The following is a 288358-nucleotide window of genomic DNA, read 5'->3' on the forward strand; positions in this document are numbered from 1 at the left end:
AAACCCAAAGCTACCACAAATTTAAGTTAGCATCTTGTGTTAGTATGATGGCAAGAACACGCATGGCTCTGGGTACTACAGCAGCCAACAAAATCGTCTAAGAACAGGGCCCAGATGCACCTGCTTACGTGCAAGGGGTAACATGCATGGCAGGAACCACTTGTCTCAGGTAAGATTCAGCTTGATTTTATTGTCTTGTCTCCAGAGGGCACTGAGGAGTTTTGCTGGCCAGGCCAACAATTTGCAAAAAGGGCCAGTTGATTTTCCCATTGGTTCTACTCTTGAGTATTTTGTGGCTATCTCCTATGCAGACAGTGAACCACATAGAGTGTCAAGTAGATTTAAACACTGGCTTCTCTGTAGTCTGTTGCATTTTGCCTAAAAATGTTTGAAGGAGAGTATATTTTCTATGAAAATCAGACATCAGTGTTTTGAACCTTCACTTGGAGTTCAAGGCTGATACGATATGCAGACATAGACTATTCAGTATGTGTTTCTGTGCTTCAAGCAAGGACAAGTTTTGCTTCTGTTTCTTCAGATTTGCTTCTATGTACTGACAAAATAAAGAAATCCCATGCTGCAGTGAGAAAGATTATGGGGAAACGCGATTTAAAAACTATCAAACTGCCAATAAAAATATGTCTAAACAAAACACTCAGATACAACGTAATATGTTTATTTTTATTACATTCCAACTCGTAAAGGTCCCTTTTTAAACAAAACAAGAACAAAAAAAATCAACACAATTCGAAGGGCTTATCTCATTTACCATATTCTCCCCTACTCTTCACTTATTTTAACACAAAGCAGCAACTTATTAGTGCTCATACAGTGCACTTATATGGATTTTGATTTGTGTATTAAGCTTTAAATACAACGTATTTCTTGTGAGTGTAGCCCAAAGAGTACACAACATTACATTTCCAAAGCGTATGTTAAAATAGAGGAAAAAAAAAGGACAATAAATGTATATCCAAGACAAACTCAAATATTTTGACTTGGCAAATTCTATAACAAGTAACAGCAATTTTCAACTGCGTACAAAGCAGAAACAGTGCCAACATGCCTCTGGTCTGTGAGCTATGGTAAAATATCAAGCGTACACACATAAAAGGAGAGAAGCCAAAGGAAAGGGCCACAAATGCAGAGCTATAACCCGAGGCACCATCCAACCGTGACCGAAAAAAGGCAGCCCCACTTCCCCACTCTAGAATGCAAAGAGCCCAACAACAACGAAAAGCACTTCTACTACGCTACGGAAAGTGAAACGGTAACGCCTCCTCCTCCTCCCAAACTTCCCTCTGTGCTTTTTTTTTTAAATGACTCCTTCAAAAAATGTAAAGAGGAACATCTAATTATACTGAACAAATGTACAAACTAGAAAGTCAGAGAAGCTCCAGAAGATTGCCACTTTCAACCTTGCATAGTGATAGATGGCATTGATATTGCTACCATAGCTTCAGCAGAAGATATGGAAAATCTTTACTTCCAAGTGATACACATAAGTAACATTTTCTTCACAAAATTCAGTTAAACGTTGTTTTAATAAAAGGGAAAACAGCTCTAAAAAGGGAAAGATAGTGTTCACAAGCTTAGAAATAAAAAAAAAAATACAAACCCAGATCATTCCATAATAAAAAAATGAAAAGAATAAACATTCCATCATAACAGCACCTATTTTTATCACTAAATAAGCCCCATACATGCAACAAACTACGACTATCGTATAAGGCTGTCAAATTAAAGGTTTACTTTTCATATAAACAAAGTGTAAAAATAGCAGTAAGTCGCAATCTTCAAATTTAATGCTATGTGAGGACTTTGTCCCACCCCCCCGGTTTCATTTGGTAGCAATTTCAATATGCGTTTGATAGAAAGGTCGTTCATCTAGGAACCGTGATACAAATACATTGTGCCTAGGACAGTATTGTTGTACTTCTGTTCAACCTTGACAGAATTGGAATGCTCAATGACACTACTAAGTTCGGGGATGCTTTCAGCAGTATCCCCAAAACCATGGTAGTGTCCATAGTGCAAAGTATCCCCAGGGTCTTCCACCCACGAGGGCCGGTTAGAAACGCAGCTACTGGGGCTCCCATTCAGGTGCAGAGACCCACACATGTCGGTGGGATTATTCATGGCTTTTTCGGGTTCCTCGGTGCCGTTAGTGGCATGAATTCGATGCCTACTGGGAGAAGTTATCCCAGGAATTATTCCGTTAGGTGTTAGTGCTAAACACTCCTCACGCCTGGCATCCATCCCACTGAGCTGCTGCGCGGCGGTGAAATCCAAATGTCCATTGATGGCACATCCATTTGTCAGTGCATTCAGTATGGAGCTACTGCTATTCATATCTGCATTAAGAAATACACCCGTCACCAACAATTAAGAATAAATCGAAATACATCAAAATGTCTCCACTATACTCATTTAAAGAACGTTTACGAACGCAGCTTTGAAAGGAAACCTACCCTTCCTTTGTTTAGAACGCTATGGGCAGCTCAAAGTAATGGGAGCTGACCAGTAAGCTTGTAGCATGGGTTCTTCTGTTGAAAATGCAACTACCTATCTACATTCTATGTTAATCTTGGCAAAGACAATGTGAATTTCTTGCTTTTTCTTTTCATTTAAGTGTATGAAATAGCAGCCAACGTTCTGGGCAGTGTCACGAAAGGTGGATTGAAAAACATCTTTCCACCTTAACTCTAACACCTTGGGATGAAAGGTTATGTACATACAAGGACTGATTATCTGTGAGAGAGTGAAGAGTTGTGAGGTTTTATTATTGTTTCATCTGTAAGTTATCCATGTATCTTTTTTGTTTTCAGTGGCAACTCTCACAGCACAGTATACGCTGATATAAGTAAAAGAAAGAAATGTTATGTCAGGGTGCTAATATAAAATGCATCAAAGTTCCTTTATTTAGAAAGTACTTCAATTAATCTAGCAGCTTGCCAGATAACATACTAGGCAGAAGTGTGTTTAATGATAAGTTTATAATAACATCTGTACAAACCACATGCAAAATGCCATACAACAGCAACAGCAGAATGCACAGAAGGCTAAAAAAGATTATAAAAATGTGCATGCAAAAACCACTGACAACTGTTTCAAAGCAATTTCTCCTTCAGATTTAGTAATTAGTACAATAGTTTTTACTTCCATAAACAGATGTCAACAGTACGTTTCAAATGTATGTTTTTGCAGTGGTACTCAAAGTACTAGCACAAAAAATGGGTGAGATATTCTGCCTTAAAAATGCCTACCAGCGAAGGACATCCAAAATCTACATGTATGACTTGATGATTTAAAGATTAATGAGGCAAACGTAGAAACTACAGACCTACATGGTGCCACTTAAAGATTTCACATTCCTTTGTTGTCCTTGGATATGTGCACATACGCTTACAGACACCCAAGTTCACAAACCTATGTGGTATTCAGGATTGCATTTACTGCATATTCCCAGTTCGAGTCAGCAAGTCTGCTGGTAACTTCCCAAGTTTGTAAAACATCAAGTCCTTGTTGAAGTGACACATAATGAGTACCACCGTTTGACAAGGAAGAATCTGAAGTTCTGGTTGTCTATTAGTCTTTCACACGGATATGAGTTGAATATAGATGATGATAGTGATAGGTCATATACAGCAACACATAATGCCAAGAAACGTGTTCGACTGGTAACTCACTGCATGTACTAACCAAAGCTTCCTGTTTAGTCCCTACAGGAGTTAAAATAACCACATCAGCTGAACTCACTAATCACAAACTCATATCAGAAGTGAGAAAAAAAACCCCAAAACTGAAACCCATCAAGACATCAAAACCTAGTATTTCAGTGATGGAAACGCACAGAAAGAATTTCATATAGTGTTTATTAACTGAAAAGTGCAAAACTTTATCTGTTTAAAAAGAAATCCTTATAGGCTGGCTTTGCCAAATCAAAGCTAATTAAAATGGCACTGTTATTTAATATGCTAAAGTAGGTAATGAATAGTTCTAGTGATAATTATAGAATGTTATAATTTGTTAAAAATTAGCACCTATAATAACAGAGTATATTTACGAAAGACAATCATTTTCCCATAAATAAGAACACTTAGTAATTATCACTGGAAAATATCATAGTCTACTTTTAAAGTATTGATTCTCTATATATTTACTCCTAATATATTAAAATATCTATGAATTACCATTCCCTTTGGTGAATCTGATCTGTGGTACAAAGCATAAACAGATTTATCACAGAACAAATGAAAATAAGGAATTAATTTCTGAATGTAATAATGCACTATCGTAGTAACTCCACGCCTTTACCTACAAAGTGCATGGAAGAAGCTGACCCAAGAGAGTTTTAACTGAAACTCCGTAAGCATCCTGGGGTTACCAAAAGCATCTTCACTAAGCAGCCCTTCAAAAACTTGGAGCAATAATATTCACTAATACTAAAAACACTTTGACTGTTTCATGATTGGTACGAAACATAAAAACTCTTGCCCGAAGTACACTAGTCCTGTGATGTCCAGTCTTTTATTTACAGTTAAAAACCACATAGCAGGATCCTGCACTTAGGTCATTGTTCCTGAACACACGGTATAGGTCTAAACTATTCTTTATAGTATTTGTTGAACTATTTTGAATGTAGTTGCATTTTAACATACATTATTTTCAAAGCTATATAAGCACTAGGATAGGTTTCCCTGTCAAGTCTTCTTATTAGCAATAAAGTCCATTTAATGGAAATGAAATGAACACTTTGCACTATTTCTGAATTTCCTTTAACCTGAAATTATGGCAACTAAAAGCAAGGCACAATGTAATACAAGCCTCAGGTTAAAAGCGAAACAGCCATTGTCGATTTCTGTTTATCTGAAATAACAATAAACTACTAAGAAATCTTCTCTTTCACCATTACAATATATTGCATGAAACACCTAACTTCAGATGCCTACTAAACCCCCAATATAATGGGTGGTACAGCAATACAATAGTTTTCAAGACTCTATAGACAACAATGTGCAAAAATAAAGGACTAAGTTTTATACTTAAATTAAAAATAAAATGCATATTGATTCTTGCAACGACAAGGAGTTTGCATTGCAGAAACAGTGTATATTTCAATTTCTTTTGGTCCAACAGAAGTACTCTCCTGTTGTTTGGTGTCTTCAACCATTTGAATGTTGTTGTAGTTAACAGGAAACTGTCCACTCCCACCTGATACAACAGCAAACTCTCTATCGACGTGCATATTGTCAGCATCGTCCTCAACTCCTCCATTCATCATTGGTATTAAGCCATCAAAGCTGTAAGCTGATTAAAAAGAAAGGTCATGTTTAGTCACTGTTGCACATTCGAAAACTCAGTCAACAGAGATGAATACTTCATTAAAAGCTTTTTGTAAAGAAATGTAAATTTTTCATGTTTGAAAGCTTCTGACATGTTTGAGATTCCAAATACAGAGTATCAAGTAAATACACATTCATTTTAATCCCTCAAAATGGAGAATTACTAGTGTACCTATCAGGCTTTGCACCAACATATCAAACAATTCTTAGTCTGACAGACTAACAGTCAAATAAAGAGCAATTTTTAAGTTACTCATATGTAGGACCTTAGCATGTCTGACATCAAAAGCAGCCTCCGCCTCACATTTGTCTGCTGTCAGTCTGGACTGCTCCCTCTTTCACTCCCAAGGGCCAGTTCCCAGTAGCCCAGCCCCTATTCACACCAGAGCACTCCATGGATCCCTTCAAGAGCAGAACAAACATCCAAGAAAAGCTGGCAAGTGGTTATGTTGCTGTGGGAAACACTAACAGTCGAGACGGGCTTGACCTCACTACTTCTTACACCTACCAAGCAAAGCACTGCTCCAGTACTATCCCACAAACCCTGAACTCCTGACATGAACACACCTTTCTATATACACTGCACACACACTTAACATTAGGTTGTAAAGACTGTTGAATCAGCTCTCATCACCTTGGCCATAACACAAATTCTTGTAAACGTTTTAAAAGAATCTTAATCAATCGCTAATGTGTTTCAGAGCCAAAAAGATCACACACGGCTTAAAGGAGACCAAGGCCCTTGGATCAGTGGGCTCTAAATTGCTATAAACCAGGAAGGGAAAGGCATTTTTTTTTCTAGTTACCTAGTGGAATATGGAACTGCAATTTCATACTGGCCAATTGAAGAGTACACTTGGCAACACCCTCCATCCCCACCTGGCAATGAACACTTCAAAGCAGCCGTGCTGAGACTTGTGGTACTAACGCAGTCAACCGGTTTTGTACAGGAAGTCAGTTCTGTATGTAGGGTGCAGAGCATAGCACAAAAGCCAGCATGGCAGCGGCTATGAACCAGCAGATGCAGTTGTGTGCATATAAACAAAATTATATGTAAGTAACCCCCCTGCACTGGCCAATTAAGCTATTCCAGGACAAAGGGCAAAACACAGCTTAAGTATTTTTCTCCTTCCCACACCACTGCTTATAGGTTCTTGTAAGGCACATACACTGTGCCTGGCCACAAGAAGTGGGTTTCGCCAAAGTGGAGATTGTTCCAATTTAGAGTATATCCATCAAAATCTGACTCTTCCCTGTAAATAAAACTTGTCTCCACTCTGTCTGAACATCTGGAACCTCCCATGCAAATAGCCTTTTAAAATACAACAGCCCAGTGAGGTTTTGGTACAGTTTAGATTACCAGAAAATGTGCCTTGTTCTGTAAAAAGGCTACCTAAGCACAAAAAAAGTACTGATGACTTCTCATTACTCAGCTCTGTTGTTTACCAAGTGCCTCAAGAACAGTGACTCATTCTCACCCCAATAATATTTCTCCACTGACATAAGAAACATTACAGATGATGATGTCTTTGAGGACAGACATGTCAGAGAAACTTCAGCTTCTGCAGTTGGGATGTATATCTTAAGTACTCTAAAAACATTTAAGCAAACGCAGCAAAGTTTTTTGGCTTTGTTTGCAAAATATCACACTGGCAAAAAGTTCTCTGACAGCTCTGCAATTGTTTGGGAGATTTGTTCACTTAAACATACTATTTGTTTCCTTCATCTAACCTATCCACCATTCCAACTGTTAATGCTGAAAGGTAATGCAGATTCTGCTTGCTTCCTGACAACACATATCATAAAAATAGCTAGCACAGTGCCATCCCCACAGATTGTGAGGAAACACTACTACCTATTGACTACATTGGTATCATTTTCTGAAACAAAGAGATTGCTAGTTCTGAATATTCAGAAGGAACAGCTCTTCAAAAGATAACTGTCTGACTTGGAGCAGTGCCTCTTGGTAACAGAAGGTGAATGCACGGAAGACATCTTTATGTAGCTATTACGGGCATCTGTATACTGCCCGCCTTCTCATTCTACATAGCTCCTTAGGGACATTATTCCTGAACAGCAGTCTTGACATCACACAGGCACTCTTCTCTTATAATGAAATTCTTTATAGCTTTGATGAATTACATGAATTAACATTTCCTGTAAATTATTGGTTATGGAGTACCCCACTAATGTCCTGGTACAGTTCAAATGGGGGGCTGGGTAGCAACTACTACAGGGTGTCAATATTGATGTAATTTACTTTGTCCATGATTTAGAAACATTGTTTTGTTTTCAATTCCCGTCGTTACTTAGGACCTAGCAGTTTGAACCCATTTTATTCGGCTCAGTGAAAGTCTATCAGAAAGTTTGTTAGAACAATATAAACTTTAAATGGAGAAAGTTTCTTCAGTGACGGCCTACAGATTCCCATCATGATGCTGACACAGGAAAGTGAAACCAGGTTTGAGTGTAGAATGCTGTGTTTTTAAAATTAAGAATGTAATGGAGTGACCAACAGAAAGGAAGTAGAGGATACTCTCTACCACTTTACTAGCATATGTAGGAAAAGATTTTGCCCATCACCACCAAAAAGTGGCTGCCCAAGGAAGCAGCAGCATCTCCAATGCACAAGTGGAAGTGGAAAGTTACCACTGGAACATCTGGAGATCACTGTGAATTAATGCAACATTATTTGGCTCTCCAGAAGGAGATGTTGAGGAAGGAGCAGAAGCTGATTTCAGCTCCCACTCTTCTACATATTATTCTTGGCACTGTATAGTTTTAGCACTCTTTGGAAACAGACCAAGATGATGACAGGGAGAACTGGGATCTTGGGGCACAGAATAATTCTATTAGATCTGCTTCTTGTATTAGCATGTAATTTAGACATGTGACTTTGTCAATAATACTCAACATCCACTCTGAAAGGCTTGAAAATGTTTATTTTCTGTTCCCAGCAACAGTATCATCCCATCCCTTTTACCTCTGAGGTCTCACCTTCTGTTCTAGCCTTCTTCACTCCAGCAGACTCTGTATCTTCAAAGGATCTCTTTCGACTTGTCCCACCACTGAATGGATTGGGACCTGCATTCTGATGAACCCCATTTAAGGTGCCATTGCTATAGAAACGATTCAGGTGACAGTTCTGGAGGTTCAAGAGAAACTGGGCACATTCTTGGAAGCCCTGGGTATGTGCAAGGTCTGCTGCTGTCAGGCCACTGGCATTTCTCAAGCTGTACAATATAAAGAAACTGAATTACACTCATTCATCAAGCCAGCTTGCTGCTGCTGCTGCCCTTACTGACTATCTATCTGTTGGTGATGAGAGAAAACATACACTTAGCAAATTTCCATTAAGAAATTAGTTATCAATCTTAGTTTTATAACTAACTTAACTTCTCACACATACATCCAGCTTCTAAGCAAAATTTGGGAGACAATACACTTTAAAATAAAATCAATATACTATGTGCCTTAACCCCATCTTCCTATTTAAACGTCTCAAAATGCTTTATTCTACAGTAGTCTGAAGTATCTGATGTTTACATAAACTTCAGACTTATAAGCCTTGAATTTTACCATCTTCTGCAGTTTATTCTGCAATCTATTGCTTTAACTTAAGCAAAAGATCAAATACTCAAAACAAACTTAACAAGACTCGGCAATTGTCCATGGCATTCTGGTTTCTAAGGTAACAACAACATCACTATTCTTCCTAACAATAAAATATATACATATATAGAAAAAGATAGATAGATAAAGATGCTATACTTCGATATGCTTTGCTTATACTTTTTTTTTTCCTGGTTTGTTTCTCATTTCAAAGTGTGTGACATCATAAGTGCTGAGACTTGCTTTGTTATTTGAACCAAGACTTTTTCCATGCATGAATGGCACTGGATTTTGAATATTCTACTGTGTTACACAGATTATAAATGAAATCAGATAGGACATGCAGAGGTACAGGGGTTTAATTTGAAACAGTGCTCTATCACATGCATTTACACAAACATACGGTATGTCTGTGCTTAGAAATATAGGCTTAACTTCCTAAGAAGTGTATGAAACTGGAGACAAGAGGGCCAGACGTGACAAAACTAAGACTGTGAAGTGAAAGATGTCAAGAAATCTTTACTAAGTTTTTTCTGCCTTTCCAGACAGATCCAACTGGTCAGAAAGGTGAGGGTTTTTTTTCTTGGCTTCAGTAGTTTACAAGAGCCCATTACTTATAAATCCAGAAACAGATTGGCCAACAGAAGAATAATTCAGAAGATTAATAGACCTGATTTTGTGGAAACTCATATGACGTAGAGAACAACTCACTCCAGCTCATGGGAAGAAAACAAAGAACAAAGCCCAGATTTGCTTCCTGGATCACTGTAACTTACTTGTTATAAAAAATGAGACCGAAGTCTTCAGAAACCAACCTATTACAGCAAGAATAATTCTATAAATGGATACTGTTGGATTACATAAAAATTAGAGGATTAAGTCAAAACATTGCACAAACAGAAAAACCACTAGGCTAAATTAGGGTAACTTCCTCCTGTACTACAATAACTCACCATTTATGTGGACTACTAGAGAAAGTACAGGAGCTAAAAATGATCTAGAAATTAAGACTTTAGGAGACTGAAAAAAACAGTTAGTCTAAAGAAATGAAACCTGAAGGTAGAGGTATTAATTTCAAATACCTAAAAGATATGTGCTAAGAAAAAAATCTGATCTGTGCCTCCAGTGAAGGCAGAATATGCAGGGATTAGCATGAACAAAGGATATTTGAAGTTAGGCATTAGGAGAAACTTCAGAGTGTAAAGTTGAATCTCCCAGAGGGTTCTCTTCATCTCTCAACCCCTCCCTAGCCCAGTCATTTTAAAAACAGACTACAATTTCAGAATTTCAGCAAAACACAGTCAATCCTTTCCCATGCTGAACTCGATGACCTGTTGAGATTGCTGCTAAACAACATTCCAATGCTCTTTCACTAATTCTAATTTACTTGTGTAGTATATGGATGTAAACACAATGAAACTACAACTTAAGAAACAAAAATGTTTGGGTCACAAAAAGTAACTCAGTTCTCTGAAATCCGCTTCAAACTTGTGAGTCCCAAAAGGACAGTAAAGGAAATGTGAACCAGAGCAAAATAAAGTTACATAAAAACAACCAAAACAATATGATGTTGACTGACCACAACATTTAATAAAACTTCAAGGAGTGAGTAATTCTATTACTTAGTAAATCTTATTGAACAATAACTGTGTTTTGAAAAATGGACTGTAAAACTGACCACAGTTAAATCACTGTTTCTCAAAGGAATGTTGATGTAAGTTGCCGGAGAGATATTTTGGAACATACAATCTAAGATGCAAGCATGCATGCAAGGCTACATGACTAAACTCTGGGAAAGAAAAGTCAAGTTTCCCAGAAACGAAATACATGAACTTTGGAAGCTACTGTTTGTCAGACTTTAAAATGTTATGACCTTTGTTATTTCTGCATCTTTCTCACCTGTTCCTGAACAGCTTACTCTTAAAAGGCAGACAATAACATCCTTGTTCTACCAAGTATTTTGGAAGCACTGCATAGGTTTTCAAGAGACTCAAGCATATTGGACAGACTATTTTTCCAAGAGTTTAGAAAGGTCTCTCTTTAAAATGAGTCTGAATTTAACCTATAAATTTCAAGAGAACTCCCTGTGTTCAGAAGTTATTAACAAAAGAAAAATAAAGGAAAAAATTCCAATCAAATAGAAGGAGATTACAGGACCTAGCTGACTCTAGAAATTATTCAGCCAATTGCTAAGCAAACACAACTGTTAAGTTCTCTCTGCTCCCTTCTCAGTAGAAACACTAATTCGAGCACCTCTTCTACATCCAGTTGTCAATTTCCATTAATCAAAACCTGACCACTCTGGGACTTTAAAATTTCAGTTGAACTGTCTTTTATTCCAATATTAATGGGAAGCAGAAAGGAGAAACTGACATAACAGAGAGAAACTCTGACGTCTAGCCCTTCTCTGGGAGGAAAAATCTGACAGTGGGAACACAAAAGGCAGCAAAAGCTGTCAAGAGCAACAGTGCTATACTAGCTTATCAAAACAAAATGCAATCAATTCAAAGAAAAAAAACCTGTCTAAATCATTTAGCTTCATGAACAAAGTAGGAAAGAAAATGCTCTTTAGAAGTATCACAGATCTCTACCAGACCAGAATAATTTTACTTATTTCCAAAACATTGTCATGCATGTGAGATTTCTGAGCGTACGACAGAAAGATTCAGTCTTACACAGTTCTTCTAGCAATCTTGCGAGCTAGGACATCTAGTAGACCATTTTTTAAAAGCACTTGACTTGCAGTGGAACTACCTTGTTGTGGCAGTAGTTATAAGGAACTGGGAACACATCTATTATTAATTCTGCACTCTATGGTCTACCTCCAACACCTCCAATGTCTGAGAATGAAACAGCTAACTTGGTCCATGAGCTAAGAACAGAAATCCTATTACTGTAAACAGACTCCATTACAGGAATAAAAACAGAAACGGTTCACTGCCCCAGTCTCTTATGTGTAAACCCTATGTCAGTCCTTGCTTATGAAATGCAATTATATGTAAATTGACTATCAAGTGAAAAGGGAGCAGTAACTGAAGATTCATTCCACCATACAAGTATGACACAAACTGCATGGTCAAAAAACAAAACGAAACTAAAAAATAATCAAGAAGGAAATCCATGGAAGCAATCACTACGTTTAAATACATTTTCAGCTACCTTAGTTATTAAAAGTCCCTTGAGTTGGTACTGCTCTTTATTTCTCACAGCTGTCTGCATAAGGATTTGACTAGGTAAAGCATATCATAACTGAAAGTAAGTTCTAGACATAGGCTGTGAAAGAAAAGTAGTAAAAAGAAAAGAAAAAAAAGAACCATTGGACAAGCTGGAGAGAAATAGCTCAAAATTTCACATCTCTTGGAAAAAAAAGAAATCTTCCTTTCCGCCCATCCTCTTTTTTTCTTTTGGCAAGCTAAAAATCCCTTCAGGACTAGTTTTGATCTTTTACTCTGAACACCTTGAAACAGTGGAAGCTCCAAAGAAGCTCAGAACACACTGTTTGATATTAAATCTTCAGGCAAGCTATCCTTTTGTTACTGCTAATCATGCAGCAACTACGACAGCTCTATTTCTGTAGCTGTCATTACTCAGAATTTGAAAGTGAGTAAAGAAATTCCCTGCAGGTTTTATGTTGGGCTTTTTTGCTTGTGGGTTTGGGGTTTTTGTCAAACTAGAGGACAAGCTTACGTTCCTTTTCAGGGTTTTTCTCTAAGCTAGGCTACCTATCTGAAATAAGACTAGGCAAATAACAAGCTACATAGATTGTATTTTTCAAACATGACCTTATGAAGGCAGAAGCTACTTGTAAGGATGGTGCAGAAGGACTGAAGAAAGTCATATTAAAGAAAATAAAATTGGACTAAGCCTTAAATGTTACATGCATGTTCTGATTAGTCTTTTATTAAATAGTCTTCATTGACTTGGTGGGGTATTTTCTAAAGGTTGGCCTAGTTACTGTCAAGACAGTTGTGCTCCAGAAACTTAATTTCCTCTCCACTAAAAAACAGTAAAAAACCTGAAGACATCTCAGAAGATCAGTCAAGATACAGTAACAGGTGGAAAAAGAAGAAAGGGCACTGAAAACTAAAGCTCTGAAACTATCATTCTCTTTTGGACATCTACTCCTCAGAGGAACATACATAAAGGCTTAAACTGACAAACAGGAGAAAAATTTCTTTCTTAACCTTACCAGGACTAATGCAGATTTAGTAAGTGGCCAAAAAGTTGTTTCACTCTATGCTTACAAAACACACATCTTGCACCACTTCGAAAACAATTCAAGGATTTAAAGAACAGATAAGTCCTGTTAAGATTCCTTCACTTGGCAGTATTTGCTTTATAGTTTATTCATTACTTCCATGCAATTCTTATCACTAGAAATAAATTGAAACCATGGTATTAGAAGTATATTATTTACCCTCAGCCTTCTTGTAGGCTAAAATCAAGCAGCTGGGAATGATAAAGACATACCATTTTCTTTGAAGTACAGAAGATGCTAATTCCAAAGCAAAAGGAGAAAGATAAATGTAATTGGAAAGATGCATTTTCACGTTATAAAGTTATTCTGAATGAGAGGTTGAGGAAAGTCTGAATATGGATGAGTAGAAGTAGGTGAACTTGAAGCTCCTTGACAGATGACATTTCACACTTATTCTGCAGTGACAAGTGTTTTATAAATAAACATAAAACTTGCACCATTAAGAGTAAAAGCTCTGACTTTCATATATACATTTATTCACACACCTACAGTGCTTGAAACAATATTCTTGTAACACATTCTTCTTCTTCCATCAACTCATGTCCACAGGTAGTCTTCAAAACTGACTAAACTTGGCATGAAAAAGGACTTCTTTAAAAAAAAAAAACAAAACCAAATCTGTTTTTCTCCCTCCAGCTGAAGTTGACATCATTAGAACTCTCAGATGAACTGGGCCTTTAAAATTAGAGTCTTGGTATCAAATTAAAGCAGTTATAAAGAGTACACCAGTTAAGCATATGTCTAGGTACTTCCCTCTTCTGAAATGCTTTAAAAAAAATGATGGCTCTAAGTGTAATTCAATTGTTGTTCAAAACCAAGAGAGATGTTATCTGACCAAACAGTATTTGTGTACAGAAAAATGAAGTTAACTTTCTGTTTAGCTGTAGTTTAGGAGGATGTTTTTATTATTTCAATCTAACCACAATTTGTTGTTTTGAGAAGTTCACTAACGGAAAGGAAAAAAACTGAAGCAAGATCTCAAAAACAATGGAAGACACTTCCACTATGATTAAGTTATAGAAAGTAAAAACTAAAAAATCCAAACACTCAGAAATGCTTAAATATAACAACCCTCTGGAAGAAAGGTTTACTTCAAGACAACTTATAATGTTACTCTTAGAAAGATTTGTAGAAAGAAGAAATGAAGACTTGTGCTTCTTGCAAATGAATTAGAAGTGGTATTAAATTTATTTAGAAGAAACTTGATTCTAAGTTGTTTCAATTGTTCATATTTTTCATATCTATCAGAAGAAAAAAGCAAGTACATTTTTATATGTCTTTAATAGAGAAATACATTTGAAATACACTATCTTCCACTTATAATGTCACATACCTTGAAAACAAACCGAATGTCTTCTACAAAAAGTTAACAGTAAATATTTTTGAAAAAAAATTCATATATGTAAAAAAAAGTCCCCTAAATGTTTAATTTTAAATAGTGATTACACCACCTACAGCTTACTTGTGTTTTTGTTAATGCCATGCGACAATCTAAGGAAATAAACCACAGTTTTCGTATATCAATGTAATATCTGTTAAAAAATACTGATCTCAACTTATCTATTGTTAGTTTACAAATAAAAATGTAGATAACTGTAAATTAGGGTAAGCAAAGCATGCAAATCTATAGATTCTATATCTGAATTCCTAGATTAGCATTAAAACCAATCACCGCAACAAATACCTCAACAGTATGCCTTGTGTGCAGAAAGGAAGCGATACTGAACATTCAATGCCACAACTGTAAGGTTTTCGGAGAAGCACCTGTGGCAGTTTCAGCAGTTTCTATATGGAATGCTCCCCCTTTCTAGGATTACTTGAAAAAATCAAGTCAATTCGAATTACGTAGCTGTAAAACATTGACATGTGTAGTTTTTACAGTTTCAGAATCTTCTGTTTGATTTAAACGGGCAATGGTGCATAAACAGGAAACTTATATCATAAGGGATCACATATTTGCAGGCAACATTAAGATTAAAAGTTACATTAACATACATAAAGTGCTGTAGCACATTATTCAATATGTAAGCCATTATCATGTGACCACCTTAACAACAAGATACTAAGCCTTTTATGCCTCTAAAGCATTATTACTTTCATCCTGAAACCAATTTGTCAGTTCTTCACTGAATTTTCTATAGAATGGATTAAAATTACCGGTCAACTCATGGCTTCAATTACTTTAAATTTAGTAGGCTGTATCTCAAAAGAATTAGTAACTATTCCTATACAAAAATTAGCAGATACAAGGATTAAAACAAAACAAAAGAAGAAAGAGAAAAAAAAAAGATCAGAACACTAAAATGCCCACAGTCAGAAGAAAAAAAAACGTTTCCTATATAAACATCAGTATACTAGTCTAAAATTTCTAAAGCAAAATGACTTTAAAATACTAAACTTTAAGTGTTTTAACCCTTTGGTGTCCAAATACAAAAAGCTGTGGAATAGTTTCAAACACGGGATTTTTTTGTTTCAGATACCAAGAGAAAACTATTCTTAACTAAACAGACGTTTGTCACTGCTGGGGATAGTTATAAAAATCCATGCTAGAATTACATACTGGGCATCTACAAAAGCACAAGTTGGTGCCAAGTTTTTATTTCACAACAAAACACGTGGCAGCTGATTATTTCAAACTTTTAAAAACAGTGGTAGCGTTTCACAGAACATGCTCCAAAATCATAACAAGGTGAATATACTGGAAATAAAGAAGCTCTTCTTTGTGAAGATGAGCTTGCATCTCACATAAAAATCAAGGTTGACTATGAATTATACCGCTACAATCAGATCTTAGATACTTCCAACTCATGACTGAGCAAAAGTTGGCTGAAACCATGGTAGGCAGCATTAGTATTACTACAAACATCACCAGCAGACAGTAATTTATTGCTCTAATCTGTATTCCAATTTATATACTTCAAGAAAGACCTCCATCAGTGGACTTTGACTTTGCTTGGTATCAGTGACCAACAATATTTTAAAATTTATACCAAATTATGTGAGTAATTACTGAAGCACAACTCACCAAAGGAAGTTAAGAAAGACTATGGTAACTCTTAAAACAACAGTCTGATTGCAATACAGCATAACAGAAAAGACCTTCCCTATTAAAATGAAAATGAATATTTCTTAGATCACTAGCGAAAATGAATTCCAAATAAGCATCTTTTTAATAATGCAATCACTTTAAATCCAAAGACAACAGAAGTTACTTAGCACATCAACTTTATGAATTTGAGAACTATCGTTGATGCTGCTATCATGTTTCTAGAAACAGACCAAGAATGTAGATCAAGTTGCTTATAGTGAGGAAAGCGTTAGGGAAGACTATCAAGGAAAGGTTCAGTGTAAACTCTGACTTGAGAAGATCAGCAACCTTGCAAGGCAGATTCTGCCAAGATGCCTCTAGTAGCAAATAAAATAGCATTATTTCAAGATATCAACTGAAAACTAACGACAGCCTACAATTAGAAAAATTAAGAAAGTCCCTCTCAAATCTGCAAAACATGGAAGAATGTTCAAGAGATTCAGTAAAAAAAGAATGTGCAGTAAGAGAATGGGAATAAAGCTAAAGAAGAGATAAATTATTTTTCTATCATATAAAAAAAAAGAATGAAAAGAATGAAAGGACTAAAGGTTACACGGATTCATTATTTTCCTGTAATAGATGTAGAGAGGGTGACTATCAAACTACACAAAAGTGGTTTTTTTGTAACAAAGCAGATGGAAGACCTTTTGGATTAAGGAATTGCTGAAGTGCATAAAAACACTTTAAATGAGGTATTTTTTAAACTTTGGGTTTCCTTCCTTTAAAAAAAACCCAAACAACTATCTACCTTCTATGAGTTAAAGAGAGAGAGGGAAACAGAAGCTTAATGCCTTCCTTAAGTTAAAGCTGCCAAAGCTCTTCCTGTGTTTGTTAAGCTTCTATGCAATGACATATATCTTGTAACCTATAGCACATGACACACTATTAAACACTGTTCTGGCCAATCTGAACATGTTCTGGGCCATGCCATAACTACCTACTGTTTTTTTCTATGGTCAAAGGTACTAACTAAACTATCATCAACTTCACTGAAAAGACACAAACTAAAACAGCAAACAAAATCCATATCAACACCAGAAGTTAGAGCAAACACATTGCAAGCCACCATTCCTTCATCACCCACCCAGTCAAAAAGAATCAGCAAATTTAGCACAGCACCTGGCTAGATCATCATCAACATCTGAACTAACCATCAGAACTAAGCAGACTACTCTGTTTCAGAATATACTGCACCCTTTGTTTCTTTCACTGTATATAGAGCTTTTGTTCTGGCAGAGTTCCACTTTCTAACACTTTGGTTTCTCCACTTGACTTAAATGCACCTAGGTTTCTGTTGCCAGTAATAGCTTACCTTACTGACTCCCTCCCCCACCAAAAAAAAACCCAATAAACCCAACTATCTGAAGGGGAGCTGCAGTGAACATTAGCATTGTATTTACACGAAGGCTGATCACTCCCAACAAAAAACCCTGAACATTCAAATGAGAACAGCTCCTATTTCTGACAAAAGTCTTGGTAACACTTAATTGTTCTTTACTTCTTTTGAACAGAAGAAAAGCCAAGAAACTAGTGCCATAAATTACCAAGGCTCATCGGTCATGTATAAGCTCCCCTATGAAGCTGATCCATATCCTGTGAACTTCCTTTATGTTCCAGAAAGGTCACAAAATATCACTGCTTTAATAAAGGATTTAACTTTATTCATAAAAAGTACAACCTCTCACATTCTTCTCTATTTGTGATCTGATATCAGTAGCTATTGTTATTACATCCACATTAAGAATAATCCACTCAAACTGAACAGGAACTCAAGTGCTAAGTGTTCACCTCAGCTTCCCACAATTATTCAGAAAAACTCTAACTTTGAAAACTACCCTTTTTCATCCTGGTTTATTATAAGACTAAGCCTCTCTCTTCCTCTTTTCGATTTATCAGTTATTCATTCACATATGTTCTGCTTCACTATTTCCAAATCTCTCTTTAAGATTAAATCCAATTATTGCTGTACTTCATGGTCACAACTTCCCAGAAATTACATTAATGTTCTTCTACAATGATGGCAACCAAGCATGAAACCAAATATGGAAGAGATTAATAAGCTTTACTTGTAATTATTTTGCAGGGAAATCAGAATTTCACCACCAAAATGCACAAACCACTTTGACTTTGCCTTTCCATAAGAATTTATATAACATGAGAAATGAACAAATTCCAACACCTGTAGGCTCCACACTGCACAGTGGTCACCACAAGAACACTACAATGACGGTCCCTAAAATGCTTGTTATATACAATTAAACAAGAACAGATTTTTTCCTTGCACTGCATTGCACTCTCTAATAATGAAACAGCAGTAATTAATCCAGTAGTTTAACCACTATCTGGAAAGTAGGCAATTCAGGTTTGCAAAAAGAATGTGTGAAGTGGTCTGAGTTTGAAGAGTACTGAACAGATTATAGAAATGTGAGAATACTAATTAACTGATAAGAACCACTCTGTTGAAGAAGCACCTAACTCTTATTCCTAGGCAAATGATCAGTAAGAACCTGAAGCATTATTCTCAAGATGAGGTTAAGAAAAAAAGTAGGATGATGATTCTTCTACACTGAATCAAGGCAGCAGTACAGCTTCTAAAGTAAAAAGATGACATAGTAATGGCACTTCACAAATACATTAACACCAGAAAAGGTCTGCAGTTCAATATTAAAAGTCTGGTATCTAAGTTAGCTAGGTAAGAAAAAGCAGCACGTGTTAAAAACATGCAAATATCTGCTAAGATTTTAAGAAATCAGGAAGAGATCCAGAAACTAACGAAGATCTTTGAACCTGAGACCCCTCAAGAGAACAGGTCATGTATGTTTCCCCTCTGGAGAGAAAAGGAATTGAGGGTTTACCTCACAAAGGAATGGCCGATTTCCACATTGTCATCATGAAATCTACACAACACTTCTGTCTCTTCACTAAAGGCGACTAAATTTCAGGAAGAAGCCTCAAAAGTACAAACAAGAAGAAGAAAAGTTGAGATATCTCAGGAGTTGTCTTGATTTCAAATAGAAACGCATTATCAGAATTTCACAAAGGGATAATTCAGCAGCATTGAAAAAACAAAAAGTCACATTGGATAGATTTCTGTCAAGGAAGACGCAGAACAGTTGTGAAGAAGAAAAAAGAAGCTAATGATGCTTTTTTTAAACAACACAATGCAGTTTGTAACATAGGAATTTTCAAAGAACTAAAATTAAGCCACTGTCAAAGAATGAGAATGATTTTTTTTCCTGAAAAACTAAATACCAGAGATAGAACATTTCTGGCATGAAAGCAGAGTGAATTTACACATTTAAATGAATACAAGACAGATTTAACGAGAAAGTGGCTGAAGTGTCTGCCTAAAGTAGATCAACGTCATGATACGAATCTGTCATCTGGTAAAAACAGATGTACTGGTATATTTATGTCAGCATGTCAGTTAATCTCCCCAAAACTAGAGACCAGAATATAAGAAACTAGAAAGGAAAGGATGTGTTTAGGGTCTTGGTATACAAATTGCTTTTCTCCAAAACATTAAGATTTCTGGAAGGCAAATAAAAACCTTTCCTATGCTACTACTCAAGCATCTTGATTAACAAAACTCTGAAGCAAGTAATTCTGTTCAATTGTACATGGGCACACCAAGCCATGTCTCATCCCACTCTTTATCCCAGATAATAGTGTTGGAAACTTCTTGCCTAGCTCTAGAGCAAGTCACTGAGGAATACGCAACTGTTCAAATGACAGTTGCAGGAAGAACTTTTAGTCAGAAATAAGTAGACACAATGCACCAAGAGAACTGCATAAAAACTGACATGGATCAACAGAAGTGAATTCAAATCAGCAGAATTAAAAGTTGCATGTGCTTTTTTTAAAAATTCAAGTGTCCTGTGTTTATAGATAATTTTATATTTTGATATATATGCTGTGATGCAATCTATGTAACTATATTAATACCCAGCAATTCAAAAAAATAAGGTAAAGGAGCAAAACAAAACATGGCACCAAGAAGGCTTTTCCTGCATAAATAGCTGTAGACACTTGTCACTGTGATAAATAATACACAATTAACCATACATAAATCGCATAATTATGCTTTTTAGTGAAAATCCAGCAGTTATCATGGATACTTTAAAAGGTACTATCCACATAAAAAGTCAGTTACACAGCAAACCTTTTCACTCATATGAGGACATTGTGACCACCTGCTTCCCCCTCTTCAAGGGTCCATGAATACCATAGTTAGTGGAGCAACCATTTTTATGGCTGTAGGACATACTGTGCACAGAATATGCTTCAGCTAAAATGAGAAGGTAAATACCACAAAAAAAATCAAAATATTTTCACTAGGGTACAATTATTATCTTTTAATATTATTAAAAATTTACACAGGAATAGAGACCCAAATTCTCTCTCATCAATTAGGAAAACAATGCAACAACTTCATGAAATTTAGTGATGGCAACATACTGTAAAAGCATTACACTAACAAGCCGGTAATAAAGTAAACTAGAACAATTCAAGAGAGGCAATTTTAGTCAAACTAAAATGCTTCCTTTTATCCTTACTGACTGTTGTCAATATTCTTTGGCTTCCAATATAACCAAAGGAGTTAAATAAAATAGAAATATGGTAAATAGTGATATAAAAGATTACACTAGTGCAAATTACTTCATTTTAACAGCAGTATTTTTTAAAAAATCACTCATTAATAAAAAAGACATTTCTTGCAATATTACAGTACTGATTACCAGTGTTTTTAATAATCGAATCTTAACATCCCTGTTCTGCTTTCTCTGAAAGACTAGGGATTGTGCAATGCTTGATATATACTATAAATATAAGGCATAAATAGTATATTTGACTATTTGCTGTCACAAGGGATATTGTCGGAATTTTCACACAACTAGTATGTAGAAATAAAGAAAAAAAAATGGATCGGATGATCCAATCTCCATAAAAAAAGGTCATATTCACCATCAGTACAGGTCAGCACTTTAGTTCTAGTTAGTGCTTAGTTCTGTATTTAACAAAACTCTTGCCTTCGTTCTATATAGGTAATTATCATTTCAGCTAATACATACAGATTAGAACTCAAATGTATGGATAAAATCTCTCTCCCTTTCTTCTAACTGAAGTGATAAGATAGTAAAAACTTCCTGAGCATCTACATTTTCAAAATGTTATAAAAATCAGGAAATGAACGTAACCATTAGAGAAACGGGGCCAGCTTCCAAGGCCAGATAATGCCAAATTCATCCTTGTCAAAAGCATATACATGGATTTTGCCTAATTTAACATACTAAGCCTGGAAACAAGATTCTATGGAAAAAAAATCCTTATTCCAACTAGTCAACAACTATCGCTCTCAGGTGACAAGGCCAAGTCCTGATCCTCTAAATGACTAAACATGGGTTGCTCCACCAGCCTATTGCATTTGCATCCCTGATTTTTCCATTTCCTGGGGAGGACCCGATATTTTATTATCTATAGAACTTGTGACAAATCTATCCTACTGAAATGCAGATGGAACTCTAAGTATAGAAAACTGAGAATTCAAATTATTTCCTGCTCACTGCTATAAACCTACACTACTTCTGCTGCAAATAGTTTTGGTCAAAGGCAGATATCACTCTCCAAGCTTTACAGAGTATTTTGTCTGTGGCTTACAATTATGATGTTTAAAAAGCAAAATTTTAGTTCTGTAAGTTAAAGTTGCAGCCACATCTCCAACCTCAGTTATTTGCCTACTGATTTTGAAAGTCCTATGGATGTAACAGATTCCCTTCTTTACAATAGACTCATCTCAAGTTGTTTATGCAGTTCCACAACTTAGCTTTTGATTGGTTACTTTGTAAAAAATCAGAAGATTACACACTAATTGATGATGACAATTAAGGTTTGCTCAATTCCACAGTAAATTTAAATCCAAGTTTATCTAAAGATATCTGAAAGTGAGTGCAAAATAAGAATTTATAAATTTAAGACTGATTTCACAAACTGGTCAATAACAGAGACAGCTGCGTTACGTTTTTCTATGAAGCAATCTCTTCACATAAAGTGATTTGTTCATTACTATTAACTTACAAGGTACTGTATTTCTTGAACACTCTATGATATCATTGAAAGAGGTAAATTTCATGGTAGATTTACCAGGGCAGCATTACAAAAACAGTAAGATGGAAACCAAAGGGTAAAACAAGAAATTAACTACATGATTCTTACTTCACTTAAAACTTAGAAGTTTCATATTGCAGGTTAAAATACAGTAACTATTTACCACTTAAGATAATAAGGCTAGTTCTAGTTAAAACAAATTGCCAAAGTATTTACATTATTATAAGCCATAGAGCTTATACTCAACATTTCTAGGTGAAAACTGCATCCATTTTGTCCATGCTGTAAGTTGCAAAAGTTTGTGAGATTTTCTGAATGTTTTTGCAGTACATAAACCTTTAAAGAAAAAAGTTAACAGGGCAAATACACAATATACTAACAAACAGAATTAAACTAACTGCAAAGAGTGTGTGAGATGCTATTTTGCACATAATGTTGCTTTTGCATTGTTTTCTATATTTATTCACCAGTGCAAAGTGTAAATTCGTTGTAAAAAATAACTATACGCTAAATAAAATGTACAATTTGGGGTCATCTGACAGAAGAATGATAAATATTTTAATATCATAGGATATAAATGCAATACTAATATAGCACACTGGTATCACTTTCAACTTTATTACTAGACATGCAAAACATCTTGGGCTTTATTACAATTGAACATGTCCAGCTGTCTTTTAATCAGGTGTCTGCTGTTTTGACTTTTCTTTCTGATATTAGTATCTATGTTTACTGGTCTAAGTTAGTCAGCTAAACACACAACAATCAACAACAACAAAAAAAACCTCACTTACTCTATTTGCGCACCATGAGCCACAAGGGCACTTATGGAATCCATACTACCAGACCGTGCTGCTTTATGAATAGGAGTTTCACCAACATAATCCTGTAAAGACAAACTACATTTTGTCAAGCATAATCTTTCTAAAATGTAAAATATTAATTTCACAGTATTCATTATACATAAGAAAGCAGATATATAAAAGCAGCATTTATTAGCTAGCAATTGCATCAGGTACCTTTTTATTTTAAAGTTGACAGCAGGCTGTCACATACATGAGATATTTAGCAAGAAATAATGCCAAGGGCACCTAACTCACAAGATAAGGCTTACCCAATAACTAGGCAACCAGCGAAGTCACATTCAATAAACCTTAAAAAAATGCATGACATATACAACTGTAACAAGCTACTCCACCACTTCTATATTTTAGCACTTTTGTTTCCCAGTATCTTGGACTGAGCAAAGCCATCTTGAATTCAGATGCAGCATGGCCAAATCTGTGGGGCTAAATTGCTTTCAGATTTTGCTGTCACACTCAGTACTGCAATGCATCCATAAATACTCACCAGGTGAGGAGCATGTACACATAACTTGTAAGTAAGCACAGAATTCACAGGACTGGCCAGACCTCTCCTGAGACATATACATTGACTCATATCCTATACACTTTTATTTTTGATCTGTATGCATTTACATTCCATTACTGTTAACCAGCACAGCCCACCATTTCATCTTTTCCTATTGTGTGCAAACACATCGGGAGCAGCGTATTGCTTTTCAAGCAACTCCTCTGTACAAACTTCACAAATAACTGGGAGAATCTGCAACAACTTTACAAATGCAACTGGCAAGCAGCAGGTAAATTCCGTGCATTGTGATCTACAGGCTGCAGGTGAAAATTCAGTATGTTCCATTAACCATCAGTATTAAGAACCACAGAGAAGACTCTGCAACAATGGCCTTAAAGTAGCACATAAACGTTCAGTTATTGGTTTGTTGTGTGATTTAATTTTCAGTCCTCAACATGTTCAACGCAGAGAAAGGTTTTTCCCTTTTTCCCTTTCCTTTTTCTTTCTCTGCAAATTTTTGACAGACTTCTCTGCTCCACTTGTAACTATGATCCACATTTTTGCTTCTCTATTCCTTTTATTAAAATATTGACATTAGCTATTCGGGTAACATAGCACCTTTATTGATTCTCCAGTCTTCACATACAAGTGTTCACACCTATCTCTACAGTACTGGTTATGCTTTAGCTTTATTTGAAATGTGAATATTTTCAAAATGTGATCATACTACCATCTTAATAGATAGAGGTAACAAGCATTTTCAATTGTCTGCCACACTTCGAAGACATTAAATCACATTTCTCAGACCACGTAAATATAACTTGAAATTGAATTTAGGATTATGTCTTATATACTCTCAAATTTCTACTTGTCAATTTAATAGTCAAATATTTCTGTAAGAAGTTACCAATTCCCTGACAGGAAGCCAGTTTACTAGTGCTTAAGACATATAATCAGCCAACAGTGAATCACCTAGCACTCCCAGCAGGGAACAATAATGGCACCAGACAAAGTTTACCTTATTATAAACTAAGGAAAATTGCTGAGGCCAAATTAAAGTTTGGAGACAGAAAAAGAGCAGAAAACTCCTTAGAGTCCTCAGTGATTAGGAGTGAGCCATACAGCTCTTCTAAAACAGCCATTTGTAGCTGATGAATAGAAGACTGCTTTCCAATGAAATTTATTTGATTTCTCCTACTTAGAACTTACAGGAAGAGACAGGTGCTTGTTTAAGAGAGGACACAATTCTATTAACTATTGTACATGGAAATTCACTTGGAACTAATTTATCCAGGAATACTTTCTTCATTCTGTAATGTATTTTCCTGTCATAGAAGTCGTCTTCCATTCATCATCTTGTAATTGTTATTGTTTTCTTCCCCTCCGCTCCCGCCTTTTGTTAAAGGGGGTGAAAGTGTAGAAGTGATTTGTCTCTTTTACTCAGCATTAGTACTCATAGTCCCAACTGTAACTTAAAAGACAATCATTCAATATCAAGTTCAGTTTAGTGAAAGTTAGCTTAGCTAGCCATGCACATAGGACAAAAATCTCTGCTAGCCCCTTAAACCTAGCATGTTGCCCACAGTAAAGATCTGGAGAACTGAATAATTAAGTATTGCTGTGGGGAAATGCTCCAAGGGTGAAAAAAGACCTATGCAAAAGGACTCTTCACCACTGTCTTACAAGAATAAGATTATTGAAGCTAACAATCCTGTCACCAACAACCAGAAAAAGTCTAGTATCTCAGAAGAGAATATGTCTTGAGAGGGTTTCTTTAAATCACTGGCCCAGAAAAGCACAGGTCTCATCTCTAAAGCTAAGGAATCGAGAAAAGACTTAAGAGAATGACAGAATGTATGGATTTAGATTTTTAGAGCATTTGTTTTAAATACAGCACCTAAAATTTAGTTATCACTTATCTTCTTTTGAAATCCTCCTATAGGACCAAATCTTCATATACAGAAATAGTTCACAAAACAGTTTCCTAGCTCTCCAAAGAAATTCTCTCTAGGTTATGAGCTAAAGTGAAAAGAAATTTATCTCCCACTGACAGAAGGCTTTAAAAGTTTACTTATTTCTCAACACATCCAAAATCAAGCACAGAGAGGAAAATAAAGTACTCTCTGCATCTTTGAACAGCTCTGCTCTAATTGAACAACTGGAACGGATGTCACCAAACAGAAAAAGCATCATGTAACAAAGGCTTTCCCAAGAAGCTCCGAAAAGCAGTTCAGTGTCTAGACTGCTAGCACATTTTCATGCATAAGATACATTCCCTATCTTTTGGCAACATGGAGCAAACTAAGTTATTTTATTTTGAGGGGCTCTAAAATTTCTTAATTATCCTTGATAATACACTATAATCCTTCTACTTGCCTAGAGTTCCCAGATGTGCTTCTGTATGAAATAATCCCTTCTGTAATAGTATTCCTGAAGGGAAATATCAGTAACTTAACACTGGCTTTTCCTCATTCCATTTTACTGCACAAGTATCCAGCTTCCCTCCTTATTCTCTTTTTATTTATATGTGTGAAAGTCTTACACTTTTTTTGATTAATTTTTCTCATGAAATCTACCTCAGCTTGATTAATCAGTTTGCATTCCCTCATTATACAGCTTAAACTCAAACGATCTTTCCTCTTAATAATTAAATATTTTTCTCAAACTCTCTGCTTATTCCCAGGCTTCTTTTAAATGTGGTTGTTTTTTCAGTTTAACCTAAACCCACTTTTTACTCTCTTTTCCCTCTTTCTTTTTGGGATCCAGGTCTCTGTTGGCTTTAGGATGGAGCAATTTCCCATTTTGTTCTCCAAGTTCCAGGTCCTTGTATATATACATAATTTCACTCACTAGTACCTTTATATCCTTTTCATTTACAAAAAAACAAACCAACCTCAAAAAACCTCCAAACCCCTCAAAAGTTACTTACCTGTAAAAACTTTTTTAAAACAAAAAGTCCCTACACACATTTACACTGAAAGCTTTCAACTATGTGTACTCATTTTGGCTGGGACAGAGTCATTTTTTTTCATGGTAGCTGACATGGTGCAATGTTTTGGATTTGTGACCAAAGCAGCATTGATAATTTACCAATGGTTTAGTTAGGAGTGGGCTGCGGAAGCAGAAGAAGTTGAGGTGACAAAGTGAGGACCCTTGACCCAAACTGCCCAGAGGAATATCCCCTACCATATGATATCATGCTCAACAAGAAAACCTGGAAAGTAGGTGGATTCTGCCAGGGCTGTCCTGTTTGGGGACACCACCAGCCAGCTAGTGGTAAGCAACTGTAGGTTTTTTTGGTTGTGGCATGGGGTTTTAAAGAAACTTATTATCATGTGATTTTCTTAATTTGGGTTTTTTCCTTTTCTTACCTAATAAACTGTCTTTATCTTAACACACAGTCTTCTGACTTTTCCCTTCCAATTCTCTCCCCCAACCCATTTTGGGGGACCAAGCAAGTGGCTATGTGGTGCTTAGGTACCTATCAAAGTTTAACTGCAACACTGCAAACACTTGAGAACTCCTCTACTGTAGATATCTTAAGACATGGAAGCACTGTTTTACAAGAAATATAAAATACCTCCATTCCTTAATTGATTGCTCTTGCAGTTCCATCAGCTGATTATATTCTCAAAAGCCATTCACATTTCTAGACCTAGCATCCTATCCTTTTTGAAGCCAAGAAGCAGCTGGAGATCATCAAGTATTTTTTCCTGATTCTTTGCTAAAAACGCCTTCAACTCATGATGGTTTCTCTTTCTGAATTTTGAGTACAGATGAAAACTAATGGAACATTTTATACGTCTTTAGTCCAAACTTGTTTAGAACACAAAATTGTAACATACCAAAGGAATTAACATTTTCTTCCTCCTCGCCAAGGTTATTAGTGTGTTTACAGTTCTTCCTAGCATGAGCAGTCTACCACCCTCTGTCCCAGTTGCAGCTCGGATACAGTTAATAGTCTTTCTAGTATCTGGTACAGGGCTGGGTTTTGGATTTAGGATGAGAAGAATGTTAGTAATCCACTAATGTTTTAGCTGTTGCTAAGCAGCACTTATCCCAAGTTAAGAACTTTTCAATTTCCCAGGCTCCGACAGTGAGGAGCTGCATAAGAAGTTCTGGGGGAGCATGGCCAGGACAGCTGACCAGAACTAGCCACAGGGATGCTCCGTACCATAGAACACCCTACCCAATATATAAACTGAGAAGAAGTGGGAGGGCAATCATGGCTTAAGCCAACAAGAGGTAGGTAATTGTGTTGGACATCCCTTGAGTTTTATTTCCCTTTATGTTATATTGCTTTTCATTACAATTAATATTTATAATTATTATACTGTATATATTTTATTATAGCTAGTTAACTGTTCTTATCTCAGTCTGTAAGTTTCACCTTACCCCCTCCCCGCCACCAAGAAGTGTGCAAGTGACTGTGTGGTACTTAGTTGCTGGCTCGGATTAAACCACAACATCCTCCTAAATTTATCTGTCATCACTGCCACAGGACAGTAACTGGATGGATGAAAACTGCTGGGTAGAAATAGGCAGATCATTGCTTGGTACATCAGCCTTCTCCTGTGAATTTGTATGGTGATCTTCAGGGGGGAAAAACTATCCACTGATCAGAGATGGTTCTAGCCAGCACACAGAGTTGATTAGAGGGCTGGGCATCACAGTACATACTCACAGAACTCGTTTGGGGAGGAAGGTACAGTTGGGCCAAGCAGTTAGCAGCAGCTGTCCTTCATTGCTGCTTCTGCCTCAGAGGTGTCCTGGGCAAATCTCACAGCCGTGGGATACACATTTTGAAGTTTTCCTAAACTCCCAGGCAGGCAGCATGGGCTACAATACAATAACTCAGGGCAGATATGAGAAAGCGTGCATGCAAATTCTACTGAGTACCGGAGGTTTACGTTAAGACTGAGAGACTCGAGTGGATTCCTTTTCAGAAGCTATCCTTTTCTTTTTCCAGAGGTGATGGGTTAGTCTGTAGCCAATGACCAGGAGTCAGTTTGGAAGGTAACTTTTACTAGTTTAAATATCAAGTATTCCCAGATCTTTCTCAGCATGTGTTTTGTATCCAGTGTCCATGGAACACTTGTCCTCAAACAAGCATTAGCCAGTGACTATGTCTGTCTGAAGTACAGCGTCAGCGAGCTGGAAGGAATAAACAAAATACACATCAGGAAATACTGCTCCAAAAGCTCAAAAGTGTGGGTGGAAGCCCTAGATGATCACCTTCAAGTGCTTGGAAGTTAAATAAGGAACTAAGATCACTTATTAAGCAGTTCAAATCACACAAGAATAGTAGAATTTGACTGCAACTGAATAAATAGCTGGAAGGAACTGGGGAGAGCAAAGCATGCACTGCGCTTTACAGAGCCATGTATGAAACATTCCAAATATCTGTGGCATGAGTTTGTTGCTATAGGTATCACCAAAGTACACTGTCTAGCTTTCAGTGCTCACGCATGTGAAACCAGAGTGACTGACTAGTTGTATGCAAACAAAGAAGAGGCTTTTTTGTTTCCACTATCATTCTAATTACCTTGAGCCATCTTCTTACTTTATTATCAAATCAAATCTAAAATACCTTTCCTTCAGTGTTCAATTACTATTTTGTGGGGGCAAAAAAAAAAGTTATAAATTAATTAACTTGAGCCTGACATTAACAACATACAACACTTCCAACAGTGTCAGCTCTCAGTATCATCTGTATTAGTGTCCTTTGCCTGTCAATATCTAAAATCTGCTCCTAGAAGTCTGTAGGATACTATCAGCATTATTTGAAAACTTGAGAATAACAGTATGCCTCCTCCTGTGGAGGAAGATCCATTATTGGGATTTGCTCTGGTGACAGGCCATCAACTTATAAAGACTCTCAAGTCACTGGCTAGTCTTGGTGGCTTCTTTAAGCTGGAATGAGTTTCTTGTCTACTTTTAACTGTGTATTATACTGCCTTCTGCTTTCTTTTACAGTCATACGCATGGTGCCCTCAGCCCATGGAGGAATCTCTCTGCACTCTTCTTTTGAGGGCTTAGCTGCTACTTTCTTCTTTGCTATAACCTCACTCACTAGATACAACTTTTTTCCCCCCATCATGTTCCAGGATAGTAAGCTTGTTCTTCAGCTTGATTTCAACCTCACTGGTCAGTTCTTCTCTTTTATCCTCATAGCTGAAAACTTTCATTCTTCTCATTCATTCATTTTCATTCATTCTTCTCTTCTCATTTAGCAGATATTTGTAATCTTTATTCTATGCATGCCATGTTTCCTCTCTAATCACCATTTCTTTACATTCTTACCTGGTCTCCAGATGTATTTATAGTTCTTGGATTTTCTCTTCTGAAGGTTCTATCACTATGCAGCAATAACTTATGCAATAAGTTACTTTTGTCAGGTATCAAGGAGAAGATGCGATCTATAGCCTCTGCATCCAGTCACCTTCATTGTTTCTACAATTCTCCTGGTGTCTCACAGCTGTTCTCAATGCACCAGCCTTCTTTTCTGAAAACTCAACACAAACTTCCCCATTTCTTATTTTTGCATAGCTTAAAAAAAAGAAAGAACCAGACTCTAGAAATGCAAGTGTTCGAGTTCCTCAGCAGACTTAGCTTAACTCTACTGCATTTAAAACAGTCTGGCCATTAAATATTTTAAGTAAAGTATGCTGCAAAAATTAAGAGACCAGACATTTTATAGATGCTGTGCTACACTACAGCTTTTAGTAAATACATATGCTGTAGTATTAATTATTATAAATAATAATTTTGAGTACTGTTATAACGTCATTCATTATGTATGACCAGCATACATAATAGGTCCATTCAGTACTACAAACATTTTCTCCAAAAGCATGATAGTTTTAGCACTCCATTGTGTTCCTGTACCAGAGTACAGCAGTTCCTTAGCAGGAATTTTGCTATATTAATGGACTCATCTACTAATTATCCATACTCACAGTAAAAAGTAAAGGAGTTATTTAAATATTTAAAACCAGAAAGATCACATATTCATTCTTTGCTAATAAAGTACACGTTTCTGATCTATTTGCTGGAAGTTACTAGGAGACCTTTGGAAATAATCTAAAAAGGAAAACAGTATGAAACTAGATGCACCCTAAAATAAACTACGGCAGACCTTACTAGTTAGTTGTATGAGTAAATCATGAAGTACCACAAAGGGCTTACGGTTCTGTAGCTAACAGTGAATTTTTCAATTCTTAAACACTCTTCAAATATTTAATAAGATGTTCCTCACTAGCCTTTTTTTGCCTTCTAAAGAGGCAATTACAGTATCAGGGTATTTGCTAATGCTGCCAACAACAGAGCAGCATAATGTTTTGTTCAAGAAGTAGCAAGATGCCAATTCCTAAACGTTCTTGAAACCTTTAGTGGCTTAAAGGACATTTGTTAGTCCTATGTCTACCACAGTGAAAAAAGGTATGCAACTCATAATTCAGTAATCTGATTTCAGCTGGTGTTAAAAATAAAGCATCTGTATGTGAATGTAACGATCATACATGTAGGAAAGAGAGACCAAGACACTCCTTCCAAAACTATATACAGACATGAAATACACGTGAATCCATACCTGTTTGTTTATGTTGGCCCCCACTTGAATCAACCAGTTCAGGCACTGTGGATGTCCTCCAAAAGCAGCAATGTGGGCTGGTGTTTGAGCAAAACGTGTCGTACTGGCATTTACAGAAGCTCCAGCTCTTACTAATTGCATTAGGCACTCCAGCTTTAAAGACACGAGAGGAAAAAAAATCCAAAAAACGTTACACATGCACGATCACAATTACCATGTGCTAAATAAACACATAAAACCTAGAAAAGCTGAACTTACTCGTGAGACTACATGGATGAAAAATAAGACAGAATACGAACATTAGGATCTACGCCTCCCACTCCCCCCCTCCCCCTTATATTCCTCCCTTCTTTGGGCACAGGTGATATCTGAAAACTATTTAATTCTCACCCCCCACAACTGAATTCATTTCTTTTCAGGACAGGGGAAAAGAAGGCATAAATACCTCAGATCTTACTACAGATCTTCCCCTTATCTTAAGGAGAAAAAACCTGGAGTTTTGATCCAGCAAAGCTGCAAACGTAATACTAAACAGACATTATTAGATAACATTTGCCAAAGCAAGAGTGTTGTCAGGAGACAGATGCATTCTCAAGAGACTTTAGAGGAAGATAAACCAGAAAAACACAGGAAAGATTTAAAATTTATTTAATGTTTTCCTAGAGTGACAATAGCAGATGACTACTGAAAAAAAAGCCCCACTGTTAATACTATGCTAAATCTACAAAAGGAATTAATTCTTTTCACCATTTTTTTCTGTTACTACAGCTGAAGAGCTGTTAAAAACAAAACAAGCTCCATGTCTGTGGCAATATCAAAAAACAAAAGCTCTATGGAAGAAAAAAAAAAAAAAAAAGAAGCCTTATTTGTCATACTATATTCTGACTTTTATTTTCCCATCATACTAACCAGAAGTGTCAGATATCCAGAAACTATTTTTAAATGTTCATAACATCACTTTTGTAGAAGCTGGGCAAACCACAGACACAATGACCTCAGCTTTCAAAAATAGTAAAAAAATGCTCCTTTCCTGTCACACAGTAATACTGTGTTTTTGTTGACAGGAAAAGAAATGCTCTATGCTAAAATCAACATCTTAGTCTAGGCTTCCATTTATTGTGGACAAAAAACAAACACCACTGCATACATGTGCCACAGCAAAGCAAAACCACAGCACACTGACTTAGGGCAGTTCATATAAAATAAAAAACTATGCGTCAGTCTCTCACAATTACAGAAAATGCCTGTCAGCCATTCACAGGTATAGCACAGTCTGTTCATAAAGGAGTAACTAAGAAGCATCAGAAAGCCAGCAGCTTGATTCAAACAGAAGCATAAACATCACAATTCTAATGTCTTCCTCTATACGTTCCTCTCTTTCTTGCCCTTGATGAATTACATACATGAGATAAGGAGTACCAAACACCTTAGGGGAGTATTTTGTATTATTTCTGCAAAACTATTGCAAACTTCAACTGTTTCCTTGTTCCATATAGTTCAAACACACACGAATCCAATGCTTTAGGATACACAAAAGTACTTTTTTGGACTGTAATGAACTTGACACTAGACACAGATGTATCATTAACTCACTAATCAGGTGGAATAAATGTGTAAGTGTAAGGGTAAGTGAAACACTGGAGTTACTAAAGAATCTAGCTCCATAAACCTTGATATTTACCAAAGTACAGTTTCAAAGTAAAGTAGTACTTTTCCTGAAAAAAAAATTACATAAAAAAAAAGGTATAAGAAAATGTATACTTCTAATGCTAGACTACGCAAAGACATTTCCACCGAATCACAGACTGGTAGGTGTTCGAAGTGACCTTTAGAGATTATCTAGTCCAACTCCCCTGCAGAAGCAGGTTCACCTTGATCAGGTCACACAGGAACGTGTCCAAATGGGTTCTGAAAACCTCCAGAGAAGGAGTCTCCACAACCTTCCTGGGCAGCCTATGCCAGGGTTTCCTCAACCTCACAGGAAAGAAGTTTTTCCTTGTGTTTAAATAGAACTTTTTGTGTTCCACCTTCTTTCCATTACCTCTTGTCCTGTCACTAGATGCAATAAAAAAAAGGGATGTCCCAGCCTCCTAGCATCCACCATTTAGATACTCGTAACAATTAATAAGATCTCCTTCCAACAGTCTCCTCTTCTCCAGGCTGAACAGCCTCAGTTCCCACAGCCTTTCCTCTTAAGGAAGATGCTCCAGTCCCCTGACCATTTTGGTGGCCCTGTGCTGGACTTTCTCAAGAAGTTCCCTGCCCCTCTTGAGGTGGGGAGCACAAAACTGGACACAGTACTCCAGATGAGGCCTCACCAGGGCAGAGGAGAGGGGGAGAAGAACCTCCCTTGACCTGCTGGCCACACTCTTCTTGATTTATCCCAGGATGCCATTGGCCTTCTTGGCCACGAGGGCACATTGCTGGTTCATGGTGACTTTATTGTCAACCAGGACTCCCAAGTCGCTCTCTGCAGAGCTGCTCTTCAGCAGGTCAAACCTCAGCCTGTACTGGTGAGTGGGGTTGTTCCTTCCCAGACGCAGGACTCTGTACTTGTGCCTGTTGAACCTCATGAGGTTCCTCTGCCCAACTCTCAAACTGGTCGAGATCCAACCTTCTGGGGAATCAGTCACTTCTCCCGGTTTGGTGTCATCAGACAACTTGCTGAGGGTACACTCTGTCCCCTCATCCAGGTTGTTGATGAAGATGTTGAATAAGACTGGCCCCAGAACCCATCTCTGTGGAACTCCACTGGCCACAAGCCAACTCGATTCTGTGCCATTGATCACCAACCCTGGGGCTCTGTCATCCAGCCAGCTCTTGATCCAACTCATTGTCCACTCATCCAAGCCACACTGCTTGAGCTTTCTGATGAGGATGTTATGGGAGACAGTGTCAAAAGCCTTGCTGAAGTCAAGGCGGATGACATCCGCTGCTCTCACTTCATCTAGTCAACCAGTTATGCCCTCGTAGAAGGCTATTTTGTACTTGCTAATTTTAGCCTTTCCTTGGTGTTCACATACTAGCACCTCTAATACTGCTATTAATCCCAACTAATTTTTGTTAATCATTGTTTTTTTAAAAATAATAATAGTAACTATTAACAAGCAATGTGACAGAAAAAAAACTAGCTATACCAAAAGGTTCTTCTGTTGTAACTGCAAACAAAATTCAGTCTGTTTTTAAAACAATAGACTTCTAATAGAATTAATCTGAAAACACTTCAGACAAGCAATACAGCTTCAGGAAAGAATAACATTTCCTGCACAGAAACTGGGCTGAAAGAGTTTCCATAGCAAGCATTACAGTCCATGAATTGAACAGGGAAAAAACAGTGGAACTACAATCTCGCATTGTGAAATCCACTTTATAAGATGGCTACACAACATGATCATCTATGCAACTTTATGTTTAAATGGTTTTGAGTTTGTTTTGGGTTTTTTTTCCTGTGTGCTTTTTTTCTTTCATTATCTCTTACAGAGTTTTAACAACAAAGATAAAAAAGCTGAAGGATGGGTCTTCTCCATCATGGCTGACAGAAAAACCTGTTTCTTCCAACATTACAGAAGAACAAGGTAAATTACTTCTGTGGATGGGAAAAGTCAATGTAACAAATAACAATACTTTACTTGATTATTTATGTTTGAGATCAGGGGACACAAGTCTGTTTTCACTAAATAACCTTTTAGAAGATATTTTCTGCTGTACTGCTATATCTAAAGCAGAGGTTAAATTCATTAAATGAATTAAGAAAGACAGGTCTCCATATAGGCCACAACACTGGCAAAATACCAAGGAAGAGACAGGCAGTTTTTATCTGTACTGCTTTTGTTCCAAAAGAAACAGAATGTACTTAGTACTGTTTTGCTTCCTATAATGTAAACAGTCAAATGCAAAAATAAAAGTGGGAGAAGAGTACAAGCAAATAGATGTGGTCAGAGAAAACAGAAATATCCATGCAAGTGGTTAAAAAGATAAATTAATGTTAGATAAGACAAGGGGAATTAGCAAGGATTTGGGGTTTTATGCAAGCCCTTCGTTTTCTACCTCTCTGGGAGCTTTTTGGATTAACAATTTTATGTTCTGACCCATCTTCTCAGAAATCTACAGAAGACCAGTGTAATTTAGGGCACTATATAATTAACTTTAATTGGAATACAGCAACTCCAGTGGGAATTAATTTACATCTCAGGATATGAGCACTTCTCTGCAGTCAGGCAACGTCTCAAAAATGCAAACTCCATCACACATATTTAACATGGCAAACAAATTTAGTCTTTGTACTATTGCTAAAAGGAAGTCCACACTGTCATGAAAACTCCAAAAACACCGCTTCTAACATCTATGACTTCCAACTCACTTTGCTCATATACTGTTTATTACTTGCGAAGTGAAAGTTTGAGTAAACTATAAAAACAAAGTATTAAGACAAATGTCTTAACACACTCAATTCTTATTAGTAGTAGTATTCCATCCATATTCCCTCTAAAAAGCCACCTTTCTTATTTCATATATTCATTTCTAATGAAACTTGACTGCCGCTTCCTTAACTGTAGCGCATCTACAACTGTGTGCAAGAATGTAGTCCTATATAGCTTTATTTTAAAATGATTTTGCACTGTCTTTTGACACAATGAGGGGTTTCATCTGTGTTCAAATTGTTTCTTTCACTTCACCTGTTGCACATCTCTATACCGCTGAAGTTCACCTGCCCTAGAGTGATGCTGTGTGTGCATGCACATACATGTATATGTGCACAAACTGTTCTAGATTTTATTGCTCACAGCAAGCTTGTTCACCAAGGACTTCCGGAAAGGAACTAAGTCAGTTTTGCCATTTCTATCTCATGCAGAGCTGAATCAATACATGTCTGGTGGATCACGTTGCTAGCTGGCCTTGTATCAGGAGAACCACGAAGTTCTGTCACCATTTATTTGTTTTTATATTCCTGAAAGAAACTGAGTAAAAATTAAAAAAAAAAAAAAAAAAAAATCCAGGGAAAAAAAAGCCCAGCACCAGCAAAGCAGAAAAGTCTTGTTCAGTACTACTAAAGAACATTTTGAAAAATTATGTTTTAAAACTTAAGATACTTTGAGAAACAGAAGAGCTCTCCATTCGAGGTTTCAATGAATCTGAATTTGGAAGAAAATCCCACTAAACATAAATGAGAACATAAGATATGCATATGAATGTACACTAAGAGCAGCTATTGTTTCATGCTGGAAATTGCCTATAATCTGGTTAAAGGTATAACTGTGCCAAATGGAAAGTCACATTTTGGATCCAGTTACAGTACTGAAACTTTTTCAAGTGTGCTATACAATCTCTGGCTCAGAGAAAGGGACACTACCTAACAAGATTACAAAAAATGCAGATAGCTTCCCTAAACTGAAATTGCCTAGATCTTGCCACAAGGTTTCTAAGAAAGTATATATGCCCAAAGTTTTATAAACCCCATTTATAGGCTATGCCAGCTTTGCACGTCTTATTTCACTTGGCAGGTTTTTTCCCCTTTATATGAAACAACAAAGACTATCAAATTTTGCTGATACTCAAGAATGAACATGGCAAAAATTCAGTATCTTGCAGGCTGACTTGCTCCCTTTGTTTGCTGTTTCTGCAGGAGTCTCTTCAACAGAAAATAGAATGCACACAAAAGGACTCATAACGCATTGTGGCTAGTAGTAAACTGAAGATGCTTAAAGGAAAAAAAACAATACACCACATATACTTCTAAGACAGAAGCAAGACTACCACAAGCATATACCTAAAAGATATTCTTATGAGGCAGAAAAAGGCAACAAAAGATAGTAACACCAGATCAGCAACTTCACATGTTTTATGAGCACGTTTCACAATAAAATTAAGGCACTCCACTTGTAGAAGTGGAGAAGCTAATAATTTAGCTTCTTTCTGAACAGATAAAAGACTGCTCTAGGTTTTGGCTTCCCCCTCTCCCCCAAGGTCTCCTTAGATTCCTTCTATTTAAAGAATGTTTCTGAAATAATTGTTGTACGTAAGATCGCAGTAACATACAGAAACCCTCCCAACATACTTTCATAAACCATGACAACTGCCTAAGAACATTAATTTCCCTTCTCCAACACAGACTTAATAAGGAGCTGTACTGGAAACTGGAGAGCAAGAACAAAAGCTCTTCAAAATCCCAAACCAAACAAATCAATGAGGAAAAAAACCCGCCCAAACTCCAACCCTCTAGGCTACAATTATGCATACGCTGGAACACTCACCACATCAGAGAAAGGAAAGGCCTACATAAAACCCAAGAAATTTAAATACTGCTTATTTTAAAACTGGAAGATAGTAATGTCAGAGAAGAAGCTTAGAAATATTTGGCAGTTTCTTCCTTTTGCCTGTGTCCTAAAGAGCTGTTAATTCCCATCTTCGAGTTTGTCAATCCAACAGAAGTAATTCATTTTGAAAACGGTACTAGGATTCTCACGTAACAAACACAGCTTCAAATGCTGCCCGTCAAGTTTAGAAAGATCGCTGTATTTTTTTGACTAAGAGTTTAAAAGGAACCGAAGGCTGAGGTTTCAGGAACACGGGCCATATAAATTCTGCTTTTAGCACTAGAAAAGGACAAATGTAAAGATCTACCCGTGGAATCGACACACGTTTACAGTGTAGCTACTCGTGTGTTTTCTGCACTGCAACGACGCCAACGCGGTCAATTCCGCACTTGTAATCTGCGCGCGTATAAACCATCTGTTTCCCATACTGAAGGCGGCCGGGGAGTGCTTGGCGAGCACAACCATCTTCTTCCCAAACTCGGAGCGAGCCGGTAGTCATAACACAAGCACCACAACAAAACAGTCTCCAGGTGTGGGAGTCTGAGGAGGGCAAGGACCGCGGCGCGACTTTGCAGACAAAGCAAGCGGCACGGCGGGAGGGTGGTGGGCTGGCAGGCATAAGGGGGGCACAGAAGCGGCGCCTGCCCCGGCAGCCCCTTCTCACCGCGGCCGGCCGGCGCCCGCCCGTAAGCCCACAGGGGAGGTCCAGAGGGGGTCAGCGTGGGAGGAGCCCCCTGCCCCTCCTCCTCCCCATTGGCTCCCGCCGCCCGGTGCCGGTAACCCGGGCGCCTTTTTGAAAGCCCGGCTGCGAGCTCGACAGCCGGCCTTCTGTGAGGCAGCCCGCCGGGAAAAAAATACAAGGGGCCGCTCCTGCCGCCAACGGGGAAAGGAAGGGAGAGGAGGAATGATTCGGCAACGGCAGGTGCCATCAGCCCCGTGATCCGTCCCATCCCCGCCTCACCGACCGCGGGGACAGGGAAGATGCCAAGGGCCACGGCTCTCCCCTCCCGCCACAGCCCCCGAGGAGCGGCGCGCGGGGGCGGGGAGCGAAGCGGCCCGGCGGGCGCCTCCCGGCAGAGCGCGCGCAAGGGGCAAAGATGGCGCCGCGTTGCGCGCGAGCGGGACTGGCGCCCTCCTCCTTCTCCTTCCTCTTTATCCCTCCCGCGCCCCCGCTCCCGCCGCCCGAGCCGGGCCGGGCCCCACCTTGCCGAAGTGCGCGGCCCAGTGGATGGGTGTCCAGCCGTAGAAGGAATCCTCTGCCGCCAAGTCGGAGCGGGGCGAGCTCTGGAGCAGCGCGCACAAGGCAGGCAGGTCCCCATCGCGGCAGGCGCGGTGCAGGGGGAAGCGTAGGGTCAGTAGCTCCTCGCTGGAGAAACCCGCCTCCGGGCCGGCTCCCAGCGACATAACGAGCAGGACGGCGGGCAGGGCGAGGGGAGAAAAAAAGCGGCGAGAGGGATGGCGGGAGGGGGGAGAGGAAGGAGGGGGAGGGGGGGGGGAAAGAAAAGAAGCGGGCGGCCCGGAGCGCGCTGTCCAGGCTGGAGGCGGCGGCGACTGCGGCTGCCGCTGGCTGCCCGAGCACAAAGGGAGCGGGGCGGGCCGCGCGCCGCTCCGCCCCTCGCACAGGCGGGGCCGGGCGCCCCTGAGGGCGCCGGGGCGGGGGAGGGGAGGGGAGGAGAGCAGAGCAAAGCATACCACAGCAAAACACAGCGCACCGAGCCGCGCGGCGGTGTGTCCGGGCGCCCGAGGCTCGCTTTTTTTTCGTTGCCTGAGGCAGGAGAGCTGTTGCCACCGCCGCCACCTCCCGAGGCGGGTTCGGCAGCAGGTGCTGCGGCAGGGCAGGGCGGGAGCGGCCTCAGCGAGCCCGGGGCGCCAGCGGGCAGGAACGGCGCCTCAGGGCTCCACGGCGAGAGGCAGGCGGCGAGGCGCGGGGGTTTTGCTCTCCCTGCGCCGCGGGGCGAGAAGAGCGGCATGCGTGTTCGCCGCCTCTCTCCCCACGCAGGTGAAATCTCCCCGGGCGAGGGCCGTGCCTCGAGGGACGGAGCGTCGAGAGCTTGCCCGAGCTTTTGTCAGGGTAGCAGCGTTGGCCTCCGTCGAGGATGCACTGGTAGCTTTTAACAGGTGACCGGAACGCTATCCGATGGTTACTGACTCTCCAGAGCACCTGTGCGGTTAGTAGCAGTAGTAGTTGAGGAGAGAGGCTGTTTGTCAGTCTAAGAAAGAGCACGAACCCACATACAAGCAGATTTGATGAGGACAAACCGTACGTCACCAAGCCCTCCTTCAGATATCGAGTAATCTTGTTGGCCTGAGAAACACTCCTCAACTCAAAGGGACCAGGCATGTGTGTGGTGTGTTTCCTTGCTTGGGCCCTGACCTAGCAGCTGAATATCCAGTTGTGCTGCTCAGTGATGAGTTTGGCAGTGTGAGGTTAATGGTTGGACTCAATGATGTTTAAGGTCTTTTCCAGCTGTAATGATTCTATGAATATGCCACCTAGGTGCTTTCAAGCTAACTTCAGCACTGGGAGATTACTATGGTTTTGTGCTATCTAACAGGTTGCAAACCTCAAGGGTAACCTTTTAGTTAAAATAATTAAAATGTCAATGCCAATTTTAATTTAAACTTTTGTTGCTTACCCCTAATTGTTCTCTGCCCAAAGTATTTGTGAACTATTTTTCTGCCAGTAGTAAAATAAAATTGATGGTAATGTGTTTGTTTAAATACATTAATCTGACATTAAAAATTGAGATATATTCCTTTTTCAGTATACACTATCAGGCAATGCAGGAATTATGTTCTGGAGGCAAATCAAGTAATTTCCGTTTAAAGTGCCAAGAGACCTAGGCATTTTAAAAGCTTTTTTTTTTCCTAACATCAAGTTAAATTGATCATTCGGGTATTGTGAAATACCTTTTCTTAACATAGGAGTTCTTATTTCTCAGAGAGTATGTTGTTTTTCTCTCTTATGGAAGCAAAAAAAACCCCCAGTAATCAGGAAAAACGAGACATTCGTAACTGGGTTCTGTATTTCATTTTGTGCATGAGAAATGTGTACTTTGTGTTGTGGGCAGAATTAGTGTCTGAAATTATTTCATTTAAATTGATTTAATTACTTTTCTTAATGAACTAGTAGTTAAATGTATAAAGACTGTAGCTTTGGAGGGTTGCACATTTTTTTTTTTAAATAGCTTTTTTAATTCCGTATAATCTTTGAGGGAGAACTCTGGATTTCTCAGCTTTTCCCAAAACTGTCCCTGATAATTGTTTTAGATACTACTCGCAGCAAATCTGTATTGTGGTTCCATGGGCATTCCTCATATTTATTTGGCTTCTGTTTTTTGGCATAGCTAAGACCTTTTGTGTGTGATATCCACTCCACAGAGAATATTCCAACAGAAAGAAAACCATCTACCTGCAAGCAGAAAGAACTGTACTCTGGAATACAGCCCATCATAAAACATCTTTACATATGCTTCCCAAAGCAAGTAGACTTTTTTTACTTATGTAAAATCTTAGAAAAAGGAATTGACATAGAGCATACGGGGTGATTTTTTTTTTTTTAGTGTTCAAGGAGGTGATTAGGGAATTCATTTACTGTGGAAAACTGTGGATACCAAGTGGTTCCTTGATTGGATTGTACTGCTGTCATGTAGAGAAGGTGCTTTCCAGAATGCTGTTGCAACAGCAGATGGGAGATTTGTCTGAAGATTTTCCTTAAATATCATAGTGATGGCCTGAGCTAGAAGCAGATTTACACCATAAAAATGATAGCAAAACAAAACACCTTTCTTGTATTTCTCAAAGCTCTATGTTGATCTGGACAGTCAAGTAATAACGTCTCTCTGTACTTGGGACAAGCAGCACAAGTCCGGTATCAGAAACTATTCTATTTAACTTTGAATTTATATGAAGTATAAAACTTTATATGTGGTTATGTTTTTATAGCAGTATCAAGACAGAATATAAAGATAGAATGCTTGCTTTCACTGACTTTGGCAGTGTTCTTCATTGTGGCCTTATTTAAAACTTAGAGGTTTATTTCATTAGGTTTTTTCATCTGCAAAATGAGAAGAATAAAATCATGTCCTGAGTAGAGGTAAGAAGTTTGATTAATCAAAGTGCTTTGAGGTAAAAAAAAATATAACACTATGATATGAATATACAAATGAGGTATTTCAACACTGCATCTAATATTTGTATCCTCTAGCTATTCTTTTATCTTCAACAAAATTAAATAATACTTAGGTTTCTATAAGGCTGCCAAGTTGCAGGTCTCAGAATACTGTGTAAAGGAGGATGAGTAACAAATGAGCCCTTTTATAGATGGTGACACTGAAGCACGGGACAGCTAAGTGCTTTAGCCAGGGGAGGGAGTACTTTCAGCTACAGCAACTTTCATTTCAGGACTTCTATCCTTTGCCTCACAAAGACGCTCTTCTCTTTGGACCTGGCCTTTATTTTTATAAGCTCTAAGAGTTTATCATCCTTCTGTTTCTGGGTTATGTGAATTTTTTTCTCTCATATATAGCTAGGCAGATGCTGACATTTCTAATCAGTATGTCTCATTTGGCGATTAAATAATGAGAGTCTCATATGATAGAACAGTTAAAAGAAAAACAATACCCCAGACCAAACAAAATACCCCAAATCTCCAGACCACAACTGTTATAAAAGTGGTCGTTACCAGAGTGCTTGGTATTAAAAGTTTCTTTGGTTGAAAATAGGCAAACTTTGCTTCTTACTGTTTTAAGTACTCATATAGTTGCTCATATATCATTTATAACTATCATAAAAAGCAATAACTATTAAAAAACATGATGGTTGTATCGAAGATGGACAAGAATTAAATATTCCTGAACTTAGGAAGATTCATAGTCAAGATTTGCCTGTATTTTTTCTCTCTTACTGAGATAGTGAAACTGCCATACCAAATAAAGCGGTCTGTCTCATTTCCTTATAGACGCTGTCTTTATTTGCCTTCTGGCACTCCCTGCAAGACAGAGAAGAGCTGTTACTCCTTTGAAAAAAAGGGAAGCAGAAGGCAGAGAAGGGAAGCAGCTTTAACAATGCCATGCAGGAATTCTGCATGTGTAACTCAACCCTAATATCTTAAGTTTCGTGACTAGATTCCTCATTATGAGGTCGACTTTGTTTATTTCCTTGCTAGTGATCTACACCAAAAGTTCCAAAATAGACAGTGCTCTCTGTCTGAGACTGATTCCTTAATCAGTCTGTAGCTGGCATATGACTTGAGGAGTCACATCTGTCTCTCTCTATTTTTTAACTTGTGAATCATTGACCGGATAAATATAAAAAAGTGTATATTGGGTGTTGTGGTTTAACCCGGCAGGCAGCTAAACACTAAACAGCCACTCACTCACTCAACTCCCCCCTTCCCTGAAATGGGGTGAGGAAGAGAATGGGGAAAAAAAAGGAAATTAATGGGTTGAGATAAAGATACCTTAATAGGACAGAAAAGTAGTAATAATAAAAAAATAATTTTAAAAAACACCAACCAAGTGCTGCACAGTGCAGTTGTTCAGAACCCACTGACTGATGCCCAAGCAGTGATCTGGTCTCTGGGCTTCCCCCACCAGTGTCTATGGCTGGGCATGACGTTCTATGAAATGGAACAGCCCTTTGGCTAGTTGGTGTCTGCTCTCCCCACCATGCTTCCTCCCAGCTTCTTGTGCACTTTCTCACTGGCAGAGCAGGGGAAGCTGAAAAGTGCTTGACTTAGGGTAAGCACTACTTAGCAACAACTGAAACATCAGTCAGTGACCAACTTTCTTCTTATTCTAAACTCAAAACGCAGCTGTACCAGCTGCTAGGGAGAAGATTCACTCTATTCCAGCTGAAACCAGGACATTTGAATATTCTGCTTTTCTGTTTGCTTTGGTAATATATTTTGGCAATGGGCTTTATAGGTTGATTAATTTTAGTAGAAATTAAATATTAATTAAAAATATTCAACTGCTGTCATATGGGAAAGTGGGGACATGGAAATTCTGGTTTTATCTTTTTTAACGTTCATTACAATTACATTATAATTCATCCTTTTGTACTTCTCTATCTTGGTTAGCTTCTATAGAGAACAATACAAATCCTAAAAGACATTTTGTCTTCCTGTCCAAAAGATCAGATTCGTGATACATATAATATAAATCCGTTATGTGGTTCTAAGTTCTTTCTAGATGATAGATTTTGTTTCCCTGAGAAACAGAGCTGCTATTATGGTTCATTTGCACGTAGTGTAAGTCAGGAAATTGATATTCATGGGTCAAACTGTAATTTGCAACCTTTTATGGAAGAAAATGAAAAGAAAAAGTAATACATAACTTCTCAGGTTCTTTGCTTTTTAAAATTTTGTATTAAGACAGATTTTAGCATTTAATATGTTTCATAATGTGAAATTCTTTACTGGAATGCAATAAGTGGTATGCTTGCAGTATTGTTAACACAAAAAGTATAGTCCTGATTTTTTTTTTTTATGACTCAGAAAAATTCACCTACTGAATTGAGTAGCACACATTTTTCTATGTTTGAAAAAAAAATAATGGTGGTTTGCAGGCCTATTTGCATTAATTTCATCCACAGTTCTATTCCTGGTCTTTTAAGGGATGTGAGAGGCTCTTTCTGTTTCTGTCAGATCAAGGAAGTAGACTTCATGTTTTGTTGGGGCGTTTAACAGAAATAAATTTCCGTAAGGAAAGAAACAGAAAAAGACAGAAGAGCTTATAAGTAAAGTGGGATGGAAGAAGAAATTGGTTTTATTTTAGTTAAGTTTGCTTTTATGTTCTTTTTTGGCTAAAGGCTGAGAAAGAAAATGATCTGTAAATGAGGAGTTCTTGAATATTCAATAGAGTCTAACGAGTATAAATTTAGAAAGTAAATGTGTTATTTTAAAGCCATGTTTTGTGAAAAATAATTTCTTATGTAACTGTAAGGTACCCAACTTCTAATGTGCTGTGCCAATAAATTGGGTTTGCCCATTTTTCCTTTCAGACGGGTTGAGTGTGCAACATTTTATAATAACTTGTGCATAACAAAGGCAGGTGCCTTTTTAATTTAAAAAAATCTGTAGAATTTAATTGAATATATAATTCATTCAAGCCTTTCCATTCTTGCCTTGGTTTACACTTAAGGCTTTAATTAGTTGCCCATACATACGTGTCTAGTGCCATTTGAGATGGCCAAGAGTGTTCTTTCCTGTTGCCGCCTGCTGCTGCTGCTGCTGCTGCAGAAGGGGATTGTTTTACATAGGTCCTCTGTCATACCTGCACAGAGCTAACAGAATCCAAAGGCTTCTTTGGTTGCTGTGGGCATCTATGTTCAGACACACAAATCCTCCATAAATGTCAATTGCATTGATGTGCCCAGTCATGTAAAGCATTCCTCACATTTTGTCTTGTCCTGCATCCCATAAAGCCTCCTGTCTTTGGACGAGGTTGTCACGGAGTTACTGGCAGCCTCCTATATTATGCCTGAATCCAGCTCTGGGTCATTATACTGGCATTATACTAGCTGTTTGTGTTTCGTTTTTGTTTCCTATCCAAAGTCTTAGAGGGACGTTTTGCAAAAGACAAACTTGTTCAAATATTACTCATATTTTGTTTTTAAATTGTTTTGTTCTGAAACTCTCAGTGAACTGTGATGAAAACATAACATTCCTTTTGATGCCATGCATTTATTTTAGCAATGAGAGGAACTTTCTGTCATTTTCCTAGTGTAGAGGCTGACACATCATTTTCGGGGACTAATTCAAAGATCAGGTTTTGTTCCTATTTTTTGGTTGAATTAAACCATAACTGAATGGGGTACCACTTGAAGTATGTTGTTCTTACCTAGATTTTTTGATGTCTTCACCTTTCTTCAGTGAAGACTTTAAGTTTTCTGTTGTGATCACTCCTAAAAAAGAACAGGAAATAAAAGATTTTTTTTCAGGTGGAAGTTATTGGGAAAAACAGCTGAAACATTTTGTAGAAATTAATTTACTAAATGCCTTAGTGCTCAAGTGCTAAAACTGTTTGCAAGTTGTGAGGCCTCTGAAGGCACAAAGATCAGGAAATTAATAGCAGCAGTAGCTGCTAACTTGGAAAAAAAGCTGTGAGTGGAAAAACAGTAAACTGAAAGTCCTTTATCCTCCTTTCCAGTCCTCAGTTCTCAGAGTTTTGTCTGGCATGGAAAGCAGGGAATCTGTCTGACTTCCAAATAATTATTGATGTATTACTCCATTGCGGGCTAGTAGCAAAGAGCAGCTGTGCCCCGTAGCCAGAGCCAACTTCTCTCTTTCCCATCGCCCATTTCTATCTGCCTTCCCTGGAGAAAGCTATCTTACTATTAAATAAACTAGGCTTGGGTTGCAAGACAAAGCAAGATTTCATTAGAAAAATATTTACTCATACATAAAGAACCTATTTTTAAAAACTTCACTATTTAGGAAATGATGCGATTTTGTGGGTAATAAATAAAAATGGATTTGTTACACTACTGTTGTAAAGCTGCCATCTTTTATGAGCATAGGAAGAGTGACCTTATTCATCATAAGGCTTTGTCAGTTCTGCCTCCCTGCAACTATTCTCTTCTTGATACATGTGAGTCATCAGAGGCATGCTTAACCAAGAGGTCTGGTGCCTAAAAAGTAAGGGAGTTAATTATAGCTGTTGGCTTTTTTACAAACTACCCTTTTTTTCTTTTCCTCAGTTTTAACTGAGAATTAACATTTCTTGAGAGGCAAAATACTGGCATTGTGGTAAAAACCAGTTCTGTAAGAAGTCAATACCAAACCATTTACATTTTCCATTTCTTTTGAGCCTGAACTGCAGCAATAAAAAGGTCCTTCAATGTCCTCATCTTCAGATTGTGCTCTGATTGTAAATGTTCTCAGATGTTCTCAGCAGAGTTGCAGGACTGATAAAAGTTCAAGATATCTTCACTTAGCCTTATGTTTAAGATGAATGTAACTTTGGCTTCCCAACTACTTGCATTGAACAAATAGTTTTTATCTGAAAAAGCGCACAAATAGTGAAGTAATTCACAGGTGACTCCTTGAATTCCCCCTGGTGTTTCATGAGAGATGCAGTCTTCTTCCACTGCCATGCAGTGGTGAGTATTTGCTGTGTTAAGCAGTGGGGAAAACGACATGTTGCTGTTATTGTCATGCTCAGAGGTGCTTCAAGATGGAAGGAATGTGAAGGAGACCACGAAAATGCCAACACACTTGCACCCAGAGGGGGGACACTGTGCACTGGGACTCTGGGAATCCACGACTGCTGGTGTGGAATCTGTGTAATGGAGCAGACTAAACCTTTGACACCAAACCAGACTGTCTTATCTTAAAAAGCACATTACCCTGAATTACTCTGTGTACTGTTTTGTTTTGTACCTGGGTGGAAGCTTGAAGTGGTACACTTGTTTAATACTTATTAAAATCTTAAATGAAACAGTAACCAAATCCGTAACTTGATTTCATCTACGTGGATATAGGGTTAATGAGTCATGTAATAATTGTACAGTTCAATAATCTGGAAATCTTTCCATGGAAAAATATTTGATGCCATATCCTCTACAAAGAGAACAAACAAAAATCTTGAGAAAGGCAAAGTGTGTGAAATGACTGTGTGTGAGCCTGGCAAGTGTTCTTGAAACCTGCACCCTGTTCGGTGAAATTAGATGCTTGCACTTGAGGGGTTTAGTCCTTACTTGTTTAAGGAAGAGCATGCATCTCCCCAAACTGTGAATTAATAAAGCAATTGTAGCACCACCTTTTTGTGAAAGAAGATGGTGCTTGATGATTCAGTTGTTCATGAAAGGGAATGAAAAGACTGAGCAGCTTATGTTATCAGAATAGGTTTCTATTTTAGCTAGCATCATATGAAAGGAGCCATCTTGTGGTTGTCTCTCCTGTGAATAAAATGTTGCTGTAGTATTGCCTTGAAAAGCTCAAGTTAAAGATACATCCATACTTTTGTGATAATTTTTCTTCTACTTGTTTAGAAGTCCTACCTTTTGATTAATACTTGACTTTATACATATTTTTCACTCAGATTTTTTTTTTTTTCATTCTCGCAGATTTCTGATTCTACCAAATCTTCAGAATTAGAATCACAGAATCTCAAGAGCTGGAAGGGACCTCGAAAGATCATCTAGTCCAACCCCCCCTACCACAGCAGGACCACCTAGAGTAGGTCATACAGGAACTCATCCAGGTAGGTACTGAATGTCTCCCGAGAAGGAGATTCCACAACCCATCGGGGCAGCCTGTTCCAGTGCTCTGTCACCCTCACAGCAAAGAAGTGTTTCCTTGTATTTCTTTGGAAGCCCGTATGTTCCAGCTTGTACTTGTTGTCACTTGTTCTATCATTGGACATCACTGAGAACAGCCTGGCTCCATCGTCCTGACACCTGCCCTTTATGTATTTGTAAACGTTAATGAGATCACCCCTCAGTCTCCTCCAAGCTAAAGACCCCAGCTCCCTCAGCCTTTCATCATAAGGGAGATGCTCCGCTCCCTTCATCATCTTTGTGGCCCTGTGCTGAACTCTCTCCAGCAGCTCCCTGGCCTTCTTGAACTGAGGGGCTAAGAACTGGACACAATACCAACCTATATATTCCTACAGGATTAAATTTGATCTGTTCAGTCTGCATATTGTGTGAGTTAGTCCACTCTAATATTTGCTACTCCTCTGAGCTCTTTCTCAGAGCTCTAATCTGCTCCCTGAATTTTGCTTTAAACTAAAATCAAGGGCATATCCTCTGAAATTTAACTGTTAGTAGAATTGCTTTCTAAATGAATGCTAAGTGATTACTTATTTTTTTTATAATTGTCACTAAAATGTGATTGCTGGGAACTCTGTGCATTCCAGGCAGGAAACTCATCCTCTTTGCTCTGGACTTCTAACTTGACTTGGAGAGACATTTGGATGATACACCAGTCTGATTTCTTTATCTCTTTGCTGATACACAATGGTACTTAATCATTTTAGAGTTTGATTCATAGACATAATCGTGAACAGATGTCAGTAAATTTATTTTATATATTTTATTTTATTTCATTAAGTATACTTTTAAACCCCCCAACCTTAGTTAAACCAAAAGTTATGAATAAACACAGGCCTCGGTCATAATTTGTAAAGTCTTAGTTCTTCAATAGTACTGAATAAGGTGATAATCAGATTCAACTTTGACATCCATCTCTCTACTGCAGTTGTTAGTAACTGTAAATGTAACATCAAGGCCAAGGATTGCCATCATTTGCTGAAAGTATACAAAAATGTTAGAAATTTGCTCTGCTTGCTCTCTGTCTAGAATATTGATTGAAGGCAAAAATATATGAAATGTATAGTTTCTTATGCATCTGTTCACATATTACAACGAACAAGTAAGCAAAGTCTTACTTTAGGATGTGCCATTTGATGTTTATTGTATTCCCTGGCGTTGAAGAAATGGCTTCTAGGAAAATGCATATCTAGAACTGGGGTTTGAAGGGAGACTCGTATTGTTCCTGCTCGAATGTGAGGTAGGCTCTGAGAAAAAGAGGGACGGGCTCTGTAATAGTTTTTACTACAGATGTTTTGGGAAGAGAATGGAAAAAAAAATCTTGGAAAAGTATTTGAGCCATTGAATGAAAATAAGACCTGATGGAATTTTCAATCAGAAAATAACAATTAACTGGGGGGAAAAAAACCCAGCTTTTTTTTACTGAATATGCATATATGAGTTCCTGCAGGATATGCTTTCTTTGCGTGAAAACAAGAAGTGTAACATCTTGATTTCTTTAAAATTATTGAAGTAGTTCAGAATGCAATGTTTTAAGTTCTTAAACAAAATGCTTAAGTTGCTTTCAATTAAGCAATTTTTGTTAAACTTTTATTGATATTTTCACCTTTTCTCCCTGATTAAAGAGAAGGTTTGAAAAAAATGAGATTTTTCTTGAGATGGAAAAATTATATCCAGTGTCACTCTAAATAAGATCAAGAAGTCAGATGCCATATCATTATTTGAGAAAAGGAGAATAAATATGTGTTATAAGAAATGGGGAATGTAATGAAGAGAGAAGAGGATCAAATGTGAGAATGGACTGTTTGGAAGAGAGCACATTTAAAAAATATTACATTCCCTCTAATGTCTAAATTCGACAGAAATTGTTGAAAAGTGTCAGTGTATCCTCACTTAACAGAACTGAGCTTATTAGAATCACCTAGATTCAACTTCTAGAAGTTTCTTGTTGCCAGGGGAATTTGTAGTCATAGATACATTACCTAGGTCAGCACGTCCATATTGTTAAAAAGAAGTGGGGTAAGATTTTCCCTAAGCATAAATCACTACAGTTTACGGAAGCTTATAGCAGATCAGCCTTTTCTTATTAACTAGGATTACTAGGATTGCAATCAGAAATTGTTTTATTCAAAACAGTAGGGAAAGTAGTTTTAAACTGAATTGTGAAACAATTAAATGTCAGTATCTGGAAGACAATGTTGTAATGCCGTCATCTGGAAATTCATCCAAACAAGAAACTTTTTGTTTCCCTGCTTCTTTTTCCACTTTGACATATTAAATGAACGTCTAATTTGCTTGATTGAAACCTTTTGCTTCAATAGTAAGCTACTAGTTTGCTCAAAATAAAATGCTTTTGGTACAGAGAGACTTTTCATACATCTGTGCAGGAATATGAGCTCTATTTGTCCCCTGGAAAGCTTTCAGATGTCATCTGCACGGTACTGAATATACGGTCTGACAGTCTGGTATATCAGTCAGTGATAGGACAAGGAGTAATGGGATGAATCTGGAACACAAAAAGTTCCATTTAAACATAAGGAAAAACTATTTCACCGTGAAGGTGAGGGAGTCCTGGCACAGGCTGCCCAGGGAGGTTGTAGAGTCTCCTTCTCTGGAGGTTTTCCAAGCCCACCTAGACACGTTCCTGTGTGACCTGATATAAGTGGACCTGTTTTAGAAGGGAGGTTGGACTACATGATCTCTAAAGGTCCCTTCCAACCCCTACCATTCTGTGATTCTATAATATTCCCTGTGAATTCACCTCCAGATGAGCATTGTCTCTTTATGTCTCGTACTTTGGTATTACAAGTGAATACTTGTTCTCTTTTCTTTTTATAAGATTTTAAATTTAAACTTGAGAAGCATAGTATATTTTTTACCATGTCCAGTAGATGCTAGACATCATATAACACAGCTGAACCTTGCTGAAAGGCTGTTGAGCAGTCTCGGTTCTTGCAGACATCAGCCTATCCTTCACCAAGGCCATCTCTTCTACAGTATCTAAATCCAGATTCTCATGTAATTGGAATGAGCTGAATTTTTACTGACCTTGCCAAAAAAACCCAGAACAGCTTTAAACTGAAATGCTGACTCTGTTAATTAGATTGGTCATTTTACTAGATAATTCTGTGCCAGCAATAACTAGTTGGCTGGACTGAATAAATGGTTATAGCCCAAATTCAGCTATGTAGTCTGTTACTTTGAAGACCTTGCCTTACGTGCAACTTTAGCAATTTTTTCTCTATTTTCTATATGTATTAGAATACTTTCTGAAATAATACCATCCTGAGCAGAATGTACCAACAATAAATGCTGGCCTGAATGCAAAAGCTTTAGGCAGTGCAAACCAGCATGTTACCATGGAAGTACTTCCCTGTAGTAGTTTTTGTTCTAGTAGATGCTCTCACTCCAACTGTAGTAGCAACATTCTTGCATAAAAAAAAATCCTAACATGTAGATATTATTTTTATTGGCTAGACTTTCTCTGACAGATACCCAGACATTTTAGACCCGCCTGGACATGTTCCTATGTGACCTGATCTAGGTGAACCTGCTTCTGCAGGGAGATTGGACTAGATGATCTCTAAAGGTCCCTTCCAGCCCCTACCATTCTATGATTCTATGAAAAGAAGATGTGTTTCATTTAGTTTGAGCGCTGCTTTTCAGAAAGAGTTTGTGAAATTAGACCTAGCAAGCATCTTACAAGGAGGCTTAAACCACAGCCTTTACTTATATCAACATAAACTGATCGTGTAATCCCAAAGGAATGGTGATGTGTTATTTTAAGCAATCAGACAGGACATGAGAAACTGTCTGGTATCACATGTAGGCATGAAAGTTAATGCTGAAATCTTCAGCCTTGCCAGGTTTTAAAATGATGGACAGTACCATGTCTAAAATGTGTTACCTTTTTTGAAACACATGTAATTTTCTCCCTGTGCGGGGAGTAATTGTTTGCTTATCACAGTAATGAAATTGATGACCAAACTTGCAAATCAGCCTTTACTTCCAAACATTTGAGAAGCTGAGGGATGTCTGTGTTCTTAGGATACCAGCCTGCATTATAGTTGAACAGGTTTGGTTCATCTGCTGTTACAGTTTCCCTATGTTACCCTGGGTAAGACACTGGTCCAGATCCACCGTGGTTTCTTGCTTCTGTTTATGGTAGCTGAAACTCACTTCAGATAGCAGTTACTTTCTTAAAAAGCATACATGGCTATGTACCTAGGTCCGTATGCATAAGGAAAATAAGTTCTGGGAGGACTGCTGGGACTCCATCATTCCCCAAGGTTTTTGAGGCTCAGTATAACTTAAGTGCCCGGCTACTACAGAAGCCAAAGGCACAGAAATACATGATCAAAACCTTACAAGTTACTCTAATACATAAGCTATGAAAAATCTTTGATATTAAAGCTCTATTATATTCATATCATAAGGCATATTGCCCCTGCAAAAAAACCCCAAACAAAAGTACAAGCTGTAAATCTGTTGTATGTTTGGGAAATGCTTTGTTGTTTTCTCAATGAAATACTAGGGAAATAAAGCCCTGTGTGTGGATAAGAGCCATTTGGCTCAAATAACCCCCAAATTTGATGCTATAAGCAAATTGGTACTGAATGGATTCCAGGCAGTTGTGATACATGCAGTTCTACGAAACAATAGTTCTTTGCTTTCCACAAGTGTAACATTGTGTGAGATTTCAGCAGTATAAAGTAATATTTATTAACTTGTTTTCTTAATGCAATTCATGGTTTGTATTCAAGTTTCATTTAAAAAATGGTGTTTTTTCACTTACAAAAATCATACTTATGATTATTTGGTTTTATATGTGTGACCTTGAACTTGTGGATTCCTGCTCTCTTACCAGGTAATAGATATTTTCCAAAGGAAAAACAGCACTGTCATGTTTTCTTCTCTTCTAAAAGTATTTCTGCTCTCTGTTAGAGGGAACAATGTAGGTGACTAATTACTAGCACTCTAAGGCCCATTACTAAGGTACTTTGTATGTAGTGCCCATTCTCCCAGCATCACTATTGGCTGCTTCAGGCAGTTTGAATTCACCATTCTGGCTGTTTTGAATTCCAGCCTAAAGAGATTTACACTGTGGCACTCTTCTGATCTACATCTAGCATGCTCTTGTCCAGCTGCTACTACCATGGGTCAAGTGGACCCGTATCCACATTTGAGGAAGGACAAGGAGAAAATCTGTTACTTTAAACTGCTTGCTCTGATTTAGGTTTTAACTCCACTGCAAGCTGCACTATGTAGAAGCATTATAGGTGCGTTATAGCCTTATAGAAGCATGTATAGGACCTCTTTGAGTTTAAAAACATTCAAGCTTAGATGTTGCAGTTTTCCACCTGTATTAGTTTGTACAAATAGTGTAAAAGGTTTTTGATGGTACCAGACTGAGAATCAAGTTCATCCCTTGTATAACAATAGAAATGTCAAAGACAGCAGCAGAAATACAGTGTCGAGAATCATTGCCCTGCCAGTCTGTCTCAGCTTGACTAAGAACTAAAATCTTTACAGTTCCTTGCCAGTGTCTGTTTCACCTCCAGTTTTCACTAAAAATGCTAGGACAAAAAAAAGAATGTTGATATGTTGAAAGATTCTAGACTAATTATATTGAGGTATGTGACCTTAGAAGTTAAAGTTATGCATCTACCATGTGTATTTGGAACCTTACCTGCTAATCTGCATGCTTTCCAAAAGGTATAGGGCTTGGGATGAAAAGGAAGTATAATTATGCTTTTCAGTTTGGAGGTAAAAAGTGTAACTAAACCAGGAATACGAATTCAGAAATTCACTGGGGAATTTTAAGAGTAATCAGATATAAGGGCTATAGTGAATTTGGGAGCAGAGCTTCTGAAGGGAGGTGTACCTAGCAGAGAGTTTGGGAATGGGCACATTGCTAGAGTCTCAAATGAATGAATTGTCTCCTGGAAATGGGAATCAAGAAGGAAAATGATAATGATTGTTTGAGCCCAACTTAATGTTTCTTACCTCTAGCCACCTATTTGGACTGTTCTGAGTAAACACTAAAGAACTCTGCCCGGGCAGTTCTTGTGTAATAAATTCCATTATTCAAGTTGAATTCAGCAGTCTAGATTTGAGACATACTTTGCTATTTCCTAGAAACATTAGCTCAGTTTTATTCAGGATTTCCATGCATTTACTGCCAGGCAGTTTAACTGAGAGTAACTTAGTTTTCCCTTGTGTCTTCTGTTATGGGAAAGAACCTATAACTGTCAAGAGTTTGTGTGATGCTTCATGTTTTTTTCTTGCAATACTGATGTAATCCTTGCAAAATATCTATGTTACAGTGTTACGTAGATTTTACAGTTACTATTGTACAGATGACATACTCCTGGAAATGTAAATGGGAAACCCTGTCACTCAGAGAGAGGCATCTGTAAGAGCAGTATGTCAAGAACAGGATTGGTGAGGATACTGACTCACAAGTAGTGGTGCTCACCCAGCAATGGCTGTGACACTTCCTGCTCCCAGCTGTCCTTTGACATGTACAGCATCCCGTGACATGCAGTTTTCCACTCTCAGCGTAGAGATGGTTCAGCTGCTCAGGTAGCAGCTGCTGATTTTCTATAGTTTGCAGCCAAACACATTAAGGTAACTTCAAATAATTTTTGATTTACCTTAAAACATTTTTCTGCTAGCTGTAGTACTTCAGCAGCAGTTCTCCAACAGAGGCGTGGTTGCAACAGAACCAAAAATCTCTGAGGAAAGTCGAGATGTTGGATGGGAAAAAAAGTTATATTGTATTTTGTGCTGAGAGGTTCAGGAGCATTTCCAGTGAGTCCATGCCCTAACTGTAACCCAGCTACAGATTTGGGTGAAACACATGTCCAGGATAAGTCACCTCTGATCATGAATGTCATGGTTTAACCCCAGGTGGCAACTAAGTACCATACACCACACTTGTTTACCATAATTACATAAAACTCATAGGTTGAGATAAGAACAGTTTAATAATGGAAATGTAACAATAATAATAGTAGTAGTAATGAGAAGGTATAGTAGTAATAATAGTACTGAGAAGGAAGATAACAAGTGAAATAAAATCCAAGAAAGAAAAGTGATGCACATTGCAATTTCTCACCACTCTCTGAGTGATGTGCAGCCACTCCCCGAGCAGTTATCTACACCCACCTTGGCCAGCTACCCCTGATTTCTATACTGGGCATGACGTCCTATGACATGGAATATTCCTTTGGCTAATTTTTGTTGGCTGTCCTCTGTGTTGTCTCCCCACTGCTTGTGCCTCTCCAGCCTTCTTTCTGTCAGGGCAACATGAAAATCTGGAAAGTTCTTGACTTGGGACAAGCATCACTTAGCAACAACTAAAACATCAGTGTGTTATCAACATTACTCTCACACTAAATCCAAAGGGCAGCTCTGTACCAGCTGTTAGGAAGAAAGTTAACTGCATCCCAGCTGAAACCAGGACAATGAATCAGAACTCTTAGTGTGGGATTCAGCTCCAGATTCCAAGCTAACTTTGTCTACAGTGTCGATTTCTACATATGAGGTACGTGCTTGATGCACAAAAGATTCAGAAAATGCAGTCAATGGTGCTCTGTCACCATTTTTTTGTCATGTTAGATTATATCCTCTCCTTTCATTGACCATTCCAGGAATCTCAGTCAATGAATCGTTAACTCTCTATTTCTGTAAGTACTAATGACTCTGCAATGATTTTTGCCTCTTTTCTTTCTTTATCATTGTTTCTCTTTCCCATTTGTTGGTAATACTTCTCAGGTCTGGGAAGTAACTGTCAGAGACTTCATGTTCTCTTGCAGGCACCTCCCATATGTTAGCGGATTGAATAAAAGCTCTATGTTATGGACTCAGCTTCTAGATGTGCCAGTTTGGCTGAGCATACTAAGGCTATGAGCAGAAGACAGGCAACCTGCGTCATTTGGTGTCCCTCCTCCCACACACAAACTGTCAAGCGTCTCACTGAATCAATATTTTTTAAGAGAACATAATAACTTGCTCTTTTTTCTTTCTTTTGTCCATGTGAAAAAGTGTTATCTTGCTAATCATTCAGTTGTGCCTTTCTCTCCGGTGATCTCTTTAAGAGCACAGCTGTTGTCTTGGGCTAAGTTATAGTGAGTCCTTTGTGGTTCATTTCATCCCTCGGTGACGTTGTCTGCTATGAGATTGTCTGTATAGCCAGAGCACCTACAATTTTCTTCCAATATTTCCATCATTTTAATACTAAAATAAAACTCCATAGGTTTTTGAAACATACTCTTACGCTGACTATCCCTTCACTTCCAATACTTTCCAAGGCTTTTCATTAGTTTGTGTTTTAAATGCTATTCTTAACAAGTGTGGCTGAGATTAAACAGAAACATTGTTCAGAGAGAAAAGGGCTTCTGGTGAAACAGATGTCACTTGCAGGACTATATATTCCCTTCCTTTGGCAACTGACACAGATTCTGGCTAACTTATCAGTGGGCATCCTGCCCTCCCAACAGATGGTCAGAAGTGCGGAGAGCCAAAAGCCCATCTACGGATGAGGAATATGTTGAAGAGTGTATGTCTAGACACAAATGTTGAACGAGCTTTTAAGGCTGAACTTCTGTGCCCACAGTCAATCTAGATGAAAGGACAGCTTTTTAATAAAGGAACATTCTGCGTCAACATATGGCTGCTTCGTTGTTTAGAGCAACTGATAGTTACAGGAGGAGTGGGAAGAGGGAAATCACAAAGTAATCAGTGTTATTAGAAGAGTCACTCAATTTTTTGGTTTCTTTCTATTGGTAATATCTAGTAAGAGACCAAACCACAGTTCCTCTGGTTCAGCTGAGTTTCACAAAATTAATTCAGGAAGTTGGAGAAATCTGTAGTACAGTTGCTCAGATAAACTTATGTAGCCTTAGAACAGAATATCGTATGTGTTAGAGTAGAAAATGGAACTTGTTTCCTTATGGCTTTATCACATTTGCCAACAACTGTAAGAATCAGAGAAGTTTTTAGGCTTCTTATAATCATGCTTAGGAACCTGACTAGTTCTAGGTTCCTACTAGTCTACTTGACTAGTAGGCTTTTAGGGGAAAGGCTACTGTAGTTGGGCAAGGAAATGTGCATTGCAACAAGGACAGATATGTACATAATTAGGTCAAGACTTTTGCCCTACATTTTCCTACAGCTAGAAACACTTGCTAATACTTTACACAGGATCTGTTTTTGCTCGTATCTGTTGAACTTTTACCCATCTGAACTTAAAAATCAATCTACTGTTTGGCAAACTGTGTTAAACAAAAGAGATTTACTCAATAATATTAAGAAATTGTTGAAGATTTATATAAGTCAAGGCAACTCAGAAGCAGAGCGTGTATGTTTTTTGCATGAGTGTAGAGGAAGAGTTGACTTCAACTTTGAAGGAAAACAGAGGCAGGAATTAATGAACTGAGAGTGAGACAGAGTATTTTCGAGTGAGATGAGAAACTGAAAGAACTGGCTTGTTGACTGCAGTGCTCTGAGTAGAATGCTACAGATGCTTGCGTGCCCTGGAGCATGAGCCAGTGCAAAACAGAGGCAACAGTCAGTCTTCATTCTGCATCATCATTGCATTCGGACAGCTTCTGGAGATCACATTTTTTTGTGGCAAAAGGGAAAGTTCATTTTAGGTAGTTTATGTTCTGGCAGAAATGCTAGAGACTGTTGGGATGATTTGCTTACAAATTTTAATAAGCAGCTATCGGGTAATAATGATTTTCACTCACTACCAAAACTGTTTTGGTGACCCAAGGACTTAAAAGTCATCTGTCACATTGTCATTCACTTACACTTTTTGGATCCAGTTCCATCCTGCCTTCATGTTGGTTCCCCTTTATACTATTTCACTATAAGTCCTGAGTATTTTAAATTCTGACATTTTGTAGATTGGCCAAAATCATATACCTTGGGGGTTTTTGCAACTTGATTCTCTATGGATGTCTTATTTGACTGTGTACACATGTTTCTATAGCTGTTGGTAATAAGGTTAATCACTGAGTGAGCTCACTAGCAGTGTGCATTCAGTAGCACTCCTCATTACTTGGTTCATAAAAGCATAGTTTTTTTCAGCTCTTTGTACATTGTACCAGTGTGAAGTGCCTTGTGAATTCAATACCAGATTTCTGGTATTTACCAGCCTGTTTTCCATTCTCTTTTAGCTCAACTAAAATCACTTTGACTAAATACTAGCTGATGCAGTTTCATGAGCAACATGAGATTTGCTTATTAATAGTACTTTATTTAAATAATGAGATTCGCAACAGTGTTGAATTATGGCACTTACTTCAGAAGTCTTTTAAGCTCCTTGTCTTTCTAATATTTAAAGCGCATGCTGCGGATGTAAGGAAGTGGAGGACGTAGCGTAACTCACTGGGTAGAAAAGTACGTCTTTGTGTTAGCACTGTGAAAAAGGCCTAATCAGAGACCTAATCAAGAGACTGCAGAAGCTAAAGGCTCTCCAAGATCGACAGGCCTGGTATGGGGCTATTGTGTACTGTTTTAGAGCTGAGGCATTGTGTTTGCTGTTCTGATGGAGCCTTGTACCGGGTATGAATGGGAAAATGGAAGCCATTGCCAATTCCTGTTGGGTTTTTTTTTCTTCTGTACAAGAGTCTGTTAGCAATTTGCCATGCACCCTGAAGTCCTACTGTCACGTGGTTTGCTTTCCTACTCGCGTCTCTGCCACAGTATTTTCACCATCCTTTGTTCATCATTCTCTCCCAGTTCATCTGCCGCACCTATGTGACTTGAACAGGAACAGTTCTGTAACAGTTTGTCAGGCTCTGACCAATAGTTTTTCCTCTCTTGGGAAACTTGTGTTTCCATTCTGTATGAAGAAAGCTGACTGCATTTCAGCCTACTTGAATGAGTGGCTTTGCACAGCAAAGTGTGTACACAAGAATACCGAAGTGAGCACTTAAGTAAATCTCCAGAACAAATCTCTGGGAGTGTTACCTGAGTGAGGGCTGGATGATTTATATCTTATGACTAGGTAGTCTTATTTCACAATTCAACAATTACCTGCTATCAGATCTGAATCTGTCTGGTTTTTAAGGGGTTGTTGAATTTTTATTCTTTAATGTTATGCAAGAAAAGAAGTGTTTTCATCTTCATTTACTGACCTAAGTTAAATACTACCTTCATTGATAGAGAAATTAATAGGTTTAAGTTACAGAAAAATTAATCTGAGCCATTCATATATAGGTCATTAGAAGGAATCCCCTTTACATTGATTTTTGGTAGTTACAGCCCATGCATCACAAACTGCAGATGCAGGTGCAAACTGAGAAGTTGGATGTGTCAGATCTACTGCCTATAGGAGTGTTTTAGCCACTGGGCTGTAGGCCAAATTGAGGGCAAAAGTATTCAAGTATTCGTCATTATTATAGAGGCTTAGCCACTGTGTGACGTGGGAGGCTTGAGGAGAATCTCAAGTGCTATACCTCCAACTTGGGAACAGCAGGAAAATGGCCATTTTTAAAATGTGTGGGTTCAGATTTACATGAATTCTGTGTGGAAAATAAACTGGCCAGCTTTGAGTCTAAATATGGAAAAGCAGAGCTCACAGGAACTTGCCTCTTTTGCCCATTTAGAAGCTTCTAGCTTATAAAATTATCATATAGTCATTCAGTTAGCAAATGTGTCATGTCAGGGAACAGATATTAATTGAATATACTTACGCATGTTACCATGGTTAATTCTACATACTTATCACAGAACTGGTGTGAAAATGAGGAGATTACTGGCACAGTTAATTTGTATGTCACATCTAATGCAAAATGCAGAATTTTTCTTTCTTATTTTTAAATAGAACTGTGGGGACTTAGAGTGGATTTGGGAGTGCCAATAGGTGCTGCTGTCTCATAGTAGTTTGGTCTCGAGTTAGTGCTTTGGTTAGAAGATGCAGGGTTGTTAACCTGCGTGATTGCAACATTTGTCATTTTCCTTAAAACTTCAGCCTCTTGTCAGACTTCAGCAAAGCATTCAGTGCTGTTTCCCACAGCTTTCTCCTACACCAACTGGCAAGATACAGATTGGATGGGTGGTCAACTAGATGGGTACGAAATTGCACTCAGAGGTTGATGATCAACCTTTTTTTACTCAGACTGGAAGCCTGTCACAAGTGTGAGTCTCCAGGGATCAATACTGAGCCCCATGCTATTCAACATGTGCATAAGTGATCTGAATGATGGGATTGAAAGCAGCTTCACCAGGTTTGCTGATGACATCAAACTGGGTGGTGAGGTGGAGATGTCAGAAAGGAGAGTCATCTTACATAGAGATCTGGGCAGGCAAGAAAAGCAGACAAGCAAGAACAGTATAAAGTTTAACAAAGTATGACTGGAGAGCAATATTGCTAAAAAAGACCCAGGGGTGCTGATGGGCAAGCAGGTGAACAGGAGTCAGCATGTGCTGCTGCAGCAGTCGGATCCTGGGCTGTCTCTGCAGGGGCATTGCTTGCAGAGACAGAGATGTGCTCATCCCATCCCATCCCATTCTGTCCCATCCCACCCTACCCAGCACCTGTCCTGCTGCACCTGGAGTGCTGGGCCCAGTTCTGTGACCCACAATTCCAGAATGACAGGGACAGACTGGAGAGGGTCCAAAGGAGGACCACAAAGATGATCAAAAGGCTGGAGAACCTGTCCTATGAGAAAGATTGAAGGACTTAGGTCTCCCTGGAGAAGAGAAGACTTGGAGGGTATCTCACCACAGTATTCCATCTACCATTTAAAGGGTAGCAACAAGAAGACTGAGATTCTCTCTTCACAAGTTGCCATGTGGAGAGAACAAGAGGCAACTGGTACAAGTTGTGTTGGGAGAGGTTTGTCTTGATATAAGAAAGAAATTTTTAATAATGAGAATAATCATCTTCTAGAACAACCTCCCCAGACTCAAGGTAGAGTCCCCATTGCTGGAGGCTTTCCAGATGTCACTGGACAGGCTGGTAGATCAAGGCTCCCTTTCCCCATGAAAGCTTGGGTTGGAGGATCTTTTGAGGTTATTTCCAATGTGAGCTGTTCTATGATGCTGTAATTGTTTAAAAACCTGTGTTCTTTTAAATAAAAGTAAAGTTTTTAGCCCTAGGTATTGGAGACAAGTGCCTGAAAATGTTAAAAATAGTGTGGGAAGATCATTGGAAGGCAAATATAAGGAGCTGAGAATGGAAAGAGAATCTGATACCTTTTGCAAGCCATCTCTATTTTTGAGGAATCACTTCAGAACTTGTAAAGGTATAGAGTGTTCAGTATTGTAACAAGTCTCTCTTTGCTGCAATTGGTTGTTCCTAATGCTTATTGAGAGAATAACTGAACTGGTGACCTGCTAAGTTGACCTTTAAATTTTGGAGTTTATGTTCTCTGCCAACACAAGAAATTTTTCTTAATCTTTTCAGAAACGCTTGTGTGTTTCCAGACCTTCTTCTCTCAGTTTGGTTATGTTGTCCCCTATTACATTTCTAATATTCTCCTGTATTGCTAATCACGTGATTTTAGGATTTTTTAAAAACTTCACGTTTCTCTGATGGCCTCAACTTCTGAATTTTTACCTTTATGAATGTGTCTCAGCTTTCATTGGAAATAAAGTATGTACACATTTCTAAAGAAATGCTTGAAAATATGACTGGAGCACACTCTAGAGGCTCAAAATTTCAATGGCAGATAAATAACTCTGAACTTATTCGCATTTCAAATCTCATTATTTTAAAGCCAGTCTCGTGATTTTGTAAAGCATGTTTCATTTCTGATGAAGATTTGAAGCAAGATTTGTGAATACTGTGGATTTCCTTATCTGCCGTTCCTCCAGATAACTATTTTGTATTACTCTAAATCTACTGACAAAGAGCTGGGTTTTGTATGTTCTGCTAAGCCTTATATCTAGGTCAAAGATGGATGAAACTATGCCAATTTATATTGATGCTGATATTATTTCTGGAGTGTTTTGCAAACTAGCAAAATTGGTATGTTTCATAAAAGGATTGTGTCCTGAAAAGGACAAATGCTGTATTTCATAACTTTATTTGTAGCACCTAGACATAAGTATACATAAATTAAAAAATTCTAAAGGAGCCTACAGATGTCATAAGGTTGTATAAAATTTATTATGGCACTTAAAAAGGATCACTATCCTATAAAGAAGCTACGTGTTCTCTGCTATTTTACATCATGTCACATGACTGGGAAACTTGCACGAAGAAGAGGAAGAGCAAGCTTGATAACAAATCCTGATTTATGTGTTGCTTCAAATCATCTGAGTTTGACCATGTGTCTGACCATCTCTGCTTTGCAGATTCTTTTTTTATCAATATCATATTTCTGATAAAATGTGAAGCTCTTCAAGTGCAGCAAAAGGATTATAAGGCATTTTTTTGACTGCTGACACTTTAGGATCATGTTTAAGTAATGGTTTCACGTTACTCTCTTGAAGGATGGTGCAAATAGGGCTAGATGTCCACTTGAGTGACCTAGACAGCTGAGTGGTGTCACTGTATCTGAGCAGCAATTTGTAAAATCATTCATGCTGCTTCTGAGCTGCCAAATAGCCAGCTATCAACACTGTCACATTTTTGTTATTATTTTCAGCTATTTATTAAACATACATGTTGCCTATTTGGATTCTGTTGATCATACATTATTTTATGCTGACACTCTAGAGCTTCAAAGATGAATCAAACTCAGGCATCCCTGTCTGGGTGTGGAGCCCACATCCAGTAATCACAAGACCTTTCTTTTTTTAAACTGCAGTTGGTGTCTCTGTTCCCACTTCTCTGGATGATCATCGCTTCAGTGCACAGAAAATCTGCCCTCCAGTCCTTTGTGTTGCCTATTTGAAGACTTTGTGGCAGAATCAGGCTTAACCTGTAGCAGCCCTCCTGGGTACAGCTTCCAGGAGTGGAGGAGCTGGCCTGGCGTGAAGACGCTTGGCACATTCGTGCTATCAGGACCTGGAGATATGGCCAAGGCAGCTGAGGGATGTGCTGATTCAGTATGTCCGTGCTGAGACAGGGATTTCCAAACTGTACCTGTGAGCTAACATTTACATTTGGAACAGGTGGGGGTGAGTTTTTTATACTTCTTAAGCTGATGAAGAGCCAAACATTTTGGAAATTGTTTCAATGACTGTTCAGGCCAGCAAAGTGTTGTGACTGGAGTTACCAAAACCTGGCAGAAACCACACAGCTGGAAGTCAGGCATAAAAACACAGAGAAAATTCAAGGATAAAAAATACTAAAGTAGAGCAAACCCAGAACCATTTACTCTTACATGAAATACAGCTGAGAACATGCCCAAGCCCCTATATCAAAATAAGTAATAAATAATAAGAGTAGGCTGTGGCAATAAAAAAACTTCAGAAGTAAAAAGCCTGAGGGTTTTGTTTTGTTTTTTCAAAAGAAGAAATGTTACACATATCTCTAGGGTAAACTGGACAATGCATCCAAGCTCCTTTATTTTCCCTACAATGTATGGACCACTATATAAATGAAAACTTTTGATTGAAAAATGCCCCTGGATTCTGGCTTAAAAGTTGAGGAGACCAAAATATTTTCATTTTTAAAAGAGAAAAAAAAATTAAAAACTTTAGTATTGTTTTGTTAAAAAAGGAGATTTCCAGGGAAGTTTCTACGTCATCTATGTCACACCTTCCCATCTGAAGATAGTTTTACTGGTTAGTTTTCTTTCAAACAAAACATCTAATTTCTGGTAAACATATTTTTTAAAAGTGGCTGAGGTGTTCATCAGTATTTGATCCTTGCCAGCATTCTACATCCCTTAAAATCTTGATTGCAGCCAAACTGGTTACAGAAATGGCTTTGGCAGTACTGACTACTGATTTCTATGGGAAGAAAAGCTTATCCCACAAGGGGTAAGTAAAATAAATATGAAGGAAGGAGCATCAAGCAAAAGAGAAGGACATGCAATCTGACTAGAGTCGGAGAGGGAAAGATCTTACTTGAGGTTTGATCTCTTAATTTACTGATTTTGGTGCCTAGCACTGATCCTGGGTGAGACACCTGAGATGGTTTATATATACCACATTGCCTTCCAACTAAATAAAACTAATTGATAGATATACATAAGACAGGATATTCTTAGGGAACACATCATTCATATCTGCTTCTTTCAGTGAGTTTACTACAACTCTTTGGCTTTCATATTTTCAAAAATTGTTCCTGATTTTGCAAAGAAAGGCATGGAGTAATTTCTGCATGTGCTACAGCCTTTATATGTGCAAACAGTGCTGCCATATATATAGCTTGAGGCTAGGGAAAAGTTAACATGAAATGGCCTTGTTTCTTACCTAGAATTTTTAAAATAATATTTGTTCAAATACCACTGACTGTAAGTCTTGAGAAACATTATTTGTTTTATTAACCTTATTTTGACAATTACAAAAATAACAGGTTTATTTATTAGTTATGGTTTTGACATCTTTCAAGACCTTTATATAACCTTTTTTTAAAATGTCTTTACTATTTATTTACTCCAAGTCATCCTTCAAATATACTATTTTTAACTGCTTGCACAGATGCCTTTGTCCTTTGCTAAAATTCAGGACAATTCATAGAACCATAGAATCATAGAATGGTAGGGTTGGAAGGGACCTTTAGAGATCATCTAGTCCAACCCCCCTGTAGAAGCAGGTTCACCTAGATCAGGTCACACAGGAACATGTTCAGGAGGGTTTTCAAAACCTCCAGAGAGGGAGACTCCAAACCCTCCCTGGGTAGCCTGTGCCAGGACTCCCTCACTCTCACAGTAAAATAGTTTCCCCTCATGTTTAAATTGAACTTCTTGTGTTTCAGCTTCTTTCCATTGCCCCTTGTCCTGTCAATAGATACAATGGAAAGAAATGATGCACTACAACAGAATGAAGAAAATCATGTGGTGGCTATAATGTTTTGAGCTACTGTTGCATACACTGGTTTTACATATATGTAAAACCAGTCCAGGTGGACTGATTAAAATCATACTGCCTGAATAAAGTGTGTATGTAGACAGTAGTCTGAACTCTGCAGTTAAAGTTGGGAAGAACCTTTTGCTGCCAGGAACGTGACAGGAAGCAGAAGCCGCTTCTGGCGAAGACACATAATGAAGTTAACTCTCATTCATTGAGCTCATCTTACTGGTGAGGGGAGGCACATAAAAGTAATGATTAAGAGACAGAGCTGGGAACATCAGTGAGCTCAGCATACTATGCTTTTCAGCTTTTGTGATTTTATTAGCTATACAGATGAGGTCACCTCTTGAAATAGCTGAGAGGAAGAGAAAGAAGAAAAGATGCTGTTTGCCTAACATCATCCCGCTAAAGAAATCATAGAGCCTCTTGCTAACACCCGGAGGTTCATTTTGGACTGCTGTTTTTAGTATCTTGAAGGATATGCTAACAAATTGGGATTCTTCTGTTCTGTTTTGTTTCCCTGAAAATTCTTGAAGAGTAAATCAGAGCCATTCTTGTGAAAGCCACTTCTCATCCCAGAAAATCATAAGCAATCACTGTAATTGTTTCAGTCTTTCTGATCTTGGGTGACCAAAGAAAAAACAGAAGTGAGAATGATGATTATTTGGTCTGACATTCTCTGTAACACAGGTAATATCTTTAGTCATAGCCATGGAGGCTTCATTTACTAACTGGCTGCTGTCTCATGTGCTTATTCAGTACTGGGTAGTAAAATGCCTTCAGCATATTCCTATATAGTTTTTTTTAATGGTGATTACTATGAATTTCCATTAGCAAATATGATCACAAGGAAAGATTGCCTACTTTTCTCTAAAACTCACTGGTTACTGATCTTTCATTCATAGCTGTAATTCTAGATTAGACTGTAATTTAGACTCAGTGGGGTTTTTTTTTTATTCCTATATTTGATATATAGAAGCTTTTGTATGAAATCATTGGGCTTGAAAGGACATCAAAGTTCATCTAGTGCATCTTCCTGTTGCCAGGCAGGAACGTGTGTAGCTATATCCCTTCTGACAGATACTTGTCTCATGTTTTCTTAAAGGTTGCTAACAATGCTAAGGTTACAGCATCTCCTCAGAAAAGCTGTAAAGGCATTACCCAGTGTCAAATCTGAATTTGCCTTGCTGCAGTTTAAACCTATTATTTCTCATTTCATGCACCACAGAAGTGGAAACCACATTGTTTCCATTTGGTTTGCAATAGCCTTTCTATGAAATACCTTATTTCAGTACTTTATTTAATACTGTCTTTCATTTTCATCTCACCAGTATAAAAATGCTCTATAGCTAAAAAGCAGGTAGGTATCCTTGCATTTGCTTCTGTTTTCAGGAAGTCAGACTGAATGTTTTTGGGCAGGTGCTATTCCCTTCTAGGGAAATAGCTTTGAGCAGCAGGGCTATGTATCTTGCTCCTTATAAAGATTTAGCTTCAAATTAGCTAGATAAATGGTGCTACTGGCTGGCAAAGAGTTTAACTAGTCTGCCCCTAGAAGGTAGTTCTTGTCATGCAATGGTGCCCTCCTTTCATGCCCAGGTTCCGATGGTGAAACATCTACTCTCCCTGTGAGGCAGACCTGGATCGTTTCACTTCACAATCCCAGAGCAGAGTCACTTGTGTCAGAGTGGAATACTGAAGGTTTCTAGTCCAGGCTCTGGCTCAAAGCAAGGCTTCCTCTAGTTGGGTTTTGATTAACTACAAGCATCTGGCCTGGTCTCCTCTACATGAGATATGTGGAGTCAGCTCTGTCCCAGGCTCTGCAAGCCAAGTTTGCTCAGCCTCTCCTTTTACATGGAGTCCTTCAGTCACTAGACCATTTTCATGGCCCTGCACTGGACTGGCTCCAGATTGTCAGCAAGTCACACAGGAACATATCCAGGTGGTTCTTGAAAATCTCCAGAGAAAGAGACTCCACAACCTCCTTGGGCAGCCTGTGCCAGGGCTCCCTCACCTTCACAGTGAAATAGTTTTAATGTGTTTGTTGTTCCAGCTTCTTTCCATTGCCCCTTGTCCTGTCACTGGATACAACTGAAAAAAGTGCTTCCCCAACCGCCTGACACCCACCATTTAGATATTTGTAAATATTAATGAGAGCCCCCCCCCAGTCTTTTCTTCTCCAGGCTGAACAGCCCCAGTTCCCACAGCCTTTCCTCATAAGGAAGATGCTCCAGTCTCCTGATCATTTTAGTGGCCCTGCACTGGACTCTCTCCAGAAGTTCCATGTCCCTCTTGAGCTGAGGAGCCCAGAACTGGACAAACTAGGAGAACCTGCTTTAGCAGGGGGATTGGACTACATGATTTCTAAAGGCTTGTACTTTATGGGTACAAGCTGGAACATAAGAGGTTCCAAAGACACAAAAGGAAGAATTTCTTTACTGTGAGGGTGATGGGCACTAGCACAGGCTGTCCAGATGGGTTGTGGAGTCTCCTTCTCTGGAGACATTAAAAAAACACCTGGATGAGTTCCTGTGTGACCTACTCTAGGTGGTCCTGCTGTGGCAGGATCTTTTGAAGTCTTTTCCAACTCTGAAGATTCTTTGATTCTGTGATTCTGTCTCTTCCAAACCCCTACCATTCTGTGATTCTGTGAAGTCTCCACTATGGGGGTGCCCAGTAGAAGATACATTCCTCCAGATGTAGCCCTTCAAATGGGAAGAACAGCCTTACAAGGAAGAGAGGAAAAATAATTTCCCTTAGCTAGCTGGCTACACTCTAACACAGAGTGCTCAAGACAGCAGGGGGTTAATGTAGTTGAGATAAAGTTTCTGTATGGATTTAAAAGTTTTACTCTTTTTTCCCCTCTTTTGTTTCAAGCTGCTTATGTGAGTTTTCTTCAGGATAAGTAATGTTCTTGCTTAATCCCCGTGCATATAACTTTTATTTAGAGTTCAGCATCAATTTTGAATGCCTTTCTCAAACAGTCTTTTTCACTCCTTTGTGCTACCAGTGCCACATGCTTCCTGTATCTTTAAACAGATCGTGGTAACTAATGACCATGCTGGACATCGATCCATTTGCAGGCTTGCATTGTTTAATGCCGTTAAAGCAATAACTGTCTGCAGATCTAATTTTCTTCTAGAGTGTATTTCAATGTTATTAACTGAACATTCATATTATTTGCAGCATTTCTCCTGTCAGTGTATTAATACCTCCCTGCCTTGAGTTGAAAGCGGAGGCTTAATCACGCTGTGGTTGGCAAACTCATCTATATTTTGGGATCTCAACTGGCTGTTATGGAGGGGCAGTTTCCGTTTCATCTGATCATATCCTGTGCTAGTGAAATACCTCAATCATGAACATATGTTACAGGAAATACAGTTGTAGCACACAGGGGTTTTTTAATTTATTCTTAGACTTATGACTAAAGGGCAGTGTCAAAGTTCATGGTCTAAAAGTGAGTATTAACTGTCATCTTATTTTTAGGTCCTTTAACTTGAAACAAGATTTTTCTTGGCTTGAAATGGTGATCAAAATATATACAACTGTAATTCACAGTAAGCAATTAAACACCTTTGTTGTAGCTAAATTTGCTTATGTGAGATTCCAGTGTTTACAAACCTAGCAAAAGAACAATGTTTGACTACAAAAAGTTGAATGATTTCAAAGTTTGTTTGAAATTTCAAAGTTTGTTTATGGCTGAGTTTTCCTTTTCCTTTTGGAAGAGGAAGCTAAGTTATATCCAGCCTTGCAGTCCTGCAGGCATGATGTCCCATCATTTCTCTTTCTCATTTCATTACATTATTTTGCTGTAATATGTATATTTCAGGTAGACTTATGGTTTTTAATAAATACGTTCTTAAAATATACTTTAAAATAAAGCAAATAATCTGTCTTGTGCTTTTCAAAGTAATGGGTACAAACAAAGTCTTAAATGAAAATGTCTTGGGCTCAGCTTATTGTATGGAATAGTAGGTGCTGCCCAAACAGTCCTGTTATGTCTTTTTGAAGAGTGAAGACCTTTTCCATGTGAATATCCAACTTTATCACTCAATATTTAATTCAGTTTCATTACTGCTATAGAAGATTTACTGTTACAGCTGTTAAGGCAATGATCTTGGTATATTTATCAGGTATTGAATAAAAATTGTGGCATCCCTCTGTAGCTGCTGTTGTTTAAGTCAAATACATTATGGACTGGTTTTATTGTCATTATTAAGTATATACAATGTTGGGCTACTTGATTTGTAATTCTCACTAGTTGGAGTCTTCAAAGGCTTAAGGCTTTGAAGAAACTTGGATACTAGCTGAAAAAGCATAGATAAAGACATAAAGTAATTGGAGAATTCATTACTTTATTATTTTCACTGCATATTTTTTATGTATGCAAAATTGTTAGCTCTGGTCCAAAATCAAGGTTGCATTTATTAAATTAATATTTTGTTGCTACTTCTGTGCAAAGACTCACCTTTATTAAATAAATATTCAAAAGCCTTAGAGATTCAGAAGAATTTTCCCTTCACGTGAAATATTTCTTCATGCATTAAAATCAAGAAGAGAGAATGAGGAAGGAAAATCTCTACAAAGTTCGCCTTGGAGTTCTCTCCATCAACTTTAAATCTGGAAAAAATGCCACTGATATTCAACAGAAGAAGGTAAGGAGCTTGGAAAAATGCACAGTCTTCCTGTATCACAGTTTCTCTCATCATTTTGCACTTCCTCCATACTCAGCCGAGGCTCTGGATTCAGTCTCTGCACAGCAGGAAAATGCGATGGTGTATGGTGGTGTATGATCAGCTGGAAGAGTTCCTATGTGACCTACTCTAGAAGGTCCTGCTCTGGCAGAGGGATTGGACTAGATGATCTTTCAAGGTCTCTTCTAGCACTTGACATTCTGTGATTCTGTAGCAACAGAGAAACTCCCTTCCTGGAAAGATTCTCAGTGCAGATTCTGAGGGATGTACCCTCACTGGAGCTGGTCAACAGTCCAGTTTCACTTTTAGGGAAATGGCAACACTAATGGTGTCTGACTTTTCATTTGCCACTTCAAAACATTACAAATGACAGGAAACAGCAGTGTTTGCATTTTCTCTTGAAATGTTTCATCTCTGCATGGAAGATGTGTTGGATTGAGCAGAGGCAGTGAAGTCATATAGGCATAACAGTAGCTGATTTTTGTCCTAGCTGGTTTTAAAAAAACCCAAGCTTGAAGTTAACTTCTGAACAGAATAAGAAGTTGGAACTGGCACAGGCAGGGTCATTTGTAAAAGATCTGCTTTCTTGTGGCTCAACCTCTTCTGTGCCATATTGGTGGAGTTGTCTGACCTTGAAATCAAAGATGGAGTAGTCCCAGTAAAAGTCTGTGCCCTGTGCCAGTACTCATTCTTTACAGATTTCTATGATCAATTCCACAGCCTGGGAAACTGCTCACAAGAAAATAGGGTGTTACTTTTTAAATATTATTCAGCTACAAGTTTGATAGAGAGGTTTATACCTGTCAACTGTGGCAGAAGTTGCCACAGATGAATTTCATCTGTGGCAATGACATCCTTTGAATGAAATACGAGGTTTTGTACATCATGTTAAAAATTAATATTTTTCCTTTGTTTGGTACAGAAATTTAGGATAGACAAAGAGCCAGAAGTGGGCTTTGAACGTTTTTGTCACTCCTTTCTTGTGTAAAACTCCTACTTAAATGTTGTAAGAATTTTGGTGGTTTTACTTCTATATCAACTAATTAAATAATCTTATTTTCAAGAAGTATTTGATCAGTAGACACAAATATGTATACTGGAATGTAATGGTGTTAAACTAATCATTACTGGTCCAGACAGTCCTGTGAGTCTGGAAGAGACAAAATGATGAGAAAACAACGTGGGGTTGAATTGCAAGGGCCACATTCAATTTCAACCTTTTTTTTTTTTCCCTACCACCACACTATTTTTTTGGCAGGCTTTGTCTCATTTCCGAGTATATATTTGGAAGGTTAAATAGCTAGATCGAGTTATTTTGATGGTGCTGTTTCTTCCCAGTGGCATTAAGCCGTGACATTCAATCCACGGTAGCACAGCCAAGCAGCATTTGAGGATCTCTGTGTACGTTAGTTATGTTAGACATCAAGAGGCTCCCATTCAGGTCTGACCTCGCCCATATTATTAAATTTAAAGATTGTGTCAATACTGCTCTGAGTTACACATCAACTATAGATTGGTTACAAAACATATCAGAATGTTAAACTACCTCAGATTGCCTCAATTGGTGTGATTAGACAGTGAATGTAATTTACATGTTAAGCAGTGGAAAAATTCTTCCTTGTACTAACAAGGATACATTATACAATGTCTCCAGCCAGTTTCCTTCCCTTAATGTCCTTTGCTTCTGAAGTTATTGTTTAATACACTTCCTAATCCTAAATTAGTGCAGGTAGTACTGATTTAGTGCTAATTGGCATTGATGTAGCACTTACACCTGTTTTTTTTCTGACCGACATAACATGATAAGAAGCTTTTCATTTCTAAACTGAACAATTATAGGCTTGTTTTGTTGTTGAACTGCATATGCAAATAATTATGAGGAAAATAGGCAATGCTCCCAGGAAATTCTCTGGTTTCCAAGTCTAGTCCAATTAGTAAAGAAGGAAGCTTTTTTACACAGCTTTTATCATGGTCTGTTTCACCGGTCAGATAGAGATGAGACCGAGCACTCTCCAGATTGAGAAGTAACTAGGTATAGAGTCAACCCCTTACATCAATTACTGATTACTGTAACACAGGCTTATAAATATCATCACATCAAGTCATCACATATAACGTGCTGAAAATACATAAGAGTTCTGCAGTGCTTTGAGGGTGCCCTGGATAATCCAATGGAAACTCTGAAAAACTTATGTTGCTTAATTTAAAAAGAGATTTTATCTTACCTATGCAATGTCTTTCCTTTTTGTAGCTATACTCGGTGAGAAGCTGGAATACGCCTTCTGGAAACTGACTGAAAAATGCAGCAGCAATGACTGCAGGGATGTCTTCAAAATATACTTTTACATGAGCACAGAAACTCTCCATTGAGGGCATAAGCAAACATGGACAAAGAAAAAAGAGACAAAAACTTAAGACAGTCTTCAGCTCAAGGTTTTTACAATATTTTAAAGTCCAGTTGCTGTATTTAAAATGAACAATTTCCCATTACTTTTTTTGAAATATGAGGTTTAACACAAATCCACCAAGTAAAGAAAGCCTGACGCTCTCCTTACAAGAGGTATTTTTATATGGGGCAATAAATTCAGTGGGATTACACGTGAAATATGCCAGAAGAATATGGCATAGGAGAATATGGCGTATGAGAGCAGACCTTATAGATGGTTTGTTTGCTAAATGCTGATGTCAGCTAAGCTTGAGAACTCTAAGAAATCTATCGTTGTCAGTGGCCCTTGTTTCTTTGGAGTGACTATGTGTGTACACCTTGGCTTCTATAAAGTTGTAGATCTTCAGTATTCAAGGCCTCTGGAAGACCTTGTTTACTAAAGTGCTTGTCAAATGACTTCTAATTTATCAGAGGGTACTTGGTAGTTTTACCTGGCCAAAAAGAAAAGCTCTGAAAGTGGTAATTGCTGTAAATAGAACTATAAAAGCCAAGGAAAAATACACAAGACTGGGGTTCTTAAACACTGAGGAGCTTAAAGAGCCAAATAATTACCACGATAATCCATCTCTGCTGGGTGGCTGCAGTTTTGATCAGCAAAAAAAGAGAGCAACCAGAGGTGCACAGAGATTCTGAGGACAAGATTTCAGTTGCTGCCATCTCTGCATGTCCTGTCTGATGGAGCAGCTTCCTCAGCTGGCCCTCTGCCCTCCTCTTAGAACTCAGTGACAGCACTTGTGCAAACCTTTTATTCTAGGGAGGTAAAGTCCCAATAAGCTAGGTGAGCCTTCAGCAGGGCTTGTGCTGTAAGAGTTAATTTAGCATTTGGTTTCTTTCAGAAAGAGCACTAGGAGAACATCTTATTGTTGACTGAGAGTGTCAGTCACATCATCACAGTGATGATACAAAGGATAGCATACAAATATTGGGATCATGAGGGCTGGAAGGGTGCAGATGCTGACTGCAAGGCAGATGGTAATGTGTATTGACTGTAACATTTATTGACTCTAAGATTTATTGATGGATCATTAAAAGGCTCCTATCGCCTTGGCACTTCAATATCTACTGCACAGGAAACAGACATAGTCAACAAATTGTACTGTAGGGCTAAAAATAAAAGCTCCATCAACTCATGTGTTCTGCTGCAAAAATAGACAAGAGAGCACTTGGAAGCTTGATCGAGACGTTGGGCTGAGCCTCACTGCACGCCAGGCTGGGACTCTGGACAGGTGCCAGAGGGTGAGAGCTCCCCAGGGCCTCCCCTGCTGTCAATACTGGCCAGTGCAACCCCCTCCCCCACAAAATAACAAGGATGACATTCGCTGTGCCTTGAGGAGATGGTGATTTCCCATGTGAATGGGGACTGATCCAGTTCTGCAGTTTTATTGCATGTTCTCAGTATGTTGAACACTTGTACAGCTGTGAAAAAGAAACTTCTTGCAAAACTCACCAATTAACCAACCCCATCAAATTCAGTCCTCTTCCTCTTTACCTGAGCAAAATGTGGAAATGTTGTCATAAACATGCTGATATTTCAGCTGTACAATTTGTTGTTCCCGCTCAATGAATTGACCAAGAGCCTCTAGCACCTCTGTATTCTCCTTTCCTCTCTCATCCCACTTGCTGCCCTTCCATCCTTCGGTACTTCAGAAATATGTTCAAAACTGTCTGTCTACTGCCAAGGACTTTGGAGTAAAGTGGAGAACAGGCTATTCACACCAGTAGCATGATGCTACTTCACTCTGGTAATGGCTGCACGTTATATATATTAAAAAAAAAAAAAGAGGCATAGATCTGTGGTAAACTTTTAGAGGATTGAAAAATATGACTACAAAAGGACTCTGCAAAATACATCCAAGGGTCACTCTGTGTATCTTCCACCCCAACTGGCCTGTGTCTCAGAGAAGACGTTTTTCTTCCACTAACCTAATTTACTAAGCGAATTTTCCATGTGGCAACGAACGAGTGTCATTAGCATTCACTCTGAGTGAGAGAATGTCTTTGACTATGGTTCTGCTTATTTGACTTCTCTCACTAAACCTTATCCATCATGATGAATGCTTGGCCCAGTTTGATTCTGGTACGCATAACTCAAAGTCTGTTGAGGAACGGAGCCTGGGCCAAGTCCAGTCCCTGCTACTGCAGTCAAGTTGTATAATCACTTTAACCCACTCAACATACTTCCCTCTAAAAACAGTAATTTGCCCCATTATTTGTTATCAGCATTGAAGATTTTTATGGTGAGAAGAATCAAATATATTCTTATTTCCAGTAAAAATGTATTCAGGACATGTTTATATCCATTTGTTGTTGAGCTCTACTATTGTCCTTAAGCTTAAATATCTTCTTGCTTGTCTGTCTGTGATATTTGCCCAGTGATGTATTTATAGACAGCCCTCCTGTACCCTTTCTCAGGCTTTGTTTCACCACAGCAAACAAGCCCAGCTCCCGTAAGATCACTATCAGTCTTCTAATGACTCTGTTTCAGTGTGATTTAATTTTTCTGGAACATGAGTGTCCAAGTCACTGTGCTATACTTTCCCTCTTTCCAAAAGTCTTCATCAGAGACATCCTAGGGACCACCATATCGGTCCTCTGTAATTGGAGCTCTTTGCAAAAGTTTTAGAGCTCACCAAGTTAAAAATGTCACAGATTCATCAATTTCAAGGGAGCTGTGACAACTCCCACCAGCTGGGGATCTGCATCTGATATTTCAGCTTGCAGGACACAGCTTTGTCTGTGACTGGCCCAAAATAGTGGAGCTCACTGCCAACTCCCCTCCCCCAAGACTTTCCCCAGGGGAACCACTGATTTGCTTCCGCCTGGCCGGCAGTGTTAAAAAAGCACATTTTCCATCTCATGCTAAAAAAATACAAGGCAAAATTTGGCAAATACTATTCATTCGGTATGCACATGTTTAAAAAGAATCTGAAAATCTCAGCTCCTCCTGTTTTTTGTTTAAATTCAAAACACTTTCAATCATTTTAGCCATTTCAATTTCTAGCCAATTGATTCTTATCCTTCATTGCTTTCTCAGTCCTGATTAGGTGTGAATTAAGCTTTCAAAATGGCAATTAAAATAGACCCTATGAGTGACTGCCTTGCTGCCTATTGTCTTTCTTCATTTCTTCATTTCTCAGGTCTCTCCTTCATGCTCTATCATCTGTGATTTAGACTAAGCCCTTTGTGGAAAGGACCTTTGTTTTATATTCGTCTCTGCCTAAAGCAGAGACACTTATTATTGGTTTCTGAAAGTATAAAGAATGTAGCAGATCAATGCTATTATCCCAAACTGCACTTAGAAGACAAAAGCAACTAGCTGTGGGATTGATGCTCTCGGGAGCACAGAAGTGGAGCTACATTTTGGGCTACATCTTTTGCCACATTTCGGGCTCTCGCAGACTTGCCCAGAGGACCCAGCGGACATTTCCATCTCATGAGCATAGCCAGAGTAAAAGCTGCAATGGCACCGATGACTGTGATAAAGCTTATAACACACAGAATACTGTTAGTTGCCCCATCAAATGAAGCAGATGTTAACAAAAATGTTGACTGCTAAGACTAAGATAGTTAAGGATCTGGCAGCAGCCCGGACTATGAGCTCAATCACAGCGTGGTGTCAACAGGCTGCATTGATTTAAAATAAAGATGCGGTGACAGTATTCCTGCTTTTGAATAGACTCTAAAGGCAGTTGCCCAGGAAGTAGTAGAATAAGTGGGATAGAGGCTTGAGAGGTTTGAAATCTGTATACAAGGGAAATAAAAGAGGGAGTTGAGCTCTGGGGCATCTCTCACTCAGCTAAAAGCCCTAACAATGCTCAGTGTCTCCTGTTTTCCCTCAGACCCTGTGACAGGTGCCTGCAGTCTCCATGAAAGGAGGAGGTTTAGAAGAACCTTTTTCTTGGCTTTTTTCTTTTTGGGACTGGCTTGGGCAGCACACAGCATGCTGTGAACCCTGTTTGAGAGGCCCAAGTCTGGCTGGTCCCACATTGCACTGTTGTGGAGCTGAGCACCCTGGCCCCCAGCATCACACTGCTGTCACCCTTTGTCAAACACCTTCTCTGAGAGCCTTGTGTTTGTGTTGGTGCATCGGCACTTTAGCTGCACTCTGTATAGTGCTCATTTATTTATTTATGCTCATTTCATGACAGGCTTCTCGGGTTCAGAAATTTTGCACCTACCTGTTAAAATACGTGGCAGCTCACCAGTTAATGAATCCATTACTTCTTTGTTGTAGTCTTTTTATGTTATTTTTTCCTGTTGTCACCTGTGCCAGTATACTTCCCAAGTTCACCAACACCATCTTTGGCATATGGATTTTAAGTGATGCCTTCAGCTGACAAGCAGTCAGTCAGCAGCAGAGAGAGCTGGTGATAGCTGGTTTCAGTAACTGCAAAAGACTAGCTCCCCTACAAGCCTCCAGGTACTTTTGAAAGATAGGTTTAACTAGATGTGGAACTACATCATACATCATAAACAAGCGTTACTTTGTTTGGGTGAGGTTTTTACTCAGAGGGATGTAAACCTCCTTAGCTTAAAACTACAGAGATAATTACATATCACACGGGAACCCCAGCACAATGATGGATCCATTATGACCCCTATGTAGCTAATTACAGACTACCAAGGCAATTTCTGCTCAAACCGGACTGATATTTAATTAGCCTCCTCCCCACTGAAATCTTGACATTGATTTGGCAAAGGGAAAGCAGAGTCGTGCATCCGGCCAATCTCACTGCTGCTCTGGGGGCAGGCAGATGAGGCAGTAACAGCTGAAAACGAAAAATGGCAAGTGAGAGTCCAAAATGAAGCAGCAGCTTTCTCCACCTGCTGTTTCCCTCCTCTCTTGCTCTCCCTCCTCTAAAGCTTGTTGCTCAGGCTAGAAGACTGAATAAAACCTGCTGAAGTATACATGCCTTTTCATAGAATCATAGAATCACAGAATGGTAGGGGTTGGAAGGGACCTTTAAATATCATCTAGTCCAACTCCCCTGCAGAAGCAGGTTCACCTAGATGAGGTTGCATAGGAACATGTCCAGGTGGGTCTTGAAGACCTCCTTTTGGTGACTCCCAGTTAATTTATAACGCAGAATAGAGGGAGTATCTCTGATCTTCCAACTTTTTGGTCAAATGGAAAACCAGTGATTTATTCCCATTGCTTTGTCTTTCAACTACTTGCTAATCTATGGCAGAAATTTACCTTCTACCAGTTGCCTACCTGATTTCCTTAGTCACTTCTCATAAGAATATGACAAAAGCCTGCAAAAGGCCAAATAGATTGTCAATTGTAATCTTTATTTACGGAAGATGATGCACTGTTAAATCTACTAGATGTCTGTCAAAGCTGGATGACCTATTTTATGCAGTATTCCTTTCTCCTTTGTTCAAAACAAGTGTCTATTACTATTACATTGAAAAAAAAAAGAATCAAAATATAAAAATCTCTTTGTGTAAAGAGATTTAAGACTTGGAAGTTACCTGAACCTACATACAGCCTCCATATCAATCCTTTATTTATGGGTGTTGCTGCTGCCAGCAACATCACCAGGCTGCCTGCACGGATCACTCAGCCCACCCTGAGGGGACAAGATCACTACATACACAGTATGGATGATGCTTTATTCCAACTAATTGTTTACACCATGAGCTTTTATCTGCTAACACAAGCACCTCCTTTCACTCCACCCCGTGCCTGCCTCTTCTGTACCCTCCACCTCTCGCTTTACAACCCGAGATCTTCTGGGCGCCTACAACATATGGGAGTGCCGAAATGGCTTTTTCAACTCTGCATGTATTTAAAACTTCTTGCAGAAAGAGGTGGTTAAGATCATGCCTCTTGATTCCTTTAGGAAAAGTTTACATTGTTTAAACATTATCAAAATGTGTGCTTAAATAAAAGTATTGTCAATATACGATTTTGAAGCAAAAGTGGGACAAAAGTCAGGACAGAAGAGAATCATGAGAGTTTCAAGTGTGAAACGAAGAAGAAGGAGGAAGAGTGCAGATTGGCAATAATGATACATTTCTTTGTGTTACTTCAAAACTCCCACTGTGGCATGGGTTCCACTTTCTGGTTGGTGCTAATGCAAAATATCTGTCTGTACTTCGAGCTTGTGATATAAACAGACAGTACTAGGGCATGCAGGAGGAAAGGATAACACAAGCAAGCAGCACAGAGTTTGTGTGGTTTGCAGGAAACACTGTGTAGGGGAAAGTCTGACAAAGCAGGAAGCCAGGAAGGAATTGGCATACTCCTAAGTCTTTCTGGCACTTCCACTTCTTTCTTTTCCTCTAATTGTTAGAAATGGTTCCCCTCCTTAGTCAAGCTTCTTTCAAAGGTCTCCTGGTAAGCCATCCACAGGGCTTTCTAATAAAAAAATAGCCATGTTTGTGTTCTTTGTAGCTAACCAGCTACCAGGTAGGAAGCTATTGATCAAAATATATCTGGAAGGGGCAAAAGGGAAGACAAAGTTTCAAATGGCTAATGCTAACAAATTTTGGAAGAGGTATCACACCTTAAGTGGCAGAGTTTAAGAAGATCCAAAGACACTTCTGTCTTTCTGTGAAGTTCGTGGGCAGCTTGGGAGGGAACTGTGGACCAGAAGAACCTGCTGCAGGTGCTGCTCAGGGCTGACGGTGGTAGTGGACACAGCAAGCCTGGCTGGAAGCAGAAACACAGAGGTGAGTTCAGGGTTGGCAACATCCCCTCCAACTGCTTTGGTTTTTCCCCTCGAGGTGGTCAGGTGGTGTTGGAGGAGAAAGGAGAGTGCAGGCTGTGGTGGCATCACCTCTCCAGTATCAGGGAGGCTGATGGCAATGGAGGGGCTCTGTTTCAGGTTGCCTTTCCCAGCTCTGCCGAGTATCGATGTTGGGTAGCTCACGTGAGGAGTGCCAGGGAAGCACGGGGCGAGCTGCTGCTGTGGTGGCGGGGATGGAGCACGCTGGGGCCAGGCTACCTAACCGGGCTTTTTTTTGAGCACGGGAATGGCGAGCTAATGCCAAAATCACGCTCACGGGATCGGTAGGGCCAGCAGCCCCTCGCCGCTGATGCTCCCACGGGCAGATGGTAGGACGGCGGCCGCCCTGAGCCTGGAGCTACAGGCGCGCAGGGTGTGTGCCCAGCGCGACGGCACAGTCCGTGGAGGAAGCGAGTGGCCGAGGGGGACCCAGCGACTCCTTCTCCCCTCACTGCGGCCGCCGCCGCCAGTGACCGGCTGCCCCTTCCCGCCGCGGCCGCCCCGCGCTCGGCTGCGCGCCCGCGGAGGCGCCGGCCGCCGCTAGGGGGCAGCCGCCGGCCGCCCCTCAGGGCGCGGGTGCGGGGAGGCGCGGGGGGCGTGCGGAGCGGCGCGCGGGTACCCGCGGGCGCGCTGCCCCCGCGCGGCGGGGCCGAGCGCTGCCGCTGCCAGTGATGTCATGGGGCGGCGGCGGTGGCGGCGGCGGCGGCGTTGGGGGGGCGGGGAGGAGGCGGCACTGCAGCTGCATGTGTCTGTGGCGGCGGCGGCAGCGGCGGCGGGGCCGGGGCGTCGTCATCTGCATTCACATGGGGGCGGCGCCGGCCTCCGCCTGAAGCCCCCGCCTGGGGACACACAAAACCCACGCGAGGCGCGGGGTGCCGCGACCCTCGCCTCGCCGCCGCCATGAATTCGGCGGAGCAGACCGTTACGTGGCTGATCGCCCTGGGCGTGCTGGAGTCGCCCAAAAAGACCATCTCCGACCCCGAGGGCTTCCTCCAGTCCTCCCTGAAGGACGGGGTTGTGCTCTGCCGCCTGCTCGACCGCCTGCTCCCGGGCACCATAGACAAAGTAAGTGCCCGGCTCCCCCCGCCCTGCCGCCCCCCGCCGCCCTTTGTGCGGCCGGGCCCGCCGCCCCCGGACCCGGCCTCGCCCGCCACGGGCCCCTGCGCCGCCGCTGCCCGCGCGGGAAGCGGAGCGGGTCCCCCGGGCCCCGGGAGGAGAAAGGCGCGGGGGGACGGGGCGGGGGGGTTCGAGCCTCGGTCGGGCGAGGGGGGCCGGAGCGAGAGCGGGGAGCGGCGGCGGCCAGCCCGGCCCAAGGGGGCTTCCCCAGTCAGGGCCGCGATTTTGCGAGTGTTTTACACAAAAAGAACCGCTCCGCTCTCCAGATTCAAGTCCTAGATGTGCACGGGAGAAGCGTGGGGTTTTTGTTGTGGGGAGGGGGTCACGGACCTTTTCTGGCATGCCGTGAGCCGGCTGCAAACTTGTCTACGCAACTGCTGGAATAGTCGGTGCCTCACCTCACTTGGGAGGTGATTCAGCGCATCCCTTCCAGCCTCTGAAGGACATCTTAATGCTTGATGCTTATTTTTTTTGAAAGCTGTTTTAGTGTTATTTGGGTCTTTTACTGCTCGGTAGCCTGTGGAAAAAAAAACCAAACAAACCACAACTCGTTCCGAAAAGGTTGACAATAAACGTGTCACAGTTCTGTTCTGTGTTGCGTTTGAAGAAAATGTACTTTGCCAGGTAACTTTTACGTGTGTACGTAGTTCCAGTTGTAGCTCAACTAAGGGGGAAGGTTTTCATTTTTGATACTGTGTCCCAAAACTTGGGGCGATGCCTTTGTCTCACCTGGCATTCAACAACATAGTGTATGTAGGTACCCACATATTGGCAAAACTTTCCTTGTCATCTGATATGAGGTGGTGAAGAGAAGATTGATGAAGGTCATCTGCTATGCAGATGAGAAAACTTGCTTGAAAATAACACCGTATTTTTCACCTTTTGCAGCTGGCAGCCCACTCCATGCATTGGAGCCTGCTGACAATGGGCTTTTGTTACCTTTCGTGGTTCTTTTTGAAGTAGTCGGCTGACCCACAAAGCAGAAAAACAGTGCTTTGAGATAGGTAGGGCACTGGACTGAGCTGTCTCCCTTCAGTCCTGGGGGTTGTTAGTGTTTGGTTTTGTGTGGTACTGTAGTGTGGATGTACTGACCCTGGACTGGAGTCCCACTCCAGTGGATGTAGTAGGTTGTTCCTGCCCCGCTATGTTCAGGAGCAAAGTATGAAGATATGGAAACCCCGCAGGAGCTTGCAGTGCTATTGGCAGGCAATGGAAGTGATGAGGGTGTAGTATGTCAGTGGCAGTGTGAGTATGGTAGGTCTGTGTCCCCCACCACGGGAGTTGGTGCAGCTAGCTGGGACAGAGAAAGCAACTGCTGCCACTGCCAGCTTTCTCCACTACCATTTTCCAGAAGTGGCTAGTTGTGTGATTGAGCTGAAGAGGACGTGTTTCTGCTCCTGAGGTGCTGTGGCTTTGTGGCTGCAGTGTGTGAGGTGGTACGTGAGGTGCAAGCTGCTGTCCAGTATGCTGGGCTGTAACCTGCAGCTCCAGAGCAGATAAATGTCCTGCTCCACTGTCTGGGGTGATGCATGTGAGATGGAGCTGAGGGCAGGGACCCCCTCAACGTGAGAATGCCCTGCTTGGTGGCCCACCTCCTTGGGCAGACACTTGCCTGGTGGCACCAAGCCCCTGGTGGCACTATCCCCCTGCTCCACCCCAGGCACCTCTCTTTGAGCACCTCTCCAAAATCTTGGGCTTTGGGTCCCGAGCTTCAGGGCAGAAAAAGTCTTTACCCTTGTGCAGGCGTCAAGCCTAGTAAAATGGGATCCTGAACTCAATTTGGGAAACAGACTGTACTGAACAAGGAAATAAGTAAAAGAGCATGCCAGGAGTAAGCGTTAGAACAGTGTTTCCCAAGTTAATGTGCTTTTCTGTGTGTAGTAGAACTAGGAGTTGCTCCGTTAGTGTGAACGAGAGGCTTTCTTGTCTTCCCGCATCTGTGAAGCACACACTTCTGATATTCAGGCAGGGGATCCCTTCGCAGCACCCACACCCAGAGGAGCGTTTTCAGAGGGCCACAGCTCCCCACAGCCTACCCCGCGACCAGCCTGGCATGCAAGAGGCTGTTCGGGGTGCTTATCATGGCCCTCGTGGTGTGGAGGCACAAGATTTGCAGCGGGGAGAGGGGTGATGTGTGGGCTGGGACGGCAGCCAGGGCGGGAGGAACGCTGGCGCTTCTCAGCCTCCCACCTCCCGAAGCTCACCCCGCACTGAGCTGGGTGCTGGGACGGGCGGCTGAAAAGTCCCTGCTGACTTACTGTGTCTTCTCCAGCTTTGGCTTAGTTGAAATCTTAGTTGAAACTCTTTGTAATTTTTTTGTTTTTCACGGGCTCTTTATTTCTGTGAGGGCACCGTACTTATTTTTGTGGGCCTTTCACGTCGCATTTTCTAATTCCCTGGATGCATCAGAGAGACTCATGAACTCATTTTCCTGTTCAACTTTTTGAGTATTCTTTTTTCTGTGAGTTTATACCACAGACTTCTTTCATGCTCTCAGCTGCCATTCTAAATCTGAGCTTTTTCAATAGTACTTTTATTTTATTTGTTGGCTAATAAAAAACCATAAAAACCCTTTACATCCTTCCCGGTATTATGTCAGTTATTTTGTGTCTTTTTTGTTACTACTGTTCATTATGTCTTTTTTTTTAATACTGAGTGCATTTTAAATAAGAGCCCTTTTGTTCCTCATTTGTCCTGAAAGCATCTACTTCAAACTGGACATTTTTGGAGACTAAAAGATACAAGGTTTGTCCCGCAGATGTGGACAGATTCAGTTCTTAAAATCACTTGAGATCATAACTTTCTATAAATATCTGACATCAGCAGACACTTTGAAGACTCACAGAGCTCATTTTTTTCTGTAAATACAAAGTAGTAACTAAAAGCAAAGGGAACATTAAAAAAATCCCAAATTATAAAGAAGAAGGAATGTTTATCAGTTGGTGTTTTTTAAGATGTTTTCTAGAAAAGGCTATAAATGCATTTCTTTCTTTCAAAAGCTGTTTAGAAAGACTATTCAATACATGCAGGAATGTAATAATACATTTTTTTTTGCATTTTGTGCTTTTTAAAGCCTCAGGGTACTCTGAAAGTAATTAATAGAAGTTTTTTGTTAAATAAAGATTGTGTGACCATAAAAGGAATACGACACTTGAAGGTCAAAGAACAGATCTTCTTTAAGTCAATGAAACAAATTAGTGCTTTTCAGGGCTGGTTCATATGTTCTTCCTTTAGATTGCTGTGTATTTATATCATCATCTTTGCAGAGAATACCATACAGAGCTTCTTGACAGGAAGTTTTGGCTAAATTTGTTTACCTTACAGTCATGTTCTATCTTGAACAACAGCAAAAGACAGATATTAAATTCACCAGATACCAAGAACTCTGAATGAAGATACTTTGGACAGTAATGTTATTACAGGCTGCTTCTCTCAATCTTTAAAGGGGAGTTTTGGGCTCCCCTTTAAGGTCATTATGATTCCTTTGCGTTTTGAGAGAGGAACATGACAGGGTAAAACAAAATAACTGAGTTACATGGCGTGATAGTACTGCTCAATAACTTTATCCTGAGCGTGGGAAAAGAACAAAAGGGTAAGCTGTTATTTAAAAACCAAACCAACCCAAACCCCAACAAAAGCCCACAACAGCTTCCCCCATCCTGACCAAACCCAGCTATGTCTTAGTTTTTTAAAGTGTAGAGATCTGTACTGAAACATCCCGGTCAGCCGATCTGCAATAAAGGATTGAGAATCACTGAATTCAACGTCATTTGAATGAAAAGCCGTGGTTTCGAGTTGCAGGATTTCAACCCTGCGCTGTAAAATTGAGTGACTTTGATGGCAGGCGAGAGGATCCCCGTGGAGGCGTTGCAGTACGGTTGTCTGCCGCCTAGATGCTTTTCCTCGCAGAGATCATTTTCCAAACAGATTCCTCCATCACAGACCAGTTTGACCCACTTTCGACGTTGTAAACAGAGATCAGAACTGGAGTGGGAATTTTCCTTGTCATATGAGGCTTCGCGCTCCATTAAGTTTTGTTTGTACTTTCATTTTTGGTCAGCTGTTCGACAGAAAGCATCATTTTGAGGACAGCTTTGTTCTGTTCGGGGAAAATAGAGAAGATGCAGCAGGGGTTGTGATGCAGCAGCCATTTGGCACCCCGTGGTCTCCCCTCCTCCCCCGCTCCTGTTGGAGGCTTCTGGAGGGGATGAGAGCAGCTGGCTCAGCACATTGAAGTCAGGGAACGGAGAAACCTGCTGGCTGAGTCCTGCACCTTGGGAGGAACAACCCCATGCACCAGTACAGGCTGGGGGTGACCTGCTGGAGAGCAGCTCCACAGAGAGGGACCCAGGGGTCCTGGAGGACTGCAAATTAAACATGAGCCAGCAATGTGCCCTCATGGCCAAGAAAGCCAATGGTGTACTGGTGTACATTAATAAGAGTGCATCCATCAGGTCGAGGGAGGTTCTGCTCCCCATCTCCTCTGCCCTGGTGAGGCCTCATCTGGAGGACTGTGTCCAGTTCTGGGGACCCCAGCTCAAGAAGGACAGAGAACTTCTAGAGAGAGTCCAGTGCAGGGCCACCAAGATGATCAGAGGACTGGAACATCTTCCTTATGAGGAAAGGCTGCGGGACCTGGGGCTGTTTAGTCCGGAGAAGAGGACACTGAGGAGGGACCTCATCAACACTTGAAAGCACCTAAAGGGTTTATGTCAGGAGGATGGGGCAACACATTTTTCTGAAGTGTCCAGTGACAGGACTCTGGGTAATGGGCCCAAGCTTGAGCACAATAAGTTCTACTTGAAGACATGGGAAAACTTTCCTGTGAGGGTGAGGGAGCCCTGGCACAGGCTGCCCACGGAGGTTGTGGAATCTCCTTCCTTGGAGGTTTTCAAAACCTGCCTGGATGTGTTCCTCTGTGACCTGATCGAGGTGAACCTGCTTCTGCAGGGGGTTGGACTGGATGAACTCTAGATGCCCCTTGCAATCCCTACCATTCTATGATTCTAACCCAGAAGCTGTTCTGCTCCGTGTGGGAGGCTGATCCACAACACAGCTGTGTCCTCTCACTGTTCCTGCATTGCCTAGGTGTGAGAGAAGCGTCATGGAGCTGACCCCAGGAAAATAAACACAGCTCTCTTTTGTTGGCTGAGATTTGGTGCATGTCTGGAAGAAAAGTTCATTCTCTCTCTGGCGTGTTGAGCACCAGCATCAACATGAAGTTGATTATTGAGATCGTATCAGGACCGATGGCAGTAAAGATTAGGATCTTTTTGCAAAATACCTCGTGTATTAGTATGATTTAATGATGGAGGTCTTAGGTTAAATGAGGCATTCCAAGTTGTAATTTAGGAAGAAACTGTCTCTTTGCAACTCATAAGGCAAAGTAATTGCTGTGTATGAGCATAAGCACCAAAAGAGGGCCAGAGTCCCCAAAAGGAAGATTCGGGCTGCTACGTGAGGCAGCCATCTTGCCAGCTGTGTCCTCGCCTTGCTTGTGTGGCCCTGTGGCTCTGGCAACTGGAGGTTTATGTTCACTTCTCTCTGATTTCACACACAGGTATCAGGGTCATGTAATTCTGTCATGTCGTGACAAGGTGTGAACCAAATGTGGTATTTCAGGCATTGCAGAGGAAGAAGAAAGGAAAGGTGTTCAGGTGCCAGAGCTAACAAGTGGTGATTTTCATAGCCAAATACCTTTGCAGAGGGTGTAATGCCAGCTGTGAGTGAGCTGTGGAGCCCAGACCGAGCTCAGGAACTGTGGTGGGCATCCCACTAGTGGTGCAGTGATTCCTCCTAAGGCAGAAGTTACCAGGTGCTCATTGTCCCTGAGCAATCTGAATTTGGTAAATTCTTCTGTCAGGATGGCTCTGCCCCTGCAGCTCTGATGAGGCTGTGAGGGTCTGCCTGGCTGAGCCAAAGCACTGTCTGCCTTTGCTCACTGAAATCTATGGGGAATATACTGCAGATGCTGGTATTACAGCAGCAGCAGAAGGTCATTGTAGGACTAGACCTGGGAGGCAGGAAGCAAAATCTGCATTTTAATGTGCATATGTTCTCTCCCCCTGGCAATAGAGCCTCCCAAGGAGATTACTGTGTTCCTGGCAGGAATAATCCGTGCCGGGCAGCTGTGCCTGCCATGGCTGCATGCATGGGGAGCGTGGGTGTGCGTGCGGGTGCTGTTGCTCCAGGGGGGAAGCACAACAAGGGCGAGCCTAGTGCTGGGGGAAGATTACCCCAAGTGAAGTCCTTAGAGTGCCTTTTTCCTGAATACATGCTGTTCTCCTAAGTGTTACTGCGAGCTTCTTATGGGATTGTTTGGTCCCATTACAGAGTTGTCGTTAGCCACATTGCTGTTTTACAGTGTTGTTCCCATTGCCTTGCAAGAGCAGGGGTACACAGAGGCACTGAAGGAGAATGCCCTTGCTTCTGCCATCTGTGCACCGGCTCTGTGGTTCTGGTTGCTGGGATGTTGTTATCCAGAGAAAGACAATCTGCCTGCGTGTGCTGAGAAAGCAGAGGATTTGTTTCTGCATTTGCTGTCTTTTGCCTGGAAAGTCAGATCCTGTTAATGTATAAGTCTAGACTAAATCAAATATGGGCATGCCAGACCCTGAGAACAGGGGGCAATTAAGGAAACTGTTGGTGCCTAAATGGTTCCTGTGAGAAAATACAGAAAAAGAATGTAGTTTTGCCAGTCTTACTCTTACTGACATCCTTTCTGCAGTTTCCAGGTATGTTCTTTCTAGGTCTGTGTGTAGTACGAAGACCAGAAATGACAATTCCTTAGCCCTCAGGTCCCCTCCTGCTCCTCAGGCCATCCTCCAAATGCTGTGTCTGTGTGGGGAAAAGGAAGAGCTGTGGGAATGCCACCTGCACACTCACTGCCTGGTTACACTGTGCTAGTGGCTGAGGGCACCACATCATTCATCTGAAAATGTTAAGATTGTAATTCAAGCCTTAGGAAAAATTGGAAGTCTGGCTTTAAAATGGAAGTTTACAAATAAACTATGAATATAAATGTATTTATACACACACACATATATGTACTTAAAATCTGGCTTTGAACCGTTAAGGGGAATTCAATATGCATCTTTCTTAAAATAACAGTTTTAATTGGTCGTTACCCAGCGGCTGTGATTTGAAAAGCTGGAACCTTAAAACATTTCAAGCATGACAAGGCTTGCAAAAATACTGTGAGCTGGCAGCACGGGAGCAGGCGTCAGTCTTGCACCTTGGCTGGCTGCGCTTTACTCCCTGATCCCCAGCCAGTGTGACACTCCCGCTCTCTCCCCAGCTTCGCTGCGTGGAGCAAAGCCGCCCTCTCTCCACATCTCTTGGTACAGTGTGGCTGCTGCTGGCACGGCAGAGTTGAGGAGGGGTGCCTGGCCTCGCCTCTGAGCTCTTTAGGCCTTGGTCTTCACCATGGACCTTTGGCACTCGATGAGCAGAGTCTCCTCTAAGCCTTCGAAATGCTGTTTGGGTCTAAGAGCATTTCATTTAGGTCTCCATTTTCCTGCTTTGCAGCAAGCGCTGTCGGACAATGTTGGCAGCTTGCCCAGGAGAGGGTCTCCCACTGTAGGGCTTGGATAGTCCTATGGAATATTTTCACACATGGAGAGGGGGAAAAAGCAGTAAAAGTCATACACACACGAGCTCCCAATCACCCCCTGCTGTTGCAGCTGTGCTGACAGAGAAGTGCTTTTGTTGGCTCTGTTAATTTCATTGGGGGAAGTAGTACCGTTAGACTGGCAGCGGAATTCCCTCTCTGGCATATGTTACATCCACACCGAGGAGCGATGCCAGCATATCTAGCAGCAGAGCTCTCCCAGTGTAAACAAACTCTGAGTGATTGGACTCCTGAAGCCCAAGCTTGTGCTGTAGGAAACGCTGCAGGGTTTGCGTGAGAAGGGGTGCAAAATCCCTACCCGTCAGCCTCCCTTCGCAGGGGAGCGTCCGCTAACGGAGCTCCCAAAGTACAACTTCAGATAGGCTCTTGCCAAGCACTGCCCACACCTGAAGCAGCACTTTGTTGGGCTTTTTCCTCTCACTGGCTTCAGGGAAATGCACATTTTCCTGTGGGCACCTTGTGCTGGCATGCCTGGAGCTTCACAGTGTGAGGCTGATGATGGTGCTTGGGACTGATGACAGTTGCACACTCACTGATCTCTTTTTTTTTTTTTTCCTTTAATATAGCAAGAAAGTGAGCGAAACCACGAGAGTTAAGTTCTCAGCATTTAGGAAACACTGGAAAGGAGATGATTCCTGCAGCTGCAGTTAGACCCTCCTATGTGTATATATAAAATTCTTCATGCAGACTCCGTGTGTGTGTTTCAGTTCACAAGGTGGGCTGGCAAGTGTGTCGTAATTGCCGTTGCAAAGGCATCTGTCAGTCTTGCATTTGCTAAATTTTACATGCTTAGCATTCTCAGTTTCTTAATGACGTCTTAATGGGTTTTTTTGTGTGTTTGTGTGAAGTATACAAATATATCGGAAGCTTGAGAAAACACAAATACCACCTGGAATGTCCCAGCACCCTTAACTTAATGTCCTTGTATCTTTGGACTTGGTCGAGTACACTCCTCCTGGGAGTCAGTTTATAGACTCTGGTGGGAATTTGAGTGAGGTCCAAGGGAAGCAACAAAAGTACAGTACTTCCACTGCAAAGAATGTACTGTTTTCCTCAGCATTGTTTGATACAGGTGCAAGTCTGAAAGGATGAGCTGAAAAAGCTGTATCAGTTTTACAGTATCATTTTCACAAGGCAGATTAAAGAAAAAAGCGGCTCAGGTTGTTGCATAAGACTCAAAGAACCAGTTTATCAAGGCTTCCACGGAGCTTGCTGGCATTTTAACCAAAGTCAGATTAACTTAGTTCTTAAGGGCTATTTCCAATAAAGGATTGAAGCAGCTAAAGCAGAACATCAGTGTGTTTGAATGAAGGTCACTGTTAATGAAGGCTGGTCAAGCAGACGAGTGTTTCCAAACATGTGCAGTGGAAGAGCTCAAAGAGCTAGAGGAGTCTTTGGTCAACCAAAGGGCTCTTGGTTCTAGGTGCTATAGCAGGCTGGAAGTTGAGGGGAGTATGGAACTGTGGCTCCATGGGTATGGCCCATTGGACGGTAAAGGAAAGGTGGTGGGGTGAGGTTGTGTGGTGGAAGAGTAGGGCTGAATGTGGGATTGGAGTTGCTGGTTTGGAAGGTGGTGGTGTGTTGTCTAGGGCGAGACAGATGGAAAGCTGGAGTACAGAGACTGGTGTGATATAGGATGTGCAGTAGATGTGGGGTTAGCTGTGACGACAACTGTGGAGCAAGGCACTGGGATCTAAGAGCTACTGCTGTGGCTGTCACTAATTGTCGTATGTAAGGGCAAGAGATTTGGGAACCTCCAATTAATGTGCACAATTATTTCCTAAAAAGTGGGCATCTGTCACATCTCAGAGAGGACGCTCATGTCCAAAGGATACTCAAAGGACTCTTAAAAGTTCAGGAGATACTGGAATTTCTTGTGTTAAGCAGGTGAAGGCTCCCTGTGTTTGACTCCCAGATGGGGTCAAGACCACAGATGCTCTCTTGCATTTGCCTTTGGCTGTGTCTTTGCTCTTGGCTAACTTCAAGGCTGGGTATCCTTCTCAGCATAAAATAATTTTAGGACATATTTTAAGGCATCTGCCTTCCCCTTGGTGCTGCATGCAGAGCCTAGGTGAATTATTGCATGTACTCTGGAAGTTTAAAATTTGGGCACCCTATTGCATGGCCTGTAGGGGCTTCAGTCTTTTACTGTATCTAGCTCTTACTATCTATGCGGACTACCTGCTGGTGCATTTTCAGAGCATGAGTTTCCTCATGCCAAAACACTGGTGTCTAGCACATGGTAACTGCTGCAAGGCTTCTTATTGAAAAGCTTGTGGGCAGCAGGTTTTGTAAGTTGGGAAAAGTCTGTACTAAAGAGCTACAGTACCACAGGAACAATATTGTGGTAAGATCTGGTGCTCCATCCAGACACCTCATTTTAAAACACAACTGTGCCTTGCTGAGAATCCCGATCTGTGTTTTTAGTTTAATTATAGCACCCTGCTCATGCCACCTAACACCACCAGCAAGACTTGTGATCTGTGAAGTAGTTGGGCTCAAGCACAGAATGCTCCTCACTTAGAGGTGTGGAAGATGCAACCCTTTGAAGTGCAGCTGTGACTCCTGCTGTCCTGGGCAGGAGTGTGGGGCTGCCATCTGCAGTCCTGTGAGCCCAGCTCTGCTTACTGACTGTGGAAGGAGTGTCACCACTGTCACTGGTCCCTAGCAATGGAAACTTCTTCAAGAAGCAGACAGTGTCCACCTGTGTAGCTGTGGAGGACGTTGCTGTGATTCTCTGTTTTTTTTTCCCATCCATCTCTGCTGGGTGCAGTTTGTAAGAGTGGGTCCTTTGGGATGGAGGACAGAAGGAGCAGGAACCCAAATGCCCCAAAGGATGGGCCGTGCTTGGCTAGGATGTAGGAGCAGGTGGGAGGTAACACATCTTCTGGGAGCAGTGGTGAGGGAAGGAACCTGCAGGAATTGCTGGACAGTGAAAACCTTTGATGTTATGCCTTAGACACCTAGTTTCTGCTTTCTAGTAACTGAGATGGTCTTCTTATGAAGCAAACCATGTCGTATGTATTGTCTGTTGTGCTGGATAAATGATTGGTTTTCTTTTTTTTTAAACTTACATGTAGTAACACTGCTGTACTTCAGCCTCTTCCTATTGTTTTCATGGTAGATTGCAGTTTGTATTTAAAGACTTCACGCTCCTCTCTTCCCTTGACTCATGTTGTTAACTTTTTCATCAGATAAATGCAAGTACAAAGTTAGTTTTCCATACATGTAGCTGAAGGTGTTAGAACATGTTTTAACCTGGTTTAGCTGGGAGGTTGGACTAGATAATCTCTACAGGTCCCTTCTAACCCCTGTGATTATGTGATGTCTCCTACTTTTTATTAATTTCTCATGTTTACTCATTGCAATCAAAAGACTGATTTTTTTCCTTTAAAACTTGTTATTTTATACATTCCTCTATTATTTTGTTCATGTACTTTCCCTTCCCCAATGAACTCATGGTAGCTGTTTTCCTTTTTTCTAAGACCACTCCTGTCATACCTTTTCTTGAGACTGGCTGTCTCTGTATTGCAGTTTTTACACATTTGTTGTTGTTGATTAAAGTCATAGACTTAAACTGATCAAAAGGGGTGTAACATTTAGCTGGGTACCCTCTATTTGTATTGCATGTTGTCCTCTATCTTTTCTAGTTGATGAAAAATGTACTCCACTCCTTGACAGCTGCAGTGCATCACATGAGTGTCCTCGTTGGACTATCTGTGATTTCCACAACTACTCCCTGAGAGATTAAATCTTAATCAGAACCTGTCCCTGAACCACGGAGAAGTAGTTTAAACTGTTGCTGCTCTTTGTATTACCTTCCACTTGTTTCTTTGCATTGTTCTGTGGAGCCCTGGTCCCTAATTAAGAATCTGTCAGGTCCCTCTGGAATCCTTGTCTTTTCTAATTACTGTTGACCTTTTTTATTTGTATTACTAGAGCACATAGAGGTTCCAGTTGGACACTAAGGCCTCTTTGTACTAGCAGCTCTATAGACATATAAGAAAAAGACAGCCTCTATTAATGAGCTAATGGTGTTGGTCTATGAAAGCAAGAGGATGAAGCAAATACTGGAGAGGAAGATATGTAACATCTTTATTTACATGCAATCTACTTTTTATTAAGCTAAGTAATTTTGGAGCATGACTCTAATTTTATTTTGTTTATTCTTTCTCTCTGAATCTATTTGCCAGATTTCAGGCAGACTACAACTTACCTGTCTGTGTTCTGCTTGCATTTATGTTCTGTTACATTTTTAATACTCGGTGGGGCTATAAATATGATTTGTGAGAGAGAAGTCACCCTCCTGACATTCCTATTACTGTATGTAAACGATGTCATGTACCTTAAGTGTGATTTTAATATGGGTTTGGTTCACGTAATTGCACTTTGAGATTCTGTCAGGGGGGATGAGTTTGTTACTCAGGTCCCTCACTGTTTCTCGGCCCTCTGTAGGAGGAGGTTGCCAGAATCACTTTGACATTTCCCAGGTAAATAGCTTTATGGGTTTGCTTCTTTTTATGGGATCATTAACACTTCAGATTTCTAGCAGGATACAAATACTAAGATATTTTTAGATTAATTACCCATACACTTCTGTCTTCTGTTGGATAAAAATGCCTCTGTAGCCACAGAGCTGAGAAAACGCAGCCTGCTTTCACATCACTCCTGAAGTCTTTTCCCCTGTCTAAAGACTTGCTGTAACTTATTTTATTCCTTTGAGAGAAAATGATTTTAACTTGCAAACAAACTGGAGTACTGACAAGGCTGCGGTCTCACAGACTTATTTGGTGTGTATTTTAAACTTCCAGATACGACAACAGACAATTTGCAAGATTTGGAGGGGGTTTTTTTGCTTGTTGTTTCTTTAACTGGAAGTTTTGCCCTCCTCTGATCAGATACCCCTCATTAACATTGCCTCCCCTTTGTTTTCCTATCTTCAGGTATTGTGCAGGCTTTTATGAGATAGTAGTACATATGTAAGGGTTTCTTATTGAGTAATTGTAAGGTTTCTCAGAATGGAAAGAGCCCTTGAGAAATGAATTAGAAGCAACAAACAAAATTGTATATGCAAAAAAAGAGAAGAGGAAGTATGACCTATAAAGGAGGTAAAACCCAGCTGTTATGCAAATAGTTTAAGAAAAAAAAAGTTATAAACTGCAATTGTATCATTATTACGTAAATATTAGGAATATGGAGGAGGGAACATACTAGAAGCATCAACATGGAGGTACTAATGGGATTCTCAGGAACCTATTCTAACAAGGGATGTTGGCATGATTGACTAAGCTTGAGATTTCCTACTGTTACATAGTAAATTAATAATGACAAGATAGAAGCGAGAGGGATGAAGCTTATGATGTTTCCAGGTGGGTTCTCTCACCCTTTTTATCCTTTTCAGACTTACTTAGTTTCTCTTTTGTTGTACTCATATAGGACTTTTTCAGCATTGCTTTTACATTTTATTGTAGTGAAAGAGTTATTTTTAACTCACAGTAGTTTGTCATGGTACCAGACAATTTGAGGAAAGGAAATTTTTTAACTCCTATCACTGTCAAATTCCTTGTATTACAAAATAATGGCTTTTATTTAAAACTCACCCGAATTTTGTTTTTAGAAAATGATAGTGACTTCTGTTTTCAGTTTCAGCATCCCAGGTTCATGCTGTCATGCTGTCGCATTTCTTCGAATTTGTGGGGTTGGAGATGTCTTTTATACTCTATAAACATATGGAAAGGCACTACCTTGATTGACCTTCATGTGATGTTTGAGTCAGATGAATGTGAAGTTCCCAGTGGTATGGAGGTGAATTATGCTGCTGAGCTCATGTAGCCTTGGCTTATGTGTGCATTTAATGAAATTTCCTTTGGAGTGTAACGTGTAATCGAAGTGATGCTGCGTGTTACCAGCTGAACTTCCAGTGACTCTGTCCCAGGCTTTCCACTTCCAACAGAATGAGGTGTCCAGTGCTGCAGGTCACTTTACCTCTCAGTTTTGGCAGGGCTGTTTGCTAAGCTACTGCACAGAAATCAGTGAATTTAGCTGCTTTTCCGTGGAAGGTCTCCACTTTCAGAGTAGAGATTGAACTGAAGCCAGAGCGAATGTGGCTAAAGAGTCCACATGGCTGTGTTGCCAAAAGCTCTTTTCTCTTAAGTTTGGTCAAGGTTTTCCTCTTTGTGAAGTTGCTTTTCTGGCATGGGAAGAGACTGCAGCTGTGTCTACAGGTAAACAAAGCTTGTTAACATCGGACCCTGGAATTGGTAATTATTGACTCTGGAGTACTGATATTTTTTCCACTGAGGTCTTTGGGCAATTCTGATGTATTTTCTTGTTAGAAAGCCGATACTTAGGAGCGAACCAAAGTCAAAACCATGGGGTCGCTAGCAGTCATCCCACAAACGGCACGGGCCACCCGCGAGGCGGGCGTTTCACGCCGTGCACCAACCTTTCTTCCCGCGCCCCAGAGCAGGGACGCTGTCCCGAATGGACAGCCCCTCAGCCCCGGGAACACCTCACCTCCTCCTGCAGCCCGAACCGTTAATGGCACGGGTGGGTGTTCAGAAAGTACTGAGCGGCGAGGCTTGGGGGCGCTCCCAGCCGGGCTCCCCACCTTCCTTTCCTCCCTCCGCAGGCCGGGCCTGCGGCTGTAGCCGGGGCGGGGCGGGGCGGGGGAGGGGCGGGGGAGGGCCGGCGCCGGCCGCGCCTCCTCCCCTCCCCTCGCCTCCCCTCCCCTCGCCGCCTGCCCTCCCGGCGGCAAGGCAGAGCCGCCCGGGGCTGCGCCTGGTCGTGGCACCACTGCCCGCGTTCCTGCCCGCCGCCCCCTGTCCTCGCACGCCATTTCCTGTGCTCCGTGTTTACTTCCCGGTTCAACCCCTTGACTGGGAGCGATCGGCGCTGCCGCCGCCGCCTGCGAAGGGAGCGGGAGGTGAGGGGAGCGGCGGGGCGGGGAACGGGAGTCGTCGTGCCGTGCCGTGCTGGTCCCCGCGCTGAGCCTTCGGCTTTTTCTCTTGCAGGTGTACCCGGAGCCGCGGACGGAGGGCGAGTGCCTGAGCAACATCCGCGAGTTCCTGCGGGGCTGCGGTGCCTCTCTCCGCCTGGAGGTGAGTCGGGGCGGGGGTGGGCAGCGTCGTGCGAGGGGTGCCCGCTGGCAGAGAGGCTTCTCCGCTTCCCTCTGCCCGCCTGGCACCGCGGGCGGCGGCTCTGCCCTCCCTTTGTGCTCGGGGACGCGGGGGTGGCCGGTGGCGGGCGGCTGACAAGATGGTGGCGGCCGCCCCTCCCCTGGCTGCGAGCCCGGGGGACGGTGGGGGAAGCCGCCGCTACCCTTACTGGGGCTGCCTCCGTGGCATCTCTCCTGCCCCGTGGATCTCGGTGGCAGCTGCGCCCCAGCCAGACCTCCTTCCTTCTGTCTCTCCCTCTCTCGGCTTGCTGGCAGCGTGAGTGTAAAATATGCTGTACGGTGTGGAAGGGGCACGTGAGGGCCTTGCTCCTCCGTACCGAGCGCTGAGGTGGTTCGCGGGCCGTTCCTCGGTCACGGTGGAGCGGGGAGATGCTGCCGGCGCTCCGAGTGCGGGGGGAGGATGGGGTGGGGTGAGGTGAGGTGTCGGTTCGCTTCCATTGCGGGATAAAACATTCCATTTCCTGTTCAAATGGATTCTTGGTAATAAATGTGCAATTCATATTCACATTTATTCGTGAAACTGTTTCTTAAGCGCCAGAGTTGGGCCATGGAAATTAAGTTGGTAACAGGCAAATGAAATGCTAATTAAGGAAAATGGTAGGTGCTGTTTCTTCCTTTTGAATTTGCATTACATAAAAGCTCAGCAAACTGCCATCTTTTCCAAACTTGTGTTCACAGCGTTTCCAATTAGGTAGTCATATGTTACCAGTATATTTAGCTATAGCAAGTACACGCTGCCATCGAGTTTACTTGATGCGTGTGCGTGGGAAGGAACCAATGCGATTAAAAACAGGTTCCAACTTCTCTGCGTTGGAAAGTGAGGGGCATTGTGATTTGGAGTTCTTAGAGGTGGGGTTATCTTTGAGTGGAAAAATGATTTCTCGTGCTTCCGAACTTTAATTAGTGAAGTGTTGGCTCAATTAGTTCTCAGGTTCTTATGGTAGCTGTGGTCCTGCCTGCAATTTTGCCAGACAGTAACAGAATATCATTAAAAAGATTCTTATGGCTATCCTGAGGCCTCTAAAACAGTGAAGTATTGTTAGTAAAATTAATGATACTTACAGGACTTGCATGTAATCTTAGGTTTCGTCATGGGGAAAGACAGAAATTAAGACAGCTTTAAGTGCTGCTCCTTATGAGATAACACCTTTAATTCTCACCTGTCCCCCCACCTCCCAACTATAGAGTCTTACAGGGTTTCTTAGGAGAGAAAAACCAAATTAAAATATTTTGAAACCAGGATCTATGGTGAACTTTGTATTGTCTCAGGCATTCCACTTTGCCGTGAAGGAGTTCTTTCCATTCTTGTCTTTTCTAGGGCTGCATTTAGTTTTTCATATTTTGAACACTCGTGTGTGAGAGCTGATTGAAAAATCAGATAGTAGATGGGCATGAGATAGAGACAATTTGGGAAGGAGACAATTCAAAGCTCAATTCAGAAATAAATTGAGTATTGCAAATGTTAAAGCAAAATGTTAAAACAAAAACCCGATTGATATCTCCCTGCTGCCCCTTTACTTACTTTCTACAGCAAGTCTGTCAGTAAGCTTGTATTTTTTTCTATTCTGACGGGCTGGGAATAACCAGTGTTTGTCTCTCTTGTAATTGCAGAAAGCTTTTGTCAGCTCTTTTCCTCAGAGGGACAAGAAAAGGAATAAAAATGATTAAAAGGAAAGATAATTTTGGTCTTGCTCTCACAGCCTGAATGTTTTTGAGCGTAGTCAAATTGTTAAGCTGGCCTCAGGGGCTTCTCGGCAAGATGGCCGGAAACTGCTTTCTTACGTGAAGGTAACTGGCTGCAGTGGCTTCCAGCTCAGCATGTTGGAACAGGAGTTACTCCCAAGCTGCCAGAGGAGTTCAGAGGCTGGCAGGAAGGGGCGCAAATGCTTGGGCTTATGGAGTCTCTGCGTGTGTATTTAAGGCTTGTACGTTGGCCGTTCCCTGTTGTTTTCTCATTAATTTTTCCAGTGCCCTAGCTGTGTCCACAGATGAGAGAAATGGCAACCTGGATTCAACCAGCAAGTAGCTGGCAGGAGCCTCTTGGCTGTCTGCTAATCTTGGGCTCTTTGTCTTGTCTCCTTTAGCAAGGTGTGAGTCAGCCCTCATGGATCTCTGCCTTCCTCACTGTGGGAGCTGGGGAGATGCCACAGCTCCTCTGTGCAGCGTCTGTGCAGTGCTTGCTTAGTTGCGATTTGGTTTAGAAATCGCTTTGAGCACAGAGTGTGAACAGCGTCTCTCAAAAGTGGTGAAGGGGATATTTTCAGAGAGGGCAGATTAGCTAATGAAGAGTTAATGGTGAGTATAAATATTTGACAAAGTAGTCAATGTATATGAGATACTTTAAATAGTAGAAACATTTAGATAATACAGGTATTGGAAAGGAAGATCTAGAGTGATGTGGGGAGATGAGACCTTGTTCTGTGGGCTAATGCTCTTTTCCACAAGAGTATTCTGCAATGTGGAGTTTTGCATGGCTCTGTGATGGCACTTGAGCCTCACATTATATCTGAGTTACATGTGGTTGGATCAGCTGATTACTCTGTCAATAGTTTTGTGAGCGTGGTAAAAACATGGGACTGTTTTGGTTAGCCTTGGTTTGGCATTGCACAAGCGCTTACTGCTCCCAGATCTGAGCTGATCTTGGAAGTAATTTTACAAAACTGTAAGAGCTCCTTGCGTTGCTCTGGAGCTCTGTACAGCTCCAGCTTTGGAGACTTAGTTATGGCATGTCTGAGAACTTGATAAGCTACTGTGGTTAATGCGATCGTACAGCAGTAGATGACTTCTTTGGGATGCTTTCCTCTGTAGCATCCTTTTATTAGAGAGTGAGATGACTATTGTCTTCCTACTCTAAAAATAAGGGGCAGGGGTGAGAAACTTTGTTCGTTTGGAAATATTATGGTGTATGAAAATTGTTCCTACAGTCTTCCTCTTACTGTCCAGTAAGTTTGAGCTGTTAGAAAGGTAATAGGGTAGTCAGAAAGGATATTTCAAATTCTGATGAGAAGGATTGCTATTCCTCAAAGGAAACCGGTGGTTCTCTTCCCACATTCCTTAGTATATTTTAAGTTTAAATGTTCCAGAGCAAAAAGAGTACTTGCAAAGGATTGCAGCAAGCTCCAGATTGACATGAAATCTGTGCTGGCAAAGCCAAGCAAGTTTCAAGAAATAATCCAGCAAGTGTTCTGCAAGTATTGGTTTAAAAAATTAATATAATTTTTTTTATATGCAGATACAAATAGCTGAGACCTGTTTAAGAAAAAGTGTTCCTAAGACCTCAAGTGGCCATTGAGTTTGCAACTCTACATTGTTTTTCCCTTCTGGAAACTGTTAATATTTGCTTAGAATAATTGTAGTGGCATGTAGTTTATTCTACTTGGAAGCTTCCTTGCCTACGATGAATGTCTGTAGACAGAAGAGACTGTAGAGTGGCTGCTTACATTGTCAATTCACAACTTAATGTGCACTTTTTCCTTAGGCAGAGAATATTTGCTATATACTGCTCTTGACATTATTGCTTTAAAGGCAGTTTTTCTCCTTAGTTTTGTCTTTGTGTGGTGAGATGTTTAGCTGTACTCCTGAGAAGAATAATGTGCTTTTCAAAGCAGAAATCTAGACAGTTGTTGTACATGATGGACTCTATTTTAGAAGAATATGGGTGGATATTATGGTTGAGATGGAACTCACTGTGGTATCTTCCACAAAAGTCTAGCAAAAGAGACAAAAAAGGTGATGGTCACAGAGCATTTATTCCTATTTGAGTATTATTGTTATCTTGTATCAGTGTCATGTTACTGCAGTTTTATTCTCTTTCAAAGGAGTTTCAGCTTCCTGAATATAATGCAGTCTTCCCTGATTCTTTGACCAGAGCTGCTTGACAGCTTGCAGGGCCAAATAGATGTCCTCGAGAAGTCACAGCAAAAAAGTTTGTTTGGGGAGCAGTGAAGTGTAGAATAATAAGCAAAACCAGGTTAATAGAAAACCATGTTAGTGTCTGTTGTTTAAAGGGCAGAATGCTTGATCTATCCTGTGAACAATATTAAGCTTTACGTGATCAAATTCCTAGAGTGGTGCCTTGCAGCATTTTTCTGCTGGCTTTCACCAAGTAAAAGATGAATGCCTGCTTATCTGCAAGTATCTAATGTTACCAGGTTTCTTGAGCTCAAAAATAATTATTTCTGAATTTTATACCAGTGGGAAAGATGGTAGCTGGCTCATGGAAGAAGGTAGACAAGCCATGGATCTGACAACCTTTTCTGTAGCTGCTGAGAGACTTGCTTGCCCCTGGGATTCAGGATGGTCATTTTATTACCCAGACAGTAAAGCCAAAACCAGGGTTCTGTTTCTGCAGTAAGCTAACCGGTGAAGAAATCAAGCAAACCTGGCAGTTTTCTGCAATCTTAAGAAGATCCTCTGTTTGTTTGTTATTAAATCTCTTCTACAACAAGGATTTGCCCTTAAGGTGTAGAACACTGCATGCAAATTTGAGAAATATAATTCATAGCTCTCAAGATTTAATCAAGATACACAAGTGTCTATAAATGTCTATAATACAGCTCTAGCCTTGGGGAAAAGTTTGTAAGGGATGTCAGTGTCATTCTTTTAGACAGTTAATCTTTTGGAAGTTTGCATGTCTGTTGTCTTCCCTTGCACCCACTCCAACCATAGCAGTTCATCTATTGGCTGATGCTCTGTTTTTCTGAGCCTTGCTTACCTCTGTAGATCATTATGGCTACAGTCCTACTGCCATTGTGGCCTTGGAAAGTTATCTTGCAAGTTGGCTTTCAAAAATCTATTTGTATAAGGAAAGTGTAGAGCTGTTAGCATGAATGGACTTAGCTGACGTCTGTTAGTGAATTAAGAATGACTAAGATTGTAGTATTGAAGAGCTTTAGGCCGGTCTTATGAGGATATAGAAATTCAATCACCCACCTACTCCTTTGACTCTTTTTTCAGAGTATTGTCTTTGTCAAGAACAATATTTTCTTTAGATTTACTCTTGGTTTTATTCCAACAAAATGTCTTTCTAACCCAAAAGGTGTCCTGCCAGATGCCATGGCTGAATGCCTTTGTGATTCTCTGTCGTAAATGTTTATCATAATATTGATGTTTTGACAGCCTACACATTGGAAAATTTTGTTTGGAGGCTGAGTTCTTGCTAGTAAACTTTTCAAAGGGGAAAAATTATACTGAGAAGTTACATCTGTCATTAAAGGTATGTCTACTGTACTCTCTTTGCACCACTTCCTCCACCCCTCTCCCTCCCCCCGATTTCTGATCACTCACAGAACTACTCTGAACAGATCTATACCAGATAATATTTACAGCAAAGTGCAGTGTGTCACTGCATCTCACCTTATAAATACTGACCTTCAAGACCTGTCCCAATTATTGTCCTCTTTGTCATGTGCTAACATGACAATTCTGAAAATCAGTGTTTCAGGCAGTTCTCAAGTCTCTTCTTTTTGGTCTGTTTTTTGCCTATCACATGTAGTAAGAGTAGTATAGACTGACTTACATGATTGAAAGGCCATGTTAGTGCATCTTGGAACCTTTCTAGGACGGGGAGACCTTACTTGACTATGCTACTTACTCTAGAATAACTTCTTTTTATGCTATGAATAATTGTTATGATGCACTAAGTAGTATAGTAGTTCAGGACTGTGATCATGTTTTATGGCTTTACCAATTCTTTGCATTGCCATTGAGGAGGAGCCTTTGAATACTACTTTTAGGGTGTCTTACAAATAGAGTGGTGGAAAAATAGTGAGTTATGGGCTGTTTCTTTGGTTTTTTAAAAGATCAAACTAATTCTTCGTCTCATACTGTTCATGCATGGTGTTACAGTAGCTGAGGAGGTGACAGAGAGGTGAGAACAAACAATGTTGGGCAGGGAGGAATAGTAGTATCAGAAGCTGTTACAGTTCTATCCAGTAAAACAATGAAAACCACAAATGTACATGGTAGCATGTCAGATCCTCGTACTGTTCCCTGCTCACTTGAACCTTCCTCCTTTTCCCGTGAGAATTTATTTCTTGTGGTTCTGCCAAGCTTACTGTATCACCAGCGGTATGGTATTGTGCTATCTCTTCTTGGCTAAAGTGTGACTCCAGTGGCTTTCATTAAGTAGGAAGAATGCTTCTACTCACTGAGGTATATGTGTTCAGAAACACCTCATAAAAGTAGCAAATAACAAAAGCAGGTTAAAAGCATGTGCCTTTATAGGAAGTATTGTAACAAATGTTGGAAAATGTGCTAGGATTTTTTTTTTTAATATTTAAGAGCTATATTTGATATTTTCCAAGTAAAAGAAAAACCTGAAATTTTGAATTGGACCATAAATACTTCCATTCCTGTCAATTCTTTGGTATCACAGGCTGGCGTGATACTTTGAATGCAAAAATAGTAGCAGATGTGCATGTCCAGACATAGTCTGTCTGGCACGATGGATCTGCCATGGGTGCAGATCTTTTTGTCTTTGCTGCATGGACCTTATACATAAGGATGAGTCTAGCATGTCAAAATGCATCCAGAGTGTTGCAGTCATGTCTTGGAGGTTGGTACATACAGGGGAGGTTGCAGTGACAGACTGTACATTGCCATAGGTATCATTTAGTATAGATCTGTGCAGAGTAGTTTTGCGAATGATTTGCTCTGTGGTTTGGGAGAGGCTTCTGTGTAACTGCTTCATTTGTCACATTCATTTGGATCTTAAAAATAAAATGAACCTTCATCTGGCAATTAAAATGTATAGTGCTATTAATCTAGAATGCACAGAAGATTTCAGCATTGCAATCTTATGCTCAAATATATCAAACTGCCTTCATAAAAGAGTTTCAGTGCCTCTTTGATAGAAGAGAAGCTAATCACGTGAGGGAAGGTGTGGAAATCAGGAAAATGGAGAGAAAAGCGGGGAGAAAGGAGGAGAGTTTTAGGCAGAGCTTCCAAGTCTCTGGAAGGGGGACGAAAGGGAGAAAAGGCTGTGTTGACTTACTCTGTTCTCCTGACTTGTCAGAGCAGTTCTTGGTCTCTAATTTCTTTAGTCCTTGCCCTCCATCTCTTTGGTGTGAAGTACAAGAAGGAAGAGCTTGTCTGCTGGCTCTGGAAGGGGGGAAAACCGCAGGAGAAGGGACTTCTGGTTAGCCTTGAGCAAGAAGCAAGCTGTGGTGGGTATGCCAGACTTTAAGACAGCCCCTGGAAGGAGAGCAGATGAGCTCCATCTTTACCAACAGCAACAGAAAATTGGTTGGTGAAGAGAGGGGAATGAAGATGGCATTGGGACAGTGTTGAACCTGCTATGAGGTGAGTGCTGAGCAGTGAAGTATGTTGCAGAAAGCAGGTCTGTGTACAGGTCAGGGCCTGTATGCCTTTTTCCTTCACTGAGGATATCTATGGCCTTGTTAGTTGCTGCTATGGTTTTTACAAATGACATGAAGTTGGACTTCAGAAGTCTTGGACTCTCTTCTGCTGCTCTTGAAGAGTTTTGAAGACTTGTAAGAGATTTTTAGCTTGCAATTATAGTAAAAATAGAAATGGAGCTTGTGCTCTGCAACTACACATGTGTTCTCAACACAGTTACCTTGTTATTATGTATCAGCTCAATTTCCCTGTGTGTGACAGAGGGAGAACAAAACGTTTTATACAGAATATGCTATAGGTGGTAGTCTGTGTGAAGAAAACTCGAGTACCGGCACAAGAGGCTCCAGCTCAGCAGATTAGGCTGCAGCTTTTGTTTACTCTGACCTTTGCAGAATCTTTTGGTACCTAGAGTCAATCTAAATCACTTCAGTTGTATGAGAATGATGCAATATCAAATCTAAGTCTTCTACTACTTGCTCTGATTTCTTAAATGCTTCCAGCTTTGCAATCTGTTCCTGATTTCTGCTTGCGTGTAAATGTCTTGGTGTGTGTGGGAAAGGTGATCTGCACTTTCCAGTGAAGAGATTTCACAGGCTTGATTTTGCAAGATTGGGTTGATGAGAGGAGAAAAGTGCCTTGCTCACTTCCTCTAATTGAAAGAAAAAGGCATATTACAATATGGTGAGTTTTCCTTAAGAGGAGTTAATCTTGCCGCATTCAGCTGAATGTCAGGATAGCTTTAGCTCTTGCATGTTTCAGCTTGAACCTTCTATTTTGCTGTAGTGAACTGTGTTTAGATGTTTTATCAGATGCTGGGCTCGTCCTGTTGTCATTATACTGAGAGCTGGAGTCTGCCTATGTGGGAAGCATCATGGTTTTTGGACACTGATAGCTCTTCCCAGGTCTTTATATTTTTTTTGTGAAACACTGAAAAATTCTAGGTAACAGGAAAGTTTCCAGTGCCAAAAAACTCACGCTTTGGTTACTGAAAATAAACTGTCTTCAGCTGCTTGGCCTCAGTCCATCCCCTACCTGACTGATGAAGCTGGCAGGATCTAGCTGGTTGGGTAGCTTGAGGGCAGGTGAGGCTGTGTGGGAGGTTGATGCAATGTTTCAGTAGGTGGCAGCCCTCCTCTGAATCAGCCCAGGTCTGGTAGTGAGCCTGGTGTCCAGGGAGGCAGCAGAGGGGAAGGAAGAGGGAAAAGTGCAAAGTCTTTCAGTGCCATCTTGTGGGCCAAGCACAAACACACCAGGCTGAGCGCTGGTGGTTTGGAAGAGAGAGGGGACCTCCCTTTTATGCTGGGCATGGTGCCTGCCTGGTGTCTGCTCTGCCTTCTTCAGCTTTGGGGCCAGGAGGGAGGGAGTGAGATGTCTTCTGAGTATCCTATACTTCCTGAAGGGCTGGGGTTACAGGATCATATTTAGCAGATGAGATTCCAATTAATCCTTCTTCTCCCTCAACTTCAGCCGAAGGAAAAAAACCCTTCTTTCATTTTTTTTGACTATTGTGTGTTTTGTGCAGCGTAGCGTGTTGCTGTTTCATCATCCAGTTGGCTGTGTTTCTTTGAATGAAGTAGGGTGTTTAGATCAAGTAGCAGTTGCTTTTGAGTCCGATTTAGAAACAAAACTTTAAAAACTGAGCCAAGCCCTGCTACAATACAAATCCTAAAAGCTACTTGCTTCATCAGCCCTGTGAAAGGTCGAGTGCAGTAGTGCAACTGCCTTAGGTGGTGTAACAGTAAAGGGAAAAATAGAAGGGAAGGGGGAAAACAGCAACAAATATGTGCCATTACTAGCTGGTGTACTTCCTGTTTGTGAAGGACACCTTCACAGGTCCTCTTCTGGTAGTGCTGAGTGATCCTTAAATTGTATTTTATTTTTTACAATTTTAATTGCTTGCTCCCTCCTCCCACCCCTGTCTTATTTTCTGCCCCCTACCCCGTCTTATTTTCTTTAAGGAGGAGGGCATTAGAGTGTCTATCAGAGAGAGGCCTAGTGATGGTTAGTGAGAACAGGATGATGACACACGTTAATAGTCTTTTCCAGATATATACTTGTTAAATATCCTGTGAAATTCCTGCCTGATAAGTCTTCTTGCTTCACATGAACCCCTAGGCTGTTTTGTCTGATGGTTTTAGGGGTTTATTAGCTGAATGTGACAGGAAAGGCAGTAGCTCTTGTGCTCTTAGGCTAATCATTTCCCTAACTTTAGTTAAATTATCACTACTGTCTTCTCCTGTCTCTCCAAAAAGCAGTCCTCACTGGTTTGATTCTTTCAGCAGATGAATGGAAGAGAGGTGTGTGAGGGGCCTTTTCTGTTAATGATGTTTGCAGTACTGGAAATTAAATAGTCTGTAGTTTTTAGAGTGATGTGAGAGTGCTGAGATTTGTCTAAATAGGAGAAAGCACTAGCACTCTTTTATTTATTTTGAAATTAACTCCCCCTCTGACAACTTTTAAGAATGGAGACTCTGCGTGTCACAGGATAAAGTCTGAGTTCTGGTTAAAATATCCCTCATCCACCTGCCTGGCAGTGACTGAGTACGGTGGAGTGGGGCATCCAGAGACACTGAGCAGCTTCGTACATAGCTGGGTTCTAGCAACTTCCTCTGAAGCCAGGAAAATTAAGTTGAATTGATGGTGTGATTATTGGTGCTTCACTGTAACATTAACTGGTGATGAATTTCTGTGTAACAAACGAGGTAATTTAAGTGGTTGCTGCTGCTGAAAGAGGAGGTCTGCTTTCATCCTTCCTCCCATGTCCATTTCATCTTGTGCTGGTTCTTATGTGTGCCATCTGGCTGAGTAAATCCACAAAAATCCAACCTCTTCCTTCATAACCATCTCAAAGGAAGAAAAAGAGAAGGGAAAAAACCCTACTCCACCATCAACAACAGAAAATTGTGCTTCTCCCAAGCCCAGTGCTACTGGGATGGGGAACCAGGTTGCTTCAGTGCAGGATCTGAGTGAGTCAGGGATACCTGTTAGGACTGCATTTTTCAACAGAATTTGAAATTCTGCTACAGAGTTAAAACAGAATGAATAATTTTTGAGAATCCCATAGGTGGACATCTGTGTTCATCTGTGTTCAAGCATCTGTCTGTGTATGCGGGGATACGTGTGTTGCTTTGGTTTGGTTTGCTTAGTGGAGGAGCAGGAGAGAGTGTTAGACTCTGGCAGCACACTCCTTTAGATTACTGTGAGCTGCAATGGAAACACCTTTAGCCAAACATCCACCAATTCCATGTCTGACTCTCCTTACAACTCTGGCAGCAAGCATGTATTGTCAAAGTATTAGTTTTACGTTATCTAGATGAGTTTACACTGTGTTTCATGTTTATTTCTAATTAAATATGAACAGAAGCACCCCTTGTATTATTTTGGATGAACTGCCTGACTCACAGTTAACTGTTTATTGCTTTCCTGCTAGTCTCTGATAGGTTAGATTTTTTTTTTTCCCTTCCATTGTAACTGATCCCCTGAACTGGATGAGAGTAGATCAGTTGTGATTGTGGCACAAAGGGACAGAGCAGAGAAGGGAGGGGTCCAGGACCACCTCTTTTGGCAGCCCCAACCTAAAATAAATAGACCTTTACTTCCTTTTTAAGCTGTATCACTGTTTTTCAAATGTTTCGAGTTCATTCAGTCAGTGCAAAGTGAAAACACTGAGAGAATGGCTAGAATTTTACCATTTTGCCCTTCCCTCCCCCTTCCTTGTTCACTTAATTAATGAATAAAAGGGAAGTTTAAGAAAGACAGTTCCTAATTCGAAAATCTATTAGCAGAAGGTATGTAGCAGTGGTCTGTTTTAGATCAGCAGACACAAATGCTTCTTCCTATTTGTCTAACTGGTTTTCTATGCAAAAAACAGTAGAACTTTTTTTTTTCCTTGCGTATTCTGTATGTTTTTTAGTTAGAGTGCCTTCAAAATGTGCTCTTTAATGAATTACCCTGTTTCGTCTAAAAGCAGCCTCAGTGCAGAAATCACATCACAGTTCATCATTTTCTGTCTCTCGATCAAATTCTTTGTTCTCATGTATGTTAAGGCGTTTAAGTGGAGATAGGGTAATCTCCCACTTATTCTTCGTGAGGAATAATACCCAATGTACAGGAAAATGCTTGAACTACAAATATGGAACAGGATGTTTATCTGTACTAATCTAATCGTTATTCAAATAGGCTGTTTAAATCCATTCACCCCTCAGGCTTGTGAGTAGTGTAAAGTAAAATGACAAGAAAATGCATTTTCACACCCTTTGCCTTCGGCTAGTTTTTCACCCTGGTGTTGCATGAACATTTTGCAGAAGATGAAACTGAAATCTGCCGATTTCATGGGTAAATACAGGTATTTTCCATACTTGGTGGTAAAACCGAAAGAGCAGTTCTTCAGTGTTAAGGTACAAAGTTGTTGTAATTAGCTGACTTTGAGATTGTAAACTGATGATAGTTAAATTGCCTGCATCTACGTATTATTTATGACCTAAGTTAATTAATTAGCTTGAAGGGACTCTGCAGTTTCGAAGATGCCTGTCAACTTGTTGATTTCTTTCCTGCCTGTACTTGCTTATTAAGATGGCTTATCTCTAAATTTTGTGTTAATATTATTTATTCAGAGGTGTCTCATTTTCAAATGTCGGTAGATCATTCAGAATTAAATGAATGACCGTAGCTATATTTATAGCTGTTGTCAGCAAATGCATAAGAAAATGCAGATATGCCTTTAGAGCAGACAAAAAAAATCTCAGATCTCAGTGAAGTACTTGAGATAGAAATGAGAGAATATTGTAACTTAAAATGCTGCAGTTTGTTTTTCCGAGCCGACACACTCAAGAACACATAATTTGGGCTTGTTTAGCACAGATGTAAATCAATCAGTTTTCCTGTTAGTTTAGCTGATAGAAGGTGAGTGGTGTACTTAACTTTGTATTGTAAAAGTGTTTCAGGACAAGAACAACCATAGACTACCTACTACGCATCGTGCTTTCTTCAAATCCATTTCTGTTGTGGTGGTGTTGTACTACTAAGGCTTGACCAAAGATAACTGCTATGCCAGAACCAAAGAGCTTTATTGAGGCCCCTCTGTGTGCATCATTGTAATAGGTAGTTGCTCAGTTTTCTGTACAAACCCTGCCTAGTTTCAACTGGAGGGCTGTTTAGGGCTCTTCCTTTTTTTATTGGATGATCTCGGGCTTTTCTTGGGTAAAATTTAAGCCATAAATTTGGAGGCATAATTACTGACCTCTGCATGGATATTCTATGATGTTCTCCACAGTAGTGTCAGGTATTTGCAGGCGTGCTTGATTTGGCTTGAAGACTACTTATGAAGTGATTTTATCCATACTTCATGTTGCCTGAGCTGTAGGCTAAAGCATCCATAGTTTAACATGGCTCCCTTGGACCTCAGTTGGAGTTGTGAGTAGTGAACACACCTCAGAGCAGACAGAAGCCAGGCTTGGGTCCTATGGTAGCTTAAACCCATTGCAGCAGTAGCTGCTCATGCTGTTGCTTGCATGTTCCTCCCCCTCCCCTCTTTTATTTCAAGTGGTTAAGCAGGTTAGCAGACTCTGAGGTGAGGTGATGCAAGGAGATGGACTGGTAGAAGTAACTCTGGTAGCTTGCTGCCTTTCTCACTGAATTTGCTTTATGTGATGGTTGGGAGGGAGCTAGGGCTGGCACAAAGTGGGAGACATAGTTACAGTATGGCCCCAAATTCATTTGACATCTTGTTTAACTCAAAGCCTTGATTTCTGAGCAGCTGGGGAGAGAAGCAACAGCTAACTCATTTTTTGTAGCAATGTTATAGCAGATATAAATTTAATTTCTCTTCTGTAGCTGACAACTGGCTTCACCATGAGACATACAGCTCACTGGCTTCTTACTGTGCCTTCTGATTTCTGCAGTAAATGACACAGGCATCTAAAGGAGTAGGTTTTGTGAGCGTGTGGCTCAGTGGCCATACTAGTTTAGTGCTGCTCCAGCCTCCTTGTTCTGCAAATGCAATTCATTTTGGTGCTAAATTGCAGACGGGATCCTGTTTACTTTTAATCCAGAAAAAGGAAACGATTTACTGGAGTTGAAAAAACTATTCTACTGTGAGGGTGACGGAGCAGTGGAACAAACTGCCCAGAGGGACTGTGGAGTCTCTTTCTTGGAGGTCTTCAAGACCCACCCGGACGTGTTCCTGTGTGACCTGATCTAGGTGACCCTGCTTCTGCAGGGGGGTTGGACTAGATGACCTCTGAAGATCCCTTCCAACCCCTACCATTCTGTGTTTCTAAGATGCCCTATATGGGAGATATTTGGGGCCTGGAAAAATATCCTTACAGGCCATTTCTTTTTTAAGGTTTCCTAATTGATCCTTTGACCAGCCTTGTCCTACCTACTGAATGGGTGCAGAGTCGTTGAGACAAATGGTAATAGTTGATTGTTGTACATTGAATATGTAGATCATCTTAGAATTAAAAAAGAGGAGGGGGAATTTGGAGGAAAGCTTCATGTGGCACCACTGCCATCTCTCCTGCTTGTTCTCTGCACCTCAAGTGTCAGTGCTAGTGGTGGTAAGCTGATTTTGTTTCTTTGTGCCCAGCTGGGAAGAGATGAGCACCTTCTCAACTGCTTTTTCTAAATACTTGTTGATAGCAGAGGAATGGTATGACCTGGCTTTTATACCAGGCTAATGCCAACTGTTTGCTTCTCCTCCACCATTCTCCTTTGCTTGTTAGCTTTATTTTCCCACCTGGGTTTTGAGTCTTGATCTTCCTTTCTGCACATTTTCACATGTGACTTCATAGAATCATGGAATGGTAGGGGTTGGAAGGGACTTTTAGAGATCATCTAGTCCAACCCCCTTCAGAAGCAGTATCTACCTTTAGGTAACTCTGGGGATGCTTGAAGGTTGAGTTACACTGAAGTTGTTTTGAAATAATCCCAATTTTATTATTAAGACAACATTTCAATATTTGTACATTTCTTCTTCTGTAGAGTATGTGGGCTTTGTAGTCCTAAAGAGGAAGCCTCAGGTGCCCTTCCTGTGAGTTAATGAAGGACATAAAATTCTCCTCACTACATGAAGCTCTCTCCTTCTGTTTTCCTTCTTTTTTAAAACAGTCTTTCCAAGGGAATTTATGCAAGCAGACACTGCCTGCCTTTTGAGGCAGTGACCTGTGGCTTGTTGGACAGAATGAGAACTTCTTGCTTGAGCTGCTTGCAGAGAACACAACTGCTTACCTGCTGTCCTGCTGTGAAAGCTTTGGACTGAGTACCTTGGCCAATAGTTCAAGCAGCACAGTCTTGTGTTGGAAACCATAATGGCTTTACGTAGGACTGTGTAGGTGAAACTGCTCAGAAAGCATTAAGATGGTGGAGTTTAGGATGGTGAGTTGCCATGAAGCAGAACTTGGATTACTGTAGTATGATCCAGTCATTATGTTATGGCTTTATTTGAAGCTTGTTGTAGTAATTCCTGCAGGCACAAATGTGGTTTGGACCAGCCAGCTTGAATAAAGATGGTAGGGACAAGTTAATGCAGCTGGCATGCTACTTCCAATTATCAGAAACAGGTGCTGCAGGTTAATCAGTTGAGCCCTGGGTGATCACATGGGCAGAAGCAGCATATAAGGAAGTAGATAGCAAAGGAAGGATGGCTTTGAGTCAACTCTGTTGGTTGTACTATGTTGCCTGTGTACGTCTCCGCATGTGCATTAACTAGATACTCTACATCTTTGAATGAATATTGCTTGCACCACTACAACAAATTCTGTTTCAAAAGATGATGCAAAGTTAGAGTTTATGTTGTGAATGTCTGTCTCGAAGGAGCTGCTTCTACAGCTGGTGAAAGGTATTGTGGAAGCTATTGTTGCATGAGGTTTTATTGTCTTGAGTACCCTAAAATTGTCCAGGTACCCTGAAAGTAATTATGTTGTAGGGCACTAAATAAGGGAGAGTATGTACTGTACACGCATTACTTTATTGGGTGTGCAGTATTGAGCAATGTGCCAATCTGTGTACGAAGTAAGGCAGGGTGTTATAGAAGCCTTGAAAAGGCTTATGTCAAATAAATTTGTGTTGACAGATTGATTGTACAAAATAAGCTTATTTAATCTGTTCTTAAAAACAAATGAGAATTGCTTTTTTAATATTTTATTGGCCATAGTGTCTAAAAACCCTGTGTTTGCTTCCAGACCTATCAATGTTACTTCTCGGAGGTTAAAAATTGTGTTTGCTAGGAAGTGTTTGCTAGGAGCTGTGATCTGTTGAAAAACTCTGATGTTGTCCTAACTTATTATTTGTTAGCTTTGTGTTATATTTCTTGCAATGTGTCTGAAATGATTTCGCACCTATAGAAGAACTAAAAATGTTTTTTTATGGAACACAGATCACTTTCTTGATTGTTGTCTTCCATAAAGATAACGTGCTTCTGGCACCAGCTTTTTGTGAGAATGTAAATGGGGTTTTCTATGCAGTTCTGCTTTGTTGAGACCTTGTCTTTGTTCTTCAAATGTTTCTGAGCATCCTGTGGGAAAGATTTGCTTAACTTCTAGAACAGGACATTTTACTCCTTTGCATCTTTTCTTTAAATTTCACTTCCTTCTTGCTTTTGGCACCTGATATCCCATATTTTTCATATGAGAGGGAACAGCAGGACTTTGGAAAGCAGAATTTGCAAACATTTGTTGATTGGGAAAGAGGATGACGCATCTTCCAGGACCTTCCAGGGGATTTGCATTAGGTTTTAGATGCATGATAGACCACGGTACCCTCTTACTCGAGGTCATAGGCTGTATTTTTGGTTGTGGTTAGACACAAAGAGGAGCTTTTGTCATATTTGTAGCTAAGTTAGGTATAAGTAGCTATTATATGACTTTAAGAACCAAGGGAAACAAAATGACATCAACTTGGTCATCGCTTGATGTGATGCCTGCTTTTGACATGTGCAGAGCACCTTGGTGGGTTTTTAATATATATTGAACTCCTCTGAGCCTGCATCTTAATGATCACTGCCCTAGTTACTGCTTTTAATGCATGACTTCATATTTTCCTATTTCTCTTATTCAGATGGGAACTTTACACCGCATTGACATTTTCTGTGTTAATAGAGCAGTTTGTTTTGTAGACTTCATCTCTTGTAGAAGGTATGTTTCCAGTGCAGGATGGCTTTGGTAATAACAGGATATCTGCTCTAATCTCACAGCTAAAAGATTGAGTTCTTAAGACTGGTATCGGCACATCAGTGACCTCAGAAGGAGTTTCACATCTGGCCTTTTTTGAGGAGTATTGTAATGAACATAGCAATCTGAAAAGAATTTGTATGTGCCCTCACTTTGGCTTGTGCTAAATGCCAGAATGTTGTAGCCATTTATACCTTTACAGTGAATGATCATAGAATCATAGAATAGTAGGGTTGGAAGGGAGCTTTAGAGATCATCTAGTTCAACCCCCCTGCAGAAGCAAGTCCACCTAGATCAGATTGCATAGGAATGTGTCCAGGCATGTCTTGAAGACCTCCAGGGAAGGAGATTCCACATCCTCCCTGGGCAGCCTGTGCCAAGGCTCCCTCACCCTCACAGTGAAACAGTTTTTTCTTATGTTTAAAAGGAACTTTTTGTGTTCCAACTTCATCCCATTACCCCTTGTCCTGTTGCTAGATACAATAGGAAAAAGGAATGCTGCAGCTTCCTGAATAATGTCTACAATGAGTTACGTTTCTGACGATGCTGTAGCACTATGTGATTTGGTTGGTGTCCTTTCTTCTAAGAGTGTTATGTAAACATCCAGTTTCAAATGCTTCACTGTAGGGTTTTCAGTTACACTTGAAGCCTCACCCTTAACTCAACATACTTAACTTAGATGTGTCTGTGCAAATTGTGAGCCTCCAGCAGAAGTCCCATTACTATCAACTGTCTCAACTTCACTGTTACTAACTGTGAAGATGGATCAGTATAATAACCATAACTTTCAGATTGAGACTGATCTTTGTGGTATTTAAATAGCAAAGGTGAATTGTGTCTGTGTGGAAACACCTCATGTTAATAAACTTGTTCTGTGGTGCAACTTTAACATACCAGTATGGGAGTATGTGGTACCTCTTTCCTTTTGAAGGTGAGGGAGCCCTGGCACATGCCGCCCAGGAAGGGTGTGGAGTCTCCTCTGGAGGTTTTAAAAATTTGCCTGTTAGTGTTCCTGTGTGACCTGAACGAGGTGAACCTGCTTTAGCAGGGAGGTTGGACTAGATGATCTCTAGAGATCCCTTCCAACTCCTATCAATCAGTGTGATATGATGCTTTCTGTTACATCTTCCTAGGTTCTGACAGTCCATAGCCTTGGAGCTTCTTTGAGTAATCAAGTATGGTATTTGTATCACTGTATATTTAATGGATTTCCTTCTGTGGCTATTTTTCAAATATAGCTTTCCAAAGATATTTTGAGCTTTTTTTTACCTTCACAGCATCTCATGGCATTAAGTTCTAGGGTTGAATTGTGTTTTAAAAAAACCTTTCCTTTGTTTGTTCAGCTGCTGCAGCTGGTGGCAGTGTCTTGGTTCTTGTGTTATGATCTTCTCTGTGCTGCTCATGACTTCATATGTCACTAGTATACCTCACTACATCCCATATTCTCTTTCAAAGATGAACACTTTTAGTTTATTTACTCATTCCTTTGCATTAATTTAGTTGGCTTAAACAGCGTACGTCTCTGCAGCCTTTCCTGTTTTATAGTATTGTAGTAGACCAGAGTTACAAAGATACTGTAGAAATAATAAGACATCTGTTTGTTATCTGTCTTTTCTAATTTTCCTCTATTGTTTTCTCTTGGACTTCATAACTTTTCTGACCCTTGATCTGAAGTTATTCACTGACTCGTCTTTCACTTATCAGTGCAAATATTGAATTTAGAACTCATTTTTATGCAGGAGTAACCCAAGTTTGGGTTTTCATTATTCTGATTGAGGGTAGTTTTTACATTTGTTAGCACTGGATTTCACCTGCTACTTTAGCATTTGGTCATCCACAAGATCATATGGTAGTGATGTGCTATGAGTTCCAGTGACTACTTTGTTGAGAACACAAAATTGTTCTAAGTTCAATGTTCATGCTTTTTGTGAAGTTGTGTTTACATTGTGTTGAGAGCTGGGATCCTAAGTCAAATCCCTATGGGACATTTCTAATATTCCTTTCATAGTGAAAACCAATTGTTGGTATACATCTGTAGTTTCCTACTTCTTGAGCACTTGTGTGTCTTCAAGAGGTATCTACTAGCTCATTACTTTGGTTTAAAGCAAAACCAACACTCGATGAGGTGTCTTTTTCAAAGGATATTCAGTTCAGTTAACTGGACTACCTTATGTTTATGGCTAATTGCTTCAAGAAGCATAGATAAATTTTGTACAGATTACTTCCTTCTACCAAAGCAATGTTAATTCTTCACTATTTCCATATTTATAGAGACCCCACCAATTCTTATCTTTATTATGGCTTTGTGGTGGTTTAGCTCTGGCTGGGTACCTGGTGCCCACCAAGTTGTTCTGTCACTCCCCCTCCTAAACTGGAAAGGGAAGAGAGAAGCATTTGGGAGTTCAGATAAGGACACAATTAGTGTCACGGGCAAAACAGACTCAGCTTGGGGAGAAATGGTTTGATTTGCTTATTTATAATTTATTAATGAACAAGAAATGAGAAATAAACCCAAATCTGAAAATACCTTCCCTCACTCCTCCTCCTTCCCCCTACCACCAGTGGCATGGGGGATGAGCGGTATGTTCAGTTCATTACAAATGGACTTTGTGGCTGCTTCTCAGGAGGAGGCCTCCTCACACTTCCCACTGCTACAGTGTGGGGTCTCTCCCATGGGAGGCAGTCCTGTGTGAACTTCTTCAATGTGAGTCCTTCCCATAGGCTATGGTTCTTCACAAACTTCCAGCATGGGACCTTCCCATCATGCATTACTATGAGTAAGCAGAATTGATGTTGCTTTAACCTGCAAGGGACCATCTTTTATTAATATCTGGAGTGTGGACTTCTTTATAGATATTCCCATAAACCTTGAGTTTGAATTTCTTACAGAAGCTTACACTTCATAAACATCACCATGATGCTGGGTGATGGCTGTGGGAGTGGATAGCAGCTAAGTTTTGCACCTCGGTGGAATTGTTTTTCCTTGGCAAGATGTTTCTCTCCCACGCATTGGCTCAGGCGCTAATCTTGTCCAGTACTGAACTGGTTTAGCTCGTGAAACTTGTGGCAAACTTCCTCCTTGGATTGGATTAATTTTCTGCCGGTTCAGCTGCTACAAATGAATTGCCGTTGGAGATTAATGACCTCAAGTGAAAAGAGTGTGAGGCAGTGTGGGAGAAGGGAGTGTGGGAGATATACCTCCTGAAAGTTTGCCCTAATTTGTGGACTTGCAAATCCTAAACAGGATTGGTTTACTTAGACCTGTGCTTCTTGTCTTGCCCCTGGGTGTCTACCTCACACTTCATAGAGATGACTCAGCTGCTGAGCTGGCGGTTGCTGAATGCCCTCAAATTACAGGCTATTGCAGTAAATTGGCTCCAGTTTCCTGATTTCTTTGTCCAAAGAGATGCCAGGCCCACTGCCTGCTGCTTAGGTAATTTTATCAGCCCCACAAGAGGGAGGAGTGACAAGTCACTAGGGCAGGTGGATGGTAAGACTTGTCTCTGTTTCCTGTGTAAAGTCCTGTACCTTCTCTTTCAGAAGGGATGTGAAAAATGATGGAGGATTGTGGATCACATTACTGCAGGTGCCTGTGAGAGACAGAGAGATGTAGCCCCAGGCTCTTCTAACAGTATTTGTACTGGCTGATATCAAAATGCTAAGCTGTGAATTGAAAGAAATTCGCTTGGGAGGAGCTGTTGCTCAGGGACTGTGCACACAGTTTTGTGCTCTTCAGTGATTTTTTTTTTTTCTTTAAAAAAATATAAGTATTGGAATGAATTATTTGATCTAGTTAGAGTTCTTGGTTTTAAGGTCTTGTTAATTTCTGCTAACCATTTTCTGGTTGATGATTCTAAATTGAACCTTCAATAGGCTTGTATGGAAATTCAGTAAGCCTTTATTCTTAATTTTTGGCACTTTCCACAGTATATTCAGGAAGCAATTGAGATTTCTGATAAATCTGTTCTAACCAGAAGGGTGTAACACTCCTTCTTTCCCCCTTCCCTCTGCCCTGCCCCTTCTTTCTTGCTTGCATTTCTGTTCTCTTTTCCCCTCTCCCACTTTTTTTCCCCATGTCATGCTTAGTCAAATTCTGACCCATGCCAGAAATCTCAAAATATCAATTCTCCGAGAGTCTTTTTCTTCCAGCTACTAATACGTATTTAATGATACAAACATTTTCCTGTTTCTCTTGTTAATATATTTAGAAAGGTGTGTGCACACATAACAAAATGAGACTCTGATAAGTGTGGTGATAAGGAGTAGGTGAAAAGGATATGTTTGAGGTCAGTGAAGCTGTTCTTGCACCTTCTTGCACTGTCTGTAATTTGTTCTCCATTGATGCTGAGTCTGTGCATCATCTGGTCACTTGGCTGAATGCATTTGTTCCAGATGAAATGAGAGCATGTGATAGTTGTTAAGTTGTGGTTAGAGCACATGGTAGTGTAGTAAAATAGCCAACAGACTATTTTAAGAGAGCATATGATAACCTCATGTAGTATAAAGTCTTTTGCAGTAAGAGGACTCCTTCCTCCCAGCTTTTGCTTTCTGACATGCTCAGGGTGTGTCTGTGCCTAGGAACGCTGCTGTTCCAGCACAAGTCTGTCAGCAATCTTAGTATCTGTGGCTCTTTGAATAGTGACTTAAACTGATACTTAGGTACTGATTTCCCTGTTTTGCAAATAGAGGGCTTGATTGCAGGTAACACTACCTATTTTGGTCCCAGAGAAGCTGTTTTTCCTAGTTTTGATGTTTTTGGAGGGGTTTTTTTTTGGTTTTTTTCTCCAGATTTTTGATGATATAATTTAAGATTTTTGCTTCATTATGTAACAAATTTGTCATGTCTCTACTGAGTTCTACAAACAGCAATTTGTAAAACCTTACATAGAGATCATTTGGTTCTGAATATTTGTTTTCAAGATTTGCTTTCAGGCCCTGGCCACACAGGTCAGGAGTCTGTTTAAGTTAAGTGATAGTCATTGTTTTTGTCCTGTCGTTTAGATTTCTGCTGTGACTACATGTGAGCTGCTTGAGGTCAGTCTTCGTTTTCAGTGCTCTTGGGAATTTCGGTTAGTGTGAAGTGTTGGTCTGGTGCTTGTGCAGAGTCAATTTTCGTGTTTTTCTTGTATTAAGGTTTTCTCTTAACTTTATCTTTCTAACTTATTGTGGGATGGAAAAAGAAAACCCATGAAGAAATTGTAAGTGTATGAAAATATTGGAGCCATAATGTATGTTTACTCTTGAACATAGGAGACAGTTTGCAGGTTCCATTTGAGTAACTTTGCTTGAAAGCACAACATTTGTCTAAATCATGGAGGAGGTGGATATCTGCCTGTGAATTTTACCTAGTACTTCAGGGCAGGATAGATGTCCGTTAAACTGGAACTCAAGAAGGCTTGTGGTCTCTGTGCTGCTCCGTTGTGGAAGTACTGAATGAGGCTGGTGGAAGGACAGGTACCTAACAGGATCTGAAGTAGCAGAAGCTGTAGGATGAAGGAGTAGCTTCCCAAAACCACGATCTACTACTGTCATATAAAAAAAGAAAAAAAAATGTGGCCACTCAAGTGACCAGCCACTCCAGTGATTAGCAGTTACTCACTTCTAACAGGAATTGTAGTCCTGCAAACGTGACCAGTTGATAGTTGCAGATATGTGAATTTGAAAGACTAAAATATGCTGCTTGTTTTTTGTTGTAATTGCAAGTTATTGACAGAGTAATTATAACTACTTATTAGCGTGTGTCATAAAGGCCTAAAAAATGAATTCACTGGCTTCCTACTGTTACTTGAATCTTGAATAAACTATTAATACAAGAATAAGCTGATTTTATTAAGTATAAGTATCTACTTGGAATTGGAAGCATGATTCTGGAAGAAGATGTTAGCATTGGTCTTGGGGGTGGGGAGGGGGGTGTATGTGTGTGGGGGAAAGCGGGACATAGAAGCTGCTTTCCTTCTCAGTATCCTGTTTCTTTTGGGAAAATCCCCATTAGTTTTGCTGTTCTTTTTGTTTCTAATATTTGGGACAGTGTTTGTAACCTGTGGTGCGGTATCCACTCCCCATGGTGGTTTTGGCTTCTACTCTGCTCACACCCTTTAGTGCTGAAGGAATTTGTCATCTGTGATGTCCAAAAGAAATCTTGTGAAAGCAAGAGTCTTCTTTTTAGCAAAAGGTTACTGGCACACTGAATTTCCCCAATAATATCTATGCTGATAAGCACTGCAGAAACAGGTGAATTTTCATTACAGGGTCAGATGACAAAAATTTCAGAAAGAGAAATGCTTTGTGACACTCCGGAGAAACTTCTTCTAGTTTCTTGTGAGGCAGCTTTGTCAGACTTGAGCTTGGGCTCATTGCTAGGATACATGGCTGACTTGGCAGAGCATGGAAGGCTGGGTAGAACTCATTGGCAAATTTAGGAAATTTATGTAACTTGTGATTAACTGAGTGTCTAGTCTTGGTCATCTGAATATGTCATCGGTACTCTGTACAGCAGGTCTTCAACTGAGCAGGTGAACATTGTACTTCAAGCTTAGTGAAGTGCTTGGGTCTAATTTTTACTCTTTATTCAAATGCCTTTGGTTCTTTCAGCCTTGGGAATTGGGACAGTTGAGAGAAGGGTAGAGTTGAGTTTTCAGTTAATATTTTCAGAAATAAAAGCTAGTTAGAGTTTAGTAGGATATCCTTCATCTTTGTCTCCTGGTTTTCCCCAGGACTTACAAATATTGAACCATGTCCTTGTTTGTCAGAAATGCTGTCAGTGTGTGATTGTGCACTTGTTAACTAAAAAAGATTTAAAAGAATTTTTACCATATTTATCACTGAGTGCTATGAAGCAGAGCATGTACTTTGTGGTTATGTGTGGTCTGCACTTTCACAGCTGTGTTTCCTGATTTATTTTAGGAGAGTACTTTCATAGTTCTTGTCTATGTATATCAGAAAGAGAGGTAGATTTTACTGGGCTGAATTTTCCTTGGCATCTGTTTCTAGCCAGGTTTCCTTGTTGAGGTGTCTCTCTTCATAGACACTAGAAGATGCTGATGCAATTACTTTATTTCAGCTAAGCAAGTAGGTGTAACATGAGTTGGCAAGTAGTGAGGCACTTCAACTTCAGTGTCCCAGTCAAATTGGATCTTCAGTAATGTCATTCCAACAACTTTTTTTTTTCCCATAGTTCCAGCAGTGTGGGCTTGCTGAAGCCTTCATACTCCATCACATATTGATACTGCATGCCACTCTGTCACACTTTTAGTGGCAGCTGAGATGGTCACTGTGTGATATCCATAAGATTCAAAACCCACAAAGCAATTTGAAAGTGATTTAGGTTTAAGGTTTGGATGCATGCATGCACAGGTGCACACACAGACACTACGAACTTCCATATACATTTTTATTGCTGATGGGACCTGCTTTTGTAGATAACATGTTAGGTCTTAAAAGTATTAGTAATTGTAGCAATTACATAAAACTTTCTAGGTGGTGTGGTGTTTTTAGTACAATTAAGTTTTTACATTTGAGGAACAGGTTTATATGAGGAGAAAAGTCTATTCCAAGTACTCTCGGACGTTTTATACATTCTTCACCACTGTGTTTTAATTTCTCTTGTGAACTGTTACCAAATTACGTAGAAGTCTTGCACTGCAGGTTGGTTCTCCTAGTTATTTTCAAACTTTTCCTCACGTCTTACTGTTAATTTTTTGAAAAGAACTTGATTTTTATTTTTAGTGCTCTCTTTTGCTGTGCATGACTACATTTGGGCAACAGTATGCTTCATAGAGATTTTCAGAATGTTTGTAATCATCTTTATCCCTCTTTCCCTTCCTCTCTCAGTTGTCATAGTTTCCTGCTTTTCTTGTCTCTCCTTTTACTGCTGCAGCTTTCAGATGATAATGCACAGCTCCAGTAGCAGCTGCTGCATAATAGCTGAATAAGACTCGGCACTGCTTACAGCTGGCCTAATGTGAGACTAAATGAAGTAATGTGTGCTTTGCGTGTACGCTTACCTATGGGATCTTTTTTTCTATCTTGGATATGTTAGGTACCATCACAGAAAGGTGCTCTGTGAATGGTCTCTGGCTTGCCCTTGCCTGCTGCTCCAGGGGTAGAAATATGCTTGAGGTGGTGGTGTGATGGAGAGGTGTTGGAATTCTTAATGTTCTATCTAAAAGTTGCTTCTGTTTCCCGTACCACTTATTTATTCATGCTCCTGTGGCCAAGAACACTGCAGCCTGTGCACTAGGAGCAGGTGGAGCGACATGTTGCCTGCTGTCATGCTGTACTTTGCCAAGTCACCCTCCTCATTTCCTTTCATTTCCTCTGAGTAGTGAGCCAATGTTCTCGTCATGTTTTGCACTAGGGGCCCAAAGCCACCAAACTGTGCTGGGAAGTGTCCTGCCACTTTAGTACACATAGCCTAGAATTTACAGCTTATTTTGGGGCTAGCTAGTGAGACTAGTGGTGGCAGCCCTATCCAGGCTGCCTGGATGTCTGTCTGGGCTGCTCATAAGTCAGCTCCTCAGCTACTGCAATTTAGGGTGCTGTGCTGTAAAGGAAGCTGTCATCTGTTTATCAGACAGATGCTTAAAATGTTAGTATCTGTTGGGAGTCCTGTACCTGTTTATTAAAGGCACTAGTCTAGCAAGGCAATATTTATTAAAAGCTCCCATTTTTCTATCTTGCCTTAACCAGTGAATGAACTTGTCTTACTATGATTTAGATACAGCCCTACTGATGTTCTGGGGTTTTGGGGTATAAGCAAGTTAAGATTGATGGAAGACAAATTTGAAGAAAAAGCATGTGTTTAGAAGCTTAGCTGAGCTGCACTTGCCTGTTGCCAGTTGCAGACCTTGCCTCATCAGGAGAAACACCTTAACTTAAAAATATTTCCTGTATCTTCTGACTTATTGGACTGGATAAGGGGAAATAAAGTATTAAGGCCTGAGGCCTTAAAACTGAATACTGTTGCAGACTTACTGTATGCCTTTGTCCTCACCAAATATATTCTCCATCTTATTTTCTAATTTCCTTTCACTAATTTCTCAGTTAATGTTTTTACAATCTCAGTAGGTACTGACTGTTGCAGGGATATGAGGGATGAGTATTGTTATGTTAGGTTTATTCCTTATTGCTATTAGGTCATAAATAGCGTTTCGACAGAAGTTTTCACTCACTGAGGGTGAGTGGTTTAGACAACTTGAAATTATCTGAATGTATTACCATGGCCACTTTGAAGATGATGGAATTTAAACAGATGCATGCAGAGATCAGTCTTGTTTTGAAATGAAAGGACGGACTTGATAGTTGAACAATCAGTATGTGGAGGAAATAGGTCTCTAAAGCATTTCGTTTTGTGCTTAAGAAATGTCAGTGAAGGAAAAAATGAATATGGCTCATGTGAAATGAATTTAAAGCTGGGCTTATTAATAGACTTTAATACTGTTGCAAATGTGGAATGGCCATCCAGTGTACATCTTGCTATAGAGTATCTGCTGCCATTGGTACTCAACCATGTTATTTAACATTTTTTTGTTAATCACAGAATCATTTTTTTGGAAAAGACCTTTAAGATCAAGTCCAACCATTAACTTAACACTGCCAAGTCCACCCCTAAACCATGTGCTTTAGCGACACATCTACATGTCTTCTAATGACCTGGAAGAGGTCATAAAATTGTTACCAATAAAGTTTGCAGCCGGTTGAAATCCTGGGAGGAAAAAATGGAGGGATAGTTATGGAAAGCCAGGCTAGTATATTTGGAATTGGTGGGGCTGTGGAAAGGGAAGCTAGAATCTGTGGGTCAGGGTAAGCAATCAGCAGGTTTTGTCAGTCACTGTCCTGTAACCGAAAGGGCCAGTGTGCTCGTAAGTGTATGCATAGTGTTATAACACCTAAGACCCCATGTTACTAGGCAGCCTGGTCTGGTCTGCTTCTCTGTGTCAAATGTTGAAATCCAGGAGAGAACAGAAGAATGTGAGAAAGATGTTAGAAAAAACAGGAAAACAAGCAAATGAGAGACATAAAGGAATAAGCCTGCTAAGCTTGAAGTTCCTTGGTTCCTGGCTATGTAAAATTGCAGAGTGTTTGCAGTGCAAGGCAGGATACTAATATCCTGGTCTGACTTTATTTCATAGATATACTTCACACTAATGCTTGTACCTCATGATTAATGCTTGTAAAATTTGTCTGCATGTGGTCAATTCCATATAATTAAAAAACGAAGATATGTTACTTAAAGAATTTGTTCAAAAGATTTGGCTGGTTCATCATGTGATGTTACTTGTGACAGTTTTGTACTTATATTGTGACTAATGTTTTATCTGACTGCCTTGTGCAAGATAAGAGTTGGATGAACAAGACGGTAAACTTCGTCACAGGTGGCATCTGCAGTTTCTAGTGTTTGCCTGGAAAGCAAGAGCATATTGGAAATATTTTCCCGTAAACCCTTGTTTAATGTCTATATATGCCTGTCACATAATGTTTAAAAGACAAATCTCAATATTTCCAAAGTAATGTCTTTCTAAATATTTGCACTTTTATATTTTCAGAGCTTTAAGCATGTACAAGTTGTCTGAAGCACAGTGTGAATTCCATTATTTGAAAAGTGGTTTACGCTAGCATTATAGAGGATCATTTATCATGCAGACCTTGTCTTGTATTTGGTAAGAGTTTGCAGTATAGAAATAACTTTGCTTGATAGACTTGTCTCTCAAAATTAGTCAAATGTAGTCACAGCATCGGGAGCATTGTAGGGGGGGGGAATGTTCGTCATCCATTGAACCCGAATAGGGAAGTTATGGAATAACACTTTCTCACATAAAGATACACTGTGAGAAATGACCCTTTAAAATGTTGTATCTGTCAGTTAATACCAGAATGAAGATCATAGTCCACGTGCACTGGGACTCTTGAAAACTTGGCGCAGACTGTTTTCTCTAGCAGTCTCATGGAACCTCCTCTTAAAGCATCTCAATGTTTTTATTCAGGTCAAGGTTTTCAAATATATTGCGAAATGAGCGAGAAGGATGTTACTGTTTATTGATTTGTTGTTTTTTGTGGAGATGTTTTTGTGTGTGAGTTTGTGGAGGTTCGGGGTTTTTTTGTTATTTTGGTGTGGTATTCTGAAACAAGGTTTTCGTACTCAAGTAGTTGGGTTCATAATGAATTACCCTCAAAACTTCAGAGTACCTAAGCATTTTTCTACACTTAATCTCTCTATATTAAATATCTCTCTTTTAAACATTTGTTATGTTAGGAGGAAATCCCTCTGGAGAGTGTCATGCCCTCCTCGCCCTTTATCAAATGCAACTAATGAACGTGGTGTCTGTGAGCGTGTTGAGGGTGGCTTCCTGTCAGATTTACTTGGTGTAAAATCACAAGGAAGCAAATGTTTCTCGTATCCTCTCATTGTGTTATTTCCTGTGGAGTAGCAGACTGGATGTGTGTCCTGGATACAGGCTTTTTTATGGCACTATATGTACTGGGATGATCCAATCAAATCGTTCTTGATATCCTCTATAGCTACAGCATAGCAGGAAAAGAGACTTCCTTGCATCCTGTTGTTCTCTGGTTAGCTTGATTTTGGAGAGTTCCTGGCTCTATCAGAATCCAAAATGAAGGTGAGATTAAAATAGATTAAGAATTTTTTTTACAGCCTTTTTTTTCAACATTTTCTTTTATTTAATTCTCTCTTCTGTAGTACCTTTCTGATGCAGTTCTTCTGTCTGCACAAGTGCCTGTATCTCGTGTATTTCCATTTTTTAGGATCAGGTCCATTATTTTGTGATTCTTTTCATACTTTTAGCTTGCTTATTTAAAAGCTACCACAATAAGCGTGTAGCTAACAATCAAAATTTACTACTCATGATACTTTCTTGTTCCATAACGGCTTGAATTTTTTCTCCAATTCAAGCAGTGATTAGGCTGATCGCCAGTCTTGATTTTTGCATTTAAGCCAGCTTTTGTGTATTCTGATGTCACTTTATTGGTGTTTCTTCTCATCTCTTATCAGAAATTATGCTATTTAAAGCTTAAAATTTTGTTCTTTTTCTAAAAGTGGATTATTTCTTATTTACTTAATGCCTTTTTTTAGTGTGTGTGCATAGTTTCTAAATATTTCCTTGTGTTTCAGGAAGAACACCACAAAATTCACATCTAACCAATTCCCTACTTACTCTTTACAGCTTCAAATAAATAAGAGTAGACTTGAAATTATCTGTAGCCTAGTGAGACTTGATGAAATAGTTATTTAACTTATTTTATGTGAGTGATAACTGTTTGGAATGTATTACTGTTTACTTCTGCTTGATTCTGAGTCTCTTCAGTGGCGTTGCTGTTTTAAGCTATATACACACACTATCTGAACTTAAAAGATGTCTGCACCTGTGTAGCTTCTTGCTGGGACCAGAGATGGCCCTCAGTCTGAGGGGAGAACAAGTTGTGTATTAACATATGCAAGTATCTCAAATACTGTGAATGCTTGGGGAGACTTTTTCAATTCCCTGCTGATTAATACTGTCATTAAAAGTTTCCCCAATCTGCTCAACCTTTGTCAGTGTGTCACATAATGATTTACAACTGGTCTGACTGGTCCTTGTATGGTTACTTCAGGTAGTTTTCATGAAAATTTTTGCTTCTCTTGGGTTTGATGAGCCTTCTTTTGTCTCCTTCTCTCTTCTCCCCTGGGAATATAGGTTTTTGCACTCCTGCATCTAAAGGCTGCTTTTGGGGTGCAGCCTTTCTGTTAGCGGGAAAAGAACCAGGTTTTTGTTGACTTCTTAGGTAAAATATTGCTACACTGCAGGAAAAAATCTATTTCTGAAATCAGTTGGAACAACTGTAGTAGCTGTCTCTTGTTGTCCTCTTTCTAGTCTTGCACAGGGGAATACCGTGACTGCTTTCAACCTATGCAGAATCTATTGTGAGAGCTATTTTCGTGGTGCTTTGGATGAATGTTTCCATTACCTCAGGCAAATATTATGGGTTTCTTGGTTTTTTTTTTTTTTTTAGTGTCCTCTTTTCCCCCTGAAAAACCAGATGTTTAATGTCATCAGCCAGTACTTAAAAGTTACTGAAATGTTTTCTACAAGATAATTTGAGTTTTGGATCTTTTCCCCACAGTTAAAGAATAAAAATAAAATAACCCTTAGATTTCATCCCTCTTTTTCCTAAACCAAATTCTCCATCCAACCGATCCAGCAACTTCACTCTGTAAAATTAATTACTTTTTAGGAATGCTGCTTTTCTCTGTGTCCTGTAGAATAAAAAGATGCCATATACCTTGTAGTAGTTGTCAAAGTATTTGTAGTAATTTAAAAAGTACCATATGAATAATTGGGTCCAGTGCCTGTGAGCTGCTATAGAGAAAGAGTATGCCAATGGTAGGCAGTAACTTACTTGGCCAAAATGTCTGAGGAGAGCTGCTGTCTTTCAATAATTACATTTTATTCAACTTTCCTGTAATTTCAATGATGCTTGATAGTTTTGGCTTATGTTCTTCAGTTTTTCTCAAATATACCTGTTTCTGTATTCTCTTAATATTTAACTTTTCAAATAGTTTTGGTGTTTTTAAGGAGTGTGGGGGGGAAAAGAACACCTCCTCTCCCTGCAGTTTTTAATGGTCCGTAACAGCCTGATACCTTGATCAGGCAGTAGGTAATTTGCATGATAGCATAGGATTGCTTAGTTTAAAGACTTGTTTCTTTGACTGATTGCATACTCTTTTGTTTTCAGACTTTTGATGCAAATGACCTGTATCAGGGACAGAATTTCAGCAAAGTTCTCAGCTCTCTTGTGGCTTTAAATAAGGTGACTGCAGGTAAGTAGATGCTGCTGTCTTGGTGCTTGCTTACAATCACCCTTCAGCTTATTTCAGTGTGTATTTATACCTGTTGCTACGTGCATGATAGAATGAAAATATGCAGCATTTTAGAAGAGTTTTTTGTTACAGTTGATGCTATTAAGATTTTGGCAGCAGCCAATCTTTGGTTCCTCTAGTCTCCTTTCCTACAGAAGGAAGCTTTGCAATGGAGCCGAGACTCAGCCTTTTGGCTGGTGAGAATTCTTAAACCAACAGTCTGGATTTGGGTTGTTTTGTGTTTGTTTTTTTTTCCCCTACTATTTGAAATATTTCAGTTGACTTTTGCTCCACTCTGTCATTCCCATGTTTGAACGATCACTCTCTATTCCCCAGTACTATCCTTTCTTGATGTATCAAAAGGATAGACAACATTTTTTGTCCTTTGAGCCATGTATATTTAATTTAGGTAGAAGCTAGACGTCATCAACCATACACCTCGAGTTGTTGGTGGGAGGGGGAGAACTGTAGAAATAGCACACAGACGAGAGGTTTATGCTTCATTGTAGGGTGAGGCTGTGCTAAACAATGCTAACTAGACCCAAGAACAATCAAGAAGTGTTAACATAGATGTCTCTTCTTGGCATGTTGCTCCTCCATGCTTGGGCTTTACACTGTCAACAGCAACTTTCAGTAATCAAGTTGAAGTCCAGTGAGACATGTTTTTTAAAAGTGGGTCATACTTGTCAGTTTGTATGTGATGAGGAAAAGGAAGCTGATAGAAAAGTGAGTGGTGGCTTAGTGTTATTTTGTTTAATAGTGATACAAGTATCTTCTCACTTTTATAGTACTACTCTGATCCATTACAACAGATGTTTTTCCTGCATCTGAGAACACCCCTTAGGAGTGAGTTCTACAGCCAAATTCTTAGTTCTAATGAACAGTCACAGAGTAATACTATATTATCTTCTTTGAAACTGCTTACACCAGTTGAAGATAATGCCTTTCATCTTAAATGCAAGTGTGAATATAGACCATTTCAGTACATCTTTAAAGCTGCTGTACACTGACCATAGCAGTCTTTAAAAGAGAGAAAAAGTGTGGCTGTTTGATCCAGACATCAATAGATTAATATCCACATCAAAAAGTGCAGCTGGCTTAGAAAGGGTCCCAGGCTGATCCCTTTCGTTGGGAGGGTGAGTGTTGGTGGTATGGAAACAAAAAATCAAAACCACATGCAAACTGTGGTGTTGCCTCATTCCTAGGAGCAAGCAGAGCTGCAGAAATATTCCTGACTAACTGTTCTTCCAAACAGTTTTCTTTAATTGAATGACTATGTAGAAGGCAGTTTAGACTCTGTTTCCCTACTATAGTATTGGAAGATGGTTTTCAGATCCCCATCTGGGTCTGCAAGAATTTTGGGTACACACAGATTCTTCTGAAATGAGCCTTTCTGAGATGGGCTTTTCTGCAATGGAAGGAGTGTAATGAGCATGAAATTGATGAAAGGCTGCTATGAATATGCACTCTTATAAAATTCTTAGCTTCAGTAGGGGTAGGATCAAGCTACCAGTTGCTGTTTGTAGACAGATAAGAGGAGAAGAACTTGTATAGGGAAGTGGAGAAGATGGTAGAGAAGAAGAAAGGATGTTACAAACCCTGGAAGTCTTTGGATAAATATTGTCAAATATGCACATTCTGTTGTCAATCAAGATTCTTGAGTATTTAACAGCAGAATTGATTTTTTTTTTTTTTGACCTGACAATGATTCTGAGAAATTAATTGGACATTTATTCTGGGATTTTATTGTAAACTTGAATGGCTACATGGGGACTGCAAGCCTTTTAAATCTATGAGAAGTTCAAATTTATTTGAAAGTATTCAGATATTTTAGGTAAAAATACTCTCCAGAGCTTGTATGTCATTTCCTTTGAACCAAAAATTACTATTTCTATGAATATGGTCTGCTTTAGTCTGAAAGTAACTAATAGGAGACTATTGAGGTGTGTGTACCTCCTATATGGAGGTCAAGAGTTGGAAGCAAAGTAAACTACTAAGAAAAAGAGGTGTAAAAATCAGGAGAGGAGTTAGGAGGCTTGTGAAGTTTGAGACAGAAAAGGCTACATTACTTTTAGAGCTCCTTGAAGCTCTAATGCTCACTGATGTCCTTGTATGTGGGAAAACAGAATGACAGAATGGCAGGGGTTGGAAGGGACCTCTAGAGATTATCCAGTCCAACCCTGCAGCTAAAGCAAGTTCACTTTAATGAAGTCACTCAGGACTTGTGGAGGAGACTCCACATCCTCCCTGGGCTGCCTGTGCCAGGACACCCTTATCCTTACAGTAAAGAAGCTTTTCTTTGTATGCAAATGGAACTTCCCCTCAGTCTTTTCTTCTTCAGGCTAAACAGTCCCAGGTCTCACAGCCTTTCCTCGTAAGAGAGTTGTTCCAATCCCCTGATCATCTTTGTAGCCCTCCGCTGGACTCTTCAGAAATTCTCTACCACTCTTGAACTGGGGAGCCCAGAACTGGATGCAGTCTTCCAGATGTGGCCTTATCAGGCCAGAGTAGAGGGAGAGGATAACTTTCCTCAACCTTCTATCCACACTCAAGCATGAGAAAAATGAATGATGTGCCATCATCAGGCTATGGCCAGTACTGACCACATCCCTCAGGAGCAGCTTTTGGTGCAGCCTGGCCCCTGTGTGGCTGTGGCCAGCTGCTCCCCATGAGGACTCCCCACCCGTAGGTGTGCTAGCATCCCATCCTCAGGGAGGTGCCTGATGTCCTAGGGCCGAATCTGCCCCAGCTGCCCTACTCCTGGCTGGGATGGTGGGATGAGCCCTTTGGATGAATGCCTCAAATGATTGTGCTTCACTGAGCAAAGGCAAATAAAAGAGGGGAGAGGTTTGGGGAGGATGTTGTTTTTTTGAGTGAGCATCTTTCATCCTTTCTACTTCTCCTATCCCTCCCCATCCCTCCAAAGAAGAAGAAAAAGCTTAGTTGGCAAAAAAGGGATGAGACTAAAGAATGTAGGAAAAAAGACAGTGGAAGGAATGTTTTAATTGAGGAGGAGATGGTGTGTGTGTAGGGAGAGCTAAGAAACAGATGTGGCTGGCTTTACTTCAAGCAAGTTCTATGCATTTGAAATTCTTGGCCACTAGCTAAAATTATGCTGGTTAATTACCTTTAAATAGACTGGTAATGAGTAGGAATGGAGAAATACAAACCTAACTCTCCTCTACCTAAACTGCTCAAATTGGTTTTCTGTCTGTATGGGGAAGAAACTGCTAGTGTCTCAGGATTTCAGAATATTTATTACTAAAATTTTTTTGATCTGGAATTATTGAGCAACTGCAGATACATTGAATCTACTTTTTAAGCGTGTGAATTTTATAGAGGTAAGCAGAAGTTATATGCAGATTTCTCAGATTCCAGTATTTACTTTTTTTTTTCCTTTCCTGCAGACATCGGGCTGGGCAGTGACTCTGTATGTGCACGTCCCTCATCTCATCGGATAAAATCCTTTGATTCTCTGGGATCCCAGTCTTTACACAGTAGAACTTCGAAGCTCTTTCAGGGACAATATCGGAGTTTGGTAAGTTCTAAAACAAATGAAACATACTGCAATGTGAGCTATTTATTTACTTACTGTAAACAATTTTGGCAAGACTTATAACTAAACAATAGTGTAGCAAAGTATCTCTTTCACCTCTGTACTTCAAGGCTGCGATATTCTTTTTTTGCATCTTTTCTTAGTGTTCCACAATATGTGCAGCTTTTTGTGAACTTCTGATTTACTTTTTCTTCTCTATTCCACGTTGTCTGCATACATAGTACCTTCTTGGATTTATTTCTTGCTTTTTAGTTTAAGGACTTGCTTTTCCAAAGGCAAAACACCCCCCCCCCCCCCCCCCCCCGCTTTTTCTCAATTTCTGAGTTTATGAATGATGACTGAGGGGTACCCAAACCTCAGCAAAGGTGATATTTTTAATGTTGGTAGTATTGGTAGTTATTCCTGATTTATGTTTAAAAGTGAATCCTTCAACTAGCCATCGGGTAACTGAGTGGTATGGACAGTAGCTTTACATTACAGCCAAAATCAGGATGAAGCACTGTATTGAAACTAGATGATGAGAGACGCTTTTAGTGACTGAAAGGATTGCAAAGGAGGGCTCACATCCCTACTATAAACTACTTTTTCCATGCTTGAAGGAAACTGTTTTGAGCTATGTGATGATTGCTTTATGAAACTTGAAATACAATGCTCTGCTTTTAAGCTGTCTTACGTGTTTGATGTGTTTTCCCTGGCAGCAGAGTCCATGCAAGTTCTTGCTCTAGGCCACTAATTCCAGCTCCCCTGCTGTCGCAACCCACTAAGTTTTGCTGATGCTACTGTTTGTGGGACCAGCTATTAGCTGGATCACTGGAGTAACCGGTTTTAAGTATTTCTATCACTTCAGTGATTTTTAGCAGCTCTGCAAAAAGTTGTAAAGGAGCAGAGAAGTGCAAGAAGTGCAAGGGAGAGAGAGCTAGTGGCCAAACCTGTGAAATTTTTCATTTGGTTTAGTTGATGTAGATGATCAGTTTGCAGCTATTCTCAGAAAATATCTCCAGTTTCCTCTACTGGAGGTCCATCTCGGCAGAGTAAAGGGGCTTGCCGATGTCACCACGTGATGTTGCTGCTTATTTTGTGGCTTTCTACTGTTTACTAAGGCAAAATTTTTACTCTCGTGGAGTATTCATAGCAAATAGAAGCACATGACGTACAAGCAGAGGACTAAGGCAGAGGCACTTTTTTGAAAATATGCTTACCTATAGTTGAACATTTATGACTTAAAATAGTATCTTGGGGCTTTCTGCGTTTTTTCCAAGTTGTGTTTGCCCTCACAGTCTTGATTGTTAAATTGAGTTGTGGTAACACTAGTGTGATTGCTGTGGATATGAATTAAACTGACATGCTGCAAGATCTCCAGATACTATGCACTGCAACTTTTAATCATCTCACCTACTTAGACAACATGTAGGTGAAATTCTGCTACTTGACTAAGTTACTTTTTAGTTATACAATTACTGATCCTTGCTTAAGATGGAGACATGATTTAGTCCCATTCCTTCAGTTACAGTTCAATGGATTGTATTTGGATTAATACGAAAAAAGTGGTCCAAGTTAGGATGTCTGTCCTGATAGTCACAAAATGCTTGACTGATGAAGATATTCAGAATTGACATTGAAGAACAATGTGCTGAATTTAAACATTATTAATTTGGAAGGCTTCTAAGAAGTAGCTGTTAACTTTTAGTTGTTAATGTGTGCCTTTACATCTGTGAGGGGATGAGCATCCATATAGGTATCTGGACAGCAAGTCTGACATGCTGCAGACTTGCAGTTGTGCTAACCTTAATGCAAATGTTTTGTGATTGCTTTTTCAAGGGAAATTACATAACTGTTGTGTAGATTTTCAAGACCCGCCTGGACATCTTCCTATGTGACCTGATCTAGGTGAACCTACTTCTGCAGGGGGGTTGGACTAGATGATCTCTAAAGCTCCCTTCCAACCCTACCATTCTATGAGTCTATGATTTTATGGAAGAACACTGTTCTCGATTGGCAGGCTGTGGAGACTTGCATGTTCAGGTGTGGAACTTTTATAGGAAAAAAAAAGATCTTCAAACTCTACTTACATCCAGAATTAAATTGAAGTCAACTCAGTTCAGTCCTTCTCCTAGCCCAGACAGTTTTAGAAAAAACCCTCTCAAATATACAGCTGTTGTTATTTATACTGTACATAGGAAATAGAAATTGATTTTTTGAGAGGGAGAGTAAAAGTTATTATTGTATTAGCTCTGTTACTGCCTTCTGAGTTGAAGGGCAGAGAGGCTGTTCCCTTTTTAATGGATATTTTTGTTTTGTTCATGGAATAATTGTTTCAATCTCTAACTTGATCTTTCTGTTCTTCATATTCTTGCTTACTAGGACATGACAGATAACAGCAACCATCAGTTAGTGGTGAGAGCAAAATTTCATTTTCAACAGACGAATGAAGATGAACTTTCTTTCTCAAAAGGAGATATTATTCATGTTACAAGAGTGGAAGAAGGAGGCTGGTGGGAAGGAACTCTAAATGGCAAAACAGGGTGGTTTCCAAGTAACTACGTACGAGAAATAAAATCAAATGGTGAGCATATTTACACACATTCTTGCTTTGTGTAGAATCTGCTAGTTGGCTGTTTCATTAAAAACTGTAATGCTTAAGCTTGGCTGCATTCCCTGAACTTGATTCTCAGCAATCCATTAATGCTCAAGAACTCATACTTCCCCACCGTAGTTGACAATATAGAGTGCTCTAGGACTTCTGAATTAGCACTAAGTATGCAGAAGACTCTCCCATTCAGTTTGCTTGTCTTTCTGTCTCTGTCACAGACTGCTCTGACATCCTCAGTCTGAGTTCTTAGAATGTTGGATTTGGCTCTGATGCTGATGTACTTGGAATTGGTGTTTTGGGTTTAGATAGTGAGAGGTTTCCTGCAAATCTCTCTTAAAAAAAAAAAAAAAAAAAAACCTTAAAGCAAAATAAATTTCCCAGAACAAACTGAAAAGCCACACCAAAAAAATCTCTAAACTCGTCCCATTACATAGAGGCAAGCAACCACAGGAAAAATCCCCATTTCTATCAAAACCTAGTAGAAAGTAGCGATGTTTTCTGAAAGATAATTTTTTTTCCTCTGTATTGTTCATGTGCCTTCAAGTTTCCTTTATACGGGCTTCAGTCTACCACTGAAGTGTTGTTTTGAACTTCATAAAGTGAGAGTGCCTTCTGTAAATGTCATCTTCATGACTGAATATCAGAACTAACGTTGCTTTTTAATCCACTAGACCCTTGACATGGGTGACATCTCTTTTATTTTTTTGGACTCTTTTCTGTTTCAGCTTACTTTCAGAGATTAAGGATAAAGCTGATAGAATGAAAGTACCCAGGGATTTTTGAAGAAGCTCTACTTTCTTTCCCTTGTCACAGCTCCAATGACAAGACACATCTTTTGGGTCATGCTAAAATCGTTGGCGTGACTTTTTATTTGGCAGCCATACAGATGCTGTGGTGGTTTAACCCTGGCTGTGTGCCAGGTGCCCATCAAGCCATTCTGTCACTCCCTCTCCTAAACTGGACAGGGGAGAGAGAAGTATAATGAGAGGTTTGTTAGCTAAGGACAGACAGATAGCTCACCAATTAGCGTCATATGCAAAACAGACTCAACTTCAGAAGAAATTTATTAATGAATGATCAGAACAGAGCAGGGAAATGAGAAATAAACCCAAATCTGAAAATAGCTCCCCTCAACCTTCCTCCTTCCCAGGACTCTACCTCCTCACTTCTCCCCCTGTCCAGTGGAGTGGGGGATGGGGGTTATGGTCAGTTCATTACAGATGGACTTTGCCACTGCTTCTTCTCAAGGGAAGGAAGCCTCATCACACTTTCCACTGCTACAATGTGGGGTTCTCTCCCACGGGAGACAATCCTCCACAAACTTTTTCAACATGAGTCCTTCCCATGAGCTACAGTTCTTGGTGAACTGTCCCAGCATGGGGTATCCCACAGGGACAGCTCTTCACACCCTGCCCCAACGTGGGTCATCCACAGGGAGAACAGTCCTTCAAGTACCGACTGCTCCAGCCTGAGTCCTTCACAGGATCACAAGTCCTGACAGCAAACCTGCTCTGGTGTGGGCTGCTTCTCTCCATGGGCTCCCAAAGTCCTACCAGGAACTTGCTCGAGGGTGGGCTTCTCACAGAGTCACAGCTCTGATGTGGGATCCTCTACAGGCTGTGAGTGGATCTCTTTCCCCGTGGTCTTCAATGGACTGCATGAAGGGGGCAGCCACCTCACTAGGGTCTTCAACACAGATCACAGGGGAGTCTTTCTTCTAGTGCATGGGCACTTCCTCCCCTTCCTTCTCCACTGACGTTGGTGTCTCCACAGATGTTCTCACATTCTCACTCCCTTCTGCTCCTGCTGCAGTTTAGCATCTGTGCAGCAACTTCTTCCCTTTTTCCAATACTTTACTCACAGTGGTGTTACCTCAGTCACTAATTGAGCAGGCCTTGATAAGCTGTGGAATCCATCTTATAATTGGCTGGCATTGGCCCTGTCAGCTACAGGGGAAGCTTCTGTCAGATATATAAAGAAGCCACCGCTGTAGCTTTCCCTGCTACCAAAAACCCTGGCCCAGGCAAAACCACTACAGATGCATAGTTGCAAAGTGAAATTGTGAGGATAAAACAGCATTTTTAAACTTATTTTTTCCCCTCCAGTTGCCCTGTCTTACTTTCTTCTTTGGTTTGCTGTCTACAATCTGGTCTTGTAGAAAGCTAGAGTCTTAGATGTATACCTTAGTTGTCATTTTCAACTAGGTTCTCTAAGACACTGTTGTGATATAAGACTTAGCTTCAGTGTTCTTAAGAGACCTCTCAGGTGTGGTTAATCACAAAAACAATTTCTGAAGCCTCTTTTTCTTGCATGTAGTGTTGTACAGTCTCTTTCAGCCATGATAACTCTTATCCCATCATTATTCATCTTAAAAAATTGCTGCAGAGGTCTTGTTTGGATTTTATCAGATTTGATCTTTTCTATCTCCTTTTCTGGATCAGCACTTAAGCTCCAGAATGGGAGTAGCTGCTAACAGTCAATATATCAGAGCCAGAAGTTGCCAGCACCTGAATCACAGAATCATAGAATGGTAGGGGTTGGAAGGGACCTTTAGAGATCATCTAGTCCAACCCCCCTGCAGAAGCAGGTTTACCTGGATCAGGTTGCACAAGAACATGTCCAGGTGGGTCTTGAAGACCCCCAAGGAAGGAGGCTCCACACCCTTCCTGGGCAGCCTGTGCCAGGGCTCCCTCACCTGAACAGTGAAATAGTTTTTTGTATGTTTAAATGGAACTTCTTGTGTTCCAGCTTCGTCTCATTACCCCTTGTCCTGTCACCAAATACAGTAGAAAAAAGGGATGCCCCAACCTCATGACATCCACCATTTATATACTTGTAAATATTAATAAGATTTCCCCTCAGTCTCCCCTGACCAAATAGCCCCAGGTTCTGTCGCCTTTCCTTGTAAGGAAGATGTTCCAGTCCCCTGATCATCCTGGTGGCCCTGCACTGGACTCTTTCCAGATGTTCTCTGCCCCTCTTCAACTGGGGAGCCCAGAACTGGACACAGGACTCCAGATGAGGCCTCACCAGGGCAGAGTAGAGGGGGAGCAGAACCTCTCCTGACCTGCTGGCCACATTCTTCTTGATGCATCCCAGGATGCCATTGGCCTTCTTGGCCACGAGGGTATATTGCTGGCTCATGGTTAGTTCATTATCAACCAGGGCTCCCAGGTCTCTCTCTACAGAGCTGCTCTCAGCTGTGGTGGTTCTTTGTGGTTTTTTTTTTTTCTTTTCTGGGTTTTTTTGAAGAATACCTTGCTTGAGTGAAGTAATTTTCCTGAATAGGAAAGCCAACAAGTTGTGGGACTGAGGTTGGTACTAACTATAGTTTGATTCTTTCCATGCAATTCTGTCCAATTCCTGGTGCTTGAGATGAACTACTTCTAGTCCCCAGTCCTTGGTTTAACTTTCACATCTCACCATCAGAAGAGTTTTTCTGCTAAGCTATTCTCTTCCCTCTGCTGTACAGGCATGTTCTCTGTGCTACAAAGGCTTATGCAAGACTTCTTGTGTTCTTGGAGTGTGCTCTAGTATACTCAGTTACTTCTGTGGAAAGGAGTGTGTACCTGTGCTTTTCCCCTCTGCAGGGATTTGAGTTCATTGTTTTATGTGCATTTACTAATATTACAAAGTTAAAACGACTGACCTGTAGTGGTCTAGCTTTCTCTGTTCTTCTTTCTAAAGACAATTACTATGTTTGGCCTTTATCGACCTTCACTTAACCTCTGAGGTTTCAAACACGAATGTAGCTAATTCTCTTACTGCCAAATCAGCACAGTAGGTACTGTTTAATTTATCAAAATACTAGTTTTAACCTGCTCTTACGTCTTTGTAAGTATGTGTTTGAGTTGTCTGTAGTTGACCTTTTCCTAATGAGGATGGAGGAACTGTAGAAGCATGACATTAAGAGCTTCTTGATGTCTGCTAATATCTCTATTGAATTGAAGATCAGCTTTCCCCCTTGATGTATGTATGCCATGGAATATTTTTTTGTTCCTACCTTGAAGTCCATGTTAGTTGTATTTCATGTGTTGACCTTACTTCCTCTAGTTGCTTTTGCTACTTGTTGTTTGAGATAATGGTAGTATTTGATGTCAATTTGCAGCTACTTCTCCTGTTCTTCCTTGGAGGTGCTTCTAATTTTTAAAGGACTTGACATTCTTGTAAGCCTTTTCTCCTTACATTGTCACTAGCGGGAATCCTTTTTTAACCCATGTTTTTATGTTCACTGTTGTCATTTTACTTATTTAGCTTGTTTTTTTCTATTAAACTTGTTGTAAGCATTTCTCTTCTCAACTAATATATGCTTGGTGGATGATGTTGTAGGTGGCAGAAAAAGCACTTTCATGTAATAATTCTTTAAGTATCAAAGTACATCATCACTGCATCCCGAGATTGGACTTAATTTGTTCCCCTGTCATTGTTGAAACAGGCGTATAATGCTGTTTAACACAAAGCTCTGAAGTTACGTCGATGACTAGTGGGTGTTCATGAGAAGCTTAATCTATAGAATCATAGAATCGTTTTATTGGAAAATACTTTAAGATAAAATCCAGCACTGCCAAACCAAGCTAAACCATGTCCCTCAGCACCTCGTCTATGCACTTTTGGAATATCTCCAGGGATGGTGACTCCCTGGGCAGCCTGTGCCAGCGCTTAACAACCCTCTCAGTGAAAAAATTCTTATTTCCAATCTAAATCTCCCCTGGCACAACTTGAGTGCATTTCCTCTTGTCCTATCAGTCATTACTGGAGAGACGAACCCCCACCTCACTACAGTCTCTCTTCAGGTAGCTGCAGAGTTACATGTAGAGTTGTACATTATATTTATGGATTGGTAGTCTCTATACTCTTGTGCCTGTGCTCTTTTTTGCTAGTCTTCATTAGACTGGTTGACACTTCTTGAGTTTAGAGTCTCAAGACTGAGATGGAAAATAGTTTGCTTCTGAGGATGTGTTTATTCTCCGTCTGTCCCCAGTCCAAGGGGAAAAGTCTTATCTGTTTGAAATGGTCGTACTAATGATCTGACTTATCCATAAAATTAAAAAATGTAGTAGTAGTTCTCTTTCAGGTATGTGCTTACACTGTAAGGATCAGAAATGTTGTCTGTTTCTCTCTCCCTCCCTGTGCACGTGTTTTCATTTTCCTTTTGAACCCTGTAACATCTTGCCTTTTTTTCAAATATTCTTTGCTAGTTGAGAAGTACTTTGAAAGGAGAGGAGTTTATTTTCATTCTGCTGTACTGTTACACATGACAGAGGGTAAAAGATTTATACTCCATAGACTTGTTAGATATTTGACAGCGTGGTGCTTTTTTTCCCCTCTTACATAAACAGCAGGGAGGGGTGAAGGTGTAGGCGGAGTTTTGTTGCTTACACTGCTGCTTCTATGTCTCACAGTAGAGAGATTTGGAGACTTAGTTTTGTGAGTTCCCTTGCAATGAAAAGAAAAGCAGTTGGCTAGAATGGGATGTGCTTGTTTAGCTACTGTCAGATGTTAATTAGAGTTTTAAAAAAATCATGTGAGTACTCGCTGGGTTTTATCAAAATGTAATCTATTTAAAGGGTGTGAGATTACACAGAAGGGAGTATAACTTTGAAAAATTAGGTCTGATATGTCACAAAATTTATTCTAATTCTTCACAGAAATGTGTGTCATTGCTGTCCAAGCCCCTCTTCTGTTTTGCTTTCTTGACAGATATGTCAGTATCAGGCTCAGTACAAATTATAGCCTTAGTGCTTCCCCTGTTGGCTATTCAAAATAAAATTGGCCTTTTCCCACACTGATTTTGTAAAAGTATAGTGGAAGAGTATCTGCTGTTGTGATTCTGTGGTATGTGAGAGGACAGCTGCACTTACAGCTTTTGATGGGGGCAAAAAAAGAAAACCCAAGAATGCTAGTTTTCTTCTCTCCAGTCATGTATGCTTTGAGAGATATTTTGTTATCTTACCAAGTGTTTTTCTACAATACTACAAGGGAGGAAGTGTTGGTACCATCCATGTTGCAGAACAGCGCGTGTTACAGCAATGCCTGAGGCAGCTTGAGAACTGGGAACAAGCTTAGGTCTGCCCTCACAGTGTTGAACTTGTAGTCCAGGGAGACAGAGCTTGCTTGTAGTAGCACTTCACTACTAGGAACCACGTTAGCTTTTGGTGTCTTAGTTGGCCCATCCTTCCTACCATACTGTAGCCCAGATCAAATCTTTGCATCTAGTTTATGCACCATGTAATGGCAGAAACACCCAATGATGTTCTTACAGCAGAAAGGTTGAACCGCTTTTGTAAAATATCCTGAAGGAGTGTTTTGTGGAGTAGTTTGAAGTACACTGTTGCATGAAAACAAATATGATACAAACTGTAGACATGACAGAAGATAGGTGAGAAATGACAATTAATTTTAAGGCAAAATAATTACTTGCATGTAAATGAAAATAGAATAAAACAAAATATTGGAAAAGATAAGTTAAATTATCCTTTAGAGCCACTTAGGTTCATAGAGGGTGAGATAACTTCCTTTTAGAGAGTTAATGGCACTTTATGTACTATGTAGGGAAAAATTACAGAAGTAATGTTCTAAGTTGTTTTGCATCTGCTGAGAATAATTATTTGCTGGAAGACTAATGTTAAGAAGCCTGTGCCAGCCTCACTCTCTATCCAAAGACTATCTGTTAAGTGAATTCGATCTGGTTTATCAGCAGCCATTGGACACTTCCAAGCACTATCAAGTGTTGCTGAGTGCAATTGAATATAATACATGGATCAGCAAAGAAACTGATAGTGGTAACTTAACTCTTGGTTTCAGTCAATAGCTCAAGTCTTCCAGCACTTGAGCAAATGATTGTTTGTTTTGGATTTAGTTGTAGGCTGTTTACGTTTCCATTGTGTTTTGAGTGTTAAGGTTAACAAATTCACATTATGACTGGGTGAAAAGCAGGGAGAAGGGAAGAATCTTCTGTTTTAGGAAACTTGATGTCTGGCTCGGGTTGCTGTCTTCCATTAATTTGAGAAACAAAGCTTTTATGTTAGAATGAGCAAGGTGCCAGGGTTTTGCTAATGTTACAAAAAGCTGTGGACCTGTAAGACCTGTACGTATTCCTAGTATGCTGAATGGGAGTGACATCTGCTTGAAATGTGTTTGCACTTGCTATATGTTTGCAAAAGTACTTTAGTGTTCTATCATGAAGGATGATAAATAATACTTTTGTTTATGCTAAGAAAGTAATTTCTTGTGTGCAAGACCAGGATTTTCTTGTGTATAATGCATTGTGCAGTAAGCTAATTGCAGCAAGGCTGTTTATTTCTCCTTGTGAAGCAAGGCAGTGCTTGGAGGCAGAATACCAGACATGATAGACAGCTGGACCGATTTTCTGTGTCTAATTCTGTGTTTCTACAATAGAAAGGGCCTTTGCATTTTAAAAGCTGGATATTGACTGTGGCTTTTCAGACAGAATTATCTGAATGTGTGACTGTTGTGTCCTGTCACATCTGAGTTTGGTTGTGTGTCTCTGGATAACCAAATCAACAGAATAGCTGGTAGTATGAACGACTACTTCAACAAAAAAACCCTCCAGCTTTCTTTGCCAGCTTAGGAGAAAAAATAGTTAGGGAGAGAGATGTATTTTTACACCCTTTAAGGTTATAAAGTAGCTGGAAGAAGGGCCAGATTTCTATGACCAGCCTACTTTCTTCAGATTAACAAATTCAGACATCTGTATTATGATAAAATTCAGTGACAAGTATTTACATTTTTCCTTAAATAACTGGTTTCTCCTTTCACAATGTTTAAATAACCTTTAGGTATTTGGTGAACCTGGAAGTTATTGTAAATTGTAGGATAAGTCAAGAGCTTCCACAGAGGATAAAAGCAAATTACTAAGTTTTATAAACTACGTTATTTTCATCATTCAGTACGAAGAAACAAATTGTCCCATAAATTAATAGCAATATGTATGAATATATAAATGAGTAGCTGTACATGTGACGTGACCTTAGGTGATTCTTTCACACTCGGTGTTTGATGACAAATCTGCTTGGGCTTATGGTTTGTTCTAAGGGAATGGGAGGAGTCCTGTCATTTGGAATTGCTTGACTGTAGAGCAGAGCAGATATGTACTTCAGGGCTGATGTCTGAGAGCAGCATCACTGTTCCCAGATGAATAAGTGCCAGGACTGATGTTTTTTGTGCTGTCTGCCGCCTTATAGCTGACTTGGGGGATGTGAGTGGGAGATATTAACCAAAAGGGTTTCGCTGTCATCTCTGAACATGGTAGAGAGAAATGTTTTTGCCCATGTTTGGCAGTTTTAAGACCATACTTTTATTTTTAGAACAGCTTTTTTGAAGGAAGCTCCAGTGTAGTACAGAGAAAATCCCCTTAAAGGTAATAACACTTGTGTTCTCTTGGGGCTTGAGCTGCTCCTTATGAAGTTTGCTAAAGACTCAGGTGCTGTTGGAACTGGAGACAAAAGGGTAGCCTGCATCTGTAGTCAGATTGCCTGAGTATCCATGGGGCAGCAACTGGGAAGCCTGAAGGAGCACTAAATTACCCAGGATAGCATCCAGCAGAGGCTATTCTGTTTAGGATGCTATTTCAGCTTTATTGTCCGTGGAGATTTCCCATAGCTTGTCTAACTGGGCTTCTAGAAATGCAGGTCTGTATCTGGGACTTGCATAATTTATTCTTAGTGGCCTGAAGTATCAGGTAAACTAGAGTTAAATTATTCATATATCATTATTAAGATGTGTTTGAAACAGGATCTTGCTTTTAAAATAAAGATAAAACTTTTATTAAGTATGTCTTCTTTATGGGTTTTTTTTGGTTTTTTGTCAATTTGCCATTTTATTGTATGAATACCAAATACTCAAATGTTTACTTGAAATTTGCGTGTTACACATGACTACTTATTTAAGACAACGATTGAAAACACCTTAATGTCGTGATAGTCTCACAAGCATTATCAGTTGATTTTTGCAAAAGTAAGTATGAGAGGTCAAAAAGAGATGCTCTAAGTCTTACTTGACGTTTCTCCACCGTACAGCATGATGCTTTTGATTGTTGATCCCCATATCTTTGCTCCTCTCTGATTTGGAGGAACAGCGGAGGAGGCTTTAGCAGTGTGTTTTCTGTACCTCTCCATTCTGGGAGTCTTGGATAACTCTCAGGAATACGGTTTTGATCTTGCAGATTGTACATTGTCCTTCCAGGAAGCATGTGCATCACCAATAGTAGATTAGATTCACTATGAGATTATAGGAAGGATTGCGTTGATTGTTATGATGGAATCTGTTCCCAAGTGCACAAGCATCTTTATTCTTTTGCTTCATTTAACAGTAGAAGATAATTTGTTTTAAAAAATAATTTGCTGGGATAGGCATCTGGTAAGTCACTCTGGTACTTGTGTAGTGTTTTGATTTCTGTTTCAACCCAACTGAGTGTAATGTCTCACTTCTGGTAGGTTCAGCTTTTGATTGTTTACTTGCTTGTACTGAGTTTGGTAAATTGATATTAAAACTTAATACTGCTTTTGTTTGAAAGTATGTATAGTGTTTGGAAATGCCTGATGGGTTTTTTTAATTGCAGTGTGTGATAGAATTTTGGTTTTGAAAGATAACTTTGGAAAAGCTAACTTTATTAACTGACTTTATGGTTCCAGGAAAAGGAGTTCTCTTTTTGCCTTCATTGAGGCTAAAGTTTTGTTCATTGTGAACATATGAACCATTTTAATTCTTCACCAATAATTTCAAGCATGAGTATGTATATTTCTCAGTGAAGCATTATTTTCCACTGTAGATAATGAGAAATATTTCAAAACAGTTTGTTTGACCTCTAGTGTTGAGCTATGAAATTGCACTCCATTGATCCAAAAATATCTTATGTTTCAGAAAAACCAGTCTCCCCCAAATCAGGTACATTGAAGAGTCCACCTAAAGGCTTTGATACATCTGCAATTAACAAAAGCTATTACAATGTGGTGAGTGATCCTTTTTCCTCCATATAAGCTGTTATATACAGTAGAACATCATTTAATTAAATGCTCTTACGTGCACAAAAAATGTCAGTCTTGTCAGAGCCTTAGTGCCAAAACTAGACAGGGGTTTTTGGCAAATTCTCATATTAAAAAAATAATTTTAATAGAGTATCATAGGTAGGTCTTCTTAAGCATGATGTGGAATTATAGTCTAAGTGAATAGTTGACGTTTATGTAATATATTAGGCTTGTTTTATTTGCCTTGCTAATTATTAATTTCCCTTTTCTCCCCCCTCCCCACCAATGTGCCATCAGTCTTCCTCAGTCTCAATTAGTTAATGAGATCTTGCTGTGTTAAAAGGATTAAAACCGTTTTCATAATTTTTGTTGAACTAGAGACTGAACATTTTGAAAGAATTTGCCTCCTTCGTATTCGTGCTTGTTAATCTACTCAATTATAACTTAGGGAATCTCTTTCTTACACTGTTTATACCACTTTTGTTGGGAAATCTATCCACAAGAGACAACCTTTGACACACCCTCAGCATTTCTTCACTTACTCAGACATCTTTAATAGATGCATACGAGAAACATAAGAAATCCTGTCTTTAAACAAGTGCTGTAACCATTTTGAGAATCCTTTATTTACTAGCAGTAGTAGATATGTTGGGGAAGTGAAAAGCATCTTACTGTTTCGTTAACTACTGCTCCCTGCTGGTGTAAAACCAAAACACAAGGGTTCTTTCCCTTCGCTTTGAAGCAGCTGTCATTGTTTTTCACTTGTCATTTTTTAGAAGGGATCATAAGGCATTGTTCTGTGCTTTCATCTTTTGTGATTGTGGCATGAATAACCTGGAAGAACAGAGCTGTTTTGTGGGTAGTTTCCTACTGGAAAACAATGAAGCAACCTTCCTCCCCGCCAGCTTGCGTGGCGCCTCGGTTGGTAGCCATAATTTGATAGCAAAGGGAGAGCTGCAATTCTTTGGCTGTTTATCGTACACTGGCTAGTCACAGGGGAAAATACATGTGCAGTCAAACCTCCCTTCTAAACGGCAGGAAGTAAGGATCTTACTGTGGTACATTGAGCAATAAAATGTCAGATAGTTTTTCATGTTATTTTTCTTTTCCACCATATCTCTTAATTTTCTTTTTTTTTGAAAGCTGCTGTAGTGTGTAGTAGCAAATATGTCTTCTCAGATATTGTTTTAATGCTAAAGTTTGTTTTTCAATACAAGTGAGCTGAAGTGAAAGCGAGAGGATTTAGTTCCTTCACTGGGCAGAACACTGCTCTTACTTAAGTTTAATTGGCAACTGTGTTGGATTTTTAATGAAAATAAATTGGCAGATCTCTTCAACACCAGTCCTTCAGATTTTTTTCAGGGGAAGGGGAGTGTGTATTTGAGTTGGTTTGTTCGAGTTTTAGTATTCTTTTTGTTTAAAGTCAGTGGTCAATACATTTCCCTGATAGATCTTAACATGATGAAAAGTAAGAACTGTAGCTGTTTAGTTTCAGCTTGAGTAAAACTCCAGTTTGATTGTGTTGAAAATTAGTTGAATCTTGTGCTTGCATGTTTTAATTGATAAGAGTAATACAGGAATTTTTGGGGTTGATAGTGTACTTCAGTGAAAATAATAGGAAATAAATGTTTGAGTTTGCCTAAAACCATAGTTAAATTATAAAACGCCCTATAATTTTGAAATATCACCTTTGGCTTGTGTGCTTTTTATGATTATTCCCTGGATAACCTATTACCATAATCTAGGGAGACTCAAGTTATTATATGCTTTGGAAATAGATAGCCATAGCTAGGTTTTTAAGTAGTTTGTTGTCCTGTTTTAGGCCCATCAGGGAACAAAAGACCATGATTAGCCTCAAGTACCAAAGACCTGAGGATTGCCAAAGGGCAGGGAGAGCTTAATTGCTGCTTAAGGTTCAGGACAGAACAGAGCAGGCTCCTCGGCTTGGGGAAGAAAACAGAAAATAATTTAATCCAACACCAACTAAAACATAACCTTAAAACCCCACAACATAACCAAAATAAAACAACACAGAGTAGTACAATCATGAAGAGTCTGACCAGCCCTTTAAGAACACCTTGTCCCCACCCCTCCCCTCTTCCTGGGCCCAGAGCCCTGATCCTGGTGTTTTTACCTCCTCCCCCCATGAATGGCCCAGGAGGGCAGGGAGTGGGGATTTCAGTCAGTCTGTATCTGATAGCTTCTGCCATTTGTCCCTCCTCAGGGCAGTGGGCTCTGCACCAGTCCTCTCTGCATGTCCATGGGGTACCTCACACACAGGGCAGCTCTGACGCGCATTTATTCCAAAGGCTGCAGCTCCTCTCTGCCTCTCGTGTGGGTCTGCTCTGCGGCTCACAGGCTCTCCAGCACGGCCTGGGCCATGGCTGTCTCCCCACACAGTCCCTCGCCCGTCCAGGTGCACTCACATGGAGCTGCTGGTGGCTCTCAGTCCTGCCATGAGCCTGCATGGGTTGCAGGGGTACAGCCTGCATTCTCACCACAGCTTGCAGAGGGGTCTCTGGTCTATTGCTTCTCCTTCCTTCTTCCTTGTCTGACTGTAGGATCCTTGTGGTTGACTCCATCTTGTATCACTCTTACACCTGCCAGCAATTCAAATTCCCCTCCCTAAATAGTGATCGCAGAGGCGCCAGATTGGCCCAGCTGGGCTGGAGGTGGGTGTGAACCCAGGAGCCAGGAGAGAGTCCACAAACTCTTTACCAGATCTTCACTGCAACCCCTTCCCCCTGTTACCAAGCAAAAGCTGCTCCTTGCTAAACTGACATTTGTTTAAAAATATAAGTGGTGAGACTGATGACCATCATAACCTGCTTTTGGAATCAGGTTATTTTTCAATTTACTGCAATATTATTGCAATTTTCCTGATGCACTAAACTGATCTAATAAGATTTCCCATTGCTAGCTATTTATTAACTATTGATGATAAATTATGTTGCAGAGGGTGGGATGGGGACAGGACACAACAGAAATGACTAGCTCATATACTAATATGTATAGTGAATGAGAATACTGGCCTTAGTGTTTTTAATTCTCTCTTCTATTAATCAGATAATTGTTTTGGTTTCACTTTTTTCCATGGTGTGACAAATATCCCTACTGCTTGTTTGTTGTTTTTTTTTAAGCTCACCAGTTTATTTTCTTTAGAGAATGAGAAGCTGTGCTGTAGTGTGTGCTTTGTTCCAGAGAACTAAGGTTTTACTGTTATGCTTAAAACCTAAATGAGATTATCCTGTATCCAGATTTTCTTAAAAAATACTAAGTGCTTCTCATGGCAATATCACTATAAGATAATTGGTTTTAATAATTATTAAATATGTAATGATTTTTACTTGTAGGTTAAGACAAATGGCAGTGCCATTCAGTGAAGTGAAAACAGTTTAACTTGTGAGTTGAGTTTTTGTTTGGTCTTAATACATAAGATGCAGACCTGACCTTGTGCTAACAAATAAAGGAGGTCTGGTTGGGGATGTGAAGGTTGGCAGCAACTTTGGCTGCAGTGGCCATGAGGTGATAGAGGTCAAGATCCTGTGTGGAAGAGGCAGGAGACCAAGCAGGATCGTGACCTTGGATTTCAGGTGAGCTGATTTTGGCCTCTTCAAAGACCTGCTTGGAAGGATCTCATAGGATAAGATCCTAGATAGTACGAGTGCCCAAGAGAGCTGGTTGGTCTTCAAGTGCCACTTACTTCAAGCCCAAGATTGGTGTGTACACAAGCAGAAAAGCAAGAAAAAGAGGCAGGAAGCCTCTGTGGATGAATCAAAAATCTATGTAAGGTGGAAAAAGGGCTGGATTGCTTGGGAAGAGTATAGGAACATTGCCAAAGTATGCAGGGACAAAATGAGGAGGGCTAAAGCCCTTTTGGAATTAAACCTGGCAAAGGAAGTAAAGGAAAACAGGAAGGGCTTTTTCAAATATATTAGCAACAAAAGGAAGATCAGGGGGAATGTGAACCCTACTGATGAACAATGATGGTGTCCCAGTGACAGAGGATGCAGAGAAGGCAAAGACTTTGCCTAGGAGGATGAGGTTAGAGACCTGTTGGGCAAGCTTAACACCCAGAAATCTATTGCACCTGATGGGATGCATCCACAAGTGTTGAGGGAGCTGGCTGATGTTATTCCTAAGCCACTCTCCATCATTTTCAAAAGATCGTGGAGGACTGGAAGGGTGTCTGAGGACTGGAGGAAGGCCAATGTCACTCCAACTTGAAAAAAGGCAAGAAGGATGACCGGGAAACTACAGGCCAGTCAGCCTCACCTCCATCCCTGGAAAGGTGATGGAACAACTCATTCTGGATGCCATCTCAAAACACATGAAGGAAAACATGGTTATCGGGGAAGTCAACACAGATTCCCCAAAGGGAAATCCTGCTTGATCAACCCGATAGCCTTCTATGATGGCATGAGGGGACAGCAGTGGATGTCATCTACCTTGACTTCAGTAAGGCTTTTGACACTGTTTCCTACAACATCCTCATCGAAAGGCTCAGACAGTGTGGCTCAGACAAGTGGACAGTGAGGTGGATTGAGAGCTGGCTGAATGACAGAGCCCAGAGCGTGATGATCAGTGGCACTGAATTAAGTTGGAGGCCTGTGGCCAGTGGAGATCCACAGGGATCAGTTCTGGGGCCAGTCTTGTTCAACATCTTCATCAACGACCTGTGTGAGGGGACAGAGTGTACCCTCAGCAGGTTATCTGATGACACCAAACTGGGAGGACTGGCTGATTCCCCAGAAGGCTGTGCTGCCATTCAGCAGGATCTCAAACAGCTTGAGAGTTGGGCAGAGAGGAACCTCATGAGGTTTAACAAGGACAAGCACAGAGTCCTGCATCTGGGAAGGAACAACCCCATGCACCAGTACAGGCTGGGGGTCGACCTGCTGGAGAGCAGCTCTGTAGAGATGGATCTGGGAGTCCTGGTTGACAATAAACTAACCATGAGCCGGCAATGTGCCCTCATGGCCGAGAAGGCCAATGACATCCTGGATGCATCAAGAAGAGTGTGGCCAGCAGGTCAAGGGAGGTTCTTCTCCCCCTCTACTCTGCCCTGCTGAGGCCTCATCTGGAGTCTCGTGTCCAATTCTGGGCTGCTCAGCTCAAGAGGGACAGGGAACTGCTGGAGAGAGTCCAGCACAGGGCCAGCAAGATGATCAGGGGAATGGAACATCTTTCATATGAGGAAAGGCTGTGGGAACTGAGGGACTGTTCAGCATGGGGAAGAGGAGGCAGAGGAGTGGACCTCATTAATACAAGTATTTTAAAGGTGTTTGTCAAGAGGATGGGGCAACACTTCTGTAGTGTCTAGTGACAAGACTAGGGGTAATGGACAAAAGATGGAACATGGAAAGTTCTACTTAAGGAAAAACTTCTTTCCTGTGAGTGAGGGAGCCCTGGCACAGGCTGCCCAGGGATGTGTAGTCTCTGTGTCTGGATTCGAACCCTGCCTGGACATGTTCCTGCATGACCGGATCGAGGTGAATCTACTGGAGGATTTGTAGAGGTCCCTTCTGACACCTAACAGTCTGTGATTCTGTGAGACTTCTATGCTTTAAGTCTTATCATCATTCTGTACCAACAGCAAAATTGAGCCCATAAGATGAAAACAGAACAGCTCCAAATAAAGCTTTTGCAACTGGTAGGTAAAAGGATATAGCTCAAGTTAAAAAGTGTTCAAATCTGCATTAAAAGATATCTTGACAACCAAGTGTGATTGGAGGCTAATACTCTGGGATAGTTGTGGCTATGTTCCCAGTGTACAGGTATGTGCCGAGACTCTGTGAACATCACGATTATTTATCACGGTTTTTCCTAGGGGAAGATTCGTGCAGGTGCAGGCAGCACGTGTGGGTGCATTCATTGGACTGAGGACAAAATCCAAGGGCAGTTCAGAGGAAGTTCAGAAAGTATTAGGAGAAGCTCCTAATCTCCCTTTCTGGTAGAAGAGCTGGGATAGGTTGAGGGAAAAGTGCTTAATGTAAAGAGAAGACTGCTATCACCACATTCCTCAGTTCTTCACCCCCTTGTAAATGTGTTCTGTATGGATTCACAGAGCTCCATCTGAAGTTGGTAACACAAATCCCATACTTTCTAATCTCGGTATGTTTTATTAGCTGTCTCTGGCATTAGGTGTTGCTGAGAAGACAGCACATTGTGCTTACGTTTGCTTTTTTTTTCTGGGCTCAGAAATGCAATTTAGTAGAGAATAACTAATGCTACAAGGTCTTGTCTGCCATAAAATGGTACAAGTCTACAGCAGTGTGTAATGTGAACCAGACTTATGATCAAGCACAAAGCATTTTTCATGTAGAAGTAATTCAGGAACCTGTTACTTTCTTTAGAAGTGGGCATATTGCTGCAGATTATTTCCTGAAGATGAGAGCAGACCTTGCACAGAGTTTTATTTTTACTTGAGAACCTCTGAGAATATAAAACTTTGTCTAAAATAAAGTTATCTCCACTTACAAGGAAATTACTTTGAGATTAAGTAGCTGTTCTAAAAGCAGGTAAAGAAGTGGACAACTTTCTCCATGTTATGAGTATTTGGATGTCCTCTTTTTTTCGTTCAGGTGTTTCAGAAGTGATGGAAAATAAGCACTCATTTTGAGGCCACACTTAGAAGTTGGGTCAAGAGTTTGTGTTTACTGAAGCTCATAAAAGTTTTTGAGGACCCTTGAGAAATGGTATACTTGTGCGGTGCTTTACATTCCTCCTCTCAAGGGTTTCTTTTAAGGGGTTCATCTCTCAGTCTCTCACATTGATCACCATTTTGATGAAATATGTGATGTTTTAGTTGAGTGCCATAGTACTCCCATGAAATGAGAATGTGCTACAGGATCATGACTGAGCGTAGCTGTGAAATTGCCTTTTCTTGCTCTGATTTGGAAGGCAATCAGCTTCGTGTAGGTCATTTTAAATCCCCTTTTGGCGGTGGTTTTTGCCTTAAGGAAGGAGATGACTGGGGATTTGTGTGACAGAATTGTTAACCATGCTTGAATTTTCCATGCTGTGTGATTGAGAGCGCTTGTGCTGTATGAGCTCACTTGTCTGTGCCTGCCATTCATCAGTGTTACGGACTGCAAAAGCTGCCACTTCAATGCTGCTCGTTTGGTACCCGATCTTATCTGTGCAAATGTTGTGGTGGAGTTGTGGAAACAAGGTCTTCGAGGTCTCATGGGATCTTGCAGCAGCCAGAACGCCCAGAAAGCTGGAAAGGGAAGAAAGGTGATTATTAGAGCATGCAGGCGAGATGTGGATACACGAGGAGTGTAAGGGTGCTGTGGTGCCACAATACTGAGTTGCAATACTGACTACTTATCTCTTCAATGCACAGTCCAAGCATTTAATCCTCATAGCTTCTCGGTGAGGTAGGTAAGTCAAGCTGGAAGGATGCAAGATTTCACAGAAGTGATCTTTTACAGCTATATAAGCAAGATTATTTTCTTTAAAAGATAAACAGAGTAAAAGAATGCTGGAAGCAGTGGAAACTACTTACGAAATAGATTTAATGTGACTTGGAAAGTGTTTAAAACTGTGTATATCTGAAGTATTGTGTTAATACTATGGAGTACTAAAATAACACAAAGCAGTATTACGTACTCTGCAGAGGTTTTGTAGGATAATTTTGTTTACAATTGCATTCATTTTCCTTTTTCCAGTAATTTATCAAGTTGCTAATTCTAGTTTTTAAGCTTTCTCTTTTTTTCCTCCTCCTTTCCCATATAAAAGGGTTTTTATTCTGTTCCCGTACTCTCCGTATTGTAGAAGAAATTCTCAAATAAAAATCCAAACCAGCACAGGAAAATACGTTGTTGTCCAACATTAAATTAGTTTTACTTCAAGCTTTTCAGATGACTGTTTTTAGCAAAGAACGGAAATACTCTTTGAGAAAGTAAAGCAGCGATGCAGCCTTTCAGGCTCTCTAGCGAATTCATTGATCTTTATCTTTGAATATCTTTTAATGCAGTTTGGTGCTTCATCAAGACACTGTAATTTTTGTCCTTGGCTTTCAGTCTCCTTTTCCCTACTAATGGCTGTGTAATGACTTTGAACTGGGAGTTTTTTGTAGCAAAGCCATACTGGAGAAGACTGATGTTGCGTTTAGTTTTGAACCTTGTGAATCCTAAGTAATTTTATGTTTCCATTCTGACAATTGACTTTGTTCCACATATGCAAAGGAGAATACGGAGTTTGGTGTTGTGATCAATGGAATTATTTTTTTTCTGATCTAAGTGATAAGAAGAAACTTAGCCTTCTAAAAAAATTTTGTGTTCATGTTTTACTTTATGCTGTAGTTTCACAGTTAGCCATAACTTCGCTTGTGACATTCTTCTATCATAGTGTTTAGCAGAGAATGGAGACATTTTAATCTTCAGTTCAGGATTCAGATTTCTAACAAAAGAGTGAACTCAAAAGTGGTCTTTCTCCTTCTCTCAAAATGAATAGAAGCATTCAAGAAATAAGCAGAATCAGTGACACCAATGAGAGGAACAGTGAATTCTTCATTGACATGCTGAACTATTTAAAGTTATTTCATCAGGTTTGCATTTAGGAATGAATGGCTTTTCTTATTTCCTAAGAAAGAGTATTGACTACAACAGTGAATAATGCACTCAATTACAGTCGTTACTATAAATGCTGAAATGAGATATTACTGTAGGCTTGACACATATGGCATGTAGCAAAATGAGAAGGTTTGTGGTGTGGCTTATGACCAGTGAATAGCAAAAAGTTTTCAAAGCTTGGCTATGTTCATTGAACTACATTTAATTCTGATGATTCTCTTGCTAAATTAACAATTTTCTGGAGGCACAAAATAATTTGCCAACTTAGAAGCACAGTAGAACTTGATGTGAATACATTGGAGGATATCCTAAAGCAAGCTCCCAGGAGATGGCTCAGTAAAATATTTTCTTCTACATATTTGGGAGTATTCCAGTTGTTTGATTTATATTCAGCCAAAAATACAAATGTGTGCTGTATTTCATAAAATTCTTGGCTTTGCATCAGAATCTGTTGTAATTTTCTCGTGGTAGTGTATATTATTGCACTCCCAGTGGAGGGTTAGGCAGACCCATTTAAAGAGCTTGCAATAATGCTAATCACATTGCTAAGTAAAGTTGGCAGTTGTTTGATACACGTCAATCTGTTAATACTTAGACTTTCTCGATAGAACAGCACGTCTGAATAAGTTATCACTTTGCTAGCAGGATTACTTGTAATGTATTGTAATTGAGACTGAGAAAACAACACTAATTGTTAGTTTCTTACAACTTTTGTGCTTTACCAACCTCTGATCTTGGACAATTCTGAAGTGCATAAAAGCAATAATTACCCCTATCTTTGGAAGAGTCCTCTGTATAGCTCTCAAATTATACAGTAAAAATCTTAAGTGTAGTGAAATCCCTGTCGGCTTATGACTTTTTTTTCTGTATTTGGCTAAAGGATGGCTCTGTGTGAGTGGTATTTTTCACTGTGAATTTCATGCATGTTTATAGTATTCAATGCTTTCTTGATGACATTTATATTTTTTTAATGTAGGAACACTCATTTAAGTTTTCCTACCGCTGAGTAAATATCAGTATGTTCTAAAACTGGTGTTGATTTGAACGTTTTGAAGTATCTCTTAAAAAATACCAATTAGCAACTGTCATTTATTGTAGGTGCTACAAAATATATTAGAAACAGAAAATGAATATGCTAAGGAGCTACAAACAATGCTTTCAAACTACCTGCGACCATTACAAGCCAGTGAAAAGTATGTGAGTTTGTTTATTAATTTAAGCTTGGTATCTACTGTGTATTGGGGAGGGGGTTCTTACATGGTCAAAATTTCAGTGTCAATGTGCATTTTCTTGTGTGGACTATGAGATTCTTGAGGTGGACTTACCTTTATTCAGTTTGCCAGTAAGAATTTTGTAAGTTTTATTAAAGCACAATTAGTCAATAACTGCAAACCTAAACACCTTTTATTTACTTTGGCTCCAGGCTGAACTCTGCAAATACTTCATACTTAATGGGAAACCTGGAAGAAATAAGTTCTTTCCAGCAAATGCTTGTACAGTCTTTAGAAGAATGCACCAAGTAAGTACTATGCATACCAGATACTGTGAAATTCTAAAAAGAAAATATTTTTAATTGTTTTACTTGTATGTTATTTGACATAATTTTTGTTCCTCTCCCTTTAAGGGTAGTTGCTATAGCAGTACAGAAATAGATGTTTGAATAATGCATTGATTGCTTGTTCAGATAGATATTGGCCATAAAATGCAATTGCAGAGGCAGGAATTTTGTTGTGGTCTGAAAACAATTTGAATTTCCATGATGCAATTGCATACCAGTGGGTAAGTGGTAGAAGAAATCGTGTTTTTTGTTTTGGAAGCAATAATGTTAAGCCTTTCCTTAAAATGAGAGAGGGAAGGGAGCTTATATTGTGATGGAACAGTGGAGGAAGGGATAAGTGACTTGGATGAAAGATACTATATGAGAATGCTTATGTTTGTATTCTTCAGTCCCGAGCAATGATGGTAGTCCAAATGTGCTGGGAGAGGTGTGCAGGATAGGCAGAAAGAGCAATATGGGCTAAAAAAAAAAAAAAGGCATCAGTGCCTGTACTGTACCATATAGGAAGTGTGAAGAACAGAAAGAAGGGGATGAAGACACTTGTTTTCCTTCTATAGGTTAGGGTTGAAATCATAGCTGGATGTTTTTCAGCTTGGACCTCAGCAGTTGGGGGTGTAAAAAAGAGAGTGACAGTATCACATATGAGTTGTCCTGGCAATTTTCTAGTGTTGAAACTCTACTGAAAGTGTAATTCCTATTTCTAACCTCAGTTGTGTCTTTTTTCTTGCTTGTGTTCTGGTTTTGTTTGACCACATAGTGAGCTAAGGCAACTTGCTAATCCAAATTTGCTTGTTTTCTGCCAAGTTAGTAATTTGAATTGCTACTGAAGGCTTAGACCTAAGTTTCAGTCTTCTGTGGGAGTACTTGGCTGTGAGAAGGACTGAATGTCTTAGATGGAGGAGAAAATACCTCTTTTGGCAGCAGTGATCTTTACATCATTTCATAGAATCGTAGAATAGAATCATAGAATGGTAGGAGTTGGAAGGGACCTTTAGAGATCATCTAGTCCAACCGCCCTGCAGAAGCAGGTTCACCTAGATCAGGTCACATAAGAACATGTCCAGGCAAGTCTTGAAGACCTCCACGGAAGGAGACTCCATAACCCCTCTGGGCAGCCTGTGCCAGGGCTCCCTCACCTGAACAGTGAAATAGTTTTTTTCTTATATTTATGTGGAACTTTTTGTGTTCCAGCTTCATCCCATTACCCCCTGTCCTGTTGCTAGCTACTATGGAAAAAAGGGATGTCCCAACCTCCTGACACCCACCCTTTAGATACTTATAAATGTTAATAAGATCTCCTCTCAGTCTCCTCTTCTCCAGACTCAACAGCCCCAGCTCCTGCAGCCTTTCCTCGTATGAAAGATGTTTCATTCCCCTGATCATCTTGGTGGCCCTGCGCTGGACTCTCTCCAGCACTTCCCTGTCCCTCTTGAGCTGAGGAGCCCAGAACTGGACACAGTGCTCCAGATGAGGCCTCACCAGGGCAGAGTAGAGGAGGAGAAGAACCTCCCTTGACCTGCTGGCCACACTCTTCTTGATGCATCCAGGATGCCATTGGCCTTCTTGGCCACGAGGGCACATTGCTGGCTCATATTTAGCTTATTATCAGTCAGGACTTTCAGTGTGTCTTTTTTTAACCTCTCCCTAATCTTTTGCTCTGAGCTGCTCTGTGTGAAGAGGAGGCTTTGTCTTGACAAAGTATAAGCTACATCTTAGGCAGTAATATATGCCTGAGCCTGTTGCTGACTTGGGATCCTATGTCCTCCTTACCACCTGGCTTTTCTCCCACTCTTCTGCCTCTGCATGACTTAGACTGGAGAAAGTGGAAAGGAGGACATTATTGTAGTTCAGATGACTATTCAGCAGTGAAATGGAAACAGTTTTGAAATGTACTTTCTTCCATGCTGTGTTTGCAAAATGATATTCTTTATGGCAAGTTAGACTAGATCAGTGAAGTTTATAAATCCCGGAGAACGATCATTTTTCTGCATACTTAAATGTTGCCTTCCTTTTCTTGTCAGTGTGCTTTGTTGTTTCATTGTTTTGTTTCTGGCCATGATTTAGTTTCTGTGAATCAGAAGTTAGGGAAATGAAGTACTTTGCATGAACAGATTGTCGTCTTTGAAAACATTTTTGAAGGTAGTCTTAAACAGGTATGGAAGAGCACATGCCTTTAAATAAATACTAATGAAGGCTTTGTTTTAAGCTGAAATGTGAGTTAATGTGATATCGTAATATAGCTTCAAGCTCAGAAAGCCTATTTAGAAGTCCTTCCTTGATTTAAACTTTATTAGAGCACCTTCTCGTAATGTTACAGATCATGTCCTTTATTTCTTGTTCCTGTTAAGTGAAGTGTTGCTGTGTAATAAATTTGGAACATAATGGATGCCAGTAGGTGGGCAGAGGAAGTGATGCCCCCAGCCTACTGAAGGGCTACTGTTACTTTCATTTCATAAATAGCTGATCATGCCAAGTTGTATTTTCAGTTTAGTTTTCATCATAGCATATTGACTTGAGCATCCAGCTTTCTCCTGTTTTGAATCTAATCCATCATAATTACTATCCTGTAGATGAGTGCTTGCCCTGCTGTCTTGTTCTTTATCATTTTGCCATGTTTTTCTGGCTGATGAACCTGTTCTGTAAACTCAGACTAGCTCCCAGACTGAAAATAAACTTATCATTTTATTTTATTTTTGGTAGAGAGCTTTTAGTCCCATCGCTCAGACACTTTATATTGCAGCATCCAGTGTGTTGTTTTTTTCTAATATCAGAATGACCAAACGCTGACATCCTGCCAGTTGTAGTGCTGCCAGCCTACTTTGCTTGACAAATTCCTGTTATTGGGTGCAAGAGTTGAATTTCACACCTCTGTCGAGTCAGTTTGTCATTTGAATTTTCTCTTAACAAATCATGGCATGTACCTCAGTGACAGAAACTTTGTGGTGCTTTTCTTCTTGCTTGTGCCACTTTGACTTATTTAATTCTCATATTGTTAAATGTTAGGCTGTGGATTTTTTTTCAGAACGCACAATGCTGCAGTGGGTGCTTTTTGTGTTTTGGGGAAAGCAGTTGTTTGTGGTTTGCTTTTTAGTTGTGTGACACTCTCCCACCCACCTTACAGCCTCTTCTGGTTTATTGCTAAAGGTTTAACCAATTTCCACTCGTCCAGATAGTCCTCTGTTGCCGTATCTCTGTAGTGTTCCTGTGAGCTCCTCCATATGTCACAGGCCTGGGAACAGTTCTTGTCCTCTGAGCACCATCAGACAGGTTCATTTGGGATCACTTCTACCTTCGTGGCTTGTTCATTTATGAAAGAAAAGTGGTATATGAAATGAATCTAGCATTGAGTGAGAATCTTCTGGCTGATTTGATTCAGAAGTGCTTTGCTTTTTTTTTTTTGTCTGATGAGCTTCAAGTGCGCTGTGATGAATGGATGCAAAAGAGCTATAAGTGACAAGGTAGAGCAGCAGTGCTGGTGTCTTCAGTTGCAAAAAGGCAGATTTCTGACAGTAAAACAGAGCAAGAACACTCCTGTCTCTTGAAGATGGAAAATGGTCTTGTTCTGTGGGTCTCTTTCCAGATCTGTGATGTGGTGACAAAGATCAGTTCTACAGTGGTTCACACAGCAGTCATCTCTAAACAGAGTCGGTGTTGGTCAGGTGATTTCTGGGCTGATCTAAATGATCTCTATTGAAAATATTGCTCTTTGGGTATTTCTGTCGCAGGAGATTGAACAGATGTCTCCTGCTCAAAAAAAAAATTCTTCCATTCATCTGGAAATAGAGGCTATCAGTCTATGGCAGTACTTCTCAGTAAGAGATGGGATGGAGGACACTACAGCCAAGCTGTGTGGTGATGCCAGCCTGGATGGACTGCTTAGGTGTTGATTGTCTTTTAGGTGGTATCACAGACTTATCTCCCTGCCTTCTAACAGCCTTAGCTAGATTTTGCCCTTTCTCTCCCTCCTGCCCCTGATCTAGCAGTCACGGTAATTATGTTGTTTATCTTGTTCTGTGTTTGAGTGGAAACAGATACTTCATGTTCTGAGGCGATCTTAGAGTGGAATAGGCATTTAAAAAAAAAAAAAAACAACCAACAAAAAACCCAACCAACCAAAACAAAACCAAGATGGGGGGAGGCAAGGATGTGAGGTGTGAGAAGTATGTTGCTTAAATGTAATCCAAGGCTAATCAATGTTTCAAGTTTTGATTTTGGAGTGCAGATGAAGTAAGTCTGTTAAAGGTTTATCCCAGTATCTTCCCTTGCTTTTGGTTATTGTATCAACAGAAATAAGGCTGTCCAAAGTTAAGTGAATTTAACAGAGTATCTTCAGATTAGGTGAAACAAACATGGATATTAACTGATGTCTGAAACGATACCGCAAATAGACAAATACTGAAAGGTGTGGTTGTGAAGAGAGCATTGACAATTAGACTGATTTATTGTGAATAAGTTGAGTAGTGTCTCCATTTGTGTGACAGTAGCTCAGAAAGTTGAGAAGTGTCCCTCTTATTTCAATGATTTTGTTAACTCTGAAGCCTCCAGAGATAACTCCAATCTTGTGTTTCTTTACAAACTGTATCCAAGGAGTCATTAATCAAAATTATCCTGTAATTTTTGGACATCTTCACTTGTTGTGGATCTTCTCTGTTATTAGCTTTTAAGTTAAAGACATTCACTGTGCTGCACTCCAGCTCCTTAAAGAGGCTGAAAGGGACAGGAAATTCTACTGTTTATCTTTCTGTGGAAGAGTGCAAAATACCACCCAGATAATTAAAAGTTTTCAGTTTGTGGCAGGTTTTTTCAGGGGTGTATATAGATCAATATATAGGGACACAGATTTCTACAGGACACTTAGAGTAACCACGCAGTCAAGTGAAATTTAGGGACATATGATCTGATATACAATACTGATTACATTTTGTGATGTTTTTCTTCTAAAATTACCTCTGTTAGTTTGTGTTTAAATTTGTTCACTGTCCACTGACAGCAAAACTAATGCAGATTTTTTTCAGAACACGCAGGACATAATGAGACATTCCGTAATGTTGCTCCCCTGTGTTGGCTGCTGGTACAACTTTAGCCCACTTCTGATCACTGGTTTAGGTCAGAATCTTAAAGTAAAATTGATTGAATAACAGGATATTTTCTTTCTTTTCCCAAATTATCATGCAGTGGAAACTCATTTTAAGTCCGGAGAAAAGGAAGTGATGGGTATTGGATGTAACTCCAACAAGCAGATAATCTATTAGGTAGTTCAGATACAGTCATATGATGATGTCTCCTTGTGTACAACAGTAGAAGATTTATTATGGTTCTCTTAATTATGTAAATTAAAACATTTTTGGCTTTTTGTAACTGAGGTTCTTATTTATATATGATAGAATCATAGAATGGTAGGGTTGGGAGGGACCTTTAGAGATCATCTAGTCTAACCTCCCTGCAGAAGCAGGTCAACCTAGATCATGTCACAGGAATGTGTCCAGGTGGATTTTGAAGACCTCCAGAGAAGGAGACTCCACACCTTCCCTGGGCAGCCTGTGCCAGGACTCCCTCACCCTCACAGGAAAGAAGTTTTTTCTTCTGTGTAAATGGAACTTTTTGTGTTCCAGCTTCATCCCATTACCCCTTGCACTCCTGCTAGGTACCACAGAAAGAAGGGATGCCCCAACCTCTTGACACCCACTATTTAGATATTTGTAAACATTAGTAAGATCCCCCCTCAATCTCCTCTTCTCCAAACTAAACAGCCCCAGTTCCTGCAGCCTTTCCTCGTATGAAAGATGTTCCAGTCCCCTGATCATGTTGGTGGCCCTGCACTGGACTCTCTCCAGAAGTTCTCTGTCCCTCCTGAGCTGGGGAGCCCAGAACTGGACACAGGAATGCAGATGAGGCCTCACCAGATAAATATTGTATTTATATGTAATTAATCATTGAAATACCAAACATGAGAAGAAAACTGGGATGACAATTTCAGAATAAATTGGAAAATAACTGTTCTCTTTATTGAACACTAATTGCTAAAAGTTTTATATGATGTAGTGATGGTTTTCAGCATTAAAAGTGGATACCGGTAATTTATTAATTTTTCCTCTGAAAATGTTAGAACCCTTGCAACTAATGCATGCATTAGAGAAGTCAAAGGGGATGACTTGCTGCACTCTCAAACTCTGTTCTTTACTCAACAAAGAATGTGCAGTATAAAGCTGCAATGGATGTGCAACATGTAGAAGAGAATAATAATCGGTCTTTCATTTTGCTGAGAGGACGTCAGAGTGAGAAGAGACAGATGCCTCCTTCATGCAACAGCAATAATTAGTGTCTCGTTCCTCCTGTCCCGTACTCACTGCAGTATGAAAAGGGAAATTAACCGTTTTCAGCAACTGTTGCTTGAGATCTCTTACTATTTAATACTAAATTATATGCCTTGAGTAGATCCTCAGAGTTTGTGACTTCTGCTGCATCTGTTACTCAGAGATGGCATTATTAGTTCATGCTTAGATTTACTAAGGGAGGCCAGCTGCTAAGCAGGAAGTGCTGCTTGGAAGGCTCTTAGAACAGCATTCCCTCTGTGTTGGGGAATACCCCTGGTTTTCTCCTAAATACCTGCAAAAGCAGGCACTCTATTGATTTCAGAATTTGAACTTTTCTTGAAAAAGAAATAAAAGATGCAGACAATAGAAGCACATAATGTGCTAGCTGGGGATTCAACTGTTGTTTTCTGAGTGTCTGTAATGAACTTTCAGATAAGGAAGCGTGTTTTCCCTGTCTCACGCTTTGAACATCTGTACACTCAATTTTGACATCATATGGAGTTAGGCCTTCCTACTCTATACAGAACAGCTTGAAAGGACATAGAGTTATTGTTTTGAAATTTAGGGGAATATTTCTTGGCATCATCTTGGGATGAAATTTGAATTTTAACTACTATGAGCAAACTAAAGGAGACTGTGTTAGAGCAGAATGGGAACATCATCTGTCTGGAAGAGCAGCTGTTCTGGAAAGCTGAACGGTTCTTCTCTGCTGGAGTTCACTTGAGCACCTATTCTGGACAATTACAGAAAATTTCAACTTAAAATAAGACTGTGTTATCTGTTGAGCCTTTAATGTCTGTTGAATACTTTTGGAGGACTTCTAGGTTTAAAAACAATGTGGAATACTGGTTTTAAGGGTAGCTAAATGGATAACAACAACAAAATTCACTGTTTATCTTGTCTTGCAAATCAGGCTGAAGCAAAGACTCAGCATATTTATGTTAGGAAATGCAATCTTTATCCAAGAAGAGGAAATATATGGAGAAGTTGAAACATGTAATTTGCTTGTACATGCTGTACAGTGAGTTTAGACAAGGTATCAAGGACAAGCTTGAAGTCTAGGACTGTTAAAAACCTACTGCTGAAGAGGCTTAGTCCTTCAAGAGGGAGTTGCTGTGTGAAAGATTGTGACACCCTTACGATATTGTTCACTTGTTTATACAGTTTGTTACATAGGAAGCAATCTAGTGGCTTTGAGTGGCTTTGAGAATGGCAATGTAGTAGTAGCGAGGAAGGAGGGCTGGCTAGAGTGTATACTTCTTCACGTCAGTTTGTGTTTAACTTGGAAATTACTTTAGACTTTTAGAAAGTATTTAGTGTGCTTTTATTTGCATATGAAGTATGCAGCTTAAAGAGATAATAAGACTGGAAGAGCTGCTTTTTTTTTTCCTCTCTGCTTATATGGATGCAAAATCAAAAGTCAGAATCTCACTTTCTGCTGATTTTACCACTTCCAAGCTGAATGCTACACAGCTGATTTCAGATATTTATACTCCAGATGTTTTCTCACTGCAATTTGAGATAACAGTTTCTGATAAAACCTTTTGAAAAATGCACTGTATATTCATATTACCTTTCTTATTATCTTGTACTCCTTTATTGCTGTGAATAAATATGTGCTTATATATTACTCACATACTTCATCAAAACTGATTAGGTTCACCAAGACTCTGTGAAATTGAGGTTTTCTTTTAAATGCTGTTTGGGTTTTTTTTTTCTGAGTCATCTTTTTTTCTGAAGTCACTGAGGCTGCTGTTGTTTAAGCATCGTTTTACTTTAGACAAAATAAGCTCCTCTGAACAGAATTGTGACATTTTCCCTCACTACTTAGCAAATGTGGTGCTTTTATGCATGAAATATGGAGAATGTATGAGTTCTAGAAGCTATTTCTGTACTGACAGTGTAAAGCAGCACTCTTGCTCTGGTTACAAACCAATATAATAGTTCTTTATGGTCTCTAAAAAGTAAGACGAGTAACAATCTGTAAAAACAGCCTGTTCCTGCACTGTAACTGCTTCTGTTTGTGCTATCAGAGTTAACAGGGTGCTTGTATATTTTAATGAATATTTTAAGCCTATCATCTCTGCTGACATGGGGTAGAGGGAGTGAATCCTGTTGCTACTCCATCCAGTTTTTATCTGATTTATAAAATAATACTTTTAAGATTTGGCATGGTATAGATATCAATGGATGGTAAATGGTTTTAACTCATAGATACGTTACCTAAAAATCAAACTCCTTAAGAAGATCCTAGTTACCACTAATTCTTGAAAAAATTTTGTTTAACAACTGTCTTAGAAGTGTATACCATATTCCACTGATACTGTGGTGACATAATCCAGCCTGAGAGTTACAGGTTTGAAGCTATAAAAAACAGAAAGCTGTTGGTTGCTAGTCCTTGACCATAGAAATGTCTCTGTGGATTTTACTTCTAAATAAAAAAAAAAAACAAACACCAACAAAAGAGAAACAAAAAAAACCCCTTAGTATACACTGGTTTTCCAGGCTTTAATTTCTTTCTTTATTGCTATTACAGTAATTTCATCTATATTGCTCTGTTTTTAGGTTGCCTGAAGCTCAGCAGAGAGTGGGAGGATGTTTTCTGAATTTGATGCCACAAATGAAAAACTTATACCTTGCATACTGTGCCAACCATCCATCAGCAGTAAATGTTCTCACAGAACACAGGTATGTTTACGTCATTTTCTTTTACGTATGATACAAAGAAGTGTGTGAAATACACTCATACACTTGTAAAGCTGTCATGTCTCTTTGGACATGCATTTGTTTCATATGGTAGATTTTATTTAAGACAAAAAGGGTAGTAGTATATTTTTTTTTAAAAGATGAAACTGTTCTATGTGATCAGGACCAGTGTGTCACTTTCAGCAGTGTGTTATGAACTATTTCAGAGCATTTTCTTGTTTAAGCAACACATGCTAAATGATGAGTATGTAAAACAAAGTGCACCGATTGTCAGAAGTACCAATATCAAAATAAGTTTGTGGAGTTACGGGACAATGAACATGATTACTAGTAGACGGTGAATTGTAACTTAGCCCTGTAAAAGCCTGTGTATTTGTGTGCACTTAACTTTACAATGATATACCCTCAGCTTTACTTCTGAGTGATATGTAAGCTTTTCAAGTTTACAGAATCATTATTTCCTATGTGTAAGTAGTAGGGTGCTGAGTTAACATGATGGAGGTTGCTCAGCTTTGGAACTAACCTTGTATCTGCATAAAAGATGCCCTATATCACCTTGAGGGAAGAGAGCTGAGGCCAGAATACGATTAAAGAGGTCTGCTTTCACAAACTTGTCCTATGTATTCTCCTCATGATCAAGTACTGCAGCAGCTGTTGGTTTGGGGCTATTTATATTTGTTTGTGGTGTGGGATAGAACCACGACCTGCTCTTGAGAGTAAGATACAGGACAAATACTATCAGGGTATGTGTACTTTTTGCCTCTCTTTTTCCCACCTTGTCTTGTGATGGACCAAAGTAAAGAACCTTGATATTCTTAACTTTTCTTAAACAAAGAGCATAGTTGCTTTGTTTTTTGTAGCATGAGCTTCCTCCAAGACCTTGCATTGTTCCAGAAGCAACATTGTGGCATGTTTGTGAGCTTTACTCAGAATAAATAAGTCTTTGAGCTACCAAATACTATGAACTTTGGAAAAAAACAAGCTGCAAAATTGGCATTGCAGTATAGGCAGGAAGAAGATATGTTTTTTATCAGAAGCAATGACAAAACTTAACAAGACAAAATATGTTTTAAAGTGCATGATAAAACACCCCTTGGTGTTTGTTTACTTTAAAACAGCCTACTTCTAGCACCAATGGTAAAATATTTAGGTAATCCAAGCCTATGGGTTTTTTAATACTCTCAGAGTTTTTTGTTTATGCTTTCATGCTCCTTCCATACAAAGGTTCGGGGTTCAATCTATAGTTGGAACGTGACAAGTAATAGTGAAGTGATCATCTACATTTCTTAAGGTTTGGACATATTTATAAAGGATTATCCTGACTGTCAGGACTCTTGGAAAGCACAGGGAATAGCCATGTCTGAGAAACTGTGATAGAAGTGCAAGGGACGAAAGCAGTTTGTTCTGCAAATGGAGAAGATAAGCATTTCTTCTCTGTGTTGATTTGCACATAGATTGGACTAATAAAATGCCCCTGTTGGTCTATAAAGTAAACTATATCAAATCTTGGTGGATTCATTAGAAGTATCATAGAGCGGTTAAGTAATTTGGATGTGGAAGTAAGGTCAAAGCAATTGTATTGTTCATAAGAGATAGCTGAAGGGGAGGTAAGTTGTCATAAACAGTTTTCTGTTTAATGCTATTACATTGTCAGGCATGAGTCAACAGAAGTGAATCGTGTTTTTTAAATTATCCCTATTTTATTACTCTAAGCCCTTCATTTTTCTTGAACACTGTTGCTGTAGGTAGCAAATGGCTTGACTGTCTCTTTGCTTGAGACAGCTGCCGTTAAGAAATCAGAAGGTGGCTTTAAGCAGTTTTGAAACTTTTTCTCTCAGAATGCCAGAAAGCTTTTAATTACATTGTTTTAAAGTTGGGGGAAAAAGACTCTTCTGCATAGAATAACAAACTGATTGAAGGCATGAAGAGGACGAAAATACTCAACCTATTTCCTTGTCTGTTTAGTTGAGATGTTTTTATTGTGTGAAAGCCATACCAGTAAAACATAATGTAAAAATTACTGTGAGGTTTGAGGATAGTCGTGATTGTATTAATAATGAAACAACTACAGTGCGGTGAATACCAGATTAGTATTGAACTGGGATGTTGCAGAGATGTTGAAGATCGAAGTTTAAGACTTCCAAGAAACAGTGATTTGTTGGCTGGTTTTGCAGTGTAGTTTTAGTAGAGGATCCAAAAGCATTATTATGTTTTAGTACCAGCAAAACTATGGCATAGAAATAGATATTTGCTGAACTGTTGTATCTCAATATCACGTTTATAACAGCTGTGCTATTCAGTAGCATTTTAGAGGAAAAAGGATGAGTCTGGATGGTTTGATTTGGAACATAACTTCCTAGTGTCTACAGCAGATTATTTCTTGCCATGAACTGTGTGCATTTCGTAAACAAGACACGTAGGCATTAACTGTGCTTCTGAAAGCCTTTCTACAGAAAAAATTGAAAGTCAGATTGTTGTATCACAAAAACAGTATTTTCTGCAGTTTATTAAGTTTGCTTGCATTTGGTAGAAACCATACCAACAAAAATAAACAAAAAATATCTCCAAGATACTTGCTGTAGGGGAAATCTTACCTCCATTTTGGTTTAGCTTTTTAAATTACTCTGTGGAATATACTAGTTTTATTGTTGTGGTTTTATTGTCGCTGACTAAAAACAGCTTAAAGGAAATTGGCCATCATTTTGAAGCATGAACTGTATCGTTTCTTTAACCAGTTGGATCACTGCAACATGAAAACTGTAAACAGTCACCTGGATCAATGTAATATTACACATACTAGGTTTTTATGTCACTTTCGAAAGTTCTGAGCACTGTTGTAATACCTGTTAACGTTGACTCCTGGTAAAGGCACTATGTGTGTGTGTGTGCATATGCATACATATAGATAAAACTTGATGATATTAATCTAGAATTATATTGTACTTGTAGACAAAAGCTGCTTTTTTTTGAACAGCATTTTTGTGAAGTCAGTTATAAATAGCAGTACTTGGGAATGGGGCTAGAGTTTTAAAAGGGGCATTCAATTGGAATGTGACTGCTTTTTTTTTTCCTTTCTTAAAAATGCCATTCAGTGTGAATGCCAGCCTCTGTTTCCTCTTTCTCTGTCGTTTGCTTCTTGAACATGCATAGCAGCAACATGGGGGCTTTTATTTAGTTAGTACAAAATAAGAGGGCTGTGTGCATAAATATGTTCCTGTATGTGCATATTAATATAAATACACCATTGGGCGTGAAGTGCACTAGTTAATGAATAGGAGACTTTTCATGTTCAAGTCACCAAAGCTCCAAACATCTTTAACTTCTTTAATAAGTGAAATAAACCTCATTAGAGACCTGAGTGTATGTGAAGATGTGGAAATGGGAATAAAACCTAACACAGCCTGTATGGGAGTTCATTTTTCCAGAGCTGCATGTTTCTGAAGTTGTATTTGCCTCTGATAATCACAACAACAACAACATTTTTCTATTAAGTTTAGGAACAGATTCTCTTCTTGGTTGAAGATGTGACGCTGTAATTTTATCCAGGTGTTAGAATTGGTACTCAACATAATACTCCCAATTTTATACAGGCTTGAAATCTGGTGGGATCTTTTTGTCTCAGGAATTGTATCAAAGCCATTGCTTCCCCCACCCCTGAATTCAAATTCTCTCTATGTAATGAATTAAGGTTTTTTTAAGAATTAAGTAATTTTCTTTAGGTCTGTCATTGTGTCTTGTAATTGTGTCTTAAGCCACTGGCTAGAGCTGAAGAGGTGGAGCTCACCAGGCACGCCTGGGTGGTGGCTGTTGCAGAGATTGGTGTGTTCCATGTTTGTACTACTGCCTCTTAGCTTGTTCCTGGTTCCTTTCTCTTGTTGTTGCTATAGTGCCACTATATAGCAACTCTATTTTACTTAGTTTATTCTGTGACAGTTATTTGTCTGACTGCATTGTGTGAAATTTCAGTTTCCCTTAGTTAATATCTCTTAGTTTTTCTTCAGAATCCCAGTTCAAGTCCGAGTGTAGGTGATCCAGTACAGTAATATAGTGTTATTTTTAGAGACAATTTTGCTAGCTGTTAGGAGCCAGGACTGCCTCGAGGGTATAGTGTTTAGTCACAGATCAAAGTAAAAAATCAAATCAGTTGTGTGTGCCTCTGATCATAGAAATGCTTGCTTTCCAGTAAGAGAAGAAACAGGATGAGCAAACTAAGGCATGAAAGATTGAATTTCCCTCAAACAGATGATTAAAAAACCCAGTTGGATATGAAGTAACGAAATGAATAATTGCAGTGGAATAAGGAGTCCCAGGAACTCTTACCTACCTGGGGAAGTCACAAGCCACAAAGTTCAGTGCAAGGGGAAACTCCAGCAAAAAAAAAGAAAAAAAAAAAACCAAAAAACCAGGAGGCAGAAGCTAGGATTGGGAGAAAAGTATTTCCAAAAGAAAAATTAATTTGATGAAAAGGCAGCCAAAAATTAGTAATATATGCCTGCATTTTAAATTTTTCCAAGTAGCAAGTGTTGAGGCGGTTCTCAGCTGGAGGAAAGCTTGCTTGAGTCTTTGCTTGTTCAGACATTAATTTTGCTCGATTCTTTTGTTCTCCCAGATAACATGTCCCAAGCATATTCTATGCTTGCATCACAGACTTAGCAGTCTGGATAAAAATTGTGGAGCTGAAACATCACAATTACTCCAAGTAACTGGAGCGTAGAATACAGATCAGCTTGAGTTAGAAAACTCTTTGTGCCTCCCCCACTTTGGTGCATCCCTGAGCCTGCAAGTGTGCAGGCTGATGTCATACACCAAGCAACAGTCCTCGGGAGAGGAGCTTTCCTGGGAAGTGTAGCAGTAGGAAATTAAAGGCTGCGGTTGAGGAGTTGCTGAGCCAAGCTGTGCCACAACGTTCCCAAAATGCGGTGCCTGTGTGCGGTCCTCAGACCCGTCAGCAGTGATAGCTCGTGCTCCATCTATTACAAACAGAGACCTACTTCAGAAGTGTAAGTTGTGCTTTTAAATGTTTAAGTTGTAGTTCCTGGATGTGCTTTCCTCAAGTTTAAATGGCTCAGTCTGATTTGCGGCTTTTGAGGCAGCTGTACCAAGATTTGAATATATTAGTAGGGCTTAAAGATGCTTTTCATGGTGACCTTTAAAATATCTCAAGCTGTGAAGCAGCTCTAGTATGGAGCTGGGAGAACTTTTAGGGTAAATGAAGCACAGCACTTTTGTATGCTTCTCTGCACTTTCTTCTGTAAAATGATGCAAGTAGGGAATTCAAATCTTGGCTCTCCCTTTGTGAAAAGCTACTTATTTAAGCAGTTGTGACTGAGTTATTGATTTCACTGTTCAGAAGTGTTTTTCCCCGTTGGACTAGAGTTGATTTAGCATACACTGCCTAGGAGAGTGTGGTACTTGGAGGCATCAATTGAAATTGTGACATGAAAGAGCCATTGTCTTTGGCGAAGCAGCTGCGCTCTTGTGCTAATGGAACTGACTTTTAAGCTGCTAATAATTAAAAAAGAGTTGTGAACTGTTCATATCCAAACGATATTTTAACCCACCTGTATTTTGTTGGAAGTAAACATTTCCATTGAGTTCTGTATGGTGTTTGTCCTTTGATTAAATGAAGGGTGATCACTTTAAGCTTCGAACTGAAATAATGTCCATTTTTGTCAGATGTTTTATGTCTACGAAGCTGCAGAAGTAGCAAGTTGGTGTAGCATGAGTAGACTGCTAACATCTGCCTTTTGGAACTGCTCAGACAAAATGTTGGGTACTATTGTATTAGAGTGTGTGTTCATACCAGAGTTTGAACAAGCTAGCATGTCAGATCTTGTCATAGGGAAGCACAGAAGTGTATGAAAGAAAACATTGTCCTCTTGGGAATGTTGGGAGGAAAACTATGTCATTCAGTTTTAATAACACCTATTAACACTGCTCAGTGTGAAAGATTTCCTGATGATGCCATTGCTAAGCTTGTTTTTCAGGACTTTGTGTCCATTTCAGCTGAGTTGAGGTTTAAACTTGCTCTGGAGGTTCCTCTGCTGTGATGAAGTGAAAATGAGGAGGTGATAAACAACCAAGTATCTTGTGTTGAAGAGCAGTGAATGGCCTGGAAACTGTAACTACAGAGTGTGTTTAGTTAAAGGCATTGTAGAATAGACAGTGAAAACAATAAAAATACCAGTTTTTCAATTGAGATTTCCAAGTAAACGATTTCATTCTGGCTGCAGTTTCCCTTTTCTCTCACATCTATTTCATAACACTGAAGTTGGGAAGAATTGAGAACTGTGGCAATGGAAATTAGAAATATGAACGTGGGTGAAATAGTAACCAACATATTCCTTCTACTGTAGAGATGTTAAATTCGGGGTTTATTTTAAAAGGAGAAGAGGGGCAGGAGAAGCACAAGCATTGTAATGCGTTTGTATGTACCCAGCAGCATGGAGATGGCTGAAGGAATAAGGAATGGGTTTTTTTGCCTCTTTGCAATGTGAAGGCAAAAATTCATGCTGTTCAGAGCGATGTTCGATTTGAATGGCCTGTGGTATTTGCAGTTGTTGCATCCTGTAGAAAACATTACTGTGTTGGGGAGGAAGGAGAAGTTGTGTTGATACGTGTATGGATTGTGCTGCCTGAAATGGAGCAGAACAGCAGATAAGATGAAAGGGAGTAGTTGTTCGAGTTAGGCAGCAGGAGCTGTGTGTCTGGGTGAAGCAAACAATATGCACAATGCAAAACATGAGTTTAAACTATTACTTCTATTGGTTCTTGTAGCAAATATCTTTCACTTAAAATAAGTGAACATACTTATCAAATACTATATGCAATCTAATTTTATGATGTTGACATGGATGGGGTGCTTACAGGTAGAATTAATGGATAAAAGTAGTGATGTGCACATGATGTGTCATACACACAGGGAACTGAAATTTAAAACCACTGAATGTCTTCTGACAGAAGGGCTTTCACAGGTAAATTCTGTGAAGCTTCCTGTGGAAAGTGAGAGAGACCTTCATTTGTCTGCCTCATCACCTTGCTCGAAATAGCTTTTTCCCCTTGTAGCTGAGTCAGAAGGACAGGACGTGCCACCATGCTGTAGCCACGTAGTTTAATGTTTCAGTGAACTAACCTGAATCCTCAATGAACAAATAGCTGATAACACTATAAAACCAAAACATGAGTTAAAATCTTTTGTTTGGTTCAGACTGCTTCCAAGAACAGGTTGTCAAATTCTGAAGTTGGTGTGATTTTATTCAGACTAAGGGCTGTGACTTAGCATAAGGCAAAGTAGGTCTTCAAGCTCTAGATATTCAGAGTTGGCCAGCTTCTTGAAATCTAAGTTTAAGCTAGAAAAGTTCTCAGGTTTGTCTGTGGTGTATTATTATATTTTTTCATGCAAGGTCATGTAGAAGTGTTTTCACTGGCTTTCGATTTTGGTTAAAAGTGGATAATTTCACAAGCTGCTTTTAGGAGGTCTGGAGTTGCTGAAATGTGCCACATGAAAGGGATGAAGCCTGATGATGCTGTGAGCATTCTCAAGATGCCTTCTTTTGGCATTTTTGAAACATGAAGCAGGTGTTGGGAAATCCCCTCACCTTCCTTTTGAGCTCTGCAGATTGGGTACAGCAGGAATGGTACAAACACATGCACTGAGTGCCAGGGCATAGTTTTAGTTAGAGTGGAGTGGTGTGAAAGATGGTGTAAGATTATGTTGGATTAGACAATTAGGAAATGGATGTATTTAAGCAAAGTAGTGTAAGTAAATAACAAGTACTCTGAAGACAAGTAAACATTGGAGTAAACTGTATGGCAAAATATCTTCTCTTCTGTGAACTTCAGGAAACATTAGCAGCCAGATAGAATGGTAAGTAAGGCACTTAGACTGGAATGGGAAAGTTGTGGTTCACGTTCTTCTGCTTTTTTAATCTGCTTGGACAAATTACATAAATCAGCAAAGTGACACTTATTCTGACATGGAAGGGAGTGTGTGTGTGTCTTGAGGGAGGTAGGGAGGTCTATGTTGTCTTATCTGTGTAATGCTTTTGTATAGCATGACTCACTGATAATTGAGCATGTGTATTATGGCAGTCTCCTGTCAGTATTTTTTGCCTAGGGAAATTAAGCAAGTCAAGATTTCCATTCACTTCTGCATGGAAACGCTGTGCTCTAGGTTCAGAAATCTTTGACCATTCCTTTTTGTTATGCTATTTTTACGGTCTCTAAAAGTACCAAATCTGGTAGCTGTCTAAGGTTTCCTCTTAAAAATAAGATTATGCCAATAACCAGCAATGGGTGGTGAGGTGGGGGGAACCAGTGATGTTTTACAGGGATATAATGCCATTAATCAGTAGAAAGTAAGGACTTTCAGGATATCTTAGAGTAGAATTTACACAACTGTCCCATGAGAATTGTGTTCTTTATTGTGGGTTCTTTTTGAGAACTAGTTAATTTACTATAACAGGGGCTCAAAACATGAGCAACCTCATCTGCAGATGTCTAGAATGACACAACTTGAATGCAAGAAGATGTTCTCTTTGTAATAAGTGGCTTTCTGAATTTTCTCTGTTCAGAAGACTTTGTCTTTAGAATCTTGCATTCTTCTGCAACTTGTGTTTGTTGAAGCCTGCTGCCCAGGTACTGCTGTACCTTCCTTTCCTCATGGAGAGTACTCATTTTGTCCCTGGTCATTTAAATTCTAGTCCTCTGAAATCTGCTTTATGAGGAGGCAGAAGATGCAGCTATTTTGAATTTCCTTGATAGCAAAGTGAGCTGAAATTCCCACGATGCGCTGCTTTTTTAAACTGAGTTAATGTAAAATGTTGAGAGGCTGGGCCAGTTCTTGGAAAGGATTCAAATATTAAAAAACCATCTGGATAGGAGAAGTAGTAGTTCATGATACTTGGAAAGCAGAGATTTCTTCCAGCAGCCTTGTTGTCAAAACAACTGTGTTGTGCGAGTACACCCTCAGTGAAACACTAACTTACTTGAGAAGAAAATGCTCAGTAATTATTTCTGCTATGGTCTACCACTTGTATGACAGTTGATAAATGACTGTTGTCATTTTGCAATAGCAACTTGAATGTGTGAGATGAGGACATTAAATGTGTAAGAGTGGGAAGAAAAATAGTTGTGACACATTCTGTGCCTTTTCGTTAGTGCCCAATACCTTAAAAATATCTATGCTTGATTAAATGAAGCCATTGACTTATTTATGCTTGTCTGTTACCGGAGTAAACCATTTCTAAGGTCAGATGTCATTTTGCTAGAATAAAGGGTTGAGTAATAAAATGGCTTTATTCTGTAATTATTGCTCTGATGGGGTAGCATTTAGGATCTGGCTTTGAGTGTGGGTTGCCTAGAACGGTGGGTTTGATCCTAATGGATAGGCCCCAAATCTGCAAATGTCTTTGTTCCTGTAATTTATTTAATGTAGAAACTGATCACAGCACCTAAGTAAAGTAATTCAGGTACAACAAGCCTCTTGCTTTATTGGCAGAATTCATTGTGGGGGAAAGAATCCAATGTAATTTTAATTGTCTTGGTAACTTGATCTTAATTTGCTCAACTATCTTATGTATGCAGTGAGGAGCTAGGAGAATTCATGGAGACGAAAGGTGCCAACAGCCCTGGGATCCTTGTACTGACTACAGGCCTCAGCAAACCTTTTATGCGTCTGGATAAATACCCCACGTTACTCAAAGAACTTGAAAGGCACATGGAGGTATATCTTATCAGCATTTATGTTCCAGCTTAATGATGATTTGACAACAATTATTTTAAAGGTACATGTCAAACATGATGGGACCCAAAAATGACTTTTTTTTTTTTGCTCTTCTGTCGGCCTTCTGAAATATGGGCTGCAATAGTTTAAAACTTATTCCAGTAAAACTCCCTGTAAAAGCTAAATGTTTAAAACTAGCCAGAGAAGCTAATCTTCACTCCTAGAACAATCTTGCAGGGTCTTTTGATTGACATTGAATGTGTCTCCTGCATACTGCTTGAGGCTACTTCGTCTTCTGGAAGGAGTGCTGCTTCTCATCTGACTTCAGTGTGTCAAACATGTCACAAAAATAGTCCCTTTGATTTCTATTGAACGCTGTCCAAAAATGGTCTTTCCAATATGGGAAGGTGCTTGAGGAGCTACTGTTTCTGCCTTGGCGTTTTATAGATTGGATCTTTGAAGTGTGAAGGAGAGAAGCAGAAATCATGTTGTTCTTTGTCTTGTGACACAATTTTGTTTGTCAGTCAGTGACAACAGAACATGTTAGTCTGTAAGGTGTCTAGTTCATGACAAAGCTAACAGGCCAAATAAAACTCTTCGAACACTTTTCCTAGCAGGATTTCAAAATCTCTTGTCCCCTAGGACTTATAAAACTTCCTTAGCTCTGTTTTAAGCATAACTAGTAATGTTATAAGCGATTCTTCATTTTTAGTGCAAGCAAGATCACCAGTGTTTGACAGAAGGCGACTGTGAAAAGAGAGCAGATTGGTCTGCAATTTCATTTTACAAAATTGTTTGGTTTTTTTTAGTTAAGCCTCAAAATTTTTAAAATTAATGTTGTTAGAACTAGCGTTTTTATGTTATGTTTTCTCTGTTTTTAGGATTACCATCCAGATCGTCCAGATATTCAAAAATCCATGACTGCCTTCAAAAACCTTTCTGTAAGAGTGATACAAATAGATGATGTATTTTGAGTGGAATGTTTTCTAATTTCATCCCCCTGTACTGTATTACATAAGGTTTTTTGTAAATGTTTGTATAAAAAAGTTTTAAAGGCCTGGATATTGATGCTGTTTGTGGGCTTCAGTTAGAGCAAATAGACAACTGAATTAAGAGTCACGCAAAGCATTCTGCACCTCATGGTCTGCACTCTTGCTGATGCTTAGTCTTCCTTTCCACTAGTGCTAGTATAACTAGTGTCTTGAGCAAGGGCTGCTTGGCAACATTTGAATATATGTTCTGAGTTTTTTCTGAAGTGCAATGGTGGTAATGATTGGGGTAGAGGGGATGAAGAGGAAAGTGCTAGTCAAGTTCAGAAGATACTAAACTTCAAGTAGTAATTGGAGCAGGAAGCTTAATTTGAACAGATCAGATGTCTGACACCCGTCTTTTTAAAAAACAAAATGCCAATACACCTTGACTGTGACAAGCATATACTTAATGCAATCACAGTTACAATAAACCTAATGCTTTCTGCTTCCTGTTAGAAATGTGTGCTGTGGTAACCTGGCATTTTTTGGTTTTGAAAGCAGAAATTTAGTGTTATCTGTCTTCAGAAAGAGGCTGGTGGGTTCCATTCTGTTGAGCGTGTTACAAACAAGAGGAAACAATTCTTGCTGAGAGTAATTTGAATCAACAGGAGTATAGCTAGTAGGAGAAAATTGGAGACGTGTAATAAAAGTAGGAACACAAGGTTATACATGCTCACAGTTTGCACAGTTGGCATGCTTTGTTGTATAGTCGTGTATTTGTGACAGCTGCGTTACTGAACCTAGCCGTTTGTGGTTGGAAGTACAAGAATTTTAAGTGTAAGGAGAAGAGAAACAGAGCTATGACTGAATTTGGAATGGTAATTGAAGTCAATGTGTTGAAAGGAAAAGTAGTAATACAGAAATTAGCAAACTGGTTTTGTAAGAAATAATAGAAATAGTGATCTAAATAAAACACTTCAAGTTAGGTGCAATCTTCTGTGTAGTACAAGCACAACAGTAAATACAGCTGTAGTGGTATTTCTGTCCTTAACCTGCTCTAGATTGATAGTTGGTAGAGATGGTGTTTTTCCTTGTGTTTGTTAGGCACAATGTCAAGAAGTACGGAAGAGGAAAGAACTTGAACTACAAATACTGACGGAAGCTATCCGTTGTTGGGAGGGAGAGGATATTAAAACACTTGGCAATGTGATTTACATGTCCCAGGTCATGATTCAGTGTGCTGGAAGTGAGGTAATGCCCTTCTCTTCTTTCCACTTTGAATAAAATTAATTGCAGTCATTATGCAGCAGAAATAAACAGACTGTTTCAAAGATACTAATCGAGAATAAAAGCTTTCTCTACTGATTTAAGACCTCTATTACAAAACCTCAAATAAATTTTCTTGAAGACAGATGATCTCATTTGTAAAATTTACCAAAACACAAACCGATGTAGCAGTTATAAACATTGTAAAATGACTTTTGCAGGAGTGTTTGCAAAGTGCATAATTAAACAGTGCTTTCCATAGGTAGTTACATTATAGGATCATTTTGCATAGCAGTTGTTACCATGTGTTTTAGGTAAGAAGAACTTGCAATTTTTGTATTGTCAGGTGTCTGAGACACACTTTTTCCTTGCTGTTTTGAGCACAAGTAGTACATTTTGAAATACAAGCCTGAGAGCCAGGTGGTCTTTTGAGTAAGAGAATAGGGAAAGACATTAGGAAGTTGAAGGTGACACTGCAATGTCTGGGGTGATTATTTGAAAAAAACCCCGACAAAATAAAACAACACACAAAGAATAGATTGTCCTACTAGAAATAATGTTAAAATAGTCTGAGAAGCAAGTGCTAATAGAAATGTTATAAGAGCTACTAACTTGTTTTTACTGTAAGTTTTTCAACTATAAAAATCAATGAAGCTTTGAACCTGGTGAAGAAAGACAAGTGTGTTTATGCAACTGAATATTTAAAAATCTGTCACCTAGTATTTCTCTCTCAGATATTTTGTTAGATGTTAAAATACATAAGATTCAGTAGAGCTGATTAGTGCATCTTCTACAGTCACATCTCTTCTTGTGGTCTTAAATTAAAACAAAACCCTACCGTACCTCCCACTGTCATTTGCTAAAATGTCAAGTCTAATGGGCTTTTAGAAGTTCCTGCATAGCCTTACGGCTTACTGACTAGATGCAAAACGGCTTCTTTTGTGCAAATGCAATTGGGTTTGGTTTTGTCTTTTTAAAAATGCTTACTGAAAAACAAATAGAAACATGAGAGCTTGGTAAGGAATGGTATTTTTTTGCAAAAATGCTTGAAATCGAGATGGTGACTTTGCCAAGGAATACGTTTGTTTTATCATTAAAATTAAAACATTATACCTTCATGTTTTTCACTTTCATTGTCTGTCTATAGCAGTAGAGTAAACCTTCTCCTCCTGTAAAAATATCCCTAACACAAAACTACAAAGGACAACTTCATAAGTAAAACCAGCAAGTAAACAGTGTAATGAATAATTTTGTTGCAAATATAGGCATTTTCTTTTACGTTATTTTCTAACTTGGGGTAATAATTCAATATCATTCAGAACTGTCTCTAATTTGAGACACCATGGTCTTGACATTACTGTAACAGCATTAATCTAAATTATATTAAAAAATATATCCAATATATCCTGAATAAGGTCAGTATTTCATCCAGACTGTAAAATTCCCATTCTTAAACATTAGGCTGTACTCTCCAGGAAGAAGCATAGTCATATGTTATTAGCTCTTTGCAAGTAGCAAATTAAATCAGATAACATCATAATCAAATAAATAAGTTTGTTTTGCCAGGAGCAAACATTTGTAGAGTAATTACGGAGTTGTAACATTGATGGTACTTTTTAATAATATAAAACAGGAAAAGGGGGAAGGGAGCTTTTAATGTTGTATTTACTTTTCTTTTTTCTTTTCAATAAGGAAAAGAATGAAAGGTATCTTCTTCTCTTCCCTAACATTTTGCTAATGTTGTCTGCCAGCCCGAGAATGAGTGGCTTTATCTATCAGGTAAAGTAATATGTGTACATATGTGTGTGTATACTTATGTTGTGTGTGGGGAGGTTTTTTTTGTTACAAATGATATTTCATAGGGAACTTGAAAGGATTATTGAACTTCTGCATTTGTCAAGTGAAAAGCTAATTTCTACAGTAAGAATTGGTCATCAGTTCTATAAAATTCTGGGCTGGAAGCCCAGGGTTTGACTTTTTGCAGCTATGACTGTCAGCAAGGGTTTTTTTTCTACGATGTTTGTAGTAACTAATGAGTGGAAGCATCAGTAGCATTTAGATGTACGTAGGAAAACAGTGCTGTTGGGCAGGTTTGTCAGTGTTCTTTGACTGCTGCTTAGTCTTGCCAAAATTTACACCCCACTCTTAAGCTTTCGTTGGTGTGAGACTGTTACCATCTGTCTCTTTAGGCACATCTACATTCGTGTTTTATCTTTGAATCAGCAGAGCACTTTTGAAATTAATCTTCTAGTTTTTTTTGTGTATAAATGTCTTTGAGTCACAGCGTGGAAGTTGTTTTAGGGCTCACAGGCTAGATTCCCTCTGGATGAAGCTGAACTGGAAGGCATGCTCCAAAAGGGCACTTGATCTACTCCAACTCCAGCTACTAGAGCAGATGAAGTACATGGACTGATTCACTCCCTGGCCAAGTTTGAAGCCAGGCTGCTGTAACACCACTCAGAATGCACATAATGTTGTCTTCATTTCCTTAGCATCAGGTGTTTCACTTCACAAACACTCTTCTCACTGCTGAGAGACAAAGTCCATGAGCTTTCTACTGATTTTCCTAGCTGAATATGTGTGCCAATTTCCCCACTACAGAAACAGAACAACTCTGCTACAGCACAGGAGGATCAGTGCTGATTGCGTTGGCTCCTCTGTAGCTCTAGGACACATTTTGCACAAGGGCTTGTGTTTTGACTGTGTAATTCCAAAGACACCTGAGAAGTGGAGTTAAAGCAAATGCATAGTGCACGACTTACTGAAATCTTTATAAATGTTCTTTAGGTTTTGCTATGTGGTTTCCAGACACCACAGTAAAACACCAAAAGCAAGGGGAAAACTGCAGCAGAGTTCTAAAAGGAGACAGAGATTTCACCTGCTCTAAATACTTCTGTAAATCTCTCAAAACATTTTGTTACTTTCTCTTGAGCATTGATTTGCCTACTATGAAAGAATGCTGAAGCTTAGTCATTCAGGGTACCTATGGGATCAACCACAGTCAGTCACAAACTGGATGACTTTTTAATTGAGAGCAACTGAATTCCAGAATTTTTGTTTGGATTCAAATCTTACCTGTCGTGGCAGTAGCTGGATTTGTCTGAGACAGTGTTGTATTATGGCGTTCAAGTGGACTCTCAAGCTTCTGTTAGCTTTGTGCTGTTCTTCAGAATGTTTGGCCAGTGCTTTATCTCAACATTGGTGGGAAGAGGTACCAGAAAAGGCAGGTGAGCTCTGGATTTCAAGTGGCACATCCAGAATTCCCAATGGGGGTAGATTCTTGTGTGCTGGTTACCAAGGCAACTGACTGGGAATTTAGTGTATTAACAAACCATATGAAGTGAAACAGTTGGGCTTTATTTTATTCTCCTATTGTATATCACTTAAGTTTCTTCCTCCTTCCTCCCACCTTGTCCCCCAGGTGCACAACTTTGTGAGTAAATAGCAGTTTTCTGTGCCTTCTGTCTCTATTCAATATGACCATAGCTCACTCTTAGTGTTTACCATCCAAGAGTTTGCAAAACTCGTTAATTTCCTCAGAACCTCTTGTGCGATTTTCCCAACACTGAGAATTTCTCAAATGTTAGTAACTATATATTCAGAGCCAGGTAAAATTATTTCATCACTGTCTGAGACAGTGACTCAGAGCTGTGTCTGAATTGCATAATATGGACGGCCTGAACTTTTCTTTTGAGGTTCTTGTCTCAGGACTGGGATAGGTGTGGACAGATGATGATGATGATGATGCAGTTCCCCTAGTCATTCCCAGGGAAATGATGCCACTAGAGGTGGAATCCTATATTACACTCTCCCTATATTTGAATATTCCAGTTATCAGCAGACTTGAGATTTTCTGGTTGATAGTGCTGATGTCTCTGCCACTTGAACTAAAGGTGAGAACTTTTAGCAGTAGTAAATCAAAGCCACGAGGGCCATGGACCATACTTCACAAGAGGCTTTCACAGTTGTTTGTTGAAAGAAAGGGAATACGAACGATTCACAAGTTCACCTCCATTTTCTCTGTTTTGCTGACTGTATTTTTTTCTCTTCATGTGGTTCAGGTGATCTTTCTCTGTCACCAGTCTTTTGCCTAGCGTATACCCATATTCCCTTTCCACCTACATCAGCAGTTGTCACACCTCTCTTTCATTGTGGTTATATACTGTGTTATTCCTGAACCAGCAAACCAGGAAAAACAAGAGACACAAATTTAGAGTGCATTGTAGTGCATGATGCCACCATGTTTCCTCCAGTAGGGAAACTCTTGCAAGAAAGCTCTTCCTTTCCCTTTGGCATCTTGGGTTTGAATGTGCTCCATGCATACAGAATATCAAGTGGTTTTTCATTTTCAAGCTTCTAAGAAACCTTTGTCTATTCTGCAGTCGTTAACAGGGAAAAAACCCAAGACCCAAGTTGGTTTTTTTATTTTCCCTTCATTGGAGCCAAAATTCCACAGTACATAGTATTTGCACTTTTGCCAGCGTGTGCTGAATAGGGTTTCTGTGCAGGAGAATGCTAGATCTGTCTTAAACTTTACTAAAAGTTGCATTTTTGTTCAAGACTTTCATCCTGACAGTATTCAATCTTATTTATTCTTTTGTGTTTCTAAAGGGTCAAGAAGTTACACTCAACTGACTTTTTTTTTCCCCAGCTTGACTGGGTTTAAAATGATATGTTGTCTTCTGTAAAGTTATGTTCTTCTGAAACTTTATAAGTTTAAAGGTGTTTTTATTGCTTTTGGTTTGTGGGTTTTTTTTTTTGGTTCTCCAATATTTCTGAGTGTAAATTTAGTAATGGGGTTATTAGAGACAAGAGTAAATGACTGATGCATTTGCATAGTGGAATCTTCCTTTCTCTATCTCCTTGTAGCACAAAACTTATTTTGAGAGCTAATAGTTTGCAAGCAAATGTGCTCAAAGATGAGTCACCATTGCCTCTGTTGTATAGATGACCCTGAAGGTCTTGGTTTTAAGAACTTGAGGCTGTTGGTGAGTGGCCACTGTGACATTTATATGGATTTCAAAGCCTTCATAGTTATCAAGTAGCCTCATTGAAATCACAGGTATCATTTGCAGAAGCGGAGCTTATTAAAAGTTATGAAGTATTTGTATGGATTTTTAAATGTTTTTAAACTTCTCACTGTGTGTGTTTATGTTTGTCAGTTTACTGTGTATGCCTTTGTTCAGGTCTTGAAGTTTATGTATTCTTTACTTGATAATTTCTTGTGTGTTCTGGATTTAACTTCAGGATTACTGTTGGATTTTTATTTTTGTTTTTAGGGAAAACTGCCTATGACAGGAATGACCATCACAAAGCTGGAAGACAGTGAAAATCATAAAAATGCATTTGAAATATCAGGTATTGACTGTAAATATTTTTCTCTACTACTTACTCCAGGAAATGCTATTTCAAACATCAGATGTTCTGTCTGAACAGAGGGAGAAATTTTTTCATTGTGAAGGTGACCAAGCACTGATACAGGGTTCCTGGAGAGAGCTCCATTCTTGGAGATACTCAAGAGAGATACTCTCTGGCTACAGTCCTGGGCAACCAGTTCTAGGTGTCTGTGCTTGAGCAGTGGGGTGGATGACCTACAGAGGTCCTTTCTAGCCTCAACTGTTCTGTGGTTATGCAAACTTGGTACAACAGCTACCCAGAGTTTCACTTGAAAGCTGCTTTTTCCCAGTGGTTAACAAACTACCTTTGCATGGGGTTCCTCCTCAGATTTCTGTACTTCAATAGATGGAGGCAGTAGCCTTGGAGAAGGTCCTTTGTAATGCAGCAGTTCAAAATATGCTACTCACTGTAAGAAAAGGAATTCCAGAGACTCTGGAAGAGCTTTAAGCAAGATCTTTCTTCTGGAAATGGTCTACCTGTTTCCTGGGAGACCTTCAGCATCTCTAATGCTAATGATGGTTACCATTGTGCTTACTTGGAGTAGTTTTTGGTTGTTAAGTCATTTGTATCAGCATGTACCTTATATCCTTGGGTGATTTAAAGGACAGTGGTAGAAAGGTCTACATGGTGGAGCGTCATACCTTCATTTGTTTCCTCTGTCAATTCCATCTCCAGGCAGATTGCATTTAAGTAAATGAATTTTGACCCTCTTGAGTGGCAGACAGTATCACACATCGATGCTATGATGCAGAGTGGAAAAGCTGTTGGTGTGTGTTTCTCTGAGACAGTGGCTAAGACACTGAACTCAGATGAGGAATGTGATGGGTTAAAATAGTTAACTGCAGAAATTAATCTCTGGGTAAGATGACTTACCCCAAGGGACTTTTGCCTCAGTTTTAAGATTAGATTTAGACCAACTTTATGCCTCTTTTCGAGAGAAGATAGGTGAATCATACTTTATAACTTCTATATTGTAGATTACAGATCCAGCAACAATATTTTAGGATATATGTTGGCTTTCCTGGGGAAGACAGCAAAGTGTAAGGCTACTATTTGAGCCTGTCTTCTACATCTATCTCTTGTCATTAAAGGTTGTGTTTGCTAGAGGTAGGGACAAAAGCAGAACTCCTATGCTTGGCACAAGAACAAATATAAAGAGGGGAGATTTGCTACAACCTGGAAAGTGAGATGCTGTCGTGCTGTAAATACAGGTTAACATTTTTGCTTAGTGCTTAGGGGATATAATGTTTTAGGAAATTAATGGCTTTATTGCCATGTCATGCTGACTAAGTTGTCTTTCTGTGGTTTCCTACATCTTCTGTTTTGTTTTGGGTCACCTAGGAAATATGATTGAAAGGATACTAGTGTCTTGTAACAACCAACAAGATTTGCATGAATGGGTGGATCATCTGCAGAAGCAAACCAAAGTCACAACTGTTGGTAATCCCACCATCAAACCTCACTCTGTGCCATCTCACACGGTAAGAGGGAGCTTCTGGATTGAAGTGCGTGAGCAATGTGTCGAGAACTAGGTTATATGGCAAATTTAGCCATAAAATGCTGGAGCCTTGCTGTAGTAGTTTTACAAGGTAAAAGAATATTCGTTATTGTTGCTCTTTCTATCTTAACCAAGTAATACATCACCAACTTTTAAGTATCTTTAGGACAGTAGGTTTTAATTGGTGGTGTATTTGACAGGCTGTGAAGAAACAATTTCCTTAAGTACTTTCTTTTGGGTTCTGCATTTGAGCTGTTGGATATGAATGGATCTAAATTTAGCTTCCTCCTTAGTGGTGAGAGAAGTGGGAGCAGGACTGCTTGCAGCTGTTCTTTCTTTAGTGTGCGCTCTGTCTGTGGTAGGCAATACAAATTTCTTTAAGCTCCATTTTTCCAAATCGTAATAATTTAATTTAAAAAGTTTTTCGAAGGCCAACTGTAATAAACAGAAGTACTAGATAGCAAATGAGATTATTTTTCCAATCCTTGATGATGCTATGTTTTTATTGCCATAATATGCTTTCATTCCCTTCCCATCACCTTTCTGTCTCTTGACAGCTTCCTTCCCATCCAGTAACACCCTCCAGCAAGCATTCAGACAGCAAGCCAATACCACTGACTCCTGCGTACCACACTCTCCCTCATCCGTCACACCACGGGACTTCACATACCACGATAAACTGGGGACCTCTGGAACCTCCCAAAACCCCCAAGCCTTGGAGTCTGAGCTGCCTCCGGCCCGCACCTCCATTACGGCCTTCAGCAGCTCTTTGTTATAAAGAGGTGAGATGCAGCAGCCAAGAAATATGACTGTGTAAGCAGGCCTGCAATGGGAAATTTCGCTTTTCTTTTTTACACACCATTTAACAATTTTATTCACTTTTTTATAGGAAGATGATTTAACAGCCGATGCTGAATCGGTGGCAAGGGACTAGTGAATGCTGTTTATTTCAAACAGGGATATAGTCTTGCGGCTCAAAATACTAAGGCTTGCTAGGGGAGACTTCCCTGCCTCCTCCCACGTGCTTCCACTTATTTCCACTGTTTGTCCAGTTAATAAGACACCCTTCAAAAATTATGTTTTTAAAACTAGCAATTAGTTTGTGATGTTGCTCATCCAGACTTATTGCCAAGTAAGTTATTTGCTAAGCACACTGAAATATCTAGGATAGGGGATCCTATGGTGCTTCCGAGTGCTGCATCAAACAACTCTGAACAACTGTGGTGGTATAATTGACCCTTGATTCCTCAGCATTTGCCACTGTTACTAGGTAACAATAGCATATTTTTAAAACAGAGGTTAATGGTCAAAATAATAGGTAATGTTTTTGTACTCAAAAGAATCTGATGGGTGAAGTTACTATTAGCAAAAAAACCCCCTTGGTTTTTGACATAGTGGTGTACTTTTTAATTAGCGTGTGGTACAAAATGGGAATCTGTTCCAAGAGAAATAAACCATGATGTTTTTACCACAAAAAAAGATGGTGGTGGTAGGTTAATTTAGTCCCCCCAAATTACGTTTGACATATTTTAGTAAAATGTAAGAAAAATGTTAGGTTTCTGTTGGAAGTCTCTGTGTATGTGAGGATGCTCTGTGGCTTGGTGGTCTTTCTTGTTTCAGTGTCTTTGTTAGACAATCTCCTGATACTAATTTAGTGTCAAGAAACAGTGCTCAGAAAGAATCATTCAGTTACCCCTAAGAATATTTTTTTTTTTCTGCAAGAAAAATGACATGGAAGATTTTGAGATGAGAAGATTTTGTTTTCCAAACTTGTAAATAGCAGTTTCTTAGAAACTGTGAACTTAAGCACTGTGCACCAGTGTGGCCTGACTTTGGTTTTCTGTGTGGTGGCTATGTGTGTGACTTTTTTTTATCCTTTTCTTTTGTAAGTCTCCTAAACAACAGGGTAAAAAGTGATAGCTGATCTGCAATTGGAAGATTAGTATTTAGGCTTAGTTGTTACAAGAGCTAGTTCGATTTGACTGTACTACGTGCTCATTTTGTAATTTAAGTTAAAATCCTTTCACACTGTCATATGTAGGGCACTAAATTCTCCAGTGTATTAAACTTCAATCACATTTACAGTGATTAGCATACAGTGATGTTCAGAACCTATCTTCATCTACTTTGGTCTGTCCTGCTTATTCACTATTTACCCTTCTTATTCTGTATTTTTATAGAGAATGTCTTGAATCCTTAAGGTAAGGGGTAGACCAGTCTATTCCTTTTGTTCTTGTAACCAAGCATTGTTCCTGTAAATTAGCAGGACCACAATTTTAAGCAGAAATGCTATATTTGTTAATCTTTTTTTTCCTTTGTTATGTGGTTTTGGAGAGTTTTTTGGTTTTGTTTCTTTTTTTCTGTAGAGCTTTTTAAGAACAGTCTGAAACACTTAAACATTCTGGCTTTGAAGGTTAATATTACCTACCAAGCTTCCTTGTTAGGTCTTTTCTTTTTTTTACCAGCTTCTGGTTAGATAAGTGAAATGGATTATCTTTTCAAAAACTAAGAAAAAAAAAATCCCTGTGTTAATGAATGCCTACCTCTTCCCTTCGCTCTAGCTTCCAAACAGCCTGCATGCTTTTGCAGCAGCTTTTCTTCATATTTCTGTTAACAGAACAGATAAAATATCTGACTTTGTGTATAGTTGGAGGAAGGGTAGAGAGGAAATGTCAGGCAAATCAGATTTGTCAAAAAATACTAAAACTTAATTTTGGTTCTGTTGAAAGACAGTAAGTCCTTAGAAATTCAACTTCTGAAATATTGTAGAGAAGCTCTACCCTTTTTATTTTTGTTTCCCCCACACAGGATCTCAGTAAAAGCCCTAAAACCATGAAAAAGCTGCTTCCCAAACGCAAGCCAGAACGGAAGCCATCAGATGAAGAGTTTGCACTGAGAAAAAGTAAGAGAGACTTTGAACACCTGTCTACATAATAAAAGGTTGCAATTAACGTCAGTTTAAATTCTGTGAAAGTGAGATGTACAGTGTAAGTCAGTCATTTGGTTTCCTCTGTCCCATCAGGGGAGAGAGAGTAGGTATCTCCAGAAAATGGTTTGTTTTATTCATTTTGGGTGCTTGTATCACGATGGCATTAAGTTGCTTTCTTGAGCTTTACTATTGGCTACAATGAATGGCTACAGTGTGCTTGTGAAGTGCCTATTTCTGTTTGCTGCAGAGGGAAGTGAGGCTGACTACAGAGCCATGTAACGTTCAGTAGGGTAAACCTGTCTTTTCAGTTTCTTATAGTATTAACATAATGTCCTGCTCTTGGAGAATACTTGGTATCTCTGCTCTGAAATTAGTCTTAGTAGGAGCTGGGTGTTAGAAAGCTGGGTGCTGCTAGTTCAAAGACCAGTTGCTTCCACGGTTACTCTTAAGATCCAACAGTCTGCTGAAATCTCCTAGAAATAGGGTTACTTGCTAGTGTCTGAATAAATAGCAGGGTTTTATATACTGCTTGGTCTGAAGAGCAACATTGAACTGAATATAGAGAAACAGAAAGGTCAAAATCTGGATGTTGGGGTAATTTGGGATAAAGGGAACTTGAATGTTATCAAACACACATAATATTCACTTAGTTGTCAATGTCACTGTAACTTTCCCTTAGAAATTTGTGTGAATGAATAATCTAATTACTTGTAACAATAAAAGACATAGTCTTTAGGATGAAGGCCAAATTATTTTACTGCAACTTTTGCTGCTTTTTGTCGGTCCTTTGCTCACAGGCTTTTTAAGATACTGTGCCTTGAGTGTTAAACACATGAACTATGTTATCATGAGCATTGTCTCTCACTGGATTATCTAGTGTTAGTGAGAAAAAATTGTTCCTCGGAACACAGTTGGTTTATCTGAGGTGAACATCCTTCTGAGTGTGCTGTGAATTTCATATGGCAAAAGTTAAGGTAGTGAATAGAATGATCCCCTGTTCACGGATGTGCAAGTAGCTGCTTTGGTTCAAGATCCTTTATCCTTACAGGAAAGTATCTGTTTAGGAAAAATGGAAGTACTGCAATACAGTATCATTTCAGATGTTGGAGAATGGAGATTCAGTAGTTTTAATGACAGCAGTAAAGTTGTCAACTTGGAGATGTAGGAATTACCATAGAACACTTAGTGAGAGGAGGTAAGAGTTCTTTTTTGGGGAAGGAGGGAAGCTATAGGTTGCAGATACATTGTTCTACTCCTGATTGAATTAACACCTTTCAGGATTTTGTATGTAGGAGTTAACTTTGAATAAAAAGAATTTTTGATGGCTTTAAGTCAGTATTACTTCAGGAAGTACTTACTGATTCTTGATATTCATCTTTTTTCCCCACTCCTTGTGTCAGTAATTAGAAGCTTTTGTTGTATGTTAGTGCTCTTTCAACTTTTTCCAACTTGTGGAGCTGTAAAAGTTTTCCACTAAGGAACGTCTGTCAAACTTAAAGCTTATTGATAGATAGATTTGGGCTTTTTTACTTCTCTTAGAATCCCAGAGATTTATGGGCTATATTTTGAGAACTTTTATGTCAAATAGCAGGCAAACCAAAATAGGTAAGGTATTTCAACTGAGTGAACCCACAATACTCATTTCAGAAGTGAAATATTTGTCCAGCTACTGTAATAATATGGTGCTGCATTCTAACCACAATGAAATCCAGTTGTTTTTCCTGCCTTGGAATAAAAATAACCTGTACATTGGAGCACCTGCATCTCTTAAACTGTAGGGAAGCTATATTGGGTCAAGATGATAATTTCTTCAATATTTGCTTGTCAGCTGATCCTGACAAATGTTTGCACAGTCAACTTTGTTCTGGTAATAATAAATCATAGAAACTAACAGGATGCATTGAGTGACAGGGAGTGCTACGACACTGATGTTGAAGGCAGTTCAGATTCATGGAGCAGAAAATCTTCAAGCCTAATTTTTTCAAGGAGGAAAACAGGAAAAATTCTTTTAAAACAAATCATCTTGTCCTACATGTAGACTCCTAGTTCCATCTAAGCTAATGGTAGATGTACATCTAGATTTCAGTTTCGTTGGAATGTCTCTCTGTTGCAAGTGAACAGTTTGACAGCATTTTTACTGAATACTCCAAGGAGATTTGCTCTGGAGCTCTACCTGTAGGAAAAATTTTGCCATGTTAAGCTTGAATAGTTAGAGTGGTTTTTTTTTTAGTAGTGCTGCTTCTACTTCCAAGTCTGAGAAGTTTAATTACTGCACTTTTCACAGATATATTTATGTGACAGTGACACCTTTCCTACTGCACACCAGACTGAAATTGTACTGACATAGTTATTACTCTGCTAATTCTGAGTTTAATCTTCAATAGTGTGCTTGTGTTGAAGGGGTAAATCTGAAATACAGATATATAAACACACACAAAATCCAAAAGTTGTCATCATCTCTGTGAATTAATACTCTGTTTCTTGACTTCTTTAATTAAGTAATGAAATATATGTATAGTACCTGGAGTATAAAGCTTTTCTCAGTTTAATAACTCTTTGGTTTAGAACCAGAGTGATCATACTTCAAAACATGTAAAGAAAAATTTCAGATGCTCAGAAAATTTCTTGGAATGTTCCCCCTATGGCTTTTCAAAAGAGTATTTTCTCTTTTTAAGCTGTTACTTTTCCTCATCAAAGTTTAATTTTATAAATGGGGTGATCAGGAGAATTTTAAAGGGTTGATTAGGCTGAAGTTAGGACTCAACCAAAACATACTGATTTACAAAGACTTTTGTGTTTTTAGAAATGTAATCCTGTTTAAAATTCTATTTTCCCATTGATTCTAGGTACAGCTGCTTTAGAAGAAGATGCTCAGATTCTTAAAGTCATTGAAGCGTATTGCACAAGTGCCAAAACACGTCAAACACTAAATTCAAGTAAGTTAGAAAGTACTGAAATGGCTAACTAAACCACAAATGAGCTAGTTTGTGAGAAAGCGAAGTGTATGTGCTCATGGCTTTGCAAGTAGCGAGCGGACCTGGAAGAAATGATAACCTGTTTCTGGCTTAATATCAGTACTGGGTGTTTTAAGTATTGGACGGCAAGGACCGTGGTTAGAGACTCTTAATTCTTTCAGTCTTTAAAAAAACTAATAGCAACAAAACCTAAAAGTGACTCCTTGTCACAGTTAAAATTGCACAAAACCCTCACCAGTGAATCAGAGGTGTTGCAAGAGGAATGACAGTCAGTATGCTTTTTGATAAATTTCAAGAAGCTGATAAGTAGAGAGGAGGAATGAAGAAGAAATCATCATTTTAGAGAAGTGTATTTTTGTCTTGTTCTGTTCAACGTAGACTTCTGCTATGGAAAAGTAACGTAGACCTATAAAAATTTATTTTCTTTTATTGCCACTACTTGTTTTTAGTATTAATTTAAAATTTTAATCCCATCTCATAATTTCAGGAGAAATTGTTCTGAGATCTGTGTGTTGCTTAAAGCCATTTTTAGTTCCTCAGATCAATACCTAGCTTATTGAAAACCTGTAACGTGCCTCTGGGGTCCTACTTCATTAAATCCAAATCAAGGTTGCCATGTGGAGTTCCTCTGTGTTGTAAGTAAAACGCTGCGCAAAGCAGGGGAGTCCACCAGCATGTGTTCCATTTACACAAGGAAGGAGAAAATGCTGTTGCCTTTGTTCCTGTTTGCACAGTTTTTTGCGCTGTTGAATACCGATGAATTTTGGGGATCCTTGGAACACAGTATAATGATCCTGAAGCATATGCGACCTGAAGCGGGTGGACCTGCTTCGGTAGGGGAGTTGGACTAGACGATCTCTAAAGGTCCCTTCCAACCCCTACTACTCTGTGATGCTATGATTTGGCTGCTATTGGCAGGTACTGGAAGAGTGGACATGATAACTTACTCCTTGTCCACTAAAGCTGTTTAGTGTTAACTGCTACCCACAGCATTCTGTGCCTGTTTTGCTTCTAAGCAAAAGCACCTTGCTGACAGTTGAGACCTCTCAAAAACGGAGTTGCAAATGTAGTTAATGGATTTTTTTTCATTCAGTTACTATTATCACCTTGAAAAAATCCAACTACTTTATATTCATGTGTCATTTCAAATGGGAATATGGCCCTTGTATTAGGCTGTAGAAACTTTTGAAGTAATGGCAAAACCCTTTGTTTTCATTTTTCTGTCTTGAAGATGAACTGTAGATCTCTTAAGGTGGTAAAATTAGCTACAATCACATAATCTTTGACGAATGCTAATCTATTTTGTAGCCCTACAGTCATTACAGTAGTGTGTCTAATTGGATAAAAGGGAATGAATGTGTTCACAATTCTGAAGAGATACTGTTGTTCCAAACAAAATTAAATGAGATGGTTGCTGTTTAAATGTCTCGACTGTGATCTATTGTTTATTTCCAAGGATAATGTGACAAGAAATGGTTGGGGAAACATTTGCACGTGCACAGTAGTGTGTATGTGTGCAGAATAAAAAATGGATATGACTTTTTGTTTTGCTTTTTTGCCTATTTTTTTCCTTTCTATGTATATTTAAGAAATATACATAGTGCTGTGGGTATCATTGCTTACATCAGAAGTTGGCAGCTTTTATTTGCTCTTAAATGCAGCAAGAAAAAATTTCATTAAGCACATGGCTGCTTTGTTTGGGAAGAATAGTGTTGTCATCTAAGACTTTAGGTTTCAGAAGATCCATTTGTAGAATGTAATTGGAAATGGGGGAAAAAAAAGCGCCCAATCGTGCTGGAGTAACTTCTGTGGGAGCAGTAGTGAGCGTAAAAGACTAAAATGGAAGAGTTGCTGGTCATCTGTGAAGTGTATGCCCCTTTTTTTTACATACTCCTTTCTTACCTCTGTGTTAATATTGTGCCTGTCCCTCACAGCACTCATTGTTCTCCTGCCTGCACCTTAATCCAAAGCCCAAGGGGTGCTGCTTTTGGCAATGTCAATTCAGCAGAGCTGTGGCACCAGTGCAAACTGCTAGGCAGTGGCATTAGAGGTAGCAGAGCAACTTTTTTCAGTTGTTTTGTCGGGGAAGATGTGAGATTTAGTTTGGGGAGACAGACGCAATTAAGAGTTTCACTTTCTCCTGCCTCTTGTATACTGAGTTTGCTTTGCACTTCTGCTGCAAACGAAGACTGAAATTTTTTTGCAATGTCATGTATATGGTGGCTTGTAGCATGGCCACCTACGTGGTTTCAGTCCTCGGATATTGCCAGAACTGAAAAGAAAAAGTGTCCTTAGCTATGTTTGACCAACTACCCTAGACATCTTAAAGTATTTCATTGGGAAGATAGATTCAGATATAGGTATGTAGGAAGAAGTGTATGAGGGACTGGAAGGGACCCAGCTGTGTTGCTGTCAGCCTCTTGGCCCTGTTATTCTATGAGTTAATTTACTACCTGGTTAAAAAAATAACAAGGGGTACAGGCACAGGAAAGGTATACTTTGACAATCCCCTTGAGTAGGTGCAAGTTGTTGCTGCAGATTTAGAAAGTCAGCAGCCCTGCTCTGCATGAGAACCTTTTGCTTTTTCCCCTGCATTTTCCTCTTTACAGTGATGACACAAGCACTTCTGTGGCTGTGTTGTGAGCTGGTGAGGAAATTACCTCCTCAAAAAAGAATCTTTTCTGGAATTAGTTTTCTCTGAAACTGTTCCCTCACCTGGCTCACGAAGCAGCTGTAGAAATGACTGTCATTGCAAGGGAGGGAAAGGATTGGAGGTACAGATGTGTGATGGGGAAGGGGCTGTTGCACTGGATCATGCTGGCTTACTGTGTTTACTGCTCTGTCCCCTGTCAAATCCCCTCAGACCAAAGCTGGCTCTGTTCTTTTAAAGAACCTAACTCCCTCTTCTCCCCCCAAAATTCTTAACTTTCAAACAAGATTTTGCTTATTCAAAATTCTCAACTGAGACTGCTTAGAAGCTTAAAAACCACTTCCAAAATTGTATTGTAACAGTTGAAAAATTATTATATGCTGAGTGTAATTTATACCTAAACCCCAGACAAATTTAAAAAGAAAAGAAAAAAAAAGAAAAGAAAAACAACTTTGGTGCCTTTTTAACAATATTTTCTCTTTTCCTTCTCTTCCCATCACCTTTTTTGCTTTTATTTCATGTGTTTGGTTGTGGCTATTTCTTACGTTCTCCTCCTCATCCCACCTCTGCCTATCCACATCCACCATTTCATTTCACCTGTACATCCTTAGCATGGCAAGGCACTGACCTGATGCATAATCACGTCTTGGCTGATGATGACCAATCAAGTCTAGACTCCTTGGGTCGTCGCAGTAGTCTTTCTCGTTTGGAGCCTTCAGACCTCTCAGAAGACTCTGACTATGACAGTATATGGACAGCCCATAGTTACAGAATGGGGTCTACATCTCGTAAGAGCTGTTGCTCATATATCTCTCACCAGAACTAATGCACTTCTGAGCTTTTTCTTAACAAATGCTTGTTGTATCACAGCCTGCTTTTCTTAGATGTTTTCTTGCTGTTCCTTGTCTCTTTAATGTGATATTTTAACAACTTCTGAGGGAGCTTCTGAAACTTCAATTATACCTGGTGGAAGGCTCTATTGCCAATTCAGTACACGTACAAATAAGTCATTCTAAGAAATGTATATCCTGTTAAGGATATTTCTTGAGGGTTTTTTAACTGACAGATGTTAATTTGTAGCTCTGAATGGTCTTTTTTTTTTGCTTTTGACTTGGTCAGTGTAGCAACAGGTCCTTTTTTCTTTTTTTTCTTTTTTTTTTTTTTTGGTTTGAATTTTGACTAGAGCTCATTTTTATATTTTGTACTGAAACCATACTGGTTTTGTAAGCCGAGTGCCAGTGATACAGAAACACCTTAGCAGTAGTGGTTGGATTTTCTACATAATACAATCAAAATAAAAAGCCGGTTAGAGTAAGAAAAAAACAGCTTAAAAAATATACAGTCCAAGAGCTGTAAAACCATTCAGATATTCAGCTATCTGGCCCTTTTGTTTGGAAGAGCGTTGGCTAGTCCATAAGAGATTCTGTTTTTTATACTGCTGTCTTTTCCTCATTGCTTAAACGTTAATCTGAAGGGCCGCGCTGCACTCCCCCCACCCCGGTCTGGCAGTTGTCATGAGAACCCTGCAGTCCATGCTCATTACATGCAGTGTTTTGATAATCTCATGTTACCTGCGGTCATGCTGTCACTTCACTGTATGCAGTAGCGTGGCAGAAAGCAGGGTCTAGATGTTTACTTGCCTGTTAAAATACACAGCTTTCAACTCTCAATTGACCATTCTGCTCGAAAAGATGAGATGAAAATGGTTCCCCTGATGGAGGCTCGAGTGCTCAGCATCTGAAGCTCTAGGTACAACTGCGATCACGTTGGCCTGTTTGAAGTTCTGAATACTAGAATGCTTGGCTTTTGGGTTGTACTGTTTGGAGCATGTCTGTGACAGATTTTATTGTGTCTTGTAACTTCTCTCACTAGCAGGTTTGTTTTCAGCAGCAGCTCTTCACTTAACAGTCGTGTTGGCTTTTCAGAGAACTGTGACATGCTGTGCAACAGCTGAAGGTCTCGAACCTGAACCTGGGGCACTGCTGGGGTGAAGTGTGTGTGTGCTGTTTTGTGGATTACCTAATTGGCATCGAAACAAAACCGACATGTTTTCTAAACCTTCATCAGCATTAGGGGAAAGCATGTGATGAAAGGACAGAAACAGTTCTCATTTTCACCAGGGTCCCTTTTGAAGTAAGCATGTTATCCAGTGTTTCGGGTCTTACTCTGTAAACAAACTGAACAAATTCAGAATAGCCACGGTGCAATAAACTGCTGCCCAGGAACTTGAGCATGCCTTTTAAAAGAGAATCAGTACCTCTCTGCTGGTTACGTGGTCAAAAAGTTAGCAGTTGGTAGACATGCATGATTCCAGGTGGTGATCAGCGTGGAGAAGCTATTTCAAAGCAGTTCACGTTTGCAGACCTGCGTTCAGTCTTGTTTGATCACCTGCTTTGTCCTCACTCATTGTTGCTGGCATTCAGAAATGTGACTAACAAAAGCAGCAGTGCTTACCAAGGAGCGTTTGCAGGATTACATTTTACTGCTACTAGTATATGAACATAATGACCAGGAACTTGTGTTTATTGAACTTTTTTGCAAAGTGGAGGAGTGTTGCTTAGAGAAATGAGATAAGTACGTGTGCTCCATACCATTCCACAGCGCATTTGTAACCTACTTCACTCCCCTCTTCCTTTCAGTCAGTTTTTTGTGTTTTTAACATATATGGAAAGTATGGATTGTTTGGGGTTTTTTTTCCTGTTTCTTAAACTGTGGTGTTCTAGTTGAATAATGTTTTCTGCATTGGATAAATGATAATTCCTTTATGTCTGTTTCATGTTATATAGTGTAAATATGAGTTTGTAATACAGTTGTTGAACTTTCCTTATCTCACAGAATGTTTTGTTATCCAGATCCGGAGATTTTATTGACTTTCTATGCACCAAAGCTTTGACGGTTTACCACCATTAATTATTGTAGCATTTAAGTCATTAATTCTTATCATAATAAGAATCTCTCATATTCTGTATCCTCATATTACCATCACTGCACATTTAAAATCATTCTGTGTCTTCAGTGTTACAGACCATGAACTGTTGTGAACTGGAGTATTAATGCAAAATGCTTAAAAAAAAAAAAGGCAAATGTGGAAATGGTGGTATTCAGTCCAAAGGTTCAGTGTTTCTATTTTTGTGGAACTTCTAGTCATGGTAATAATAGTACCTTATGTTTACACAATTCTGTAAATTATATGTGTACAGTTACAAATACAGTGGAAGGATGGAGAATCTGAATTGGAAGGTAGGTTCAAGCCATTGTCAGCCCCTCTTCACATGGCTTATGCAGTGTTTCCATAAATCAGTATTTGCCATAAATTGAAACTGACCAATATTAATTGGGTGTTTTGCATAATCTTGCCAAAACACAGTAATGTGTATATAGTGACGTAAAACATAGGAAAAAAAATAATATATATTGTGCACTTCATTTGTGAATGGGAGAAGCCATCTTCAGTAGGTGACTGCCTTTTGAAAATACAAAATGGATGTATATCTGAATGTTGCATTGTACTGTACAGTATGCATATTGTTTGTGGTTGCATATATCAACTAAGTGTTTTGTTTTATATGAAAAGGACATCTGTTATGTACAGTTGAAATAAATTTTGCATTTGCTAGACTGTGACTTTAATGTTTAATTATTACGTAGGGGGAAAGGAGAGCGTAACTTGTAACTTAACGATTCTTTCCTCTTCATCCCCATGCCTCCTTCCTCTCCCTCCTTTCTTCCCAGAGGAATCCGATGCTGAAGTAAAAGAGGGGTTTTTTTTTGACAGAAGTGTACAATCTTTTGTTTAATGTAGTAGACAATTACAGGAAATTCAATGTCATGTGAAGTATGTATCCTTCTGTATCTTCTTTTGAAAAAAAAAGTAGCTATTCTGACATTATTTTCTATAGAATGTTCTTCTGTTGCCTCCTCTCCTATGCATTTGGATTTCTTTTCTTCTTTTTCACTTTTTTGATTGGTGTGTTCTCAGCAACAGCATGGACTGAATTATTGGAACAATCTAAAACCGATTTCTGCAGATCCTGCTACCAGTGAGAAATTTTACGAATGCGATGTTGGTTTCTACAACCTTACATATTTTCAAGATCTAATATTACAGCGGTTTTTTTCCTCTTTAAAACAAGAGTTATCTTTAGTGTTTCTACTTAAAATATGCTAGTATTTGAGTGAATTTAAATAAAGCAGTAACCTAATACACATACTAAAATGTTTACATCAGAATAAACTAAGTAATTGCCACCTTCTCTTAAAAGGTCATAACATTTTTCTTTGCTATGATTGTAGCCACTGGAGTTTCAGCTTTACAGCTGCTCTGACTGGAATGTTTTGTATTGGTTAGTGAAATACAGGAAGTTTAGTGAGATGGCTCTTCATAAATGTTGTCTTAGAAATATCCCACTTCTTCGGGTGGTGTATCTGTCCTTCAGACCCTTCATTCTGTTCTTACGTGACTAACACACATGTGTTTCAGTCCTCTAATGATTTTCATTTTACTCATCAGAACATTCTGTTGTAAACTACATAGATCTGTCATCTGAGTTGCATGAGGCTTTTTCCTACTTGTGTATCCCTAGTAGTTAAAAATCAAAACACAGAGAACTTCATGTGCAACCGTTCTGTGTTACTCCAAAGAATTTGCAAATAAGGATCTGTTTTATACATTGAACTTAAGTTTGGCCTAATGTTTGGATTCTGATTTGTTGTTACCTGTCCAAAGATGTTAAAGGGTTTGCTTTTGACTTTGGCAGATCTGTAGCATGAACACAGTGCCTTAATCTCAACACACATGGAGTCTGGGAGCACTTTTTTTTTTTTTTTTTAGGATTCTTCATATTAGGACCTCATCGAAGATTCTTTAAGAAAGAAAAGGTTAATTTGACAGATATCCTCATCTGCTTTAACATCTTTAATGTAACTAATCCAATGAAACACTGAATGTTTTAAATTACAAGTAATTCTTATTTTTTGTCTTAACACTTGCTTCTCCAGGAAGTTTACACGTCTGTACATACTGGTGGTTAATGGTAGATCTAACCAGTTGTGAATCCACATACTTCTTTTTCAGTGACAGGTCAGACTTTGGTCTTTGAAGGCAAGTAATTGCAAAGAGCTTTTTAGGTTATGACTAGTAAAGTTGGTGAAAACCAAAATTGTGTGTTAACAAGTATTTTTTCTAATTTTTGATGTTTATTGTGCCTTATTTTACTCCCTACCTCTTGATTGCAATAAAGATATGAAAAAGTGAAGAAAGCAGCGATACTTCAAAGCTGTGCAACAGAATTATTGCTGTTGTCCTTCAAGTTATCCCATACATTTCTTAAATTAGCTACCATCACCACACTGTTAACTTCCGTAGCTTAAATTGGGACCCTCGTAGTCACTGGAAGAAGGCAAACTCATTGTATAGTATCACTGTGCAAGTACCTAGGTTGAGCTTTCTCCAAATGTCCAGCTGGAGCAAGTAACCGTGTTCTTGATGGACTGAAGAGAGGTGTTTGTTTTTTTTCCTGTCAGGAACCAGCATAGTACCCTATCAGCTGTGCTTTATGATATCACACTCTCTGTGGAGGAGAATGAGTAAAAGAGTGAGGCTGTGCGGTTTTGCTTGCAAACAGTTGTCACTGAGAACCTCTATGGCATTCAGTTTGCACTCTACTTTCCTACTGGTTTGGTGTTAGGCTTGTACTGCAGGGCTAGGAGTCATGTTCTACAGATTTTGGATGGGTATAAAGTGAACTATTATCATGAGGTCTTTCAGTCACATAAATATCCAAACAGGTTTCAGCTTTCCTTGGTTCCAGACATACTGAGAACTGTGCTGGTTTGTCTGGAAAAGGGGTCAGACAATGAAGACTAAATGCAGAGGGCAGTTACCCACAGGTCTATCCTTGTGTCTCAGGTGCTGCATCACATGGGTAGTGAGTATTGCTGAGGTCTCTAGCGCTGGTCTGAATGCCTCGTGGGCTGCATTGTTAAATGCTTTGATCTGGAGGCTAAGTTTGCTAAACCTATGGTTCAGGGTATGGTATTGGCAAAAAGCATAGTAATTCTTTGTTCTCCACTTTAGGACTTGGAGATAGTAACATGGAATGGATACCGTTATTTTCTTGATGTAAGTTAATTGATGGAAACATAGTTGGATCTTGAGAATAGTGGTCTGTTGTTTTACCTTAAATATGCAACAGATTTCTAACAGTGGGATCATTCTTCCAAGACCCTGGATTTAAAAGTTCCCCATTGCAAAGTTATGGCAGTTTACTCTGCCTTAACATTTGTTTGCTAATCTTAAAGTAGTTGTCTGGGTTTGCCAGATGTCCTTTCTTCTTCACCTTACTTCCACCAGTATTCTCCATGAAATGAAAAAAAAACCCAAAATGAAACCCTGTTTTGCAAAGCCTGGGGGGAGGGGAAGGGTGGGTGTGCCCGTATTTTTATTTTATTTCTGTGTTTATTTCAGGAAATGGTACTTTTGGTTGTATTGTCTCAAAGTGATTTGGGGCTGAAGTTGTTGGAGGTCAGTTTAGGCCTTTAGGCCTCTTTGGCTTGGAATGAGACTGAGTAGCATCTTGTAATAAAATTCGGCCTGAAACTTGGATGCTTACGATTGAGAAATGGCAGATATGGCAAACTGAAGTAACTTTAGATTCTTCTGCCCTACTTCATGAAAATGTGGAATTCTGAAAGAGGTACTTGGCATTGTTAAAACTGCAGGAACTTCCCGGACGATCCTTTTAGTACAACTCTGGATGAAATACCCACTGTGCTAGCACACAACCCCCCTCTTCATATCCTAAAACTGTAGCTTGTAAAGTTCTAGAGAGAAATGAGAGTATAGACAGAAGGAACCTGGGTAGAGGCACAAGGTGCAATTTAGGGAATATTGCTCAGTGCCAGTAATGAGGTCACTTTACCTGAAGTTCTTTCTAGATGTATAATTGCCAGAAAATGTGTCTTAAAGAAAAAAAGCAGAAAGCTTCTGTCATAAATGGTGCAGAAAAGCAGGACAGTGGAATGGCTTTGTTTTACCTGTAGAGCTTGACACATTGTTTGGTACCGTGCACCTACTAATTTAATGACAGCATCCTTTGTTGCAGGGGAGATGTCATGTGCGTTTGTACCTTTGATATGTAGCAAGTGCGTACAGGGTTTAGGGAGGAAAAAAAATCCACAACAAACAAAAAACCCTACCAAAAATCGAAGAGCCAGCCAAGATAAAGGTGATAGTGGGTTTCTTTTGTGTAAGTACAAGCTGTAAGAGCAGTGAGGGTTCTGAGATACAAGTACAAAATCTACATGATTGAGGGTATTCGAGCAATGAAGGCAAATGTGAAACTTGTGATGTCCTGAGTTCCATGGTAATTAATGTTTTGTGGAAGGTCAGTGTTCACACCATCAGTCTTACATCATGATGTGTGTGTGTGTGTCTCTGTGCACTGTGTGGTCTCCTTGTGTGTATCATGTTAGTGAACATGGCGTTTTTAATGAAACTGCATTCTATGCCTCGGTATTGTTTACTGTGCTATGGTATACGTACATCAGTGCTGGTGTAGACATCTGTTTTACATGCATATGTGTATGTAACTGTACAGATGAGACTTTTTTTTTTTTTAATTAAAGCTGTCTACTCCATGCTATTTCTACTTTGCCAGGACCCATGTTACTCTGACCAGGTAAAGGCAACAGGATGCAGCTCTATACAGAGATAAAAAGAATGCACTGCTCCATTTGGTCAGAACATCTGGCAGTTCTCTCCCTTTGGTCAGTGTCTCCCTCAGCATGTGCTGGGCTGAAGTACTCCATACTGGTACAGAGACCCAAAATGTAGTTACTTGGTAGCAGCTGCTGCCTACTAGTTCATAAAATAGTATTCAACTCCTGGGCTAACAAAACAGAGCAGTAACCAATTAACACAAGCATAAGATAGCTTTTTACAATTGAGATTGACAGCACAAGCAGGGAAATGTCGTTGAGCTCCATACAGAGTTTAGGTGTGCTTGTTTTATAAGTTATTCCTTCCCTGGGAAATAAGTTAGAGTGGAAGGGTATTAACCATTAAAAGATCTCTTCATTCTGTGAGATGGAGAACTTACAGCTTTCAAGGACGAGATTCTGTTCTCAAATCTGCAGTTACCATTATCACATAAAACTTTGACAGATAGACAGACTGATAGATCTTAGTCATAGCTTAAGGAAACTTTTCTTCATTAAAGGCTGTTTGTTGTTGTTTGCTAATGTAGTATAAATAGCTTAATAAGTGCTGCTAAACTACAGGCCCCACAAACTCATTGTTCAGAACTCAAGACTGCAGCTGTTAGGAAACTTTAGCATTTTTTGAATGAGCTTGATTTCTTTCTTTTTCTTTGTTTGTATGTTGAGGTTATGTATTTCATCATAAGCTGTAAAAGAAAAGCACTGTTAACCACAAATCAACTGTTTGGCAAGACCTAAGCAATTTCTCCTGTCAGACGTGCACCCTGTAGTTATCAGTTCAAAACTGTACTAGACATTCCTGGTTAATGAAAGTTCATTACAATGAATTGGTAGGCAAGTGTACCTTGTTTATTGAAACTGATGTCGTGGTTAAAACATGAAGGAACTTTAATAACTATCTGTTCTGTTTGAATTCTGAACAAATGCCTAAGCATTTTATTCGCATACCTTCTTTAAGAAAACACAATTGTTGAAGCCAGATTAAATGACATTTCTAGAATACGTACTTCATGTGCGTATAAATGATGCACATCTCCGAGCTGTAGATCTTTCTATTCAGAGCTACTTTTTTAGAATCCATCCATATGTATTATCTTGATGTTATAAATTGTGACAGTTGTGGAAAATGTTTTGAAGATGTTGGAGTGCTTTGAGTTACTGTCAAACCACTAAGTGCTTTTAAAAACGTTTCTTAAATGCAATGTATTTAATTTGGAAGGAATATATTACAGAACTAAAAAACTCTGTAAGTGCATGTATATATATATATCTATATCTATGTGTGCATACATGCAATTGTGCTATTCACAGTGTTCCAGGGAAAAGGGATTTTTGTTGTTTTTTTTCTTCCATCACTGTATCATTTGATACCAATATTGTGCTCCTTACTGATGGAGTAATTGGTTTAAAGTGGAATTATTTCTTACATTTGCGTCAGTGTGAGATCAGAATCTGTCCTTGAGGCTTAAATTGCTCTTACTTAAACACATCTATCTCTGAGTCGGCTATGGTGAATTTGTGTAGCTTTTACTGATGATGGAATGGTGCACCATCTGTTGAACTGCGTAGCATCCCCATCAGTGACAACGGGAGTTATGTCAACAGCAGGATAGGAACGCCAGACAATTTTTTATTGTTGTAAGGCTGTGGCTTCAAATGTAAAAAGTGTGTCAGTAATGTGTGTGTATGTGTGGAGGGAAGGGAGAAATGGTATTGCAATGAATGAAATAATAATCTTTAAAATGCCCCGGCAATATTTGCGAGTTGCTCATTTTGTAATTTATTTTTACAACAGGTTCCCGTAAAGAATCAGCTCCTCAAGTCCTGCTTCCAGAAGAAGAAAAAATTATTGTAGAAGAAACTAAAAGTAATGGTCAGACTGTTATAGAAGAGAAGTAAGAGAACATTTAATGAATGATGGATTAAACCAGTAAAGCGTATACTTTTCGTCTGTCCTTCCATCTCCCGTTACAGTAGATTGTGCCTAGTATATTTTTAGTAAGGGACAGAACTGTTTGGAGTGTGCTGCTAGTCCTTTTAAGTGCAATTGACCTTCATTTAAATGCTTATAAGCATTTGAAGTTTGGTTTCTTCGTACATGCTATGCAACTTACTCCTTCCATGCCAAAAAGCAGTATGTTTCACTTGTAAATAATTTTCCCGAGTGCCGGAACATTTCAATATTAAATTGATGCCATTTTTCTAGTTGGTGTGTGGTGTCATTCTGTGCTTTCAGAAGGGTGTGTGTTCGAAATGAAACAATAGTTCTGTCGCATAAAGCTGTAATACAAAAACCACTATAGGTCCGTATGTGCTTGAGAGGGTGTGTCCTGTCCCAGAAGCTGGTAGCAAGGTTCTTGCCTTACTGAATATAAATCGGGATGAGTGACAACTTTATTAACAGAAGTTTGAAAAGATCTATGTTGGGGTATTTTTTTTTTTGTTTAATGCAATTAAATGTAACAGTTTTGTCTAATAATAGATTTAGACATGGATTTGTGAAAACCATTGTAACAGATCATCATCTCTTTTCATTTTAGAAGCCTTGTTGACACAGTATACGCATTAAAGGATGAAGTACAGGAGTTAAGACAGGTTGGTAATTCGATTACTTTTATAGGAACGTGGACAATGGAAAGCTTATTAGAAAAATAAACACAGCTTTTAAGTTGCTTCACTTTGACAGGAATGAATTTGAATTTTGAAAACTCACTTTTTAAAAAGAAGTAAAACCTACTGATTTGACAAAAAGCATCCTCCGTAGTTGTCATCAGTCCTTGGAGCAGCAACTTTTGAGAATGGTGTTAAGTATCCTGTCTCTGAGGTGACTTACTCAGCCGTGTTTCATTTATTTTTGGATATTGCAACTTGTGAAGTGTTTAAAGCCTTAAGCAAATTTAGTTCTGACGTGTCACTAGCAAAATAAGCTTATAGAGACCGTGAAATAGTATTTACTCTCCAGTGTGGAATTTTTAGTAGTATAGACGTATGGATCTATGTAGGCCTTTATTAACAGTCTTTCAGTAGCCTGAACACCTCTTTTGAATCAGTTCTTAAAACCTCTTCATTCTCAGAGACAACAGTCCTTTTCACTGCTATCTTGTGGTCTTCTTTTAGGCTTCAGGTTAACATAGCGTTCTGCTGTGAATTGTGCAAAGGCTCACCTGAGTTTTCTGGGATGGAAGTCGCAGCTGATGATTTAATCTTACTTAAGTATCCAAAATGAGATGTTTAAAAATATCTTTTTTCTTTTCAGGACAAAACCTGTTTAAACTGTGTTAGTGTTTCTGCCTGTAGTCATTGCTTACTGTGTAGGCAAAAAAGCATTGAAATTATCCTCACTCTCCAATGTGTGAATTTGCTAACTGACCTTGACAGTTCTAACTCAGGAAGCTGGATAAAAATCTCCTGTGTTAATGTAAAATGGATTTGTATTCAAATTATTTCAGGCTTTGGGCTATAAACATGAATCCAAATACTTTGCCCATCTGTAAGCATGCCTGGTCTTTCTAAGGGCGTCACGCATTTTCCTTGAAGTAGGACAGTTAATGTCTTAGATCCTGCAGGTTTTGACATATGAAGCACGATGCAAGCTTGGTAGTCTTTTTAAAAATACAGTTCATTTAATGCAAGCAGCAATCACAACACACTCCCATTCCAGTGCCCTAACTGCGTTTCTACAAAGGTTCTCACTGGGGCCCTGAAGGTAGATCTCTGTGTGACTCTAAACAAAAAAAGTCACCTTCTCCCGGACTTTGAGCAACAGCTTGCTGTTCTCTTCAGAATCTTGTATCTTCCAAAGCCAAGAACTATTAAATCCTGAGCTTAATTTGATTTACTATATCGGGACTCTCTGCTTTGAAACATTTATCGATCTACTGCTGTGATGTTGCCAACTGGAGAAGTGGCAGAAATAATCTCCGAGCTGGGAAGGTCCCAAGTGACCAAGGGCTTTGTGGGTATGGCCTTTCTGGAAGTATGTAGTGCACTGGTTGGTGTAGGCACCAGCCTGCCTGTTGGTGAGAGTTACCACACAAAGTGGGATCCCTCCCGTTGCTGCTTCCATGGGATTATTTGTAGCTGTTGCTCCACAGGCACTGCACTTGAATTGTACAGTCCTGAACTGGGAGTAGATGAATAAATAAAAGAAGTTAAGTCTGTATCTACCAGAAAATAATGACATTTCTGAGTTTCTCAACAGGCTTGAGGAGGGAGTGGACTTATGAGGTGGCAACTGTTGATCCCAGCCTGTTTCTAGAAATATCTTTAAATGACAGCTCATGGGAATCCAGTGGGACCCCTGGATTGCAGACCTTCTTGTCTTGGGGCCTTGATAGAATGTTGTCTTGTCTTCTGATTGCTTCCCTGCTGTTCATAGAATCATAGAGTGGTAGAGGTTGGAAGGGACGTTCAGAGATGATCTAGTCTGACTCCCCTGTTAAATCAGATTCACCTTGAATAGGTCACAGAGGAACACATCTAGGTGGGTTTTGAAAGCCTTGAGAGAAGGAGACTCTACACCCTTCCTGTGGGCAGTCTGTGCCAGGGCTCCCTCTCAGGAAAATAGCTTTTCCTTATGTTTAAATGGAACTTTTTGTATTCCAGCTTCTTTCCAGCATCACCTTGGCCTGTAGAGGATTAAACAATGTAAGCATTACTGTGGTTTGGTCAGTGACATCCTTACGGGCCTCCTGTTCATAGTATTTCAGTGTTAATTGATGGTGCTAAATATCAAGAACTGACTCACTCATTAATATCCATGCAGAGTGTTGGTGTTCCTTGAAATTCAAACTCCTCTTAGAATGCTGGTAGTCATCCTTCTGGTTTAAAATTTAGTCGTAAAACGCTTTCCAGAGAACATAATTCTGTGATTCTATGGTGGTTTTCAAAGATGCTCCTTTCCACTATTTACTTTTACAATGAAACAAGTTAATTTGCATGAAGTTTTAAGAAGCTTTTCTTAGGTAGTGAAACTGGTTGTAATCACAGGAGGTTCTTGGAAGGAGGGGATATTTGTTCTACTTATTGCTCCATTGCCCTTCTTCATTAACAACAAATAGGTTCTGCTCTTCATTGATGAGAAGAATTTGAGATTACTGGCCATCTGTTGCGAGCACTTGCATTATAAAGGACCCCCAAGTATAAATAAGAAATGCTCAATTTGCATTTAGTGGCTTTTGTGTGAAATAACTATGTATAACTTGTGAAATTTTAGTGGGAAGGTTTGCTTTTGAATGCTGACAGCAGTCTTACTGGGAAGAGGGGTTCAGAATTTGTAATTGACAGTGTATGTGTGGTCAGAAGAGATCCGTTACTGAAAAAAACCCAACAAACAAACCAGTAATATTTCTATCTCTCTTAAACAGGACAACAAAAAGATGAAGAAGTCGTTAGAAGAAGAACAAAGAGCTCGCAAGGACTTGGAGAAGCTTGTTAGAAAAGTTCTAAAGAACATGAATGATCCATCTTGGGATGAAACCAACTTATAACCACTTTTCTTTTTTTTTTTTTTTTTCCTTTTTTTTTCCCCCTTCCTTTTTCTTTCTATTGAAAGACCAGTTGTAGAACTGAGCTGGGAAGCCTTCTGACATTAGTCAGTGTTGCATCAAGAGCACTACAAAACAGGATTTAACTGGATCTAGTGATTTCTTGCTCTGAACATATAGAAAAAGTCAAGCCATTTACTGAAGCAATCTGTACTTTGTGTGGAGACCGTGGATCCTGAACTTTCACTAAACTTAATTTGTTTGCATCTAAATTACCTCATTTTGCAGAAAGTGCGGCACCTGACTAAAAGTCCATGTTTCTTCAGTGGCTTTTTAATTAAATATATATTTTTCTTGTAAATATCTGTAATTTTGAATGCATATGTGATCGATGTATCAGGACTGATATGTTTTCTTTTTTTGTTTCTCTTGTTACTCTAACAGTCACAAGCGTTAGCAGTGACGGCAGTACTGTCTTACCTAAGAAAGGTCAGAGTTCTTTGTGGATAATTACGGATCTGTTCCGAATTACCCACTCATCACACATGCAAATTTTCTCCTGTTGACCACTATTTAAATCCTTCACCGTTATTTATGTCTGTGCATACATTTTTAAGCAGTTTACAATTCTTTAAGAACAGTATTAAGAGACAGAAAACTGTTTATTGGCAGTAGAAGCAACTTTTAACGAAACTAATGCCCGTGATTTACGTTCACGTACACTCGTTTGGCAGACTAATGTGTTGTGCTTTGGCCACCGAAAGACTGATGTACTTGCCTGCTTTTTTTGACTGTGATTTTTTAGGTGTTTATGTACTACATTTTCTATTGTTGTGCTCAAACAGCTGGCTGATAATTTAATAGATCATACATCTTGTTAAAGTAAAAAAGAAAAAACCTACAAAAACAATCTAATCCAGGATTTTGTGAATAAATTGTTGCTATTTATATTTTGTGGTCACCACAATGAAATTTTAGCTAACCTTTGTGCATAGGACACATGGGCTAGGGCAAACTTCATTTGGAGCTTTGTTTTTATACCACTATGTAAGACTCTCTGTTTGGAATTCCCAGGCTGTGGAAGCAGTCATTCCTTTCCCACCCTCTTTTCTCAGCATGTCGCTGGTTTCTGTCCTACTAGGATTTAAATGGAACAAATCCGGAAGTAAGATTTTTCTTTTAAAATCATACTGTAATTCATAATTTGCACTGCTGACAGATTTGAAAATCCATAAACAAGCGTTTATTCCCTAGTCTGATGGGTGAAGTTACTGCAATCTTGCCTTGTACTTAAAATAGGAGATGCTACATCACTGCAAACAGTGAGCTTCAGTTGGAGCACTTAAAATACTAATCCCATTAAAGCTCACTGTGAGTGTTTCATTGATTTCAGCAGGTTTTGGATTAAACTCCAGCCAGTGCGATTTTCTGAGGGGGTTTTCTTCAGCTAACAGTCAGAAGGGCAGGTATAGCACAGACATGAGTCACACCTTTTGTCGTCCTGCTTGTCTGACGCCCTGTAACTCCTGTTGAATTTGATGCTTGGACTTGAGCAAATGTTTATATGAACTTTAATGAGTCGGAGACAGGATGATGAGGGTGGCAAGAATTGTGATGCACATTTGGAATCTAATGAAAACTCTGTTTTTAAAGCTATCCACTTTTCCTCAGCCAAGAGCAGCTCTGTTTTTAAATAGGAAGGAATGTCAATGATGCAGTACTTGAGAAACAATTCTGTGGGAATGGGTATTTAAGAATCTGGATAGACAATTAATTGCCTGATTTAAAAAGGAGAACGTGTTTGTAGGTGTTTTAATTTGTGCTCCTACAATTTAAAAGTGTCTTCCTTTAATTCTAAAGGAGGAGACTGGATCAGAAAACTAAAAATGACTGCGGTATCGGAGTTATGTATCTTTACAGGACTTTAAATCCATGATAATTCTTGATACCAAAATCTCTTGCAGTTGCACAAAAGATGGAATTTGTATTTATCTTTGTATTTTGAAAAGACTCTTGCTAAAAGCTCAGTGATACTAAACCTGCAAATCAATAAATAGCATCTTGGCGCTAAATTTAGATTTGGGAATGCTGATATCGTTAGAATTTTGCTAACATTTTTCTTTTCTGACATTCAGGCTGTTTTCAGAGTGAATTTGAATTTTCAGTTGAGCATATGTGAAAGGACATTCCAGAGGAAGAAGTATGTAAAAGGAAAATATTAATATTAGCATAGCAAACTTTAACTCAGGAACAACTTCCACCGTAACGACTTGTTTTACATGATCTTGTGAGGAGTGACGTTGCTATGTAAATTTGCTGACTCTCAATACCTGTGATGATCATCATTTCTGACCGTACCCCTACACTGATGTCTAATGAACATGCCTTAAATGCTGGGATTAAGCAGTTGTTAAATATGGCCAGGACTTAGGGACTGATTTTGTTTGAGGTCGATTGGGATGACTCATTTTTACAGAAAAGGAAAAAAACCTCCACCTAATATTGTAGGTAGCTTTTGTCTGTAGTGCAGAGAGTAAACTTCAGGCTTCTGAGAACCAAGGAGTACCTGAACCTTTTTTCTTCGACAATTTCTTATATTGTATATAGATTGTAAATTTCACCACAGACCTTCTGAATTGTTGGAAACTTTATATAAGCATGGATAAATGGGGCACTGTTTATTTAACCTATTAAAGGGTTATGTCTTTGCTCTCATCATTTAGGGATGAGGAGATGAAGCCATTTCTTGTCCTATAGATGTGAAGCACTTTCAGTACTGAACTGTCCAAAATGTAGCATAACATTTCTCTGTACTTACTGATGTATGCGTGTTTGTCTCGCCGTGTCATGACATCTTAAAGACTGAACAACTGACCGCCTTTGTATAAACCTTCATAATGCCAATCATTTAGAGACTTTAGAGTGTCTGTTTACAGTATCTGTGGAGAGCTCAAGTTTAGTTTAGCCATCACAATAATATATCCTGGTGTCGACTACTAAAGTGTTTATGCTACATTGTTGTAATTAAACCATGATTTTCCCCCTACACTATGAAGTGTTACATTTCATCTAATATGTGAGCCATGAGATGAAGGAAAATGACTCTTTTTTTTTTTTGCCTTTTGTATCAATAACCTGTTATTTAATAGTTGATATACCATCTTGAAAGGGCTTTTTCATGGTGTTTTATATTAGCAAATCGATGCCTGGAAAACAAAACAAAGCGAGGATTGTTTAGAGCAGTGAGGAGGATCTTAACTGTCTTGCATTGAGGAATTTTCACTTTCTTTGGCAATTGGACCTGCTGGGGTAATGTAAGAGATGAAGGAGATCAACGACAGAAGCTAATGAAAGAGTAGAAAGCAAGAAGCACTGGAAGATGAAATTGCTGCATGAATATAGTAAAATACTTGTCTACGTGCATGATTTATCTGACTAGACCTGGAATTTTTGAGGCGCCTATCCTAAACACATTACTTGGTTGGTGCTGCCTGAAATAGGGGAGGGGGATGATTTATTTTTGTGCTAGGAACATCATTGCTATTGCTTTATGCAGGTTGATGGGATGGTTGAAGGGAAGTTGTGGTGGTTAAGCTGTGGCTGGATGCCAGGTGCCCACTAAGTTGTAATATCACTTCTCTTAAAGCGGACCGGAGAGAGAGAGAAATACAGTGAGCGGTTTCTTGTGTCAAGATAAGGATGGACAGATAGCTCAGCAGTTAGCGTCACAGGCAAAACAGACTCAACTTGGGGAGAAAAAGGTTTGATTTATTAATAAACCATAAGGACAGGGAGATGAGAAATAGAATCTTAAAAAACCTCCCCCACCCCTCCGTCTTCCCAGGACTCTCCTTCCTTCCCCCTGTCCTGCGGCATGGGGGTTGGGAGTTGTGGTTAGTTCGTTACAGATGGACTTTGCCGCTGCTGCCTCTCAGCGGGAGGCCTCGTCCCACTTAGCACTGCTACAGTGTGGGGTCCCTACCACAGGAGACAGACCTTCATGAGCTTCTCTAGTGTGAGTCCTTCCCATGGGCTACAAACTGCTCTGGCGTGGGGCCTACCATGGGGGCAGCTCCTCACACCCTGCCCCAATGTGGGTTGGGTGTGAGGTTGGTGTTCTCCCACCAAGAGAACAGTCCTTCAGGCACCAACTTCTCCAGCCTGAGTCCCTCACAGGATCACAAGTCCTGAGAGCAAACCTACACTGTCATAGGCTCCTCTCTCGCCACAGGCTCCCAGGTCCTGCCAGGAACTTGCTCCAGGGTGGGCTTCCCACAGAGTCACAGCCTCCTTCAGGCACCCACCTGCTCCGGCGTGGGGTCCTCCACGGGCTGCTAGTGGGTCTCTGCTCCTCGGTGACCTCCATGGACTGCAGTGGCACAGCTGCCTCACCATGGTCCTCACCGCAGGTCACAGGACAGTCTTTCTTTCAGCACCCCCCTGCCCCTTCTTCTCCACTGACCTTGGTTTCTGTGGAGATGTTTTCACATTCTCACTCCCTGTTGCTGTTGCAGTTTAGCAACTGTGCAGCAGCTTCTCAAATACGTTATTCACAGAGGTGTTACCTCCATCACTAATTGGCCAAGCCTGGGTCAGCCATTTGGCCCATCTTAGAGCTTACTGGCCCTGGCCCTATCAGCTACAGGGGAAGCTTCTGACAGCTCTTTGTTTAAAGAAGCCACCCCTGTACCTCCCCGCTACCAAAAAACCTGGCCCAGGCAAAACCACTACAAAGTGCAGGGAGTAATTGTTTGAAAAGATGGTTTCAGGTTTTGGATGAGACATTTGAAGAGGTTAGTAACAGAGTTTAGACACGTGAAATAATATATGTGTTCCAGGTTAGTTCGGCAAGGATGGATACTTAACAGAGCACTTGTACCATTTTATAACTTTTGTAGGAAGAACTCTCAAGCTTTCCAGTTTTTCTTTTGTTTCATAACCACAAAGACAGGTCTTTCCCACAATTCGAAATTGTCATTTACTGGTCACATGAAGTGTTTTGGGGATTTTTGGGTGTTTAGTGTGGTGGATTGACCCTGGCTGGAAGCCAGACTCGCACCCAGGTGCTGTCTTACTCCTCTTCCTCATCAGCAGATGGGGGAGGGAATAAGATGGAAAAGCTTGTGAGTTGGGACAAAAGGCACTAATTTATAGCTGTCTAAAAATTGCATTGGAGGGTGAGGAACAAAGAGAAAAAATAAGCTAGCTTTCCCCTACCCCACTTCTTTTTCCAGGCTGAACTTCACTCCTGTATTTTTTATGTCCCCATCTTTCCCTCTTCCCACCAAGCACTGCAAAGGTATAGGGGATGGGAGTTGTGCTCTTTGCATAACAGTTCATCTTTCCTGTTCATTTCTCTTCATGATCTACCTGCTCCAGTGTGGTTCCTGCCCATGGCATGCAGCCCAGCAGTCTCCTCTAAAGTGGATTCCCCTTAGGCTCCAGGTCCTGCCAGGAGCCTGCCTGATGTGAGGTCTCTGTGGGCTGCAACCTCCTTCAGGGCACCTGCTCCAGCATGAGGTCCTCCACTGGCTGCAGTGTGGATATGTGCTCTGGCATGGACCTCCACAGGCTGCATGGCAACAATCTGCCATCACCATGGGCTGCAGAGTACCTAGAGCTCCTTGTTGTCCTCTGAGTGGAGTGTTCATAGGGCTTTTTCTCACGTGTTTTCCTCGCTGCTACACTCTTAAATATGTTTTCCTTAGGGCACTGCCGTTTTGGCTGAGAGGCTCAACATTGTTCTGAGTGCTTCTCCTTGTCTAAGGGGTATCTAATTTACCTTCTGCTGGAGCTGCGACATGTAGTAGGCTCAGAAATTTGGGTGCAGAAACTGCTGATAACCACATGCAGTGGACACCTTTGCTTGCTTGGATAGGTCAAGAGAAGTGAAAGGAAGGAGCATGAAACAACTGTTAATTATGAGAGTAAGAGGCTTAAAACAGAGGAGATGTGGGTGAAATGTGTGTGTATCTCTATGTATGCCTCAAGTCCTACAGTGCTGGTGCTGAAGGGCCCCAGAAATGCAGAGTTTACACTTTGGAGAAACACTGAGATGAAATTTTAGATGAATTTGCCCTGCAAGGCATACTTTTTAATCTGGCAAAGGGGTGCAGGCTTGCCCCATCTCACCTTTTATGCTCTGCACTTGGGAAAGATGAGTCTGGATTTGGACCTAATTTATCCTCCTGAGCTTTTCATTAATTTGAGTGGCTATCTGTAAGACACTGTTCAGGCCCAAATCTAATTCTTGAGTTGTAAGGAAATGAGAGCTACCGTTCAGTGAGTTACTGTGACAGTTAAATGTGTGTCACTGTAGGGACATAGTGCAGATCCTAGTCCAAAATTTGCTCAGATGCTCCCATTAGTTCTGAACATTCTCACTGATTTCATTCCCTTCCTTTATTAAATGTGCATGGGCTGTCCTTTATGCATGGCAGAGCTTTTGCCTGAAGAGCAGTCTCCCGTCCTCTATTTGCCTGGCTGTGCCATGTACACCTGCAGGCGTATCTGCTGGCTTTCCAGTTCACAGGGCCGTGCTAACAAGCCTGGACACGTAAGGCTCTGTGCATGTGTCACCACATCCTTCAGATGCTCCTCTGTGTAAGCAGAGAGTCTGATGATGAGGGTGGTTTTAGTTTGACATCTAAAAGGCAGTGGGGACTGATAAAGATTTTAGCTGTTGCTACATACTAGTCACAAGAATGTGGGTGTGCTGTGTGTGACACCCAGGGTATCAAATAATCATTTAATATCTCAGGTTGGAAAAGACCCATAAGGATCATCGAGGCCAGCTCCCTGCCCCTCTCAGGACTACCTAAAACTAAATCATATGTCTAAGGACATCAATCCAGGTGCTCTTGAACTCTTGACAGGCTTGGGGCTGTGACCACTGCCCCAGGCAGCCAGTTTCAGTGACTGACCATCTTCTCAATGAAGAACCTTTTCTTAATGTCCAGTCTGATGTTATATGTAGGCCTGGTGGGATTCCCCAAACAATTTATCTTTTAGGCAGTGCATTGCTCGGGTTTGGTTAGGCAGCTCTTCCCTGTCAATCAACCTATGATAGTTCTTGTGTTTGCTGTACACAGCAATGCAGAAACAGCTTGTTTTTACAGTGGGTTTCCAGCAGGGGACTGTGTTAGCTTCTGCTTTGTCAGAAACTACTCATAGTTTCTCTAAATTTGGTAATATTTGTTCTTTCATGTGTTTGAAAACTGACTGGAGGAAATAAGAGTCTATTAACCTTTTGTCCTGTAAAACAAAAGTAGACAGTCCCAGTTGAAAGTGTTCATGCAGCATTTGACCTAGCCATGGGGGGAGGGATTTGTATGGGGTTCTTTAGCACTTCCCTGCAGCATGTGTGATTTTTATCATTACATGTTTTACATTCAGCATCACAGGGGTTTTTCAGCACAATGCAATGTGGAGATAATGCAGGATCAGGCCATTCTATGATTGTGAGGAAAAATGAAGCAAGGAGTTGGGCCGTGATCACTAGCTCATTGCGCTCAGGCCTTACTTGAAGGCAGGCAGAGGTTTAGAGGAACTGAAAACCATTCAGTGCTACAGAGCTGGCCTTACCAGCTCCCACAGGGAGTATGCTCTCATTACTATATACTTAACCGATCAAGATTTCTGCTGGGAATTTAAGATACAGGACAATTCTGCCTGCGCTGGGAAGAGCAGAGTGCAAGGTGCACTTTCCTGGTGATAGAGAGGGAGTACGGTGCCTACCTTCCAGTTGAAGCTAAGTACCTGAAAATACAAGTTCAGGAAAGTGACCCTACGCTGACCACCAGATCTTCAGAAGGATTTCTGCTTCAGCATTCAGACCTGATTCTGTATACCTGCTGGCTGTCTCACTGACTGTCTTCACTAGGACTATGGAATAATAAAAGCACATCTTCTAGCCTTTCCAGAGCACCAAGACATTTCAGAATTATGAACAGCAAGTAGCAGCTTAAGATGCTTTTGCATTCCTTGCCTGTGTCTTAGATTCTGCCAAAGAATCTTTTCTACACACCATGGCCCCTTTTTATGCTTTAGACTTAACAGAAAACAAATTGATCTTGTTCAGTATGACCTCTAGACCTCCTTGAGATGACTCTAAGCAGCATCTGATAAAACCTTTTGCCTTTGTTATCAGTTGTCATTTGTGACAGTGCAGTTGGGATATCATAGAAACACAGAATCATTTAGGTTGGGAAAGACCCTTAGGATCATTGAATTCAGCCATAAACCTACCACTATCCAATCCAACACTAAGCCACATCTCTCGGTGCCACATCTATGTGTTTTTAAATACTTCTAGGCCTGGTAACTCTGATGTTTCCCTGGACAGCCTCTTCCAATGCCTGAAAACCCTTTCAGTGAAGAATTTTTCCCTCATATCCAATCTAAACCTCTCCTCATGCCACTTGAGCCCACTTCCCCTTGTCGCTTGTGTTGTTACTTGGGAGAAGAGACTGACCCCTATCTTGCTATAGACTCCCTTCAGGTAGTGGTAGGGAGTGATCATGTCTCTCTTCAGCTTCTTCCAGACTAAACAGCCTCAGCTCCCTCAGCTGCTCCTCATCAGACTTATTCTCCAGAGTCTTCACCAGCTTCATTGCTTGTCTCTGGACACGCTCCAGCACCTTAGTGTCCTTCTTGCAGTGAGTGGTCCAGAAATGAACACAGTATTTGATGTGTGGCCTCACCAGTGCAGAGTACAGAGGGACAATCACTTCCTTGGCCCTGCTGGCCACACTATTGTTGGTAGAAATGAGGATGTCATTGGCCTTCTTGGCCACCTGGGCACACTGCTGGCTCATGTTCAATTGGCTGTTGATTAACACCCCCAGGTCCTTTTGTGCAAGTCAGCTTTCCAACCACTCATCCTCAAACCCGTAGCGTTGCATGGGATTGTTGTGCCACAAGTGCAGGACCTGGCACTTGGACTTGAACCTCACACGACTGGCCTCAGTCCATCACTCCAGCCTGTCCAGGGCCCTCTGAAGAGCTTTCCTGTCTTCAAGCAGATCTACTCATCACCCAGCTTCATGTCATCTGCAAACTTACGGGGGTAGCACTTGTTCCTCTCATCCAGACCATTGATAGAGATGTTAAACAGAACAGGCCCCAACACTGAGCCCTGAGGAACAGCACTGGTGACTGGCTGCCAGCTGGGTTTCATTTTAGTCACCAGCAGTCTCTGGGCCTGGACATCCATCCAGATTTTTACATAGTGAAGAGTATGGCCATTCAAGCTATGAGCAGTTTCTCTAGAATTCTTTTTCTTTCTTGAGAAAGGTGCACCGTGTCTGTTGCCAGCAGGCCTGGTGGTGTGTATACTGACCCCTGATTAAAAACCACAAAATTCTGCCACTGACATCAGTTGCAGAGCCAGGCATTGATCTGCTAGGTCTTCTTGTTTTCTCAGCCACATTAGATTTCTCCTTGTCCATTTCCCCTTTGTTTCCAGGTGAACCCATGGCTTTCAAGAGACTCCTTTTCATAGCATTTCGAAGAAAGACAGCAGACATGCACCATGACAAACTTTTCTTTAGCCTGCTTCCTCACAGCTTCCTTTCAGCCAAAGGCCCGGCATTTCCCTTTAAGTCACCTTTAGTTCCCTTTTAGTTCATTGACCATACACTGAGTATCAGTGTTCTGGCCAGATCTTCAAGCTGTCCACAGGGAAGCTTTCCCAGTAAGGTTAGAAAGTAGTGATGTAGTTTACTCTGTGCATTAATGCGTTTTGCAGGCAGTGACTGTGCACATCATAAAAATACTCAGTGAGCTATTACTTGGTTCCTAGACAAAAATGTGCTGTTCTGGAGGCTGTTCTGCCTCTTGCTTTGCTGTGTCTTGCAGCATTTGGAAGTGCTCCATGATGGGCTTTAATGAGGTAGAATCTGTTTTTATCCTGATTTATGGAGAATCATTTACGGGGGTTTTGGGTCTAACAAGCACTGGCTTATAAGAAATTCAAGAATTCACTTTGTCTAACGTGATTGAAGTTCACCAGGAGGTTCAAAAACTGTTCAGATTGGGAGGGATTATGGGAAGCAGAGGAGCTGGCCAAGTGATTTTGCAGTTTCTGTAGGTACCTCAAGAAAGCAATGTGAAAACAGTGTGCAGTGACTCGTAATGAAAGATGTGATTGCTTGTCACTCTTGAAACAACTGCAAATAACATGAAGGAGCTGGACTGCATCAAAAGTGGCTGTTTTCTGGGGTGCTCGGATATGGGTGCCTATGTGGCAGTGGCTGCTGCCTGGCACAGCTGAAGCTGACCAGCTGCTGGAGACTGTGCCCATGGGCAGCCATAAAGTTACCTGCATATTTGCAGTTTTACTACAAACCCATTCATGAAGCCAGTAACACTTGGCTTGTTTAGTTGCCAAGCTCTGTTTTTAGAACAGCTGCCCAACGATTTTGGAATGGCATTGCTAGACTTCTGTCTCTCTATTCAGTGTGAAGTAATGCAGTTCATGGTCAGATGTGAACTGGCTTTAAAAGGAAGTGATTTTTCATAGAATCAGAGACTGGTAGGGGTTAGAAGGGACCTTTAGAGATCATCTAGTCCAACATGCCTGCTAAAGCAGGTCCACATATTAAAAAATTGACGAATACCGATTAAGGGAAACCCACTGACTTACAGATATTGTCTGCAAATTGAGCAAAGGTGGCTACAGCAAAACTGAACTTGCTCACCAAAACTCAACTCCGTGGACTCGTCACAGACATGCGCCAGGGGAGGTTTAGATTGGACATCAGGAGAAACTCTTTTACTGAGAGGTTTGTTAAGCATTGGAACAGGCTGCTCAGGAAGGTTGTGGAGTCACTGTCCTGGGAGAGCCAGAGATATTCAGCAGATGCATAGATAAGTTGCTGAGGGATATGACTAAGCTTAGTGATGAGCTTGGCAGTGTGAGGTTAGTGGTTGGACTCGAGCATCTTAAAGGTCTTTTCCAACTGTAGTGCATTATTCTATGATTCTTTGGTGCTTTGTCCCTCCTGCTCATGGCTTGAAGTCTGTTTCTCTTCTCTGACCCTTTCTCCCTTTAAGAGCTCTCGACTGCACAGAGCTCGTGGGTTTTGTGCTGGCTGATGTCCTGGGCAATCTTCCTCCAGCTCAATGGCTTTTCAAGGGCCACTTCTCAGGCAGCCCTGATCAGATCTGATTTTCTTGAACCTGATTCTTCTTCACCTGTCCATGAAACCCCCTGGTCTGAACCAAGCACTCCCCCTGCCTGCTTAGATGCTGTCCTGGGGTCATAACCTATAGGGAATTGCTAGGGGATTATTCTGATGTGCTACTGCAGTTATTTAAAGAATAACATTTAAAATTAGTTTTACTAAATGAATGTGAAACCAACATGATTGTCCATGTTAAGCTGAGATACAAATGAAAAGTTATATGAAGCAAAAAAACCACCCAAACCCTCCTGGATAACAACTTTTTTTCCTTAGTCTCCGTTTTGTGAGAGATTCATCTCTGATGCGTTACCTGTATAGGTGAAAAGCACAAAAAGGAAATACTTGAGGGACACAAGTTGGTATGCTGAACATAGCAATTTGCTGTAGCTGAGACTGTTGGACAGGTATTTTTCTCTCTGCTGAAACTGGGGTAGTAAGACTGAAGAGAGTGTTAAAGTGTACCTGGAACACAATGACTAACAGCCCTGTGAACTTTATTTCCTGACAGGTTTTGGAACATGACCCAAAGTGAGTTATTTCAGATCATTTGCATTTGAAATAGTGATAGATGTGACACCTTGTCATTTCACAAGTTGTGATGTAGAAAGCAAACTGCTTTGGATGAAAAGATTTGCTTTGGATTTACATGTTTAGAGTATGAAGGATAAATAACGTACTTCTGTTATGTGAGGCCACAAGAAGGGGAAGACACACCTGTCTTTAGGGCTAGAAAAAAAAGCACATTTGATGAGAGATAATTCTGAGAAATGTAAGCAGTCAATGCTGTAACCCTTCACTGCAAAATTGCACACATTGTGAATGAGACGTGCTGCTACTTTAAACTGTGGTAAAGACAATTCAGTCCCATACTTGTCAGAAAAATAGAAGATAGGGGAAGAGATTTGGCAAAAGATGAGTGCTTCTGAAATCTGGGGCAACTTATGAGATTTTGAGACACGATAAACAAATACAGAACACCGTACCAAAACCTAATTTACCTTTGTTTGGTATATGAGACTTTATATAGTAAGGAGATTGTGTGGTTTGATGAATAATCCCATACGATGCATTTTTCAGTATAGGCAACTTTCTAGAAAAAGAAAACTAGATCCATAGGAGCTTGTGATAAATACTGTATTACGTTTGGACAAAGAACAATCCTAATAAAAGCTGTGCACAGCCATGATGTGGGAGTACAGGCTGAGGGAGTCGAGGTTTGCTAGCCCCTTGTCTCTCATTTATATTTATCCCAATGCTGTGTTTGTGTCCGGAGCAGACAATGAAACGTGGGTCTCATACTGATGCCTGAGAGTGCTGAGCCCGAGTGAGCTCTCTAAACAGAGCTGAATTTGTACTTGGATACTTGCACCCTCTCAAGTGCAATTTACCTATGGCTCTGCAAATGCCTTCAGTTAAGAGGTGACTCCAAGGGTGGACATTCACTAACCAGTGTCAGAATTACTTCATCTCACTACAGCCCACATAGGAGCAGTGGTGGGAAGAGGAGGTGCCCATGGAGAAGGTGTAAATAAGGACGTTTTACAGAGTAAAATAAAGCAGGAACTAAATAGGAACTTTAATGTAAGTGCCCAAGGAAGGGAGAACAAGCTGCAGTTAGCAGCAGTTTTCTGTACTTGATGTGAGGGAAGTAGGAGTAATCAAAATATCAGTCAGGAGCAGCAGAGTAGCATCGCTTGTGGGAAATCCATACAGGCGCTTTCAAATCAAATGCAGAAGGCATTAAAACTGCACACTCCAGGGAGGCCCCTTTCCATCCATCATCTTCCCCTAAATCTGGTAAAAACCCATTAAAGGCGGAGCGTCTTTAACACGCTCGGCTGAGGAAAGTGCACGCTCTGCTTCTTACTGCCGTTTCCTATAGAGTTTTACTCGTCCTTGAAAGGAGAGCCAAGCCTGCAGTGTGCTGTGGGACTTCGCTGTGGGGTTTTTATTTACTGGTGAAGGCAGGAGCGCCGGCGAGCCGCAGGGCCGCCATCAACGGTGGAGGGGCTCCTCCTGCTGGCGGAAGGGAAGGGAAGGATGGGATGGGATGGGATGGGATGGGATGGGATGGGATGGGATGGGATGGGATGGGATGGGATGGGATGGGATGGGATGGGATGGGCAGCTCTCCCAGGCCTCTTGAGGTGTAGGTTTGTTACTGCAAACTGTTTCAGAAGGAACTCTTGTAACACTCAGTTTAGTTTTAGAAAGCTGCATTCTGTTATACAGCACTGAGTGCACAAGGGATCTCTCCTCCTAAAGCATGTGCACCAAGAGCCAAAAGAACACCAGTATTTCAGAAAAGAAACTCCCTGCCTGTTTCCACCTATCTAATACATTCGAAATAGGGGTGGTGTTCAGCATATTTTGGATGGGGAGTTGAGAAACACAGTAATATATCATAGAATCATAGAATGGTAGGGGTCGGAAGGGACCTTTAGAGATCATCTAGTCCAACCCCACTACAGAAGCAGATCCACCTAGATCAGGTCACACAGGAACATGTCCAGGCAGGTTTTGAAGACCTCCAGAGAAGGAGACTCCACACTCTCTGTGAGCAGCCTGTGCCAGGGCTCCTTCACCCCCACAGTAGAATAGTTTGTCCTTATGTTTAAATAGAACTTTTTAAGTTCCAGCTTAATCCCATTACCCCTTGTCTTCTTGCTAGATACAATAGAAAAAAAGTGATGTCCCAACCTCCTGACACCCACCCTTTAGATATTTGTAAATATTAATGACATCCCCCCCTCAGTCTCCTCCAGGCTGAACAGCCCCAGTTCCTGCAGCCTTTCCTCATAAGCAAGATGTTTAATTCTCCTGATCATCTTAGTGGCCCATATGTTTAGCATGTACTCCTTTTAGCTTGTTATACTTAGGGGTGTCAAAGTGATGTTAACTGTAATATTAATTTCTTGGTTAATGAAGCAAAGGTCTCACTCTGGACACTGTGGCCTTTCTGAAATTGTTTTGAAGTTGATCATCTGCTCTATCTCATGATTTACAACCAAAACCTAACTGGTTTGCTGTCATAAGGCTCCCTCCCTCAGCTGCTTTTCATGCTGATCTTGCAGCCTCCCACTCGAGGATGTCTGCACAACAGCCTTTGATACTTTAAACCCTTTGTTGCAATTCTCTTGCTATTCCTCACTCAACTCAAAATCCAAATCACATTTGTAAATGAGGAGGGGTCTATAGGGGCCTTAAATCTTTGGAGTCTGGTATCATCTAAGCAAAGAAGGATAAAATACGTGTTTTCTCTATCCTGGTGACAGGTTGGTGTCTTTTTCCCATAGGTTTTTATTCTGCCATTGTTTGATTCTTTTAATTTTTTTTTTCTTGCCAAGTACATTATATGAGATTACTCAGGGACGGAGGAACTCTCTTAATTATTTGTCTGTACCAGGGTGAGCCTCCTGGGTCTTGATACCTGGACAGATGAGTGTTTCAGCACTACAGGTCATGGAGCTCAGGGCAGCAGTGAGAGGAGAGGGATATAGTTCAGGGAATAGCAGGGCAGGTAGTTGTTTTGGTATATCTAGGTGAAGCCTGTCTCCAGTATGTTGACAGATACCTACGTGTTTGGTATGTGAGTAGTTACCTTGAGATGTGGTATCCTGTGAGTTCTTTGTATCCTGTGCTAGTTACATACTCACTGAATGAAGCAGCAATCAAGGAAAAGAAGGTTTTAAACAGACCGTGCCGAAAATCCTTGCAAATAATCCTTTCTCTTAGGACCTCTTCCTGTTGCTCTGGTGTTTTCTTCACAGAATCACAGAATGGTAAGAGTTGGAAGAGACCTTTAGAGATAATCTAGTCCAACTCCCTGCTAAAGCAGGTTCACCTAGATCAGGTCACACAGGAATATGTCCAGGTGGGTTTGGAAGCCTCCAGAGAAGGAGACTCCACACCCTCCCTGGGCAGCCTGTGCCAGGGCTCCCTCACCCTCACAAGAAAGAAATTTCTCTTTATGTTCAAGTGGAACTTCCTATGTTCTAGCTTGTGCCTGTTACCCCTTGTCCTGTCACTGGGCACTACAGAAAAAAGATGGTTTCAGAAAAAAGTGTTAATTTCTCTCTATCTGCCTTCTTGTAGGTTAACACCAGCAAGCGACCCAGCTGCTTGCTTGCTCCCTGCCAGTCAGATGGGGAAGAGAATTGGAAGGCTAAAAGTGAGCAAACTTGTAGATTGAGATAAAACCAGCAAAACCCACACGTGCAAGCAAAGCAAAGCAAAATCAGGCATTCATTCCCCTCTCCCCATGGGCAGGTAGGAGTCAGCCATCTCCAGGACAGCAAGGCTCCAGCATGTGTAATGGTGTCTTGGGAAGATAAGTGCCATCACTGTGAGTGTTACCCCCTTCCTTCATCTTCCCCCAGCTTTATATGCTGAGCATGATGTCATATGGTAGGCAATATCCCTTGGGTCAGTTGGGGTCAGCTGTACCAGCTGTGTCCCTTCACAAATCCTTCTGCAACCCGAGCCCACTTGCTGGTAGGGTAGGTTGAGGTGCAGAAAAGGCCTTGATGCTGTGTGAACACTACTCAGCAGTAATGGAAACATCTTTGCATTTCCAACATTGCTTTCAAAACAAGTCCAGAATGTAGCTCCGTTCTCTACTGTCAAGAAAATTAACTTAATTCTAGCCAAATCCAATCCAGCCTCCAGATACTTTACAAGCCTGCAGACACCGTATCTTGCCAGATCCAGCCTTTTCCATGCTCACAGTCCTTTTTGTTCTTCAGCACTTGGCCGACCTGTCTTTTTGCATGGTGGCTTCTGTCACTGTGGTTATCATTTTCCCAATGAGGAGGCCCTAATCACTTATTGCAGTTAACCTCAGTCCAGGATAGCTGCAGGATGCCAACTGGTCCTGGAAACTACTAAGAGGTTTTATTCTGAGTTGGAGCTGGGACTTGGAACAAGCTCCTGGTAGTAGTGTGGGGCAGAGAACCTGAACCCATATTGGAAAGACTAAAAAGTTATTCCACGCTATGGGTCCTGTTTCTGCTCAAGGAGGTTTAAGCATCTAAATCCTGTTGGAACTTCAGAAAATTTCCCCCCTGGCTAAGAGAAAGACTGATATCAAGCAGGCTGGTCTTTTAATCCCTTTTGCTTTTTTTTAACATAGGTTTCCTTTTTAAGTTTGCCCCTGGGAAGGCAGACATTAAACTCACACCAAATATGGCCCACACTTAGGCTGGGTTACCAGGTGCTTGACTTTTTTTTTTTAAAGAGGTATTAAATGGGCTTTTGCTCAGCTTTGCCAAAGTTACTAAATTTCAGAGCTCATGGGCCTTTATGGGAATTAGAGATGTGAGTGTAGCACAGAGGAAGCCTGGGCTTGACTGCTTCATCATCTCTGTATGAGCACTGATGGTAGAATTAACTAAAGCTTTAAGCTAAAGCTAAAGGCTTTGGTGAGGGCTAGGTATGTGAATAAAACCATTCCAGGCTAGAAGGGACCTCATGAGGTGTCTAGCCCAGCTTCCTCCTCAGACAAGCTCTGAGTTTGGCTGTGGTTGCTTGGGGCTCTGACTAGTTGGGTCTTGAGAACCCTCAAGGATGGAAGACTAAGCAGAGAAGGTGGTGAGTGTGTTTGAATTACTGATGTACCTTTACTCAAAGCAGCTGGATCGAAGGTAGTCTGGGCAGGTCTCAAAGGCTGCAGTTTTCTAGCTCGGATGATGACATGGTACTCTTCTCTCATGCTTCATGCTCAGCATCAGGGTGTGTGTTCCCCTGCCACAGTTGCATTGGGGATTGCAGCATAAAAGTACTCTGAGGTGGGAGTGCACTACAGCACCTGTACTTCCATAATACATGTGTTGGTGTATGAGCGCTGTATGAGACAGGGCTCACAAGGACAGCTGACACAGAGTTATTCTGAAGCCATCTTTGAGCACTACTCTATCACTGATTGCTGAAATGTTTTTTTCCTAGTTAAAGTTGTTTTACAATCCCGGTTACACTTTATATTATAAAACAGAAGAGCTTTCCTGATGAAAATGTTGGACTACTTGTAAACATATTGAAAATGGTCAGTCACAGAATTGAAGCTTTTCTTTAATCTTCCTCTGTAGTACCTACTCATTATCTTCCCTCTTTCCTGTCGAAATGAGTGTAAAAATTTCTATTCTATTACACAGACTTGAAATCATAAAATACTGTGATGTGGATAATTTAAACTTATAATACAGTAAAATATGCAATAATTATATATTACAAGTCAATTCTCAAATTTTCTATTGTATTCAGTCTGTCTTGTGTTCTGCTGGACCATTCAGACTGGCATCAGCAAGGAGTCTTCTACCGAAGTGTATTATGACTGTGTTTCTATGAATAGTCGTTTCTGCCTTCATTTTGTTTGCTTTGAACTTTAGTTTGTTTTAGGTGTGCATTACAGATTTCACTTTTGGTGATTATGAAGATAATGCAACTACTTTCTGTGAAATTAAATTAAAAGCTGATATTGAATTTACTGCCTTCATTGGGGTTTTTTTCTGTTTTGTAGTTTGTGGGCTTTGTGTTTATGAAATACATCATCAAAGAGTGCCAGGAGAGGTGTATGTAACCATAGACTGCTCCTCCTGTGGTCAAGGTAGTTATCTGAAACCTGTGCCATGTGAGCATTTAAAAAAATAAGATAACATTGTTCAGATCTCAGACTTTGCTTCTAATTTTGGAGTTAATGTCTTTTTGTGGACCGTACTTGTAATAGTCACCACTCAGGTGGGGAGAGATGGGCCTGTACCTGTGGAAGCCTGCCACAGACTTTCTGTACTCATTTTGAGTTATTGATGCCCTTATTCTCCCGTGTCTTTCTCTGGTGACTGGCATTGCATTGTTAACACTAAATGAATAAAGAGAGCTTCCTTCAACTTTGTGGTTAATGTGGGGGGAGAATTTGCAGGAATAATACCCAGATTCCAATTAAAATGTATGTAAAGGTTCATTATAAAAATGTTAATTACAGGCTACATATGTTAATCTTTGAGAAATCAGCCTACCTGGAGACAGCTGAAGTGTTTCTGAAGTGTTCTGTTCAAGACTTAAGCTCATTTCCATGAGTTGACTTGCACTTGCATTTCAGAAGTTTCCAGCTTCTTCTCATGGAGAAGACAAGAAGGAGATGTGTTATGGGACAGAACAAGATCTTTATGAATAAAGAGGCAGAGATAAATATACTCAGAAAAATCATGGAAGAGATTTGTACAAATGTACAGGCATGTTTTCTCCATGAGGGAGAGAGAAATCTGCAAAAGAGCGCCTTCAGAGAGAAGTGAGATGGACAATTTTTACCTTTTTCTATATGCATCGTGCAAAAGTTTTAGGTCTGTATTCATGTAATTCTGGGATACTTGAAATCACATAGAATCACAGAATCTCAAGGGCTGGAAAGGACCTCAAAAGATCATCTAGCCCACCCCCCTGCCAAAGCAGGATCACCTAGAGTAGGTCACACAGGAACTCATCCAGGTGGGTTTTGAATGTCCTCAGAGAAGAAGGCTCCTGGGCAGCCTGTTCCAGTGCTCCATCACCCTCACAGTGAAGAAGTACTGTTCTCTTAAAAATCTTCTGGTGGAAAACATCTGGTTTCTGCATTCATTTCCTCTTACGAGGAAAGGCTGTGGGATCTGGGACTGTTTCAGCTGGAGGACACGTCATTAACACAAGTATTTGAAAGGTGTATGTCAAGAGGATGGGGCAGCACTTTTTTTTCTGTAGTGTCCAGTGACAGGACAAGGGGTAACAGACAAAAGTTGGAACGCAAAAGTTTCCACTTAAACACAAGGAAAAGCTTTTTTCCTGTGAGGGAGCCCTGGCTCAGGCTGCCCAGGGAGGGTGTGGAGTCTCCCTCTCTGGAGGTTTACAAACCCGCTTGGATGCGTTCCCGTGTGACCTGATCGAGGTGAATCTGCTTTGGTAGGGAGTTGGACTGGATGATCTTTAGAAATCCCTTCCAACCCCTATTGTTCTGTGATTATGTGATTAAAAGTCTGCCTAGAGTGACTGAACAGAAGAAAGTTAAACCACATCAATGCAAGAAGCTTGGATGAATGATATTGAAGAATAATTAAAAAAAAAAAGGTGTAATGCCATAGACAGGAAAGGATTTAAAAAAGAAAATTGCTAAAATGAAGACAATATCTATGTGGAAGTGGGTAATGAGATAAACTGAAACTCAAAAAAGGGGAAAATGATTGACCTATAACTCCTTAGTCTGAGGAGTGTGCAAGTGAGGAACTCATCTTTGCTTGAGAGATTTGAATTCTAGAGTGGAGAAAAAGGTTTCTGACATACAGCTTAGGGTAGTCAGGGACCAGCAGACCAAGTGAACAGCACAGTCACATTTTGATCTTCAGATTACAGCATTATAAGCTTCCTGGCCCCAACCTGCCCTTCATTTTCTATTTTTTCTCCTCCTAATTCCTTTTTCTTTGGGAAACAAGTGTGAAACACACACAAACACGTGCATGTCCATGTGCGTGTGCTTCAGTATCCTGTTCTGAGAACTGGTTTATCTTGTTGTATAAGATTTACTTCCCTACGTTTCCCCATTTGTTTTCACTTACTCAGTGTCTATGTAGCCAGGTTCATGCTGAGTGCAGAGAAGATGGTGTGTGGCATTGCTTCTTCCAGCATAGGGCACCTTTAACTCAGACTCAGCATCAGGCTTTGCTGAAAGAAAGACTGTGCAGAGCAAAGGGTATAATTTTTCATACAAATCTGTTTACTGAAAATTGCTGCTTCATCGAGGCTGCTCAGAGTTTCACATCCCACTGGAACTAGGGGAATGGTTTTGGCCATAAGAGGGACAAATGTAAGACATTTTGTAATGCTCAATTTGAATGACCTCATAATAAAACATCACAGTATTTCAGGGATGGTTTCTTGAGAAGTGCAGTCGCTGTCTGTGCAGGGAGGGTGTGCTGGTCCGTTTCTTCCTTACTCTCTGATGACCCAGCAACTAGGGAATTTGCCAACTGGCAGGGGGACAGGATTCAAACTTTCCTTGCCCTGATGCAAGCGAGTCTGTAAAGCAAAGATAGGAATGACCTTGGCTATGGGAGTAGAAAGTTGAAATGCTTCATATTTTATTTAAATGCCAGTACAAAGATATTCAGATATTTAATTCCTTTGTGTCAAATTAAATGTGTTTTAAAATGTGTATTAAATGTGTTTTAAATGTGTATGAAAAGTGCCTTTGTAACATTGCCAATGTTCCAGCAGTCAACCTCCAGCCTTTTAAAAATTGGGGTTTTTTAAAATGTCATGGCAGTTAAGAAAACAGTATTGTTAATATTGCTAATGGTACACATGGGGGCTTTTTTATTTGGCAACCTACCTTTCAGCATACTTTTCATGATTTTTTTCCCCTCAGCGAGCAGGGCTGAAAAGTATGACTTTACAGAGGGCTCGAAAGCTAGAATTACCTTTCAGGTTGCAGGAAGAGTGAAAAATCTTGTAGGAGCTGAAAGCATGATTTCCCTCCGTGTTTGTTTCTGTACATGTCTCAAAGGAATCGGTCATGTCTTGATTCTGCTTGAGATAATTGCTCTGTTGGAAGTCAAAGGTGGAGACCTGACTCTTAATTTAAGGAAAGCTAAAAAGAAACATCAGCAAAGGGTCTAAACTACCTGTATCTGATCCAATAGTACCCTATGAATATTCCTAACTTGTGAAAAGGTGGCACACGTTGGAAGAGAAAAGCTGTTCCTGTGATACCTACTGTTAATGATGGCACTAAATACATGTTGTCCGTGCCACTCCTGCAGTTAATCTGCAGGCTGCTGCCATCGTTATTCAAAAGAGGAGGAAGAAATAATGTTGAGGAGTTGTAGATGACAAAGTGTAACTGTTTTTCAGCCTATGTGAAAGTGCTCACCAGCTTGATAATGCTTGTCCTAGTTGTCTTCATTGTATTTATGTACAGCAGGTGAGTGCTTTTACTCTATAAAGAAAATGTAATTCTATTGACTTTGACAAAACTGAATTAATACCATCTATAACTTGATTTCAAGTTTACAGGGGCTTTCACAGATATTGAACTTTTTTTTTCATCCCTGGAAATGTCTGTGTTGCCTACCTAAGGAATGCAGAATGAAGGTTGCTGTATGAGAATTACCTGGGTGGTGAGGCACAACAAAGCTGTTTTGACTGGCCTACCCTATAAGCTTGGATGGTCATTTGATGCGACTAACTCCATTCAGACATGGAAAAAGGAGGACAGGCTGATTATAACTTTATACCACTGAAGAAAGGGTTTGCAAAAAAGTATTTGTACCCTTTTGATTGAGCCTGAGCTGCTAAGGCAGATGAATCTTACCCTGACTGCAGTTCAGCTACAGGTAAGAGATATAAATATGGGCATCTCTGTGTGTGCTAGGTGTCCAAGCTGTTCTGATAGCAAATCAATGAAGTCTGTGGAGCCTAGAGAGCCATCCAGCCATTTGATGTCTGCTTTAGGGGGTGATCTGAACCTTGCTCTGGGCTCCCATAATTTTCCACTTGAGTGGATCTGATTACCTAAATGTAAATCTGTCTTGCCAAAGATGGTGCCCTAGGGTATTAAAACATTTGCCAGCATCACGCAGATGTCTTACAGGACCTATGGGAAATCTCTGCATTCCTGGAGGCTGGTCAGAAATCCCAACTCATCTCAAATGATGCTAGGTATGAGGTTGAGGAGGTTGTATGAGGTTTAAGAAGTCCAAGTACTAGGCTCTGCACTTGGGCCACAACAACCCCATGCAATGCTACAGGTTTGAGGCACAGTGGGTGGAAAGCTGTCTTGTGCAAAAAGACCTAGGGGTGTTAATTGACAGCCTATTGAATATGAGCCAGCAATGTGCCCAGGTGGCCAAGAAGGCCAGTGGCATCCTGGCTTGTATATAGTGTGACCGTCAGGACCAGGGAAGTGACTGTCCCCCTATACTCAGCTCTGATGAGGCCACACCTTGAATACTGTGTTCAGTGTAAGGCCTCTCACTACAAGAGGCATACTGAGGTGCTGGAGCATGTCCAGAGATGAGCAATGAAGCTACTGAGGAGTGTGAAGAACAAATCTGATGAGAAGTGGCTAAGGGAGCTGGGGATGTTTAGTCTGGAGGAGGGTGAGAGGAGACATGATCACTCTACAGCTATCTGAAAGGGGCCTGTAGCAAAGTGGAGGTCCGTCTCTTCAGAGTAACCTCTGTAGAACAAAGGCAGTCCGGTACATCCTTGCAAGACCACAAGAGGTGGGCACAATGTTCCCAGCTCTTTATGACATACTTATGTGGTACAAGATACAGCTGCTGCTCTTTCTGTTTCAATGCATGTAGATGTGGAGACAATTTCTCTGTCTAGCTTCAGCTTTTCTTTGTAACTGGTGAAGGGTTAGGTGCAATTAGTCTTCAGTCCATGTTTTGCCTGAAAACAGGTATCTTAGCCCACTTTGGTCCTCCTACATGCTAAAGTATTAGAAGCAAAGGTTAATGAGGAGACTCTTACTCCTCTAGCAATGCAGAAGGCCAAAAGATGGTGTAGGAAGAATCAACAAAGAGATTAAGAATTCCACCGATGGTTAAATCCTGTATCTTCATATAGAACAAAACTGTACATCAGCATTTTGAATCTTCTGACTGTCATACTGACTGTCATTTGCATAGTGCCTAAAACATTCCCATCACCAAAAAAGTTACTAAAAATATTCTGATTTTCCTCATTTATTCATACAATGCACTTTCCTATAAAGTACTGGTCACCACTTTAAAGTGACCCTATTAAATAAAGTTCTCTGGCATTTGTAAGGGAATTGTATTGGTGTATTTCCTGTGGTAATACATATCTTCTTTATGGACCTTTAGAACTCATACACACGGAGAATCTGTGGTTTGGGGTTTTTTTTTAACTTATGACAATACAGAGTGAGATGGATAGTTACTTCAGCAAAGAACTTAGAGATTTCTTGGATGGAGGAAGAAGTGGAATTGGTTGTAACATCTGTTGGTGCTAGAAGTGCTTGGGGGTGTGAGCTGCAGGGCTGTGGAAAGGCTGGGTGTTCTGCTTTTTGCTTGTGACTCAACAGTGGCTGAAGTTATTTTTGCTGTTACACAACTTAAACCAAACATTGGCAACTATATTAGACTTCTCCATGCTGTAATTTGTGCTGCACTGTACTGCTGGTTTGGTCTCGTCCTTCCATAAGCAATATTTATATGTTCCCCAACCCCTGTGTTTTTCCAGGGATTTCACTTTTGCTAACAGCCTCCCTCTGCTCTGTGGATACCAGCTACTTCTAACTAACACAATATAAACTCACAGATATCCTGCTCATTCTGTTCTTAGCTGGAAGTATGCTGCTGCTTCAGACCTGAGCAAGTGTTTGTGTGCTGAGAAGCTCTCCTCTTTCTTTTCAAAGACATCAGATGATGCTATGAGAGATACTGTCTTTCCCCACAAATCTTGCCTTGATGGAAAGTCAAGAGGGGACAACCCATGCTTGATGGTATCTCTGCTGCCTTCAGGTCAAGCACATGATTTTGATGTAGTGTCTCTTTTTCTTGTAGAAAATCTGCTCTTGAAGCCTGCTTAGTCTCTTTTGTGTCAATCAAGATGGTGAACTATGATATTGTATGTATTCCAGGCTTTGTATGGAGGAAAATACCTCAGGTAGAGGACTGGGTTGCACTTCAGACCCCTTTCCTGCCTCTCTGAGTTCAATTTTTGAATGCTGGCCAAGTATTCTGAAGTGGTATTTCGTGATTCTTGCACACTCGGATGTGATTCTGGGGTAGGTTGAATTTTTTTAATGCTTTTTCCTTGACACTCTTTCTTCCTGTCTCCTGAATGTACTTCCTGCCTCCTTGCTTTCCTTTTTGTCTGTTTTTTCCAGTAAGTCTAAAGATCTGCAATAAAAATTAATGACGCTAACCTTAGTAAAAAAAAAAAAGAGGGAGAGAGGCTCTCAACATGTGGGTATTTTTTCCACATTGGAGGCAAACAGAACATTTTATTCCTTCTTTGACAGACACAGGCTAAATTAAAACCCTGGAAATTGATGTCATTACAGGGCTACTTTTCTCTTCTTTTTTGTTCACACTCTCATTTTCAATATTCCTATTTATTATGCATATTATACTCTTTAAACGTTAGCAGTTCAAGGTCTATCTTTCTTCTGTGTATTTTGGGTTTTCTTTTTCATTCTATGAACCGCTGCAGAAACTGACTTTTCACATTTCTGATTTGGAAATCGCATTTCATGTGAGATACCTCTTCATCCTTGACAAGGCTGTTAGCTAGATAAGAGCCTACTTCAAACTCCTCCTAGAAAAGTAAATTGTGCTGTTTCTGAGGCTCCAGAACTCTCCTTGCCTTGCACACCATATTTATGGCCAACAGTGATAATTTTTATAGTCTGTGGCCCCAGACTTCCCTCTTTAAGCCAAACCCTTGTCTGTAAATCTACTGTTGCTATAAAGCTGGAATTGACCTCACTCTGTCTCCCTAATGTTCCTATTCTTCCTTTAGTGCCCTTGCAGTCTATCCCAGGATGCTCTTTTTCTTCTGATCTTTATTTGTGCTGACATTAAAGAGGAAAAAAAGGTAATAAGTGAGCTTTGGAAATCCCAATGTGTGATCCATGGGGACGTACCCTTCCCTGACCTAGGACATTAAGTATTTCTATGCTTTTGGAGACTGGCCATGCAGGAGTTGAAACAGTAATTCTGGAGGATAGCTTTAAGCTTTGCTTACTAAAATTCTTTCCTCGCCACATTTCAAACAACAGAAAAACTCTGTATTGTTACTCACTTTTTTTCTTTCTTTAGAAAGATGAAATTTGTCTATCCTGTCATCTCCCACCTTAAATACTAGCTTGTCACCTCTCTTTTCCTTGCCTCCATGGCATCCTGCAAGTGCACCTCCTGAGCTCCAAGGCAAGGCTCGCTCCATGTTCAAATAGGTCTCTCCATGTAAGCGCATTATTCCCAGTCTGGTCTCTGAGATGTAACTAACACAAGGCCTAGCTCAGTTGTCCACACATCCTTGCTGACCTCCAGCTGAGGACCAGGAAGAAGGAAATGAGTGTCCTGCTGGTCACATCCTATCTGCCCACTCTGCACAGGTGCCTCAGACGTCTCCAAAGGCACTGAGCTTCTGTGAGTGAACAACTTACTCAAGCTCTCTGTATCCCTTAACAGAGAACTCCTAGACACATCCCTAATCATGTTGCTGTGGAGTCCCAAGAGTTACAGATACACCAGTTTAGCCAGTCTCGCTTCATCACAGCCAACTGCTTTTGCAAGTGACCATGACTTCCACTATTCTGCTACAAGTAGGCACTCTTCTGTCAGTTCCATGCTGCCTAAGCTCCACTTTGGGCCTCTCAACTCATACTTTGGCAACTACTTTAGGGTAAACAGTTAGGACTGTAATAATATTGATATAGTAATAGTATTGACTAAGGCTCAGTTGGCTGCATGGATCTCACAGACACAGCACACACGGACACCTGGATTTATCCATTTCAGTCTGGAATTGAATTTCCTCCCAACTCTTTCCTCTGAGCTGACTGCATTCAGAGCAATGCTAAGAGAGCTGATGTATTCTGAAGGGCTGGCTGTGTGAGCTTGACCTCAGGACTGTACTGCCAGATCCAAGCCAGCCTGGAGTAGGGATGGGGAGACTGTGAAGCTGGAGCAACAGGTGATGGTTGGTATCGGCCTAAAACGAAACTCTTCTTGGATGTTACAAGCTACTAATGCTTGTACAAGGACTGAGAGAACTGAGAGTTGGAAGGGGTCGTTACATGATGAGTGCAGGGTAAAATGTTGTAAATTCAAGCCTTTCTATAAAGGGTTTCTTGGCCCTCCAGTAGAAGTCTAAAGAAGCTGCTTCATCTGCATCGATTCATAGAATCGTTGAATCATAGAATGGTAGGGGTTGGAAGGGACCTCCAGAGATCATCTAGTCCAACCCCCCTGCAGAAGCAGGTTCACCTAGATCAGGTTGAAGACCTCTTGAAGATCTTGAAGACCTTGAAGATCTTGAAGACCTCCAAGGAAGGAGACTCCACAACCCCTCTGGGCAGCCTGTGCCAGGGCTCCCTCTCCCTCACAGTGAAATAGTTTTTTCTTATGTTTAAATGGAACATTTTGTGTTCCAGCTTCATCCCATTACCCCTTGTCCTGTTGCTAGCTACTGTAGAAAAGAGGGATGTCCCAACCTCCTGACACCCACTCTTTAGATATTTATAAATGTTAATAAGATCTCCTCTCAGTCTCCTCCAGAATAAACAGCCCCAGTTCCCACAGCCTTTCCTCACATGAAAGATGTTCCATGGATTTCAACTTTGATCTGATGTTGCTCTATGTCTGTCTTGATAATTTGATTATTTCAGTGTCAAAATATATTTAGTGAAAGCATATCATTTAAATGATTGCTAAGATCTGCCTTTATGAAATCAATATTGATTATGGATTTATAATCAACCGCAAAACAAGTCCCAGTAGGTTTTTTTAACCAAAATACCATGGCTTTTATTTTCAATGGGAGCTCTTCACACATAGCAAGCAACGCTTTATAAGCATCTTTGAGCAGAAATAAAGAAAGACAACTTTCAAAAGCAAAACTTTTGTCAGGAAGGACAAAGTTGAGAAAGTCAAACTAACGTGGTGATATTGGCAGCTTCATGTACTCTCATTGTAAACTGGTTGTTAATATCTGATAAAATAATGTATAGAGTCTTTGAACATTTATCCAAATCAATTGTTGTTTTTAAAGTCAGTTAAATGGTAGCTGTAAAAGAAAATGATGTGATTGCTGTTAAAACATAAGCTTGTGTTCATGAGCTAACAGCCATATCAATCACAGTACTTGCTAGCCTGGTGAATTTCAGAGTTTCTTTGAGTTATTTGCTTAGGAAAGCCATGTTCCTTAAATATGTGATGATATATCAACTGAGAGACTCTTGTTACTGTGTCCAAAGTCATAATTATTTATTATCACGAGAAATCAGAAAGACTATTTCAATTTCTTATGTTTCTAAACTGTGTTGCCCAGTATCTGTCTACTCAGAATGCTTAATCTACAAAGTGATGTCTGGATGATGTAGTTGGTTATCTAGAAGTGTAAGCAAGACACTTCAAGATGGTAAGATCAGCAGTAACATGGAAAGAAAGAGCATGTATTTATTTCCCCTAATATAGAGACCATCCACAAAAGGAGAAGCTTTTCTAGTAATAGACCTGAAGGAAAGCTTAGGAGCTACTTGGTGGTCATTGTTGCCGTAAAAGCAGGAACGAGCTCAAACCTAGCCATTTCCAAATCTTCCAGTTCTGCAGCTGGTACCTACAACTGGGATTTGGTTTTTATGACAATGTGACCTATTTGAGGATCAAGAACTGCCAGGAAGAGAGATGATCCATGTGACCAAGGAGGTAACCTGGTGTAAAGAGCTTTAAACTGGAAATGATAGGAGGGGGAGTTGATGACCACATTGAAGTGAAGAAGTGGTGGACTGGGTTGGCAAGCAAATGGCACAGGGCAATATGGCCTCATGCTAAGTGTGTACACGTAAACAAGGAAGTGCCTACAGGACAGCATAGTGGGAAAAACTCTTACCTTTTCTGTGCCCCCAGCATGCTTGAGTGCCTCTCTGAAGCACCTGTATGCTCATGCATGCAGCATGGGACCAAGTAAGAAGGATTTGGAGGTCTACGTGCACTTGCATTGCTACAATCAAACAGGGATCACAGACACGAGATGGGACAGCTCATGTGCCTGGAGTGCTGCAATGGATGGTTACAGGCCCTTTAAAGGGAGCAGGCTAGGAAGTCGTGGAGAGAGAGTTACCATTTGAGAGCTCTGGAGCTCTGCCTAGGAAAGAATGATGAACCAGCTTAGAGTTTATAGGGTGAAGGTTAGTGGTCAGACCAGTATGGAGGATGTTGCCATGGATGTCTGTTGTATGCTGCCTGATCAGGAAGCAGATGATGAAGCTTTGTCAGAAAACTCGAAGAAGTGGGCTTCAGGATCCTTAGAAAACGAAGCAGGTCAAAAAGCTAGAGAATCCCAGAGTTGAGGAGAGCAGAATTTGGCCTCTTTAGGGATTTTCTTGAAACAATCCTATGGGAGATGGCCCTAGAGATAAAAGGGGTTCAGGAGAGTTGCTTGATATTGAAGGATTGCGTCCTCCTAGCTCAATAATGGTCTATCCCACTGGTAGTGAATGCATACTTCACCTCAGTTTTAATAGTAAGATTGTCCTTCAGAAATCTGGGTACTCAGGGACTGGAGGGAAAGTTTGGAGCAATAAAGAATTACCTTTGATAGAAGAACAGGTTAGAGAATACTTAAACAAATTGGACATATGTAAGTCCATGGAGCCTGATGGAATGGACTCATAAAGTGCCAAGGGAGCAGGCAGATGTCATTGCAAGGCCACTCTGGAGTATCTTGGGATGATAATGATGACTGGGAGAGGTGCCTGAGGACTGGAAGAAAGCAATTGTCACTCCTTATCTTTAAGAAGGGCATAGAGGACCCAGGGAACTATAGGCTGGTCAGACTCACCTTGATCTCTGGGAAGATGATGGAAGGATCCTGGAAACCATTTCCAGGTACATGAAGGAAAAGAAAGTTTTGAGGTGGTTAGCCTCAACCAACCTGATAACCTTGTATGATGAAGTAACTGGCTTGGTAGATGAATGAAGAGCACTAGATGTTGTCTACCTAGACGTTGGCAAGGTTTTTGATGCTGTCTCCCATAGGATCTTCATAGAGATGCTGATAAAGTATGGGCTGGATGAGCAGACAATGAGGCGGGTTGACAACTGACTGGATGGCCAAGCCCAGAGAGTGATGGTCAGTGGTATGAAGTCTAGCTGGAGGCCAGTAACTGGTAGTCTATCCCAGAAATCAATACTGTTTAACGTCTTCCTAAATGATCTGGATGATATGACGGAGCACGCCCTCAGCAGGTTTGCAGATAATTGGGCTGACAGGTACCTCATGAGCTTCAGCAAGGGCAAGTGCAGAGTCCTGTACCTGAGGAGGAACAACCCCATGCAACTAGTATAGGCAGGGTGTTGACCCACATCTTGGTCTGCTTTAGGAGTTCTGCCAACAGATGGAGAGGTGATCCTTCCCCTCCACTCAGCACTGGTGGGCGAGGTTACACCTGATTACTGTGTCCAGTTCTGGGCTTCCCAGAGAGATGTGGACCTACTGGAGAGAGTTCAGAGGAGGGCCACAAAGACGATTAAAGGGCTGGATACCTTCCATATGACATACTGAGAGATCTGGTACTGTTCAACCTGGCGAAAAGAAGACTCAGGAAAATCAGCTAAGTTTAAACCATGGCACCTTCGTGTGTGTAAATATCTCAAGAGAGGGTGCAAAGACAATGGATCCAGACTCTTTTCAGTGCTGCCTGGTGACAGGACAAGAAGCCATGGGCACAAATAGAAACACAGGAAATTCCTTTTAAATGTAAGAAAAGACTTTTCTGAAGGGGTGACCGAGCATTTGGCTTCCTAGAGAGACTGTAAAGTCTTCATCCTTGCAGACATTCAAAACGAAGCTAAACACAGCCCTGAGCAACCTGTTGTATCTGGTCCTGCTCTGAGCAGTTTCCAGGGATGCCTCCAGCATCAACTGTTCTCTGATTCTCTGAAATATTTTTTTAATGGTAATGCTTTGCAAATCGCCAGTGTTGATTAGGGCATGAACTCCTGGTCTCTTAAAGTGGCTTTAAAGAGGTGGAATATTCAAAGATAAAAATAACAGCACCCAATATTTCATATTAGTGTAAGCCTTACCCTTTCTAACACTTGTGTCCGCTAGACCTCCCACTGTACTAAAAGCTTACCTCCTGTGACAAAAACTTTTGAAACAAAATCATCACAGACCATGTGCTACTGCTCCTGTAAGCTGCTCTACATGTTTCCTTTTCATACTGGTCCCTCTGTGATCCCAATGAGATTATAGCCCCATGTGGATCTCAGCTTCTTTTTTCAGTTCCCCTTGCTGCATGTATTACCATACAGGCCCTTCAGACAGACACCCCTTTGTGGTTCCACTTCTAACCTGCATGCCTGGGTTATATAATTAGATATAAGATATAAGCTATGTAAGATATATAGATATAATCTAAGCACTTGAGTGCCAATATGGTGCAAAGAGAGGGAAAACTGGAATTGACAGATCTATATGACACCGTGTAATGCTGTGCTGTGCAGACTCACAAGTACCTGGAAGCAGAAAAGTTGTGTTTGGATGGACACTGTGTTGGTTAGTAAGTGCTTATGATATAGAGATTATTCATTTTGAGGCAGCAAAAAGTTCACAAAACTGTGCTGCTTCCAAAGTGGGCTGGGTCATACCTAAATGTCAACCATGTTTGCACGGAGTTTATGAGCATTTCCAGCTTTGAGGACTAGGGCTGAAGTGATTGAGACGTTCATGAGTCTAAATTGATAAAGATGCTGCCAGAAGCTGCAAGACCCGGCTCTGACTTGCAGGCATGTTTTCCCAACATAGAAAGTGGATTTTCCTTGTAAGAAACTAGAATTAGTTATGTCAGATCCGACAGCTTGAGAAAAGTGAGGCTGCAACAGCTCCATGATCCCATGTTCACCCAGTAGCAAAGCTCAGCATGCACTCCCAATAGAAACTATGCACATAGAGCACATGTACACACCACCGATGCTTATCTATGTGGCAATCCACACAGGTCAAGCCAGACAGACACAGGCAGCACCAACAGACTCATCCTGCTCCCCTCTCTGGCTGATCTGGATGGGGGAGGTCACTGCTGAGAGTATATCAATATGCATGTACGAGCTGGATCCCTCAGCAGACACCACACATGGTCTCACCCTTAGAGACACATGCAGACACAAGTGAGTCTCACTCCTAGAGACCTCCAGACCCCGCTGTCTCTCTAGCAGCTTGTGTCTCACTGACAAACCGCTCGTCCCGTGGCCTTGTCCATGAAGACAGTCACACAGACACTCACGTGCCTGTCTCCCAGGCAACTTCATGCACTCGCAGGTATCTCTGCTGGTGCTCACGTATTCAGCAGTGCACTTGCTCTGGCTGCAGCTGCTACCAGCATGGACACACAGGCCTCTGTGACCTAAGACTCCACTCTGGTTGCTGCCCTCAGACCTTGCAACACAGAGGTGCACACAAAAGAAAGCCCACACCTGGGAAAGGAGAAAGGAATTTCATTAGGGAATAGGACAGAATCATAGAATCACAGAATAGTAGGGTTGGAAGGGACCTTTAGAGATCATCTAGTCCAACACCCCTGCAGAAGCAGGTTCACCTAGATCAGGTTGCATAGGAACATGTTCAGGTGGGTCTTGAGGACCTTCAAGGAAGGAGAGTCCACAACCCTTCTGGGCAGCAAAGGTAATGGCCAGACAAGTGTACCAACTGTCTCTCTATATGCATCTGTCTCATTTTATCTGCTTCTCCCACTGCTTTTCCACATTTGTGCCTTCCTCAAACTTCCATGATGCCTCCCTTCTACCCCTTTGATTCTTGCCTTAACGATCGCATAGTAAGTCCTGGGAAAACTAAAAATACTCCTCCCATGCATCCCATAAAGTATCCCAGTCTGAGGCATCAATTCCCTTCAGTCCAAAAGGTTTTCAGGCAGTGACACGTCTTACTGGGTTTCACTCCTGGACACTAGCCCTGAGTGTCTCCTGGGACAGGAGGGTGTTCCCTTCCCTGAGTCTCTAATTTGGGTTTCTCCTTCTCACCATTGTGCCTCTATGCTCCTCTGGGCATATGCAGGTGGGTCTTTGGTGGGCTGATACTCCTTGGGATGGGCCTCTTAGTAGTCAGGCAAGGTACTATTTGGGTGCCTACAGCTGCTGTTGTCTCTTTGTGCTACTTTGTGGGTGTGTAGGGAAGCTTTATAACCTAACTGATATATGACAGGTTGATTTTAGTCACATAAGTTGCTCTGTGTACATGCCCATCTCCCTTGGTTATAAAGGAAGATGGAGGTGGTCAACAGAGGTTTGGACATGACACCTCCAGATGTTCCAGATCAAGTGAGAAGATCCAGCCTCTGTGCTGATGGTGTGTCAGGAGGAGATGCAGACCAGAGTATCCCAAGAAATGCCCACATAAGGAAAAGTTGAGCTGACTTCCCACGGTGAGCCTTGGCCTTAACCCCTTGCTCTGGGATGTCCCAGATGAGAAGTAGTCCAATGCCCGTCCAAGAAGGTGAACTGCTATGCTATGATTGTTATTCTGTGCTGTAGTGTTAAATATTGAAAAAAGGGTTACTCTTTTGCTGTTAAGACTTGGTTAAAGATGTGTTGAAACAAAGCAAAAAAGTCACTCACTATTTGGCACTGCTGTGCTGGGGTTGGCTAGACACATCCCAAGCCTTGAAGGTTGCAAAGGTAGAGATATCTGATTCTGAGCATTACATGGTTTTAAGCTGGAGCATCTTACTATAGCAAGGGCTTCTCTCAGTAAGGACAGGCTTGTGGCGTTAGGCTTCCAGGGAACATTAGCTGTGAAAATGGCATGCCCATGTTCTCTGCCCAGAGTCAAGCAACAGTGAGAAGACTTAAGATGATTGAAATTTCAAAACTCTAATTTGGGGTTTAAATGTAAAATTACAGTGCTACTGTAATTACAGGCTGGAGAGTTGGGCGGGGAGCACTCAAATGAAATTCAACAAGGGTAAGTGTAGAGTGTTGCATCTGGGAAAGAATAACCCCAGGTATCAGTACAAGCTGGGGAATGAACTCAGAGAGTAGTGTAGGGGAAAGGGACCTGGGGGTGCTGGTGAACAGCAGGATGAGCATGAGCCAGCAATGTGCAACCATGGCCAAGAAGGCCAATGGCATCCTATTAGAAGGGCTGTGGTTCTCCTCCCCCTCTACTCTGCCCTCGTGAGACCACATCTGGTATATTGTGTCCAGTTCTGGGCCCCTCAGTTCAAGAAGGACAGGGAGCTGATGAAGAGAGTTCAGTGCAGGGCCACAAAGATGATGAAGGGAATGGAGCATCTCCCTTATGATGAAAGGCTGAGGGAGCTGAGGGTCTTCAGCTTGGAGGAGACTGAGGGGTGACCTCACTAACGTTTACAAATATGTAAAGGGTGGGTGTTGGGAGGATGGAGCCAGACTGTTCTCAGTGATGTTCAATGATAGGACAAGGGGCAATGGGTACAAACTGGACAATAAGAGATTCCAGAGAAATACAAGAAGAATTTCTTCACTATGAGGGTGATGGAGCACTGGAACAGGCTGCACAGGTGGGTTGTTGCGTCTCCTTCTCTGGAGACATTCAAAACCAACCTGGATGAGTTCCTGTGTGACTTACTCTAGGAGGTCCTGCTCTGGCAGAGAGGTTGGACTACATGATCTTTCGAGGCCCCTTCGAACCCTTAAGAGTCTGTGTTTCTGTGATTATATGCTCTGTAATGGGTGATTGGAAGTTCTTGTGCTTAAATACCTTAAACAAACCAACCTTACCTAGACATGTAGTCCAAAACATGTTTGGTGTTAGTTTGCAAGTGTAGTTGCAGAAATGTTTAAAAGACTAGCACTTCTTTAACCCACTCATTTTTCAGATTTGCTCCAAGAAAGGCAAGAGACAGTGAGTAGAGGAGACAGAGGTTCCCATTGCCATCTCCAGGTGCCTGCTGAGCTCTTTTTCTGAATGACTCAGTACAGTACAGATGATGAAGTAGTTTCTAAGAAAAAAATTGATGTATTGTACACTAATGTATTTTTCAAGGAAAATCCCTTCTGAGTCATCACAAGTGTTCGGTAATAGTTACTAGAGGACCTATTTTCTAACTATAAATAGTTTCTTTTATACTTAACTTCAAAAGCCAGTGTCTTTCCGGCTTGGAATTAAACTCAAAGTGTTGCTTTATCAGACCATTTGTTGTTGCAGTAGCTGGTTGATTACAGATGTACATCTTTTTAGAGGGCCAATCACTATGGTAACCACATTACAGAAAATTGCTTAGTCTCCTTAAAATACCCTTCAGAAAAAGGTCATTTTTTATTAACGCGGTCTGACTAAACCTGAAATGTTAACAACATCAAGGATATTGTCGCTGTTTCTGCACTTAAACGGGTTTTTTTCTTTACCATGCACCTTTCAGTTAACTATCAAAACAGGACAAAATATTGAGACTCCAAAACAATTGTAAAGCTGCAGACTTTTGGGTATGTTTCAAAATATCAAGATGCTCTCACATTGCCGTCTTTCAGCTGCTGGCATGCACAGCTTTGTTGCATTGTTTTTGTTTCTCTGATTCTGAGATAAGTCCAGCTTGAAGTTACTCTTTCAACCTCTGCACACTACAACTGAAAGGAAGGGACAGGCATATGACTGTTACAGACAGCCGTCTGGTGATGAATTAGGAAACAGCTGTTCGGATAGTCATTTAAAAGCCTGGAAATGGCTGGTTTAAGGTTTCTACTCGCAGGGTAAAATGCATCCAAGGGGTGTTAGATGGGAAAAATCAGGTCTGATTGTAATAATAGGGTCCTAGCCTGTGAAGTGAGAACACACAAAGTTGTTCTCTCTCTGGCACACGCCACTTGTGTTCTGCTTGATTGGACACGTTGTTCCGTTGCCATTTTACATTATCTACATTGCCGGCAAAGGGTCCTCACATTTGTATAGTTTTCTTGTTTTGCAGACAGCTATTTGCAGCTTTTATCCAAGCCCAGTAAACAATTAAAAAAAAAAAAATCCTCTTTCTTGGAGTTCCATCATTTTGGAATTGACAAACAAGTTAAAAAGGCTGCCAAAAGAAAGCAGGACTTGGAGGAAGTTAATTCGCATTGATGTGTGCATGCCACTGATAGCAAGTTATGCCTATGACATTCTGACATCGCCTCTCAAAAAAGAGAAAGAGTGGAGTGGAGTGAAAGACTAAGAGGATGTTCATTTAATTGGAAAGCCTACTGAGATCTGAGGCAGCTGAGGCAAAGGATGCACCCTTTTTCTGCACAATGGCATTGGCTGAAGGTTGTATATAAGGTGGCCTTATTAAAGTGACAAGGCAATTTAGTTCTTTTGTGCACAATGATTCTACTTCATTGATTTACAATGGGAAGGATATAATTTTGCTAGTGTTGGCAAAAAGCTCAAATGTCAGGCTTTTCAAATTGCCATACTTGCCTTGTTCAGGATGAATAATGAATAAGTCACCTTTTGTCTACAGTTAAATATTCTTGAATAAATACAAAGAACATAAAGGACATAAATGATTGCCTGATTTATATTTAAAGTAAAGATCAACATTGTGATAAATGGATGAAAATGCTTAGTGTGAAGTAATATGACTATGCTGATAATTACATTATCAATTAAGGGGCAGCCCAGGTGTGGAGTGTTATAGAATGGATGGCAGAGAGAAACCCCAGTACGGAACATGCCAAATTTGGCTGTCTGGAAAGGGTGTGTGAGGGGAATGAAGAGACCTGTAGTTATGCAGGGGATCTCCAGTTTAAAGCTGGACCATCTAACATACTGAAACATTCATTCTCTCAAGAATCTGTAGCTGTTGCTTCTTACTTTGTCATTAGCATGATGCACTGGTCTCAAACAGATTTTGCTCCATTTATTCTTGACGGCTTGGGTGGGCAGAGAAGGCTGCTCATCATTTCTCAGGATCTGGCTTTGTTCAGAAAGGAACAGATCTTGAAGACCTGCTTTCGTGGGGTTGTGTGGAGCTGTTTCTAGTAATGGGGAAGGTGCTGTAAAGATGGTTCCTGTAAGAAGTCACTCAGAACTTTCCCTGACTCAGAGTCAGACCCATTTCTGGGGCTGACCCAATTGGGTGCCACCACGATCATTTTTTAAAGAAGCAGCAGCTGCAAAAGGAGGGTTCTTTCTTTCTGGAAGGTGGTAGAAGGAGTGGGATGAGAGAGAAGTGACCATGCAGATCCCAAGGTCAGTGAGGGAAGAGAGGAGAAGGTGTGTTGGAGCAGAGACCCCCCTGCATTCCATGGTGAGATGGTAGCTGTCCCCCTGACACCCACAGAGGGCAACAATGGAGCTGAGATCTGCCAGCAGCTCGTGGAGGACCCCAGGGCAGAGGGGGTGGCTGTGCCTGGAGGGGCTTGGACTTGGAGGTGGTGGTTGAAATGCGTTTGGATTTGTACTGCTGCAGAGGAGACCTGCGCTAGAGGAGTTTGTGAGGAGCTGCAACCCCAGGGAAGGAGCAACCCTAGAGAGGTTCGTTAGGGATGGCATCCTGTGGGAGGGACTACACATTGGAGCAGGAGGAGAATATGAGGAGGAATCCTCCTTCTCTGAAGAGAAAGAAGAGTAAGCAACTATTTGTGAGAGACTGACCACAACCCTCATTTCCTGATCCCGTGTGCCACTGAGGTGGGGGAGGCAGAGACATGAGGAGCAGTGAGCTGAGCCTAGGAAGAGGGGAGAGGTGGGGGAAGGAGGTCTTAAAATGCTGCTTGTATTGTTCTCATCATCCTTCTTTGTTTGTTTTTTATTTTTTCCTTTCTATCTATTCTGTTTCTAGCTGCTACTAGATTAAACTGTTCTTGTTTTCTTCCCTAAGTTGAGTAGTTGAGTCTGTTTTGCCTGGAAACACAATTGGCGAGCCAGCCCTCCTGTCCTTCTCTTGATCCACAAGACTCTTTATCTCTTACCTTCCCATCTCTCTGGGGCTTCCACCATCCTACAGAAGGTGGGGGGTATGTGTTGGCTGCACAAGAGCCTATGTAGTGGTTTGTTGCCTGCTGCATGATTCCTGAACCATGAGCAACAGGCCTTGCCTCTGTATGCATGAGCCTGCAGCCTCCCGTTTGGCTAAAACGATTGTGTTAAAACTGTGCTTACTACTGATCTGTTGTTGTTCTTCTTTTAGAAAGCTCTGTTTCTCTTTATTAAATATCTTGATTTCTTTAACAAGATCAGAAAGCTGGTTTATTAGGTGCTTAGGCTCTTCTATTAGATGAAATATGTGCCTTGAACTCACAGCAGGGCTTCAGGCAGCTCAGAAGCAGCTGGCTGGTGTGAGAGTGGAGTATGGTGAAGGCTTCAGGATGCTGCACATGGAAATGCAAGATGGAGTACAATGGAGTAGGTACAACATATGCCTTGGTCCTATGGTACTTCGATCATGATGATGGAAGGATCATATTGCTGCAAGGAGGCCTTACAAAGGTGCTCTAGGCAACTTCAACACCCCCATACTATAACATGTGCAACTTCACAGCTGATCACATTTTTTAACCCTGTATATGTATGTCTGAAAGAGGGGGACTTCTATGTCTCTTGAAAAAACCCCAAAACCGACCACTCCAAAGAAATCTTCAGGAACATGAAGTGTAACACTAAGTTGCCATCAAAAAGCGATGATCAGCAGGATCAATTACATCCACCAGCCAAACCTCTCCCATTGAATGAGATGTGTTATAGAAGACTAACAGATTGTAGCTCTCGAAACGAACCAGGTAAGGTTGTGGGAATTGCAGAATAGTTTTATATGCACTGCTGACAGCAAAGATATGGTGAGATTCCTCAGCTTTGAGCAGGGGTGGGGTGTGCTCTTCTCTTTATTGTCTTCTGTGACATCTTTAATCTCTCCTTGTACCAGTCTTTCCTCCATCCTTCCACAGGCTCTCCCATTCACATCTTCGCATTCTCCCATACATCTTCTTGTTCAATGTCTAAATGTCCAAACTATCCTCGCTTTCCATGTGTATATACTCACATTTCTCTCTACGTTTTTTTCTGATCTCATTTCTTACTTCCATGGAGTGTGTTGCAATGCAAACTGAGAAGGAGCTGCTTAACCCTCTTTCTTGCCCATTTGTTCCAACAGACCAACAAAGAACAATAGCTCAAAGAAAAGTGCTCTTGCCTTATCTGCTAGCAGTGTGCTGCTTGCTTACCTCCTCACAGGATGATGATAATGACCAGTAATGTTGTCCAGGAGCAGAAACTAGCTTCTTCTACTCTGTCCTGTGGTTTTAGGCCAGATGATGAGAGTGACTAGTTTTTCCCTTGCTGATGACAGTTCTTATGGGTGTCTTTCAGCCTTTCCATCACAGGTTTGTCACTACTTGACCGGTTCCTGAAAGAGTTTGTGTGTTTGGCAGCAGGCATATGAAAGCTTCTGGTGGCATCTAGTGCTACCTGCATTTTCTAAAGAGTTGCTTGCTGATGATTCCTGCAGTACCTATTTCAGGTGTGACTTCTAATTCCTAGAGCTGAATAGTTTTAGAAAGTTATATTAAATGGGAATTTAAATGACTCTTTTGCAGCAGAACACTGTTAGAAAACAATTTTTTTTTGTGCTATCTGAAAATCTGTATGCATTGATAGTGACTTCTCATTCTGAAGCTGCCACTTTTTTTCCCCTTTCCTTGTTTTCACTCACATACCATTGGGTGAAGTCCCAATGTTATATGATAAAGAAAGAAGCCTGTGAGAAGAACATGAATGTTGCATGCTACTTTTAAAGATTCCAAATAGTTTTAAGCTATGCATGGCTCCAAAACATCTATTAAGTAAAAATACATTTAGTATGTCCTACCATTTACCCACATTGTATGGAATTTCATACAATTGTGTCTTTTTGTCTCAAGTTACTACTTCAGATCTAAATGACCAAGAAGCTGCCGTACTTCTGTGTCTGTGGAAGCAAACTGGCATATTATTTCTTTGAGTCCCATGATACTGGTTCAGTTACTGCAGCTTAACTTGTAAAAGGAGTCTATTGTGTAAGTGTGATGAGCTACAAGAAACAATGAAGGCAGATAAGAAAAGACAGCCTGTTATAATGTTCCTTTTGGACCTTATCCCAAGTCAATCAATCTACAGCAGTTGTTATATCATTCTCCCAGTATGGCTGCATGAGCCAGCTTCTGCTCAAACCTCTCTTTCCCTGGTTTTGTTTCAGGTCCATCCAAGATCTTAAGTTCTTCCTGAATGAAGAGCAGAGATTATGATAAATCTTTTTCTCTGACATTTTTGGGGGCTTCGGCTTCACAATATGACCAAGAGATAGGGGAGTAAGGTGTGTTATCAGTATAATCAAAGCATCCGACTCTTTATGGAAAACTTGGAAGAGACTGAAATAATGTGTTCTTTCTCACACAAGTTAGCTATGAGATCTCCCCTGGCACTTAGTCTTCATTCTTTTTCTGTTTGTTTCCCCACTTGCTACCATGAAAAGTAAATGTAAAGTGCTTTCATGGACTTAACTGATAGTGTAGTCAGAGGAACGCATCTAATTTGAATGCAAGGGGAAAATGGGTGGGTGAGACATACAACTGCTATTCCAGTGAGGACCAAATGGGCACGAAATGTCAATTTTCACCCAAAAGGAGACTTATAGAGGGCAACAATCTCCAAATCACTATCCTTCAAGCAAAAGAAATCAGTATGCAATGACCATTTCATACAATCATAGAGCAGCCCAGGTTAGAAGAAGTCTCAAAAGATCACCTAGTTCAGCCTTTTGTTCTATTGCAAAAGGCTGACAGGAAAAAAAAGCATAAAGGAAATTCTTTGTTAACTTGAAGTATTTGTCCTGTATTCAGAAAATGTTGAAAGAATGGACAGCTTAGAAGATTCACGTAGCAGGTAGTGCATTTCAGGACTTCTTTTCTAGGTTCTTTTTTATAAGAATATACACAAAAGAATCTCTTTTAGTACTGGTGACTGTTAGCATTAAGAGCCCAAACCTGAGCAATGGAGTTTTGCAATCAGTTTCTATCATTCTCACCTCTCCCAGCTCCATTCTTTCACTGTGAGAAAAGTTTCATAAGGTGTTGTGCTGGGTTATTTTTATTATCCTGGTGGTATATTTTTCAAAACTAAGGACAGAGGAAACTGGAGATATTAAGATGAATAGTGCTTTTTACTCCCTTACGTAATTCTACCGTCTTGTTTCATTTTGACATTAAAACAAGGCTTCTAAATAGAAACTGAATGTTATACTAGCAAGGTGCCATTTTTAGGAAGGATTTATAAAGCATTGTTCAGGTAACCAGCTCCCCAAACCTCTTTTGTGTGAGCGTTGTGTGAGAAAGCATCGGAGTAGCAAGCAGAAAGTAGAGTAAATCTCCTCCATCCTCATTTAAGAAAAATTCTGAGAACTGTGCAAAATCCAGAACTTATGTGAACTGCATTTTGCAGGTTATTCAATTACTTTGATCTGTCAGCATAGTTCAGGTATAATTTGATGTCTGGGAAGAGATCAGTGCCCACTGTTCAGAAACTGCCTTCTATGTGCAAGGATATTTCTCTATATCTGGAAACCTTACGTTAAAAATAAAAGTTCATTCAGTTCGAAGTAAAAATTCAATGTATTTTTGTTCTAGGTGAAAGTAGGTTGTTTTCTTTGTGTTTTAAGGGCAGGTCTAACTAAAGCAGTGCAGGATGAATTCTACACAAAGATGTTTCTCAGCATGTGTGATGGAACACAATATATTCGTGGCCTAAATCTTGTATTCCTTCCTGCTAAGTTTTTAAAAGCATGTGTTTTAAAGCCAGCAAGCTGTGTTTTCTCTCCTATGTAGTCCTGTGGCCAACTTCTGTTTTAAGAACAGCAGAGATTGAAATGTGCAAATAAGTCAGCATAGCATGTCCCTCCTTGCCACCAAGAAACTCCTACAAGGCTATTGCAGAGTGCAGTTTTGGTTGGTGTGAGGGATGATGTGTGTGAGGGATAGGCTAGCACAGAGTGGCTCTGAGGGGAGGTTTCTGCAAATCTTGTTCCCTTCATTGCCTCGTGTGCTTCAGTTCTGGGCCCCACAGGGACATGGGCAAGAAGACAAGTAGAAGAGGACTGATGGTCTTTGCAAGGATTTGAATTTCAGCACCTGGGTTGCTGCTGAACTCAATGGAAAGGAGGGGCTGGTTGGACTGGGTGTTTGCTGAGAGCTGCCACTCTCTTATTGCAAGAAAGAGTGGCTGTAATTGTCAGCTGCTTCAGGTGATCTGAAGGTGTAGTCTGGGTGAGCTACATAGCTTACCTCCTTACTGCCTTTGTGAATTGCCAGGATTAGCAATTGGAGATGATGGTCTTAGGCATCTGGAGGAACACAGCTCAAGTTCTTTATTCACCTGTTAAGTGAGCCAGAGAATTTTGCATGTGGGGAAAAGTAATTTTAAACCTTGTTTGAAAGTTGCTTTTGGCTTACATGATACAATATGCCAACGTGCATGTCAGCTCCCTGATATGTAAGACCAACATTTTTTCTAATTTTAGGCTTTTAGAAAGTCCATGTGAGATTTCATAAACAGAGACTCATCTTGCCAGTAAAATAAAGACCAGTGGGAGAAAATATACAACAGGCAGAATGAAAAAGAATGAGGAGTTGCTTCTTCTTTGCCCAAGGGACAAATTCTGTCCCTGGGACAGTTTTCCATGTTCTGCTTTTTAAATCTTGAAGATTACAGATTAAAATCCCTGATACTTCTACCCTTTGATTCCTCAAGGATTGGTGTGATATCTTATTATTGACTAAAAATTAATTGGAGCTTTTCCTCCTGATTTGGACTGTATAGTCAAGCTGTGATTCTGATTTCTGTCTGGTTTCTAGAGCAGACCATCAATAGGCTACCCTAAAAGATGGTCACTTATCACTGAATTCTCTTCCTTCTTTTTCACTACTTTCCTTGCCCTCTTCCTTTTACTGGATTTAAATGTTTGTGATCTTCATCTCTTTATCCACCATAGCACACCATTGACTGAATAATACACTTTTATTAAGCTGCCCTCTTTCTGTGAAATAAATGCCAGTAATAATCAGTCAATCATTCAATCCATATGAATGTGGAATTTAGATGTGGCTGTTTGAATTGGTTTTATAATATACCATTTCTTGGTACAGCATGTTCTTTGATAGTATTCTTTTAAATGACTGTTTCCAACTGCACTTGAAAGCACCTCTGAAAGAAATTGTTTTTGACGCTATACTTAGTTTAAATCTCCTTCTCTTTTCTTCAGCATTTTTGTCTGTATTTCATTTCTATGCAAATTATATCTTTGTGAGTTAGTAAAATTTTACAAACCGGTTGAAATATGCAGCTACAGAATGAATTATCGGAGAAAATTTGGAAAATACGCTCATAAAAGGAAAACTGAGGAAAACATTTAAATCTAATTGTGTATTATTCAAAGAGAATTTCAGAGCAACTCTTAGGCAAATATTACATAAATGTATACCTATATTAAATGATTAATTTACCACAGGTAATATACTTGAAGGCTCAGGGACTATTTTCCCATTAGCCTGTGCATGTAGCACTTCTCAGCTGAAAGACAGCCTAGGTACACAAATGCACTTGACTCGCTCATGGGGAATTGCAGAGGAGGAATTGTGACTGTAAGACTTGTAAACAGCTGGAGAGCAATGGCAGTCCCTACCAACTGTCTCAGCTCTTCGTCTCAGTTAGAGCGACAGTGACTGAGCTTAATCTCACAGAGAGGCAATTCTTGATGACCAAGAGTAATTTCACACTCTCTGAAGTATAAAGCATCCAACCACCCAAAATTCATTAACAATGGCTGGCAGATCTACTGTGAATGCTCTGATTCTCAGCAATTGATCTTCAAAATGGGAGACTTGATAGCTATGTATTTGTCAGTCAAGAATAATTCCCATGATTTGTGCCTCCATGAGATATCTGCTTCCTCTCATGAGACAGACTGCATCTGTGAATAGTTTCATCCCTCATTTCAGCGTTTACCTAGGAAGGATGTGGGCTGAAGTGCAAAGGTAAGGAGACTAAAGGACCTTCAGTTCTTTAAGAACCTCCACAGGAAAGAGGAATTGATTGAAGTCCAATCCAAAGGATTGATCTGGTGTCTCCAGAATCCAGGAGATACTGTAGCAAAGCTCAATACAAGATTTTTAATGTATTAAAAAAAAAAAAAGCAAATTCTACTCAAGCTTCACAAGTACTAAGCTGCATGTCCCAAGGTTCTGGATAGAGCAGAGGATTTGAAATGTTAATTTCCTCCCTCTCCCTTGCATCTCCTGAGTCCTTCACCACATGATCACCAAGCTGAGGTCACCAAGATGTGCCTTTTAGGAACTGAAGGTGATTGTGGTCTTTTGAGATAGCTTGACCCACTTGTGCAAGTCATTAAGATTTGTTCCCTTTTAACTCCTCATCTCTCTGTCTTAACAGTCCAGGCCTCTCTATTGTCTTTCTGTAATCTCCTCATAATGCAGACTGTCCTCTGTTTACATCCAAGTGCTTTTTCCACCTGGGTGTTCTGGGAATCTTTGTGTCTGGGTGCTGGGATCATGCTGGTTTGTTACCTTGGGTGCTATCAACACCTACTATTCTTACAGCCCTGCTTCTGCTTTTCCTTCTGGTGCTTCAACACTCAGACATGCCCATTCACTCTCCATTAACACCAGACAATATTTTTGTTACAAATCTCTGTTTTCATGGGTGGACTTAATCACTTCAGGTTTCTGCAGCCAGCAGAATGTCTTCTCACTCCTTATAGATCATCAGTGATCACCTCTTGCCTCTGGGGAGGAAACACACTAAAACAAACGGTATTTTCTGAGGTACCTGTGTAAGCTAAGGTCAGTAGGGCACATAGGGACAGATAAACTGCAATGCAGACAGACTTAAGGTATTGAAGTCTAGTGTTGCATCCCAGGCTCAGTTTTCCTACTTGTCAGCTTGACCTGTAGGTTTATATGGTGCCTCCCAGTTTGAACCTTGTGAGATTCCCCCAGTTCAAGCAGATAGGCAATTAGCTGATGCCTAACATGATTGAGAGCCTATCAGCTACTTACTGTACATACACTTGAAGGACTCAGTCTTCAAGAAACAAACCTGTGCAACACACTCTGGGAGAACTCTGCCCGGTGTGAAAACCCACAGTAAGGATTTCTGCCTTGAGGGACTGGTTTGAAGCTCTTTAGGTGGCTGTTTAGGAGGCTCCCAGCTCAGCCCATATCCTCCAAATGGAACTGTGGTGATGAACAAGGACATTCTGGCTCATGTTTCAGGGGCCAGGACCCTTTGCTGGGCATCCTTGTGAAGCAGTAATGATAAGTACACTGCTCCCACTAAAGAAACACCTACGCCTCATTTCTGTAGTGAAGTCCATCTATTTATCAATTGTTGTTGACTACAGGAATGCTTATATTGAGTAAAGATAATGTGAGGCTTATTAATTTCTCTTATTGAATCAGACACAGTAGTGCTCATCAGCTGTGGATCTACCAGGGTATTTTATATATTTCTAAATGGATGACAAAGGACGTTTAATATTTAATTTGAATCTCCATCAAAGACATTTTACATTTTGAGCTAGCTATGAGGCTTCTCTAATGCAGAAAAGAGTTGTTTGGGGCTTTTTTCTATGATATTTTCTGGTATTGTAGATATGAAAAAAAAAGCTCATGTTTCTGTAGTGAATGCATACGTTGGTACATATAGCATAGGAGTTGTGTAGTAAATACGATGTATAGCATCTTGTGGATATCACATCCTCTGTTAATTTCAAGTGGTCTAAATAACCTCAGGGGGTTCATTGGCTGTATGTGATTCAACAGAATTGTGAAAATTATTTTTCACAAAAGAAAGGCTACGGACCAAGTAGCTAAATCAACAACATATCTTTAAAACAAAGATGGGATATAATTAAATCATGTAAACCTTGTCACAGGATGCAGTAAAATCAAACATATAAATTTATTTACAGAGAAGTTCAATGATAGGCCTGTTGCTGGATTATTGTAGTTATTTGACTGTGACCCTTGCCCTGAGAGATACCTGTGCTCCTCAATGAAACAAGGAGGATACACTAGGGACAAATATTCCCAGCTACTGGATAACATCAGAAACAGGATATTATTCTGAATAGACTTTTACCCTGATCAGTTTTGAGGTTTTAGCTTCCTTTTATCTCCTTAGGACCAAAGAATGCCACTGAAGTAACGTTGCAGTAATACTGGGTAATCTCAGCACACTGCATATCTGTCAAGATTTTTGTAAGCATTATGCTGCAAAAACAAGATATCAGAATAGTTTTAAAGGCCATATTAAGATGATTTGATATTTGTTTTCCAAAGGAGCTTGTGATGCTAAAAGCAAAAGACTGTTTCTTCAGACACAATGATACTCATATGCAGAATTTAAAGGAAATTTTGTGAGTTGGACAAAATAAAAATTGTTCTTGATTTTAAGTTTGTGTGCATAAAAATCCTGCACCTGATTGGAACAACCCCATGCACCAGTACAGGCTGGGGGTTGACCTGCTGGAGAGCAGCTCTGCAGAGAGAGACCTGGAAGTGTTGATTAATAATAATCTGAACACGAGCCAGCAATGTGCCCTTGTGGCCGAGATGGCCAATTGGAGTGCATTAATATGAGTGTGTCCATGACGTTGAGTGAGGTTCTCCCCCGCTCTGTTCTGCCCTGGTGAGGCCTCATCTGGAGTACTGTGTCCAGTTCTGAGCTCCCCAGATGAAGAGGGACAGGGAACTTCTGGAGAGAGTCCAGGGCAGGGTCACCAAGATGATCAGGGGACTGGAACATCTTCCTGATGAGGAAAGACTGCAGGAACTAGGGCTGTTAAGCCTGGAAAAGAGGAGACTGAGAAAGGATCTCATTAGTACTTACAAGTATTTGAAAAGTGGATGTCAAGAGGATGGGGTGACACTTTTTTTCTGTAGTGTCCAGTGCCAGGGCTAGGGGCAGTAGACAAAAGCTGGAACACAAAGAGTTCCACTTAAACACAAGGAAAATCTTCTTTCTTGTGAGGTTGAGGGAGCCCTGGCACAGGCTGCCCAGGGAGGGTGTGGAATCTCCTTCTCTGGAGGTTTTCAAAACCCACCAGGACACATTCCTCTGTGACCTGATCTAAGTGGTCCTGCTTTAGCAGGGGAGTTGCATTAGATGAACTTTAGAGGTTCCTTCCAACCCCTGCCATTCTACGATTCAGCAATTTTAATATTGGGCATGTTTCAGATAGTTGATTTGGGTTTATTGTTGTGATAAGAATATCAGAATGGCAGAAAAGGGGAAAATGCTGGATTTTGGATTTGTGTTTCTTAAAGGAGAGATAACTCTCCTTAACTTTTCAATGGGAACTTCTATTGGACCATGCTCCTGAGAGGACTGAACTCCTTCAAGGATGAGGAAAGCCCTTAGCCATACCTTTTATTTCTTAGCAAGAGCTGTAAGTATAGGGTTTCTATCTAAAATAAGGTAACTTCTTCCTTTTGCACAGAGTAAAGTAAAACCACTTGAAAGAACTTGGGAATTCAAAATCAGGTTGTGACTAGCTGGTGACCTTACTCTGGTTACATGCTTGTTGCCAATGGCTTTGTATTCATGTATAGCCAAGACTGAAGCATCTGTTCCTATTGTGTCTTATATTTTCCATCCTTCATGTTCTTCCATGTTACCTCTCTGCACAGAATATCTTCCATTTGGTGTAGATCAAGGTGGGACTTCCCAGACTTGTGGGTTATATGCTGAGATGCAATTTGTACTTCACAGCTTGGTCTGTCCTGCCTGAGGCTGTGTATTCTTTGCTTGGCAGCTTAATAAAGCAGAAGCACTTCTGGCTTGGTGTTCTTCAGCAAGCAGAGACAAGGCAAGTCATGGAACCAGGCCAGGAGCTGTTTCAGCCATTAGTGTCAGTGAATATGTAGCCCGGAAAGGGTCATTCTACAGGCTTCTGTGGAACAGAAAAGGAAGGTTTAGAGAGTGTCAACCAGCACATAGAGCTCCAGTATTACATTGTGCTAAGTGTTTTGGGCAGCTCTGATTTTCATATTTAGACAAAAGCAGTCTTTGTTCCCAGCCTAGTAATATGCATGAGAGTCTGTCCGCTGTTAATTTGGGAGACCTTTTTTTGGCCTTTCTGGACTTATTGAGACTATGTGGTGGGTTTTGACCTTGGCTGGACACCAGATACTCAGCAAGGCACTCTATCGCTTACCCATCTCAACTGGACAGGGAAGAAAAAAACACAACAAAAGACCTGTCATGGCTCAAGTTAAGGACAGAGAAACCACTCAGCAATTACCGTTGCAGGCAAAACAGACTCAACTTTGGGAAAATAGTTTAATTTCTTGCCAATTAAATTAGAATAGGGTAATGAGAAATAAAGCTAAATCTTACAACACCTTTCTCTTAGACTTCCTTTTTCCCAGGCTCAATTTCACTCCTGATTTTTTCTACCTCCTCCCCCTGAGCAGTGTAGGGAGCTGGAGAATGTGGGTTGCAGTCAGTTCATCATATGTGGCCTTCTCTGCTGCTTTCTTCCTCACACTTTTACCCTGCTCCAGCATGGGGTCTCTCCCACAGTAGACAGTCCTCCAAGAAGAATTTATGACCTTTGGAAGAAAGGTCAGGCAGCTCAGGAGGAGCACAAGAGGGCTCTGAAGTTATACAGGGAGAAAATTAGAAGGACCAAGGCACAATTATAACTGAAGCTGACCACTGCTGTAAAAGACAATAGGAAAAGTTTCTATATGTATCTATATAGATCTATATATTCTATATATCAGCAACAAAAGGAGGGCTAAGGGGAATCTTCATCCTTTAATGGGTGCAGGAGGAAGTTTAGTGACCAAGGATGAGGAAAAGGCTGTGGTACTTAATGCCTTCCTCACCTCAGTCTTCAATGCTAAAACCATCTGTTCTCTGATGCTCGGCCCTTTGAGCCAGAAGACAGAGGCAGGAGACAGAATTAAGTCCCTGTAGTCCAAGGAGAAATGGTGTGTGACCTGCTGCTCCACCTTGACACACACAAGTCCATGGATTGGATGGGATCCACATGACTGTGCTGAGGGAGCTGGTAGAAATTCTTGCCAAGCCACTCTGCATCATCTACCAGCAGTGCTGGCTCACCAGGGAGGTCTCACTGGACTGAAGGATGTCAAATGTGACTCCCATCTACAAGAAGGGCTGGAGGTAGGATCCTGGGAACTATCGGTCTATCAACCTGACCTCAGTGTTGGGGAAGGTTATGGAGCAGATTATCCTAGTTGCCATCCTGAAACACACAACAGGATAACCAAGATTTCAGGCCCATTCAACATGGCTTTATGAATGGCAGGCCGTGTTTGACCAATCTGATCTCCTTCTGTTACAAGATGACCTGCTTAGTGGATAAGAGAAGGACTGTGGATGTCATTTACCTGGATTTTAGTAAAGCCTTCGACACCATCTCCCACAGCATCCTCCTGGAGAAACTGGCTGCTCATGGCTTGGACGGACATGCTTTTAATTGGGTGGAAAACAGGCTAGATGGCTGGGCCCAGAGAGTGCTGGTTGATTGGAATTAAATCCAGTTCTTGGCCAGTCACCAGTGGTGTTCCCCAGGGCTCAGTATTTGGGCCTATTCTGTTCAACATCTTTATCAATGATCTGGATGAGGAGACTGAGTGTTCTCAGTAAGTTTGCTGGTGAGACAAAGCTGGGTGGGAGCATAGACCTGCTTGAGGGCAGGAAGGCTCTTCAGAGGGACTTGGACAGGCTGGAGTGATGGGCCAAGACCAATTGTATGAGGTTCAACAAGGCCAAATGCCAGGTCTTGTAGTTTGGCCACAACAACCCCATGCAATGCTACACGCTTGGAGATGTAGGTCTGGAAAGTGGCCCAGTGGAAAAGGGTTTGGAGGTGTTGATTGACAGTTGGCTGAACATCAAGCAGCTGTGTGTCCAGATGGCCAAGAAGGCCAATGGCATCCTTGTTTGTATCAGGAACAGTGGGACCAGCAAAGAAGTGATTGTTCCTCTGTATTCAGCACTGGTGAGGGTGTACCTTAAGTGTTGTGTTCAGTGTAGGGCCCCTCATTACAAGAAGGACATTGAGGTGCTGGAGGATGTTCAGAGATGGGCAATGAAGCTGGTGAAGGGTCTGGAGCACAAGCCTGATGAGGAGTGGCTGAGGGAACTGGCAGTGTTTATCCTGGAGAAGAGGAGGCTGAGGGGATAGGACAAGAGGAAATGGGCTCAAGTTGCACAAGGGGAGGTTTAGATTGGAGATGAGGAAGAACTTTTTCACTGAGAGATTGTTAGACACTGGAACGAGCTGCCCAGGGAGGTAGTGGCATCACCATCCCTGGAGATATATAAAAGCTGTGTAGATGAGCTTCTGAGGGACTTAGTGTTGAGCTTGGCAGTGTTAGGTTAGTGGTTGGACTTCATGATCTTAAAGGTCTTTTCCAACCAAAACGATTCTATGATTCTATGTTTCTCCAATGTGAGTCCTTCCCACAGGCTACAGTTCCTTATGAACTGCTCCGGTGTTGGTCCTTTCCATGGGACTGAAAGTCCTGCCAGCAAACCTCATCTGGCATGGGCTTCTTTCTCCATAGGTCCAGAGATCCTGACAGGAATCTGCTCCAGTGCAGGCTTCCCATGAGGTCATTGCTTCCTTTGGGCATCCACCAACTCCAGCATGTAGTCCTCACTGGGCTGCAGGTGGATCTTTGCTCTACAGTGGCCTCCATGGTTGCAGGGGCAGGGTCTGTGTCACCATGGGCTGCACCATGGGCTGCAGGAGAATCTTTGCTGTCGTGCACCTCCTCCCCCTCCTTCTTCATTGACTCTGGTGTCTGCAGGGCTGTTTCTCATTTTCTCACTCCTCGCTCTCTGGATACATTTTTTTCCCCCTCATGTATGTTATCACAGAGGCCCTGCCACTGTTGATGATGAACTCTTCTTTGGCCAGTGGTAGGTCTGTCTTGGAGCTGGCTGACACTGACTGGTTTGAGCATGGGTGAATCACAGAATAACAGAATGGTAGGGGTTGGAAGGGACCTTTAGAGATCATCTAGTCCAAACCCCCTGCAGAAGCAGGTTCACCTAGATCAGATCACAAATCTTCTAGGACCTTCTCACAGAAGCCATCGCTGTAGCAAAACTCTGCCATACAAACCCAATACAGAAAAATACGCCGTTGTACATTCGGCATCTGATTGTAACTTCAGTTTGGCTGACTGCAAGAGAGACAAGATGGATTGAGCCATTTTGAAACCATTGTATATTTCCATTCATAATGTTGATTCTTGAACAAGATATGCAGGTGAGTCAGAAAATTCTCACATGAAAAGCTTTTGAGAGGGATATCTTGTGTGTAAAGTCCTTGGTTTCTTGCCTTGGAACAAGACTTCTGCTTTTCCCTCTAGTTTCCCACATTTGTTCCTTCCCCAAATCTCTATAATGCCTTCTTCCACTTTGATTCCTGCCTTAAGCATCCCCTCGTAAGTCCTGGATATTCACAAACTGCTCCTCCCATGCGTCACATAATGTGTCTCAGCCCTAAGAGGCAGCTCCCCTTAGCTGGAAAGGTTATATGGATGATGCTCCTGATGAGTCATGGCAGTGGGCTCCATGCCTGGACACCAGAGGTGGTTGCTTTGCCAGGTCATCCCTGATTGGTCCCTGGACAGGGTGTCCGTTCCTTGGGAGTTCTTAACTCAGCACCCTAACCTACTATTTTCTCTATTCTTTGTAGGAGTTTTTAACACATAATCTCACACATAACACAGCAGAAAAAAAAATGTAAAGGCTTTTTTCCTCCCAACTTTCTGCACTGTAGCAAGGGAAGCTGCAATTTCAGGTCTCTCTAGTTCTGCAGCTGGTCTATTCTGCAGCTTCTGTGTTCTAGTTTCTCCTCATGCAACCATGCCACAGACTCTAGGTGCTATCAGTCATCCTCTGTATGCATGGTAGGACAGGTAAAAGACATTTTTGCTAGAAATATAATTTCAAAGAGCATTGTCACCAGAGTATGTGAACTTTGCAGAATGGAAATGAAAACTTTTACTCTAGGCCCTCAGCAGATTTCCGCTTGTCCAAACAGCTGCTCTTTTCCTGAGAAAAGATAAGGAAATCAGTAACTCAATTTAACATTCTTAGGAAAATATTCAAACTTTGTTCTTCTTAGGAGCATCACAGTCAGCTTAGTATTCCTGAAATTTGAAGTTGTAGGATTTATCTATTGCTCTATGGAACTGGATCAATGGGCTGGCTAAGATTGCTTGGGGAATCTTCCTTTGCCATCTTCATGGAGGTAACTGCAAAAGTGAAAATTCCAGTTATCTCTTCTCAAAGTTGGATCTTGCTGATATCAACACGACACTTCTACCAGACTACTTGAAGTCTAAATTTGGCCAGCTGACAGCAAGCTGGAAGGACAAGTGATTGATTGAAGTGTGCTGGGGATGTGCATAGTAGGGAAAAACAGAGTGACAGCACCACTGCTAGTCTAGATTAATTTGTCCTGAGAATGTGACCAAAATCAGGACACATTCTTACTATGGGGACTTGAATGGAGTCTTTCTCTTCACAATGGCAGAAAGAGAAATTCAGACTAAAACTAAGGACATGATGAAGGACAGTCTAACAGTATAGAAAATTATCTACTATTATCAAGGGCAGCCATGTCCTCTGTTGTACAAACTTCATCTGAAGTTGAATTCTAGCATACGTTCCAGTTCAAGAAAGGCTTTTGAGCTTGAAATAACACATATAGGAAAAGCTTTATACTGCCCATAATCCACAAGATTGGACAGGGTGATTATTTTTGCCCTTCAAGTCTGTGGGTTTCATGTAGCTCCTTTCTGCAAGCAAGAGGAGCCTTCTTAATGTGTGCTAAAGGTGTAGCGCATCTAAAGTGAGCACATGTGGAAATGGGAAGACTGTGATGAGAAGCAGAAAGGCTGTTTTCCTTAATAGTTATATAGGGTAGTAAAGCTGGTCTTTTCTGTGCTGGGACATCAAGACATGTTAAAAGTACTCTTGTATCCAATAGTAAAGATAAAACTACGTAAGTTGCATAAGGAAGAAGCCAATGCAATGTTGCAAAGAACAAATTTCACATTAAGGGAGAGAGAAAAGCAATAGAAAGAAGTCTATAGACCAGAGAGGGATTTAGGAGAATGGAAGGGGGTAGAAAGGATGAAGAAGTGATTGTGCTTGCAAAAGATGAAGCCTCTCTGTACAGTGTGGGTTACCTGAAGAATTGGATCACTGTTCTTTGAAATTCCTTTACTCTATTTTTTTTCTTTCTTTTCTTTCTTTTCTTTCTTTTTTTTTTTACCTCAGAGCATCATTTGAGATTCACATGCCTGGTACATCACACGTACCTACTCAAGTGCCTTTCTCCATGAGAAAAATTGTATCTTTCATCAAGGTAATGTATTTTTTTAAAACTGTCAGAATCATTCGGATGAAATGCATGAAGAAATCAATAGCAGAATCGTATTAAAGAAAAACCACAGCTTTGCTCACCGTTAAAGGTTTCAAGTTCAATAATGTCGGACTATAAAGAGAAGGAAAGAAATTTCCTCCATTTTTACTATAATGCACTTAATGCACCATACAGAGAAGAATAGAAGTGCTGTCCAATAGACCCTTTGTGTTTTCCTCAACCTTTGCTATCAGCTTCCTTTTCCATTTCTTTTTAATTCTTCTTGTTCGTTTTCAAAAAAGACCCCTCCACTGCAAATGAAGCTAATTCCTCCCAGTGGCACTGCACCAGATATCACCGTATACTGTCACAAACAACATCCCTGATGTTCAGAGAACTAACAACAAAAAAAAATCAGTAGAAAACGTAGTCCTGGTTCTATTCTTTCTGAGATAACCCAAAGAAAGATAAAAGAGTGGGCTAGTGTCATAGTGAATACATTTTTTTCAAACATAGCTGTCCTCAGTATGTTAATACACAGTGAGGAGAAGAACCGGGTAAGCAAGACCGAACTGCCTACATTGTGTCACAAATAAGACTAGTTGTTGCGTACTATTTTCTCTGGGGACTGTTTTCTGTCAGAAATGTAGGACTTTCCCAAAACAACCGCTGTTGTTTGGAGCTATTCTTAACTACCTACGGTATTGTCCTCACAATTAGTCTCTTTTGGTGTCTCTAAGTCGTCTTCTTCCTTTGAAATCTACTTCAGGCAGTCATTTATCACAACCTTCCTTTGAACTGAGCTTGCTTTTTCCCCTTGCTGTCTTTGAATATTCCTCCCACCGACAGCTAATCTCTCTTTACATTCTTTTTTACATTACATTGCGTGGGCTTTCCTGCCAGCTAATTCTCACAGAGAGTTTTGCTTTCTGATTTTAAATAGCATTTCTAATAAATAGTATTTACTTTTCTAAAGTAAATACTTACTTGTCTGGTGAGGGAGAATGGATTTCTGCCAAGGAGCAAACAATTGCCTGTATCCTTATAAGGACTTAAACTGGGTTTTAGGTTCACTTGATCTGAGCATCTCTATGTTAATAAAAATGCATAGTGGGTTCTGTATGTTTTCCTGTCCCACTTTAATTAAGAAGCTGGTTACTTTCCACCAGTAACAAGCTGATTCAGTTTCCATCTGAAAATCTGAGTCTCCAGAAATACTTACAAAAGCATGGATGTGATTAAGGACCTGATGTCCAGGGAGACTACAGCTGATAACACTGACTGACACCGACTGAGGGGGGAATCTCATTAACACTTTACAAGTACTTAAAAGGTGTTTGTCAAGAGGATAGAGTGACACTTTTTTCCTATTGTCTCCAGTGACAGGACAAGGGGTAATGAACATAGGCTAGAAGACAAAAAGTTCCACTTAAACATACGGAAAAATTGTGAGGGTGAGGGAGCCCTGGCACAGGCTGCCCAGGGAAGATGTGGAGTCTCCTTCTTGGGAGGTTTTCAAAACTCTCCTGGACATGTTCCTGTGTGACCTGACCTAGGTGGACTTGCTTTAGCAGGGAGTTGGACTGAATTATCTCTAGAGGTCCCTTCCAATCCCCACCATTTTGTGATTCTATGAATATAGCCTTGTCTCCTCCTCCTCCCACATCCATTGGTATCTGATTTGGGATGTTCACTCCCCACAACAGAGAGTAGCTTCTGTTTGACATTTTGTGCTCCAAGTCCACCAGCTACTTTTCCATTTCCTGCAGTAATGCAAACAGTAATGACAAGGTAGTTCTTTTGTAAAAGATTCCATCAAAATGTTTCTCCTCTCAGGAAATAAATAAAAAAAAGCTGCTGGTAAACACTTATTTACTCTCTCACATTCACAACAGTAGTGCTGTTAGCCAATCTGTGTCAGTGTCTTACTGTTTCTTCTCTCTTCTTTGTGAATTGAGACTGGGTAGAGGAATGGTCTCTGCCTGAGATTCCCAAAGCGATGAGTAAAGGAGCAGCTGTGCTGGCCGAAAGGGTGCTATAAGACTTGACAGGAGACCAGGCCAAAAAAAAAAAGGTTGAGAGGATGTTTATTTTAGGTTAAGGGTAGGTTTAAGGCCTTTCTTAGGGACCAGACAGGAAAAAAAAAGAAGAAAAAAAAGTCAATACATTAATTAATCTGTCAGAGGCTTCTGTGGTCTCTTGTGTGTAACTGTAAAGGGCAGTTTTTCAGTATCGGCCAGGTAGTGATTTTTCTAGTCAAGTTCTGACAGGTCAGGCCCTTTAGCTTTTTCTTCCTTTTTTTTTTTTTTCTTCAAGGTAAGAGCAGCTTTTGCATCCCAGGTTTGCATCTGGAGATGCTTATTTCCCCACTCCCTTGTGTTAGGGCATTCCACTCTCACTGTAGTTACTGAGGTGAGAGGAGGGGAAGAGGAGGGTTGAAAACTGCGGGGAAAGCCAAAGCACAGACTTTAGTTGCAGAGCAGGGTGTAATGGGAGAGGGTTTAAGGCTGCTGCTGAAGTTAGTCCTGATGAGGAGGGAAACAGTGAAAGGATCTATGGCAATGGCTTGTTGAATAATAAAATGGGAGGAGGCCTGGGGCCGGGTAGTGTCTGCTAGAAACCTGTTGGTATTGCTCTTCTATGTGTTAAAGGGCATCCCAATCATAATTTGTCAAAGGATGAAGGCATGGGAGGAATGACTCCATATCAGTCTTGTGGAAAGATTAATGAGGAAGACTGGGTAGACACAAGTCCATTTGCTTTAAATGTCTCTTGTATTTAACTGATGACTTGGCAGCTTCTTCTGCTTTCCCTGTGCAATTGTGCAGCAAAACAGTGTGGACAAATCCTGGGACTATTTCCCTTCTTTTTGTTATCCTGACAGAGCTCTTATTACATATCCATGACCATTGGATTCAAAGATGTCTCCACACTCCATGATGTCAGGCTCTTGTGTGTATACTGAGGTATTGAATCCACCATGGCTTTCCCCCTCCAGTCTCACTTTTACTCAAATAAGCTGTCTGCTGCTTTAGTACAGGGTCAAGCATTGCCACATTTCAGAAGTCTGGGCTTTACAGCAAGCTATGGCAGGCTGTTTGGTGATGGTTTGCATGGTGCCTTGTGTGAGGGGACTTTTCTCACCTGCCCTGAATGCTGCCTGTCCCGAATGAGGGTAATGTTAATGACTGGGAGAAGCGATTAGGGTGTAGCCATTAATTACCAGGAGGGTCTGAAGCCTCTGTCAGTGCATCATTTCAGGACATGGCAATGTATTAAAATACCGTCTACTTGTAAGAATTCCTTAGTCTGTCAGATTGTCTATGTTTAAAAAAAGTCAGATAAGAGACAAAAGATATTTTCAGAAAGCATCTGCTCTAAACAAAAATGTGCACTTGATACACAGAAATTATGGGAGTACTGCAGAACAGGCTAGATTTTTTGTGTGGATATATATGGAGACCACTTTCATAGTCTGCATGTGCACACATTTAAACACATTTAAATACGTTATGCAACAGTATGAAATCTCTTTCAGTGTTCATTTCTTTTCTGATTTTCAGTAGCTTTTTTTCCCCCAGAAATGGTGTCCAAGAATATAAGAGTTTGTGTATGCAAGTTGTGTCCATGGGTAGTGACATTATATAGGTGTGCTTAACACATTGGTGTGCCAACAAGCCTCATGAATAGGAACTGGAATTGTTGTATCTGGACAAGTATTTTTTGCTGGTTACAGCATATTTCCCTAAATACTACTGTTCTTTGGAATGTAAGTAGTTGTAGCCTTCCTTTCTCTACTGAGGCATACCTGTGCAAGCATAGAACATTCTCAATGTTTTATGGGTATTAAACCACTATGGAACTAGAACTTCTTAAATTTAAAAACGATTTGAGTAATTGTTCACAGTCTATGTCATTCCATTTTTCTTCCTTTTTTCTTTTCTTCTTGGTCCAGACACAAAATTTTCCTGTTTCCAGCATCAGTTTGCCAGTGCTTGTTTGTGTCTCATGGGAGTGTGTAGCCATTGCCACCAACACTTCAGAGAAGTTTCAAACACATTAAAAAAAATGAAGCAATGAAAACACTTGATGTTGTGAGCAGGACAAGGCTGTGTAGCAAATATAGCCACATCCCAGAATTTTAAAATACCTCTTTGTACTCAGCTTCTGTGAGCTGACAGTAGTCTGTCTGCAGGCTGTATTTTGTACCTGACTGAGGAATAGCTGTGACAAAGCCAAACTGCTATACTTAAGATTAGTTCTTTCCACATACACGCTCTTTCTCTCTGCTGCTGAAGTAGTGTTCAGGTTTCTTAGGCTTGTATAAACTAGGCATTTTTCAATTAAATTCTCCATACCAAAATGTACAAGAATAGGTTCTTTTTTTAAAGTTAGTTGCATTTCATAAAGGGCTTTTGCAGTCCAATCATTCCGGTACAGAAACTCTGACTCACTGAAGAGAGACTTAAGAACCAAACCCCTTTAACCTTTCATTTATTTGGATCTCGATATGAGCCTCAGGATTAGCAACTGCCTTTAGTGAGAGCTGAACTCCTTCAGCACTTCAGTATGAGCTGTGCACATTCTGCAAGAGAATCAAGTTGAGTTTATTCTGCAATCCCAGTTTAGGGCTCCGCTATAGTTATGAATGACCAAGACCCAAAGACAGCGCTTTTTTCCCTGAAATCTGTATGAGAAGAATGTCTTAAATGTGAATCTCTGTTCAGGCCAAGTAACATTAAACAAGGTGCAATGAATTAAAAGGTAGGAATATAGTGTGAGCAAAGAATTGTTGATTTACTTGTAAACCTAATACAGTTTTCAAAGTTTCTGTGTTGGTCGAGGAGCTCTGAATGGGACTTGTGGTAACAACTACAGTTTATTTTCCTCTTTTACTTTTCAAAAGTTGATGTCAAACCATTGGAAGATGAAAATTAATTAATTGAATTTACTGTAGCTGTGTAAGGAGAGAAATTGTCTCAGAATCGGTAGCTTTAAGTGTGCTGCATTTGAATAATTTCGATCTACTGTCTGTGATTTTTTTGGGGATACTTCTCAATTTAGGTACTGTGCCAATTCAAATCATAGTGGTACAGAGGCTGCTTCCATAATGCAAGCATCCAGGTGTCTCTGGCAAAGTCCATGTACTAACAGTTCAATTCCACTCTTGTATCATACATGTTCTATAAACCATTTTTCAAAAATCAATAGTTTCAAAAATCTTTCCATCTTATATAGCAAAACCAATTTGGGCCTTTTGTGGTCTGACAGCTTAATTTTTGTTTCTGAAAGAAAAAAAAGTCATCAAATCCTAAACCCAATCTTGAGTTATACAATTGTTAAAAAGCCTTAGAAATTAGCAAGCAGCTTTTAGAAATGTTTAACTTAGAAAACAGCCAGGAAGGTTTTGGCTTTATTTTTTTCTTTTATATTTGTTTAAAAAAAATTATATTCCTTCAAAATGAGACCTTTGTGCCAAGTTTTATTCTAGAGCACAGCTTTACAGCTGAGCTAAAACCCCCTATAATAGGAGAAAAGTGACAGACTCTTAACTATAGTAGCATGAACAGCACTGCTATAATTCCTGGGTGAACTTTGTCCCTGGATGTGTGTTTTTGGAGTGTGCCGGGGTGACATTCAGCCTCTACATTCATTTTTATGATAATTCAGAGTAAATTGTGGTGCAATAAACTCTTCAAGCCTGTCTTTCTTGTGAAAGCCATGAATCAATCAGCTGCAGGCTTTTTTGGGTCTTTTCAATGTATAGTGATCATTTAGATTTGACATGCATTGTGAGACCTTGGCTTAGCTCCTCTCTATGGTCTGTCATTAATTCCAGCCTTTACTGTTCTGAAGTACAGTGAAGGATGACTGAGAAATCATTGCCCCTCTTCAGCTCTGTTATTGCACAAAATAGCAGCGCAATAATTTTTTGTCAATGTTTTACTCTAAAAGCTTTCTACATCAGTTTTGAAAAGGAAGCAATAAAGCCCATTCAATGGTATGAATAAAAATCCTTTGAGGTTTAGGCGCAGGGCTGCTTTTCTTCAGCTGGTAATCAAATTGGAGCTAAAATGAAATTGAGTTTTCTTATGAAAATAGCCTTTGTTGCTGGGAAGGCTGGTAATTCATAAACAATAACCTGCTCTTTTGTGTGGATAATAATATATTCATGTTCTTTCAATAGGGTAAAAGCCAGACCTAGTGCATTATGGTACAGTAAAAATAGCAGAAGGAGCTTGCTGGAATAATCTTGAAGAAGAAATGTAGCATTCGGTGACTTAAGCTTTCAGCTCCCATCTGAAATTGTACTTTGCTTTTATTTGTGAGCCGGGCTTTAGCTGTTGATTTGTTGCCGCTATACAATATTTGGTTAATTGTGGAAGATCTCAAGCTGTGCTCATCACTGCTCCTGCGAAGGCTGCTGCCAGCTGCTAGAAACAGAGCCTGCTGCTACAGGATGTACACTATTCACAGGAGCAGCCTCTCAGCGCTGATTATCACTGAAGAGTTCCCTGCTCTCCATCACTCTGCGCCCTGCACGCAACCGGACTGCCGAGCACGGGGAGGGAGGTAGGCTGCCTGCCCTCTCCTCGGGGGAAGGGGGAAGGAAGGCGTGCGGCGGGGCTGCCGAGAGCACGGTGGGCGAACTTGGCTGGGGATTTTCCAAGCGCTCGTGGGGAAACGGGCTCCAAGCCCCTAGGGAATGCTGTGGGCTCAGGCACTTTGGAGCTGAGCAGGGGCTGCAGGAGGGTTGCCAAGTGCACCGCGAGGTGCTTTTGGAAAGGTTGCGGCAAGCTTCGGTGTTTTTTCTAACTAGCCCAGTGAGCCTTTGGAAGGTCCATCTGGCACCGGTGGTTGTTGGTGTTTTGGGCTGTTCCTTGCCTTCACATTTGTGTTGTGCAACTCGACGCTAAAGGTCTTGGTACAGGTGGAGGATGCTCCCCAGATAGGTTGTGTGAGCTGAGGCAAGAGGCTGGCAGAAAACTCCGGGAGCGTGTCCTGTGTGCAGTGACTCTTTCTATTTGCCTCAGCTCGATGGGAGTGGAGGGTAAACTTCAGCCTGAGTACCTGAAATTACCTCCCTCCCTCTCCTCTCCATCAATGCATGCTTTTAAATTGTTGATAGCTTTGATAGTCTTGAGCTCTGAGTGGTGATAAAAAAAAATTGCTTGCAGACACAGGCATGCAAAAATGCTGATTCGGAGTCTGTTTACGTGTAGGATGCAGACTTGGTCAGTCTCACCAATACTGGGGTGAAAGATTGCTTCAGAATCTGGTTTAATTTTGACTATTCTCTCTGCCTTCGTGACAAGAGTAAACACTAAAACCACTCATCAGGGTGCCTGGGGAGATGCAGCATGAGACATGAAGGAGGTCAAAACTATGCCATTACTTGTGGATTTCAGTCACAGGGAGGACTGGAGAACAGACCAGTGTCTTGGTGGCAAATCTGGAAGCAGCTTTGCATGGGGCTTTCTTACAGTGAAAGGGTTTATAACCCCAAATCTACAAACCCCACTCTTTTTAACCAAAATGAGGAATGGATTGATACCAGGTATATTGTTCTCCTTGTAAACTTTCCCAAGGCTTCAGAAAAGTTGTTTAAAAACCAAACTAGCATATACCCTAGGCGGGCATAAAGTAAATGAGAATGTAAAGTGCAAAGACTTGCAATGGAGACTATTTTCTAAGTAACATTGAAGTTAAGTCTGTACCATATGCAAGGCTGTCTTGAGGCAGTTGCAGAAGGTTTTATTCATTTTTAACAGTGAAATTACATGCTTAACAAAAGGAACTTTTAAAGGCACAGTGGTAACTGACAGTCAAAGCAATATATGTCATTATCCAATTAGTACACACAAGTGTGTTTTTATTATTCACTTAACATACCTCTGTGTTTGGCTCTCAGAAATACAATATTTTATTTCTCAGAGTGTTTTAAGAATGGTATGTGTTTTGCTGTTGTAATAGGAACAATATTTTTGCAGATTATGTGTATTTATATCTCTTTTGCTCATTGGATTAACTCTGTTTAGAAGAAAATTTCTAAAATGAAAAATTGTTTTGGTGAGTAAATGCTGGTTAGACAAAATGTAGCTTGCACTCAATTCCAATTTTCTTCACAACTGAAAAATATGCTGTATATTACATCAGCAGAGATGAATTGAGATAAATAATATTGCTTATGTTTAAAAGAATGATAATACAACAAAATTTTCAAGTGCATTTGAATGAAATGTGTGTTAGCACATAATGGAGCATTTGTTGGTACTTTCTAATATGAGAACAGTCTATTCAATAGAACCACCCTTTTTGTGTTGTTGAAAAATAAACTATCCAGCAATGTGTTGTTGGCACTTGTTTCGTTGGGAGACTAGTTAACTGGCAGATGTGGTGATGATTTCAGCTTTTTAATTATGGGCTTAGCTGAGTTGCAGCACATTGTATTGTCAGAGTCCTTTAGGAGCAAACATTTTAGTTGAGCAGCACTGTTAGCCTAGCACCAAATAGGTCAAATAGGTATAACAAGTTTTCCAAAGAATCCATGCTGTCTACAGCTTTAGAAAGAACAGTTTTACTTCTCTTTCTGTATTTGAATAAGATTTAGTGAACGGGTTTGAAGTGGAATTGTTTCTTAATGTTTCTGATGCTGGCTTCACCTTTGTCATGGAAATGCATGCTTTGTTCTGGGATTCATGCAGAAGGGATGCTTCACTTAGATATATGGTATTGTAATGGAGTTCTGGTATGTGCATAAGCCTCCATGAAAACAAATGCAGTCTTTAAATTTCACTATGGCTAGATATTTCCCATAATGATAAGCACTGGAGTGGGACAGCTGTATGCTAAAGAAAGTAGAAGCCTTCCATGAGAGAGCTGCTAATGTATCTCATGTCCAAGTACTATTCTGTTATTTGGCAGTATTATGAATTATGAATAATTACCTAGTGGTGAATCACTCAGACCTCCAAACTAATTTCTTGGTGCTTACGTTAGACTCTAATATAAATAGATTGGTGCCTATATTAGACTATAATATAAATATGATGCTTACCAATGTTAACTTCATGTAGCACTGTTAACTCACAAAAGCAGATATTTTCAATTGCAACCAGCATTTGTAACTTCACAAAGGAACTCATTTCTGGTCTAAGCAGTCATAAATTGCATGCTACTTATTATAACACATATGTTGAAGTTGCCTACTGTTGACGAATTTGGTTGAAGAGTGCACAGTACATTTGCCTTGAATTTTGACTATCTGCTGATGCTGGAGCATAAATTCTTTACTGAGCATAGTTTCCTCTAAGGCAAACAAGATGTTTGCTATTATTTGGTAATAAAAAGCAAGTCCTAACCATGGCAGACAATAAGGTAACCAAAACCTTCCAAACCCTGTAGTCAAAAAAAAGAGATTTATTCAGATATTGATGTATTTTACCTAGTGAATGAATCCTACCACTGAATAAAAAAAGCTGGTCATAAAGATAAAATAAACACGGTGAATTAAGATCAAGGTCAAGTCTAAATGGAGGAACTTTTAAATGTATTTTTACACATCTGTTTTCTCTGTAACAATTGTAAATTTCTCAGCCTTGCGTTTCAAGTAGTTTGTGGCCACCTTGGCTGGGTTTGCATCTAGTTGGTTCTAGGGTTTTTTTTGAAAATGAGTATTGAGTAAAGGCATATTTGGATAATTTATTCATGTTAGAATTCTGTTGTTAGAATAGATCTGACAGCAGGCTGGTCTGATAAGCTTTTGAATGTGTAAAAAAAAAACTTAAGAAGAAAAAGACATTAAAGGATTCTTGTCGATTATGATCATAATGAAGGGCAACTCATATCATGTGGATGAACGTCTGTAGAGTTTTGTTTCATGAACCTTCCTGATTTCACTTTTCTGACTCTTATGTTGCTTAAACTTTGCAGATCTTAAATAAACGCTTTGTGACAATTGCCACAAAGATAGGAGTTCAGAGCAGCACAAAGTTTCAGTACTTTCATATCTGTCACTACTTTAATTGTAAACTAAGAACTCGTTTAGGGGTAACTTTCTGTTTTATACTAAAATATAAGGTTACCATATTTCAATATTTATTGCCTTCTCAGCTTTCAATGAACTCTGCCTTATTGGTGTACTTGAATCCACGTGGTGCATATAAAATGAAAAGTTTCAAGTATTTTTATTGAGACATCCAGGAAGAGCTCTGTAAACAAGGTTTTGCTTTCCAACACCCAAGCTTTGAGTTGTCAGCTGTTAGAAACACACTCTGAACACATTCTGAAATGTGGCCAGAAAAAAGGGAGATCTCTAAGGTGTGATGCCTTCTCAATGCATCTTTTTGAATATTGAAATTTTGCTTTGAAATAGGAATTTTCTAATTTATGAGAACTGCTCCTTCAAGTTTTCTCAGTGAAGTTTTCTCATGCTCTGAGGGTAGCGTTATTTTACAGACTAAATCAGCTCATTTTACTCTGACTGTTTTTTAAAAATAGCAATTTTCTGCTTTGAGTCTCTCATGTACAGTATAAATAAGTCATTACAAGTAAAAGATTTTTTCTGGAAGCTGGGTTACTTAAGGGGCTTTGAGAGTTGAAAGAAAGTAAGGGTCTTACTTTAGTAGCCTTTATGGGCTCAAAATGGATTGGAAATAAGCAGAGAAAATTCAAGTAAAGAGTGAGCTGATGCTAAATTCTTCAAATTTGCTGTTACAGTAGGAAACCAAGATCCTTACTCTCCACTGTCTATTACTTTGCACTTTCTCTGATGATTTCAGAAAGTAGGTAAAAATCAGAAACTGACATAAGAGCTGCATTTCAGGGCCAGGCTACCCTCCAGGTTGGATTATAATATTGAGATGGGAGTGGATGAAACAGTGGCTGGGCACAAATTTCTGGGGCCATGGGCAACCCCACAACACTGGTGGTGTAAATGTCAAGAAAATGCTCACTGCAACTTTGCACAGCTGTGAAGAATCGAGCTCAGATATTTAAGGCAGTAAATTATTGATCAAATGATCTCTGATCAAATGATCTCTGAAAATGTTTCCAGCATCATCTCTGATGCTACTGGCCAGAGAGAATACATGTTGCCAAATCAGACCAATAGTTATTGGGTATATTGAGTATGTACGTACAGGAGGAAATAGAAATTGGTGGGTCTTTGTAACCTGGAGAAGACTCCTACACAGCATGAAACAGTCTATTTTTTGTTTTTACTAAGTTACCTGCATCTTTGTGATAGACAGTATTTTTTTTCTTCTTTTTTTTTTTTTTTCCCATCCATGTTTGTTTCTCACTGGTTTTCTTACCTCTCTGGAAAACAATTTAATCTTCTCTCATCCTTGCTAAAACCACTGGTCCTGATTTCCCCAGAGTGTTCCATCACTGGTAAGTCTCTATAACTAATTTGAAATCAGATCAATGGCAGTGAGAAAGTGATGGGAAACATTGGGAAATCAAGTCTTCTCTTAGATTAAAATACTATCTTTGTACAAGTTTTTCAGATCACCTTTTTTATTGTCAAATGTAAAAGCAACAACGTTGAGCAACTTTTCTGTCTTGCTCCCTAAGCCAGCCACGTTTGCTATCATTAAGGCAGTCATTAAAAAAATTATGTTCCCACTGCCACACTGAAGCCAATGAAATAGCAACCATCTCAGAATAATTGGAGTAAGAGTCAACTGGTGCATCCAGTACACAGTACCATAGCAAAAGGAAAACTTCTAAGGGCAGTCGTTATTCAATGTGTTAATCACAATTATCTTCATGGTCTAGGCTTGATGACACATCTGAAGTATTAAACAACCATCCTCAGACAGGTAGTCTTTTCCTACATCAAAGAAAGAACACAACTTATACTTCTACCAATCAACAAAGATACAAAACTTAGAGAGCTACAAAAATGTAATTTCAGTCTCCCTGGAAAATGGAACAACCAGTTGCAAAGCATTTATAAAATATGTCAAATATTCCGTATCACATAGCACCTAGTAAAATATGTCTTGATTGATCTGTTTGAGAGCTCATTTCCAACAGCTCTTTGGAGCTGGTCTTAATCTTTCATCAAGGCCTTTCACAGAAGTTTTTAACCATATTGGAAATGTGAAAATGTTGCTTTTGAACCATATTGGAAATGTGACATAATGTTGCTTTAACTGAGAATTTTCAACACAATCAACACAAACACGCCAATAAAAGATAAAATGGCATTGGAATCCACATTTGCTTTGTTAGACTGTGTTGCAAATATGTTAGATAATGGACTACTGATTAACAACTGACTTCATAAACTGACATAAATGTACAGAAACCATTGAAATATTTTTTAAGTTTGTAAGGAGACTTACTGTGATGAGTTTTTAAAGTTACTTTAATAGTTTTAGCAGTTCTTCAAACCAGAACAGTAATTTGAATGAGACTCTACTCCCAGTTAACTTAAATAAAAAATTGCTGCACTTAAAATCTAGTTAGCCTAATAGAATAAGGATGTGAGAGTTACTGAGCTACTAATTCTGAGTTACTTAGAATTACAGATGTGTGTCAGAGACTTTGACATTGTTAGTGAGAGTCTTTGTCAATCTTGAAGTTTGAGTATGAATGCCCTGTTGACTAGATATAGAAGAAGGACCAGTTGATACAGATCTCTAATCTAGTGGGAACCTTGTCGTTTAAGGTTCAATTCTGGGAGGCCAATTTTTGTCTTCTGTTGCTCTGAAAGCACATTTTGCTGAAAATGTTTCCTCAATATCTCAACACTAATCCAGGACAGACCAGCACTTTTGTGATACTAAGTAGAAAAAACATCCAACTTTTTAAGCGTCTTAATTTTTATTCTCCTGAAAAACTGTGTTGGGGAGTCAACATTTTGCTATCAACACACTCCAGAGTAGCACCAGTACATCACCTTATAGAAATTCTGTCCATTTAGTTATTCGTAATGAGACTTGTACGAGTAGGAGGAAAATGGCAGTGATCCTCTTTCACTATGTTTCTCAATGTTGAATGCAGAGCTTAGAATGATGAACTTTGCAGTCATTTTTAAAACTAAAACCAAAGCACTTAATTTAGTAAGGGAGTTTACTATTTAGAATATCAAATACGTGTTGTTCCTAGAGATCAAACTTTTATGTGTACAATGGCTGCCTTGGCTGGCATACAGCAAAAGGAAAAAGATTGCTCAGTGAAGCAAAGAGTCTTTAAGCTCCAGAGTCTGTGGCTTCAAAGTAATGGCCTGTCTGAAAGTAAGGTTGTAGCTGTGTACAGAGAACCCGAACCAGACAACACACACAATGATGAAAGGCTGCTGACAGTTCCATCCCAAGAGCCACTGTAGAAATTGGCAATGCTATACACTCTGTGAACTTTTACAAACTTCCTGTCATATTCTAGGGGAACATGTCTTTTCACGGGCATGTCTTTTCACTCTGTGAGCATGCTGCATGTTTCTAAAGGCTGTCTCTATCTGGTGGGATCAGATGTGTTCAAGCAGAGTGCTCTTCATTATGTAATTTGTCATATCAACAATGTATGGTGAGTAGTGCAGTTGGGCAGGTAGTCATTGGCATCTCAGCATTGCACAGTTTGTGACTTGGATCTGGCACTGGGTGGGATAAGGAAATTCCCAAATAGAGCATGAAAGAGTCTCTGCTCTTTGTAACATAGAGAAGGGATGTGTCAGCTTTGTTTGTGATAGATTAGCTGTATTCATTTTCCATATAGCTGGGAGAGGGCGGTAGTTGCTGTACAAAACTGACAGTGAATGAAATCCTTTCATTAGGTGGGTTTATCTCTGATGGGAACATTGGGCTTGTTGTTTGAAAGGATGGATCTAATTGTATCCTTTATATTGTAAAAATATATTTGAATCTAAAGCCTATGAGCTCTTTTCCTTTCTCAGCTTGGGGAAGTCACCAGTGACTATTTTCCTGGGTAATACTGACAAACAGAAATGCTTTTAGACTAACTGTTCATAAGGGATAGCCTGTGGCACAATCACATACGGTAATAATTTACAGCTGCTCTTATTCCAGACTGGATATGACTTAGAAATCTAAAGACAGAAAGATATTTGTTCAGTGACTAATCTCTAACACCAGTCACGTGCCGTAGTGTTTCTGTTATCTGAAAACTACATTTCTATTCTGAATATCCAGGGGACGTTACGTTTCCCATGATTTTCATTTTTCAAGAGGATGAAATCTGTGCTAGCTTTATACAATAACGCTTCTTGCCTTATACAATAGTGCTTCTCTCAGTAGATGAAGAGCTAATGTCCTACATTCCATTGCAACTGATTGTCAAAAGCAGCAATGAGGTCTTGCCAACTGTTTTTGGTAGTGTGTCACGTGGATGTTGACCTTGTATGGCAGTGACATTGCATCGCTTTTTGTATCAGGGCTGGTATAGGAGACTGACTGGCTGCATGGGAGTTAGCAATCCCTAAAAGGCTGATGCACATATGGGCTGTGTGGAACACTGTGGTGGACTCCTTTCCTCACTAGCACCTTCCTTATACAGGACCTGCCTTGTGGCATATGAAGGGAAACTACTGCTCATTTAGTTTGCTCTGGATCCTTAAATGAAGAGAAGAAAATGCTGTCAGGGCTTACTTCTTTTTAATATTGAAGAGGAGAAGAAAGCACTGAATCTCTCTTTTCCTGCCTCATTTTCACTCTGGGGAAGGGAAAAGCCAACAAGCATAAAGAACTTGGTTAAAAAGGAAACAATTACTTCTCTAATTCAGGACAATATCTACCTTTCCCTTTACTTTCTTTTCTGATGCTGTCTATACTCTATCTGCCAGCAAGGAAGTTTTCAGATCCTTTGAGCTTAAAAAAGATCAGTTTCTTTTGATCTTTTACCTTTTTTTGCTTTTAGCAGAGGAAGAGGACTAATTTCCATTGTTTTCCTCTCCTTTAAATCCTGATAAGATTTTCTAGGCTCTTAGGCTGTCGACAATCTTGTGCCAGTCTGAACTTGTGCTGTGTCATCTCTAACCTGCTAGGAAGAATCTAGGATTTCAGGCTCTGTAGTCACACTGGAAGAGTATCTTGAGCTTCTTTTATGTATTTGAGGGCATGAGCTTCTCAAATGTCTTCAACTGTTCTTTGATAGGGAGAAGAGAGCTTTTCCATGTTACTGACTCATATTCTCATGAAGGATGGAGCTCTGTGAAAGGTGACTCCTGACTTGCCATTAATTTGTGAAGTACTGGGTTAAGGATGTTTAACTTGACTGACCCGATGCAAAGGCTCTTATTTCAAAGCCATTACAGGATAAGTATGCCTACTTTGGGCTCATATTAAGACACTATTAAGGTTGAAGCACAATGTAGTGCTTCAAGTAAACAGTAAGCATGTTTCAGCAGATGCATCTACTGGATCTGCTGGCACAGAAGGCTTTGAAGTGAGGTCAAATAAGAAAGGTGATATAGAAGCTAATATTCCTTTAAATGGACAAAGCATCTAAATGGGTTATCTGCAGAAAGTTTAACAGAGAAGTTGTTAGTGATGTGACATCTATCAGTAAAGGAGCTCTTGGGGAAAATCTCTAAATCATTAGTGCTTACTTTATTTAAACACACATTTCACAAAAGATGTGTCTAAGCATCATTAGATTTCTGTCAAGCCACTCAGCAGTCATGCCACATGGCCCATAGAAGCAATGGGAAGGTTATCTTTCCACCATATGCCTGTTGTCACCTTTTAGTAACAGATTCATGTTATTCCCTAAACACTATGAAGAACTAAATACAGATAAGCATAAACTTAGGGTCAAGGGGACAACTTGCTGGTAATGTCAGTAAAAATGTTGCACTCGTTTGAAGCTCAGGAGTATAGAAGGGTTTCTCAATTAGTATTATGGTGTTCCAAGACCTATACATACGCATGTGACATGCTTGAGGCATAGGCATGGTCTCCAATATCCTATCAGAGAGCTTTCCTCCTCACTACTGGTTGCTGGTAGACACTTTTTCTCCTGACTTTCTGATACCATGCTATCATATGATTTGTGAAGCCTCTGTGGACAGTTAATTTGTAACTAACATAAAGTATATGTTGGGAGCTGAGAAACTTCATCAAGCTACAAGATTAGGTCTTTAAAGTTGTTTTTCAGGTGGTAGTATTGCCATTTGTCTTAACTGAAGTATGTAAATGAAGTATCCAAACTGAAGTATCATATCCTTGGAGACATTCCATGTTATGCCAGTAACTTCTTTTTGCTTCACTGAGGAGTAAAACCTGCTCATTTCTCTTCATTGATCAGTGTGCACTTGTCAATGAGAAATATTTTCTGGGATGAACCTCATATCTTTCTGTAATCAAAAATATCTGATGCAAGCAACTAAAGGGAATAAAGACATGTATCTCCTGGCTTGCTCTTGATTGAGACTAGGTGCTCTGGTGACCCTCTGCTTGGAAGGAAAAAGGATTTGGGCAAATGACTTTCATCGGCTTTATTCTGAGAATACTTGAACAAGGTCTAACTGTCTATCGTTTTTCTCCACACATTGAAGCTAAGTAGTATTTCAATCATTTCTCTATGAAATACTCATGATGAAACCCAGCCACAGTGAGAAACGATTACTTGTGGCTTGTGCATCGAGGTGTGTTACAGCTGACAGTAAGAATGTTCCTGAAATATTCTTGTTTTCATCAAGTCAGTGTAACATTAAACAAAATAAACCACATGACCCAACAATGATAGTTTAAAAGATGTCCTAATTAGTGATAGACAAATTTATGAAAATAATTAGCAACTATAATACATTAGTTGCAAAGATATTGCTTTGGGAAACAGAGGTATTCCATACTCTCATAATTGTTAGAGAAATGTAGCATCCATATTATCTGAAAAATGTCACTATAAAAAAAAATTGAGAAATATCTATAACTCTCTACCTAAGGGCTTAGTTTCTTTTGATCTATCTTTATAAACTCCTTCATTCGATTACACCAGGAACTACAATTTCAAAATAGAAAACAACACTGCAATTTCATTTCTTATGCCTGAGTGTGTCAGCAGATATTTTCACAAACATGGGAAAATGCAATGTGACTGTATTCTGGAAATGAATCCTTGACAGTATTATCTCAACAGCCTGAGGACTTGTGTAGCATGCTGCTACTTTGCTCTTCTAGAACTGTTAGAAAAATTGAGTTTATGGTCATAGGCAATTTTTTACATAATCTCACATGTACACTAGAGTTTCTGTACAGATTATCTTTGCTTATAAATAGAGTTTTACTCTGATTTTGATAAGAAAGGAAAATTACTCGATGTAACATTTGCCCTCTACCTTTGCACAGAGCCGACTCATATTTGATTTAGTCTTGTGTGAGCTGCAGTAGTTAAAATTTAGAAAATGTCTTGTGAAAACCATTCACTTACAATGTCAGTATTAATTTTAAAATGGAAATGGCTTAATTGTTTGTCTTAATTATTTTTTCAGTAGCAAAGGGAATGAATTCATTAGGTGCATTAGACTTTCTGCAAACACTCTGCTTGGTTTTCAGCCCATGAAGAGTCCTGATGAGTGACGACTTCTCTTTGTTCAGCACAGGAACATATTTGCAAGCCTGAGGCCTAATTGCTTACTCTAATGTCTCAGCTGAAGGTAGCAGAAAGTTTGCTCACTGAGGACTGCTGAAATGAAGCTTTCTTTTCCATCACAGAATCATAGAATGGTAGTGGTTGGAAGGGACCTCTAAAGATGATCTTGTCCAAATGCCCTGCTAAAGCAGGTTCACACAGGAACACATCACCATGAGCTTCTTTGTTTGTTTTTCCTGCTACTGCAGTGTGTTGTCAATATTAATACACTGTTCAGAGATTTCTCTGAGGTACCAGTCAGTCTTTTCCAAGAAATGTTTATCTCAGTTGTTCTTACAGGGAAGTCTTGCCCTTACATGGTAGCATGTGAGCCGTTTGAGTGACACATAAAGCAGAGTTCACCTAGAGGCAAAATAATTGTTTCGAGGTGCAAACGATTTTCAAAATTTAGCATTGCAGACAAAATCCCATGAGCCCATAAGCCTTCATCCCCTGCTGGAGCTAATGTGAAGGGAAGTTCTGTGCAGAACCCACAAGTCTCTTTATTAACAAACGGCAATTGCCAGGCATTCACAATCAGGGTGCCTCACACTTCTGTCATGGAGCCAATCTTAAAAATTTGGGCTCAAACTGTAGAATTAAAATGATCATATTTCATAGAAACATTTCAGATATTAACTGAAATGTTGAAAAGGAATACAATACAAAAATCATAACCATGACTGCTTGTTTTATGGATTATGGACACATTTGTATGTTCTGCATTTTGTGTTTAATAGAGCAAGTTTGAAATTTCATGAACAGGGAGTTGTGATTACAGTACAGTCAGTACAGAACTTTTGTGCAGCTCCATGAATTAAAGTTTTAATAAAATGTACATAAAAAGTTGATAAAACCATTACCACTGTCCTGCTGAGACTGGACAGGTACCGATGTGTGTGGGAAGATAGAGCTCTGCAGGCTGCCCTGCAGTCTCCAACTGCTTGTACGAAGGCAGGTACTGGTTCTGTCTGTAGTTAGATAACTGGTTTTGGGGCTCATGAAGGGTCATGGCATAGTTTTAGTCAGAAAAGAAGCTTGAAACCACTGTGTGATGATAAAGGAAGAGATTTGATGGAGCATATTTTATTGTAAAGCCGGTTCCCTGGTGTTTGCCTCCAGTAATTACTGCCTCCTTTTAGCTGTTCACAGCATTTTATAATGTTAGAAGACTGTTCCAACGGCTTTCTGGTTGAAGTAAGGCTCTACTATATTGGCTGCCCTATTCTTTCACGAAGTTTGAAAAGTCCTCTCCAATCCTGAGTTTTCAAACATAATGCTTTAGAGGCATCTAGGAGCTCAGGTTTTTTTGTTTCCCTGGTAGACTTGTCAGAGATTGTGTGATTGACTAGGATTCAATCTTGGAGGATATTTATTGCACAGGAGTGGACTGCATGGAAAAAGAGGAAAAAATATAATCTAAACAGTGTTATTCAGTTTCTGGGGTATAAAATATAAAATTAAAGATCAAGGGCTATACTGAAATGCCATCCTTGTTCTCAGAACTGGAAGAGCTTGGACAAGATGTTATTTAATGCACTAAATTCTGTACGCTTTGAAGACCTTATGCAATCAGTCCCTCTTTGTGCATTTCAGTAACATTTGAGTTGAATGTTTGCTGTTGAGGGTTGCCTGAATGACATTTAGGTTATCAAGTCACTGTGCAAGATGCTCAGACCAAGATGTAAGAAGTACAACACAGAAAGTCCTCATGTGAGAGAGTGTTGGACTGATCTATATGAGCATGAGGTCAGAATATTTATTGTCTAGATAGACTAGGAGAGCACAGCAAACTAGGAATAATGTCCAACCTGATAGAAGGTGAAAACCAGTAGAAAGGCAATTTGGCACCGTAACGCCCAAACATTTATGGCATCCTTCTGTCCCACACCCAACTTCATGGTGGAAAAGTGAAGCTTGCAAGATTGTTCAGATCATTAGAGATTAGTGGGGTCCTGTCTCCATTTCTGTTGTCTATGTTTTTCTGAAAAGAGTTTGTTCATTGTTTAACAATGCAATGCTAAGATTGGTCCAAGATAAGAAACCTTAGAACTCTTTCTGTAGCTGAATTGCTGTGATTTGTGTCTGAGGAAGTGCCTGGTATGATGCTGTGCTCAGCCTGTCCTCAAATGACAGATGATCCAAGCCCTTCATCATCTTTGTGCTTCTATTCTGTACCCACTCCAGTAAGTTCATGTTTTGCACTGGGGAGCGCAGCGCTGGACCCAATGTATCCCACACGTCTCACCAGTGTGAGGCAGAGTGGGACGGTAACCTCCCATTACCTGCTGACAATGTTTTCCCTAATCCAGCCCAGGATGGGAATATTTTCTTGTTTCCAGAAGCAGCAGCAGTTCTGAACCACTGATCCACTATCTGCCAGCAGCTAAAGTTTTTTCAACACTACAGGGAAGTAAGGCTTTAAATGCTCTTGTGCTCTGCTGCTGCTCCAAGTGCATGCAGCAACACTAACCTGTGTACGGATGCTTATTAGTGTTAGGTGGTAGTGCTGCAATGAAGTAAATGTAGTGAGCTTGTACTGGAAAGTGTGCTAAAAGTAGAAAGCTGTTCTCTGTTTCTACAGAGTAAGACATGAATGTAGGCCAAGTCAATGTGCAGCAGCTGCATCTCCTGTGTTACCTCAGACTCCTCTGTACAGTGGAGAAGCCGGTGACTTTGATTTTTGCTTTCCTATGCTGATTAAAAGCTTGTGGAACTTCCAAGAAACCAATGGAGTTATGTAAGTACACAGTGTAGGAAATTTCTCAGTTGGCCCCTTAGTTCTCACTGAAAGCATCCTCCAAAACCTAGTGCTGTCAGCATTGTAGGTAGGACTGAGGGGCTGTAGTTAGCCTCCTTTAATTTTTAAGTCTAAGTGTTCTTGGTTAAATGTAAGACTACCTTGAACAGAGCGACTTCAAAGATAGTTTTGGATTCGCTGGAACACAGGTAACAGTCCAGCTGCAATAACGAGGCCAGATGTCTGAAAGAAAATGACTTCCAAGTAGATGTAGACAAAGACTACCCAGCTGGGAAACCAAAACAAGTCCAGTAGTTATATATTAAACATGTCTTGACCCTACTGACAGTGTTTTGCTACTTCTGGTGCACAACTGGAATACGCAGCTAACATAATTTACAATGATATGACAAAGAGCAATGTTTTGAAAGCAGGCTTGCAGCGCTTTGAACTCTGAAAGCATACAGAACAAAGCAACTTTTGAAAAAAATCAGGACAGGACTCTTCTGTTGTTGCCATCATTAGGATGTGTTCGAATCAATTTCATCCTTGCTTCTCAAACATTACTGGCTTCTACATGTCCTTATAGATCTGAAGGTTTTTGAAAGGCTTTGTGTTTTATCAAAATAAAATATAACCTGCTGATGCTTCTCAGGGCCTATAAAATATTAAATATTATTAATCATTAAACATTCTCATTGTCATGGTACATTATATTATAATATTAAATAATAAATATAGCCCCCCATGCATTATAATAAATTAATTATTAAATATAAATAAATATTAAATAATATGATGGCAGGACAGTAGCATTTCCCCAAAGCACAGCATGGGTATCTGACAGCTTCCTGCGAGCATTCAATGGAGGATGCCCGCTTGGGGAACAATAGAGGAGATGAGCATGTCGCTTGCACCCAACAAATTGTGGCAGACTTTATCCAGACCTTTAGAGAGGCTATTGCCATTTGGAGATCTGTTGTGGATGTTGCTGTAGACATGAGCAACCAAGAAGATAGACCATACCCCACAAAACAAGTGAGCTACACATAAGGGAAAGACCGGAACAAACAGGAAAATTAAGTTGGTGTGAATGAGAGCATAGGATAACAATTAATTTTACAGAAAAGCAATATTTTCAGCTTGTATTTTGCCATGTTAATGTGAGAAGGCAGAGGATAGGTTTAAGCAGGGATTCATCAGAGATAGTAAGAGATTACAAAGCAAATAAAACCAATTAGAACAGATTGAAAAAAATGGGGAAATACTTCAGAAAGACACAGGAAAACCACTTTGGCATTGACATTACTGTCAGGGGTAAGGCAAGGATCAGAGATGTACTGGGGTACTCTGGTATTAGTCTTAAAGGAGGAGTCTGTTACTGGTGTGAAGAGATTGATGGAGCTGGAGGAACAGATCACAGCAGTCAGGATGATGGTTTCGAAGGACAGTTCTAGTAACAGGAATGTGAATAGATTTGAAGAGGTCTGAGGTGACTGGTGTCAAGAGCAGGAAGGAGAAAATTCCTGGAACCAGGACAGGAGCTAGTACAAAGCAGGAGGGAGAGACTTGAAGGTTCAGGTAGTCGCCAGATGCAAATGTGTAAGGACACAGTGAAGGCAGGCTTGGTCCTACTTTAAAATGGTGCTCTGTTTCATAGACAAACAGCCCTTCAAGTAAAAGCTCAGGAGGAGGACTAAAACGGTGTTTACCAAAGCAGCAGGACCATAGCATAGTTCAGGTGAGTTGACCAAAGACTGGTAGGGTGGGAGAGGAATTCAGTTGCACTTTTGTAATAATAACTCCACTATTGTGTGTGAAAGAGAGACAGAGGTACTCAAAATTGTTTAAAATCAGGAGTCATTACGCTAGTACAATGGAATTTATGTTAAAAAAAATAAGCCCGTTGAAGACCGTGAAATGTTGCTGTTCCATGGTGTTGGTGCTGTGTCAGTTGGTACAGATGAGGAACCTCACAGCACCACTCTGACACAGTTAAGTATTGTTCATGTTATAAGTGAAAAAAACCCACCCCAAAAGACATAAAGTAGCTTAACACCTCAGCTGAGCAGAGCACTTGGAAAATGCGTGAATGGGGAAGTAGACTCACTGAGTTCAACAACATTGCTTTTTCTTAAAGTTACATAGGGACATAAGTGCCTGACTGAATTGAGAGCCCAAGGGTAGGGATTAGAACTTGTGTTTTCTTGGCTCTCCGCCTGAGCAAAATTGGTTATGCCACACTGCTCCTGAAACACAACTTCTGTTTATATTATTTGCAGAGTGCTGTGGGGAAATGAAAGCTCGTAAGGCATAATTTTATTTGTGTGCTTTGAAATGTTATATTATTATGTATTTCTTATTGCACTGTAATGAAGCTCTGATTTCCATATTAAAATTAATAAAATGAAAATAACATGAATGCAATATTCCTGCTGAATACACATTGACTAGAGAATGTTTCCGTATTATTCCACAGGCATATTTATGACAGCCTGTTTCACTGTGTCTCGAGAGGACTGCAGGCCCAAAGGAACTTTAATCGTTCATACTTTGCTTACCCAGTTACAACAGAATTCACACACAATCCACATTTGAATACCACTTTTAAACTGAGCAATAACAGAATAAGTTCCTCTGTAATGATATATAAGCACTTCTAGACTATTGTTGCCAGCCTGTAGCAGTGTGTTTATGAAAGTGACAGTACATACAATAGAGAAATAATGTGCTGAAGTAGAGCTTCTATTTCAGAACTCACAGTCCATTGCTTATCATGGGTGTTGGGCAGAGAACAAGAATATCACAAGAATATTGGTCTGAGTTCAGGTAAGTATGTAAAATTCTATCAACTATGCCTGTATTACTTGGACCTCTCAACTTAGCAAAGGCTGAATAGTTTGCAATAAATCATATCAGTGCTCGGTAGGACTTGTGTTAAACATGCATTATGTATTCAGGAGGGTGGTGAGTTTGAAAGTTATGATTGTCTGTAATCACTGGTTATTCCTGATGAATGTGAGGATCATGGGTTGTTCCTTACACTCATGCACAGTTATCACAACCTGCATTGCATGAGCAATGCAGTGTATTAGAGAGCCCTCTGCTCGTTGTCTACTTGCACAGGAAGCAGACCAGTAAAAGGAATGAGAACATCTATATAGAACGTGGACTGTACTCTCCCTGTGCCCAGCCTTTGCTCTTTCCTCACCTCTCCCCCCTCAAAATGTTAGTGGATATGCTAGAGGGTAAAGTACTTCACTGTAAGAAAGGGAGAGATAGAAGTTGGATGAAATTTTTCAAAGGCTCATTGCTTGCTGCCAGCCATTCTCCCATTCTCTTGGGACATGTATCTTACATCCCTCCAGTAACTGGGTTTTCAGGATGAAGAAGTGACCTGACAGGTCCACAAATACAAGGCATTTCTCAAGTCATAATCATAACATTTTTCACTGCCATCTTGGTTAAACTTCTCCCTGTGGGATGGGGAAATAGGCATTAGATGCACAAAGGTGTTTTGTAATGGCATTTTCCTTTGTCACTCTTGCCCAGCTACCTCCCATGGGATTTATGACTTCAGAAGCATTATGACAAATGAAGCATTGTTTCATTAAATTTAATTTCAGAGTGCCAAAAGGCTGTCATTTGCATCAACATTTGGTTTTGTTTGGTAGCTCTCTGCTACCAGACATGGAAAAAAAAGCAAGCATCAATGGCAACCGTTTGAATATTTTATTAGACGATACAGTAGTCTCCACTGAAAGCTGTTATCACTGACATTCACAGCACAGACAGTGTGTGATGGTATGTGGTGACATTTCCTGCCCAGGCTGCTGTGAATATACTCTTGAGGAAGAAATGCAGTTGAGAGATGTAATTCCTGCTGCGGTTCCATGAATCCAGAAAACATTAGGTGAACAAAGGAATCGTTTATTCTCTATGTCACCCAATAAATTTTCTTCACTTTTCTTCAACTTGTTTACAGACTACAATCTGGTCTTTTATGTCAGAGAAACAGTTCTTCCAACAGATTTTTCTGGTAAGTATATTACCTAAGATAGAATACCACATACTCTTAAGGAAGTACGTGTGTATTATTTATAATATATATTAAAAAAAATCAAACTGTGGTACTACAATATGACACCATTTCAGGATTTGTCAGTGTTTTAGTAGTAGGACAGCTTTCTGATGAAAATACGTCTATACCCGATCCATAATCTTTCCAAAAGTATAAAAATAAATGCACTTCTACATTGTCTCCCCCAGGCAATCTCATTGATCAGAAAAGTGTAGTGCCTCTATTTATGTTCCTTTACCTTTTAGTTGATTGTGCTTTGTGGTCGAGAATAATTTCAGTAATGAAATCTTTACAGGTCTATTCCCTTCTTGAACCCAAAAGAAACTTCAATTTTAATTATACTAACTGAAGGAGTACTGAGTTATTTGTTCAGAGTAATGAAAGTTCCTTAAACAGTTGTGGGTTTTAATCTGATTTTCAAAATAACTGATTTAGTGTTAACTGGGAAGACAGCACCACAGAACACAATTCAACTAATCAACTATACTAAACTGTACATTTCTCACACTGCTTTAGTTTCTGGAGGTAAAGAAAGTACATGGGAGATCATGCCAAGCCATTGAAACCTTAAATGGACACCCTAGCTGCTTTTCTGAGCTGCCTGCCTGTGTGGAAAAATGTTATAGCTTTACAGTATAACAGTGTGTGGTTTACCACAGACTTATGTCAGAGAGAAAAAAGATTTATCCGAAAGGCACTGTCAGAAATTACCCCATTTGCTTTTAAGAGTCAAACTTTACCTTTCAGTGAACTGCCAGGAAAAGAGATCTGACAAATGTCTTATCCATACCACAGAATAAAATTCTGGTTTTGATTGCATGCAGAACATATATTTTGATATTGCAGTTCTAGTAAGTATATGGAAAGCACACTGAGGCCTTTAACATCACTATCCCCTTCTGCAAAGACTATTCTGGGTGCAGAATTTCCTTTATTTTCTACAGACAGGAAGTGAGGCAGGATGCTTTTCCTTTTGCTACCTGTTATTTGGGAGGGAAAATGAATTCAAGTGCACTGTACTCTCCATTTGATAGTTACTTGAAAGAGAAAACACATTAACAGAGCACTGACAATGAGGTGACGCAGAACCAGAAATGTTCCCCTTGCTTCTCTGCTTGGCTCTCAAAAGCAGTGTCAGTCGCTATGGGGAACTATAAAAGGCCATAGCAACACCACAAGAGAATGGTTTTCACTGAAGCTTTGGTGGGAGCTTTTTGTTCCTCTTCTTTTGGCTTTTGAGTCTCAATGGAAGGCAGATGAAGTCAGTGTGGTTTTTTTAAGGGTGTTGCAGGGCACAGGTTAATGCTTTCCTCTTTATCTGAATGTGTTTTGCAGCAAATACAACATTACAGAGATACACAAACATCACTGTGTTGAATTAAATACCTGTTTTGGGGAAGAAATGCTGAATTAAATGCCATCTGGAAGCCATTTGGCCACTATACTAAATACACTACCTTTCTTTTTACAGAAAACATGAGAAATAGTTGTGGTTCGTAATGACAGAGTTTAGGTAATTATAGGCAGAGTATATTTTCTAGATAATTACAGATGGAGTCCATTTTACCCTGCTTTAGAAGTCTACCTCTGAGCTAACCTCCCAGAACTTCTTACAATTGTTGTGGAGAATTGGGCACCTTAGGAAATAGTTCACTCTACTTATTAGCTTTGGGATGAAAGGAATGGTTTTATAGAGGTGCCTGCTTCTCTCCATTGATTGTAGAAGGAGCTGAGGGAATCACCTGCAGACTACTTATCTTCCTGTTGCCTAAGTGAGGGTGTAGTAGTTCCATGTGGTAGCAGTACTCTCCAAATTATTATTTCAAGAACAGGGAATTATCCCTCAGGCGCTGGCTACCTGGCTTTTTACTGGTAAATGTCTTGTCTCTGTTCAGTCTGGTGCATGGCAAGAAAGAAGGGCTTTATATCTGTCTCTATAACCTCAGTTAGACTCCACCTCTCTCAGGGAACTGTGCATCTTTCCCAGCACTGCTGGGGTTTGCCTCAGTACCAGGTTCCTGGCACTGTCCTTTGCCATATGAATTGGGAGCTGCCTTCCCTCTCCTGTCACCTAGTGCCTTCACCAACTGGCTGACAAACTGTGCTGGTTTTCAGTCCTTCCTTCTACACACCTATATATATATATATATATATAGTCAGTGCTTTTTTATCAGCAGAGCATCTTCCAAGGGGAAGGCTAACAGAGCTGCTGGCCCTTCTGCCAGCAGCCCACCTTCCATCACCACAACACCTTCAGGAGGCTAGGCTGAGTGACAGGCAGGTATCCACCTCAGAAGCGAGTGTGTGCTTTGGACCAGAAAACTTCTGTAGGAAAAGTGGACAGGTTTGTCATGGAGGCCGATGATGTGCAAGTGCTGCTGCATTGCCCAGCTCCTTAACATGAAAGTTTTCTTCTGGAGGTGGAGTTTTAGGAACCTGTAGACCCGTGGAACATACTAATTAAGAAATAAGCCACCTCCAGAGATCAAGTGTTCCCAAAATAAGGAAGGAGATCTTGGATAGAAATACCTATATTTCTATTTAATCCCAGCTTTAAGCATGTGGGCTTCTTTTTGCATATCTTTTTGCACTGAGTGTTTTTCTTCATTTGCAAATACAGTGGGATCAAACAGGTGCAAAACCATGGGCCGAGCTATTTGATGTCCAAAACTTTGTCTTCAAAATCCCTGACTACATAGGGTCTTTTAAACATTGCAGAAGCTGGTAGGAATAAATAAAACTAGACAACTATGCATAAATACTCTACCTGCACTTGAAATTCAAGTGCAAAACATCAAGTACTCAATTCTGGGGGGATTGTTTCAGTGGTCGTGAACCTCATGTTCAGAATTATGTTTGGATGTTCATTAAAACCCACAAGAACCATGGAAATCTTTATACCTCTGAATGACAAGAGTGTTCATTCTTTCCCATCGTTGTAAAATGTTATGTGTCTAGCATTAAGGAATCAGAATGTAATGAAGTTTAATTAGTATTGTGCTCTATGAATATTCTGAATCAGGCCATTAAGCAGTATTATGTACTATCATTCTTTCACTGCTGAGAAGAAAGTACCTCAGTGTTCTCCTGAAAAAATATCTTGAGCCACATGTAACATGTGACATCCGCTGAGGGAGCTGGGGTTATTTAGCCTAGAGAAGAGGAGGCTGAGGGGAGATATGATCACTCTCTACAACTATCTGAAACAAGGTTGTAATGAGGTGGGGGGTCTATCTCCAATTCATTATCTCCAATAATGAATGATAGGATAAGAGGAAATGGGCTCAAGTTGTACTAAGGGAGGCTTAGATTAGCCATTTGGAAGAGTTTTTTGATCAAGAGGGTTATTTAACATTGGAACAGGCTGCCCAGGGAGGTGGTGTCTCCCTGGAGACATTCAAAAGACACATAGATGGGTTGCTGAGGGACATGGTTTAGTGATGGACTTGGCAATGTGAGGTGAGTTGCTTAACTCAATGATCTTAAAGGTCTTCTTTAACCTTAATGACTACGATTCTAAGTTCTCTATGTTTCTATGATTTACTAGGATTCTTAAGCCAGTTTATAGTCAAACTATCATTTATGTTGCAGTGCTATTATTCTAAGTCTTGATGTGTTTAAAACTCAGTGATGCTGCTGTCTGCTTTTCCCCATGGATTGCATTGTGAGGAAAAAAGCCCAGCGCCCTGTAGGAAGAGCCCATCTCTGCTCTGAATTCAACTTCTAGGTCACTGTGGAAGTAATAGAACAAGAGGAAGAGGCCTGAAGTTGCACCAGGGGAGGTTCAGGCTGGATGTTAGGAGGAATTTCTTCACTGAAAGGGTTGTCAGGCTTTGGAACAGACTGCCCAGGAAGATGGTGGAGTCACCTTCCCGGAGATGTTTAAGAGATGAGTGGATGTTGTACTTGAGGAAATGATGTAGTAATTGATAGAGCTGGGACAAAGGCTGGACTTGATGATCTTAAAGGTCTCTTCCAGCAAAACAATTCTGTGATTCTTCCAGTGTTCATTTTCTTTATTTGATAGATTCATAGAATGGCAGGGCTTGGAAGGGTCCTTTAGAGATCATCTAGTCCAACCCCCCTGCAGAAGCTGGTCTACCTAGATCAGGTCACACAGGAATGTGTCCAGGTGGGTCTAGAAGACCTCCAGAGAAGGAGACTCCACACCCTCCCTGGGCAGCCTGTGCCAGGACTCCCTCATCTGAACAGTGAAATAGTTTCTCTTATGTTTAAATGGCACTTTTTGTGTTCCAGCTTCAACCCATTACTCCTTGTCCTGTCACTAGATACAACAGAAGAGTGATGCCTCAACCTTCTGGCACCCACCATTTAGATATTTGTAAATCTTAATGAGATTCCTCCCTCAGTCTTCTCTTCTCCAGAGTAAACAGCCCCAGTTCCTGCAAACTTTCCTCATAAGGAAGATGTTCCATTCCCCTGATCATCATGGTGGCCCTGCACTGGACTCTCTCCAGAGCTTCTCTGTCCTTCTTGAGCTGGGGAGTCCAGAGATGAACACAGGACTCCAGATGAGGCCTCACCAGGGCAGAGTAGAGGGGGAGAAGAACCTCCCTTGACCTGTTGGCCACACTCTTCTTGATGCATCCCAGGATGCCATTGGCCTTCTTGGCCACGAGGGCACATTGCTGGCTCATGGTTAGTTTATTATCAATCAGGACTCCCAGGTCTCTCTCTGCAGAGCTGCTCTCCAGCAGGTCGACCCCCAGCCTGTACTGGTGCATGGGGTTGTTCTTCCCCAGATGCAGGACTCTGCACTTGTCCTTGTTGAACCTCATGAGGTTCCTCTCTGCACAACTCTCAGGCCAGTAGAGATCCCGCTGAATGGCAGCACAGCCTTCTGGGGAATCAGCCAGTCCTCCCAGTTTGGTGTCATCAGGGAACTTGCTGAGGGTACACTCTGTCCCCTCATCCAGGTCGCTGATGAGGATGTTGAACAAGACTGGCCCCAGAACCCATCCTGGTGGAACTCCACTGACCACAGGCCTCCAACTCGATTCTGTGCCATTGATCATCACCCTCTGGGCTCTGTCATTCAGCCAGCTCTTGATCCACCTCACTGTCCACTCATCCAGCCCACACTGCCTGACCTTTCTGATGGGGATGTTACGGGAGATGATGACAAAAGCCTTGCTGAAGTCAAGGCAGATGACATCCGCTGCTCTCTCCTCACCTAGCTAGCTGGTTGTGCACTCATAGAAGGATATCAGGTCAGTGAAACAGGATTTCCCCTTGGTGAAGCCATGTTGAGTTAGCCTGGTAACCACCTTTTCCTTCAAATCTTTAGTGATGACATTCAGGATGAATTGTTCCTTTACCTTTCCAGGGATGGAGGTGAGGGTGACTGGCCTTTAGCTTCCTGGGCTGTCCTTCTTGCCCTTTTTGCAGACTGGCATGACATTGACCTTTCTCCAGTCTTCAGGCACCTCGCCTGTCCTCCATGATTGTTCAAAAATGATGGAGAACAGCTTAGTAACCACATCAGCTCCCTTAGCACTCCTGGGTTATTTCCATAGTAAAATCACACTATGTTCGATTAATTTATGTAGGCTATGTAGCATGTACAAATCTTGATAAGGCAGACTTTTTTTCCCTTTGAAACTTGCGTAGTATGCAATCATTTCTCACTGTTGTACAACAGTACCTTTCATGAATTATTGCTTTTTGCTCAAAATGGAAAAATACCTTATTTTATGATACTCTGCTAGAAAAGCTTTCAGATAGTTTTCTTACAGACAACTCGGTAAAGCCATGTGCTGTGCTACATCTAAAGTACATCTGGTTTAAAATTTATGATTATTTATAGAAAATTGTCCAGGTAGAAATCACTCATCTGTTTTAACAATTATTGATGCATGGGTCTGATGTTTTCATGCCAAACTCCATTACAGATCATGGATGTTTATTTTATCTCACTGATCAAATAAAAAGTTGTAATAAAAAATACCATTTTGCTTTTAAAAGCCTAATTCTTTACTGGTTTTCTTGAAAGAGAGATAGCTGAGCAATCTTTCAAAGTTTCAAAATCCTTACTCTCACTCTTGGAGATTTTTGGGATGATTTTTTTAGTCTTCCATTGAAATGATATTTCCTGACTCACACAGGATTTTTTGGGGGGGAGGTTGTTAGCAGCATGTATTAAAATAAACTGAAAAAAAAGAGAAAATGGTACAAATGAGCAGCTGGAAAATCTTGAAAGTATGAAACTACTGACTGATTTTTTGTGACCTTAACTAATAATTACAACATCTGATTTCCAAATAGCACACACCTTCCTCTCCTCTCTGAAAATCCATCCCTTTCAAGTACACCCTTCAAAGCATGAGCCATATGGCTTTATTTTGCTGTTAGTTTTCTAAAGTTTTTGTAAAGTGAACTTTACTGACTTTGTGTAAAATTGTGACCCACAGAAGAGGAAATTCCTGTTTAAACTGTCACCTCTACCACAAAGTAACATCCCTTCATTTCCTTGATTGTGTCTTGTAGTGACAACATTCCACAACTGGAATATTGTGAACTGGGAACATCAGTTCTGATGGCTACCAGGAATAAATCTCAAACAGTAGAGATAACCTGACATATCAGTAAGTGTCATAAAACCAGGAAACTATTAGGAAAAAAACAAGATTATTTTGTCTCTATGTAGAGGGATGTAATTATAAATTTTTTTCTTTTTTTCCTTTCTTTTTTTTTCCTTTTTGTATCAAAGTAAGTTGCTTTCAGAGCTAAAAACAACAGAGGACTTCTGGAATGCATAAGAAGCTTCCATATAGCAGACATCTTTGACATGGGGCACTGTGTAGTTTATGCTGTTGGCAGCATTTCTGGAAATAAGCTTCACTGGTCTGCATTAGAAAGAACTTGGGATAGAAGTGTGTGCTTCTGTACTGGAAAAGACAATAATGGTACTATGAATGCTTGATAGAGGAACAGTTAGGAAACAAGAAAGGATGTTATTGGTGTGAATAAGCCTTAGTAGCAGTGGTATTATCCACATACTCACAGCTTTTGCTGTTCTTGAGGACAAGGTGGTTGCTAAGCAATCACAGAGTTGGAGAGGCAGATTCAGAAGTTGTTAGCTTTGCTTGATGTGAGAAGTTCATAATTCAAGCTGCACGTCCACTCCAAGGAAAGGATAAGCAGATGAATGAAGTCAGCAGTGAAACATTCAGTGCTATATCTGGGAGAAATCTGAAGAGGCCTTTGAATGTCTGAGTAGCACATCCTTTCCAGGCAACGACAGTATGCTCCCTAAATACTTGATTGCACTCAGTTGCTCAAGGTGTGGTACAGAGTAGGTCTTTGTTGGACCACATCAGTGTTTCTCTGTCTGGTGTTATAGATCAACTATGCTAACTCTCAGTTTTGCCCAGTAGACACAGACTCCTCTAAAGATCATTTCTTCCAAACAGAAGACAGAATGAGTTGTGTGGCTCACTTAAGTGCCATGTGTGGACCTGCTAAACGGTAAGCTCTTAAAGCTCTGACACCCTGTATGGTATTTCATCAAGCAATGACATGTAATATACTTGAGTTTTGGAAATATGTAAGTAGATATGTCTGGAAAAGAGCTTCTGAAGAAGGATTTGTCCCAGTAGGGTAAATTAAGGTACAAGATAGGAGTGGGGCAAAAATTATATCCTACCAGTAAAAACAGTCCTTGTTTTCTCATGAACTCAGTACCGAGAAAGGAAAACTAAATCTGGAAAGCAAAATATACCTAGATGGTGCAAAAAACTCAATAGCTCAAAAAGGAAACAAGTTTACTCCAAAAATGTTCAGAGTACACTAGTGCAAAACAAGTGAGCACAAAAAAGAAATGCTACATAGAGGAAGCTGGAGTGAAAGTGGTTAGAATATGGTGGCAGAGTCAAGATTTCTGTAAAATAGATAAAACTAAACATCTATACACAAAAGAATAAAAAAGTACTGGTCACAGTGGGCAGAGATGGATTGACAAAAGAGATGATTCATTGAAAGGTTCAGACAATGGAAACTGACTTCTGATATACAGAAGGGAACATACAGTTCAGGCTGACTGAGTCTCATTTTAAGGGAGAGAATAAAAGGATAGCTTGAGCAGGGGAAGATAAGATCAGAAATGCCAAAAGAACAAAATGAGATATAACTAGCAAGAGACATCAGACATGTACTAGTAATGACAGAGAGACACCAAGAAAAGAATTGGTCTACCGCACAGGAGAAAGAGAAAGCTATTGATCGACAAAGCTGAAGTGTCAGAAGTGTTATATAGCTGTTTTGTTTACCCTTACTGAAAGTGTCAGCTCTGATCAGACAGAACCAAACAGTGGGAACCCAGAGCTCTTAGCCTGGTTGCACTCAGCATGTAGTTGCAGGCACAATGGTGATATTTCATGCCGCTCACAAAAATCTAAATGACGTAATAACTTTCTAGTGCTGCAGGAAGTTGACATCTAGCGTACAACACTCTCAGTGGGATGTTTACAGGAACTTGCATGCCCTGAATTTGTCAATAGATTATGTTAAGAAAGACTTCAGAAAGCCTAAGCCTTTGTTTTACTCAGGTTAAGTTGGTTTCTTATTTCTTTGTATTGGAAAGAGAAGGAGTATCTCTGAAAATAAAGCTCACCTGTGCTTACCTGCAAGGGCTGTAATAGTTGCCATACAGTCTATCGTGCAGTTTAGCTGGACTGTATAACATTTTAGTGCTGGCACTTTGGTATCTACTTAATATGCAAAATACTGTACTAATCCCAGGCACTCAGGGGTCACTCTGTTATAGAACAGGGAAAAAAATCTCTACAGCAATTCCATTCTATCAGCTTTCCCAAACACTTCAAGCTATTAGTTCTAAAGACTTTTGCTGAAATTTACACAAAACACATCCTTTCTGCTAATTCATTTTAGAAGTGGCAGATCATTTCTTACATTGCACTGCTGAAGGTGAAGACCAGAAGAGTAGAGTGTGCTTGGGCTGCAGCAGGCACTGAGAATGGCTCCAAAAGCAAGCACCTGGTTTCCCTCATTGCTCTCAACAGAGCTGGTGTGATGGGAATGAGCGATCAGCTGATCCCTGCTAGTGAAAGGACATCATACATAGAGAGAACACTCTGAAAATGGGTGGTGGTTACAGTTTGAGGTCTTGAATTGGTAGACAAGGAGGAAACAATTGTCAGAAAAAGGAGGTAGACCAGGCACTCTGGGAGTGCTTGGGTGGGCACAATAGTTGAGAGAAAGAGAACAGGGCTTGTTTGCAGGCACTTTTCTTCTATGACTGAATGTAGGATAAAAAGTAATGCCGCTCACAGCCTGGCTCTTCCAGCTTCCTACCACTGCTTGGAATGCCAGAAGCTACCCTACATCCACAAACTTCAGGATCCAAACCCAGGGCTTTAAATGATCCAGGGTATTTTTTCATGTATGGACTAAAGACATGTTAGAGACCACTTCTCGGAATTAACAGTCTGAGCAGTAACTCTTGTGACTCCATGGATACTATTACCTTAGTATCATACATAAAAGTGTTTAATTTCCCACTGAGGCATGGAGTTAAAAGAATCCCACGGTAAGTTAGACTGGATTGCCGCTCTGGTTTTCAAAATGTCTAGGAAAGTTTGTGGTACAGGGAGAAGGAACAACCAGTGAGAAGGATCAGTCACACTGATTTTTTCTATGTGTGTATTTAATGAACAGATTTACTTATATTTTGAACTCTTGTACTGATTGCTTATGTTAGGGCTGTACAAAATAATTCTTTTATGATGTGTCAGTGCATTTAGAGCTGCTACAACTCTAAGCTCTCATATTCCCAAATATTAACCCACTTAAATGCCTTAATATAAAATAGCCTAATTGTTCTCAGTTGCTTTTTTCCTTACTTACCTAATTAGGACCAGGAAAAAAAAAATACTATAGTTTGGAAAATATGGGAGAATTCTCAGTATCAGTTGAGTTTAGGTTTGCTCTTGTTTTGGTCAACGATTATGTTGCAGTATCTCTGTGCACCTGAATGTGGACTTCTGTAGAGTAGTAATGAAGGACAAGGAGAAAGGGGAAACATGGTCATGAACTGAATGGGAAATACAAGAGCTGTGCACACTACATTGCATGGCACAGTCCTGCAGCCTTGGCTGTGATATGAATTCCTGGAGTGCATGCGAAGCCATCCCATCTCCTGTGGCAACTGAAGAAACAAGATCTCCTTTACCCTTCACTGGAATTTCATGCTTGACAGCTACTGATGCAGGAGCAGTTATCAGGCCTTATATCCACTCATGCTGAAGCAGATTCAAACACAAACACAGGCCCTGTACTGTAGCTCTCACAGAAGGTAGATCCACAGTAAGACCTAGGAGTTTGCAGACTTGGGTTCACATTTCTGCTCTTCTCAGCATCTGATGTTATCTTGTTAGGATCCTTAGTGCCTGATTCCCAGAAGATCTTCAGGTGAAGTCCCCTGGATTTTCAGTTTTGCTGGATCTGGGAGGAAGACATCCTTAGTTTTAGAGATGAAGGCCTGCAAAAATGGAGGTAACCTGCTCAAATTCATGGGCACATGGATGAAAGTGATACTGTCCAGTACTACAGAAAATGTACACAGTAGAGATAGGTTAAAAATGTCCTTTCAAACATACATAGACAAAACTTTT

At 40.3% G+C, this 288358-nt stretch overlaps 2 protein-coding genes and 1 long non-coding RNA gene across 4 annotated transcripts; 2 read left to right on the forward strand and 1 right to left on the reverse strand.

The window, feature by feature from the left end:
• Positions 1 to 660: 660 nt before the first annotated feature.
• On the reverse strand, positions 661 to 39223 carry ANKRD10 (ankyrin repeat domain 10). The gene is made up of 6 exons (XM_061996805.1): positions 38870 to 39223; positions 31353 to 31505; positions 23203 to 23294; positions 8343 to 8578; positions 5215 to 5310; positions 661 to 2354 (listed from the first exon to the last, which is right to left on the reverse strand). The coding sequence occupies exons 1-6, from the start codon at positions 39068 to 39070 to the stop codon at positions 1888 to 1890; spliced, it is 1245 nt and encodes a 414-aa protein (XP_061852789.1). The 5' UTR covers positions 39071 to 39223; the 3' UTR covers positions 661 to 1887.
• An 8521-nt stretch (positions 39224 to 47744) lies between these two features.
• On the forward strand, positions 47745 to 63256 carry LOC133629662 (uncharacterized). Its single transcript, XR_009821110.1, has 3 exons — positions 47745 to 47874; positions 61055 to 61206; positions 62716 to 63256. It is a non-coding gene; the product is annotated as an uncharacterized LOC133629662 (long non-coding RNA).
• Positions 63257 to 79504: 16248 nt separating this feature from the next.
• Positions 79505 to 203853, forward strand: ARHGEF7 (Rho guanine nucleotide exchange factor 7). Of its 2 annotated transcripts, none has more exons than XM_061996819.1 (21): positions 79505 to 79806; positions 94501 to 94587; positions 124919 to 125003; positions 128450 to 128580; positions 130960 to 131161; positions 141071 to 141159; positions 150852 to 150946; positions 151177 to 151272; positions 160191 to 160313; positions 169917 to 170055; positions 170937 to 170996; positions 172131 to 172277; positions 173985 to 174071; positions 177572 to 177650; positions 179031 to 179170; positions 179745 to 179969; positions 181996 to 182089; positions 184963 to 185052; positions 197256 to 197355; positions 198001 to 198055; positions 200827 to 203853. In XM_061996819.1, the coding sequence occupies exons 1-21, from the start codon at positions 79642 to 79644 to the stop codon at positions 200947 to 200949; spliced, it is 2412 nt and encodes an 803-aa protein (XP_061852803.1). In that variant the 5' UTR covers positions 79505 to 79641; the 3' UTR covers positions 200950 to 203853. The 2 variants fall into 2 exon arrangements, with proteins under 2 accessions (XP_061852803.1, XP_061852809.1); XM_061996825.1 differs by lacking the exon at positions 79505 to 79806 and adding an exon at positions 94307 to 94412.
• Positions 203854 to 288358: the final 84505 nt, after the last annotated feature.

The sequence above is a fragment of the Colius striatus genome, chromosome 1, assembly GCF_028858725.1.
Source record: "Colius striatus isolate bColStr4 chromosome 1, bColStr4.1.hap1, whole genome shotgun sequence".
In the NCBI taxonomy this organism is placed as follows: domain Eukaryota; kingdom Metazoa; phylum Chordata; class Aves; order Coliiformes; family Coliidae; genus Colius; species Colius striatus.

Excerpts from the sequence above, each read along its gene's own strand:
- ANKRD10 (XM_061996805.1), bottom strand. The coding sequence starts at position 39,070 with ATGTCGCTGGGAGCCGGCCCGGAGGCGGGTTTCTCCAGCGAGGAGCTA. Across the intron at positions 23,295-31,352 it reads GGGCCAACATAAACAAACAG|GATTATGTTGGTGAAACTCC; the intron begins GTATGGATTCAC and ends TTGTCTTTACAG. Across the intron at positions 5,311-8,342 it reads GAAGAAGGCTAGAACAGAAG|CTTACAGCTTTGATGGCTTA; the intron begins GTGAGACCTCAG and ends CTTTTTAATCAG.
- ARHGEF7 (XM_061996819.1), top strand. The coding sequence starts at position 79,642 with ATGAATTCGGCGGAGCAGACCGTTACGTGGCTGATCGCCCTGGGCGTG. Across the intron at positions 141,160-150,851 it reads ACAAAAGCTATTACAATGTG|GTGCTACAAAATATATTAGA; the intron begins GTGAGTGATCCT and ends CATTTATTGTAG. Across the intron at positions 170,997-172,130 it reads CTGCCTTCAAAAACCTTTCT|GCACAATGTCAAGAAGTACG; the intron begins GTAAGAGTGATA and ends TGTGTTTGTTAG.